At 43.9% G+C, this 288,358-nt stretch overlaps 11 protein-coding genes, 1 long non-coding RNA gene and 2 pseudogenes across 18 annotated transcripts in view; 6 read left to right on the top strand and 8 right to left on the bottom strand.

The window, feature by feature from the left end:
• The window catches only part of LOC311104330 (testis-expressed protein 2-like), a 13,895-nt pseudogene extending 3,266 nt beyond the window's left edge, over positions 1-10,629 (top strand). The window contains exons 3-12 of the transcript in view: positions 1,536-1,736; positions 1,863-2,163; positions 2,479-2,657; positions 3,308-3,469; positions 4,238-4,337; positions 5,650-5,791; positions 6,144-6,293; positions 6,624-6,833; positions 7,062-7,182; positions 10,486-10,629. The product of the transcript in view is annotated as a testis-expressed protein 2-like (transcript). The remainder of the gene's footprint in view (positions 1-1,535; positions 1,737-1,862; positions 2,164-2,478; positions 2,658-3,307; positions 3,470-4,237; positions 4,338-5,649; positions 5,792-6,143; positions 6,294-6,623; positions 6,834-7,061; positions 7,183-10,485) is intronic.
• A 1,240-nt stretch (positions 10,630-11,869) lies between these two features.
• LOC311104456 (large ribosomal subunit protein uL3-like) lies at positions 11,870-25,883 on the bottom strand. The gene is made up of 11 exons (XM_084146296.1): positions 25,788-25,883; positions 24,211-24,435; positions 20,734-20,926; positions 20,167-20,335; positions 19,823-19,958; positions 16,601-16,787; positions 15,075-15,235; positions 14,669-14,770; positions 14,023-14,118; positions 13,659-13,778; positions 11,870-12,435 (listed from the first exon to the last, which is right to left on the bottom strand). Exons 2-11 carry the CDS (start codon positions 24,211-24,213, stop codon positions 12,373-12,375), a joined length of 1,230 nt encoding a protein of 409 aa, XP_084002422.1. The 5' UTR covers positions 24,214-24,435; positions 25,788-25,883; the 3' UTR covers positions 11,870-12,372.
• Positions 25,884-25,972: 89 nt separating this feature from the next.
• Positions 25,973-29,591, top strand: LOC311103517 (NADH dehydrogenase [ubiquinone] 1 beta subcomplex subunit 10-like). The gene is made up of 4 exons (XM_084145090.1): positions 25,973-26,479; positions 27,103-27,241; positions 27,770-27,909; positions 28,396-29,591. The coding sequence occupies exons 1-4, from the start codon at positions 26,332-26,334 to the stop codon at positions 28,479-28,481; spliced, it is 513 nt and encodes a 170-aa protein (XP_084001216.1). The 5' UTR covers positions 25,973-26,331; the 3' UTR covers positions 28,482-29,591.
• A 9,644-nt stretch (positions 29,592-39,235) lies between these two features.
• LOC311104400 (small ribosomal subunit protein uS5) lies at positions 39,236-41,840 on the bottom strand. The gene is made up of 5 exons (XM_084146218.1): positions 41,205-41,840; positions 40,644-40,733; positions 40,049-40,490; positions 39,746-39,837; positions 39,236-39,356 (listed from the first exon to the last, which is right to left on the bottom strand). The coding sequence occupies exons 1-5, from the start codon at positions 41,346-41,348 to the stop codon at positions 39,276-39,278; spliced, it is 849 nt and encodes a 282-aa protein (XP_084002344.1). The 5' UTR covers positions 41,349-41,840; the 3' UTR covers positions 39,236-39,275.
• Positions 41,841-42,721: 881 nt separating this feature from the next.
• LOC311103225 (RING finger protein 151-like) lies at positions 42,722-46,451 on the bottom strand (the record flags this gene model as incomplete). Its single annotated transcript, XM_084144767.1, has 4 exons — positions 46,411-46,451; positions 45,476-45,645; positions 45,066-45,168; positions 42,722-43,186 (listed from the first exon to the last, which is right to left on the bottom strand). Exons 1-4 carry the CDS (start codon positions 46,411-46,413, stop codon positions 42,722-42,724), a joined length of 741 nt encoding a protein of 246 aa, XP_084000893.1. The 5' UTR covers positions 46,414-46,451.
• Positions 46,452-46,948: 497 nt separating this feature from the next.
• Positions 46,949-90,256, top strand: LOC311104250 (transducin beta-like protein 3). The gene is made up of 23 exons (XM_084146007.1): positions 46,949-47,147; positions 47,282-47,333; positions 47,483-47,578; positions 47,683-47,730; positions 48,325-48,466; positions 62,542-62,626; positions 63,054-63,224; positions 64,443-64,518; positions 64,634-64,730; positions 65,381-65,604; positions 65,843-65,984; positions 67,266-67,324; positions 68,292-68,398; positions 68,776-68,911; positions 71,797-72,039; positions 73,076-73,146; positions 73,745-73,901; positions 79,921-79,979; positions 83,542-83,645; positions 84,944-85,015; positions 85,568-85,726; positions 86,170-86,263; positions 89,060-90,256. The coding sequence occupies exons 1-23, from the start codon at positions 47,116-47,118 to the stop codon at positions 89,478-89,480; spliced, it is 2,847 nt and encodes a 948-aa protein (XP_084002133.1). The 5' UTR covers positions 46,949-47,115; the 3' UTR covers positions 89,481-90,256.
• Positions 90,257-91,748: 1,492 nt separating this feature from the next.
• Positions 91,749-96,711, bottom strand: LOC311103224 (NADPH oxidase organizer 1-like; the record flags this gene model as incomplete). The annotated part of the gene is made up of 5 exons (XM_084144766.1): positions 91,749-92,750; positions 95,516-95,633; positions 95,898-96,011; positions 96,204-96,391; positions 96,536-96,711. 5 exons carry the CDS (start codon positions 96,709-96,711, stop codon positions 92,156-92,158), a joined length of 1,191 nt encoding a protein of 396 aa, XP_084000892.1. The 3' UTR covers positions 91,749-92,155.
• Positions 96,712-96,840: 129 nt separating this feature from the next.
• Positions 96,841-97,309, bottom strand: LOC311104329. The gene is made up of 3 exons (XR_014610154.1): positions 97,249-97,309; positions 97,031-97,111; positions 96,841-96,913 (listed from the first exon to the last, which is right to left on the bottom strand). It is a non-coding gene; the product is annotated as an uncharacterized lncRNA (long non-coding RNA).
• Positions 97,310-114,669: 17,360 nt separating this feature from the next.
• LOC311103481 (zinc finger MYM-type protein 1-like) lies at positions 114,670-117,935 on the bottom strand. Its single transcript, XM_084145047.1, has 2 exons — positions 116,552-117,935; positions 114,670-115,987 (listed from the first exon to the last, which is right to left on the bottom strand). Exons 1-2 carry the CDS (start codon positions 117,763-117,765, stop codon positions 115,366-115,368), a joined length of 1,836 nt encoding a protein of 611 aa, XP_084001173.1. The 5' UTR covers positions 117,766-117,935; the 3' UTR covers positions 114,670-115,365.
• Positions 117,936-136,389: 18,454 nt separating this feature from the next.
• Positions 136,390-150,209, top strand: LOC311103222 (NLR family CARD domain-containing protein 3-like; the record flags this gene model as incomplete). Its single annotated transcript, XM_084144764.1, has 5 exons — positions 136,390-136,414; positions 140,031-141,807; positions 141,898-142,068; positions 143,895-144,068; positions 150,155-150,209. The coding sequence occupies 5 exons, from the start codon at positions 136,390-136,392 to the stop codon at positions 150,207-150,209; spliced, it is 2,202 nt and encodes a 733-aa protein (XP_084000890.1).
• LOC311103699 (glucose-induced degradation protein 4 homolog) lies at positions 150,000-157,834 on the bottom strand. Its single transcript, XM_084145314.1, has 6 exons — positions 157,459-157,834; positions 156,786-156,845; positions 152,999-153,106; positions 152,713-152,814; positions 151,406-151,536; positions 150,000-151,121 (listed from the first exon to the last, which is right to left on the bottom strand). Exons 1-6 carry the CDS (start codon positions 157,687-157,689, stop codon positions 151,058-151,060), a joined length of 696 nt encoding a protein of 231 aa, XP_084001440.1. The 5' UTR covers positions 157,690-157,834; the 3' UTR covers positions 150,000-151,057.
• Positions 157,835-158,564: 730 nt separating this feature from the next.
• On the bottom strand, positions 158,565-186,158 carry LOC311103398 (dynein regulatory complex subunit 3-like; annotated as a pseudogene). Its single transcript has 13 exons — positions 186,101-186,158; positions 185,611-185,816; positions 185,351-185,452; positions 184,856-185,022; positions 172,029-172,175; positions 170,747-170,866; positions 170,440-170,580; positions 168,460-168,636; positions 167,010-167,123; positions 165,002-165,078; positions 164,612-164,741; positions 158,849-158,980; positions 158,565-158,672 (listed from the first exon to the last, which is right to left on the bottom strand). The product of its transcript is annotated as a dynein regulatory complex subunit 3-like (transcript).
• An 805-nt stretch (positions 186,159-186,963) lies between these two features.
• On the top strand, positions 186,964-244,175 carry LOC311103656 (TOM1-like protein 2). Its single transcript, XM_084145267.1, has 14 exons — positions 186,964-187,035; positions 208,386-208,470; positions 212,799-212,877; positions 214,513-214,662; positions 215,125-215,259; positions 215,998-216,201; positions 216,881-216,997; positions 219,853-219,986; positions 220,353-220,395; positions 227,076-227,298; positions 230,396-230,513; positions 230,911-230,989; positions 240,289-240,331; positions 240,883-244,175. The coding sequence occupies exons 1-14, from the start codon at positions 186,984-186,986 to the stop codon at positions 241,026-241,028; spliced, it is 1,608 nt and encodes a 535-aa protein (XP_084001393.1). The 5' UTR covers positions 186,964-186,983; the 3' UTR covers positions 241,029-244,175.
• On the top strand, positions 233,571-275,264 carry LOC311103655 (sterol regulatory element-binding protein 1-like). 5 transcript variants are annotated; one of them, XM_084145264.1, is made up of 19 exons: positions 247,401-247,718; positions 250,229-250,858; positions 255,309-255,472; positions 255,726-255,869; positions 257,019-257,237; positions 257,792-257,909; positions 258,413-258,573; positions 259,025-259,241; positions 260,933-261,117; positions 261,349-261,607; positions 264,110-264,276; positions 265,160-265,328; positions 265,611-265,719; positions 266,077-266,186; positions 270,407-270,539; positions 270,678-270,843; positions 271,324-271,506; positions 272,481-272,592; positions 272,806-275,264. In XM_084145264.1, exons 1-19 carry the CDS (start codon positions 247,616-247,618, stop codon positions 273,024-273,026), a joined length of 3,570 nt encoding a protein of 1,189 aa, XP_084001390.1. In that variant the 5' UTR covers positions 247,401-247,615; the 3' UTR covers positions 273,027-275,264. The 5 variants fall into 5 exon arrangements, with proteins under 5 accessions (XP_084001391.1, XP_084001390.1, XP_084001389.1 ...); XM_084145263.1 differs by having other exon boundaries at positions 255,309-255,481; positions 257,795-257,909; XM_084145262.1 differs by having other exon boundaries at positions 255,309-255,481.
• The last annotated feature ends 13,094 nt before the right edge of the window (positions 275,265-288,358 follow it).

Here is a 288,358-nt window from a genome sequence, read left to right as displayed (position 1 = left end):
ACAGATTTGAGACAATTTGCTGACTGTGAGTTATCTACATATTACCTTTGAGAGATAATTCATGGTAAACACTCTGTGAACAACAACAGCAACAGTAAACATCAGTGAAAAGCTGTGACTGCCCAAGTGAACACAATGTAAGAAAGTGAAAGAAATGTGAGTTTATTAGAGTGAGAGAAAAACACTAACAAACAAACAAAGCTCACCAGGCAATACCCCAGAGTGCTAGAGCCAGTCTCCTGTGAGAGATGAGACATGTATAGAGCCAGTTTCCTGTGATAGATGAGACATGTATAGAGCCAGTTTCCTGTGATAGATGAGACATGTATAGAGCCAGTTTCCTGTGATAGATAAGACATGTATAGAGCCAGTCTCCTGTGATAGATAAGACATGTATAGAGCCAGTCTCCTGTGATAGATAAGACATGTATAGAGCCAGTCTCCTGTGATAGATGAGACATGTATAGAGCCAGTCTCCTGTGATAGATAAGACATGTATAGAGCCAGTCTCCTGTGATAGATGAGACATGTATAGAGCCAGTCTCCTGTGACAGATGAGACATGTATAGAGCCAGTCTCCTGTGATAGATGAGACATGTATAGAGCCAGTCTCCTGTGATAGATGAGACATGTATAGAGCCAGTTTCCTGTGATAGATAAGACATGTATAGAGCCAGTCTCCTGTGATAGATGAGACATGTATAGAGCCAGTCTCCTGTGAGAGATGAGACATGTATAGAGCCAGTCTCCTGTGATAGATGAGACATGTATAGAGCCAGTCTCCTGTGATAGATGAGACATGTATAGAGCCAGTTTCCTGTGATAGATAAGACATGTATAGAGCCAGTCTCCTGTGATAGATGAGACATGTATAGAGCCAGTCTCCTGTGATAGATGAGACATGTATAGAGCCAGTCTCCTGTGATAGATAAGACATGTATAGAGCCAGTCTCCTGTGATAGATGAGACATGTATAGAGCCAGTCTCCTGTGATAGATGAGACATGTATAGAGCCAGTTTCCTGTGAGAGATGAGACATGTATAGAGCCAGTCTCCTGTGATAGATGAGACATGTATAGAGCCAGTCTCCTGTGAGAGATACAGTGCATTCGGAAAGTATTCAGACCCCTTGACTTTTTCCACATTTTGTTACGTTACCGCCTTATTCTAAAATGGATTAAATTAATTGTTTTCCTCATCAATCTACACACAATACCCCATAATGACAAAGAGAAACCAGGTTTTTATAAATGTTTGCAAATGTATAAAAAAACTAACAACAGAAATACCTTATTTACATAAGTATTCAATAAAATAAAGAGTGTCGCGCCTCTACCTCTTATGGTTTCCACCTCTTCTCCTGCTGTTGGAGCACGGAACCCCCATTTTTCCTCTTAGGGAACGTGTTGGGTGAAATGCTGTTGTTCACCGTAAGCCCCTATGGGCCCTGTTCAAAAGGAGTGCACTATATAGGGAATAGGGTGCCATTCTAGACACAACCCAAACCTGTACTATACATCCTCCATGCATTCTAGGGCTGGATGAACGAGATGCCTGTGTACGACCCGGAGACCTACCACCCGTCCCTCACCCACTCTGTGTATGCCACCCTGGAGGGCAGCCGCCTGCGCCTGGCCTACCCCCGCACCAACATCCCCCGACGGGCAGCCTTCGACGAACTGCCCCATGAAGCCGTGTTCCTGCGCTCACGCTGCTACCAGCTGGCCAACTGCAAGGTCAGTGTGTCCAAATAGCATGACATTTGCTTAAGGATTTCTGAAGCATCTAGTCTTTATAAAGGGTTTATGAAGGCTTTGTTACGGTAAGTTGTTCATTATTTATTGTTTCTTATTTCAAACCAGGTCTCCCTGTTGCCTGCTGCCTTGGCACGGAAGAGAGTTTGGAACAAGAAGTACCCCATCTGTATCATACTGGCCGAGGGAGAGGTGGGGAGAGAGGAGGAGGAGAGAGTGGAAGACGGGCAAGAGGAGGAGGAGAGGACAGACAAGCAGACACTCCCAGACACACAGACACAGGGCCTCCCCGACACTCTCTACCTCTTTGGTCGTACAGGAAGAGAGAAGGAGGATTGGTTCCAGCACTTCCTGTTAGCCTCGAGGTCAGAGGTCAAGAGCAGCCCAATCAGAGACGTGCCCAAGTCTGGTAAGAAACCGTGCTGCCCCCTACTGACATGGTAGGTTATATCCCAAATGGCACCCTATTCCCTGTGGGCCCTGGTCAAAAGTAGTTCACTACATAGGGAATAGGGTGCCATTTGGGAAACACCCTGGACAGGAATCAGTGGTTTGTCATTTTTCATATATAATAAGGATTGAATTGAGTGTAATATTATTTTAACCACCTCCCTCCCGTGTTCCTTACCCCCTCTTGCCCTGTCCACCTGTCTTCCTGACTCTCTCCCTCTCTCTATCCTCCTCCATATCTCCCCACTTCCTTCCTTCTCTCTCTCTTCCCCAGAGGTGTTATGCAGTGGGGGCTCCAGTATGGGCAGTACAGAGCACCTGCCCCCTCTGGTTGGCCTGCGTGACCTGGTGGAATACGGCTCTTACATGAGCCGCCTCACTGGCTTAGAGGGTAGCAGTCCCAGCCCCAGCTGCTGCCACAGCGACCAGGGAAGCCCCACAGCTAGGAAGAGGGTACGCTACAAGACGGGACTATTAACCTGGTGGTTCAATGGTGTTTCATACAAATACGTTTATTCTTCCCCATATGGCTCTGGTCAAAAGTACTACACTACATACAGTATCTGCCAATCAGATCACCATTTTGGGTACTTAACCTCTGAACCTTTACTATCGTTTGAATCCTTAACATAACTCACATGGATTAGAATACATAAATACAGCCACAGTTACAATCCAGTCAGTCTTTGGCCTTGGAGAGAGGAGGATAGATACTGACTGACTCAGCTAGATGCTGTATACATGCTGAGTGTACTAAATGGATCAGATATCACCTGGATGGGATATTAATAGGAGCAGTGTACCTGGCTGTGTTGTATTCATTGGGCACCAAACGGAAGCAAACAACCAAAACGGGGAGGGACCTACCTGAATTTGACCGATAGGAAATGTTTGTTTCTGTTTCACGTTGTGGCTTGTTTGCTACGGTGTGCACTAAGGAATATGACCCAGGTTTGGCTGTGTGTTCTGTTCTGATGTCCTGTGTGGTGAGCATCTGTTGTGGAGTAAGGTAGTAGTGAGATGGGGCCTGATCCTAGATCAGCACGCCTACTGTGAAACGTTTTTTTGTAATCCGTCTCTGTTCTGTTCTCTCCTCTATCCAGTTCCCCAGTGAGGAGGCATCAGCAGAGGGGGGCTGCCCAGCAGAGGGCCAGCCGGCCTGGGTCAATGCCCTGGTGGGGAGGATCTTCTGGGACTTCCTCCGGGAGAAGTACTGGGTGGACCTGGTGGCCCACAAGATCCAGAAGAAGCTGAGTAAGATCAGGGTGAGTCTGGGGGTGGGTTGGGGAAGGGGGTGGGTGGGTGGGTGGGTGGATGAATGGATGAGTAGGTGGGTGGGAGTGTTGGTAGATGGATGGATGGGTTTGTGGGTCAGTGGGTGGGTGGAGGAAATGTCTGTATGTAAAGAAAATAATATCGATATCCTCCATATCTCTGTCACTACATGGTAAGTCCTATAGAATCCAACTACAGGACATGATCGTCTCACTGGGGTACTGGGTACTGGGGTACGGGGGTACTGGGGTATTAAGGTACTGGGGCACTGGGGTACTAAGGTACTGGGGTACTGGGTACTGGGCCACTGGGGTACTAAGGTACTGGGGTACTGGGGTACTAAGGTACTGGGGTACTGGGGTATTAAGGTACTGGGGCACTGGGGTACTAAGGTACTGGGGTACTGGGGTATTAAGGTACTGGGGTATTAAGGTACTGGGGTATTAAGGTACTGGGGTACTGGGGCACTGGGGTACTGCTCTGTGCTTGTTACTTATACATCAGTCATACTGTTGAGCACGAGGTCAGACAAGGGCAGCAGGCCATCAACATTGGAGAGTGGAAAGGAGGAGGAGGGTTAATGCCTTGTCAGCTCCCTCTATTATGGGCTGTCATGTGCTGCAGCTCCCCATCACTCTCCATCACACTCACACACACTCACACACACTCCCCATCACACACACACTCACACTTCCCACCACGCACGCACACATGAGACATACATTTTCTGAACACCATTATTGTTTGTTCTCCTGTAGTTGCCGTACTTTGTGAATGAACTGAAGCTGGCAGATCTGGACATGGGTACCTGCATACCTCAGGCACTCAGCATCTCCAAACCCTCACTGGACCACAGAGGTGAGAGGATGTGTGTGTGTGTGTGTGTGTGCGAGTGTGTGTGGTGCATCTGTATCTTTCCCCTGCTCAGATTGATATCCTGCGCACACACACACACACACACACACATTACTTTCTCAGACCAGGTCCAGTGCTGACTTGATACCATTTGTGTCCTAATGGAGCATACACAACTCTAGGGCTGCGTCCCAAATGGCACCCTATTCCCTTTATAGTTCACTACCTTTGACCAGGTCTGTCACTATAAAGGGAATATGGTGCCATTTGGAACGCAGCCTAAAGCTCCTTCCTATTGTCTTCCTCCGCAGGGATTAGCAATCTGCTTAACATTGATCTTCCTACACACACAATAACATGCTAACGCTACATCCCATTAGGCTACTATCGTCACTAGTCTCAACTTGCCATATGGCACAGAATGACAATACTACATCTGCCCCCTTCCTTTCCTTTTATGATAACATGACAACAATAATGGTTGTCTCGAATAGGAAATCAATTAAAATCATGATTCGATCCAAAATGTGTGTGTGCCTGACTGTGCGAATCTCTCGCTGGCTTCTGTATCACCTTAATAAAGACCTCTCTCTCTAACCCCCCCATCCCTCTCTCTCTAACCCCCCCATCCCTCTCTCTCTAACCCCCCCATCCCTCTCTCTCTAACACCCCATCCCTCTCTCTCTAACCCCCTCCCCATCCCTCTCTCTCTAACCCCCCCATCCCTCTCTCTCTAACCCCCCCATCCCTCTCTCTCTAACCCCCCCATCCCTCTCTCTCTAACCCCCTCCCCATCCCTCTCTCTCTAACCCCCTCCCCATCCCTCTCTCTAACCCCCTCCCCATCCCTCTCTCTCTCTCTAAACCCCCTCCCCCATCCCTCTCTCTCTAAACCCCCTCCCCCATCCCTCTCTCTCTAAACCCCATCCCTCTCTCTCTAACCCCCCCATCCCTCTCTCTCTAACCCCCCCATCCCTCTCTCTCTAACACCCCATCCCTCTCTCTCTAACCCCCTCCCCATCCCTCTCTCTCTAACCCCCCCATCCCTCTCTCTCTAACCCCCCCATCCCTCTCTCTCTAACCCCCCCATCCCTCTCTCTCTAACCCCCTCCCCATCCCTCTCTCTCTAACCCCCTCCCCATCCCTCTCTCTAACCCCCTCCCCATCCCTCTCTCTCTCTCTAAACCCCCTCCCCCATCCCTCTCTCTCTAAACCCCCTCCCCCATCCCTCTCTCTCTAAACCCCCTCCCCCATCCCTCTCTCTCTAAACCCCATCCCTCTCTCTCTAACCCCCCTCCCCCATCCCTCTCTCTCAGGCCTGTGGTTGGAGATGGAGGTGGTGTATACAGGCTGCCTACAGATGACCCTGGAGACTAAGTTGAACCTGTGTAAACTGGGGAAGGAAAAGTCAATTGGGGTGGAGGCTGACGGAGACATCCCAGAGACCAGCCAAGTAGGGTAAGACCATAGAGTTGGATAGAGGATCAATTGGACCAAAGCCTGTTTCAGCATGGGCAATGCCATTGAAGGCTTTCACCATTTAAAAGTTGTCCATTGCAGAGACAGAAGATGAGCTCTCTAGTACATCTCTATGGGTAAGACCTGATCCCAATGTCCTCGTACATCACCGAACAGCCTGCGTCTCAGATACACTGTTTTGCCTCATGCTGTGTGTGTGTGTGTTGCCTGTATAAAGGAAACAGTTTTGTAATCCTGATTACAACGACGATAGAAGTTGTGCCATGACTCATGATGACACAATAATTTGGATCCAAATGCAGTATTTATAGTATGTGTGTGTGTGTCTCAGCTCCAGGCCCAGGCTGTGTGCATTAGCTGACAGTGATGAGGAGTCCTCCAGTGCCGGCTCGTCTGATGAGGAGGAGGTGCCGCCCACCGAACCCCAGGGAACTCTGGGAGATAAGAGCACAGGCACGCCACCACCACCAGCGACTGATGGGTAAATTGATATTGTGTCCCAAACGGCACCCTATTCCCTATGGGCCTGGTCAAAACTAGTGCACTATATAAGGAATAACTTGCCATTTGGGACGCAGGTCATAATTAAATGTATTATTTTACATTCTTTAATGACAAGTTGTTAGCCCTTGTACTGTTTTGTTCACTGGATGAAAGACTGTTGGTCTCACTTTAAAGTGAGCTCCACGGTTGAACCAGGTGATTATTTTTAAGTGGGGAAAAAAACTGTTGTTAAATTAGCGTTTTTTAAAGTTTGTAAGTGTTTTTAAATTAGTGTTTTTATTGAGCTGCGTTTCATGTCTCCTCTCAGTGGGAGTGGTGGCAGCACCGGCAGACGGTTCCTGAGGTTCGTGGACAAGATCGCCTCGTCCAAGTACTTCCAGAAGGCCACAGAGAACGAGTACATCAAGAAGAAGATTGCTGAGGTCTCCAACATGCCACTGATGCTCACCGTGGAAGTTCTAGAACTCTCGGGGACTCTAGCTGTCAACATTCCACCTCCCCCTACTGACAGGATATGGTACTGCAAACCTGCTAGTTTTAACCATAGGAATAGAATCATTCTAGTTCTGTGGTTTTATCATATCATTGTGTAGATACACTGAACTGAAAGGTACATTGGCTCTTGTTTTTGTTTAAGTCTCAAATAGGTATTTCTCTCTCTCCCTCTCTCTTTCTGTCTCCCTGACTCTCCCTCTCTATTTCTCTCTCCCCGAATCTCCCTCTCTCTTTCTGTCTCCCCCCACAGGTACAGTTTCCGCGTGCCTCCCAGGCTGGACCTGCGTGTGCGTCCCATGCTAGGGGAGAGGGAGGTCACCTTCACACACGTCACAGAGTGGATCGAGAAGAAGCTGAGTCGAGAGTTTCAGGTCAGTCTGTCCTCCACCTGTGAGGTGGCGCCTCAACATGACATCATACACGAGACTGACGTCATGATATAGTGCTGTGGTCAGGGTTAGCATAGGCCCAAGCATGATGATACTGTAGCAACAGAATGGTTGTTTGATTCCTGTCTGGACTCACTGTACTCATAGGTAAGGGGCCGAAGTGTTTGCATCAGCTATTTTCATATCTCAAATCAAATCAAAGTACATTTTATTGGCCACATGCGCCGAATACAACAGGTGCAGACATTACAGTGAAATGCTTACTTACAGCCTTTAACCAACAGTGCATTTATTTTTTATAAAAAAGTAAAATAAAACAACAACAAAAAAGTGTTGAGAAAAAAAGAGCAGAAGTAAAATAAAATAACAGTAGGGAGGCTATATATACAGGGGGTACCGGTGCAGAGTCAATGTGCGGGGGCACCGGCTAGTTGAGGTAGTTGAAGTAATATGTACATGTGGGTAGAGTTAAAGTGACTATAAATAATTAACAGAGTAGCAGCAGCGTAAAAAGATGGGGTGGGGGGTGGGGGTGGGGGTTTGTGCAAATAGTCCGGGTAGCCATGATTAGCTGTTCAGGAGTCTTATGGCTTGGGGGTAGAAGCTGTTGAGAAGTCTTTTGGACCTAGACTTGGCACTCCGGTACCGCTTGCCGTGCGGTAGCAGAGAGAACAGTCTATGACTAGGGTGGCTGGAGTCTTTGACAATTTTGAGGGCCTTCCTCTGGCCTGGTATAGAGGTCCTGGATGGCAGGAAGCTTGGCCCCAGTGATGTACTGGGCCGTACGCACTACCCACTGTTGTGTCGTCGGCAAACTTAATGATGGTGTTGGAGTCGTGCCTGGCCATGCAGTCATGGGTGAACAGGGAGTACAGGAGGGGACTGAGCATGCACCCCTGAGGGGCCCCTGTGTTGAGGATCAGTGTGGCAGATGTGTTGTTACCTACCCTTACCACCTGGGGCAGCCCGTCAGGAAGTCCAGGATCCAGTTGCAGAGGGAGGTGTTTAGTCCCAGGATCCTTAGCTTAGTGATGAGCTTTGAGGGCACTATGGTGTTGAATACTGAGCTGTAGTCAATGAATAGCATTCTCACGTAGGTGTTCCTCTTGTCCAGGTGGGAAAGGGCAGTGTGGAGTGCAATAGAGATTGCATCATCTGTGGATCTGTTGGGGCGGTATGCAAATTGGAGTGGGTCTAGGGTTTCTGGGATAATGGTGTTGATGTGAGCCATGACCAGCCTTTCAAAGCACTTCATGGCTACAGACGTCAGTGCTACGGGTCGGTAGTCATTTAGGCAGGTTATCTTAGTGTCCTTGGGCACGGGACTATGGTGGTCTGCTTGAAACATGTTGGTATTACAGACTCAGTCAGGGACATGTTGAAAATGTCAGTGAAGACACTTGCCAGTTGGTCAGCACATGCTCGGAGTACACGTCCTGGTAATCCCTGCGGCCTTGTGAATGTTGACCTGCTTAAAAGTCTTACTCACATCGGCTACGGAGAGCGTGATCACATAGTCATCCGGAACAGCTGGTGCTCTCATGCATGCTTCAGTGTTGCTTGCCTCGAAGCGAGCATAGAAGTGGTTTAGCTCGTCTGGAAGTCTTGTGTCACTGGGAATCTCGCGGCTGTGCTTCCCTTTGTAGTCTGTAATAGTTTTCAAGCCCTGCCACATCCGACGAGCGTCAGAGCCGGTGTAGTACGATTCAATCTTAGTCTTGTATTGACACTTTGCCTGTTTGATGGTTTGTCGGAGGGCATAGCGGGATTTCTTATAAGCGTCCGGGTTAGAGTCCCGCTCCTTGAAAGCGGCAGCTCTACCCTTTAGCTCAGTGCGAATGTTTCCTGTAATCCATGGCTTCTGGTTGGGGTATGTACGTACGGTCACTGTGGGGACGACATCATCGATGCAGTTATTGATGAAGCCAGTGACTGATGTGGTGTACTCCTCAATGCTATCTGAAGAATCCTGGAACATGTTCCAGTCTGTGCTAGCAAAACAGTCCTGTAGCTTAGCATCTGCGTCATCTGACCACTTTTTTATTAACCGAGTCACTGGTGCTTCCTGCTTTAGTTTTTGCTTATAAGCAGGAATCAGGAGAATAGAGTTATGGTCAGATTTGCCAAATGGAGGGCGAGGGAGAGCTTTGTATGCGTCTCTGTGTGTGGAGTAAAGGTGGTCTAGAGTTGTTTTCCCTCTGGTTGCACATTTAACATGCTGGTAGAAATTAGGTAGAACGGATTTAAGTTTCCCTGCATTAAAGTCCCCGGCCACTAGGAGCGCTGTCTCTGGATGAGCGTTTTCCTGTTCACTTATGGCCTTATACAGCTCATTCAGTGCAATCTTAATGCTAGCATTGGTTTGTGGTGGTAAATAGGCAGCTATGAAAACTATAGATGAAAACTCTCTTGGTAAATAGTGTGGTCTACAGCTTATCATAAGATACTTTACCTCAGGCGAGCAAAACCTCGAGACTTCCTTAGTATTTGATTTTGTGCACCAGCTGTTGTTTACAAATATACACAGACCGCCACCCCTTGTCTTACCGGAGTCAGCCGTTCTATCCTGCCGATGTAGCGTATAGCCCGCTAGCTGTATGTTGTCCATGCCGTCGTTCAGCCACGACTCGGTGAAACATAAGATATTACAGTTTTTAATGTCCCGTTGGTAGGATAACCGTAATCTTAGGTCATCCAATTTATTCTCAAATGATTGAAGATTGGCTAATAGGATTGATGGGAGAGGCAGTTTTCTCGCTCGCCGTCGGATCCTTACAAGGCACCCCGACCTACGTCCACGATATCTCCGTCTCTTTCTCATGCGAATGACGGGGATTTGGGCCTTGTCGGGTGTCTGTAGGATATCCTTCGCGGCCACCTCGTTGAAGAAAAAATCTTCGTCCAATACGAGGTGAGTAATCGCTGTCCTGATATCCAGAAGCTCTTTTTGGTTATAAGAGACGATGACAGAAACATTATGTACAAAATAAATTACAAATAACGCGGAAAAACACACATAATAGTACAATTAGAGGGCTGTAAAACGGCAGCCATCTTCTCCGCGCCATCATGTGTTCTGTACAGACTAATAAAGTTGTCACAAATTATTTATAACACTATAAGTCCGATCCCAGCCATCTGATACCATACCAGTGTTAAGGTGCACCATACAGAGTGTTATGTTATTATTATGTTGATCCTGCAAGTTGCTAGGACTTCATCTTCTGTATTGTTATCCATGTATAGTTGTCTCAGCCATGCTTGTTGTTCTTTCGTCCACTGCAGAAGGAGTTTGTGATGCCCAACATGGACGACCTCTATCTTCCTCTCATGTCCTCCGTGCTGGACTACCCTCCAGCATCCCAGCATTCTCCAGCCCACTCCTCACGCCGCTCCTCCAACGACTCCCAATACTATGTGTCTGAATAGCGCCTCACTGTGGCGTTGGATGGAGAGAAAAATACATGGAAAACCATATTGCTAATGGAAAACCAGTGGGCATGGGTCCACAGTGGATTCTGAGCAGATGGAGCTTGGTTCAGTCCTAGCTTGTGAGGGATGGTCATAGCAAAGCCTGTGGCGGGCACGTACAACGTGGCATGACGACTGGAGAGTGGCATGCCTATGCTCTGAGCAGCAAGAGGGACCTGGTATAGCGCCCGGCTCTACTGATCTAGAAGACTTCACTTAGATAGCACTCTGCAATAGGGAAGTGACCTGCAATAGCCCTGTAATGAACCAGGTTGACGTTTATTAGGATGAGTCTTGTCCGTGAGGCAGAACTGAGCGATTTCCACTAGATGGTACAGCAAATTCAAAATTGTCTGTATTGTAAAAATTAATAAACAAAAATGTGCTTTTTGGTCTTAATTTAAATTCAGATTTTATGACTTTGTAGCAGTGCCAGCTAGTGGCCAATCTGCATAGCTGCCTCCAGAACAAGATTCATGACGGAAAAAGCTAACCTGCGTAATAAAGATATTGATTGCGTCCCAATTTGCACCCTAATCCATATATATATATATATATATCACAGGAGGCTGTTGAGGGGAGAACGGCTCATAATAATGTCCGGAACGGCACCTGGAAACCATGCATTTGATACCATTCCACCTATTCCGCTCCAGTCATTAACAGGGAATAGGGTGCCATTTTGAATGAAACAGCAATAGGTACATATTTGTCCACTTGAAGGAAAGTGAATATGGGCATTACTCTGGTATGAATTGTTACTGTATAATGACGATGCTGATACACTGAATTGGAACCGAATAAGTTTGTCCTCAACTCCTGAAGGTGAGCGTTGTACTCATGTTGTCCGGTGGGCTGGCCAGAACATTGGTGTATTATTAGCCTGACAAAATGGACTCCTTGGACAACTACTTGAACAATTCCTATTTGAAAGTGATTGTAGCCCAGAGAAGATTCCTTGGAGATTATTGGTTCTCTAAAACGTTCTCGTCATTTTTGCTTGTTGTGTTAGATTAAGGCAGCAAATGGCTTTCTGCATGGATTTTTGGACAGCGTACCCTCTCTTCATTGATCAACTAAACAATAGCTTGTACATTTATACATTATTATCAAGATATTGTGATGGACTGGTGGGAAAATATAGAAACTATTCATAAAAGTACAATACAGTAGAACAGTACAAATGTACTAGATAATACATGATTAAGATATCTTTATTGGTCAATTGCATACAAGGTCCAACCGAAATTTGACTTCCGCTTTTAACCATGTCCCACACAAATGATTGTGTGCCACCACTGGTGTAGTGGAGGGTAGCCACAAGTAAACTCAGTTTACCCATATTTTTTGGGGGGAAATGCATTGAAAGTATAGGGAGAGTTACTTTTTCCCTACGACCAGTTTACCCACCAATTTTTTTTAACCACATCACTGTGCCACCATTAGCCACTTATCCAAATTGGTGTCCCAAATGGCACCCCATTCTATATAGGAAATAGGATGCCATTTGGGCCCTGGCCAAAAGTAGTTGACTATATGAGTGACATTTGGGACATAGGCCAAGTCTAAACTAAAGCTGAAGCTTATTTGAACAGAACAGCCAAACACCACCTGGATAAATAAGACTGTTTATTAGAAGACTGTTACTATAAGAATTTGTTTTTCTGTTGAGCTGGTTTGAACGGTGGACCACCATCACTTCTAAGCCTCCTCTGGCAATGGTTCGGCGGCCAGTTTCTTCTGCACGTCCTTCTTCAGTGGGCCCTGTAGGTCAGAGGTCACAGCAGGGTCAACAGAAGTCCAGTATTAAAGCAACAGGTTCACCCAGCTGAGATAGAGGGTTGTGTCCCAAATGGCACCCCATTCCCTATATAGTGCACTACTTTTGACCAGAGCCCAATGGGTGCCACTTGGGACACAGAAGGGAGATCACCACTCCACGCCGCCTCATTCCCCATCATGCTCCAGTGAATTCCACATCTCAATTCCCTTTACTTTTTTCTTCTGAGAGCACTATCCAGAATCCAGCTAATACACATCCAATTTGTCACAGCATTAGATCAAACCATCGGTTCAAGAAAAAGCATGTTTTGCTAGATGAGTGAAAACGAGTCTAATATGAGCACAACGTTTTACACATTAAAAGTATTGATTGTTGTAGACGTGGAAGATGTTTGAAAGATACAGGGTTTGACAGGAACAGATATTCCAACAAACACGGGAAAATCTTTCATCACTATTCCTGTACTATCAATGACTAGGACAATAGTCATGCCATAGTCACTTTCGATACAGGGTGTCCCCCTTTACACACAAACGCTTCAGTGCCTCCACCCCAACCTACTATGTCCCTACATAAACCTTTCCCTTTACTTACCTACACTCCTCCATCACTAACATCCTCTATCAGTCCCACTCCTCCATCACTAACATCCTCCATCAGTCCCACTCCTCCGTCACTAACATCCTCCATCACTAACATCCTCTATCAGTCCCACTCCTCCGTCACTAACATCCTCTATCAGTCCCACTCCTCCGTCACTAACATCCTCCATCAGTCCCACTCCTCCGTCACTAACATCCTCCATCAGTCCCACTCCTCCGTCACTACCATTTATCAGTCCCACTCCTCCGTCACTACCATTTATCAGTCCCACTCCTCCGTCACTACCATTTATCAGTCCCACTCCTCCGTCACTACCATTTATCAGTCCCACTCCTCCGTCACTACCATTTATCAGTCCCACTCCTCCGTCACTACCATTTATCAGTCCCACTCCTCCGTCACTACCATTTATCAGTCCCACTCCTCCGTCACTACCATTTATCAGTCCCACTCCTCCATCACTACCATTTTCTATCAGTCCCACTCCTCTGTCACTAACATACTCTATCAGTCCCACTATATCATTAACAATGTCTCAGTCCCACTCCCCCCTACAATGATTCAGCTCACTCCCACCATCCACAGCCAGGCCGGTACCCACCATGAAGGCCCTCTTCTCCTGGGCGGTCTGGAAGTGGCCGTAGCCAAACTTGGAAGTGGTGTCAATGAACTTGAGGTCGATGGTCTCCTTGGACTTGCGTGATGTGTGCACCAGCATGGACTGTGAGAGAGAAGCACGCGCACACACAAGTGGTTAGAGTTCAACACACGGTCAAATATGTCCCATGCTTTAGCATCCCCAACTCATATGGTCATGTTTTTCTCTCTCTCTGACATCAGCGGTTTGATTCCTTCACTATTATTCAGAAATTAAAATATCATACATCATCTGCACAGAGGTAGTTGTCACGTTTGGCATCAAAATTATGCGTTTCACTCCTCTCTCTAACACATAGGCACTGTACCTTTCTCAGGGTGAGGACACGTTTCTTGCAGCCGATCACACAGCCCTTCAGCATCAAGAAGTCATTTTTCACGTCACCATAGTGGGGGAACCCTCCCTACAGACAGACAACAGGAGACAGAGGGAGAGGATGGGTGAATAATATAGATGAAACGGGAGTAGCACACCGCATTAATGGCCACAACCTGCAATACATAGCCAGTAATTGCACTCTAATATCAGCCATATACCCATCTTGCATGTCAGGGCTCTAGGCTTTCCTTTACAGGGTGGCATCACCAGACAAAGCTGGTGATCGAAAGCAGAGGATGCATCACGTCATTAACCAAAAGTAAGAATTAGATTGGTTACCATGTTATATCACATCGTTTCCAGGCTCATGTCAATAACATTATTAGGACGTTATTGTGTTATTATATTACCATGGGGGTGGTGTTATTATATTACCATGGGGGTGGTGTTATTATATTACCATGGGGGTGGTGTTATTATATTACCATGGGGGTGGTGTTATTATATTACCATGGGGGTGGTGTTATTATATTACCATGGGGGTGGTGTTATTATATTACCATGGGGGTGGTGTTATTATATTACCATGGGGGTGGTGTTATTATATTACCATGGGGGTGGTGTTATTATATTACCATGGGGGTGATAGTCTTCTGGGTGGTGTCGTAGTTAGTGGAGGCGTTGTTCTTGATCACTTTGCCATCCTGGACATGGACCCCTTTGCCAATACGGTAGATCTGTCGACAGAGTAAAACACTGAAACAGCATGATGGTGGTGAATCACCCTTAGTCTAACCAGTACAGTATCAACCTCTACGTAATTACAACTACAACAGAACCCTAACTAGTTCCAGTTATGTACAGGAAACTCAAACATTCACACAGATCGTTCATTAACAAAGTATGAAGAAAACTATTTTACAACGTAGTCCCTTTGAGGTCAAAACACATATTTTCAAGGAACACCTGGTCAAATCACAATATCTGGTCAAATGATGAATTTCATACGCCTATCTCAACTAGAACCCTGGTGCTGCGGACCTTCTTGTTGAGCTCTGTGCGGTGGTGGTAGCCCTTCTGGCCGGCCCGGGCGATGGTGTAGCCCACACGGGAAGGGTGCCAGGCTCCGATGCAGGCCACCTTACGCAGGCCCTTGTGAGTCTTCCTGGGCAGCTTCTTCACTCCCCAACGACTGGTCACACCTGACAACCAATAGGAAAGTAGGAAAATCAGTAGAAAACCAATAGGAAATTAGTTATGCCACAGGACCAGCCAATATAACATAATAGCTGAATGGTACTATACCGTCGGCCTGCAGACATTGACATGCATCTTTTACTAATTATTATTAGCAAGAAGAAAAATTCAGGGTCTTTCTGAGCCATTCTGTTTGACCTAGAGACATGTCTATGGAGATATTATAACCAATGGTATTGCCATGTTATTAATGTCCATAAAGATTTCTCCCACTCATCCCCGGGGTAAGTGCCAACTCCTATGGTCATTGTCAACAACAACAAAAATTCTGGCATCAGTGGTTTGATTCCTTCACTATTATTCAGAAATTAAAACATCATACATCATCTGCACAGAGATCATTGTCAAACGGATGAGTGGGAGAAGCTGATCCTAGATCTGTACCTAGGAACATCTTCTACCGTGACCCTTTTACCCCGACGTCCCTATACCTCAAAACCTCCTACCTTTCATCCCGTGACCCTTTTACCCTGATGTCCCTATACCTCAAAACCTCCTACCTTTCATCCCGTGACCCTTTTACCCTGATGTCCCTATACCTCAAAACCTCCTACCTTTCATCCCGTGACCCTTTTACCCTGATGTCCCTATACCTCAAAACCTCCTACCTTTCATCCCGTGACCCTTTTACCCTGATGTCCCTATACCTCAAAACCTCCTACCTTTCATCCCGTGACCCTTTTACCCTGATGTCCCTATACCTCAAAACCTCCTACCTTTCATCCCGTGACCCTTTTACCCTGATGTCCCTATACCTCAAAACCTCCTACCTTTCATCCCGTGACCCTTTTACCCTGATGTCCCTATACCTCAAAACCTCCTACCTTTCATCCCGTGACCCTTTTACCCTGATGTCCCTATACCTCAAAACCTCCTACCTTTCATCCCGTGACCCTTTTACCCTGATGTCCCTATACCTCAAAACCTCCTACCTTTCATCCCGTGACCCTTTTACCCTGATGTCCCTATACCTCAAAACCTCCTACCTTTCATCCCGTGACCCTTTTACCCTGATGTCCCTATACCTCAAAACCTCCTACCTTTCATCCCGTGACCCTTTTACCCTGATGTCCCTATACCTCAAAACCTCCTACCTTTCATCCCGTGACCCTTTTACCCTGATGTCCCTATACCTCAAAACCTCCTACCTTTCATCCCGTGACCCTTTTACCCTGATGTCCCTATACCTCAAAACCTCCTACCTTTCATCCCGTGACCCTTTTACCCTGATGTCCCTATACCTCAAAACCTCCTACCTTTCATCCCGTGACCCTTTTACCCCGACGTCACTATACCTCAAAACCTCCTACCTTTCATCCCGTGACCTTTGGTGACCCCGATGACGTCTATCATCTCGTCCTGATAGAAGACTGAGGACACAGGGACGGGCTGCTCCAGCTTCTCCTTGACCCAGTCCACCTTCTCGGAGATGGTGCCGCCGTTTAGCTGCACCTCCATGATGTGGGCCTTCTTAGCTTTGAGGGGCAGCAGGCGAATCTAGAGACAATTATGAAGGTACAGAAGCCAGGACAATTCACACACAACTTTAATGCCTCCGCTCCCTTCCCTTTCACACGGAATAATTAGTATTATTTATTCTAGGATTCAATCTCTGATCTAGGATCAGCTTCCCTTTCCCCAATCCTAACCATGTGTGGGGGAAATCTGAAGATCAGCGTCTAGGGCAGGTTTGTCTTACTCATTTTGCCCTGGGAGCCGCATTCGGTCTACAACGAGGTCCGGAAGGCCGCACTGAATTTTATAAAATATTTCCTTGCTGTCAATTTTCAAGAAACGTATCCTCTATCCATCATTTTTTACATTTTTGATGCTCCCTCTGTCTAGCTTTAATTTTGGTGATTATAAACAAGCTGGACAATTTGAAAAAACTGTATGAATGGAGGTCCATTATTTCTACAGTTTCGATTTGGTTTCACTCATTTTAAAGTATATCAAGTTTGTTTTCCTACACACAAAAATCTAAAATTATATATACACTACCGTTCAAAAGTTTGGGGTCACTTAGAAATGTCCTTGTTTTCAAAAGAAATGCCATTTTTTTGTCCATTAAAATATCAAATTGATCAGAAATACAGTGTAGACATTGTTAATGTTGTAAATGGCTATTGTAGCTGGAAACTGCTGATTTTTTATGGAATATCTACATAGGCATACAGAGGCCCATTATCAGCAACCATCAGTCCTGTGTTCCAATGGCACGTTGTATTTGCTAATCCAAGTTTATCATTTTAAAAGGCTAATTGATCATTAGAAAACCCTTTTGCAATTATGTTAGCACAGCTGAAAACTGTTGTGCTGATTAAAGAAGCAATAAAACTGGCCTTCTTGAGACTAGTTGAGTATCTGGAGCATCAGCAATTGTGGGTTCGATTACAGGCTCAAAATGGGCAGAAACAAAGAACTTTCTTCTGAAACTCGTCAGTCTATTCTTGTTCTGAGAAATTAAGGCTATTCCATGCGAGAAATTGCCAAGAAACTGAAGATCTCGTCAACGCTGTGTACTACTCCCTTCACAGAACAGCGCAAACTGGCTCTAACCAGAATAGAAAGAGGAGTGGGAGGCCCCGGTGCACAACTGAGCAAGAGGACAAATACATTAGTGTCTGGTTTGAGAAACAGACGACTTACAGGTCCTCAACTGGCAGCTTAATTAAATAGTACCCGCAAAACACCAGTCTCAATGTCAACAGTGAAGAGGTGACTCCGGGATGCTGACCTACTAGGCAGAGTTGCAAAGAAAATGCCATATCTCAGACTGGCCAATAAAAACAAAAGATTAAGATGGGCAAAAGAACACAGACACTGGACAGAGGAAGATTGGAAAAAAGTGTTATGGACAGACGAATCGAAGTTTGAGGTGTTCGGATCACAAAGAAGAACATTTGTGAGACGGGATCACAAAGAAGAACATTTGTGAGACGCAGACCAAATGAAAAGATGCTGGAGGAGTGCTTGATGCCATTTGTCAAGCATGGTCTGGGGGTGCTTTGGTGGTGGTAAAGTGGGAGATTTGTACAGGGTAAAAGGGATCTTGAAGAAGGAAGGCTATCACTCCATTTTGCAACGCTATGCCATACCCTGTGGACGGCGCATGATTGGAGCCAATTTCCTCCTACAACAGGACAATGACCCAAAGCACAGCTTCAAACTATGCAATAACTATTTAGGGACGAAGCAGTCAGCTGGTATTCTGTCTATAATGGAGTGGCCAGCACAGTCACTGGATCTCAACCCTATTGAGCTGTTGTGGGAGCAGCTTGACCGTATGGTATGTAAGAGGTGCCCATCAAGCCAATACAACTTGTGGGAGGTGCTTCAGGAAGCATGGGGTGAAATCTTTTCAGATTACCTCAACAAATTGACAACTAGAATGCCAAAGGTCTGCAAGGCTGTAATTGCTGCAAATGGAGGATTCTTTGACAAAAACAAAGTTTGAAGGACACAATCATTATTTCTAACCTTGTCAATGACTACATTTCCTATGCATTTTGCTATATTTCCTATTCAAACTCATTTCATATATATTTTCATGGAAAACAAGGACATTTCTAAGTGACCCCAAACTTTTGAACAGTAGTGTAGATATATATATTTTTTAACCACACGGTCTAGGGGCAACTTCACCCTACAGCCCTGTGACTCATCATAACCCTGTGACTCAGTCAGGTCTCTGTTCTCTAATAGCCAAGTCCCACATCTGTTTGTGCGGTCTTGACACCTACGATCATGTTTTTTTTCCTCTGGCATCAGTGGTTTGATTCCAACACTATTATTCAGAAATTAAAACATCATATATCATCTGCAGAAAGAGAAAAAACATCTGCCAAACGTGACACTGACCATAGGAATAGTCAAGACAGCTAGAACAGATCTGGTACCAGGCTAATTCTCTCACTGGAGACATGATTAACATACACATTGCTCTATCCCCATCTTACAGTAATCATATAGTCCCACTGTATGAAAGGAAAAAAAATGAATATGTATGCACTCACTAACTGTAAGTCGCTCTGGATAAGAGCGTCTGCTAAATGACTAAAATGTAAATGCTTCGACAAACAGACACCATAATACCCTGAATTCTATCAGTAACACTGAGTAGTGTTTGGTACCAACACAACGCTTCCCTCGAGGGAAGTTTGTAAGTGCAGTCGAGGTTCTGCTCCTCACAGGAGTATTTTTAAACTGTAATTTGAAACTCCATACTCTAGTACTCCTCTGCATGCATGCGTTTGTACGTGCGAGAGAGAGAAGACATTTGTTCACAACGGGGGCCATGCGATTAGGGAGTTTTTCTTTCTTTCAGTTGCCATATGATCGGGTAGGATCTGGGTAGGCAATAACTCAGACAGCCGTGCCCGTTCTGAAGGGAGGTCCTTGGGGTGGAGACGGGTGAACCCCAGGGATACCACCAGCTGTTACTCATTCACCACAAGCCAATAGAAACTCACTGAGGATAGGAGTGGAGGATTTCCGTTGGATCACATGATTGATAAGAGCGTTCTATGTACCTGAGAGTGGATGAGGACTCGGATGGATGTGCAGTATTTCTTCATGTTATTAAAGTCCTTCTCCAGCTGCTTCTTGCCACTCTCGTCTGTCCACTTCTTGGCATACTTGGTGAATGCCTTCTTCTTGCTCTTGTACCTGGAAGAGTTTACATACAGGGTGGAGATTGAAAACCAATCTCTTGATCATGAGTGTTATTTTACACCCCCCTTCTCTGGCATCAGTGGTTTGATTTCAACACTATTATTCTGAAATTAAAACATCAAACATCATCTGCACAGAGGTCATAGTCACATCTCTATACTTCAATAAGACACACACACACCAGACGCTCATTGCCACACACCAGCTTTTGTAGAATCTGCGCTTGCACTCGTCACTGAGGTGCTCGGCGAAGATGGTCTTGAAGGACCTCAAGCCACGGACTGTGTTGATGTATCCAACAACCCCCACCACCATCACAGGCGGAGTCTCGATGATAGTGACTGCCTCCACCGACTCACGTTTGGCTTGCTCTGTTGGGAGGGAGGGAGAGGAACAGAGATGGGGTCAGTTGCCACAGAACTATAAAGGCAAATGGCCTGTGTGTAGCCTACAGGAGGAACAACAAAGGGTAGAGTATAAAATCAATGTCAGAACAGAGGAAGATGACTAGGATAGAAAACAGAGCTGGGCTCTATGGTCATCGTCACATTTTCTCTCTCTGGCATCAGCGGTTTGATTCCATCACTATTATTCAGAAATTAAAACATCATACATCATCTGCACAGAGATCATTGTCAAGACAGCACAAACAGATCTGGGACCAGGTCTAATACTCTCATGGTTCTTACTCCTGATTCACATATACATATTGTTCTATCACTTATACTATCATCCAACCATGACACGCTGTAAGGCAGGTTGTACATACTCAGGCCAGTGCGGTGCACCTCGCGCAGGATGTGTGTCATGCCGGCCTTGTAGCCCATGAAGGCGGTGAGGTGGACGGGCAGGCTGGGATCGTCCTGGGGCCAGCTGCGGGGCTTCCCCCGGTGCTTCTTGCTGCGCTTGCAGGGCAGAAAGCCCAAGTGCCCATGGCGGGGCGCGTGGAATTTACGGTGAGACTGGGAGGGAGAGAAACAGATGCACACGTCAATAAACTTCTGATAATGCTTCAAGGGCTCTAAAACCCCATGTTATTACTGTGCTTTATTCTTGTTAAAGTTCATTTTGCTGTCTATTTTTTTTACATTTCAGTTCAATTCATATCATCCTTCTCTGAAGTATCAAACATGGGTTACTAGATGTTGGAAACAAATAACTTTTTTCTGAAACTCGTCAGTCTATTCTTGTTCTGAGAAATTAAGGCTATTCCATGTGAGAAATCAGTGAAAACAAGTACAATATGAACTAATTACTATTGTTATCAACACCATGGAAAACAAAGCCCAGCCTCAGACTAGATGTAACATAGTAAATGTAAATCCGGGACACCCATATTAATATGATATGTTACATAAGACAGATAGTTACTTAAGGCAAAAACGAAAGGAGGGTGATTGGTCGGGTTGGGCGTATAACGCGAACGTCTAGCAAACCAAAGGTTGTGAGTTCGAACAACTTTTCAATTTTAGCAACTTTTCAACTACTCTGCAACTACTTGGCATGTTAGCTAACCCTTTAACGAACTCCTGAACGTAACCCTAACCCCTAGCTAATGTTAGCCAGCTAGCCACCTAGCTAAAATTCGTAACATATCATACATTTTGCAAATTTGTAACATATAATACACATTTTTATTTGTAACTTGACGACTCATTGCGAGCTCACAGAACAGGGCTCCGGGCAGCCGAGCGGAAATGGAGGATAACTAGACTCCCTGCGGACCTGCATCTTTTCACTCCCTCCTCTACATTTTCTTCCTCTGTTTCTGCTGCTAAAGCCACTTTCTACCACTCTAAATTCAAAGCATCTGCCTCTAACCCTAGGAAGCTCTTTGCCACCTTCTCCTCCCTGCTGAATCCCCCCCCCCCTCCTCCCTCTCTGTGGATGACTTCATCAACCATTTTGAAAAGAAGGTTGACATCCGATCCTCATTTGTTAAGTCAAATGACACTGCTGGTTCTGCCCTACCCTATGCTTTGACTTCTTTCTCCCCTCTCTCTCCAGATGAAATCTTGCGACTTGTGACGGCCGGCCGCCCAACAACCTGCCCACTTGACGCTATCCCCTCCTCTCTTCTCCAGACCATTTCCGGAGACCTTCTCCCTTACCTCACCTCGCTCATCAACTCATCCTTGACCGCTGTCTGCGTCTTCAAGAGAGCGAGAGTTGCACCCCTTCTCAAAAAACCTACACTCGATCCCTCTGATGTCAACAACTACAGACCAGTATCCCTTCTTTCTTTTCTCTCCAAAACTATTGAGCGTGCCGTCTTTAGCCAACTCTCTTGCTATCTCTCTCAGAATGACCTTCTTGATCCAAACCAGTCAGGTTTCAAGACTGGTCATTCAACTGAGACTGCTATTCTCTGTGTCATGGAGGCTCTCCGCACTGCTAAAGCTAACTCTCTCTCCTCTTGTCCTTCTAGACCTGTCTGCTGCCTTTGATACTGTGAACCATCAGATCCTCCTCTCCACCCTCTCCGAGTTGGGCATCTCTGGCGCGGCTCACTCCTGGATTGCGTCCTACCTGACAGGTCGCTCCTATCAAGTGGCGTGGCGAGAATCTGTCTCTGCACCACATGCTCTCACCACTGGTGTCCCCCAGGGCTCAGTTCTAGGCCCTCTCCTATTCTCGCTATACACCAAGTCACTTGGCTCTGTCATATCCTCACATGGCCTCTCCTATCATTGCTACGCAGACGACACACAACTAATCTTCTCCTTTCCCCCCCTTCTGATAACCAGGTGGCGAATCACATCTCTGCATGTCTGGCAGACATATCAGTGTGGATGACGGATCACCACCTCAAGCTGAACCTCGGCAAGACGGAGCTGCTCTTCCTCCCGGGGAAGGACTGCCCGTTCCATGATCTCGCCATCACGGTTGACAACTCCGTTGTGTCCTCCTCCCAGAGTGCAAAAAGCCTTGGCGTGACCCTGGACAACACCCTGTCGTTCTCCGCTAACATCAAGGCGGTGACCCGATCCTGTAGGTGCATGCTCCACAACATTCGGAAAGTACAACCCTGCCTTACACAGGAAGCGGCACAGGTCCTAATCCAGGCACTTGTCATCTCCCGTCTGGATTACTGCAACTCGCTGTTGGCTGGGCTCCCTGCCTGTGCCATTAAACCCCTATGCCTGTGCCGTAATACCCCTGAAGAATCCCCAAACCCCCTCCTCCCCATTCATACAGTCAGTAACACACACATCCTACGTGTTTATGACAGACGTCTTGTCCAGTCTAGCTCGGTGTCAGGGAGAGGCCCAGCGGCTGTCAGGGAGAGGCCCAGCGGCTGTCAGGGAGAGGCCCAGCGGCTGTCAGGGAGAGGCCCAGCGGCTGTCAGGGAGAGGCCCAGCGGCTGTATTCTGATAATGAATGGCCATGTTGTGTGCCCTGTCAGCCTCGGAGCTTAAGTAACGGGTTTCTAAAGACGAGTGTCCGTGTGCTGAACAGCCTATACACTAACGACTAATACAGGCATGTAATACAGGCAAAGAGACGGTCTTGAGAAATTGAATGACGATCGAGATTCATAAGCCATCAGAACACATGTAGAGTAACAGTGGAAAATTCAGTTTACATGGATCAGTATATCCACAGTATAAGTCTCCCTTTATAAGCTGACTGAACTGACTACTGCATTTCTGTATCAGCAAAAAAATAAAGAATATTCTTACAAATTAACCAATAATGCAAGCACTGTAGATTTCTGTGCACTTCAGAGATATGAAAGACATAACAGAAGAAAACCTGGGGAAAGGTGTTGCATTGAGGTCAATAGTCAGATTAATTTCTGTCCATATGCAAAATATCCATTATTCAAACCAAGTTAGTAGCACAACTAATGGGAAATATTTCCTATACAGTATTAATTACAAATTAATATTTGAGAAACTCAAATAAAGAAGACGTCAATAAAAAGTAATTGTGACAGCAGATGATTGAGGTAGCCGAGAAACAACAGCCCAAGTCCAAAGAAATTATGATATTACCGATGTTGAGACCACATGCAAAAAGCACGCCGCCATTGCCCTCTTGCACATGGCATACTGAGAAAGAACAGTGATCAGGCAACGTGTTCAACAAGTTGTCTTAATACCTAACAAAGCACACCAGATAAACTTAAAATCAAACCATATACACATAAACAAACACACAAACAGAGCCCCTGACCAAAGTTAGTAGACCCCAAGGTGCCCTTCAGGTTAGAAATATAGGAAAAGACAGCAGGAGCACTGACCATGTCTGTGTGTGCCTTCCAGGCAAGGGACAAAAAGAGACAGGAACGAGTGCTGATGTCAGGGTCATACTCAAGATGATACTCTATGCAAGGGCTCTAATTTGGTGGCTGGCCCAGTTAAGGAGCCGTATTCATTTTCAAACAAGACCAGGGCTGCCAGCACTGGCCCATGGTGGGCCTCTGGTGGTGGGGTGCCCAGACAACTGGCTGCAGACATCTGTGGGGCTGCGGGAAGAGAGAGACATCTACTGTTTATCTACTGTTACTGTACCTATTCATAACATGTTTGGGTGGACTACTTATTATATGTAGGCTTATCAAAGGCTCTTTTATTTTTTAGTCATTTAGCAGACGCTCTAATCCAGAGCGATTTACAGGAGCAATTAGGGTTAAGGGCCTTGCTCAAGGGCACATCGACAGATTTTTCACCTAGTCGGCTGTTTTTTAGAACCAGCGACCTTTCGGTTACTGGCACAACGCTCTTACCCACTAAGCTACCTGCCGCCCTCTTCTTATGAAGATTGAAAGCATGACAAGGTTCAAGGGTATGTATTAGTCACTTTCACGAGCTAATAAACATGACATGTTTCACCACTACAAAACGTATGTGTGTGTGTGTATATATATATACACGGCGGCAGGTAGCTTAGTGGGTAAGAGCGTTGTGCCAGTAACCGAAAGGTCGCTGGTTCTAATCCCCGAGCCGACTAGGTGAAAAATCTGTCGATGTGCCCTTAAGCAAGGCACTTAACCCTAATTGCTCATGTAAGTCGCTCTGGATAAGAGCGTCTGCTAAATGACTAAAATGTAATGTAAATGTAATACACACATCCACACACCCAAGGATAATAACAATAGCTATTCAAACCGCTAAATTACTTCATAATGTAATTGTTTTACTGACAACTATTGACCAATTGAGATTGAACTTTGTCACGGACAGTACAATACAACATAGCTAACGAAAGGGTTAGCTACATGCAGTAAAAATATCAATGGAACGCAAACCGTGGGGGATAGAACAAAGGACGCATTCATTGGCGCCAATTCAAAATCTGATCCAACAAAGTGGATATTGGTCAAATCCGTCATAATTTGTGTGTTCCAACAGGACCACAAGGTGGTTACTAAAATCCGGGTTGGATATACTTTACTGTTTTCGCTGCATAATATTTAGAAGTTGTCCTTCTCTGGCTTAGAAAATAATTCGGCTAAATGCTAACTCCAGTTCTTATAAGCTAGTAGCATAGCTAGCCATATAGAAATAGTGTGATTGGTGACCATGACATGAACATGCATTGAGGTTGACATCCATACAAGTATTACTCCGGTTTTTACCCCAACAAATACACATATAAACAGCCTAAATGTAGGCTAATTTTGATTGGCGACAATGAGGAGATTATGGATCTAGCTAACATTATCACTCCACATGGGGGGGGCACATGCGTGGCGTTTTCATGGCATTTCCATTGTTTTAGATAGATAGCTAACTAACAACCTGATCTAGTTGAAGAAAATACCTCAATTTGATCATCATAACTCTTATCATGAATAGTTTCATTAATACAACTTACTGTAACAACTCATGACCTTCCGTTCACCACCCTCAACTTGATTTGCGCAACACTGACGACTTTCTGTTTGAACGTTTTTTGGTAATTTTATGTTTTATGCCACCTTGTGGACTGGAAGTTCATTAAATTACAACACCCCAGAGATCAGTATATAATGACGAGATCCCAAAGGCGGGAAGGCAGGCGCCAAGTTTAGGTCCAAAATAAACCCACAGAAGCGCATTGGTCTTATTTTGGACAGATTTGGGGTCAAGGTCGCCTTTTCCTCTCTGACCACACATTTTCTCGATGCTGAACTTTTACCTTCGACCTCTGCTTGAAAAATGAAAGAAATGTAAACGCAATATTCGAGATAAATGGTGCATACAGAATATATACATCTTTTTTTTTTTTTTTTTTTTTTACATTTTATTTAAGTTCACCATATTAAATTTTATATTTATTTCTAACTGACCTCCAACGCCATGTTGTTCCTCCCACGCATGCGCGTAGACGAGGTCGAATTGAAGAGATTTCTTATTTTTCTCTAACAGAAGACAGCAAAATGCCGTCAGACTATGATAAAGATGCGTACCCGGAGCCTCCCCGCCAGACTCCCGTCGTGGACAAGCAGACGACCCTTCCCAACCCAGCCCTGATTTTGACTAAACTCTTCTATTATTCCGTGGACCTCCCTGTCACCACATTCAGAGGTGAGCTAGCTAGCTAGGCTAACGTGTTGCCAATAATTTTTTATAACTAATCCATCTGTGGTGTTGCTAACACTAGCTAATGTTGGCTATCTAGCGTGATACGTGGAGGAGACTAGTCTTGCGTGGCCAGACTATTTGTAGACCGAACATGGACAAAACATATTTATAATCATAATTCAGGATTTCAAATGTCAGATGAATGTGCACTGCAGAGAAATTGATTCAGTTAGCTAATGCTACCTAACAAGATAGCTAAACTAGCAAGTGTTGCTGTTACGCTATTTACCTAGTTAGGTAGCTATGTGTGTTGCAGTTTTAGTTACGGTTTATTCAGGTGTAATGCATAATGTTGTATGCAGCGCAATGCACTTGACACTCGCTAGATACTACTCACTAAATTTCCTATTACTGTAATTCATGATCTAGAAATGCATCCTTCACCTCTTTCCAGTGATATCACTGATCTAACATAATTGGATAACTAGGTGAAAGCCAATGATGTTCCACATAGCTTTCACCAATCCTGTCTTGTGAGATCAGTGAGCAATAGGACTCCTTAAGTACTTTGTACCACATGATCAACAAGAGGTAAATGTTGACATGCTCCCCTCATCTCTCAACAGAACTTGTGGAGGGTATCCACTCAGGCAACAAGTACAACTACTACCATCAGAAGTTCCGCCGTGTCCCCGAGCTGACCGAGTGCACAGAGGGAGACTACACCTGTTACTATGAGGCTGAGATGCAGTGGAGGAGAGATCAGTAAGTATTCCTCTTTCAAGCTCAAGGGCCGCAGTGCCTCTGGCTTTACTGTCCTCCCAATTAAGGTAAGTGATTACCTTGGAAGTCCAAAGTCGCGGTTTTCCAGTCTGAAACATTAAAGGAAAGAGTGAAAACCAGCAAACACTGTGGTTCTTCAGAAGTATGACACCCCTCTACACCAACTCTCATTATGAGGAAAAACCCATTGACTGGATTAAAGGACAAGACATACTGTAACGAAAGGTCGGCCATCTTACATAGAGCGACTTAGTTAGTGCATTAATCTTAATCGCTAGGTGGGGCAACCACATATCATAAGTCATTTGTTTTATGAAAAATCTGAGTCAGCATCAATCGGTTACTGTGGAGTTGACCTTACCTAGTCCGACCCCCAAGAGATTAATGTTCTGTGGTCAGATATGATAGGACGGTTACCCGCTGCTTTTAACCATTCATTGGCACGTCCTGTTTGGCGTATTCACAACCACCCTTGTTCCTAACAGCTGTATGTTGCGTTTCCCCCCTCAGTAAGGTGGACCAGGAGATAGTGAAGGTGGTCCAGGAGCGTCTGAGGGCCTGCCAGCAGAGGGAGGGTACCAGCTACCACCAGAACTGTTCCAAGGAGCTGCAGCAGTTTGCCGACGTGGCCAAGGCCTACCAGTCACGCTGTAAGTACCACTCACTCAGTCATGCCTCAACTACCATTCAGTGTTGCCAATATGGCAGTAACACTGTTGATAGCACGTCCCTAGCATCTACAGGGTAAGAATGACAGCTAGGCCAATGCTTCGCTCGAACCTCCAACTTTTCACATGCAACCAGTGACGGCACCTGTTGTTGAATCTGTGCAGATGATGTATGATGTTTTAATTTCTGAATAATACTGATGAAAAAACACACTGATGCCAGAGAGAGAAAAAGATCAACAGACCCAAACCTGAAAAACTCCAGGTGTCAATAATTGGGTTGTGTTCAGTAGGCACCAATAGGAGAAAACATTTAGAAACTGAGATGCTGCTTCCTGAATTTCTCCAATATGAATCATTTAATATGACCCCTCCCGGGCAGAATTTTCTGCAGTCTTGTGGAATGCAGAAACGGTAAGGCTGTGGCAACTGTTCCATTGTCAAACTGTTGTCCTTCCTCTGTTGTAGATGGGGATCTGGGAGCCTACGCCAGCTCAAGGAAATGTCTGATGAAGCAGAAAGACAGGATGATAGCGGCCGAGGCGGAAGCTTAGACACTGCAACCCCTAATCACTCTGTACCAAGTCTCAGTTTGGGGCGGCAGGTAGCTTAGTGGTTAAGAGCGTTGTGCCAGTAACCGAAAGGTCGCTGGTTCTAATCCCCGAGCCGACTAGGTGAAAAATCTGTCGATGTGCCCTTGAGCAAGGCACTTAACCCTAATTGCTCCTGTAAGTCGCTCTGGATAAGAGCGTCTGCTAAATGAATAAAATGTAAATGTCTCGCCTATGTATGAAATGTACAGTAAATATGTTTATTGGAGAGAAAAAAAATGGTCCTCATTGCATTGTTTAGCTGTAGTAACAGACAACTATTTGAATGTGCTGCATTTACCCTCGACTCCAGCAGTTTTTTTTTAGCTTTCTCCAGAACTCAAACCATTCTCAAACGGGAACTGTTGTGGTCTGGTCCCACGAAATTGGGCTGCATGGTGCAAGTAGACTGCCACAAGTAGTGCTGAATCTTCATGTATTTAACTTGATTGCTCGTCCCTGCACCTCACTTGATCAAAACGCATTGATGTCTGAGCAGAGAAGCCTTGAATATTCTCATTTCAAGGTGACACAGAACACAAGGAATGGGAAGCAAATGGGATTCACCTTGGTCACATTCAAGAGGCGCAACGTTGTGAAATGTAGATCTCTCATTGAGCAGTCATGATTAAATCTACATGATGATCTATCGGAACCAGAGGTTTTACCCCACAGAACACGCAAGTAATTTTTAAAGCATTCAGATGTTCATTATCTGGTTCTAAAAGAAAGCTGGTTTGTCCATGAATTCAAAACGGTTTCAAGAGCTTTTTTTTCATCTATCAAGACCACTGGCCAACCACTCCTAATAGCACCTGGGCCAGCACAGGTGAAACACCTCATTAATAAGATGGCAACCAGCACAGGTGTAACACATGCTGACACCAATCGGCGTGCCAACGAGCTATACGCGCTCAAGTCCAACCTCAAAAAAGTAAATGGAAAAATGGCGCTGTGGCTGCATCATACAATGGCTTCAGAAAGTATTCATACCCCTAAACTTATTCCACATTGTGTTATAGCCTGAATTTAATATGGATTAAATGTTTCTCACCCGTCTACACACAATACCCCATAATGACTAAGTGAAAACATGTCTTGACATTTTTGCACAAGTATTTAAAATGAAATACAGAGATCTCATTTACCTAAGTATTCACACCCCTGAGTCAATACATGTTAGAATCACCTTTGGCAGTGATTACAGCTGAGTCTTTCTGAGCTTTGTACAATATTTGCCAAAAAAATTTAAATATTCAAGCTCTGTCAAGTTGGTTGTTGATCATTGCTAGACAGTCATTGTCAAGTCTTGCCATAGATTGAACTCAAAACTAACTAGGCCACTTAAGAACATTCAATGTCATCTTGGTAAGTAACTTGTGTATATTTGGCCTTGTTTTAAGTTATTGTCCTGCTGAAATGTGAATTTGTCTCTGTGTCTGTTGGAAAGCAGACTGAACCAGGTTTTCCTCCAGGATTTTGCCTGTGCTTAGCTCTATTCAGTTTATCATAAAAAAAACATCCTTGGCGATGACAAGCATACCCAAAACATGATGCAGCCACCACCAAAATATGAGTGGTACTCAGTGATGTTGGATTTTCCCCAAACATAACGCTCTGTATTCAGGACATTTTTTTTGGGCAGTTTTACTTTAGTGCCTTACTGCAAACAGGGTGCATGTTTTGGAATATTTGTATTCCGTACACGCATCCTTTTCACTGTCAATTAGGTTAGTATTGTGGAGTTAATGTTGATCCATCCACAGTTCGCAGCCATTCAACTGTTTTAAAGGCACCATTTGCCTCATGGTGAAATCCCTTAGTTGTTGGAGGGGAAGGAAACGATTAGTTACCGGAGTGTAACTCCAGTTCTATGAGTGGAGCGGAGCCCCATAGGGGAGCTCTGCTCCTATTGGTTTACCCTCTGCCCTAAGGCAGCATCAGCCTGAGACAAAATTATGCACACACCTGCAGCCAATAGGAGTACAGGTGTCCCTATAAGAGGGGATGCCTCCCCTCAATCTGCCTCCCGAGATATTTATCTTCAGCGAGACTAGAGAGGGTCGGCAGGGCCTTAAGTCCTATGGGGCTCCGCTCCACTCATAGAACTGGAGTTACACTCCGGTAACTAATCGTTCTATATCGTGGAGCTCTGCCCCATAGGGGAGCTCTGCTCCTATTGGTTTAAGGCGGAGCGTAGCGCTCCAAAATGTACTCCCTGCCGAGCCCAACACTTCCCATCGAAACGGAAAGGTCAGGCCTAGCAATGGCTGCACCCAAGTCCCGCAGTACTGCAACTAAAAACCCCTACGGGCGTCACAATATACCGCGTCATCGGTAAAAGACCCGCCCCACCTAGTCCAATGGCAATGACTAGTGGGCAGATCACCAGAATAGAAGCCATACTAATCTGTACTAGCAGATAGATGTGCCTCAATATCCTGTGAAAACACTACCGACCACTAATGGAATGACACCAAGTGTCACTCTACATTGTGAACGCGGTAGACCACCTCACTCACTCAATGGACTCCCAGAGATTAGTGGGCGGGAACAAAACATGGGTCATACTAAAACTGAACAAGCAGATAGATGACCTCACATTCTGTCAATCAACACATGCCTCTACTGTACTGAACCTGTCAGTCAGGAGTCATGCCACAAAATATGTTTTCTTATCCAAAGCGGACCTGATGGAAACCTTGTCCATAGTCCTGCTTTCTCCTCTCTTCCTAGCTCAAGATCTCCCTTCAGCTATGCTGAGTACAGACCGAGCCAAAGAGTTAGAAAACATATCTGTCAAAAACACGTCTTCCTAACCAAAGCGGACCTGATGGAAACCTGTGTCCACAGTCCTGCTTCTCCTCTCTTTCTTGCTCAAGATCTCCCTTCAGCCACGCTGAGTACAGATCGAGCCAGAGAGTTAGAAGACATATCTAAGAGATAGAAACGGATAAATGGAGACGGCGTCGACCAGGATGCTGCTCTACAGATATCCTCTACCCCTGTTCCTCTGAAAAGGGCAGTAGAAGCCGCTACTCCACGAGTGGAGTGAGCTCTGATACCCTGAGGCAATTGCCGCCCGCTGCCTCATAAGCTGTCTCAATGCCTTCACAAAGCCAGTGAGACAACCGCTGTTTTGAAAATGGTCTACCTAGTGCAGCCGCACCGTGACACACAAACAACTGAGGCGATGACCTAATCGCTGCTGTGCGCTCGACGTAACACGCCAAAACGCGTACCGGGCACAGGCGATGGAGCTTTTCCTCACTCCTCTCTCTATGAGGAGGAGGAGAAAAAGCCCACAGCTCCACGGTCTGTGACCTATATGAACTCTTAATAACCTTCGGCACAAATGCCGGGTTAGGACGTAACACTGCTCTGCTCAGGTCACCATTGATGGCCAGGCAGTCAGGTCTCGTCGAAAGAGCACACAAATCACTGACCCGCTTAGCTGTAGTCAAAGCGAGCAACAGTGCTGTCTTCATAGACAGCATCTTGAGGGGTATTTGATTCAATGGCTCGAACGGCGACTTACATAACGCTTCGAGTACCAAAGCCAAATCCCACTGAGGAAGCGTGACTCTAGGTGTTAGCCTAAGTCGCCGCGTTCCTAATAGGAAGCGTTTCACTAGAGGGTGGCTAAAGACATTGTCTCTGCCAAACCCCTCATGACAAGCTGAAATCGCTGCTGCAAACACCCTAATAGTGGCAGGCGATTTTTGCTTATCAAACATGAGCTGTAGAAAAGAGAGAATACTCTCCACCTGACAGCTCATGGGGTCTACACCTTGTGTGACACACCATCGTGAAAACACGTTCCATCTACTGGCATACATCTTAGAAGTGGAACTGGCACGTGAACCCTGTATGGTCCTGATCACTGCATCAGATAACCCACGGCGCTCTAGCCTGTCCCTCTCAGCAGCCAGGCCTTCAGTGGTTGGCCGATTATGGGCAATTTCCCTATCGTGCCTCCCGCCTGAGACAACGCGTCCCGTCGATGTGGAATTGGCCAAGGTGGCGCAATCAACATCTGACTCATCTCCGCAAACCAAGGAGCCCCCGGGCGATCGGGCGCTATCAGTATCACTGACAGCCCCCCTGACCTCACCCTGGCTAGCAGTGGGAGAATGCAGGACAGCGGAGGGAATGCATACAGGAGAACTCTCGGCCACGGTTGGTGCGCAAAGGCGTCCCTTCCCAGTGGCGGTTCGTCCTGTTCCCTCAGAGAGAACCACAGAGGACATTGCGCGTTCACGCGTGACGCGAATAGGTCCACCTCGGCTCTCCCGAATTGTTCCCAAATCTGGAGAACAATGTCCGGATGCAGACACCACTCGTCGTCTCGAGGACCCCCTCTTGACATGAGGTCTGCTCCTACGTTCAAGTAGCCCGGAATGTGTGCTGCTCTCAATGAGCGAAGGTGCTCGTGAGCCCACAGCCACAATTCCTCTGCCGCCCGATGGAGAGCAGGAGACCTGACTCCTCCCTGCCGATTTATGTGAGCTACTGTGGTCCGGTTGTCTGACCAGACCAGCACATCGCGACCCCGAAGGGTAGACGCGAAGTGGGTCAGAACCAGTCGAACCGTTTCCAACTCCAAGAGGTTGATATGACGACCTGATTGAGGCCACACACCTCCTATCGCTTGGGTCTGACATGTCCCTCCCCATCCCGTCAGGGACGCATCCGTGAATACTGGGATGTGAGAGGACACCTTTCCTATCGGGACTCCGTGCGTGAGAACGCGCGGGTTCCTCCAATAGTTCAGATCTGCACTGAGCGAGAGGGGAACCACCACCAACCGATGACGTTGACGCAATGGGTCTAGTCTTAGTTGGGCGAACCATCGCTGCATCCTGCGCATATGCAGGAGTCCCAGCGGAACCACAGAGTGGGCTGACGACATGAGACCCAAAAGTGACATGATCGACAGCGCCGTCACCGTGTGATTCAGACGACACTTCCTCAGGGCTAGCAACAAGGCTACCCTTCGGGGGTCCGAAATTCGAGCCCTCATCCTCACAGTGTCTAGCTGTATCCCCAGGTAGACAATCTGATGAGTGGGCCAGGGCGCGCTCTTTTTCCAATTCACAGCAAACCCCAGACTTGTGAGATGCATCACTGTCTGTGTTGTGTGAGTGATCGCCAGCTCTGCTGACGGGGCGAGAACCAGTAGATCGTCCAGGTAGGCTAGTAGCCGTATTCCCTGACGACGCAACGGTTTCAATGCCGCCTCCACACACTTGGAAAATGTGCGAGGTGCCAGGGCGTACCCAAATGGCATCCTCGTGTATTCGTACGCCACCCCTTGAAAGGCGAACCGCAGAAACTTCCTGTGACGCGGCTGAACCGGCACATGAAAGTACGCGTCCTTTAGGTCTATGCTCGTACAAAAGTCCCCTCTCTGGACACATTCCAGCAGACGTTTTGTCGTTAGCATTCGGAAGGGCCGTTTGGTTATGCTCTCGTTGAGAATGCGTAAGTCCAAAATCGGCCTCACTCCCCCCGTCTTTTTGGGCACTAGGAAATAAGGCGAATATAGCCCTTTGTTCCTTTGCTCCCGGGGAACTACTGTCACCGCCTCCTTCGCCAAAAGTTCCGTAATCTCTGTCATCAGAGCGGCCACTTTGTCTGGCGTTTTCATCACCGTCTCCACCACTCCCCTGAACGGGGGTGGGGTCCGGTGGAATTGGAGAGCATAACCCTTCTGCAACGTCTGTTCTAGCCAGCGTGAGAGGGTGCAGCTTCTTCGCCACTGCCAGCAATGCAGAGAAAGCGGCTGAGCACGAAGCTGTGGTGCATCCAGTAGGAAGGACCTGTATTCCTCTATGGCCCTTGCCGCCGCTGTTCTCCAACACTGAGGTGGTGGAACAGCCAAGGCGGGCCTCCCAAGAAAGGGAGAGGAAACATTAGTGCGTTCTGAACCAAAAGGGGGGGCAGAAACGTCAGTTAAACCTGTAACCGTCGTATTCCTGTCCTCCGTGAACGCAACGTGGGTCTGAATTGCACTGACCGAGGCCACAGCCTGCGACAGGGCACCATCCCCAGCAAGCGATTGCGTCATCGTAGGTGACTGCAAACCGTTATTAGAGCCACTCACTACAATACTCCTCGAAGTCTGTAATATGAGGTCTCTATGAGGTAACACAAGGCGGCGCCTTGATACCGTCTTACCCTTCACCTTCTGTGTGTGTTCAACTCTGCACCTCTGGTGGGTTGAGTCACGCTCAGTGTGGTGAGTATTAGCGCGTTCAAGGAAAGTGGGGGCGCCGATACACTGGGCACCTTCGTGACCGTGGTAATCGGGCCCTCCGTGAACGCAGCATGGGTCTGAATCGCACTAACCGAGACCTTAGTCTGCGATAGTGCGCCATCCCCAAATAGCGGCTGCGTCACCATGTCTCCTGACTGAGACTGCAGCCTGCTATGAGAGACACTCACTACAGTACTCCTTGGGGTCTGTAATGTGAGGTCTCTTTGAGATAAGCCAAGACGGTGTCTTGGTATCTTTCCTCCCTTCACCTCCTGTGTGCGTTCAGCTCTGCACCTCTGGTGGGCTGAACTACGCTCAGTGTGGTGAGTATTAGCGCGTTCAGAAATAAGTGGGGGCGCCGATACACTGGGCACCTTCGTGACCGTGGTAATCGGGCCCTCCGTGAACGCAGCATGGGTCTGAATTGCACTAACCGAGACCTTAGTCTGCGATAGTGCGCCATCCCCAACTAGCGGCTGCGTCATCATGTCTCCTGACTGAGACTGCAGCCTGCTATGAGAGGCACTCACTACAGTACTCCTTGGAGTCTGTAATGTGAGGTCTATTTGAGATAAACCAAGACGGCGTCTAGGTATTATTCCTCCTTTCACCTCCTGTGTGCGTTCAGCTCTGCACCTCTGGTGGGCTGAACTACACTCAGTGTGGTTATTATCAGCGCGTTCTGAGAGAAACGGGGGCGCCGATACGTTGGTTACGCCCGTAACCGTAGTAATCAGGCCCTCCGTGAACGCAGCACGGGTCTGAACTGCACTGACTGAGGCGTTAGCCTGAGACAGAGCGCCGTCCCGAATAGCGGTCGCGTCATCATGCCATTATCTGTCTGAGACTGCAGCCTGCTATGTGAGACACTCACTACAGCACTCCTAGGAGTCTGTAAAGTGAGGTCTTTATAAGGTACACTTAATACCTTTTATATACCTGCCTTATGTGTGCGTTCAGCAACGCACCATGGTGGGCTGAGCTGCACTCATAGTGGTAAGAGAGAGAGCGAGAGTGAGGAAGGTCGAACGCTCTTGGATATATTATGGAAAAGGGGCTCTTTTTTGACAGTGTCAAGTAGAGCCAACTCTTTATTACACACATCAACAAAAAACATTATCCTCCATACACTCAACGGTAGGATGGGGGGGGACAGTGGGCTCGGTCACAGCAGGCGCTGCGCCGTCTTCCGTTCTCTCCCCCTCGCCTGTCATAAACGGCGTCTCTTCTGGCCGCCCTTCGGGTGATGCCAGGATGACGCTTTAATGACCTCTCTCGCCGGCACCTCTGGCGCTGCAGGGGGTGGGGCGAGGCCCGCTCCCTTGCTGCTGGAGGCCGCCGCCTGACGCCAAGCTGTAGCGAGAGTAACGGCCGCCCTTCATCATATCCACTTCCGGGTTGGAGGGAATGGGGGGCAGCTTAATCTCCCGCTGTTTAGCAGCCCACTCAATGAGACCTGAGAATTCAGAGCACAGAGAGGCTGTGGCGTCATCATCCAGGGATGTAATGACCTCACAATTTCCTGAAGGAAAAGGGGTGTTAAACATCTGGGTCAGTGTAATGAATTGTTCCAATAGAATATTCATTTCTTCCCCAATAGCCCTGTCATCTCCTGAGTCAGCGCCTTCAGATGATGCCTCAGAAGCTGAGACTAACACTGATAGCACATCCTCAAGAGGAATATCCTCCCTAAAAATGCCCAACGCTGCTTCCACTCCTTCAAAAAAGGAGGGCGCAGCTGGCGCATAGTGGGGGATTAATGAGGCCGTCCCTGGCGTGCTGTGTCCCTCGACCCACGAAACATATGTCGGGGGGGGGGGTGACAGCCGCCAAGGGGAACAGCGACATTGAGCTCTGAAAAGAGCTTTTGTTAAATACTTACCCTATGGATAAGCTTGGTGTGCTCATTGTAGGACGACGTCGATGATCTGGAAAATCGACGGCGTTTTCTTCGTCCTGAGTCTTCTCTTCGTCTCTTCAGTCTAGTCCAGTCGCTGAAGATAAAGGGAGGCAGATTGAGGGGAGGCATCCCCTCTTATAGGGACACCTGTACTCCTATTGGCTGCAGGTGTGTGCATAGTTTTGTCTCAGGCTGATGCTGCCTTAGGGCAGAGGGTAAACCAATAGGAGCAGAGCTCCCCTATGGGGCGGAGCTCCACGATATAGAACCATTAAGTTAGGAGGGACGCCTGTATCTTTGTGACTGGGCGTATTGATACAACAGCCAAAGTGTAACTAGTAACTTAATCATGCTCACAGGGATATTCAATGTCTGCTTTTTATTTCAACCTACTGACCAGGTGCCCTTTGCGAGGCATTGGCGAACCTCCCTGGTCTTTGTGGTTGAATTTGTTTGAAATTCACTGCTCGACTTTACACATCTGTATGTGTGGGGTACAGCGATAAGGTAGTGGTTTAAAAAGAAATCATGGTACACTTATTTCACACAAGTCCATGCAACTTAGGTACATTTTTAATTCTGAACTTATGGCTTGCCATGGGGTTGAGTACTTGGAAGAAATTTCAGCTTTTTAATTTGTAAAAATGTATAACAATTCCATTTTTTTGTAAAAATGTATAACAATTCCATTTTGACATGGAGTATTGTGTAGGCCAGTGAAAATCAATTTAATCCATTTTAAATTCAGGTCGTAACATTGTCATCAAGGGGTGGGAACACTATTAAATTCTTGGGCCGACACTTTTCTCCGTGTATATCAATGATGTCGCTCTTGCTGCTGGTGACTCTCAGATCCACCTCTACGCAGACGACACCATTTTGTATACATCTGGCCCTTCATTGGACACTGTGTTAACAAACCTCCAAACGAGCTTCAATGCCATACAACAATCCTTCAGTAGCCTCCAACTGCTCTTAAACACTAGTAAAACTAAATGCATGCTTTTCAATCGAACGCTGCTGGCACCCGCCCACCCGACTAGAATCACCACTCTCGACGGGTCTGACCTAGAGTATGTGGACAACTACAAATACCTAGGTGTCTGGTTAGACTGTAAACTCAACTTCCAGACTCACATAAAGAATCTCCAATCCAAAGAAAAATCTAGAATCGGCTTCCTATTTCGCAATAAAGCCTCCTTCACTCATGCTGCCAAACATGCCCTCGTAAAACTGACTATCCTACCGATCCTTGACTTCGGCGATGTAATTTACAAAATAGCCTCCAACACTCTACTCAGCAAATTGGATCTAGTCTATCACAGTGCCATCCGTTTTGTCTCCAAAGCCCCATACACTACCCACCACTGTGACCTGTACGCTCTTGTTGGCTGGTCCTCACTACATGTTCGTCGTCAAACCCATTGGCTCCAGGCCATCTATAAATCACTGCTAGGCAAATCCCCGCCTTATCTTAGCTCATTGTCACCATAGCAGCACCCACCCGTAGTCTGCGCTCCAGCAGGTATATCTCACTGGTCATTCCCAAAGCCAACACCTCCTTTGGCCGCCATTCCTTCCAGTTCTCTGCTGCCAATGACTGGAACGAATTGCAAAAATCTCTGAAGCTGGAGACACTTATCTCCCTCACTAACTTTAAGCATCAGTTGTCAGAGCACCTTACCGATCACTGCACCTGTACACAGCCCATCTGAAATTAGCCCACCCAACTACCTCATCCCTATGTTATTTATTTTGCTCTTTTGCACCCCAGTATCTCTATTTGCACATAATCTCTTGCACATCTAGCGTTCCAGTGTTAATACTATTGTAATTATTCTGCACTATAGCCTATTTATTGCCTTACCTCCATAACTTGCTACATTTGCACACACTGTATATATATTTTCTGTTGTATTTCTGACTTTGTTTTTTACCCCATATGTAACTGTTGTTTTTATTGCACTACTTTGCTTTATCTTGGCCAGGTCGCAGTTGTAAATGAGAACCTGTTCTCAACTGGCTTACCTGGTTAAATAAAGGTGAAATAAAAATAAAATCTGAAGGCACTGTTGTGTAAATGCCAGGTACCAATTATTTTCAACATTAGCACTCACTGGCCAATATAAATACGCTACAGTAGACTCGTTCAGACTAAGGACAGCAGGTGTAAGAGTAAACCTACAATTTATTATTGCACCCAGTATGTACGAAGAATTTGGGAACCAGCCAGCAACTAAGCCAGAGCTATTCAAATCATAACCTATGGAGGTCAATTCATTGGACCTACCTGGTCTCCAAGGTCTAAAATCAGTCCAATTTATAGGGACGAATAGTGGCGTTGATGTCCAGATTTGGAGGGGGGAACTAAGCCCTTGAAGTAATCATTACTTTGAAGTAATAATTCACCATGGGGTCAAAATGCCCAAAATAGAGTTTAAATCTTGCCATTATCACTTTTCACACCTGAACTAGCTAGCCCTCAGCTTCAAAACCTTGCGTCTTGATTCATCATTCAATATTACAACCACATCAGTTTGAGAAGAGAGAAGATTGTAATGGTGTTAAACCCTTTATTTAATCCACTGTACAAAAGTTCTTAGGAGGATGCCGGGACAGCTGCGGCCGTCCTCTGCACAGACACCCTGGTGTGGGTCTTGGCCAGGTGATCGGTGAACTCCTGCAGGACACAAAATAGACAGTGTCACACATCCAAGTTCCTTACTGTCAAACTTCACCCAGTTTTGATTTGTGAAGAACCATATCCGTTAGTGTTCAACAATCACATTCCACTTCACAGCAACACAGCTCTAGAACCCCCCCACACACGTACATTAAATATATCATTTCTAGCTTCAGTTGTGTGTTCTTGCAGCTGATCGTATTGAAAGGATTCAGCGGGCACCCCTCAAAGACAACCACAAGCATTACTGTATGCCTCCTTCAGTAACCCATTCACTTTTGAGACAATGAACGGGCAATACAAAGGCAACATTTACTTCGTAAAAGGCCTTTATAAACCCAATCCATGATCATGAATATTGAGGGCATCAAGGCTTTTGAACTGACCTGGTAGGGAGACTTGGTGAAGACTGTCTCCTTCCACAGATCAGGGGTCAGGTAGCTGTAGGTCTTGGAGATGGCGTCAAAGGTAGCCTTGGCTGTAAAGACAAACAGTTAGCATCAATTAACTTAAAAATTTACCTGACTACGCTGCTGCAGTGACTGGGGCTGGTTTTTGAGCACAGAAAAGGGGAACAGAAAGAAGAGACTATTGGGGGGGGGGGGGGGGGGGGGTGCGGCTGCGGCTGCACTGATAATACCCATTAAAACACCATTGAAAATAAGTCAAACTCAGTGTAGGTTTCTTACCGAAGTTGCCTAGAGTGGCAGTGCAGCCCCTGGCGGAGGTGTAGCAATCGTCGATGCCAGCCATCGTGAGCAGTTTCTTGGGCACGGGGGCAGACACGATGCCAGTACCACGGGGCGCAGGGATCAGACGCACCAGGACGGAGCCGCAACGACCGGTCACCTTGCAGGGCACTGTGTGGGGCTTGCCGATCTTGTTCCCCCAGTATCCTCTCCTCACAGGCACGATTGACAGCTTAGCCAGGATGATGGCTCCTCGAATGGCGGTGGCCACCTCCTTGGAGCACTTCACCCCCAGGCCCACATGGCCGTTGTAGTCGCCGATGGCAACAAAGGCCTTGAACCTGGTGCGCTGGCCAGCCCTGGTCTGCTTCTGGACAGGCATAATCTTCAGCACCTCATCCTTCAGCGAGGACCCCAGGAAGAAGTCAATGATCTCAGACTCCTGTACCAAGGGGGTAAAAACACTTTCAGCAAATGCAGGATGCAGTGACGGAAACACTACTTGTATAAACATGTCGTGGGAGCGCGCTACCCATAGTGCTTTCGGTTTCAAAAGAGCATGAACAACTATGGAAACCGCTAATTTGTCATTTACCTTGATGGGCAGGGAGTAGAGATATATCTCCTCCAGAGACTTGATCTTCATGTCCTTGACAAGGCGGCCCAGCTTGGTCACTGGCACCCACTGGAAGAACAAGCGTTTAAATTTAGCAGACACTTATACAAAGCGACTTACAGTAGTGCATGAGTACAATGTTTCCATACAAGTGGGAATCGAACCCACGACCCCAATGTTGCAAGCACCATGGCCTACCAACTGAGCCACCAACTATTAGTTGTCAGAGAATTACCTATAACCCTGCCATGGAGGAGACATGGCAGGGCCTCAAACCATCTCAATTCTCTCTAGCAGACACTACAGGAAAGAACAGAGCCACTCCAGGCCAAGCCTCGCTGACAATGGTCTGCAGAATCAACACCTTGTGTAGGTTCAAAATTGCTGACTAAGCATCACTTGAATTATGAATTAAAAACATCAACCCCACATATTGCACATGTAATGTCACTCGTGCCAGTGTAGTCTCCATTCGTGATCAGAGGCTCTGCCTTTATTATTAACAGCAAGAAAAACAAGGGCTTAAGGTTGTCAACTCACTTCCTTGTCCTCGGACTTGCCGCCCCTGGCACCGCGTCCACGACCGCGACCACGGCCTCTGCCGCGTCCACGACCACGACCTCGGTCGCCACTGCCAAAACCTCCACGGAAACCTCCACGTTCTCCACCGGCGTTGTCCGCCATTTGCTGTTGATAAAGAAACGATCAAACGTCAGGTGTCAGAATAAGTAACGATGAGCTACCTAAATTCGCGGTAACAAGGCCCAATCAATATCATGGCACGTGGAATTGCTTAGCGCACTGGCTAACAAATGAAACACTGAAGGACAAGAAACACGGATGTAATAAATGTTGCCGTCACATAGTTAGGTTTTCTGACAGATACATTTACATATTGTACAGTAAACACCATAAAGAAACACGAGTAACACATTGATAGTGTGTATTGTTGCTATGTGCGCTAACTAGGAACCGGTATTGCCTTGTCACAAATATCATTAATTGCCTAAGCACATATTTTTACATTTAGTTCTAAATGAACTGTTAACAGTACAAGTATGGATTTCTGCCATCAAACAGTGCAGTCTGTCCAGAGATCAAAGAGATATTTGTGGATTTTGTTGCATGAGGAACTATTCGCCATTTCACTTACGTGTTCTGTATAACAGGAAGAAGGCCCCAGTCTGGTTCGGTTTGTATTTATATGAGGGCAAACCTCGCGATATTTCCTACGCCCTGTAATCTGTATGATAACATTTCTGGATTCTAGGAAATATTTTTGATTATAATCTGGGTGGTTCGAGTCTTGAATGCTGATTGGCTGACAACCGTGGCATATCAGGGGTATGACAAAACATTTATTTTTACTGCTCTAATTACGTTGGTAACCAGTTTATAATAGCAATAAAGCACCTTGGGGGTTCGTGGTGTATGGCCAATATACCACAGCTAAGGGCTGTATCCAGGCACTCCACGTTGCATCGTGATTAAATATACTGACTTCCATGCATACAAATATGGGAGTTGTATTATAATAATAACACAATAAAGACAGTATCTTATTGTGGAATTGCATGTTCCTGTGGTTGGTGAGCGCTGTTCCATATGGAACATATAAATAGTTGCAGTGGTTTATTATAGCCAGTAAGGGCCAACATGGGACCTCCTGGAAGTAACGTTTCATGCAAACAGATACAAAAATGTGTTTTTATTGTCACATGTAGAATGTGCATATACATATGCATAATGATATAACACAAAAAAATCACACTGGTTAAAGGTTGCTGACTTTATTTATAAAATATATAATCCTTTACGAATCAAAATGTAAAAGGCCACAGTACAAAATTGTTGTAAATTTCATTATCAACACACCCTCAAAGCAATTATGACTAAATGTGCTATTTGAGGCAGTCCATCTCTGAACATTCCATTTCCACAGGTCTTTCATACTTGTGGTGCTAAGAATAAAATCTGCATAGCCCTAAACAGTTCCAGTGCAGAGATAATTGTGTGTGTGAGTCATTTTTATAAATATAAATACATTGCATCAGGATTCAGGAGCTGCTGTTACTGCTACTGAAACTCCCACTGCCGCTGGTTTCACCCAGGTCCTCCTCCTCTACCTCCTCCAGTTCGTCCATGACCTCCAGGCTCTCACAGATCAGGCCGATCTGCCTCTTCATGTGGGCCATGGTGCTCTGCATCCTCCCCATCTTCCTCTGAAGGGCCGCTGCGATGGCCCGGTGGTTCCTCTGCCTGGCCTCGTACTCCTGCCTCAGCTGCCTGTAGCAGTTGTGCTGGGCCTGGGTGCGGTGGGACAGCACGGTGCCACAGCCCATGTGGCAGGGTTGGCTCCAGTGCTCACAGTGCCTGGTGTGGGCATCCAGGTCCCTGCGGAGGAGCTGGGCACGGCAGCCCTGGTAGGGGCAGGGAATGAGCTCGAACAGGCAGCTCATGCTGTGGCAGTACTGCTCCGACAGGGCTAAGGTATCCGGGCAGCCACGGATCTCGTTTTTACACTGGGGGAATAGATGGGGGAGATGAGAAGGGCAGAGGTCAAATGGTAAGGAGTACAGTGCATTCGGAAAGTATTCAGACCCCTTTTGACATTTTCCACATTTTGTTACATTACAGCCTTATTCTAAAATTGATAAAATTGTTTTTTTTCCCCCTCATCAAGCTACACACAATACCCCATAATGACAAAGACCCTTCACTCAGTACTTTGATGAAGAACCTTTGGCAGTGATCACAGCCTCAAGTCTTCTTCGGTAGGACGCTACAAGCTTGGCACACCTGTATATGGGGAGTTTCTCCCATTCTTCTCTGCAGATCCTCTCAAGCTCTGTCAGGTTGGATGGGGAGCGTCGCAACACAGCTATTCTCAGGTCTCGCTAGAGATGTTCGATCGGGTTCAAGTCCGGGCTCTGGATGGGCCACTCGTCCCAAAGCCACTCCTGCTTTGAACCTTCGCCCCAGTCTGAGGTCCTGAGTGCTCTGGAGCAGGTTTTCCTCAAGTATCTCTGTACTTTGCTCTGTTAATCTTTCCTGACTAGTCTCCCAGTCCCTGCCGCTGAAAAATATCCCCACAGCATGATGGTGCCACCACCATGCTTCACCATAGGGATGGTGCCAGGTTTCCTCCAGACGTGAAGCTTGGCTTTCAGGCCAAAGAGTTCAATCTTGGTTTCATCAGACCAGAGAATCTTGTTTCTCATGGTCTGAGAGTCCTTTAGGTGCCTTTTGGCAAACTCCAAGTGGGCTGTTATGTGCCTTTTACTGAAGAGTGGCTTCCATCTGGCCACTACCATAAAGACCTGATTGGTGGAGTGCTGCAGAAATGGTTGTCCTTCTGGAAGGTTCCCCCATCTCCACAGAGGAACTCTGGAGCTCTGTCAGAGTGACCATCGGGTTCTTAGTCACCTCCCTGAACAAGGCCCTTCTCCCCCGATTGCTCAGTTTGGCCAGGCAGCCAGCTCTAGGAAGAGTCTATGTAGTTCCAAACTTCTTCCATTTAAGAATGATGGAAGCCACTGTGTTCTTGGGGCCCTTCAATGCTGCAGAATGTTTTTGGTGCCCTTCCCCAGATCTGTGCCTCGACAATCCTGTCTCGGAGCTCTACAGACAATTCCTTCGACCTCATGGCTTGGTTTTTGCTCTGACATGCACTGTCAACTGTGGGACCTTATATAGACAGGTGTGTGCCTTTCCAAATCATGTCCAATCAATTGAATTTACCACAGGTGGACTCCCATGAAGTTGTGGAAATATCTCAAGGATGATCAATGGAAACAGGATGCACCTGAGCTCAATTTCGAGTCTCAAAACAAAGTGTCTGAATACTTAGGTAAATAAGGTATTTCTGTTTTGTATGTTTTATAAATTTGCACACATTTCTAAAAACCTGTTTTCGCTTTGTCATTATGAGGTATTGTGTGTAGATTGATGAAGAAAAAAATGTATTTAATCCATTTTAGAATAAGGCTGTAATGTAACAAACTGTGGAAAAAGTCAAGGGGTCTGAATACTTTCAGAATGCACTGTAAGTACAGTATATGTTTATTATAAGACCCAGAGTTCAAAGTGTAATTATAAGACCCACATCTGGTGACTTTTCAGTACCTTTTTTTATAACAAAGCGTTTGTTACATATTTAATGCCAGCTTTTAACAAGAGTATCTGATTCTCCATTAATACTTATTGTAAGCAAAGTTAGCATGTGCTAATCTCGCGTACCAGACTGTCGGAGTATATGCAATATTCAGAGGCACACATGTCTGGCTCTATGAGATTAAGCATGAACACACCCAAGGGGCAAGTAAGCAGATGTTTGCTACAAGAGATTAGGTTGCTCCAAGTGTGTGTTTTTTCTCAAACAAAACATTTACATTTCTTTACCTTGATCTTTAGGCGACCAATTGCCTTGCTTAGCTTGAACATTGTAAATATCAAGCTCTGGTTGACAGGCTTTCTGCAGCAGGGGCAGGTCTGCTGTCTGCACCTGAAGAAAAATAATGAATCATCATCACTCACAAACTGTCCCAAAATGTCTCATATTTACATTGTAGTAGTATAGGCCTATAGTAATAGTTATTAGTATATTCGTTACTATTGTAATGAATAGGTTATTATTCTGCTGTAGCCTAAATTAAACCAATGATGATGACAGTTTCCCAGACACAGATTAAACCTATAGTATTGGACTATGAAGCTATTTCAATGGAGAAACTGTCTGGGAAACTGTCTCTTCATCCAACCATGATCTATGGACGCAATAATGTTTGCTTGTGATGAGGCACAGGCAGTACCTCTTCAGCCATTGTAAAATGCATTTCTTGCAGAAGATGTGGTGGCATGCAGCTCTTACTGGGCACCTGAGGACCCCCTGGCAAATGGTGCAGATCAGGTCATAGTCTGGGGTCTCTATGAACAGCTCCACATCATAACCCCCACTCTGCGAAGACATGTCCGGGTCGGCCTGAACACAACAATACAACAGTTACAGTGTCTTTACTTTATTTATACTTTATATTGATAAGCTCTTCTTCTTCTTCTTCCTTTTTTTCTTTTTTTTTTTTTTTTTTACACAAAATGCATTTCACAGATTATTTTATCCAGAGCACCAAAGTGCACTGAGACAAGAGCAGAATAAAGACCAAGTATGTTACAATCTGAGAAAGTCTATAATTCTGGTTTGTAATTATGAATATTTAGCCTAAGGAAAGGGCCACCGCCAGCCCATAATAATGTCAACAATTCAGTGTGTCACCCATGAGCAGTCACAATAGACTTGTTCTGGAACGTCATAATATGAGATAGACCATGTGACTAAACAAAATGGTTCCGTTTATCCTCCTAACTAGGAATAACATGAAATAACTAAGAACGTTTTAAATGTTCAGCTTGTCATAATTGATTTAAAAAAGTGTGTTTTTAACCACCACCCCTTGCAATCTTTTCTGTAGTGGCTTTCAGAGCTCAAGTATATTTTGGTAGTGCCTCTGTTTTTAAATATAAGGAAAAGTGAATGTCTGCCCGCAAACAACACAATATGACAAATGCCGTTCAATCTTTGTAAATAGTATTAAAATCAAAACGAATAGTAAAACAATATAGCCATGAAAATACAAAAATATTTCTTATAACAGAAAATATTAGATAAATAATTTACACCTATTGTCAATAGCATACTCAACCTTTGATTACTCAAGTTACAAATATAGTTATTAAGTTATTTACTCACCATAGTAATCACCTCTGTTCAGCTAGTTTCCATTCCTGTTGTCTAATAAGGTATCATACACACTGATGTAGGCAACTCAGAGAACATACACGCAGATGAACATTCCTGTCGTAACATAAAGGAGTGACCATGCGCACTGACATTCATATTTATTCATATATAAAGCACGGAACTGATGTAAATTGTAGTAGGCCGTGTCGTTTCCCTTATGTTCTAGCACCAGTCGTCAATCCCCTAGCTGTGAATGAGAACTTGTTGTCGTTTTGAATAGGTTTTTAGTCTAGTATCATCTCTTCTCGATTGTATTGTCACCGGTAACAGGTGTGGGAAATGTAGCTATTTTTTCATCATTTTATTTGTATTAAATTATTTAAATGCACCATATGTATACATTTATATTCAGTATCCTTTTATCTTTCTGCATTTAAAATGTTTGAACATTTATCGAGTTTTTTCCTCCTGGCTTTTCTTATTGCAAAGAAACCCAAAACGTTTGCGTTCTAGCCAATCACCTTGTCGTTCGCTTTTATCCACGCTCGCTGTCGTATGACGTACAATGTGAGCGACCGAAAGCCACCTCTTGAACGACACATGTGGGATTTTCTTGATCGGAGCTAATGAATTCTAACAATAAGTGATCGAAATCAGTTCATCTGTCTTTAAACTGTAAAATCGTGGGGTTTTACCCACGTCTTCCAAAGCAAGATGGCAAACAGCAGTCTCCAGTTCAAGACCAAGTAAGTCGAACGCACTTCACGTGGATAGCTAGCTAGCTAACTGAGCTAGCTAAGGCCGGGAAAATCCTAGCTATCTTTACATTTACATCATTTAGCAGACGCTCTTATCTTACCGTTGTTTCTTCTTCATGTAGCTATGCTGTTTCCAACACTATCGAACCATTCTACAAGGGAGGAAAAGTACAAGTAAGTTGTTTGTTTATCACTGATAGTTACCTCCCTCTGTAAAACAGTTAGCTAGCTAACTATCCAACGTTACTGTAGATATAATTAACTAGCTAAGTTATACCGTTGACATATATTTTATGGTATTTCAATGTTTTCCTACGTTGCAGATCAGTAAAGATGAGAAATACATATTTTGTACGTGTGGCACACGTGTCAACGTCTTGCAAATCGTCACAGGGAAGATTGTTCACAGTATTGAACAGGTGAGACTGTCCTCTCTCTCTCTCTAAACACTCGTGTGTAGCTAAATCAGACATTAATTTCATATCTGCACAGATTCTAATTTCCATAACTGTTGTGATTGCAGGATGATCAGGAGGACATTACATCATTCGCCCTCAGCCTTGATGATGAGGTAAAACATTTGACATAATATGATGTGCTGTTCCATAACTAAGGCTGCATTTACACAGGCAGCGCAGTTCTGATCTTTTGCCCAATTGGTCGCAAAAGATCTGATCAGATTGGTCGAGAAACCAATTTAGTCACAAAAATATCAGAATTGTACTGCCTGTGTAAAAGCAGCCTTAGTTTGACTAACTAAAGGCATCAGCATGCTTCAGTTAGGCTGGCGCCTTTTGCATGTAAACAAGTCGTCACTCCTTGAATGACAATACTTTCTTGAAGAATCCCTACTGTCACCGACGAAGGGTTGTAGATTTTGGCTCCGAACTTCAGGTTGCCTCCAGAATTTTTGTGTGTGTGCCCGAACAGCCCCCAAAAAACTCACCAAAGTGCAAAACGAACTAAAACGTTTAAAAAAATGTTGTCATAATATATGCACAAACTCTACCGAACTGTTGCAGCTGAGAAGCATGTGGACACCTTTAATCCCCTCTCTTCCCTTCATCCCTTACTTCCCCTTTTCTCCTCCCTCTTCTTCCCTTACCCCCCTCTCACTCTCCATCCCTCACCCTTTCTCTCCATCCATTCCTCCTTCCCTCCCCAGGTCCTGGTAACAGCCAGCAAGGCTCTGCTGCTGAAGCAATGGGACTGGAAGCAGGCCCAGTGCACACGCTCCTGGAGGGCCATCCACAACGTGCCCATCGCCAGCATGACCTTTGACCCCACCTCCACGCTCCTGGCCACAGGTGAGCGGATCGACCTCCTCATAGGATAACTTCCCACACTCATCATACCCTAACCTGGTCCCAGATCTGTTCCACACCCATCATACCCTAGCCTGGTCCCAGATCTGTTCCACACCCATCATACCCTAGCCTGGTCCCAGATCTGTCCCACACCCATCACACCCTAGCCTGGTCCCAGATCTGTCCCACACCCATCATACCCTAGCCTGGTCCCACACCCATCATACCATAGCCTGGTCCCATATCTGTCCCATACCCAAGCCTGGTCCCATATCTGTCCCACACCCATCATACCCTAGCCTGGTCCCATATCTGTCCCACTCCCATCATACCCTAGCCTGGTCCCATATCTGTCCCACACCCATCATACCCTAGCCTGGTCCCATATCTGTCCCACACCCATCATACCCTAGCCTGGTCCCATATCTGTCCCACACCCATCATACCCTAGCCTGGTCCCATATCTGTCCCACACCCATCATACCCTAGCCTGGTCCCATATCTGTCCCACACCCATCATACCCTAGCCTGGTCCCAGATCTGTCCCACACCCATCATACCCTAGCCTGGTCCCAGATCTGTCCTACACCTATCATACCCTAGCCTGGTCCCAGAACTGTTTGTGCCATGACAATGGCCTCTGTGCAGATGATGTATATTGTTTTAATTTCTGAATAATTGTGCTGAAAGAAACCACTGATGCCAGCTGGCAAGAAAGCACTTACAGATCTGGTACCAGGCTATACCTAGTAACAGTGTTAATTTTGGCAATCTTTTAGAGTATTTTAGTCTTAGTAATTTTAACAAAAATATAATTAAGTCAAATTTTTGTCATTTTGAATAATGATTTAGTCTAATTATTGACCAAAGGAGTAAAACAGTGGGCCTCCTGTAGCTCAGTTGGTAGAGCATGGCGCTTGCAACGCCAGGGTTGTGGGTTTGATTCCCACGGGGGGCCAGTATGAAAAATGTATGCACTCACTAACTGTAAGTCGGTCTGGATAAGAGCGTCTGCTAAATGATTAAAATGTAAATTTTAGTCCACTAAATGCCCTTTCATTTTAGTCACATTTTGTCACATCACATTTGTATTGCCTCGTAAACCGATAGTAAACATAAATCACTGACTTCCATGTGCACAAACATACATATCCTTCTCCTACCAACATATCTTTCTGCATAACGTCATATTCTCTACCCAACAGCAGAAAAATGACAAACGTATAAGAATGTACAGCGCCTTCGGAAAGTATTCAGACCCCTTCACTTTTTCCACATTTTGTTACGTTACAGCCTTATTCTAAAATTGATTACATTGTTTTTATTGCTAATCAATTTACACACAATACCACATAATGACAAAGCAAAAACAGGTTTTTAGAAATGTTTGCAAATGTATTAAAAATAATAAACTTATCACACTTACATTAGTATTCAGACCCTTTACTCTGCATTTTGTTGAAGCACCTTTGGCAGCGATTACAGCTTTGAGTCTTCTTGGTTATGAAGCTACAAGCTTGGCACACCTGTATTTGGGGAGTTTCTCCCATTCTTCTCTGAAGATCCTCTCAAGCTGTGTCAGGTTGAATGGGGAGTGTTGCTGCACAGCTATTTTCAGGTCTCTCCAGAAATGTTTGATCGGGTTCAAGTCCGGGCTCTGGCAGGGCCACTCAAGGACATTCAGGGACTTGTCCCAAAGCCACTCCTGCATTGTCTTGGCTGTGTGCTTAGGGTCATTGTCCTGTTGGAAGGTGAACCTTCGCCCCAGTCTGGAGCAGGTTTTCATCAAGGATCTCTCTGTACTTTGCTTCGTTCATCTTTCCCTCGATCCTGACTAGGCTCCCAGTCCCTGCCACTGAAATAAATCCATACAGCATGATGCTGCCACCACCATGCTAGGGATGGTGCCAGGTTTCCTCCAGATGTGACGCTTGGCATTCAGGCCAAAGACTTCAATCATGTGTTCATCAGACCAGAGAATGTTGTTTCATCAAGGTCGGAGTGACCTTTAGGTGCCTTTTGGCAAACTCCATACGGGCTGTTGTGCCTTTTACTGAGGAGTGGCTTCCGTCTGGCCACTCTACCATAAAGGCCTGATTGGTGGAGTGCTGCAGAGATGGTTGTCCTTCTGGAAGGTTCTCCGATATCCCCATAGGAACTCTGGAGCTCTGTCAGGGTGACCATCGGGTTCTTAGTCACCTCCCTGAACATGGCCCTTCTCCCCAGATTGCTCAGTTTGGCCGAGCAGCCAGCTCTAGGAAGAGTCTTGGTGGTTCCAAACTTCTTCCATTTAAGAATGATGGAGGCCACTGTGTTCTTGGGGACCTTCAATGCTGCAGAAATGTTTTAGTACCCTTCCCCATATCTGTGCCTCGACACAATCCTGTCTTGGAGCGCTATGGACCATTACTTCGACCTCATGGCTTGGTTTTTGCTCTGACATGCACTGTCAACTGTGGGACCTTATATAGACAGTTGTGTGCCTTTCCAAATCATGTCAAATCAATTGAATTTACCACAGGTGGACTCCAATCAAGGTGTAGAAAACATCTCAAGGATGATCAATGGAAACAGGAAGGTCCTGAGCGCAATTTCCAGGGTCTAAAGGGTCTAAATACTTACACTACCGGTCAAAGTTTTAGAACACCCACTGATTCAAGGGTTTTTCTTTATTTTTACTGTTTTCTACATTGTAGAATAATAGGGAAGACATCAAAACTATGAAATAACACATGGAATCATGTAGTAACCCAAAAAGTGGTAAACAAATCAAAATATATTTATATTTGAGATTCTTCAAATAGCCACCGTTTGCCTTGATGACAGCTTTGCACACTCTTGGCATTCTCTCAACCAGCTTCACCTGGAATGCTTTTCCAACAGTCTCAAAGGAGTTCCCACATATGCTGAGCACTTGTTGGCTGCTTTTCCTTCACTCTGTGGTTCGACTCATCCCAAACCATCTCAATTGGGTTGAGGTCGGGGGATTGTGGAGGCCAGGTCATCTGATGTAGCACTCCATCACTCTCCTTCTTGGTAAAATATCCCTTACACAGCCTGGAGGTGTGTTGGGTCATTGTCCTGTTGAAAAACAAATGATAGTCCCACTAAGCCCAAACCAGATGGGATGGCGTATCGCTGCAGAATGTTGTGGTAGCCATGCTGGTTAAGTGTGCCTTGAATTCTAAATAAATCATAGACAGTGTCACCAGCAAAACACCCCCACACCATAACACCACCTCCTCCATGCTTTACGGTGGGAAATACACATGCAGAGATTATCCGTTCATCCACAACACGCGGCGGTTCAAACCAAAAATCTCAAAATATGGACTCCCGACCAAAGGACACATTTCCACCGGTCTAATGTCCATTGCTCGTGTTTCTTGGCCCAAGCAAGTCTCTTATTATTATTATTATTATTATTGGTGTCCTTTAGTAGTGGTTTCTTTGCAGCAATTCGACCATGAAGGCCTGATTTCACACAGTCTCCTCTGAACAGTTGATGTTGAGATGTGTCTGTTATTTGAACTCTGTGAAGCATTTATTTGGCTGCACTTTCTGAGGCTGGTAACTCTAATGAACTTATCCTCTGCAGCAGCAGGTAACTCTGGGTCTTCCATTCCTGTGGCGGTCCTCATGAGAGCCAGTTTCATCATAGTGCTTGATGGTTTTTGCAACTGCACTTGAAGAAACTTTCAAAGTTCTTGAAATGTTCCGTATTGACTGACCTTCATGTCTTAAAGTAATGATGGACTGTCGTTTCTCTTTGCTTATTTGAGCTGTTCTTGCCATAATATGGACTTGTTTTTTTTTACCAAATAGGGCTATCTTCTGTATACCCCCCTACCTTGTCACAACACAAATGATTGGCTCAAACGCATTAAGATAATTTAGATTTGTTTAACACTTTTTTTTGTGTGGTTACTACATGATTCCAAATGTGTTATTTCATAGTTCTGATGTTTTCACTATTATTCTACAATGTAGAAAATAGTAAAAATAAAGAAAAACCCTTGAATGAGTAGGTATTCTAAAACTTTTGACCGGTAGTGTACAGTGGGGGGGAAAAAAGTATTTAGTCAGCCACCAATTGTGCAAGTTCTCCCACTTAAAAAGATGAGAGAGGCCTGTAATTTTCATCATAGGTACACGTCAACTATGACAGACAAAATGAGATTTTTTTCCAGAAAATCACATTGTAGGATTTTTTATGAATTTATTTGCAAATTATGGTGGAAAATAAGTATTTGGTCAATAACAAAAGTTTCTCAATACTTTGTTATATACCCTTTGTTGGCAATGACACAGGTCAAACGTTTTCTGTAAGTCTTCACAAGGTTTTCACACACTGTTGCTGGTATTTTGGCCCATTCCTCCATGCAGATCTCCTCTAGAGCAGTGATGTTTTGGGGCTGTCGCTGGGCAACACGGACTTTCAACTCCCTCCAAAGATTTTCTATGGGGTTGAGATCTGGAGACTGGCTAGGCCACTCCAGGACCTTGAAATGCTTCTTACGAAGCCACTCCTTCGTTGCCCGGGCGGTGTGTTTGGGATCATTGTCATGCTGAAAGACCCAGCCACGTTTCATCTTCAATGCCCTTGCTGATGGAAGGAGGTTTTCACTCAAAATCTCACGATACATGGCCCCATTCATTCTTTCCTTTACACGGATCAGTCGTCCTGGTCCCTTTGCAGAAAAACAGCCCCAAAGCATGATGTTTCCACCCCCATGCTTCACAGTAGGTATGGTGTTCTTTGGATGCAACTCAGCATTCTTTGTCCTCCAAACACGACAAGTTGAGTTTTTACCAAAAAGTTCTATTTTGGTTTCATCTGACCATATGACATTCTCCCAATCCTCTTCTGGATCATCCAAATGCACTCTAGCAAACTTCAGACGGGCCTGGACATGTACTGGCTTAAGCAGGGGGACACGTCTGGCACTGCAGGATTTGAGTCCCTGGCGGCGTAGTGTGTTACTGATGGTAGGCTTTGTTACTTTGGTCCCAGCTCTCTGCAGGTCATTCACTAGGTCCCCCCGTGTGGTTCTGGGATTTTTGCTCACCGTTCTTGTGATCATTTTGACCCCACGGGGTGAGATCTTGCGTGGAGCCCCAGATCGAGGGAGATTATCAGTGGTCTTGTATGTCTTCCATTTCATAATAATTGCTCCCACAGTTGATTTCTTCAAACCAAGCTGCTTATCTATTGCAGATTCAGTCTTCCCAGCCTGGTGCAGGTCTACAATTTTGTTTCTGGTGTCCTTTGACAGCTCTTTGGTCTTGGCCATAGTGGAGTTTGGAGTGTGACTGTTTGAGGTTGTGGACAGGTGTCTTTTATACTGATTACAAGTTAAAACAAGTGCCATTAATACAGGTAACGAGTGGAGGACAGAGGAGCCTCTTAAAGAAGAAGTTACAGGTCTGTGAGAGCCAGAAATCTTGCTTGTTTGTACGTGACCAAATACTTATTTTCCACCATAATTTGCAAATACATTCATAAAAAATCCTACAATGTGATTTTCTAGATTTTTTTCCCCTAAATTTGTCTGTCATAGTTGACATGTACCTATGATGAAAATTACAGGCCTCTCTCATCTTTTTAAGTGGGAGAACCTGCACAATTGGTGGCTGACTAAATACTTTTTTTCCCCACTGTATTTTCCCAGTCAGATATAGTGTAATGGCAAAAGGATTTAGTCAATCAATTGTTTGCTGTCCCTTTTCCTTTCTTTCTGTGGCACCAAATGTTTGCATATAGACTCTGGTAATGTTACCAGAGCCACGTTCAGTTGCAAAACGTTCTCGAATCGAGACGACGTTATTCCTTATTCATGTTAATTATTCATAGCATATTTCTATCTGACCGTTCCAAAAAGTTGCGTTCTGCTGAACGCGCCCCAGGTTGTTAACTATAGCTAGCTAATGAGGTAACATGACTGAACAAGGTGTAGTCTAAACAAATGGTTAACGGTCCGGTCCTCAAGTAGCCTAGTTTTAGAACGGCCCGCGATATGCTTTATGAATGTAAAATGCGTCCCGACAATGCACGATACGTTTATTGAATTTAATTTTGAACGGTAAGGGCTAGAACCAAGCCATTTTCTCGGCTACGTTGGCTACAGAACCTGGCTATGAAATGCAGTGGGGAAAGTGGGAGGGGTGAGCGAGACTACAAATTAAAAGACTGCCTACTTTTCTATACTCAACGGATGGAAAAACGACTAGTTACCGGAGTGTAACTCCAGTTCTATGAGTGGAGCGGAGCCCCATAGGGGAGCTATGCTCCTAGTGGTTTACCCTCTGCCCTACGGCAGAAACAGCCTGAAGCAAAAATTATGCACACACCTGCAGCCAATGGGAGCACAGGTGCCCCTATATACAGGGACCCGTTCCCTCAATCTGCCTCCCGAGATATTATCTTCAGCGAGACTAGAGAGGGTCGGCAGGGCCTTAAGTCCTATGGGGCTCCGCTCCACTCATAGAACTGGAGTTACACTCCGGTAACTAGTCGTTCTATATCGTGGAGCTCCGCCCCATAGGGGAGCTAAGCTCCTAGTGGTTTAAGGCGGAGCGAAACGCTCCAAAATGTACTCCCTGCCGAGCCTAACACTTCCCATTAAAAAATGAAAAAAGGTCAAGCCCAGCAATGGCTGCAACCAATTCCCGCAGTACTGCGACTAAAAAACCCATCCGGGCGTCACAATATACCGCGTCATCGGTTATAGACCCGCCCCATCTAGCTCAATGGCAATGCCAATGGCTAGTGGGCAGACCATCAGAATAGAAGCCATGCTAATCTGTACTAGCAGATAGCCGTGCCTCAATATTCTGTAACAACACTATCGTCCACTAATGGAATGACATAAAATGTCACTCTACATTATGTGTCCAACAGACCGCCTTACTTACTCAATGGAACCCAGAGATTAGTAGGCAGGAACAAAATATACCAGTCATACTAAACTGAACCATCAGATAGATGACCTCACATTCTGTCCACTCAATACATGTCTCTACCATACTGACACTGTCAGTCAGGAGACATGCCACAAGATATGCTTTTCATCCAAAGCGGACCTGATAGAGACCTGTCTATCATCCTGCTTCTCTCTCCTCCAACTCAAGATTCTCCTTCAGCTGTGCTGAGTACAATCGAGCTTGAGAGTAAAAAGCTTGTCCTAGACATAACAAGTTTTCCTAACCAAAGCGGACCTGATTGGAACCTGTCCAAGGTCCTGCTTTGTCCATTCTTTCCTAGCTCAAAATCACCTTTCAGCTCTGCTGAATGCCGACCGAGCTAAAGAGTTAGAAAACATGTCCATCCATAATATGTTTCTTCTAATAAAAAGCGGACTTATGAGCATGGTCACAATCCTGCTTTCTTTCTCTGTTTTTCTCAAGATCTCCCTTCAGCCACGCTGAGTACAGACCGAGCCAAAGAGTTAGAAGACATATCCAACAGATAGAAACGGATAAAAGGAGACAGTGTCGACCATGACGCTGCTCTACAAATATCCTCTACCTCTGTTCCTCTGAAGAGGGCAGTAGAAGCTGCTACTCCACGAGTGGAGTGCGCTCTAATACCCTGAGGCGGTTGTTGCCCCGCCGCCTCGTACGCCGTCTCAATCCCTTCACAAAGCCAATGAGACAATCGCTGTTTTGAAAGTGGTCTACCTAATGCAGCCGCACCGTGACACACAAACAGCTGAGGCGATGACCTAACCGCTGCTGTGCGCTCAATGTAGCACGCCAAAGCGCGTACTGGGCACAGACAATGAAGCTTTTCCTCACTCCTCTCCCCATGGGGAGGGGGATGAAAAGCCCACAATTCCACGATCTGTGATCTATATGCACTGTTAATAACCTTCGGCACAAATGCCGGGTTAGGACGTAACACCGCTCTGCTCAGATCGCCATTGATGGCAAGGCAGTCGGGTCTCGTCGACAGTGCACACAAATCACTGACCCGCTTAGCAGTAGTCAAGGCGAGCAACAGCGCCGTCTTGATAGACAGCATCTTGAGGGGTATTTGATTCAATGGCTCGAACGGCGACTTACATAGCGCTTCGAGAACCAAGGCCAAATCCCACTTGGGCAGCGTAGCTCTAGGCATCGGCCTAAGCCGTCGCGTTCCCAATAAGAAACGTTTCACTAATGGGTGACTGAACACGATTTTCCCGTTAAACCCTTCATGACCAGCTGAAATTGCCGCTGCAAACACTCGAATGGTGGAGGGCGATTTCTGCTTATCAAACATAGACTGCAGGAATGAGAGCACACTCTCTACCTGACAGCTCATGGGGTCCACGTCCTGTGTGTCACACCATTGTGAGAAAACATTCCATCTGCTGGTATACACCTTAGAAGTGGAACTGGCTCTTGCGCCCTGTATGGTTCTGATCACTGCATCAGATAACCCACGGCGCCTCAACCTGTCCCATTCAGGAACCAAGCCTTCAGTGGTTGGCCGATTATGAGCCACTGCCCTATCGAGCCTCCCGCCTGGGTCAACGCGTCTCGTCGATGTGGAATTGGCCAAGGTGGCGCAATCAGCATCTGACTCATCTCCGCAAACCACGGAGCCCCCGGGCGATCGGGCGCTATCAGTATCACTGACAGCTCCTCTGACCTCACCCTGGCTAGCAGTGGGAGAATGCAAGACAGCGGAGGGAATGCATACAGGAGAACTTTCGGCCACGGGTAGTGCGCGAATGCGTCTCTTCCCAGTGGTGGTTCGTCCTGTTCCCTCAGGGAAAACCATAGGAGACACTGCGCGTTCACACGTGACGCGAACAGGTCCACCTCGGCTCTCCCGAATTGTTCCCAAATTCGTAGAACAATGTCCGGGTGCAGACACCACTCGTCGTCTCGAGGACCCCCTCTTGACATGAGGTCTGCCCCTACGTTCAAGTAGCCCGGAATGTGCGCTGCTCTCAACGAGCGAAGGTGCTTGTGAGCCCACAGCCACAATTCCACTGCCGCCCGATGGAGAGCAGGAGACCTGACTCCTCCCTGGCGGTTTATGTGAGCCACTGTGGTCCGGTTGTCTGACCAGACCAGCACATCGCGACCCCGAAGGGTAGACGCGAAGTGGGTCAAAACCAGTCGAACTGTTTCCAACTCTAGGAGGTTGATGTGACGACCTGATTGAGGCCATGCACCTCCTATCGCTTGAGACTGACATGTCCCTCTCCATCCAGTCAGAGAGGCATCTGTAAACACTGGAATGTGGGATGACACCTTGCCCATCGGGACTCCGTGCGTGAGAACGCTCGGGTTCCTCCAATAGTCCAGGTCTGCTCTTAGCGAGAGAGGAACCACCACCAACCGATGACGTTGACGCACTGGGTCTAGTCTTAGTTGGGCGAACCACCGCTGTGTTCTGCGCATGTGCAGAAGCCCCAGCGGGACCACAGAGTGGGCTGCCGACATGAGACCCAAAAGTGACATGATCGATAGCGCCGTTACTGTGTGATTCGGACGACACCTCCTCAGGGCTAGTAACAATGCTGCCCTTCGAGGGTCCGAAATTCGAGCCCTCATCATTACAGTGTCTAGCTGTAGTCCCAGGTAGACAATCTGATGACTGGGCCAGGGTGCGCTCTTTTTCCAATTCACAGCGAACCCCAGACGCGTGAGATGAATCACTGTCTGTGTCGTGTGAGTGAACGCCAGCTCTGCTGACGGGGCGAGAACCAACAGGTCGTCTAGGTAGGCTAGTATCCTTATCCCCTGACGACGCAGCGGCTCCAATGCCGCCTCCACACATTTGGAAAATGTTCGAGGTGCCAGGGCGTACCCAAACGGCATCCTCGTGAACTCGTACGCCACCCCTTGAAAGGCGAACCGCAGAAACTTTCTGTGGCGTGATTGTATCGGCACATGAAAGTACGCGTCCTTTAGGTCTATGCTTGTACAAAAGTCTCCCTTCTGGACACATTCCAGTAGACGTTTTGTCGTCAGCATTCGGAAGGGCCGTTTGGTTATGCTCTTGTTGAGAATGCGTAAGTCCAAAATCGGCCTCACTCCCCCCGTCTTTTTGGGCACTAGGAAATAGGGCGAATACAGCCCTTTGTTCCTTTGCTCTCGGGGAACTACTGTGACCGCCTCCTTCGCCAAAAGTTCCGTAATCTCTGACATCAGAGCGGCTACTTTGTCTGGCGTTTTCATCACCGTTTCCACCACTCCCCTGAACGGGGGTGGGGTCCGATGGAATTGGAGGGCATAACCCTTCTGCAACGTCTGATCTAGCCAGCGTGAGAGGGTACAGCTTCGTTGCCACTGCCAGCGATGCAGAGAAAGCGGGCGCGCACGAAGCTGTGGTGCATCCAGTAGGAAGGACCTGTATTCCTCTATGGCCCTCGCCGCCGCTATTCCCCAGCACTGAGTTGGTGGAATAGCCCAAGGCGGGCCCCCTTCGAAAGGGAGAGGAAACATCAGCTCGTTCTGGGTGAATCGGGGGCCTTGATACGTTAGTTACGACCGTAACTCCAGTAATCCGGCCCTCCGTGAACGCAGCACGGTTCTGAACTGCACTGGCTGAGGCATTGGCCTGAGCCAGAACGCTCTCCCCGGATAGCAATTGCGTCATCATGTCATTGTCTGACTGAGACTGCTGCTTGCCATGAGACCCATCCATTACAGTACTCAACAGAGTCTGAAAGATGTGATCACTGACTGGTACCACACGGTGGTGCCACAATACCTCCTCACTGGTCTCATGCGGCTGCTCAACAGCACACTCAATGTGTGGTGAGCTGCGCTCAGAGCCATGGGCATTGTTACGTTCTGAATAGACCGGAGGCGTCCATACCTTGGTTATACTTGTAACTCTGGTATTCCCGCTCTCCGTGAACGTCGCACGGGTCTGATCTGCGCTGGCTGAGGCATTAGCCTGCAGCAAGGCGTCATTCCCGGCTAGCGGCTGCGTCTTCATGTCACATTGGGACAGAGACGGCTGCCTGCTGTGTGAGACCTTTACTACAGAGCTCCTAGGAGTCTGTAGTAAAAGATCTTTATTAAGTGAGCTAAGGCTGCGCCTTGCTACCTTTTCCCTTTTCCTCTCCTGAATGCGCTCAACTACGCACTCTTGGTGGGTTGAGCTACACTCAGGATGGTGAGGGAAAACCATAGAACGTGAAGTGTTCTGTAGTACGTTATGGAATAAATGTCCTTCTTTGACAATGTCAGTGAGAACCAGCTCTTTATTCACATAATCAGAAAACACACCCTCCACGCCCTGAACAGTGGGGTGGGGGGGAACAGTAGGCTCAATTGCGTCTTGCGCCGAGCCGTCTTCCGTCCTCTCCCCCTCGCCTCGTCATTGGTGCCGCCTTTTTTGGGAGACCTTCTGGTGCTGCCAGGCCGGCTTGACGACAACCTCCCTCGCCGGCGGGACCGTCGCTGCCACTGTCGCTGCTGGAGGGGCCGAACCCGCTCTCTTGCTGCCTGTGGTGGACGCCTGTCCCGTCGCCTCCCTGTAGCTCTACTGGGGGCGTTGGAGGTGGACGGAGTAGCTGGGGCTCTGCTGGCCTTCATTGCCAATGGCAGATGTTTGGCCAGGTGCTTCCTCTCCTCATCCAGTTTAGCGATACGCTCTGTTGCGTCTTTCACAGCGACCCCAAATAGGCCCTCGCTGGAGACGGGAGCGTTGAGCAGTGAGGCTCTGTCGGTCTCCTTCATGGCCGTCATGGACAGCCACAGGTGACGCTCTGTGACCACCGAGGTGGCCATGGTCCTGCCTGCGCAAATTGCCACAGCCTGCGTCAGATGGAGGATGGCCCCGGAAATCCTGGACGCCTCCTCGATTTCCTCGCTGGTCAACTCAGACCTACCCGTTGTGAGACGGGATAGGGAGGCCGCGAGGAGGGCGATGTTATTCGCCGCTGACACGCCCTGGGCTCCCAGCGTGAAGGACTTCTCAGCCAGCTGTGCTGTGAGCCTGTCCTTTTGTGCTGGCAGGGTGGCCTTCTTGGAGGCTGCCCAGGGACTCGAACCTGGCACTAAGTATGCCGCCATGGCGCCTTCGAGCCTAGGGATTCCCTTAGCCGCCCACTCATTACCGGCCACTCTGGTGAATGGGATATACGCTCTGGCCGGCGAACGCGCCGCCAGAGGTGAACCCCACGAGCCCTCGACATATTTGCCAAGGGAAGGCATGGCTGGAGCCATTGGCTCAGCCGCCCTCCTTGGCTTGGAGTAGGGGCCGCCTTCCATCAGGTCCACTTCCACAGGAAGGGGAGCTGGGGGCAGCGCTATCTCCAGTCGATTAGCCGCCTTCTCAATGAGTTCGGGAAAGTCCGAACGCAGAGAGGCTGCCGCGAAGGACAGGGCTTCTGATCTCACAGAGCCCATGTCGTCATCGTACAAGGAGCCTTCAGACCTCGCGCTCTCCAACGGAAAGGGGGTCTTGAAAGCTGGCGCCAGAGCTCCGGATTGTCCCACTGGGATATCCATCTCTGCGCCTTCCTTGTCGTCCTCTGAGCCAGCACTGTCCGTCGACGCCTCTGAAGCAGAGGCGAGAGTGGACAACACATCCTCTAGAGGGACGTCCTCTCTAAAGAACGCCCAACGCTGCTTCCTCTCCTTCATAGGAAGGAGGGCGCAGGAGGCGCAGTTAGGAGGGTTGTCGAGACCGTCCTTAGCATGCTGCGGTCCCAAGCACACGAAACAAAGGTCGTGGGGGTCCGTAGCTGCCATGTCAGTGCATCGACATAGAGCCCTAAAAAGGGCTTTTGGGGGTGGGAATTTCCCTGGTGCGCTCATGCTGGAAGACGTTGATGGCTGGAAATCAACGACGAGATCTTCCTGAGTCTTCTATGGCTTCTTCAATTCTAGTCCAGTCGCTGAAGATAATGGGAGGCAGATTGAGGGAACGGGTCCCTGTATATAGGGGCACCTGTGCTCCCATTGGCTGCAGGTGTGTGCATAATTTTTGCTTCAGGCTGTTTCTGCCGTAGGGCAGAGGGTAAACCACTAGGAGCATAGCTCCCCTATGGGGCGGAGCTCCACGATATAGAACATACCTAGAATGTCATTTTACTATTAAACTCAATGCTGCTATTGTTTACAATTTTGTAAAGCAGCTTGTGTTTCTTAACCAGGCAAAGGCTAGCTGACTAGAAGGCTAGTGGTGACTGGTTAGCTACTTGGAAGCAAGACAGTTGCCTGCGCAATGTGTGTAATTCCGAGCCGGAGTCTGCCCACACTCATCGCTTGCTCCCCCGCAGCTCACCAGCTGATGTAGGCTGTGTGTGGCGCGTCCTTCCCACTGCTGAACAGAACTGCGCATCTGTGCTGCTAAAATGTATTGTGCTCATCACTGAAAAGCTCTCAATCTCTCCAAAAACTCTTGTCCATTCTGCTTAGTAGTCCAATTTTAGTCACAGAGATAATTTTGTCTCGTTTTTTTGTCAACTTGTCAACTTTTTGTCAACATCTGAAATTAGCCCACCCAACTACCTCATCCCTATATTGTTATTTATTTTGCTCTTTTGCACCCCAGTATCTCTATTTGCACATAATCTCTTGCACATCTAGCATTCCAGTGTTAATACTATTGTAATTATTTTGCACTATAGCCTATTTATTGCCTTACCTCCATAACTTGCTACATTTGCACACACTGTATATATATTTTCTGTTGTATTTTTGACTTTATGTTTTTTACCCCATACGTAACTCTGTTGTTTTTATCGCACTGCTTTGCTTTATCTTGGCCAGGTCGCAGTTGTAAATGAGAACTTGTTCTCAACTGGCTTACCTGGTTAAATAAAGGTGAAAAAATAAATAAAAAATAAAATAAAAAATTTAAAAACAAAAAAACTCAAATAAAAAATCATTTTCTGGGTCTATTTAGTCTCGCCAATTGCCACTGTAAAATAGGTGTTTGACGAATATTGTATTCACTATTTTTGTTGACGAAATTAACACTGCCTAGTACCTACCTGTTATACCCAAAAAAAACAGTGAGTGGCTCAATCAAATGCTTCCACTATAAATGGGTACTCTGAGATTTCACCTTGTACTTCCTGTCTGTAATATGAGTCTGTCCTCCTGTTGGTGTGTAGGAGGCTGTGATGGCACCATAAAGCTGTGGGACGTGGTGAAGCAGTACTGTACACACAACCTGAAGGGCTCCTCTGGGGTCGTACAGTAAGTTACTGACCACCTCTTTTACTCTGATCTGAACTGCTGATCTAGGATCAGTTTAGCCTTTCAGATCATGATTAAGATCACATGGACAGGGGGGGACCTTAATCCTAGATCAGCACTCCTACTCTGAGACACTTTATGAATAAAACCCTTGTAGATGTAGCTGCCTTCGATAAGTTGATACATTGACAACAAGACATGACTTGAATCTAGTTGCCAGTTTGACGTGTGGAAATGAATATTTTATATTGTGATTCAGCATGTTTGAGGGGATTAGGTTAAGCAAGGCGAGCTGCAGAATTGTTAATCTTAATTACATAATGAGTAGTTATTATGGATGCAATGTGGTTTGTAGATCAGTGATTAAGCGCAGTCTGACTGCAATGATCTCAAACACTCCCATTGTCCTCCTCCTCCTGCCCTGCAGCCTGGTGGAGTTCCACCCAGACATAAGTCTACTGCAGCTCTTCTCCTCGGCGTCAGACTGTGGCATCAGGGTGTGGGACCTGCGCTCCAGCCAGTGTGTGTGTGTGCTGCAGAGCCACTACAGCCCTGTCACCTCCCTGGCCTTCACCCCCGATGGAGTCTCCATGGTCAGGTACTGTAACAATCAATCAACCGTTTCTTTTATGCAGCTCTTTTTGCATCAACAGTTGTCACAAAGAGCTTTACAGTAGAGTAGACCTAAATCTAAACCTCCTGTACTGTAGGACAGCTGAGCTGACTGGGCTCCACCTACCAGTCTCTGGCTAGGTTTCCATTCACTTGTCCAGTGATTATTTTGTTGTTGCTGACATTTAGAAAGTTTGCATAGAAAATAGATGCGACATTTGCCTGCTAGGGTGCGTTTCCAATTAACTATCTTGTGTCGATTAAAAACAACCGGACGTAATGACGTCAAACCAAAAAAGTACCTTCAGAATTATTCGGCAATCATTTATTTGAAAAACACCGTTTCCATCATCATTTGTTGCAATAAAGAAATATCCATCCCTGTCAAACGGATATATTTTCTTAAGAAAATGTCTCTTATCTGCTGTTTCCATTATACATGTCGCAATAAAAAATATATATTTGACATTGCTTTTGTTGAATAAACCTGGGTCGATGGAAACCTGCCTTCTGACACCTATCATACCCTTGCCTGGTCTCAGATCTGTTTGTGTTGTGTTGCCCCAACTCCTATGGACCTCTGTGCAGATGATGTATATTGTTTTAATTTCTGAAAAATGGTGCTGAAAGAAACCGCTGATGCCAGTTGGCAAAACGGCACTTACAGATCTGGTACCATGCTATACCTATCATAGCCAAAACAACACGGTGAGCGACCTCAAAGACTCAACAAATCATATTTTATGCTATTGGTGCAGTGTTTTCCAAGCTGTTCAATCTTGCCGGTCAAACCCATGGGGCGGCGCACAATTGGCCCAGCGTCGTCCATTGTAGGGGAGGGAATGGCTGGCAGGGATGTAGCTCAGTTGGTAGAGCATGGCGTTTGCAATGCCAGGGTTGTCGGTTCAATTCCCACGGGGGGCCAGTATGAAAAATAAATAAATAATGTATGCACTCACTAACTGTAAGTCGCTCTGGATAAGAGCGTCTGCTAAATGACACAAAAAAAAATGCATTGTGAAAAGTCATGTAAAATTGCTTATAATCCCATTAATTCTCCCAACTGTTATATTTATTTATTTATTTTGCGGCTCACCTGCAGTACCCCCGTGGACCACAGGTTGAAAACCATAGCTTTAGACCCCATCATACCAGATCAATTCATTGCGAGCTAGCTGAATGTTGGATGATTATTTGATTGCAGCTCTGGCAGGGACAAGATCTGCACAGTGTGGGATCTGAAGAGCAGGACCGCCAAGAGGACAGTGCCCGTCTATGAGGTAAACTCTCATACTCTACTTTCTTTCAGAGTTGTTTTAGACTGGCTTTGGCAACAAAAAGTTGATTGGTGTATCATCAGCCTAATTTCATGAAATGTGTTGCTTCCCTCGCCAGGCTGTGGAGAGTGTTGTGCTGCTCCCTGAGGAGGAAGATTTCTCTGAGATCGGGGTGAAAACTAAAGAGATACACTTCATCACAGCAGGCAGCAAAGGTATGTGCTTACAGTCCCGCTCCTGGGTGAAGTTCCCACTAGGTACAGATCTAGGATCTACTTCCCCAATCCTAACCTTAACCATTAGTGGGGGGAAATGCAAAGCCGACTCAAGATCAGTGTCTAAGGGCCACTTCTCCTTACTCCAACAATCCCCAGGCTACATGGTGGATGAATGTGGAGGAGTCTGCCCACTGCCCACCAATATAGCTAGATAATACTGGATGAGACTAGTGTATAGTTTTAGCCGCCAATCAGAGATGATCATCATTTTATAGTTCAGTATCAAATTGTATTGGTCACATACACATGTTGTAGTAGGCCAACAGTTTAATCCTACTGGACTATCTTGAATATCATCTTCTACTTCTACTCAATACTATTGAACCTTAGCCTGGTCTCAGATCTGTTTGTGCTGTCTTAGCAAGTCCTATGTGCAGTTGATGTATATTATTATATATTGTTTTAATTTCTGAATAATAATGATGAAAGAAACCACTGATGCCAGATGGCAAGACTGCACAAACAAATCTGGTACCAGGCTATACCTAGTACTTACCTACTATACACAAAACAACACAGGGAGCAAGCCCAATCAAAGACCTCCACTTAAGGGAGTAACTTGAAACACTCTGATTCTCTCTCTCCAGGTGTGCTGAGGGTGTGGGATGCCAGCTCGGCCCGCTGTGTGTTCGCCCAGACGCTCCCCTCCGCCTCCTCCGCGGAGGGCTCAGAGGAAGTGGGAGAGGAGTACGGAGACCCCCGGAGCCTCACCTACTGCCTCCCGCTGCCCTCCTCCCTCAGGCTGGCCACGGTCACAGCAGAACATAACATCCTGCTCTACCAGCTGCCCTCCTTCACCACACAGCAACAGGTGGGTAACTGATAACAAGGTCTCTACCAGCTGCCCTCCACCACCACACAACAACAGGAGGGGGGGGGGGGGTTGAAAGGGACACTAGGATTGTTCTTATTATTCAGAATCCTTTAGTTCAGATGGTAGGTCTTCTGTTTGTCTGAATGTTTTCACCCATGCTAATGGTTTGTTTTGATCAAGAGGCTTGCTTTTATGTTGCTGGTGTTCGTTCTCTGTTCTCTCTCTCCACCCCCAGTTTGTTGGCTACAATGATGAGGTTCTGGATGTGAAGTTTCTGGGCAAGGGGGACACTCACATTGTCGTGGCGACCAACAGTTCCCAGCTCAAGGTGTTTGAGCTGGCCACCAGCAGCTGTCAGATCCTCTACGGACACACAGGTGAGTCCTCTGACCAACAGGGAGCAGCACCTCTCTGCTTGTCTATACGGGGTGGTCACTAGGTAGGAAGATGGAAACTCAGAATAAGAGAGTTCTCAGAATAAGTATCTGGCTCTTTTCTTTTGAATCTGGCAGCTCCCTTCAGCCCAGCTCTAACATTAGTGCCAACAACAACATATAGTTAATATTTCACCCAAATTATCTCCTACATCACTGAATAGGAGTGATAAGATCTGTGCAGTTTCTGGTCAGTTATGAAGATTGACCAGCAGGAGGCAGAGTTGCTGTGTGAAACACTGATCCCCAAACTGCACCCTCCAATGCATCTGTAGAATATCTCCACCCTGAAAGAATGTATCATATACAGTATGGAAGCCTTTTTAAACCATGGCGATTGGAGGGATTATAGTTCAATAATAGCTGTGAAGGCACTTACTAGGCAAATCACTGCTAGGAAAATCCCCGCCTTATCTTAGCTCATTGGTCACCATAGCAGCACCCACCCGTAGTCTGCGCTCCAGCAGGTATATCTCACTGGTCATTCCCAAAGCCAACACCTCCTTTGGCCGCCATTCCTTCCAGTTCTCTGCTGCCAATGACGGGAACGAATTGCAAAAATCTCTGAAGCTGGAGACTCTTATCTCCCTCACTAACTTTAAGCATCAGTTGTCAGAGCACCTTACCGATCACTGCACCTGTACACAGCCCATCTGAAATTAGCCCACCCAACTACCTCATCCCTATATTGTTATTTATTTTGCTCTTTTGCACCCCAGTATCTCTATTTGCACATAATCTCTTGCACATCTAGCATTCCAGTGTTAATACTATTGTAATTATTTTGCACTATAGCCTATTTATTGCCTTACCTCCATAACTTGCTACATTTGCACACACTGTATATATATTTTCTGTTGTATTTTTGACTTTATGTTTTTTACCCCATATGTAACTCTGTGTTGTTTTTATCGCACTGCTTTGCTTTATCTTGGCCAGGTCGCAGTTGTAAATGAGAACTTGTTCTCAACTGGCTTACCTGGTTAAATAAAGGTGAAATAAAAAAATAAATAAAAAACAAGAAGCCTGATGAACTGTAAACTGAGCAATCAGTCAGACAGAGTTACTGTCATTCAGGATTAGAGACAATGATAGCTTGGTAACTGGTTGGTCAGGTTTGACGGTTTGACTGACATTGAGTGTGCTGCTCTTTTCTCACCTGGCTCGAACTTTCAAAAGGGTTGACCTTTTGAATTCTACTGATCTTTCCTTTCTCCTCCACAGATACCGTCCTGTCACTCGACGTGTTCAAGAAAGGTTCCCTGTTTGTGAGCTGTGCGAAGGTGAGGCTACAGACTGACTGTTTCCTTGTTTCATCAGGAGTGTTCACCATTTACGAATGGAAACCTCTCCTCAACCTTTCCTCAACATTAGTTAACCACAGAGTAGGATGGATGTAAACCTCTCCTCAACCTTTCCTCAACATTAGTTAACCACAGAGTAGGATGGATGGAAACCTCTCCTCAACCTTTTGTCAACATTAGTTAACCACAGAGTAGGATGAAATCCACACGTACACAAACACATGCACGCACATGCATACACACACACACACACACACACACACACACACACACACACACACACACACACACACACACTCCCTACTAACCAGTATCATCTAATCATTACTATTGAACACTAGCCTGGTCCCAGATCTGTTTGTGCTGTTTTGCCAACTCCTATGGTCATCATTATGCCAAACGTGACAATGACCTCTGTGCAGATGATGTATGATGTTTTAATTTCTGTATAATAGTGATGGAAGCAAGTTGGCAAGACAGCACACACACACATCTAATACACACACTCCCTCCCTCTAACCAGGGTCCCCTCTCTCTCTCTGTACAGGATAAGTCAGTGTCCTCTCTCTCTGTACAGGATAAGTCAGTGTCCTCTCTCTCTCTGTACAGGATACGTCAGTGTCCTCTCTCTCTGTACAGGATACGTCAGTGTCCTCTCTCTGTACAGGATAAGTCAGTGTCCTCTCTCTCTCTGTACAGGATACGTCAGTGTCCTCTCTCTGTACAGGATACGTCAGTGTCCTCTCTCTCTGTACAGGATAAGTCAGTGTCCTCTCTCTCTCTGTACAGGATAAGTCAGTGTCCTCTCTCTCTCTGTACAGGATAAGTCAGTGTCCTCTCTCTCTCTGTACAGGATAAGTCAGTGTCCTCTCTCTTTCTGTACAGGATAAGTCAGTGTCCGCTCGCTCGCTCTCTTTCTTTATTTCGTTCTTTCTTTCCCCCCCAGGATAAGTCAGTGCGTGTGTGGAGACAGGATCCAGACAGTGGTCAGGTGTGTTGTGTGGCCCAGGGCTCCAGCCATGCTAACGCTGTGGGCTCCATCTCCTGCTCCAGGTAAACCACTACACACCAGGGTCTCCTCAGTTCTGGCCCTGGAGGCCCACTGTGGATGCACATTTCTCCAGTATTGGGAATGCCAATATCCAATGTAGTTTGTGTTATAATAATAATAATAATAATAATATGCCATTTAGCAGACGCTTTTATCCAAAGCGACTTACAGTCATGTGCGCATAAATTTTTACGTATTTGTGGTCCCGGGGATCGAACCCACTACCCTGGCGTTACAAGCGCCATGCTCTACCAATTGAGCTACAGACCATCATCCATACACTCTTGCTTGTGCACTTTCTAATCCTTCCTTCTTATCCTACGTCTGTCTCTCTCTCTTTCTCTCTCTCTATGTCTCTGTCTCTCTCTCTCTCTTTCAGGATGAAGGAGTCGTTTGTGGTGTCTGGTAGTCAGGACTGCACCATCAAGGTGTGGGATCTCCCAGATACCATCCTGGAAACAGACGGTGACATGTTCCTGCTGACCGCACGGGTCACAGAGAAGGCACACGACAAAGTATGACACGTGCTCGCACGCACACACATACATACTGTTCGTTTTTTTTTTTACTCTGTTTATTTAGAACCTAACGGACAACTAGTCAAAGCTCAAACTACGTTTATTAGCCCACTGGGTCAAACAGCTGCAAAGACAAAGACATGTTTCCACAAGTACATATATTTATACCATCTACAGTGCGGAGTCAACTCCTTACACATCTAGACAGCCAATACATCTCTGTTGCTAGGCAGGAATTTAAGTGATGTGTGTAATAAAACTGTTCCTTCTCCCTTCATGTGACCTGACCTGACCTCGGCCCACATTCCTCACTAATCCACAGCTATCCACCCTTATCAGTGACCGCAACCAAGTGATTGACTTTTCCCTTACTTAGTAACTCTCCAAGCCCCTGGCTCTTATCCAACCTCCATTGACCCCACTATATACATTCCTCATACATGTACCCATTAACTTCTAGTATAGCAAGTATTTCAGACTAGAACCCAACAATACATTAAAGCATCATACATACAGTTGAAGTCGGAAGTTTACATACACTTAGGTTGGAGTCATTAAAACTTGTTTTTCAACCACTCCACTAATGTCTTGTTAACAAACTATAGTTTTGGCAAGTCGGTTAGGACATCTACTTTGTGCATGACCCAAGTAATTGTTCCAACAATTGTTTACAGACATATTATTTCACTTGTAATTCACTGTATCACAATTCCAGTGGGTCAGAAGTTTACATACACTAAGTTGACTGTGCCTTTAAACAGCTTGGAAAATTCCATAAAATTATGTCATGGCTTTAGAAGCTTCTGATAGGCTAATTGACATAATTTGAGTCAATTGGAGGTGTACCTGTGGATGTATTTCAAGGCCTACCTTCAAACTCAGTGCCTCTTTGCTTGACATCATGGGAAAATCAAAAGAAATCAGCCAAGACCTCAGAAAAATAATTGTAGACCTCCACAAGTCTGGTTCATCCTTGGGAGCAATTTCCAAACGTCTGAAGGTACCACGTTCATCTGTACAAACAATAGTATGCAAGTATAAACACCATGGGACCACGCAGCCGTCATACCCCTCAGGAAGGAGACGCGTTCTGTCTCCTAGAGATGAATGTACTTTGGTGCGAAAAGTGGAAATCAATCCCAGAACAACAGCAAAGGACCTTGTGAAGATGCTGGAGGAAACAGGTACAAAAGTGTCTATATCCACAGTAAAACAAGTCCTATATCGATATAACCTGAAAGGCCGCTCAGCAAGGAAGAATCCACTGCTCCAAAACCGCCATAAAAAAAGCCAGACTATGGTTTGCAACTGCACATGGGGACAAAGATCGTACTTTTTGGAGAAATGTCCTCTGGTCTGATGAAACAAAAATAGAACTGTTCGGCCATAATGACCATCGTTATGTTTGGAGGAAAAAGGGGGCGCTTGCAAGCCGAAGAACACAATCCAAACCGTGTGCAACGGGGGTGGCAGCATCATGCTGTGGGGGTTCTTTGCTGCAGGATGGACTGGTGCACTTCACAAAATATATTGCATCATGAGGAAGGAAAATTATGTGGATATATTGAAGCAACATCTCAAGGTATCAGTTAGGAAGTTAAAGCTTGGTCGTAAATGGGTCTTCCAAATGGACAGTGACCCCAAGCATACTTCCAAAGTTGTGGCAAAATGGCTTAAGGACAACAAAGTCAAGGTATTGGAGTGGCCATCACAAAGCCCTGACCTCAATCCTATAGAACATTTGTGGGCGGAACTGAAAAAGCGTGTGCGAGCAAGGAGGCCTACAAACCTGACTCAGTTACACCAGCTCTGTCAGGAGGAATGGGCCAAAATTCACCCAACTTATTGTGGGAAGCTTGTGGAAGGCTACCCGAAACGTTTGACCCAAGTTAAACAATTTAAAGGCAATGCTACCAAATACTAATTGAGTGTATGTAAACTTCTGACCCACTGGGAATGTGATGAAATAAATAAAAGCTGAAATAAATCATTCTCTCTACTATTATTCTGACATGTCACATTCTTAAAATAAAGTGATGATCCTAACTGACCTAAGACAGGGAATTTTTACTAGGATTAAATGTCAGCAATTGTGAAAAACTGAGTTGATATGTATTTGGTTAAGATGTAAACTTCCAACTTCAACTGTATATACATACATTCAAGCATGTACACAAGGACGTATAACTGCACAGACACACACCCACTCACACAAAAGCACAAACACAAGGACACACTTACACACAAGCATGTACACTGCAGACACACACTAACACATGCCTAGAAGCACGTTCACAGGTGCACCACACTGGTAGTCAGACAGACAGACCGATACGCTGTAGTGATTGTCTGGTGACTCAGGTGCTTGATTTGCTCACTGTGATCGGAAAAGATATGTCTTTCCTCATAAGGAAGTCAAAGTCCTAGCTGATAATTTCCTATTGTGAGCTCCTTTGTCTGCATTAACTATTGTTATCATACAAATGCACACAGTACACAGATGGTATGAGGTTTCTATGCACAACGTAGGTGCCTGTTCTGTGAAATGTATACTTGAGAGGGAAGGAAGGACTATGTGTTTGTGTTTGGTAGGTATTTTGGCCAAATTTCTGAATTAAATCTCCCTTGTTCATCCCTGTCTCTCACCCTCATATTCCCCATCCACTCCTCCTGTCCACCCTCTTCCTCTCCAACCCCTCTCTACTTCTCTTTTACCCTCGCACCCCCTATTTTCTCTTTGTCGACTTCTCATCTCTCACTTTCTAATTTCCCCTTTGTGTTCACCCCTGCGCTTTGTCACACTGACCCCATACCCTGACCTTTCATCTCTCTCTCATTCTGTCCCTCTCCCTGTCTCTCCCCGTCTCTCCCCCTCTCCCCAGGATGTGAACAGCGTGGCAGTGTCCCCCAACGACAAGCTCTTGGCGTCTGGTTCCCAGGACCGCCTAGCCAAGCTGTGGTCCCTGGGGGCCCCCGGGGCCGACCTGGCCCTGCTGGGGGTGTTCCGGGGCCACCGCCGGGGGGTCTGGTGCGTCCAGTTCTCCCCCATGGACCAGGTGCTGGCATCCTCCTCAGCCGACGGCTCCGTCAAGCTCTGGAGCCTCCAGGACTTCAGCTGCCTTAAGGTGGGTGAGGGGGGGTTGAGGGGGGTGGGGGTAGGTGTGTGCGTGTATGATTGCTAATTTGCGTGTGTGTTTATGTGATTATATGTGTTTGTAATTCTTATGTTTGTAAGAATTTACATTTGCAAGAATTTACATGTTTTACGTTGCTCATCAATTGCTCATTTCCCACGTACAGTAGGTATGAGATAATCAACCCCATTTTAGTTCCTCTATTACCTTGGCTCTCCCAAACACTCGTCAAACCAATTAAAACCAAATGTACCATGTATTGAATGGTAGTTGTGAGTCATCTTGACCATTGTTAGGCGATTATGTTATCACCACATAATAGCTTTATGCACTAATATAATAGCTTATAGAGTGAGGTTGTGTTGAACTTGTGGCTCCCTCTCACGATATCCTTTCTGTGAGTGACGCATTCTTTGAATAGTCATGCTCTCCTGTATGGAACTGTTCTGGAATACAGGAACAACAGAACCTGATGAAATGGCTTGCCTTGGTTAGTTATGTACACCATCTTCAAATGTTATCTAAAACATCCATTAGTCTTTTTATTAACCTCTCACATGAAATCCAAGATGGCCTTTTGCTCGCAGGTTGACATGTATTGTCATGAGTCTTGCCCTGGAGGCAGAACAGAGCGATTTCCGCTAGATGGGCCAGCTGCAAAGGTCAAAATTGGCTATATTGTAAAAAGGTTAGCGTTAAAGTTAGGTTTAAAATCAGATTTGATGACTTTGTGGCTGTGCCAGCTAGTGACTACCCTGCAGAGCTGCTTCCAGTACATGAGTCATCCCAATAAATGCCAACCTGCTCAAAGCGTACGTGTGGCGTGGGCCCGTATCCATGGTGCTGAACTAGGATCAGGTTTGCCTTTTAGATTGTAATGAATAAGATATGGACAGTGAGGACCTGATCTTAGATCAGCACTCCTACTCACTGACGCTTTTTGAATATGTGCCCTGGTGTAAGCAGATTAAGTTGTATCTGTGCGTTCTCTGGCAGTGAAACTGGTGTGCCATGTTGTGTCTTGTAGACGTTTGAAGGGCACGATGCCTCTGTGCTGAAGCTCATCTTTGTGAGCAGAGGGACTCAGCTACTCACAAGGTACGACACACTTTTGTGTACAGTACCAGTCAAAAGTTTGGACACACCTACTCATTCAAGGGTTTTTCTTTATTTGTAAAAAAAAACTTGCATTGTAGAATAATGGTGAAAACATAAAAACTATGAAATAACACATATGGAATCATGTAGTAACCAAAAAAGTATTAAAGAAATCCAAATATATATTTTATATTTGAGATTCTTCAAATAGCCAACCTTTGCCTTGATGACACCTTTGCACAATAGTAAAAAAAAATAGAAAATCCTTGAATGAGTAGGTGTCCAAACTTTTGACTGGTACTGTAAAAGTAGCCTTTTTCTATCCTTCCGTATTTCTTAAGGTAGCATGCCAATATCACATCCCGTGCGTTGGTTATACTCTGTTTCTTTTCCTTAAACCACATATTTTTCTCTCCCTCCCTCTCAATCTTTGAGTCCCTCTTTCTCTCGCTCTCTCTCCGCTTGCCCCTCTCTCGCTCTCGTTCCCTCTTTTTCTCTATTTCGCTCCGCCCGTCTCTCTGTCTTCCCTCCTCTGTCTCTCTGTCTTCCCTCCTCTGTCTCTCTGTCTTCCCTACTCTGTCTCTCTGTCTCTCTCCAGTGGGTCAGATGGGCTGGTCAAGCTGTGGACCATCAAGACCAACGAGTGTGTGAAGACGCTGGATGCCCACCAGGACAAGGTGTGGGGTCTCCATGCCACCAGGAAGGATGACCGCGTGGTCACTGCCTCGGCCGACTCCAACATCACTGTGTGGACGGTCAGTACTGGCCCTAACCAACCAACGCTCACTGATTGGTTGTTTGGCTAATTGACTGATTTCGGATAATTAGAAATGCATATAAAGCTGGTCCAGTTGGAAACCACGTTATGACCTGGTTAATATAGTACAAATACTGTAAGTTAATTAATCCACCAACCAATCAATCAAATCTATTTCAAAAGCCCTTTTTCATCAGCAGTTGTCACAAAGTGCTTCAAAGTCTTGACATCTCTTACCAACATAGGGGAAGATACATGAGGGACAAGGCCTTAGAAAGAGACGTATCTACCTGGGGTAGATCCATGAGGGACAACCTTGGGCAGGAGAGTAATGTACTATTCAGAAGGCTTGGTCTCAGTGACATTAACCAGAATTAACCCAGTACATAGCCCTGGGTAACTCCACCTGTACTGACACCATAGAAATATAATTACTAGAAATACTATTAGTCAGACTCCTACCTGTAAATTAGTAGATAACCAGCTGTAATCGCCCCTACAAAAACTTGAGATAGGAACATTGCCAGCTCCCTTACCGGTGTCCAACAGGGTTCGCACAAGGTGCTTGATGTGCTTAAAGTACTTGAATTTGGCACTCTGAAATTCAAGTACTGGAATACTTTGAAAATCAGACATTTTCTGAAGTTGGTACCTCAAAAGTACTTGAATTAAAATGATCAAATATGTTAATATGAAAAATATTAGAAAAATGTATTGGTCTTGCTAATGAATTTCCAGGCAGACTACCGAGTTTTATTTCCTCACGTGTTTCGTGCTCTGGTTGCCAGACGAGCTCGCTCATTCCACCCACACTGCCACTTAGCCAGGCAGGTAAAGAACTGACTGATTAGGCGCCGCCAAATGTCACATCAATAGTTAAAATGCCGGGCAAATGTAGGTTAAATCCCGCCTGAATCCCGCCTGGCAGGATATTGATGTTTATGAATGGGTTTTGCCAGACCCAACCAGGGATGTAGTGGAGGGTAAACGCCCTTTACGCACCTTTTTATTTGTGAAATAGCATTTACTCACCTTTTTTATTTAGTTAATTATCATGCGAACGAGTGGAATCATGAATGATTCATGTATGCTCGTTATGTTCACCTGCTCCGCCGGATTTGCCTTTTTAGCAGTGTATTCATTCACCACTCTGTCCAACGGGAATCTCCGCCCACGACATAGGCAGAGAGGTGAAACGAACAATCTCAGCCCAGACCTACAGTGGCAAGTAGCAGAGAGACTCCGCTGACAGTGGGAATTATTTTAACATCCCTCGACTCCTGCTGTGTCTCTCGGAGAATGAGTGTACAACTGGTAAATAGTCGCTGATATTTCAGTCAGATGTCTAGCTAGCTAGGTAGCTCAAGGGCTCTGGCTATTAGCCAGGTAGGTAGCTAACTAGCTGGCTAGAAGGATGAAGTAAGAAGTTAACGTTGAACGGAGCCTGACCTCAGCATGAGCAGTTGACTGAAATTAAGCTAGCTATAATCAAAAGATGGGCTACTATAAGTTCTCATAACAAAATACATGTTCTTTATAGAGAGTAGTAAGACAGACAGTGGTGAGTCAGGCTGCAATGAAGGAGGCAAAGGAGATACACAGAGTGAGGAAGCATTGAAGCAAGCAGGGAATACAGTGGTTCACAAATTTGGGGCCGAGACCCATGTGGGGTCCTCTAAAATTTAAATAGGGTCCCCTGATAGTCTTTAATCTTATCAAACACATTTAACTTTCTCTTCAAATGGGAATAGAATACAGCATTTATCAGTCAACTAAGGGCCTTTTACACTGTCAGATTTCACCTTCATGTCATTATGTGTTGGGACAGCCTGTGGGACCTAAGATTTAGTGAAATTTAAAGACAATTTAAATATAAAGACAATTTAATATTATGTACACTGAACAAAAAGATAAACGCAACATGCAAAAATTACGAAGATTTGAATGAGTTAGTTCATATATTGAAATCAGTAAATATCATTAGTCCTGACTTACCACTCATGTATGTAGTAAATAAGTAGTGAAACACGTATTATTGAGTTGAACTACAAAGGGAAGCACAGCTGCGAGCTGCCCAGTGACACAAGCCTTCCAGACGAGCTAAATTACTTCTATGCTTGCTTCGAGGCAAGTAACACTGAAACATGCATGAGAGCATCAGCTGTTCCAGACGACTGTGTGATCACGCTCTCTGTAGCTGATGTGAGTAAGACCTTTTAAACAGGTCAACATTCACAAGGCCACAGGGCCAGACAGATTACCAGGACGTTTACTCCGAGCATGCGCTGACCAACTGGCAAGTGTCTTCACTGACATTTTCAAACTCTCCCTGTCTGAGTCTGTAATACCAACATGTTTCAAGCAGGCCACCATAGTCCCTGTGCCCAAGAACACTAAGGTAACCTGCCTAAATGTCTACCGACCCGTAGCACACACGTCTGTAGCCATGAAGTGCTTTGAAAGGCTGGTCATGGCTCACATCAACACCATTATCCCAGAAACCCTAGACCCACTCCAATTTGCATACCGCCCCAACAGATCCACAGATGATGGAATCTCTATTGCGCTCCACACTGCCCTTTCACACCTGGACAAAAGCAACACCTACAGTGGAGGAAAAAAGTATTTAGTCAGCCACCAATTGTGCAAGTTCTCCCACTTAAAAAGATGAGAGAGGCCTGTAATTTCATCATAGGGACACGTCAACTATGACAGACAAATTGAGGGGAAAAAATCCAGAATATCACATTGTAGGATTTTTTAATGAATTATTTGCAAATTATGGTGGAAAATAAGTATTTGGTCACCTACAAACAAGCAAGATTTCTGGCTCTCACAGACCTGTAACTTCTTCTTTAAGAGGCTCCTCTGTCCTCCACTCATTACCTGTATTAATGGCACCTGTTTGAACTTATCAGTATAAAAGACACCTGTCCACAACCTCAAACAGTCACACTCCAAACTCCACTATGGCCAAGACCAAAGAGCTGTCAAAGGACACCAGAAACAAAATTATAGACCTGCACCAGGCTGGGAAGACTGAATCTGCAATAGGTAAGCAGCTTGGTTTGAAGAAATCAACTGTGGGAGCATTTATTAGGAAATGGAAGACATACAAGACCACTGATAATCTCCCTCGATCTGGGGCTCCACGCAAGATCTCACCCCGTGGGGTCAGAATGATCACACGAACGGGGGGACCTAGTGAATGACCTGCAGAGAGCTGGGACCAAAGTAACAAAGCCTACCATCAGTAACACACTACGCCGCCAGGGACTCAAATCCTGCAGTGCGAGACGTGTCCCCCTGCTTAAGCCAATACATGTCCAGGCCCGTCTGAAGTTTGCTAGAGTGCATTTGGATGATCCAGAAGAGGATTGGGAGAATGTCATATGGTCAGATGAAACCAAAATATAACTTTTTGGTAAAAACTCAACTCGTCGTGTTTGGAGGACAAAGAATGCTGAGTTGCATCCAAAGAACACCATACCTACTGTGAAGCATGGGGGTGGAAACATCATGCTTTGGGGCTGTTTTTCTGCAAAGGGACCAGGACGACTGATCCGTGTAAAGGAAAGAATGAATGGGGCCATGTATCATGAGATTTTGAGTGAAAATCTCCTTCCATCAGCAAGGGCATTGAAGATGAAACGTGGCTGGGTCTTTCAGCATGACAATGATCCCAAACACACCGCCCGGGCAACGAAGGAGTGGCTTCGTAAGAAGCATTTCAAGGTCCTGGAGTGGCCTAGCCAGTCTCCAGATCTCAACCCCATAGAAAATCTTTGGAGGGAGTTGAAAGTCTGTGTTGCCCAGCGACAGTCCCAAAACATCACTGCTCTAGAGGAGATCTGCATGGAGGAATGGGCCAAAATACCAGCAACAGTGTGTGAAAACCTTGTGAAGACTTACAGAAAAAGTTTGACCTGTGTCATTGCCAACAAAGGGTATATAACAAAGTATTGAGAAACTTTTGTTATTGACCAAATACTTATTTTCCACCATAATTTGCAAATAAATTCATAAAAAAATCCTACAATGTGATTTTCTGGAATTTCTTTTCTCCATTTTGTCTGTCATAGTTGACGTGTACCTATGATGAAAATTACAGGCCTCATCTTTTTAAGTGGGAGAACTTGCACAATTGGTGGCTGACTAAATACTTTTTTCCCCCACTGTATGTGAGAATGCTATTCATTTACTACAGCTCAGCATTCAACACCGTAGTGCCCTCAAAGCTCATCACTAAGCTAAGGACCCTAGGACTAAACACATCCCTCTTAAACTAGATCCTGGACTTCCTGACGGGCCGCCCCCAGGTGGTAAGGGTAGGTAACAACACATCCGCCACGCTGATCCTCAACACAGGGGCCCCTCAGGGGTGCGTGCTCAGTCCCCTTCTGTACTCCCTGTTCACTCATGACTGCATGGCCAGGCATCGAGAGCATCCTGACTGGTTGCACCACTGCCTGGTATGGCAACTGCTCGGCCTCCGACCGCAAGGCACTACAGAGGGTAGTGCGTACGGCCCAGGACATCACTGGGGCCAAGCTACCTGCCATCCAGGACCTCTATACCAGGCGGTGTCAGAGGAAGGCCCTCAAAATTGTCAAAGACTCCAGCCACCCTAGTCATAGACTGTTCTCTCTGCTACCGCACGGCAAGTGGTACCGGAGCGCCAAGTCTAGGTCCAAGAGGCTTTTAAACAGCTTCTACCCCCAAACCATAAGACTCCTGAACATCTAATCAAATGGCTACCCAGACTATTACAAATTGGTGGTAATTGAAAATAAATATTAGTGCTTGAAAAAGTACTAAAGTCTTTGAATTTGACTTGCCACTGACTGTATGAACCCTGGTCCAAAAACAAAAAACTTTGACACGGCAGCTTGCATAATATTGTCTGTGTCCCAAATGTCCCCCTATTCCCTATATTAGTGCATTACTTTTGGCTACTCAGTAACCACACTGAGTTTACAAAACATTAGGAACACCTTCTTAATATTGAGTTACACCCCATTTTGGCCTCAGAACAGCCTCAATTCGTCGGGGCATGGACTCTACAAGGTGTCAAAAGTGTTCCACAGAGATGCTGGCTTATGTTGACTCCAATGTTTCCCACAGTTGTGTCAAGTTGGCTGGATGTCCTTTGGGTGGTGGACCATTCTTGATACACATGGGAAACTGTTGAGCGTGAAAAACCCAGCAGCGTTGCAGTTCTTAACACACACACAAACCGGTTCGCCTGGCACCTACTACCATACCCGGTTCAAAGGCACTTAAATCTTTTGTCTTGCCCAGTCATCCTCTGAATTGAACACATACACAATCCATGTCTCAAGGCTTTAAAATCCTTCTTTAACATGTCTCCTCCCCTTCATCTACACTGATTTGAAGTGGATTTAACAAGTGACATCAATAAGGGATCATAGCGTTCACCTGGATTCACCTGTTCAGTCTATGTCAATAAAAGAGCTCATACCATTGCATTATTACTGCGCTAATTCCTGTTAACCTCACAGTGAGTACCGTGTAATTTCCAGGTATAACTCCCCTAGTCATTGGTGACTGGTTTCATGATGATGATTTGGAAGCGTTGCCACCCAGCTGACCTCATGGCTACGGTTATTCTACAGAAATTGTACGTTAAGGAAACATCAAATAAAAAGCTGGTGTGGCAATGATTTGTGTACTGTGTCGTGTGCTGTATGGTCGTGATGTCCATTGTGTTTCAGATCTTTATGAAAAGGATTAATGCAAGGTGTGAATACTGAGTTACTTAATGTGAATTAGCTTAGGGAGTGTCTTGGTACTCTAATCTGATTCCAACTATTGTCACACCCATCCTAGATAGTCTAGCGATTCAGGTTGTGAAGTTTAAACCAGATGCTATACGTCTTAAAACTGGGGGTATATTTGTATGCAAATCTAGAACTGTTAACCAGACAGTTATAATGTTATTGTATAAATAGAATTAATTAAATGATAAATGTATTCTGTGTGCCTTCCTCCTGTAGGACGTGACAGAGGTGGAGCAGGCAGAGGAGCAGGCTAAGCAGGAAGACCAGATACTCAAGTGAGTTCATCTTAGTGCAGTCCACACCAATACAGATATCAACTGGGCATTAAAACATCCTTCGCCTTCAGATGGTTCAGTTGGTTGGAGCATTGTGCTGACAAACACAAAGGTTGTGGGTTTGATTTTTGCTTGGGACATACAGCCTGCATATATCGTTTTTAAATGTAGGTGGTTCAGGAAATACATTGAAATTCCAATTCTTCAATGTTTTTCAATGAGGACAGTTTGGAATTAGAACTGGAATTTGGTTTACTTTCAGTGGTTAACATCGGTTGGTAATTTTAGGGTCAGTGGGTCAGTATAGGGTCAGCGGTTCACTTTAGGGTCTGTGGTTAAGCTAGTTTAGGGTCGTGGTGAGGGGTTAGAATCTTCTGAGTTGAGCCACCATGACCCACTTTGTAGACTCGGCACTTGCAACAGCTGATAAATACAGTTGAAGTCGGAAGTTTACATACACTTAGGTTGGAGTCATTAAAACTTGTTTTTCAACCACTCCACAAATTTCTTGTTAACAAACTATAGTTTTGGCAAGTCGGTTAGGACATCTACTTTGCGCATGACACAAGTAATTTTTCCATCAATCGTTTACAGACAGATTATTTCACTTATAATTCACTGTATCACAATTCCAGTGGGTTTGAAGTTTACATACACTAAATTGACTGTGCCTTTAAACAGCTTGGAAAATTCCAGAAAATGATGTCATGGCTTTAGAAGCTTCTGATAGGCTAATTGACATCATTTGAGTCAATTGGAAGTGTACCTGTGGATGTATTTCAAGGCCTACCTTCAAACTCAGTGCCTCTTTGCTTGACATCATGGGAAAATCAAAAGAAATCAGCCAAGACCTCAGAAAAGAAATTGTAGACCTCCACAAGTATGGTTAATCCTTGGGAGCAATTTCCAAATGCCTGAAGGTACCAAGTTCATCTGTACAAACAATAGTACGCAAGTATAAACACCATGGGACCACGCAGCCGTCATACCGCTCAGGAAGGAGACGCGTTCTGTCTCCTAGAGATGAACGTACTTTGGTGCAAAAAGTGCAAATCAATCCCAGAACAACAGCAAAGGACCTTGTGTGAAGATGCTGGAGGAAACAGGTGCAAAAGTATCTATATCCACAGTAAAATAAGTCCTATATCGACATAACCTGAAAGGCCGCTCAGCAAGGAAGAAGCCACTGCTCCAAAACCGCCATAAAAAAGACAGACTATGGTTTGCAACTGCACATGGGGACAAAGATCGTACTTTTTGGAGAAATGTCCTCTGGTCTGATGAAACAAAAATAGAACTGTTTGGCCATAATGACCATCGTTATGTTTGGAGGAAAAAGGGGGACCCTTGCAAGCCAAAGAACACCATCCCAACCGTAAAGCACGGGGGTGGCAGCATCATGCTGTGGGGGTGCTTTGCTGCAGGAGGGACTGGTGCACTTCACAAAATGGATGGCATCATGAGGAAGGAAAATTATGTGGATATATTGAAGCAACATCTCAAGACATCAGTCAGAAAGTTAAAGCTTGGTCGCAAATGGGTCTTCCAAATGGACAATGACCCCAAGCATACTTCCAAAGTTGTGGCAAAATGGCTTAAGGACAACAAAGTCAAGGTATTGGAGTGGCCATCATAAAGCCCTGACCTCAATCCTATAGAACATTTGTGGGCGGAACTGAAAAAGCGTGTGCGAGCAAGGAGGCCTACAAACCTGACTCAGTTACACCAGCTTTGTCAGGAGGAATGGGCCAAAATTCACCCAACTTATTGTGGGAAGCTTGTGGAAGGCTACCCGAAACCTTTGACCCAAATTAAATAATTTAAAGGCAATGCTACCAAATACTAATTGAGTGTATGTAAACTTCTGACCCACTGGGAATGTGATGAAATAAATAAAAGCTGAAATAAATCATTCTCTCTACTATTATTCTGACATGTCACATTCTTAAAATAAAGTGGTGATCCTAACTGACCTAAAACAGGGAATTTTTACTAGGGAATTGTGAAAAACTGAGTTTAAATGTATTTGGCTAAGGTGTATGTAAACTTCTGACTTCAACTGTATCTACAGATCAAGGGTTTGTTAGACCAAAGTTTGCCCACTGCCTAACCAGACAAGAGGTCATGTTGGAAAGAAGTCACGATGGATAAAATGTTCTATTTACTTGCTTCTGTTTACACACAAACACACACACACACACACACACACACACACAGGCTGTGGCCCATCAGATAGTGTTCCTTTTAAAAGTCACAACCTGTTCTCTGGAACCATATGTAAGGATAACCACAGGGATTGGTGAGAATGTCCACCCACCACGTTTCCTCTGTGCTGAGCTAATGGCTGCTGTAATTCTGCAGAAATTGTACCTCCGTCTTAAGAAAACAGCGGCTAAATTAAAAGCTGGTGTGTGGCAATGACCGTGTAGTCTATCATGTGCATCAAGGTCTGACCTCTGTGCAGATGATGTTTGATGCTTTAATTTCTGAATAATAGTGATGGAATCAAACCACTGATGCCAGAGAGAGAAAAAAAACATGACCATATGAGTTGTGCATTGTCGTGGAAGTTCTACCCAATAAGGAGAGACTTTGTTATTTCTTCAAACAATTATACTTGATTTATCAATTAATTATTGCAATAATGGAGCTGGTCAGACATGCACTTCTAAGGTGTACGCCAGAGAGCTCAAATGACACGAGGAGTACAGAAACCTTATATAGGCAAGTCATCTTATGCAAGCATGTACAAAACTCGTGATCTTGGTGTGTGTATGTGCTGGACAATGAGACAAAACTGGGGTAAAGGGTGCAGACTAACTGTGAAAAAGATTGTCTCATTCTGAGGACAATAGATGTTAAAACAACAAGAAATCTCCTCAGACATAGTTCCTCAAAAGTAGATGAATGGCCCCTTGACCCGAGCAAGCAAGCGTCTTTCGCTGTCTGCCTAGATGATGTGGGACTTAACACCCATACACATACACACACCAAGTTTGAACCTTTTGCCCAGCAACAGGCCTTAGCCAGGACAACAGCTTTGTCATTAGTGCGCAGGATTTAACACTTTGCTCTGGTAGAAGTAGATAGAGATGGAACCAGTTCTTTCCCTTCTGACTAGCAGGAAACCATAGATCTCACCTGTCAGCTCTTGGCTGTGCACCCAGACATCATGTCCATACTTCCCTAACACTAGGTTCCTATGCTACACATCCACAGAACAGTTAGAAACAGGCTCATACCCATGCATGCACAATCCCATCTCATATGATCTAGTTAATCAATCATCTCAGAATTAAGGCAGAAGCAATTAAGCTTAAAGAAAAGCTTCTAGTACACAAGCATGATAAAGGTTTAACAAAAATTGATATCACAGCATGCACGCGTTTGTGCGTCTTTCCTGGGTAGTGTTCATTAGGCACGTTTTAAAACATTTTGCAACGGGAAACAAAAATGTGCGTTTCTTATTGGACAAATCCAGGTGGCCCCTCCCTGTCTCAGTCCTGTTTTGTTCGTAATGAACACAGCCCCGGTTTCTACTTTCTGATGTTGTGTTGTGCAGGAAACAGGAGCTGTCTAACCTGCTCCATGAGAAGAAGTACCTGAAGGCTCTGGGCCTGGCCATCTCCCTGGACCAGCCACACACTGTGCTCAAAGTCATCAAAGGTAAATGTCTCTACCCTCTCTGTCTCTAGTCTCTCACATATTTTCTCCACACTGTACATACGGCATGTTGATCATCCAGATTCTTCCTCACATCTCCAGAAATAGCTGCTGGATTCCACATCACTCATTTTGTCACTCACCTTCCACCCTGTCACTACCTATTATCCTTCCTGTGTGTGTCTCTTTAGCACCCCCTCATGACATGCATACCAACAGGTCCACTGACAGTCTGTCAAAGCCTTAGAGAGGCAAACAGACTAAATGGACCATATCACTCTTCCCAAATTCCAGGACGTTCTTCTGAGCCAAAACATAAATAGCTGTGCACAGGTGCACTTTAGTGTTTGTTTATCAAAACAAAGAAGAGTGGAACATCTTGTTTTAGACATTGCATGTATTGATCATGGATGAGGTAGACTGGGTGGTGTTCATTAGGGCAAAACGTTGCACAACGAGAATTATATGATTTCTTATTTTACAAGTTCCGATAGTACCTCCCTGTTTGGGACCGCTTTCTTCCGTCTCGTGCCTATTGAACATAGCCTGAGAGAGATCAGGTTCTGAGCTAAATAAACGTACAGTTTATAAACACAGGAGTGTACATATACTCAGTGTTAAGGCATGTTGGCGTTGGGAACATCATGTATGTAGGCAACACACTAGTGCAGCTCCAAAACAACATGTCCTCTTAAAACTGCTTATAACACATTCTGTTTTCGATATTGAAATTCTAACAACATATAACATACGTATGTTAAATAGACTTATTTAGGAAAAGTAAAGGACTGAGGGGTAATGGCTTTAAAAATGACAGAGATGTACATTTTCAATTCATATGTAGTTAAAATGACAGCCTTGGCACTTCTAGTGTTAAAAGCCATTAAAATAACTGGATGTGAGAGACTAGGGTTACATGTTTGACCGTCAAGGATTGGTCAGAGTTCATTGTATTGGCATAACAATGGACCGTCATACTGACACTAGAGGATCTTAAATGTGGTTGTTGACTGGATGGGTCACTTAGGTCATGATGATGCCTACTTAGGCTGCATCCCAAATGGCACCCTATTCCCTATCTAATGCACTACTTTTGATCCCCATAGAGCTCTGGTCAAAAGTAATGCACTTTGTAGGGAAAGTTAGTTATGAAAAAAGTTACGTAAGTCTTAATAGACTGGCTTATGTATTGTGTGCCATGACACTGGCTATGTATGCCAGGATCATAGGCTTCTATATCTGATGTGGGTCACTCTGTGTGTGCTGTCTGTGACCTCATGACTGTCCTGTGTTGCCCCTAGCGATCCGCCAGGGGGAGGATGGTGCTAAGCAGCTGGAGAAGACTGTGCTGAAGCTGCGCCAGGACCAGAAAGGTGAGGTCATAAAGGATGAGGTATACTCAGCTGGCCAAAAAATCACTGTTTTTACTACGTTGCAGAACATTCAATATGGTGATGGAGCCACCTGATAATGGTCAGTGAAAATGGTCTGTGTATGTTAATAGTCCAAGGGAATGGTCCATGATAAAGGTCCTTGTATGGTAATGGTCCGTGATAATGGTCATTGTATGGTAGTGGTCCGTGATAATGGTCCGTGTATGGTAGTGGTCCGTGATAATGGTCCGTGTATGGTAGTGGTCAGTGATAATGGTCCGTGTATGGTAGTGGTCCGTGATAATGGTCCGTGTATGGTAGTGGTCCGTGATAATGGTCCGTGTATGGTAGTGGTCCGTGATAATGGTCCGTGTATGGTAGTGGTCCGTGATAATGGTCCCTGTATGGTAGTGGTCCGTGATAATGGTCCGTGTATGGTAGTGGTCCGTGATGATGGTCATTGTATGGTAGTGGTCCGTGGAAATGGTCCGTGTATGGTAGTGGTCTGTGTATGGTAATGTTCTGTATAATCCTCTACCCCCTCCCCTCCAGAGTCTATGCTGCGCTTCTGTGCTGTGTGGAACACCAACGCCCGGAGCTGTCTGGACGCCCAGGCTGTGATCCAGGTGATGCTCACACACCTCTCCCCTGAAGAGCTGCTCCTGTACCAAGGAGCACGCGCACATCTGGAGGGACTCATACCTTACACTGGTGAGGTGGGGAAGAGTGTGTTTGGGGGTGGGGTGGGGAGTGTTTGGGTGAGAGGCGGGGTGGGGAGTGTTTGGGTGAGAGGCGGGGTGGGGAGTGTTTGGGTCAGAGTGTGTGTGGGGTGGGGAGTGTTTGGGTGAGAGTGTGTGTGTGGGGGTGGGGTGGGGTGTGTTTGGGTGAGAGCGTGTGTGGGGGTGGGGTGGGGAGTGTTTGGGTGAGAGTGTGTGTGTTAGGCACATTGATGTATAGACTCACGCCAAACTGTGCAGATGATGTATGATATTTTAATTTCTGAATAATAGTGAAGGAATCAAACCGCTGATGCCAGAGAATGTCCACTGATTGTGTGTGTGTGATGGTGTCCGCTTATTGTGTGTGTGCATGCGTCTTTACGTGTTTGTTGATTCAGTTCCCTTGTTTGATTTGACCCTGCTTGTGCCCCCTAGAGAGACACATGCAGAGGATAGGCCGTCTCCTGCAGGCCTCCATGTTCCTGGACTACATGTGGCAGAAGATGAGAGTGACAGGAGCTCCAGCCAGGTGAGGGGGACCAGGGGAGGGCCTTAAACACAACACCCACCAATCACAATCCAGGGCTTATACTAACGCTATACAGCCTTGCCCAATGACTTTCAAATGTGTTTTCAAATGCATTGCTTTCAGAAAAAGATTCAGAATAAAAAGCACATCAATTGCATTGTTTTGAGTTTCTTTTAATAGGGATTGATAGTGATGACAGATAATATCTGTCTTAGGGGTGAATCCTAACATACACTTAGTCTCCCATCAATATCAATGCATTGACTGAGTGAAAAATCAATTTATGCAGAATTTAGGATTCGACTCCATAACTTCTCTGAAGTAAAAGACGTGTTCAATTGTTTGATTTCATGTTTCCTTGTAGCCTTCTAATTAACTTCGTAGCAGGAAACAGTCATCCGACCCATCAGTGTTGACAGTATGCCTCGTGAAGGTTGCGATAGATCTAATCTGAGTCTAGAACAATGGCTGTTGTTGTTCATAGGAATCAATCTAGGCAAGAGATTTCACTTTCACATATCTGTGGTTTGAGACCAATACCTGTGTAACCAAACTGATGTGTTTACTGTATGTACTGAAGTAGACCTCATTCTGAAACCAGACACACAGCCACATTCCCTCTCTATGGTTGGATCCCAAATTGCACCCTATTGTCTACAGTGAGGGAAAAAAGTATTTGATCCCCTGCTGATTTTTTACATTTGCCCACTGACAAAGACATGATCAGTCTATAATTTTAATGGTAGGTTTATTTGAACAGTGAGAGACAGAATAACAACAAAAAAATCCAGAAAAACGCATGTCAAAAATGTTATAAATTGATTTGCATTTTAATGAGGGAAATAAGTATTTGACCCCTCTGCAAACATGACTTAGTACTTGGTGGCAAAACACTTGTTGGCAATCACAGAGGTCAGACGTTTCTTGTAGTTGGCCACCAGGTTTGCACACATCTCAGGAGGGATTTTGTTCCACTCCTCTTTGCAGATCTTCTCCAAGTCATTAAGGTTTCGAGGCTGACATTTGGCAACTCGAACCTTCAGCTCCCTCCACAGATTTTCTATGGGATTAAGGTTTGGAGACTGGCAAGGCCACTCCAGGACCTTAATGTGCTTCTTCTTGAGCCAGTCCTTTGTTGCCTTGGCCGTGTGTTTTGGGTCATTGTCATGCTGGAATACCCATCCACGACCCATTTTCAATGCCCTGGCTGAGGGAAGGAGGTTCTCACCCAAGATTTGACGGTACATGGCCCCGTCCATCGTCCCTTTGATGCGGTGAAGTTGTCCTGTCCCCTTAGCAGAAAAACACCCCCAAAACATAATGTTTCCACCTCCATTTTTGACGGTAGGGATGGTGGTCTCTGGGGTTCATAGGCAGCATTCCTCCTCCTCCAAATACGGCGAGTTGAGTTGATGCCAAAGAGCTCGATTTTGGTCTCATCTGACCACAACACTTTCACCCAGTTCTCCTCTGAATCATTCAGACGTTCATTGGCAAACTTCAGAAGGCCCTGTATATGTGGTTTCTTGAGCAGGGGGACCTTGCGGGCGCTGCAGGATTTCAGTCCTTCACGGCATAGTGTGTTACCAATTGTTTTCTTGGTGACTATGGTCCCAGCTGCCTTGAGATCATTGACAAGATCCTCCCGTGTAGTTCTGGGCTGATTCCTCACCGTTCTCATGATCATTGCAACTCCACGAAGGCGATTGACAGTTATTTTGTGTTTCTTCCATTTGCGAATAATCACACCAACTGTTGTCACCTTCTCACCAAGCTGCTTGGTGATGGTCATGTAGCCCATTCCAGCCTTGTGTAGGTCTACAATCTTGTCCCTGACATCCTTGGAGAGCTCTTTGGTCTTGGCCATGGTGGAGAGTTTGGAATCTGATTGATTGATTGCTTCTGTGGACAGGTGTCTTTTATACAGGTAACAAGCTGAGATTAGGAGCACTCCCTTTAAGAGTGTGCTCCTAATCTCAGCTCGTTACCTGTATAAAAAACACCTGGGAGCCAGAAATCTTTCTGATTGAGAGGGGGTCAAATACTTATTTCCCTCATTAAAATGCAAATCAATTTATAACATTTATGACATGCGTTTTTCTGGATTTTTTTGTTGTTATTCTGTCTCTCACTGTTCAAATAAACCTACCATTAAAATTATAGACTGATCATTTCTTTGTCAGTAGGGAAACATACAAAATCAGCAGGGGATCAAATACTTTTTTCCCTCACTGTATAGACAAGTGCACTGCTTTTCACTAGGGCTCTGGTCTAAAGTAGAGCACTACATAGAGAATAGGGGAGGCAGTTTATAAGCTTTGCCTGCAAATGAAAGAACTGTAATGATGAATAAGAAACTGAATGTGGAACGGTAACAACGATAACCAGGTCCTGGGATCAGCTGGAGATTAATCAGATACTATAAAATCACATACTGTACCATGGAGCCTAAACTACAATCTGGTAAATCTACACTGAAACTTCTGGAAGAATGGTGCTGTAGGACAGGTTTGAAGAATGATTATTTTAAAGTAATTATCTAGAAAGTCATTGTCATGGGTCAAGCATAAAGATAATGTATTCTGCAGTACCCTAATATAAATTATGATGTGATAGGAAGCATGCAGCGGAGCCTAATTCTTCAACATGGTCCTAAGAGCCAATAAGAATCCAGCTAGAGTCCAGCTTCAGGAAATACGACAGAGCAAACATGGGTCTGTGCAGCACGTGATTTATATGGATATTTTACCTCCTTTGTTGTTGGTTGCTAATGTGTGTTGTCATATCCTTTTACAGTATGGACTCGCAGGATGAGGAGATGGACACCGCCTCTCTTCAGGTGCCGCACCCCCTGTTCATGATCGACAAGCGATCAGGTGAGGGTGGGGATGGGAGTAGGGAACAGGGGGATGGTGAGGAGAGATGGAATGAGGGAGTGGTGGAGGAGGATGGTGGTCTCGAGGAAGATACAAATTTCCCAGCCAACATGGAGGATGATGATGAAGTCAGTATCACCAGGAAAGCCTCAGTCAGCGGACAAAGGGTGGAAAATGGACAGAACAGAAAAGAAAATGGCAGCCATCCCTCTGGCAGTGAGGAGAGCTCAGGAGATGAGGAAGAGGAGGACCAGGGAGACCAAACAGAGGGTAAGATGGCCAAGTGTCAGATCATCCTGTCTGCAGCATCCCCTCCACCCCTCCAAGCAATCACCAGCTGATGGGAGACTGTCTGACACCAAGCCCACCAAGGATGCCTGGGTGTGAACCCACAGGAGTCCCCTTTAGCATGGACCACTGCCTGGAGCAACTGATAGTGTGGCTTTATAGACACTGACAGACAGAGAAGCAGGTCCTGAACGACCTTTAAAATGAACTGGTTTTGAGGTTGATATGCCTGGCTGTCAGCATAGGCCCCTTTCTCGGCAGCCATTTTGGAAAACCGTGTCATTTCTCATAAATAGTGCCATGAGTTTTTCTGACCAGGAAAAACTCTGGGCGCTACATTTACATTTTTGTCATTTAGCAGACGCTCTTATCCAGAGCGACTTACAGTTAGTGAGTGCATACTTTTTTTTTTTTTCATACTGGCCCCCCGTGGGCTAGTTGAAGCCTGCTTCTCGTACCTAGTTGAAGCCTACTACTGGTACCTAGTTGAAGCCTGCTACTGGTACCTAGTTGAAGCGTACTACTGGTACCTAGTTGAAGCCTGCTAGTGGTACCTAGTTGAAGCGTGCTACTGGTACCTAGTGGAAGCCTGCTACTGGTACCTAGTGGAAGCCTGCTACTAGTGGTCAGAAATTGTCGAGGCTCTACCCGTGACTTCCTCCCCACTCTTCTCTACAGAAACCAGCACTCGTTAATTTTTATATTTGTACATTGTTGTGCAGTCCTGCTCTTCCACATAAACAACAACAAAAGCCTCCTTTAAGTAACAATATATTTTGTTTGTCATGATGATTACAAATGCATCTGGATTAAAATGTGTGCCTTGTGGAAATAATTATTGTGCTGTTTTTTTTAATAAGTTCATATTCATTTGAAACATTAACCAATATGTTCATGTAAAAGAGTATGTTTGAAGGCTTAACTTATGAAATGATTTGACATAAAAGTCCCATAGGGCATTTGGGGCATAAACCATGAGACACAGGAACGGGTGAATAAGGTCAAGCCTGTATTCCTTTACCACATTAGACTGGTCCAGCCTGTTAAGCATGTTGTCACCCTGTGTGTCTGTCTGTCACATTTTATTTAAGTCAGTGGTCTGTCCCTATCACAGGGTGGCGCAGGTGTGGTCTGGGATCTCTGGTATAAGTCAGTGGACTCAGGGTGAGCTCTAACAGTATGTCAGTGGGCTCAGGGTGAGCTCTAACAGTATGTCAGTGGGCTCAGGGTGAGCTCTAACAGTATGTCAGTGTGCTCAGGGTGAGCTCTAACAGTATGTCAGTGGGCTCAGGGTGAGCTCTAACAGTATGTCAGTGGACTCAGGGTGAGCTCTAACAGTATGTCAGTGGACTCAGGGTGAGCTCTAACAGTATGTCAGTGGGCTCAGGGTGAGCTCTAACAGTATGTCAGTGTGCTCAGGGTGAGCTCTAACAGTATGTCAGTGGGCTCAGGGTGAGCTCTAACAGTATGTCAGTGGACTCAGGGTGAGCTCTAACAGTATGTCAGTGGACTCAGGGTGAGCTCTAACAGTATGTCAGTGGACTCAGGGTGAGCTCTAACAGTATGTCAGTGGACTCAGGGTGAGCTCTAACAGTATGTCAGTGGACTCAGGGTGAGCTCTAACAGTATGTCAGTGGACTCAGGGTGAGCTCTAACAGTATGTCAGTGGACTCCGGGAGATGCCTAACAGTTTGTGACCCAGAATATGATTAATAGTAAGGTAGCGGTGGATAGGAATGGTGACACCGAGACTGAGAAATTGGGTGCTTTGCTATGGATGAAAAGAGATGGAACCAGTGTCATCTGTAGAGCACTCGGCGTAGGCCACACACAACACAACACACTGTTAAGTTGAAATCAGCATATTTTCTCCATTCAAAGAGAGGCGGACAAGTTATTTTAGTATGATAATGTATTAGAATTTATTGCAGTATGCAGTACAATATGAGGGAATCATGATGTGGAATCAACCATAGTTGCTAATAACATGCATATAAGGCACAATAGTACTTTTCCAGTATGGAAAATAGAGATCTCTAGATTCAAGGCCATACAGTAGAAACGATGAAATCTAAATTGCTACTGAATGTTCATTCACTAAAGTGTATATTTTCATTATACCAGTATATGACTTCAGACTTCTCACATTTTTAAGTGAAGAAAAATTATTAATTAAAACTGAGGATTGTAAACAAATTACAGTAAACCCCCAACCTTAATATTTGTTCATCCACAAAATAAATTGTGAATGAACAGACCGCATTAAAATGTCTACAATGCAGTTACTATCAGTGAATGAGTTTCAGTGTCAGTATCCATTTGTGCAGGTGCATGGAAGTAGGCCTGACTAACAGTGCAAGAAGTAAACTTCCACATAAAAAAAATAAAGACTCAATATGTGACTCTGAGTATTACAGTAACGTATGATTCTTCCTCCCATATCACAACTCATGGTTACATGACCAGCCCCAAGGCACAGTTAAACACTTGTAAATCATGTCACAGTGTAATCATGTTCAGGTAACATCATAAAAGTCCCACAGTCCATCTTCTGGGCTTCTAGTACGGTGACTTTCTGTGCTAAAGCCTTTGGATTCTTCCTGTAACCCATAAAGAGATCACACCACATTTCCTGGCCACAACTCTGTCTTCAACCTCGGTTTTAAAAGGCTAAGGAGGGACTGGCTACCAACGAATCACCACCATTTTGGGTCAACACTGCTCCAATTTATCGGCTCAGTGTCTCAGCAGGCGCTGGCGACAGACTGGCTTTGGAGGCGTTCTTGCGCGTGACGGTGGTGCAGCGCGTCAGGATCTCCTGCGCCCTGGGCCTGGGGGGCACCTTGGGGGTGGTGGGGGCCATCTTGAACAGGTTTGGGTCTGATCTTCCGTGGACCATCCTCCCCTCCGACACGCCGTCGTCGCTGAAGCTGAAGTCGCTGCCCTCGCTTTCCATGCTGCCCTCATTCCCCATGCTACCCTTGCTGCCAGTCAGGCTGTACTCACGTCTATCCACCTCCCGGTCCACCTCCACCATGACAGTAGGTGTTGGAGTGCCCTTGCTAGGGTATGCCGGGGCGGGGGTGGTGAACATCACAGGTGGAGGGCTAGGCCGAGGCTCAGATAGAACATTAAAAGAGCCGGGCAGCTGCAGGAGGTTGCCTTGGGAACGGCTGAGCTTGTGGGAGTGTCCGGCCAGCTTGTGGTCAGAGCTGGAGCCGGGGAGCTGCAGCTGGGCCAGGTTGAGAGCCGCCAGGCGGACACGGGGGTTGTTGTAGGGCTGCAGGTACATGGCAGGTACGTAGCCGGTCTTGCCGTTGTATCTGTCAAGAGGAGAAAGAAGAAGTGAGAAATTGGAAACTGACATGAGTTCGGATTTCATATCAGAAATCCCAATGTTGTCAAAGCCTTGGTACAATATGTTCTCCTAGGTAATGATAGTTGACAAGTCTGTGGCCTTTGTACACATTTGTCTGTCTAGCTTTCACTTAAATGGACAAGTCAATGGTCGTGTCCGAAATCTGGCTTGGCTACTTCTTACTTAAACTGCATACTGTGTACTAATCTTACTACATACTATTTTGAACGTACTGTTTAGTAAAAAGGTATGCAGTAAGAAACAAATCGAGAACTTGAGATTATAACCCACTGGGCAAAAACTGATTGAATCAATGTTATTTCCACATAATTTCAACCAAAATATTCCATGTGATGACGTTGAATCAACATGGAAAACTGGTTGGATTTGAAAAAAGTCAACGTAAGGGAATTTTGTCTTTTTTTCACCCACATTAGTTGACAACTCAACCAAATGTAAATCAAAACTAGACGTTGAACTGACGTCTGGAAAGTTCTATCTGCATTTTTGTCAAAATTGAGTTATTGACATATCCTTGTTCTGTTCAATGTTCTCTACCTACAGTGGGGGAAAAAAGTATTTAGTCAGCCACCAATTGTGCAAGTTCTCCCACTTAAAAAGATGAGAGAGGCCTGTAATTTTCATCATAGGTACACGTCAACTATGACAGACAAATTGAGGAAAAAAAATCCAGAAAATCACATTGTAGGATTTTTAATGAATTTATTTGCAAATTATGGTGGAAAATAAGTATTTGGTCACCTACAAACAAGCAAGATTTCTGGCTCTCACAGACCTGTAACTTCTTCTTTAAGAGGCTCCACTGTCCTCCACTCGTTACCTGTATTAATGGCACCTGTTTGAACTTGTTATCAGTATAAAAGACACCTGTCCACAACCTCAAACAGTCACACTCCAAACTCCACTATGGCCAAGACCAAAGAGCTGTCAAAGGACACCAGAAACAAAATTGTAGACCTGCACCAGGCTGGGAAGACAATCTGCAATAGGTAAGCAGCTTGGTTTGAAGAAATCAACTGTGGGAGCAATTATTAGGAAATGGAAGACATACAAGACCACTGATAATCTCCCTCGATCTGGGGCTCCACGCAAGATCTCACCCCGTGGGGTCAAAATGATCACAAGAACGGTGAGCAAAAATCCCAGAACCACACGGGGGGACCTAGTGAATGACCTGCAGAGAGCTGGGACCAAAGTAACAAAGCCTACCATCAGTAACACACTACGCCGCCAGGGACTCAAATCCTGCAGTGCCAGACGTGTCCCCCTGCTTAAGCCAGTACATGTCCAGGCCCGTCTGAAGTTTGCTAGAGTGCATTTGGATGATCCAGAAGAGGATTGGGAGAATGTCATATGGTCAGATGAAACCAAAATAGAACTTTTTGGTCAAATCTCAACTCGTCGTGTTTGGAGGACAAAGAATGCTGAGTTGCATCCAAAGAACACCATACCTACTGTGAAGCATGGGGGTGGAAACACCATGCTTTGGGGCTGTTTTTCTGCAAAGGGACCAGGACGACTGATCCGTGTAAAGGAAAGAATGAATGGGGCCATGTATCGTGAGATTTTGAGTGAAAACCTCCTTCCATCAGCAAGGGCATTGAAGATGAAACGTGGCTGGGTCTTTCAGCATGACAATGATCCCAAACACACCGCCCGGGCAACGAAGGAGTGGCTTCGTAACAAGCATTTCAAGGTCCTGGAGTGGCCTAGCCAGTCTCCAGATCTCAACCCCATAGAAAATCTTTGGAGGGAGTTGAAAGTCTGTGTTGCCCAGCGACAGCCCCAAAACATCACTGCTCTAGAGGAGATCTGCATGGAGGAATGGGCCAAAATACCAGCAACAGTGTGTGAAAACCTTGTGAAGACTTACAGAAAACGTTTGACCTGTGTCATTGCCAACAAAGGGTATATGACAAAGTATTGAGAAACTTTTGTTATTGACCAAATACTTATTTTCCACCATAATTTGCAAATAAATTCATTAAAAATCCTACAATGTGATTTTCTGGAAAAAAAAATCTCATTTTGTCTGTCATAGTTGACGTGTACCTATGATGAAAATTACAGGCCTCTCTCATCTTTTTAAGTGGGAGAACTTGCACAATTGGTGGCTGACTAAATACTTTTTTTCCCCACTGTATATAGTACTCTAAATACCCCAATGAATGTTGTTAAGTTCAAAAGAATACAAGATAAAAATCGCTGTTACTATTCAAACCAATGAGGGTTCGGAACATTAAAGCCAATTATCAAAGAATAATATTTTTGCAGATAGAACCTTATAGTCCCAAGCTCTCGAAATATCAGCATACCAACTATTTTCTAATGATAGGAGTGGAACACGCTGAGAGGTTGTCTCAAAAGAGCATTGAGCAGACAATGGCTCAGCTATCTCTGGTAATTGGTTCATCAGAATCAACTAAAGATGACTTGTGATGTAGTGAGATAATTACAGCGTTGTTGTTTCCGCATGGTATATGATGGACGGGCGATGATACTCTGCATGCCTGTCTGCACCATAACTTTCAATTCCCATTCACTTCCCATTCTCTCAATGCATTTGCTGTCATCTGACCATATAATTAGTATGAGTTCTAATCATTATGATTCCATGGTTCCGACAGTCTGGAAGTCATGATTCTCTTTTACAGTTATAGCTACTGTATTCTCCCTGTTTAGTCAGACAGGTGTTGTTCAGTAACATACCTGATCAGCCACCAGCCGTTGTCAGACTTCTGCAGGACTTCCACCACTGAGCCAATGTCCACAGACACCTCGTCTCCATTCGTGGCTTTGTAGCTTCTGACAGCACTATACAGCACACCTATGGGTGGGTGATGCAGAATGTTAGGATAGGTGCAACATCAATGTATGGCAATATACTGTCAGTGGTAGTCCACACCTTGCAGTACATGCACAGTACAGTATTTGCAGTGCATATGTCTTGACGCTGGTGCATCAGCTATATGTGAACGTTTTATATATTTGTTGATGTGAACATTTTTGCAGACAGTACCCCTGATTATCCCCTCCCAGGCCATAGAAAACATAAATGCATATGTGTAAGGAATAAGAGATGGTCTCTTACTTTCCCCATAGGACCCGTCCCTATCATCATCCTCCTCCTCCCCCTCCACCTTCTCCAGGTATGGAGCAGGGAACCAGGCCATACGCTTGTCCTCATTCTCCACCAGCCACCAGCCTGGGAGCAGAGGGAGAGGGGTTAGACAGGTGATGGACATTTATGATCAGCTCTTTGAAGCCCATTACATGTCACAGAATCGATCAATTGGTGCAGAGTTTAAAAGTGATGCAATTTTACATGTTTATTACAGAGTAAAATACTTGCACATAATACTTTGCGCAAGGTAAAGCACAGCAGAAATTCTCTCACCTGCTTTGTCTTTGATGAGCACGTCCACGTTTTCGTCCACGGCCACTTTGAAAGGCCGGTTTTTGGTGTCTTTGGTCTCGTAGGGTGCCATGCACCGGTATGCCTCCGTTACGAACGGCTGCGTCACGTTGCCAACGTTGACACTCTTTTCATGTCCAGCGGAGTCCTCTGAAGGCATGATCAAGATACTGAGGACGGAAGTCACATTGTAAATGTATTACTATTTCTTGTACTAAATTAAATCACTAAAACATAACGGGACACTGGATTTGAAGTCGTTCCAATTGTGCGTAATGCTCAGGATACAGTGCGTAATTCTCACTATAATCTACCTATTCTTGGCAAACTCTGGCTGTAGTTCTTGGTCCTTAGGGTGGAAGAACCGGATGAGTTCAGGACACTGTGAGACGCGCGGGTCGCAGCTGAGGAGCTCGCTGCAGTATTTCTCCAAAAACTTCAGCTGGACCACCGACTTGCTGGGACCTTTATTATTTGCGTTTATCTTCATCTTCCAGTCTAATGAAGGAATAGATGATGATGACTAATTATGAATTATTAATAACTTATTCGTTCATAAAGTATACCACTGATAGACATCAATCGGCAACATGATATTAAAAGTACAATGTTGGCCTACCTCGAAATCTAGGAATAATCCTGTCCGATTTTTTAAGTGGATTCGCAGGTGGAAATATCTTCTTCATTTGTTCCTGTTTTGGATAAATAGTTGGCATAAGTAAGAAAAGTATGGCTACATATTATATTTTGCATTTTTGTAGCCGACATAAGATCTGACAATTTGAATTGCAGTTGAAGATGTAACTTACATTAAGTGTCTTGAAGTCCTTGAAGGTTCTGTAAACAATGATGTCATTCTGATCTGACCAAAGCACCGAGGTCATGTACATCTGAAAATTAGAAATAAGTTATAAATATAAATTAAATATTTGGTATAAATCATTGCTGCCAAATTCATCTCATGCAGAAATCTGGAGAAATATCCCATAATAGCAGCAGTAGTATTACATGCATCAAGTATCCATACTTTGCTTTTCTTCTTGTGCATCACTCCAATCAGTCGGACATTAACAGGATACCGTTGCTCCTCCATGAAAGTCATTAAAAAGCCTAGATGCGTAAAGTCCTATGGAGATTTGTGTTCCTAACTAACTGACTGGAGCTCAAATGGTCAACAGGTTAATATATCTCTCCGAGTAAGAAGGTGTGGCAGTAGAGGCACGTAAGCAAACAAATAGGAGGACAATATTTGCGTCACATGAGAGTGGAGCAAGTGGACGAAGTACACTGCAACCAATGTATCATCATTGTTTGCAACTAATTTTCCCTCTAAACTGCGTCCGTGCGCTGGCGCACAGTAGCGTCGAGACTGCCACGCAGCTCCACCGGGATTGCCGCACAGCGCGCAGAAGAAATATCAGCCCACGGAGAGAAGCAGGAGGTTGCACTTCACTCAATTTTCTAGAGTTTTCCCTGTTAGTTATCTATCAACGTTTCCCTTTACTGTGGCAATTGTGATCGAATCAATGCAATTAGCCACTTTCAATGCCACATACTGACATACTGCAACATACTGCAACAAAACGAACTATGCAAGAGATTTTGCTGTAAGCAGAATGCTTTGGAGTAGGATTATATTGCCCACGACTGAGTACTCTACACAGAGCTGCAGTAGGCCTATATGCAAATAGACCATTGCCATATACAGTGGTGTAAAGTACTTAAGTAAAAATACTTGTACTATTAACGTTTTTTTTTTGTATCTGTACTTTACTATTTATATTTTTGACTACTTTTACTTCACTACATTCCTAAAGACAATTATGTACTTTTCTCTCCATACAGTTTCCCTGACACCCAAAAGTACTTCTAACATTTTGAATGCAGGACAGGAAAATTGTCAAATCCACCTACTTATCAAGACAACATTCCTGGTCATCCCTACTGCCTCTGATCTGGCCGACTCACTAAACACATGCTTCATTTGTAAATTATGTCTGAGTGTTGGAGCCTTCCCCTGGCTATCTGTAAATTTAAAAAACAAGAAAATGGTGCTGTCTGATTTGCTTAATTTAAGGAATTTGAAATTATTTACACTTTTACTTTTGATATTTAAGTATATTTTAGCAATTTAATTTACTTTTGATACTTTTATTGGGTGACTTTCACTTTTACTTGAGTCATGTTCTATTAAGGTATCTTTACTTTTACTCAAGTATGACATTTGGGGTACTTTTTCCACCACTGGCCATATATGTACCTGTGCCATTTACTTTGAACAGGACTGTGTTTACAGCTGTGGTCTTGAGTAGATGCACTTGATTTGAGATCAAAGCAAGAGCTGCATGTAGCCACATCTGCACATGTTGTTCATATCCTTTGCTAGTTAGTGAGTTATTAGCCCAGTTATATATAATTTGTAGTCAGCAATAGGGGAGTGATTGCTTCCTACAAGAGCACAAAAGGTGTACATTTCTAGACATCTTTGAAAAGCCAGTCAGGTAAAGAGCTTTTTTTGTCTTAAGGAGCAATGTTATATTTTGAGACAGGTTTGAATAAGCTATGTAGCCAATATGCAGAGGGTAGCATAATTTGTCTGATTTTCTGTAATAATGGTGTGGGAATAATAATGCATTTTCTTTTGTAAAGTGGTTTCTTGCATTAAACAACACAATAACATTTTCAGTCACCTTGTCTGAAGGACAAATGGATAAACAGGTTAATGTCAAGACCTGCATGTTTTTTTCAAAAGTCTCATGTAGGCCTACATTGAACACCACACATTGGCTGCTGTTGTAGGCTGAATGATAGAACAGCTATTTCCATGTTAAAATGTTATGGGATGCATTTAACTCTGGTAAAATAGGCCTACATTATGATCAAATAGCCACAGTAGCCTACTTGGCCACTGTTAAAACTCGAACTTAAAGTGGGTTCAGCCTCAGTGTTCACAGTGAACGCGCGGTGGAAGTTGCACAGAATTTTCACAATGTTCAGGTTTGTGCTTAGCAGACCTGAAATTTGCTGAGTGCTGAAAAAAATTAGAGGGAACATTGGTTGCAACACGTATAGGCCTACCTGCAGTCTGCAGGCACACTCAGCATTTCTCTGGAGATATTGCATTTATTGCTTTTACTGAGCTTTGATGAAGTGTCATTTTATTACCAGTGATAAAGTAGTAGTCGTTTTATTACAGTAGATAGGCCCACCTCTTCTCTATTCAGCTACAACAGCCATATGAAATAAGTACACAGAAGAAAAACTGTTCTGCCTTTAACTGCCTGTTTTTGGAACCTAATTTCTTTCCTGCCTATACTGGGTTAACCTTTGGACTAATGTCTCAGTGGTTACGCTGATTCATGTTTTTCCCATTCCTTATTAACCTGTACAAGTATGAGGTGTGAAATGGAAATGTATTTGGTGTCACAGCCAGGGATCAGCCATTATTGACGGCAACACTGGAGCAATTAGGGTTAAGTGCTTTGCTCAAGGACAGATTGATAGATTTTTCACCTAGTCGGCTCCAGTGGAGGCTGCTGAGGTGAGAACGGCTCATAATAATGTCCGGAACGCATCCAACTTTTAGGTGCATACACCGCCACCTACTGTACTGGTGTGTGAGGCCATCGACGTGTACAACAGCGTGTTCCAGTTCCTGCCAATATCCAGGAACTTCGCACAGCCATTGAAGAGGAGTGGGACAACATTCAACAGGCCACATTCAACAGCCTGATCAACTCTATGCAAAGGAGATGTGTCGCACTGCATGAGGCAAATGGTGTTCACATCAGATACTGACTGGTTTTCTGATCCACGCCCCAACCTTTTTTTAGGGTGTCTGTGACCAACATATACATATCTTTATTCCAAGTCATGTGAAATCCATAGATTAGGGCCTAATTAATTTATTTCAATTGACTGATTTCCTTAAATATATGTAAGTCAGTAAAATCTTTGAAATTGTTGCATGTCCTGTTTATATTTTTGTTCAGTATACATTGAAACCTGTCTGTCTTTTATATTTTTTCAAAGTCCACTGCTTAATGTTGTGTGTGTATAATGGAATTAATATTTAAAGACATTGTAACCATTCTTTGCATAACGCTCAGTCCTGCTATAGTAGTTCACAAAACTACAGAGTATGTTGTCCGTTGAAGTTGTTGTCTCTGGCTTTTTTTTATATCCATGGTCGTTTGAAAGGGTCTGATCCACCTTAAGCCAGGAGTGTTTCCAATTCACATGACCCAACAAGAAAAACCTCAGGCCTGTAGTCATAGCACAGATGAAAAGGGAAGCTATCTATTATAATAGTATTTTGTTATAGCCTACAAATAGGACCCATAGTTTTACCTGACCAGGTCATGAGGTCAAGAAAAACTAAAGCCCTCAGAAAAGAAAATACACATTTTGCCACACCACTTTTGAACCTGTGGTGCCACCTCTGCATAGTACAAGTGGGGGGTGGGCATTTCCTCTTTTGTTCTCTATTGTTCCTCAAGCAAGGGGGGAGGCCGATGACATCCGGATTCCCATCAGACCAACTCCTTGGATGCATCCTACTTGAAGTTTGCAGTTGTGTCTAAAAACCACTATTTTGCTCAAACCATACTTTACTGTATTTATACTTGGGATATCGCTTTTCAACAGGAAAAGTTAAACAATTTCTGGAGGACGGTAGGCATTCAAGGAAGTAGCTTCACACTGGAAACCTATTTTCAGACCATTCAATTCAAGGAAACGAGACTGATTCATCCTCTTCCACCACGCCCCATGCCTTCTTCCCGATAGAGAACTGGTAGGCATTCAAGGAAGTAGCTTCACACTGGAAACCTATTTTCAGACCATTCAATTCGAGTTAATGAGACTGATTAATCCTCTTCCTCCACACCCCACCCCTCCTTCCCCCATGCCATCCCATCCCTCCTTCGTTGTGATAGTCTTTTTATCATCCAGACCAATGAGGAAGAGCTCTCTTCTTTTGGCTAAGGCTCTAAGGATCACAACAACCTCATGTCCACACAATGTGTGACTAAGGTTTCTGGCAGAGCAGTCAGAGGTATTGTTAATTTGTATTTTTGATGATGACATCATGGAATTTCATGATGAACAGAGAGGAAAGGTGTGCATTTCTTGTGTTCTCAACTGGTTTACCTGGTTAAATAAAGGTGAAATAAAAAAAAAAAATAAAAAAAAAATAGGGATATTCTGAGGTGAGATCAGGCTGTTAGGACAGCTCTTTCTTTTTTTCAAAACAATGTAGCATATTATTTTTTATGTCATGGAATTACAGGTGCCTCAGTCAGTCACATTGTATGGCCTCCTGGAGTCATAAAGTAAATGTAATTCTGACAGTAATAAAGTTGTTTATTTGGCTTGATTTTTCCTCCAGTAATTTTGGAACTTTTCCTGTTGAAAAGCGATATCATAAGTATAAATACAATAAAGTACACACACTAAAAAGTAAAAAAATGTGCTTTGAGCAAAATAGTGTTTTATAGACACATCTGCAAACTTCAAGTAGGAGGGCATTAAAGAAATTGGTTTGTTGGGAAGTTGTGATGTCATCAGCCTCCCCCCTTGCTTGAGGAACAATAGAGGAGCAATAGAGAACAAAACAGCAAACACGAAAGAAGGACATTTCTGCAGACTGAATAATAAAACAACACGAAAGAAATACATTTCTGCAGACTTTAGCCTTTTTTGGGCTAGGAAACAAAAAGGTCATGAACCCCGGTCTGTCAGTAAGGAGCTCTCCCATTGGCCTGATTTCACTTTTGACCCCCCACACTGGTGTGCATCCCAAATGGTACACTCTGCCCTACATAGTGCACTACTTTGACCAGAGCCGTATGGGCCCTGGTCAAAAGTAGTCCCCTATATAGGGAATAGGGTGCCATTTTGGATAGAGCCATAGTCTCTTGGTACACTATATAAAGTCAATGTGTCACTCACTCTGAAAGGGAAACAGACAAGTATCCACTTTGTGACACAGACTGAATAAGCTTAAACCTTGCTTACATTTCCAGGCTATATATTTGAGTCTTGTGGGGGGAAAAAAGAGGCCATATCCTATGTTGATTTATGACAAGTTCATGGACTAGGGCCCTATAAAATAGGCGTTGCGGACGGAATCACGGAATCCAGACATTAAACCTAAATTCAACAATATTCAAAAATGTATTGAACTTAGTAGGAAATCAACTAAATCTATTCAACTTGTTAGAAAACGCATTCATTTGCCCAAGTGAATCATAAGACATGAACAAAATGCATCAGTGATTCGTATTTCCATGAACTTTCTGAAACCGCACAGGAATGCCCCTGTCTGTGTGCGGTGCGCGCGTATGTCTACACATTGTGTAGCCGTTAGCGATGATGCTAATGATAACCTTCTTCAAGTAGAGAAGGAATGGCTCTCCCCAAAAACCTTTGCAAGTAAATGTTAACTACAAAGTAGCCTATGCCTGCCTGTCGGAAGTATACCGTGATTATTTGCATCAATCCAGTGGCCATTTGTTTGGCAAACTCTGCAATCACATGAGCGCTACAGCAACACCGCTTAACCAAACAAAGGTCTCTTCCTGGTGCACGCTTGAATTTAAAGGTAACTACACCCCAAAATCTAAATGTCTTCAATTTTTCCCAGACCTCAAAAATGGTCTCCTGATAGAGTTTAAACATTGTTGTGGACATAGAACATCCAATTGTGCTGTTTTTCTATTAAAAATGTGTACTTTTGAGAGCGAAAACCTGCAAAAACAGGGACAAACGGTCAACAGGGAAATCTAAAAGGAGAAAAGGGAACTTGGGAAAAAACGGAATGAGGCAAAACATCGAAGGGATTTTATAGTGCCCTAATGGACTACAGACATTGACAGTCTCCTAGACTCAAAACAAAGGCTGAATGTACTGCCTACATTTTGAGGGAAACGCACTGTCCATTATTTAATTTGATCAGGGCAGGGCAGGCAGGGCAGCACATACAAACTGCATTTAGTCCAATAGAAATACATGATATTATTAGGGTGATAAATAAAAGGCAGTTGCTCCATGACACAAGAGTACACCCTACTGGAACAAAATGCTTACAGCACCTGGTATTCCCAGGCGGTCTCCAATCCAAGTACTAACCAGGCCCGACCCTACTTAGCTTCCGAGATCGGACGTATTCAGGCTGGTATGGCCGTAAGTAAAGAACAACTCTTGGTACACTATATAAAGTCAATGTGTCCCTCACTCTGAAAGGGACACAGACAAGTATCCACTTTGTGACACACTCTGAAGAAGCTCAACCCTTGCTTACATTTCCATGCTATCATTTTGAGTCTTGTGGGGGGGGGGGGGGGGAAAGAGGCCATATCCTATGTTGATTTATGACAAGTTCATGGACTAGGGCCCTATAAAATAGGCGTTGCGGACGGAATCATGGAATCCAGACATTAAACCGAAATTCAACAACATTCAAAAATGTATTGAACTTAGTAGGAAATCAACTAAATCTATTCGACTTGTTTGAAAACGCATTCATTTGCCCAAGTGAATCATAAGACATGAACAAAATGCATCAGTGATTCGTATTTCCATGACCTTTCTGAAACAGCACAGGAATGCCCCTGTCTGTGTGCAGTGCCGTTAGCTGATGCTAATGTTAACCTTCTTCAGGTAGGGAAGGAATGGCTTTCCCCCAAAACCTTTGCAAGTAAATGTTAACTACAAAGTAGCCTATGCCTGCCTGGCGGAATTATACCATGATAATTTGCATCAATCCAGTGGCCATTTGTTTGGCAAACTCTGCAATCACATGAGGGCTACAGCAACACCGCTTAACCAAACAAAGGTCTCTTCCTGGTGCACGCTTGCATTTAAGGGTAACTACACTCCAGACCTAAAAAATGATCTCCCGATAGGGTTTAAACATTGTTGTGGACATTGAACATCCAATTGTGCTGTTTTTCTATTAAAAGGAAACAAACAACAGCCAACACAGTGTGAAATATGTTTTTCTCACAGTAAACAGTAATCATGTTTTCATATATTTTATTGGAGTTTTTTCTTTTTCAGTGCAAGACAGAACAAAACATGCCACATGTTGGCAGACAATCCACACAACATCCACAAACAACACATTCATACACTTAAGAGAATTAACAACACTTACAAAACAAACAAAACAAAGACCAATAATAGTGCTACAGTTAGTCAGGGTCTTTTACCACACCAGCTAGGTTGTGATCGGGAGCTTGGAAAACTAAATAAAAGGGGTGCATCGTTCCGGACCTATACAGGTCGTCAGAGATACACCCAGAAAAACAAAATATAACAATAATAATTCACCCGCTCACACCTAAGTGGCCTTGTTTGAATATCTGCTTTTGAGATGGCATATGCCGAATATGATCAATTTCCATAGAATACATGTCCTTTTCAACAAAACCGTCTTTACAGTATTTCCAGTTGTTGTTCATTCCTATCCAACACGGATGGATCACGCTGTACTTTGAGTAAAAAATAATCCTGCGTCTTTGAGAATTCTTTAATTGAACATAGTGCTTCATTCAATACCATGTGTACCATGTGGAATCACCATAGAAATAGAATGAATAAAATGATGGCATAATTGGTCTCCTAGCTAAAGCTTACAGAGCCTCGTCAACCATCCCTCTCAACAACCAGCACCTCATTGTTTAACGTCGATTAAGGTAGCTTCCCGCACCTCTCTGATTCAGAGTGGTTGGGTTAATTGAGGAAGACCCATTTCGGTTGAATGCATTAGTTATACATATCTTTGATTCAGTTGTGCAACTGATTAGCTATCCTCTTTCCCTTTGACTCTGAACTCTGCACTTGGTTTATTTCTTCGCTCAGGCTCCTCCCTGGTCGTCACTAGTTACCACAGCCACAACGTCATAATTATGGCTAAACCTATTTCTACAATTGCTCTTCTTAAAATATGACCCTAACCACACTGCTAACCTAATCCCTAACCTTAAATTAAGACAAAAAAAAGCATATTTTTGTTATTATGGATTTTTACGATAGCCAGTTTGTACTTTGTGACTGTGGTAACTAGTTACAACCCTCCTCTCCTGATTGCCTGCCTCATGAGAGAGCAAACACATTTTCATGGAAAACAAGGTATGTGTTCATGAAATCAGTTTAGTTGTCCTCTAAAACTAGCTAGAATGATCCAATCTATAGCTAGCTAACATAATAATTTAGACTCACTGAATAAATATGTTTGGCACAGGATAAAGATTAAACGATCTGTTGAGGCTATGGGAGGCCAAGTAATGTTGGCATATTATTTTATTTCCACTGCTGGTGATTATTCACAAATGTTTGTGGAGCAAATATCATGGTCTCAAAGGCCCAGTGCAGTCAAACTTGATTTATGTGTTTTATATAGACAGTATATACACTACCAGTCAAAAGTTTGGACACACCTACTCATCCAAAGGTTTTTATTTATTTTAAAATTTTAGAGATTCTTCAAATAGCCACCCTTTGCCTCACCTGGAATGCATTTCCGCCGTGTCTTTGCAGCGATACGCCATCCCATCTGGTTTGGGCTTAGTGGGACTATCATTTGTTTTTCAACAGGACAATGACCCAACACACATCCAAGCTGTGTAAGAGCTATTTTACCAAGAAGGAGAGTGATGGAGTGCTGCATCAGATGACCTGGCCTCCACAATCCCCCGACCTCAACCCAATTGAGATGGTTTGGGATGAGTCGGACGGCAGAGTTTAGGAAAAGCAGCCAACAAGTGCTCAGCATATGTGGGAACTCCTTCAAGACTGTTGGAAAAGCATTCCAGGTGAAGCTGGTTGAGAGAATGCCAAGAGTGTGCAAAGCTGTCATCAAGGCAAAGGGTGGCTATTTGAAGAATCTCAAATATAAAATATATTTAGATTTGTTTAACACTTTTTTGGTTACTACATGATTCCATATGTGTTATTTCATAGTTTTGATGTCTTCACTATTATTCTACAATGTAAAAATAAAGAATAACCCTTGAATGAGTAGGTGTGTCCAAACTTGTGACTGGTAGTGTATATTTCCACACTATGAGTTTGGAATAATATTGTGAAAATTATGATAATGCCCTTTTAGTGTAAGAGCTGTTTGAAAAGGCCTCTTCCCACATCTCAAGTCTAAACTCTAACATAATCTCTACCCACATCAGTTACCTGCTTCTTGTTTACCTAATTGATCAGCTCAAACAGCACCATTAGCCATGTGCTCACCTTCCTTTCACCAATCGTGTGAGGCCATTCATGGCATACCTACATTACATACTTTGATAGTCTAAATTCCAACATTACCTCTACCCACATCTCAACATTCTAAACTCTAATGCAGGGCTGCCCACCCTCTTCCTGGAGATCTACCGTCCTGTGGGTTTTCAGTCCAACCCTAATTTAACACACCTGATTCTACATATTAGCTGCTCAACAAGACCTTAACTAGCTGAATCAGATATGCTAAATTAGGGTTGGACTGAAAACCTACAGGACAGTATATCTCCAGGAAGAGGGTTGGGCATCCCTGCTCTAATGTAACCTCGACCCACATCTCAATGTACTAAAACCAACCTCAGCCTCCCAGTGACTTGGATTACAGGCACGCGCCACCGCGCCCGTCTATTTCAGCCTTTTTTGGTGGGATGGAGTTTTAGCCTGCCTGGTGACATCACCCAGTGGTAAATTAATTCATAGACCAATAAGAAAGAGTTCCAAAACTCTCTGCCAATAACAGCTACACTGAACAAAACTATAAACTCAAAATGTTAAGTGTTGGTCCCACGTTTCATGAGCTGAAATAAAAGATCCCAGAAATGTTCGATATGCACAAAAAGCTTATTTCTCTCAAATTGTGCACAAATTAGTTAACATTCCTGTTAGTGACCATTGATCCTTTGCAAAGATAATCTATCCACCTGACAGGTGTGGCATATCAAGTAGCTGATTAAACAGCATGATCATTACACAGGTGCACCTTGTGCTGGGGACAATAAAAGGCCACTCTAAAAATTTGCAGTTTTGTCACACAACACAATGTCACAGATGTCTCAAGTTTTGAGGGAGCTTGCAATTGGCATGTTGACTGAAGGAATTTCCACCAGAGCTATTGCCAAATTGAATGTTCTGAAACAAAGCTGAAAATGTCCCAGTTCTTTCATGGCCTGCATACTCACCAGACATGTCACCACCAATTGAGCATGTTTGGGATGCTCTGGATCGACGTGTACAACAGCGTGTTCCAGTTCCTGCCAATATCCAGGAACTTTGCACAGCCATTGAAGAGGAGTGGGACAACATTCCGCAGGCCACATTCAACAGCCTGATCAACTTTATGCGAAGGAGATGTGTCGCGCTGCATGAGGCAAATGGTGGCCACACCAGATACTGACTGGTTTTCTGATCCACGCCCGTACTTAAAAAAAAAAAAAGTGTCTGTGACCAACAAATGCATATCTATATTCCCAGTCATGTGAAATCCATAGATTAGGGCCTAATGAATTTATTTAAATTGACTGATTTCCTTAAATATATGTAAGTCAGTAAAATCTTTGAAATTGTTGCATGTCCTGTTTATATTTTTGTTTAGTATACATTGAAACCTGTCTGTCTTTTATATTTTTTCAAAGTCCACTGCTTAACGTTGTGTGTGTATAATGGAATTAATATTTAAAGACATTGTAACCATTCTTTGCATAACGCTCAGTCCTGCTATAGTAGTTCACAAAACTACAGAGTATGTTGTCCGTTGAAGTTGTTGTCTCTGGCTTTTTTTATATCCGTGGTCGTTTGAAAGGGTCTGATCCACCTTAAGCCAGGAGTGTTTCCAATTCACATGACCCAACAAGAAAAACCTCAGGCCTGTAGTCATAGCACAGATGAAAAGGGAAGCTATCTATTATAATAATATTTTGTTATAGCCTACAAATAGGGAGGCCGACATATGCTGTAGTTTAGTGAATTACTATCGCAGGGCTGAGCGTTATGCAAAGAATGGTTACAATGACTTTAAATATTAATTCCACTCTACACACACAACGTTAAGCAGTGGACTTGAAATAAATTCTAATTGACTGATTTCCTTATATTAACTCTAACTCAGTAAAGTCTTTGAAATTGTTCCGTTTTTATTTTTGTTTTGTGTACATTGAAACCTGTCTGTCTTTTTTTTTTTTTTCAAGTCCACTGCTTAACGTTGTGTGTGTAGAGTGGAATTAATATTTAAAGTCATTGTAACCATTCTTTGCATAACGCTCAGCCCTGCGATAGTAATTCACTAAACTACAGCATATGTCGGCCTCCCGAGTGGCGCAGTGGTCTAAGGCCACTGTGCCACTAGAGATCCTGGTTCGAATCCAGGCTCTGTCGTAGCCGGCCGCGACCGGGAGACCCATGGGGCGGCGCACAATTGGCCCAGTGTCATCCAGGGTAGGGGAGGGAATGGCTGGCAGGGATGTAGCTCAGTTGGTAGAGCATGGCGTTTGCAACGCCAGGGTTGTGGGTTCGATTCCCACGGGGGGTGAAAAAAATTATGTATGCACTCACTAACTGTAAGTCGCTCTGGATAAGAGCGTCTGTTAAAATGTAAATGTATGTTGTCCATTAAAGATGTAGTTTCTGGCTTTTTTTTTAGATAAGATTCAGAATGAATAATAACAACGTTTGTGGTTGTTTAAAAGGGTCTGATCCACCTTAAGCCAGGAGTGTTTCCAATTCACATGACCCAACAAGAAAAACCTCAGGCCTGTAGACATAGCACAGATGAAAAGGGAAGCTATCTATTATAATAATATTTTGTTATAGCCTACAAATAGGACCCAGAGTTTTACCTGACCAGGTCATGAGGCCAAGAAAAACTAAAGCCCTCAGAAAAGAAAATACACATTTTGCCACACCACTTTAGAACCTGTGGTGCCACCTCTGCATAGTACAAGTGGGGGGTGGGCATTTCCTCTTTTGTTCTCTATTGTTCCTCAAGCAAGGGGGGAGGCCGATGACATCCGGATTCCCATCAGACCAACTCCTTGGATGCATCCTACTTGAAGTTTGCAGTTGTGTCTAAAAACCACTATTTTGCTCAAACCATACTTTACTGTATTTATACTTGGGATATCGCTTTTCAACAGGAAAAGTTAAACAATTTCTGGAGGACGGTAGGCATTCAAGGAAGTAGCATCAAACTGGAAATTCCTTATTTTTAGACCATAAGATTCGAGTTAACGAGACTGATTCATCCTCTTCCTCCACACCCCATGCCTCCTTCGTTATGATAGTATTTTTATCATCCAGACCAACGAGGAAGAGCTCTCTTCTTTTGGCTCTGGCTCTAAGGATCACACCAACCTCATGTCCACACAATGTGTTACTAAGGTTTCTGGCAGAGAAGTCAGAGGTATTGTTATTTTTTATTTTTGATGATGACATCATGGAATTTCATGATGACCAGGGAGGAAAGGTGTGCATTTCTTGTGTATTGCAGTGTGTCAAGTACAATAGGGATATTCTGAGGTGAGATCAGGCTGTTAGGACAGCTCTGTCTTTTTTTCAAAACAATGTAGCATATTTTTGATGTCATGGAATTACAGGTGCCTCAGTCAGTCACATTGTATGGCCTCCTGGATTCATAAAGTAAACGTCATTCTGACAGTAATAAAGTTGTTTATTTGGCTTGATTTTTCCTCCAGTGATTTTGGAACTTTTCCTGTTGAAAAGCGATATCCTAAGTATAAATACAAAAAGTACACACACTAAAAAGTAAAAAAATGTGCTTTGAGCAAAATAGTGTTTTATAGACACATCTGCAAACTTCAAGTAGGAGGGCATTCAAGAAGTTGGTTTGTTGGGAAGTTGTGATGTCATCGGCCTGCATACATTTCTGCAGACTTTAGCCTTTTTTGGGCTAGGAAACACAAAGGTCATGAACCCCAGTCTGTCAGTAAGGAGCTCTCCCATTGGCCAGTTTTCACTTTTGACCCCCCACACGGTGGTTACGTCCCAAATGGCACACTATTCCCTACATAGTGCACTACTTTGACCAGAACCATATGGGCCCTGGTCAAAAGTAGTCCCCAATATAGGGAATAGGGTGCCATTTTGGACAGACACATAGTCACATGGCTCCACTTGACAACGTTGGAGATGGTTAGGTCAGGTGCACTACTAGGAAGACAAAACAAGGACTTGGGAAATTCACAAATACAACAGTATCTGTCCCTTCCTATAGGAGAGACAATGCTATCTCACCATGGATCAGCGTGGGGGAATTTGTCCCCACATTTATAAGTCTGGCTCCCTACTGGCTCCTTTCTCTTTTGTCTTTTTTCAGGGACGGACTAGGACCATAAATCGTCCCGGGCATTGCTAACAGATTTTTGTCCTTGAGGCCACCACATCAGCCCATTTTCCTGCTTGAGGTACCCATTATTAGCCAAATAATGATCATTCTGCACACAAAAAACTAATTTAGACTAGCCCAGCTGGCATTTGCCTGAACTGCCCCATGGCCAATCCGTTTCTGCTGTACACCAAATACATAGGCAGCCGGTGGCTGCTGAGGGGAGAAGGGATGAACGGCTCATTGTAATGGCTGGAAAGGAGTAAATGGAGTGGTATCAAACACATTGTTTCCATGTGATTGATACCGTTCCATTCAGTCCATTCCAGCCATTATTATGAGCCATCCTCCCCTCAGCAGCCTCCTGTGACCAAATAACTTCCTCACTCATACAGCTGTAAAGCTCTCCACTGCAGCTATTTGGTATTTTGGGTAATTAGAATCATTGGGGTATTGAGACTTTCTTGTCATCAAGAGTGCAGAGCCTGGTGTCTGTGGAAGGAGCGAGAAAGGAAACACAAGCAGTAGAATTGATCAGGGGAAAAGTCCAACTTCTCAATAAATTCACAATCGTCTTGTATTTCACGAGATAAAGCACGAGAGATGTTGATCCAAAGAGTCTGATCTTCGATCAGCTCTCCTTACCCTTAATCTGTCAAACAAACAACAGCCAACAAAGTGTGAAATATATGTTTTTCTCACAGTAAAGACACCTCAAAGAATATATCAGCTAACCGTAATCATGTTTTCATATATTTTATTGGAGTTTTTTCTTTTTCAGTGCAAGACAGAACAAAACATGACACCTGGTGGCAAACAAGCCACACAAGATCCATAAACAACAAATTCATACACTTAAGAGAATGAACAACACTTACAAAACAAAGACCAATAATAGTGCTACAGTTAGTCAGGGTCTTTTACCACACCAGCTAGGTTGTGATCGGGAGCTTGGAAAACTAAATAAAAGGGGTGCATCGTTCCGGACCTATACAGGTTGTCAGAGATACACCCAGAAAAACAAAATATAAAAATAATAATTCACCCACTCACACCTAAGTGGCCCTGTTTGAATATCTGATTTTGTGATGGAATATGCCGAATATGACCATTGCCATAGAATACATTTCTTTGCCAACAAAAGCCGTTTTTACAGTGTTTCCAGTTGTTGTTCATTCCTATCCAACACGGATGGATCACGCTGTACTTTGAGTAAAAAATAATCCTGCCTCTTTGAGAATTCTTTAATTGAACATAGTGCTTCATTCAATACCATGTGTACCATGTGGAGTCACAACGGTCAACACAGATTTTGTTCACTTGACCCCTAGTGGCCATTTCCTGGTCGTCTTGCTGCACATTGGCTCTTGGTCAAATGGGATAGTTATGACCACTCTAAGAATACAGACCTTTGCACAGTATATTGTGAAGATAGCAATGTGTTTTAAAATATATATACAGTATATATAAGGGATTTCAGATTTTATTGAACAGATAATGAGAGAATATGACAGCAGTGAAATATAGAAAAATGTTGTGTCAAAGGGGAATTGGCCAGGTTCGAACCTATGCCACTGTTGATGTGAGTGCCGAAGGCTGCACCATTACCGTTAGACCAACCAGGCCACATGTTCATACTGTCTGTGACTGATCCCTTATAATGAAAGCTAACAACTAATACAATTCTAAATCAGCACTTCTACTCTGAGATGCTTTATGTTTACGGGCCCTGGTCTGACCTTTATAAATTGTGTTCTGGACATGTCCTTTGATTATGAGTCAAGATTATTTGTCAATGGAAATGGAAAACAGCACACATGGTGGGCAAAAACTGATTGAATCAACGTTGTTTCCATGTAATTTCAATCAAAAAAATCAACGCCCCAAGAACACAGTGGTCTCAAACCAATATTGAGCTCTTTGGCCTGAATGCCAAGCGTCACGTCTGGAGGAAACCTGGCACCTTTCCTACAGTGAAGCATGGTGGTGGCAGCATCATGCTGTGGGGATGTTTTTCAGCGGCAAGGACTGGGAGACTAGTCAGGATCGAGGGAAAGATGAACGGAGCAAAGTACAGAGAGATCCTTGATGATCTACAGAGCTTGAGTGGATCTGCAGAGAAGAATGGGAGAAATTCCCCAAATACAGATGTGCCAAGCTTGTAGCGTCATACCCAAGAAGACTCAAGGCTGTAATCGCTGCCAAAGGTGCTTCAACAAAGTACTGGGTAAAGGGTCGGAATACTTATGTAAATGTAATACAGTGGGGAAAAAAAGTATTTAGTCAGCCAACAATTGTGCAAGTTCTCCCACTTAAAAAGATGAGAGAGGCCTGTAATTTTCATCATAGGTACACGTCAACTATGACAGACAAATTGAGGAAAAAAAATCCAGAAAATCACATTGTAGGATTTTTAATGAATTTATTTGCAAATTATGGTGGAAAATAAGTATTTGGTCACCTACAAACAAGCAAGATTTCTGGCTCTCACAGACCTGTAACTTCTTCTTTAAGAGGCTCCTCTGTTCTCCTCTCATTACCTGTATTAATGGCACCTGTTTGAACTTGTTATCAGTATAAAAGACACCTGTCCACAACCTCAAACAGTCACACTCCAAACTCCACTATGGCCAAGACCAAAGAGCTGTCAAAGGACACCAGAAACAAAATTGTAGACCTGCACCAGGCTGGGAAGACTGAATCTGCAATAGGTAAGCAGCTTGGTTTGAAGAAATCAACTGTGGGACCAATTATTAGGAAATGGAAGACATACAAGACCACTGATAATCTCCCTCGATATGGGGCTCCACGCAAGATCTTACCCCGTGGGGTCAAAATGATCACAAGAACGGTGAGCAAAAATCCCAGAACCACACGGGGGGACCTAGTGAATGACCTGCAGAGAGCTGGGACCAAAGTAACAAAGCCTACCATCAGTAACACACTACGTCGCCAGGGACTCAAATCCTGCAGTGCCAGACGTGTCCCCCTGCTTAAGCCAGTACATGTCCAGGCCCGTCTGAAGTTTGCTAGAGTGCTCCGTGTAAAGGAAATAATGAATGAGGCCATGTATCGTGAGAATTTGAGTGAAAACCTCCTTCCATCAGCAATGGCACTGAAGATGAAACGTGGCTAGGTCTTTCAGCATGACAATGATCCCAAACACACCGCCCAGGCAACGAAGGAGTGGCTTCGTAAGAAGCATTTCAAGGTCCTGGAGTGGCCTAGCCAGTCTCCAGATCTCAACCCCATAGAAAATCTTTGGAGGGAGTTGAAAGTCCGTGTTGCCCAGCGACAGCCCCAAAACATCACTGCTCTAGAAGAGATCTGCATGGAGGAAAGGCCAAAATACCAGCAACAGTGTGTGAAAACCTTGTGAAGACTTACAGAAAACGTTTGACCTGTGTCATTGCCAACAAAGGGTATATAACAAAGTATTGAGAAACTTTTGTTATTGACCAAATACTTATTTTCCACCATAATTTGCAAATAAATTCATTAAAAATCCTACAATGTGATTTTCTGGATTTTTTTTTCTAATTTCGTCTGTCATAGTTGACGTGTACCTATGATGAAAATTACAGGCCTCTCTCATCTTTTTAAGTGGGAGAACTTGCACAATTGGTGGCTGACTAAATACTTTTTTTCCCCACTGTATGTCCTTTTTATTTTATTTTTTTCAAAAAAAACTTTTTGTTTTGTCATTATGGGGTAGTTTTTGTTTTGTCATTATGGGGTATTATGTGTAAAAAACGTAATCAATTTTAGAATAAGGTAGTAACGTAACAAAATGTGGAAAAAGTCATTTCCGAATGTACACGTTTTCAGACCCCTTGACTCTTTCCACATTTTGTTACATTTACATCATTTAGCAGACGCTCTTATCCAGAGTCACAGAAACATCCCCACTTCTTCTCCTTTCTTGTTCCTGTGTGTCCAACGGCAGTATGCCTGTGTTCTGAGCTTCCTCAAACGCAGTGGCGGCTCCTGAAAAAATTCTCAGGGGGGGCAATTTTTCTGATGATTTAGGTGACCTACACACATTTTTAAAAAGATATGTCCAGCAACAACATGAAGACAGGGGCAGCATATAAGTCAATACCAGAAGCATTTATTGACTGATCTCAAAAGTGTTGGCTTACAAAATCAAAATAAGTTATCACAGTAAAAATAATCAAGGGTGTTCTTTCACATTCCTCAACACTGCATAAACAATATGCATTTCCATAAACAAATGAAATATCAGCTGAAAATACAGCATCTTGGTATTTGTTCAGATTGCAGGATCAACAAGAGCTTTTACCACATTTTTTGCCTCATGGTTGAATTGGAAATATGTGCACCTGAGCATAATTCACAACAAGCAAGCAGGAGCTTTTGATAGAGGCTACTGAAAACATTGATGCAAGTTATTGGTAATAAGACATTTTTATAGACTTACATATTCTGCCCTCTTGTATAGATTTGTGAAAATGAACAGTGATAGACATTTTGCTTGAAAACAGAATTTGAAAGTAATTTCTAGAAAAGGTAAACACAGCTATCTGTATGGCTTTGTAAAAATGAACAACCATATTCTGGCCAATTGTATAGATTTGTAAATATGAACAACCATATTCTGGCCAATTGTATAGATTTGTAAAAATGAACATGAACAGATATTTTTTTTTGTTTTACTTTTTTTTAAATGAAAAATAACTATTTTAAACAACATCAACTGTGAACTGATTTGGGCGTGTGTGTGTTAAAGAGACAGGGAGGGAGGGACAAAGAGAGAGAGAGGCTACATTACTTGTACTGAAACTGTTCTCTTCTCTGTTTCAATACAGCAAAGCGTTCAATGACTTTCTCATTGAAATCAGGCATGCTGAGGACTAGTTCCCTCTCCATGGAAAGCATGGCCAGTGCATTCAGACGTTCCTGGCCCATTGAATTTCGCAGGAATGTCTTAACTCGTGTCAAAGTTGAGAAACATCTCTCAGCTTCAGCTGTTGTCATGGGAGTAGTTATGAGGATGTTCAACAGAGTCACAGTCTCAGAGAACGTCTCCTGGAGGTTGTAGCTCATGAGAACCTGGTACAGTGCCAGTGCACCACAGCCTCCCTTGAATTCAGGATTCTCATAGATCAGAGATAGTTCTGTCTTGAGCTTTGCCTTGCTCAGCATGGGGTATGCATTCACAGTGGCATTCAGAGCCTCATCAGGAAATGAATGGCAGTACCTTTCAAACATGTCTGCTTGCAGTAAGGTAGCACTCACAAGGTGGCCAGAGAAAGAGAACCTTTCTTTGATGTGATCCAGGATGGTGTTGCAGACCTCTTCAGACAGCCTCTGCTTCTCCTCTTCTCTCAAAGCTGTTCTGGGTCTTTTGGCTCCTGTTGCTTCTTGCAGCTGCTGTTGAGAGGAGTCCCTGAAGGCAAACAGACCAATGTGTTTGTTGGCTTTGTACAGTATTGTTGTCTATGTGATGCACAGGTATATGCAATGTATCCATGATGTATAGTACAAATACTTCAGTTCCACTTAAAATGGGCAGGGATGCATAAAGTCTTTAGTGTTTAAGTTAGCCTTTGTGTCTCACATAGCCTGGATGTTCAGCACAGTATACAGTGGTGCTCATAAGCTTATGATCCCATGCTAAAGTTGACTAAAAAGAGGAATAAAAAAGAAAAGAAAATTGGTGTCCATAAAGGTTGGATTTTCCAACTTTTTTAATTAAGTCATTAAGATAAATTTCCAAAAGATTATTTTTTTATTTTTTTATTCCTCTTTTTAGTCAACTTTAGAATGTGTTCATACACTTATGAGCACCACTGCACAGTACACATAGTATATAAAATAAAATAGATTACACCACTGGCCATATATAATGAGAATAATGTAATTTCAAACACAAATGCAGTCTCCTTTCATGCATACATTTTCAAATAAAGCTCTGCTTTGAGAAAGATCGAATGATATTGTTTAATCTTACCTTATGGCCTGCACACTGCTTGTGAAGCTGTCGAGGGCACTTTTGATAAAGACAGCATCGATGTCCTTCTTCTGTAGCTTCTGGTACAGAATGTCGACGTGGGGCATGATTTTGTGAAAAAGCCGCAGGAAAAAAATAAAATCTTCATCATGCAGCATCCTCACGTAGCCAGATGCCTCTCTCACTGTGCCCTGGTCAAATGAACCCAATGAACCCGTCCGGATGGCTTCAAAACATTCTATTAGGTCGTCTCGATTCTCGTAGACAGTGTTCACGACTCTGCTGTTGAAGTTCCACCGTGTGGATGAAGGTCTGGGCAGTCTTCGTGCAACAGTCTGGTCAAGAATGCTGGTGCGTTTGGGTGACCGGGAAAAAAAAGTTGTAATCCCGCTCAGATCGGAAAAGAAAATGTTCACTTTTTTGATGCGAGAAGTAGCTTGCTGCATGATCAAATTCAGCTGATGCGCATAGCAATGCACGTAATGGGCATTCTTGAAATGCTCACGCACATTTTTCTGCACACCAGCCTTCTCTCCCCTCATCACACTGGCTCCATCGTAAGCTTGCGCAATGAGTTTGACTTTCTCGTCATCGGCAAAAAGACCGTTCAGTCTCTCCAAAAGTACACTGGCGATTGAGACTGAGGTTGATTCCGAGATGGGAAGGAACTCAAAAAATCGCTCCTGCACTTTGTGCTTGCTATCTATGTACCTCAGCACAAGCACCAACTGTGTCTGTGTAGAAACGTCCGTGGTCTCGTTAGCTTGGATAGCTACGAAGTTCGCAGACTTCACCTCCTCCACAATATGTTCCCTCGTGACCGCTAGCATACACTCCAGTAGCTCGTTTTGAATGGTCTTTGATGTGCCCTTGAAAACTTTAGCATTTTTAAGATGGTCATCAAACACCTCATCTAATTGTGCCACAAAGTTGACAAGTCCAAGAAAAATACCAGGGTTGGTGGAGCCCTCAGTTTCATTTTTGCCTCGCAAAGCTAACTCAAACACGCCGCAAAACTTCACACACTGGATTAGCCGGCTGAGGATATGGCGGTTCTTGCTAACCTCATCGTTGTGGCGGCGGACAGCTAGCCTGTATCCCTCATCCAGTTGAGTGGCAATATTCACTCTCCCCAAAGCAGAAATTCTCAAACAGCTATCCATGTGGGTCTTTGACAGCTCATGTTTCTTAATCTTTTCTGAAAGATGGTGCATGTCGGTTACACCAGTCGCTGTCCAAGCGGTGCTGTCTGCCGTGCCGCCTTCAGGGTGAATGAGTAAGCAGGGGTAGCAGAAAACTGCATTAGCTACATCGCAGCCTGCTAGCCAGGTTTTTCGTTCATACCAATTTTTGGAAAATCCTCGGGTGTAGGACTTCCCCCCTTTAGTAGAAACCTGTTGAATTATTAAATTTGGTCTGGGAGGTCCTAATTGTTTCGTTGCCAATTTATCTTCATTTGTTCGCCGACAAAAAGGAAATTCTTTCAAAGACACAACCGAGTTGCACTGAAGCCTAGCCATGTTGATAGTAGTAGTGAATTGATTGACGCTGCTACCCTCTCTTTTCTTAGTTACGTTCATGTGACGAAAGCGCGTAAGTGCAAGCCCACAGACACCCATTGAGATTGTATTGAAGGCTCTGAAATTTGAAAAAAATAGATTTTACATGGGAGTCTATGACAGAAGTTCTGGGCGATTTTCAATCTGACTGAAATCGCCCCAAAAGGGGGTGGAGCCATTTGAAGCACGACTTTAGCCTGATTCGACATTTAGTGGCAGTGTGGCACTGTGGCAGATCAGACGTATAGATTACAACACTGATAACTACTGTTGCCGTGATATAATTGATTAGAAAAAAAATCCCTTCCTTTTCCCGTTTGGCAGTGCGTCGCCCATATCGCCCTATTGAACAGGCCGTCCCTGCTCAAACGTCTCCTGTGTTCTCAAAAGGCTTTGTCTATTGCGCCGATACACAGCCCCATCTTCTGTCCTGACTGTATATGACCGAGGCGCAACCTCCTCCAATACAGGAGCCTTTCTATTCCATGAATCCGGACCCCGAATTTGAACCACATCCTGAGATGCCAACGGTGAGAACACTCTAGCAGTTTTGTCATAGTATAGTTTTTGTCTTGCCTTCAACTGCAGGGCCCTGTCCTACACAGCTAATGGGCAGTCATTCAGGCAGAAAATAGGCAACCTGGAACGCAACCTGCATCCCATTAAGATTTCTGCAGGTGATCGGCCACATTTCAAGGGCGCTGCTCTGTATGGATCAGTCCCACTGTGTGCTGCCTTTTTAAAGAGTCTCTTCGCGATTTGCACACCTTTTTCAGCCTTTCCGTTACTTTTAGGATATAACGGACTAGAGGTTATATGTCTGAAGTCATAATGCTCTGCAAACAAACTCAATGCAAGCAAACTGAGGTGCACTATCAGAAACCACCACTAGGGGAATCCCATGCCTAGCAAAAATGTATTTCAAATGCAAAATGACAGTCTTTACTGTTGTGCTAGACAAGAGTGCAATTTCAGGGTAATTTGACAAGTAGTCGATAGTCTACAAATAGTCCTTACCATTGCAGTGAAACAAGTTGACTCCAACCTTCTCCCAGGCTGTGGTGGCGACCTCTCCCATGAGCATAACGCTTCTCAGCATCAGTCAAAGAACGGGCCGCATAAGCCACAGGCTTCCACATACTTTGGTGCTCCTGAAGCAGCACTGCTCCAACGCCATCTTTGGAGGCGTCCATGAACACCTTAGTAGGCCTGTCAGGTTCGAAAAAAGTTAGCACTGGCTCTTCAGCCAAAATGTTCTTTACATCGTTCCACTCTCTTTCATGTTCTCTGTTCCATGAGAACTCGGTCTTGTCCTGAAGGAGTGTCCTTAAATTCACTGTTTTAGCTGACAGGTTTGGTACAAACTTCCCCAAATAATTGACCATACCCAAAACACGCTGAATGCCTTTCCTATCTGTGGGATTTGCCATCTCCCTCACCGCTTTGACCTTGGCATGATCAGGCTGCACACCCTCCGAGGACAGCTTATCCCCAAGAAATGTGATTTCCTTCACACAGAACTGACATTTAGCCCGATTTAGCGTCAAACCATACTTCTGAACCCTCTGCAGAGTATTTTCCAGCCGCTCATTGTGTTCCTGAATAGGGGACCCCCAGACCACAAAAGCATCCACATACACTCATACTCCCTCTAACCCCTCAATGACACTTTCCATGGCCTTGTGAAAGAGCTCAGGGTCAGAACTTATGCCAAAAGGTAACCTCTTAAAGCAATATCTTCCAAAAGGAGTATTGACTGTACACAGTTTGGTGCTGGCTGCATCCAACCTCACCTGCCAGAATACATTTGAAGCATCCAATTTGGAGAAATAGTTTGCACCAGCCATTTCACACACTATCTCCTCCCTCTTAGGAATCTGAAAATGCTCCCTTTTGATTCATTTATGAAGGTCCTTGGAGTCCATACAGACTCTCAGATCTCCATTCCTTTTCCAAACACACACCATGGAATTGCCCCAGTCTGTTGGCTCCTCACATTGAGTTTCACCATTCTTCCCAACTCCTTTAGATCCTAACGTAGTGGCACTGGAACTCTGCGTGGTTCATGAATCACTGGCTTGGCATTCTCTGTGAGAGTAATAGAGTGAATGAGAGGAAATGCTCCAAATCCTGTGAACACATCAGAATATCTTTGAGCAATCTCCTCACCATTTTGATTACATGTCACCCGTTGAACACTGTGCAGCCAGTCAGTCATTAATGGTGTACACTCGCTTAACCAGTCCCAACGACTCACATGCTGTATCCCCCAAAAGAGAATCATGCCCCTCTGGTACAATCACAAACATAAGTGTGTGGCTTCTTGTTATCCCCTTTACAGTTAGCCAACACAAACCTTTAGTCTCAATTGTTTGGCCATTGTACGCTTTGAGAGCCACAGCCTTTTGCATGCTGGCTGGTTTGTGCTTTCGCTCATGAAAATCCCTCATATTGATCAGGTTGGCTTTAGCCCCTGTATCCAGCTTTAAGGTCAAATTTGTACCATTGACCACAAGTGGTACAAACCAGTGGTCACTAGCTACAGTATGGACCTGTAATGGTTCTTGCCCGTCCTCCATGCAATCAACAGTGCCCACAAACAAATAACTTTGTTCATTCTCCTCCATTTCAATGGTGTGAACATTTTGTCTCCCATACTTGTCCTTTGCAAAACACATTTTTCCCAAAATGATTTTTCCCCTTGCACTTGTAGCAACATTTTCCAAAGGCAGGGCACTTCCTGGCCTGGTGCCACACCTAAAATAATATTGTTTGGTCATAGCGCCCCCTTGTGTCCTTGTCTACAAAATCCACTGCTGTGTTTTCCACCTCCATAGCAGTGGTGTGGAGCTAAAGGTTTTAATATGCAATTGTGCCAGCTCATTCGACTGACATTTTTACAGCAGTGTCCAAATGTAACTCACTTTCCCGCAGCAATCTTTCTCTAACTCTGGAGTCATTTATACAAAACACAATCTGATCTCGAAGCATAGATGAAGTTAGGTCTACAAAATTACACGTCTGTACTTTTAATTTCAAATCTGTAAGAAAGACGTCAAACTTTTCACCTTGCTGTTGTATAAGACAGCGAAACACACAACGTTCACATGTCTCGTTCTTCTTAGGTGAACAATATGCATCAAACTGATCCAGTACATCCGCTTACTCGTCTTTATCTTCCTCATTTGGAAACGTGGTGAAGGTATTGACTATATCGATTGCCTGTGGTCCCGATATAGTAAGAAAGAGAGCGACTTTAAGTTCACCCGGCTCCTTTGTAACTCCAATAGCAGACATACAGAAAAAACCGCTGCCGAAATGTTTTCCAATTGGTGTCATTTATGCTAAATGACGTAAATATAAATGTGTCCATATTCCCATCCAGGCTCAAAGCCTCTGGTGTCTTGACAACATCCATTGCACTTCCATAAACTTCAACAGTCACAGAAAAAACTAGATTTCCACTCCTGGTACCATGTATTACTTTGTTGGTTACAGCGAGCAAAGACGACCATCAATCATAGTTAACGACTTTTTAATGTTATTCAGTCATTGCCTAATATTTACTACAGGTGTCGTAAAAGAGTGTCGTAAACAATCACTCAGAACCACCTCAACACATCAACTTCATGCACACTGGTTGGTAGATTTACAACAGCAAGTCAATTCTGGGCATGTGCAGACTGGTAACACCACAGGTGCGTTCAGTTCGCTTGAACGTTTGTTACGTTGCTGAACGGTTTGTACTGAATGACACATTTCCCTAAAACGTTCTTGAACGGACTTCGTTTGCTCCCGTTTGGTGGGTGTGGGGAGGTGTGGCTTGAAGCACTGAGTGACGTGTTTAACAGGGCAGTGGCCATGCTGACAGCATTCCCCAACCCACAAACCAACCCCACCCCATTTTTCAACTGGTCGTTCAGTACAGCACTGTTTCTGTTCAATTGCACGTTACAGAATGTAAAACCCTACTGAACGCAGCCCACATTACAGAAATGAAAATGAGTGCTGGCAACATGTTGGGCGCGTTCAATCACTACACCCGCAATAGCATCTGCTAAACATACCAATACAAATTTGTTTTGATTTTTGTCAAGTCTGTGACCATCGTTGGTCAGTGCCTTTCAAAGTGTGTTGCATTATGGTTATAAAAATTGTCCGACTTACGACTACATGTCGACTGCATGAACTTTACAAAAATCATGTGATCAAAGGTCGTGCTGTTTTTGATCAAGTCACCTTCAAGTCGCTGCACTGTTGGAGGCAATATTTGTCAACCAACCATTAGGGTGTTTTTTTTAATCAGCGGTGCCAACTTTTGAAGAAAGCTTGGAGTGAGATTTTCTATGTGAATGTCATTGCCCCTTGGCACAACCCCTAGACAGGGGGCTTGGTGTCCTCCCCCAGGAACATTTGACTGTTTTAAATCTCATGTTCTGCAATTCGACGTATTTTGACATGGCTTTGACCTATGAGCACGCTAGACATTTTTTTTTTTTTTTTACCACAGGTTAGGTGTATTCAGGATGCTTTGAACTTTAAATTAACACTCAAAATTCAACGACTTTGTTGCTTTGAGATTTTTGGGGGATGACATTTAAAGTATGCTAATATATTAATTTTTTAGGTGGTTTGACATTTATTCAGACAGTAATGAAGTGGGGAGACAGGCAAATGGGAGAAACAGTGGGAAGGTTGGTAGGTTGAATCCTGGTCTCAGGTGGAAAGTTGTATGTGACACGTGCTGGGAAGTGTTACCACTACACCAAGGCTCTGCACAGTGTCCCAACTCTGTGGTCACCAAATATCCCATGGCACTTATTGCAAGAGTATGTAATGATGAGTAACATTTTATTTGTAATATGTACAGTATATGAAACTAAATTCCTATCAAATAATACATTGTATAAAAGTAGCATGTATGTAAACTGTATGAATAAGTTTTATGTAACACAATGTTTGTAGAAAACAAAAATGTAAAACAGTTACTTTTGTCCTACAAAGAGGGTGTGGATGGGCCAATACATTTTCTTTTGAAAAGAGTATGTAAGTGGTGTTAGGGTGGTAAGATTCCCCTTACACTGTATGCTTTGGGTGTCTAGAAAAGTGCCATGCAAATCCAATCAATTATTATTATGAAATGTTTTGCCATCTTCCATAGCTTGAAGACCATGCCTTTGTACAGAGATGGAAACTGCTACAAAATACCAAAAAGGTGGACTGCAAGGCTATGTTAAGTTATATAAATTATTATAGGAAGTGCCTAAGTGGCAAATAAAGTAACAGGGTTAAAGTTTTCATCTTAAATCAGCCAAAAATCTGACAATTTCAACAAACAAACAAAATCTGTGAAATTGTGTACGTTTTACTTGTGGATAAAAAAATAATAATTCTAAAATCAAGATGTCAATTTGTTTGTCTACATTCCATTTTAAAAACAATGCAGCTATTTTGAGTTTAGACAAGTAACTATGAGTAAGGGCAAACATCATGATAAGCTTGCAAGCTGGGTTTGAATAAGACATCCGATTAGAATGGTTGGTTTTATTATAGCTAATAAATAACCATATCATTGATGGATCACTAGATAAAAGAAATGCATGTCTCTCGTCTGCTGGCATACGCGTAATCACACTCGCCCATCTGATTGGTCATTTCCCACGAACCGCAAGCCGGCATATGCGTCATCACATCCCCTCATCTGATTAGTTGATGCCTGCGAATCGTTAGCCAGCATGCTCCCTCATCTGATTGGTCGAGTAGGCTCCCCGTCTGACCTTTTGGGTGTGGCAAATATTGACGACCCTCCTGCTCCTGTCTGCATACCTGTGACTGGCCATGATAATGTGACATCTAAACTGTGATACTTCATGGAGGATCATAGTCATTTGCTCAAGTAAGTGTGTCAGTTTTCATTTTCTTTTCAGGGAGTAGCGGGTAACCTACAGATTATTTGGCATATTTTCAGGACTGTAGGCCTACTTAATCCAGTTTTACTGTCTACTACGTCGACAAATTACAAAATCCATCTGGACCTTTGCCATATAGGACCTTCTTGAGTACCCCTGCTGTATGGTATCATAGACCGGCCTTTTTCAAACTGTGTTATGAGTACTACCATGGTAAGCGAGCCAGCTCTGCTGCACCTCCAGGGGGTACTTCAACCTGGACTCAGGTGTAGATGTAACATAGTAAATGTAAATTCGGCACACTCATTTTACATTTACATTTTAGTCATTTAGCAGACGCTCTTATCCAGAGTGACTTACAGTTAATGAGTGCATACATTTTCCATACTCCAATTAGTAAGTTTAGTAATGAGTAATTAGTAATTTTCTACAGTCCAATTAGTAAGCTATGTTATGTATTAATTTGTGGATGTTCATCATCCGTTTTCTATGATATGTTACGAATTGCAATTTGTACGATATGTTACGAATTGAAATTGGTACAATATGTTATGAATTCGCAAATGTATGATATGTTATGCATTCCAATTTGTTGTGGCTAATGTTAGCTATGTGGCTAATGTTAGCTATGTGGCTAATGTTAGCTATGTGGCTAATGTTAGCTATGTGGCTAATGTTAGCTATGTGGCTAATGTTAGCTATGTGGCTAATGTTAGCTATGTGGCTAACGTTAGCTATGTGGCTAACGTTAGCTATGTGGCTAACGTTAGCTATGTGGCTAACGCTAACGTTAAGGTTAGGGTTAGCTAGTTAACATGCTAAGTAGTTGCAAAGTAGCTAGTAAGTTGTTGAAAAGTTGCTAAAATGCTAAATTTGGCCGTGATGAGATTCGAAGACGCAACCTTTGAGTTGCTAGACGTTCACCTTATACGACTACCCATCCACCCAGATGAACCACTCCATTTTAATTTTTACCTTAAGTAACCTTCTGTCATAGGTAACCATACCAAATGTAACATACAGTATTCAGACCCCTTGACTTTTTCCACATTTTGTTACTTTACAGCCTTATTCTAAAATTGATGAAATTGTTTTTTTCTTCTCATCAATCTACACACAATACCCCATAATGACAAAGCAAAAACAGGTTTTTCGATTTTTTTGAAAATGTATAACAAAAATTTTACATTACATTTACATAAGTATTCAGACCCTTTACTCAGTACTTTGTTGAAGCACCTTTGGCAGCGATTACAGCCTCAAGTCTTCTTGGGTATGACGCCACAAGTTTGGCACACATGTATTTGGGGAGTTTATCCCATTCTTCTCTGCAGATCCTCTCGAGCTCAGTCAGGTTGGATGGGGTTGGATGGGGAGCGTCGCTGCACAGCTACTTTCAGGTCTCTCCAGAGATGTTCGATCGGGTTCAAGTCCGGGCTCTGGCTGGGCCACTCAAGGACATTCAAAGACTTGTCCCGAAGCCACTCCTGCGTTGTCTTGGCTGTTGGAAGGTGAACCTTCGCCCCAGTCTGAGGTCCTGAGTGCTCTGGAGCAGGTTTTCATCAAGGATCTCTCTGTACATTGATCCGTTCAACTTTTCCTCGATCCTGACTAGTCTCCCAATCCCTGCCGCTGAAAAACATCCCCACAGTATGATGCTGCCACCACCATGCTTCACCGTAGGGATGGTGCCAGGTTTCCTCCAGACATGGCGCTTGGCATTCAGGCCAAAGAGTTCAATCTTGGTTTCATCAGACCAGAGAATCTTGTTTCTCATGTTATGAGAGTACATTAGGTGCCTTTAAAAAAAAAAACAACAAAAAAACAACAACAACTAAACTAAAAAGCGGGCTGTCATGTGCCTTTTACTGAAGAGTGGCTTCAGTCTGGCCACTCTACCATAAATACCTGATTGGTGGAGTGCTGCAGAGATGGTTGTCCTTCTGTAAGGTTCTCCCAGCTCCACAGAGAAACTCTGGAGCTCTGTCAGAGTGACCATCGGGTTCTTGGTCACCTCCCTGACCAAGGCCCTTCTCCGATTGCTCAGTTTGGTCGGGCGGCCAGCTCTAGGAAGAGTCTTGGTGGTTCCAAACTTCTTCCATTTAAGAATTATTGAGGCCCTTCCCCAGATTTGTGCCTCGACACAATCCTGTCTCTGAGCTTTACGGACAATTCCTTCGACCTCATGGCTTGGCTTTTGCTCTGACATGCATTGTGAACTGTGGGACCTTATATAGACAGGTGTGTGCCTTTCCAAATCATGTCCAATCAATTGAATTTGCCACAGGTGAACTCCAATCAAGTTGTAGAAACATCTCAAGGATGATCAATGGAAACAGAATGCACCTGAGCTCAATTTCGAGTCTCATAGCAAAGGGTCTGAATACTTATGTAAATAAGGTATTTCTGTTATTTATTTTGAATACATTTGCAAAAATGTCTAAAAACCTGTTTTTGCTTCATCATTATGGGGTATTGTTTGTAGAGTGATGAGGAAAATGTTTTATTTATTCAATTTTAGAATAAAGGCTGTAACGTAACAAAATGTGGAAAAAGTCAAGGGGTCTGAATACTTTTCAAATGCACTGTATCATACTAATTTAGTGTCCCGGATTTACTTTTAATATGTTACGTCTAGTCTATGAGACACACTGTCAACGTTTGAATTGTGTATGTAGCTGTCATTTTTAGACATAGGCTATTCTATAAATGTATTTGGCTCAATGTGTTGACAATTTAAACAATGCATTCTCACCTCTGTGTCTGGAGTACACACAGACACACACAGTAGAGAGTCTAGAACGCTGATCCAGTCTAACCACTTTAGTCTCTATGGTCACCGTGGCGCACCTCAGTATAGCATGCTGCCCTGCGGTCTTTCTGTCACAGAAATAAAACTATGGGTGCGTCCCTACAGTACATAATGCACTACTTTTGACCAGGCCCTGGTCAAAAGTAGTTTAGTATGTAGGGAATAGGATGCCATTTAGGACAGAGACATTATTTCTCACTTTCTGCCTAGTCTATTACTGCCTCTCACCTATTTATAGGCCCCAACTTGATCGAACTCAGGTCACACCTATGCTAGTTGGTTTATTAAGTTAGAAAAACTTGCCTAGCCAGAGAAGACGACGAGAGGGTTAAACAAAAACATCCTGTGTATTAGGTACACCACCCCATTCACGGTACTAGATGAGTGTACCTAATAGACTGTAGATTGTATTATCAACCAGTAACTATGGTGAAATAATGCAGATCACATTTTCTACACTTTGGCAGTGTTAGTTTAATCAGCTATTGTACAAAATTATATAAAACGCAGGGGAAACTGAATTTGGACTGCAATGGGCCTCTAATCTAACAGTCAACATTCTGAAATACACTATATATACAAAAGTATGTGGACACCCTTCAAATGAGTGGATTCGGCTATTTCCGCCATACCCATGCTGACAGGTGTAAAAAAATCGAGCATACAGCCATGCAATCACCATAGACAAACATTGGCAGCAGAATGGCCTTACTGAAGAGCTCAGTGACTTTCAACATGGCACCGTCATAGGATGCCACCTTTCGAACAAGTCAGTTCGCCAAATTTCTGCCCTGCTAGAGCTTCCCCGGTCAACTAAGTGCTGTTATTGTGAAGTGGAAACGTCAAGGAGCAACAACGGCTCAGCCCCAAAGTGGTAGGCCACACAAGCTCACAGAACAGGACTGCCGAGTGCTGAAGCGTGTAGCGCTCGTTTTTCAACACTCACTACCGAGTTCCAAACTGCCTCTGGAAGCAACGCCAGCACAAGAACTGTTCGTTGGGAGTTTCATGAAATGGGTTTCCATGGTCGTGCACCGCAATTGGACTCAGGAGCAGTGGAATCACGCTTCACCATCTGGCAGTCCGACTGATGAATCTGGGTTTGGCGGATGCCAAGAGAACGCTACCTGCCTGAATGCATAGTGCCAACTGTAAAGTTAGGTGGAGGAGGAATAATGGTCTGGGGCTGTTTTTCATGGTTCGGGCTAGGCCCCTTAGTTCCAGTGAAGGGAAATCTTAACACTACAGCATACAATTCCGTTCTAGACGATTCTGTGCTTCCAACTTTGTGACACCAGTTTGGGGAAGGCCCTTTCCTGTTTCAACCTGACAATGCCCCGTGCACAAAGCGAGGTCCATACAGAAATGGTTTGTCGAGATCGGTGTGGAAGAACTTGACTGGCCTGCATAGAGCCCAGACCTCAACCCCATCGAACACCTTTGGGATTAATTGGAATGCCGACTGCAAGCCAGGCCTAATCGCCCAACATCAGTGCCCGACCTCATTAATGCTCTTGTGGCTGAATGGAAGCAAGTCCCCGCAGCAATGTTTCAACATCTAGTGGAAAGCCTTCCCAGAAGAGTGGAGGAGGCTGTTATAGCAACAAAGAGGGGACCAACTCCATATTAAAGCCCATGAATTTGGAATGCGATATGTCCACATACTTTTGGGAATGTAGTGTATCTCATCAACCAGCATGGTCTCAAAGCTGGCTAGTCAGAGCATCCCACCTCCGATTGGTTAATACACAGTTCGAGCTGTGTTTTATTTGTATTTTATTCAGTTCTTCATTTGACCTATGTGAGATGCATTGGATGCATTGCAACGAAGAGGCCGAATTTTACGCGCAGGTAACCTACAGGTTACCGCTGGATTTCTCAACACGATACCAGCGGGAGATTACAATGAGCTAAAATAACCAGAGCTGTTATGGTGTCAAGCCGGCTTGATACTAAACAGCGGAAATGGCATGGGAAATGGTAATTGTCTGCGTTCAGTACTCCTGCCCAATTAACATCCTAACAGAAACAACGATATCGAAAAAGATAACTGGAAGAATGACATATTACAACTGAATTAAAATGATGACAGGAAATGTAGCTTATGTCAATTACGATGATTTATTTAACACGTTTATTTGCAGACAATTACTTAGCCAAATTATGCCTACATCGAGGCTACTCTTCTGCGAAAATATAGTTAGTGAAGACCAACTTGTTATTAATTACCTAATTGTAAATTAAAGTGATATGGATTGCAGCAACATGTGTTGATATACAATTTAAATATAATTATAAATCTGTTTATTTGCATCTGTTTATTTGGTTAAGATAACGACTTCCAAGTAATACGAAACTACTCAACCTACCACATTTCTTTCCAATTCAAACATGGTTTATTTAATAACGTACAATACGCCACAGTAGGCCAACTGGCTTAATTGCTGTAGCCCTGTAAGAAAATATAAAGGATAATTTGAGCGTTTTCAAATTGTTCTACAAATAAATAATCCCCTCTATCCACACATTGGACATGTTACTCTTCACTACCAGCCTAACCACAAATAAAAAACATTAAACAATTATAATATAACTTGTGTAACTTTCAATAAATGTATTAGAATATAATAATTTGATAACAAAATAACACAATCACGATTTAGTTTCAAATGTGTAGCCGTGATCAATGAAATACTTTGTTTCAGTTGTACAGAATGATTGTCAAATAGATAAATCGCCTTTAGTCTCATCAAATAGCAGGATTAAATTGTTCCGACGATAATACCACCAGAGGGAAAAAATATTCTTAAATGTTGGCAGCAATCAGGACTAAGAGTAAACCACAACATGCTCTTTAGGGAGAGGTAAATTTGTGGCCTATAATGGTTGCAATTGAGAAACTGTGTGGGTGATTTTACCGCGTATTGATGGTTTAACGAGATCAGATGGCGATAATCTAGTTGCCATCGATGGTTGCAATTGGCCGACTATGCTTTCTCTGTTGGAATAAATGAAACTGTCTATATTCACACAGGCTGCCCAATTTGGATATTTCTTTCCACTAATTGGTATTTTGATCAATCACATCAGATATTTTCACACCAGATCTTTTCCAGAGCTAATCTGATTGGTCAAAATAAAAAAATATCAGAGTTGGGCTGCCTGTCTAAACGCAGCCACTGAGACGCAAACCTATCTCACATTGTACAGTCGTGGTCAAATGTTTTGAGAATGACACAAGTATTGGTCTCCACAAAGTTTGCTGCCTCAGTGTTGATGATGGCAATTTGCATATACTCCAGAATGTCATGAAGAGTGATCCATGAAAATGAACTTAATTCCCCAAAAACATTTCCACTGCATTTCAGCCCTGCCACAAAAGGACCAGCTGCCATCATGTCAGTGATTGTCTCATTAACACAGGTGAGAGTGTTGACGAGGACAAGGCAGGAGATCACTCTGTCATGCTGATTGAGTTAGAATAACAGACTGGAAGCTTTAAAAGGAGGGTGGTGCTTGAAATCATTGTTCTTCCTCTGTCAACCATAGTTACCTGCAAGGAAACACGTGCCGTCATCATTGCTTTGCACAAAAAGGGCTTCACAGGCAAGGATATTGCTGCTAGTAAGATTGCACCTAAATCAACCATTTATCGGATCTTCAAGAACTTCAAGGAGAGAGGTTCAATTGTTGTGAAGAAGGCGTCAGGGCGCCCAAGAAAGTCCAGCAAGCGCCAGGACCGTCTCCTAAAGTTGATTCAGCTGCGGGATCAGGGCACCACCAGTGCAGAACTTGCTCAGGAATGGCAGCAGGCAGGTGTGAGTGCATCTGCACGCACAGTGAGGCGAATACTTTTGGAGGATGGCCTGGTGTCAAGAAGGGCAGCAAAGAAGCCACTTCTCTCCAGGAAAAACATTAGGGACAGACTGATATTCTGCAAAAGGTACAGGGATTGGACTGCTGAGGACTGGGGTAGAGTCATTTTCTCTGATGAATCCCCTTTCCGATTGTTTTGGCCATCCGGAAAACACCTTGTCCGGAGAAGACAAGGTGAGCGCTACCATCAGTCCTGTGTCATGCCAACCGTAAAGCATCCTGAGACCATTCATGTGTGGGGTTGCTTCTCAGCCAAGGGAGTGGGCTCACTCACAATTTTGAGTAAGAACACAGCCATGAATAAAGAATGGTACCAACACATCCTCAGAGAGCAACTTCTCCCAACCATCCAAGAACAGTTTGGTGATGACCAATACCGTTTCCAGCATGATGGAGCACCTTGCCATAAGGCAAAAGTGATAACTAAGTGGCTCGGGGAACAAAACATCAACATTTTGGGTCCATGGCCAGGAAACTCCCCAGACCTTAATCCCATTGAGAACTTGTGGTCGATCCTCAAGAGGCGGGTGGACAAACAAAAACCCACAACTTCTGACAAACTCCAAGCATTGATTATGCAAGAATGTGCTGCCATCAGTCAGGATGTGGCCCAGAAGTTAATTGACAGCATGCCAGGGCGGATTGCAGAGGTCTTGAAAAAGAAGGGTCAACACTGCAAATATTGACTCTTTGCATAAACTGAATGTCATTGTCAATAAAAGCCTTTGACACTGATGGAATGCTTGTAATTATACTTCAGTGTACCATAGTAACTACTGACATAAAGATCTAAGAACACTGAAGCAGCAAACTTTGTGGAGACCAATACTTGTGTCATTCTCAACTTTTGACCACGACTGTAGTGTGTTTGACATTTAAAGGTAATTTCCAATTGAGCCAGCAAATGCAGCTTATACCGTTAATGCAATCTCCGCAAGCCAGGAACATTGCCTTTTTAAAAGGCACATTGTTGACAGCGCTATTGGATTGAATCCCGGCCTCAGTGATATGAGCAGCATTGTGAAACAAAAATGTTGAAGAGTAAACCCTACACGAGGCCTACTTGGGAACACCCACAGAGAGCATCTGCGCATGCACAGGAGTTCTCATCACTCTGCTTAACATGATAGCTGCGTGACATCAATAGCCTCTTGTTTCGTGCTCTTTGTTGTTGTGGAAGTCTGTCAAATGCTACTTCTAAAATTCTAACTTTTGAAATGCTCTTTTCATATGTCCAACAAGAGAGACCAGACTCGCCCGTGCCCAGCTGTATGTCACTAAAGAGTGATACTTCAATGTATAAAATAATCAACTTCAAACATGGCGCTGTCAATACAGATGAGAAGTGAGGACTTTGCTTGTTATATTTTTTTAAACTTTTCATCACTGTATAGGAAGAGCCCATTATAAGCTGACCAGTCCATGTTTGGTTATTTACAGGGTCCAAGACTCACCTATGACTAGCTGTATGGCCATGGAGAGTGCTAGTTCAATGGATCATACAACATATTCAATGAAGGGGGCAAACTTAACTGATCAAAAGTAAGTTTCTTATTTTAGAATCTTAATATGCGATGAAGGGACTGGCCATTGGTTTGCAATGTTCATGGCAACAATACATGCTGGAGTATTGTGGCAAACGGAGGGAATGTTACCAGTAAGTTTCGAAATTTTTTAAACTTTCAGAGATTTTAGGTAATTTTCATAACATGTATAAAATAAGATGTTTTAAATATGAAATATCAAATAACAAAGCTGTAAAACATTATCCAAAATATAACCCATCAACTTAGTGAATACCGTTGGTGTTTTAATATGAGGGTTTCGGCATGGAATATCCTTTATTTTTACATGCTTTTATTTATTTTACTACATCAATATGTCTTTGCTGTAATTGTTTTGTTGATTAGATGCTATTTCCATAAATTAGCATATTCTATATTGAACCACATGGTCTCTCCACTAGAAACTGATGGACAATATGGACACATACAGTACCAGTCAAAAGTTTGGACACACCTACTCATTCAAGGGTTTTCCTTTATTTTTTACATTGTAGAATAATATTGAAGACATCAAAACTATGAAATAACACATATGGAATCATGCAGTAACCAAAAAAGTGTTAAACAACACTTGTTGGTCTCCGCATGTGTAGTTCCCACCGTAAAGCATGGAGGAGGAGGTGTTACGGTGTGGGTTGCTTTGCTGGTGACACTGTCTGTGATTTATTTAGAATTCAAGGCACACTTAACCAGCATGGCTACCACAGCATTCTGCAGCGATACGCCATCCCATCTGGTTTGGGCTTAGTGGGACTATCATTTGTTTTTCAACAGGACAATGACCCAACACACCTCCAGGCTGTATAAGGGCTATTTTACCAAGAAGGAGAGTGATGGAGTGCTGCATCAGATGACATGGCCTCCACAATCCCCCGACCTCAACCCAATTGAGATGGTTTGGGATGAGTCGGACAGCAGAGTGAAGGAAAAGCAGCCAACAAGTGTTCAGCATATGTGGGAACTCCTTCAAGACTGTTGGAAAAGCATTCCTTATGAAGCTGGTTGAGAGAATGCCAAGAGTGTGCAAAGCTGTCATCAAGTCAACGGGTGGCTACTTTGAAGAATCTCAAATAATATACTTTTTTGGTTACTACATGATTCCATATGTGTTATTTCATAGTTTTAATGTCTTCACTATTGTTCTACAATGTATAAAATAGTAAAAATAAAGAAAAATGAATAGGTGTGTCAACTTTTGACTGGTACTGTATTTATAATTTTTTATTACCTACGTTTTCTATCACGATTTAGTTTCAAATGTCAAATGTGATTTGCCTTGATAAACAAGGAAATGAAAAACGTTATTTCAGTTGTAAATGGTTAAATCGCCCTTAGCCGCCTCAAATAGCAGGATTAAATTGTTCAGATTATAATACCCACCAGAGGGTGAAATATTCATGTTTTTTTTTGGAAGCAAACAAGACTAGGTAAATCGGTGGCCTATAATGGTTGCAATTGAGATGAGCTGTGCGGGTGATTTTAGCGTTCATTGATGATTTAACGAGAGATCAGCTGGCGGTAATCTAGTGGCCACCGATGGTTGCAATTGGCCCATTATGTTTTCTCTGTTGGAATTAGTTGAATCGAGACTTCTGTATTACAAAAATATTGAAGAGTAAACCCGACACGAGGCCTGCTTGTGAACACCCACAGAGAGCATCTGCGCATGCATAAGAGTTCTCTTCAATTTGCTCAAAGTGATAGCTGCGTGACATCAATAGCAGAGGAGATTGGCCTCTCGTTTCATGCTCTTTATTTTTGTGGAAGTCTGCCGATAATGCTACTTCTAAAATGTGCATTGCTTAGTCTACCTTTTAAATGCTGTTTTCCTATGCTTTTCTTGTAGGGTCCAACAAGAGAGACCAGACTCGCCCGTGCCCAGCTGTATGTCACTAAAGAGTGATACTTCAATGTATAAAATAATCAACTTCAAACATGGCGCTGTCAATACAGATGAGAAGTGAGGACTTTGCTTGTTATATTTTTTTAAACTTTTCATCACTGTATAGGAAGAGCCCATTATAAGCTGACCAGTCCATGTTTGGTTATTTACAGGGTCCAAGACTCACCTATGACTAGCTGTATGGCCATGGAGAGTGCTAGTTCAATGGATCATACAACATATTCAATGAAGGGGGCAAACTTAACTGATCAAAAGTAAGTTTCTTATTTTAGAATCTTAATATGCGATGAAGGGACTGGCCATTGGTTTGCAATGTTCATGGCAACAATACATGCTGGAGTATTGTGGCAAACGGAGGGAATGTTACCAGTAACTTTCAAAATTTTGTAAACTTTCAGAGATTTTAGGTAATTTTCATAACATGTATAAAATAAGATGTTTTTAAATATGAAATATCAAATGACAAAGCTGTAAAACATTATCCAAAATATAACCCATCAACTTAGTGAATACCGTTGGTGTTTTAATATGAGGGTTTCGGCATGGAATATCCTTTATTTTTACATGCTTTTATTTATTTTACTACATCAATATGTCTTTGCTGTAATTGTTTTGTTGATTAGATGCTATTTCCATAAATTAGCATATTCTATATTGAACCACATGGTCTCTCCACTAGAAACTGATGGACAATATGGACACATACAGTACCAGTCAAAAGTTTGGACACACCTACTCATTCAAGGGTTTTCCTTTATTTTTTACATTGTAGAATAATATTGAAGACATCAAAACTATGAAATAACACATATGGAATCATGCAGTAACCAAAAAAGTGTTAAACAACACTTGTTGGTCTCCGCATGTGTAGTTCCCACCGTAAAGCATGGAGGAGGAGGTGTTACGGTGTGGGTTGCTTTGCTGGTGACACTGTCTGTGATTTATTTAGAATTCAAGGCACACTTAACCAGCATGGCTACCACAGCATTCTGCAGCGATACGCCATCCCATCTGGTTTGGGCTTAGTGGGACTATCATTTGTTTTTCAACAGGACAATGACCCAACACACCTCCAGGCTGTATAAGGGCTATTTTACCAAGAAGGAGAGTGATGGAGTGCTGCATCAGATGACATGGCCTCCACAATCCCCTGACCTCAACCCAATTGAGATGGTTTGGGATGAGTCGGACAGCAGAGTGAAGGAAAAGCAGCCAACAAGTGTTCAGCATATGTGGGAACTCCTTCAAGACTGTTGGAAAAGCATTCCTTATGAAGCTGGTTGAGAGAATGCCAAGAGTGTGCAAAGCTGTCATCAAGGCAACGGGTGGCTACTTTGAAGAATCTCAAATAATATACTTTTTTGGTTACTACATGATTCCATATGTGTTATTTCATAGTTTTAATGTCTTCACTATTGTTCTACAATGTATAAAATAGTAAAAATAAAGAAAAATGAATAGGTGTGTCAACTTTTGACTGGTACTGTATTTATAATTTTTTATTACCTACGTTTTCTATCACGATTTAGTTTCAAATGTCAAATGTGATTTGCCTTGATAAACAAGGAAATGAAAAACGTTATTTCAGTTGTAAATGGTTAAATCGCCCTTAGCCGCCTCAAATAGCAGGATTAAATTGTTCAGATTATAATACCCACCAGAGGGTGAAATATTCATGTTTTTTTTTTGGAAGCAAACAAGACTAGGTAAATCGGTGGCCTATAATGGTTGCAATTGAGATGAGCTGTGCGGGTGATTTTAGCGTTCATTGATGATTTAACGAGAGATCAGCTGGCGGTAATCTAGTGGCCACCGATGGTTGCAATTGGCCCATTATGTTTTCTCTGTTGGAATTAGTTGAATCGAGACTTCTGTATTACAAAAATATTGAAGAGTAAACCCGACACGAGGCCTGCTTGTGAACACCCACAGAGAGCATCTGCGCATGCATAAGAGTTCTCTTCAATTTGCTCAAAGTGATAGCTGCGTGACATCAATAGCAGAGGAGATTGGCCTCTCGTTTCATGCTCTTTATTTTTGTGGAAGTCTGCCGATAATGCTACTTCTAAAATGTGCATTGCTTAGTCTACCTTTTAAATGCTGTTTTCCTATGCTTTTCTTGTAGGGTCCAACAAGAGAGACCAGACTCGCCCGTGCCCAGCTGTATGTCACTAAAGAGTGATACTTCAATGTATAAAATAATCAACTTCAAACATGGCGCTGTCAATACAGATGAGAAGTGAGGACTTTGCTTGTTATATTTTTTTAAACTTTTCATCACTGTATAGGAAGAGCCCATTATAAGCTGACCAGTCCATGTTTGGTTATTTACAGGGTCCAAGACTCACCTATGACTAGCTGTATGGCCATGGAGAGTGCTAGTTCAATGGATCATACAACATATTCAATGAAGGGGGCAAACTTAACTGATCAAAAGTAAGTTTCTTATTTTAGAATCTTAATATGCGATGAAGGGACTGGCCATTGGTTTGCAATGTTCATGGCAACAATACATGCTGGAGTATTGTGGCAAACGGAGGGAATGTTACCAGTAAGTTTCGAAAATTTTTAAACTTTCAGAGATTTTAGGTAATTTTCATAACATGTATAAAATAAGATGTTTTAAATATGAAATATCAAATAACAAAGCTGTAAAACATTATCCAAAATATAACCCATCAACTTAGTGAATACCGTTGGTGTTTTAATATGAGGGTTTCGGCATGGAATATCCTTTACAGTGTATTCGGAAAGTATTCACATTTTGTTACGTTACAGCCTTATTCTAAAATTGATTAAATTAAACATTTTCTTCATCAATCTACACACAATACCCTATAATGTATTGTGCAAATGTATTGAAAATAAAAAACTGTAATAGCTTATTTACATAAGTATTCAGACCCTTTGCTATGAGACTCGAAATTGAGCTCAGGTGAATCCTGTTTCCATTGATCATTCTTGAGATGTTTCTACAACTCGATTGGAGTCCACCTGTGGTAAATTACATTGATTGGACATTATTTGGAAAGGCACACACCTGTCTATATAAGGCCCCACAGTTGACAGTGCATGTCAGAGCAAAAACCAAGCCATGAGGTCGAAGGAAGCCATAAGGTCTGTAGAGCTCAGAGACAGGATTGTGTCAAGGCACAGATCTGGGGAAGGGTACCAAAACATTTCTGCAACATTGAAGGTCCCCAAGAACACAGTGGCCTCCATCATTCTTAAATTGAAGAAGTTTCAAACCACCAAGACTCTTCCTAGAGCTGGCCGCCCGGCCAATCTGAACTATCAGTGGAGAAGGGCCTTGGTCAGGGAGGTGACCAAGAACCCGATGGTCACTCTGACAGAGCTTCCGAGTTCCTCTGTGGAGATGAGAGAACCTTCCAGAAGGACAACCATCTCTGCAGCACTCCACCAATCAGACCTTTATGGTAGAGTAGCCAGACGGAAGCCACTCCTCAGTAAAAGGCACATGACAGCCCGCTTAGAGTTTGCCAAAAGGCACCTAAAGGACTCTCAGACCATGAGAAACAAGATTATCTGGTCTGATGAAACCAAGATTGAACTCTTTGGCCTGAATGCCAAGCATCACGTCTAGAGGAAACCTGGCACCATCACTACAGTGAAGCATGGTGGTGGCAGCATCATGCTGTGGGGATGTTTTTCAGTGGCAGGGACTGGGAGACTACTCAGGATCGAGGGAAAGATGAACGGAGCAATGTACAGAGAGATCCTTGATGAAAACCTGCTCCAGAGCGCTCAGGACCTCAGACTGGGGCGAAGGTTCACCTTCCAACAGGACAATGACCCTAATCACACTGTCAAGACAAAGCAGAAGTGGCTTCGGGACAAGTCTCTGAATGTCCTTGAGTGGCCCAGCCAGAGCCCGGACTTGAACCCGATCGAACATCTCTAGAGAGACCTGAAAATAGCTGTGCAGCGACGCTCCCCATCCAACCTGACAGAGCTTGAGAGGATCTGCAGAGAAGAATGGGAGAAACTCACAAATACAGGTGTACCGAGCTTGTAGCGTCATACCCAAGAAGACTCGAGGCTGTAATTGCTGCCAAAGTGCTTCGACAAAGTACTGAGTAAAGGGTCTGAATACTTATGTAAATGTTATATTTCATTTTTTAATTTTTAATACATTTGCTAAAATAAAAACAGTTTTTGATTTGTCATTATGGGGTATTGTGTGTAGGTTGATGACGAAAAAAACAATTGAATCCATTTTAGAATAAGGCTGTAACGTAACAATGTAGAAAAAGTGAAGGGGTCTGAAGACTTTCCGAATGCACTGTATATTTTGATAAGCTTTTATTTACTACATTAATATGTCTTTGCTGTAAATATTTTGTGGCCGAACTGGTGGCAGTCGTGAGGAAAGTCAATATTTGGAAGAGTTGCAGAGGTAATTGCAAATTATGTCATCGTTGATTAGATGCTGTTTCCATTAATTAGGCTATTTTCTCTTGACCCATATGGTCTATCCACTAGAAACTAATGGACAATATGGACACACAGTGAGTATACGAAACATTAAGGATGCCTGCTCTTTCCATGACAGACTGACCAGGTGAATCCAGGTGAAAGCTATGATCCCTTATTGATGTCACTTGTTAAATCCACTTCAATCAGTGTAGATGAAGGGGAGGAGACAGGTTAAAGGAGGATTTTTAAGCCTTGAGACAGTTGAGACATGGATTGTTTATGTGTGCTATTCAGAGGGTGAATGGGCAAGACAAAATATTTAAGTGCCTTTGAACAGGTTATGGTAGTAGGTGCCAGGCACACCGGTTTGTGTCAAGAACTGCAACGTTGCTGGGTATTTCACGCTCAACAGTTTCCTGTGTGCATCAAGAATTGTCCGCACTCTTAGAAATAAGGGTTCCAAAATGGTTCTTCGGCTGTCCCGATAGGAGAACCCTTTTTGGTTCCTGGTAGAACCATTTTGGGCTCCATGTAGAATCCTCTCTGGAAAGGGTTCTACATGGAACCCAAAATGGTTCTACATGGAACCCAAAATGGTTCTACATGGAACCCAAAAGGGTTCTTCAAAGGGTTATCCTATGGGGACAGCCAAATAACCCTTTTAGATTCTAGATGGCACCTTTTTTTCTAAGAGTGCACCACCCAAAGGACATCCAGCCAACTTGACACAACTGTGGGAAGCATTTGCGTCAATATGGGCTAGCATCCCTGTGGAATGCTTTCGACACCTTGTAGAGTCCATTCCCTGACGAATTGAGGCTGTTCTGAGGGCGAAAGGGGAGATGCAACTCAATATTAGGAAGGTGTTCCTAATGTTTGGTATACTTAGTGTATATGAAGATTAAGAAAATATATTTTATATGAGTACATTTTTAAAAGGTTATTCAAGTATAAATTACTTATAAATGTATTATTAAAACTTGTAAATTAAATTAATAGATTCATAGATTGCCAAGAATGACAGTAAATTACGGTAACTTTGGTAAATTACTGGTAATTTTGCAACCCTACAGGAGGCTTAAATGTACTTAATTTTTTCCCCAATTGTTATTCACGGTGTCCTGTGATCACATTCACTTTTATAGCTTGTTAGCAATTTAAAAGTACGTTACTTTTGAATAAAAACACTGAATGGAATTAATCAAATGTGCTTTACTCACAGGGACAAAATTGACCTGTCTCCCATTCTCCAGGTATGTACCGGAGTGTTTTTTTTTAGAACTCTATAATTTTTGGGGGTATTGGGTTTGCCCACCAGACATTCACTTTTAACTCTAGCCTACTTATCTTATCTACTGTACCCTTTCTCATCTACCTGTCTACATGAGCATTCTGTGTATGTTTTGTTTTCTCCTCAGGTGAAGTATTAAGGACGTGTCAAGAAAAACTCAAATCGAGTCTCAGGATTAAGTCTGAATATGTGTTTGAGGGTCTCCCAAAGCAAGGATGTCCAACACTTCTAAATGATATCTACACAGATATGTACATCACTGAGGGTGGTAGAGGAGAGGTTGAAGATGAACATGAGGTAGGACAGATTGTGTCCAAGAGAGCAGCAACACAAGAGACTGTGATCAAAAGTAATGACATCTTTAACCTATTACCTGGACAAGAGGGAGCTGTCCGGACAGTGCTGACAAAGGGAATTGCTGGAATTGGAAAAACTATCTCTGTGCAAAAGGTCATATTGGACTGGGCTGAAGGAAAGGCAAATCAGGACATTTGTTTCATACTTGCCCTTCCATTTCGTGAGCTGAATCTGATCAAACACAAAGATTACAGCTTGATTCAGATTATTCACAATTTCTTCCCAGAGATGCAAGAGTTCAAATGTATTGACAGTGATCAGAACAAAGTTTTGTTAATCTTCGATGGTCTGGATGAGTGTCGACTTCCTCTAGACTTCCAGAACAATGAAACATGTTGTGATGCCCATGAGTCAGTTTCAGTGGATGTGGTGCTGACAAACCTCATCAAGGGAAATCTGCTTCCCTCTGCTCTCCTCTGGATAACCACACGACCTGCAGCTGCCAATCGCATCCCACCTGAATGCTTTGACAGGGTGACAGAGGTGAGAGGGTTCAATGACCAACAGAAGGAAGAGTACTTAATCAAGAAAATCCTTGATAAGAGTCTGGCTAGCAGAATTACTACACACATGAAGTCATCAAGGAGCCTCTACATCTTGTGCCACATACCAGTGATCTGTTGGATTGTAGCCACTGTTCTACAGGGACTTTTGGTTGAAGCATGTAGCGAAGAAATTCCCTGCACTTTGACACAGATGTACTCTAATTTAGTGGCCCTTCAACTACGAATGAAGAGCAAGAGGTCCCAAAGCACTAACCAGTCCAAGTCAGAGGATGACATCATTCAGAAACTGGGGAAGTTAGCTTTCCAACAGCTGGAGACTGGAAATCTTGTATTCTACGAAGAGGACCTGAAAGAGATCGGCATCGATGTCAGTGAAGCGTCAGAGTACTGTAGTTGGTTTACGGAGATCTTTAAGGAAAAATCTGTTCTGCACCAAAAGAGGATATTCTACTTTGTGCATCTGAGTGTTCAAGAGTTCCTGGCTGCTTTGTTTGTGTTTCTGACGTTTCAAAGAAGTGGCAAAAACCTACTGGACAAATCGCTACTTGCTAGGTTGTCATTGAAAGGACGATCTTCGATGAACTTGTACAAGAGTGCAGTGGACCGAGCCTTACAGAGTCAGAATGGACACCTGGACCTTTTCCTTCGCTTCCTTCTGGGCCTCTCACTGGAGTCAAATCAGGCTGTCTTAAAGGGCTTTATGACACAAACACAGGCAGGAACCAGCTCAGAGGACATTCAGAGAACAGTGCAGTACATTAAGGAGAAGATCAGAGAGTATCCCTCTCCACAGAGGTGCATCAATCTTTTCCACTGCCTGAATGAACTTAATGACAAAACCCTAGTGCAGGAGATCCAAAGTTACCTGAGCTTAGGTTCCCTACAAGTAAGGAACCTTACACCTACACAGTGGTCGGCTCTGGCCTTTGTGTTGCTGACTTCACAGGAGGACCTGGATGTGTTTGACCTGAAGAAGTACGTCCAATCTGATGGAGGGCTTTTGAGGCTGCTTCCAGTGGTGAGGTTATCAAAAATAGCAAGGTTAGTACCAGTCTGAGTACTTTGATAATGCATTTTTTTGCTAAATAAACTATAGTCATAACTGAGATACAAGGCCCCTCACATCTACAGGTTGGATGGTTGCAACCTTACTGACAAATGCTGTGAGGCCTTGGCCTCTGTCATGGGCTCAAGCTCTAGTCTAGTAGAGCTGGACCTAAGTGACAACAACCTGCAGGATTCAGGAGTGAAGCTCCTTTCCAAAGGACTGGGGAATCCACACTGTAAGCTGGAGATACTTCGGTGAGTTCTGTGCATGTATAGTCAGGTCTATAATTATTGGCACCCTTGATAAAGATGAATAAAAAATCTGTGCCACTGACTTTAATTCTAGTTTGTCTACAAATTAATAATTGATATGCTGGATTTACAGTACCAGTCAAAAGTTTGGACACACCTACTCATTCAAGGGTTTTTCTTTATTTTTACATTGTAGAATAATAGTGAAGACATCAACACTATGAAATAACACATATGGAATCATGTAGTAACCAAAAAAGTGTTAAACAAATCAAAATATATTTTATATTTGAGATTCTTCAAATAGCCACCCTTTGCCTTTGACAGCTTTGCACACTCTTGGCATTCTCTCAATCAGCTTCACCTGGAATGCTTTTCCAACAGTCTTGAAGGAGTTCCCACATATGCTGAACACTTGTTGGCTGCTTTTCCTTCACTCTGCCGTCCGACTCATCCCAAACCATCTATAATAATAATAATAATAATATGCCATTTAGCAGACGCTTTTATCCAAAGCGACTTACAGTCATGCGTGCATACATTTTTGTGTATGGGTGGTCCCGGGGATCGAACCCACTACCTTGGCGTTACAAGCGCCGTGCTCTACCAGCTGAGCTACAGAGGACCATGAGTCCTCTAAATTGAGTTGAGGTCGGGGGATTGTGGAGGCCAGGTCATCTGATGCAGCACTCATCACAATTCAATATTACTTTTTGGAATACAGTAAATAGCTTAAAGTTATCTTATAAACTAATAGAATTTTCAACCTTAAAATCAGTAACACATCCATAGCCACATTGAGGTTACTGTAACTTTAAATGTCTTCTTAGGTAATCATATAAAGCGTGTATGTCCAAAATTGCATGCATAGGTCGTCTCAGGTCTGTGGAGATCTCAGGTCTCAGGTCTGTGGAGATCTTAACAATTGTAATAATCTGCACAGAATCTCAAATGGCATTGATCACTTGCACCATGTAGCCTACTTGTAATGTAATCTCAAATCAAATCAAATGTTATTTGCCACATGCGCCAAATACAACAGGTGTAGACCTTACAGTGAAATGCTTACTTACAAACCCATAACCAACAATGCAGTTTTAAGAAAAAAAATGTTAAGTAAAAAATAAATATAATGAAAGCGCAGCAGTAAAATAAAATAACAGTAGGGAGGCTATATACAGGGGGTACCGGTACAGAGTCAAATGTGCGGGTTCACCGGTTAGTGAAATCTCAACTGCAATCCAGGTCATTTGGTTCTGCTATTAGATGAAGCACAGTGATAACACATTAATCTGTTGCATAAATTAACAAAATATCTGACATTGTATTCCCATTTGAAATTTTCTGTGCTTTTTAAATGGTTGAAAGTGCAGTGATAGACAATTGGGTGACCTCTAAACCAAATACATTGTTTTTCCATTGGAATTTGGTTGTGCTTTTAGATGGTTTAAAGCATAGTGATAACGCATTGGAAATTCAACTCACTTTTGGCAGACCTTTTGAGTGGGTGAATAAAGGTTGAAATCTCATTGATCAACGTCGCTACCAAATATTACCCAAATTTCCACGTTGAAATTACGTGGTGTGTCCAATGGGAAAGGTCCATTTCGGCAGCGCAAGTGGCGAGATTGCAGGCAGAGGTTTCACAAATCCCCACTGCTACACATTCACTATTTTTCATTTACATTTTTGCCAAGGTTGAGGACCAAATTAGTAAGCGATCTGTGCTTTAGCATGTGAAACAAAGGTTGCTTATTTTTGCTCTTCAGTGAAAATGTCTGGCCCTCAACCTCCTTAATACCTTTCATCCTCCCAACATTTTTATGCAGGCTCTCACTATGTGGAATTACAGACGAGGGCTGTGTTTCCCTAGCCATGGCTTTGAGTTCAAACCCAACACACCTTAAAGAGCTGGATCTGAGCTTCAACTATCCAGAGGAATCAGGGGTAGAGCAGCTATCTGCTGTACTGGAGGATCCACACTGTAAACTAGAGGCACTGAGGTGAGTTATGCCTCGTCTGCATTAATCTTTTAGGGAATAAACAGTTTGCGCTAAAATAATATTGGAGTAATCACTTAAACATGTTGAGCACAAGTAAGTGACATAGTGTCAAACAAAACCATACAATAAGTTAGTACTCTCTCGATACGGAAGGTATTTAAAAACACGTTAATGTATATAGAGCAGTGATCATAATTTAGTTGTTTGACTGTTGCATTCTAAACGCATTTCAAAATGTGATGAAGTGAATTGTTAAAATAAAAGTGCTCTGGTTAAAAAATTGCAGTAATACCAATTTTATCAACACATTTGCCACAAAAACTGCATGTAGAATATATGCTCACAGTTCTGGTTTCCACTCTTCAGCATTGACCGTCTTGGATCAAGCAGGGAGAAATGGAGGCTCTTGAAATGTAAGCTATGTTGTAACAAATGTATTGTTTTATCTGTGGTGGTTTTAATTCTGTGAATCAAGGCTCTACCAGCCAGCGAACTCTCTCTGCCTCCAAATCTGTAAACAGATTGGAACTCCAGTCCTTCCTAACCCCTCTCTTTCATGTACAGATGCATGCCAGCTTACACTAGATTCAAACACCGCAAACAAAATGCTGCGAATAAGTGAAGATGGAAGAAACGTTGAGAATACAAGGGAGGTGCAGCTATACGCCGATCACCCTGACAGATTCAGCCTGGCAAATGTACAAGTGCTGTGTGGAGAGGGTCTTTCTGATCGCTGCTACTGGGAAGTTGAATTTGGTAGTAAAAAAACGAAGATTGCAGCAACATATAGAGGGATTCCCAAGATGGAGGAAGGGTACAAAAGTTGGTTAGGCTGGAATGAAATGTCATGGAGTTGGTACTGCACAGATGGAGGTTTCTCAGCAAGACACAATAGAAAAAGGACTCCAGTTTGTGCCCCTCCCACAGATTCTAACCGGGTGGGAGTGTATATGGACTGGCCTGCTGGCACTCTGACTCTGTATAGTGTCACCTCTGACATGGTGACTCTCCTGCACACATTTTACACCTCTTTCACTGAGCCCATCTACCCTGCATTTTCTGTAGTTGACACACTTTGCCTCTGTCCCATAGAAACTCCCTATGAGAGACATGAATATGCCCAATAACGAGCCAGTTAGGGTCTCCTCACATATACTTTGGTACCCTGATCTTTGTGTGTTTGTGAGAACTACAAAAAATTGTTTTCATAAGAGCTGGAAGTAACTTTTCAGGATGCACGTCACAGGAAGCACTTTATATATAACATTATCATGCTTGTTTGTATAGGTGACGTTACATTTCATGTACAGAATATGGGGAAAAATGGGTATTGTTTTGTATTTTATACTTTGTCAATGTAGATTTGATATGAACATTTATATTTATAGATTTTATACTCTTGTCAATGTTAATTTCAATATATATTCATATGGAAATGTATTAATTAGAAGTGGATGTATTTTATCCAAAAGTTTAAATCAATGTGACAACCTACAGTATATTGTCCAACTGTTGATGCAGTGTTGAACAGTATAATATTGAGATGTTGCATACTGCTGTTTAATCTCAGAAACAAATTGTGTGGGTGTGTGTGGTAGCAGTCTGTCACAAAATAATGAATTTAGATCAATATCCTTGACACCTTAATTAGCAAAACAGGCTGATAATTTTGCCACAGATTGGATGCTAGATATTCCATGTAGACTTGATTTGATAGGTGTATTCGTATAATTGCAAGGTAGGTAACGAGTGGAGGACAGAGGAGCCTCTTAAAGAAGAAGTTACAGGTCTGTGAGAGCCAGAAATCTTGCTTGTTTGTAGGTGACCAAATACTTATTTTCCACCATAATTTGCAAATAAATTCATTAAAAATCCTACAATGTGATTTTCTGGATTTTTTTCCCTCAATTTGTCTGTCATAGTTGACGTGTACCTATGATGAAAATTACAGGCCTCTCATCTTTTTAAGTGGGAGAACTTGCACAATTGGTGGCTGACAATACTTTTTTCCCCCACTGTATATCTAGGAGATATAAGAACGATCAGGAAATACAGTGCCTTCGGAAAGTATTCAGACCCCTTGACTTTGTCCACATTTTGTTACGTTAAAGCCTTATTCTAACATTGAATAAATTGTCCCCCCCCCCAATCTACACACAATACCCCACAATGACAAAGCAAAAACAGGTTTTTTGAAAGTTCTGCTAATTTATTAAAAATAAATAACTGAAATATCACATGTACATAAGTACTCAGACCCTTTACTCAGTACTTTGTTGAAGCACCTTTGGCAGTGATTACAGTATTGAGTCTTTCTTGGGTATGACACTACAAGCTTGGCACACCTGTATTTGGGGAGTTTCTCCCATTCTTCTCTGCAGATCCTCTCAAGCTCTGTCAGGTTGGATGGGGAGCATTGCTGCACAGCTATTTTCAGGTCTCCCCAGAGATGTTCGATCGGGTTCAAGTCCGGGCTCTGGCTGGGCCACGCAAGGACATTCAAAGACTTGTCCCGAAGTCCTTAAGGTCATTGTCCTGTTGGAAGGTGAACCTTCGCCCCAGTCTGAGGTCCTGAGCGCTCTGGAGCAGGTTTTCATCAAGGATCTCTCTGTACTTTGCGCCATTCATCTTTGCCTCGATCCTGACTAGTCTCCCAGTCCCTGCCGCTGAAAAACATCCCCACAGCATGATGCCACCACCATGCTTCACCGTAGGGATGGTGCCAGGTTTCCTCCAGACGTGACGCTTGGTATTCAGGCCAAAGAGTTCAATCTTGGTTTCATCAGACCAGAGAATCTTGTTTCTCATGGTCTGAGAGTCTTTAGGTGCCTTTTGGCAAACTCTAAGCGGGCTGTCATGTGCCTTTTACTGAGGAGTGGCTTCCGTCTGGCCACTCTACCGTAAAGGCCTGATTGGTGGAGTGCTGCAGAGATGGTTGTCCTTCTGGAAGGTTCTTCCGTCTCCACAGAGGAACTCTGGAGCTCTGTCAGTGACCATCGGGTTCTTAGTCAGCTCCCTGACCAAGGCCCTTTTCCCCTGATTGCTCAGTTTGTCCAGGCGGCCAGCTCTAGCAAGAGTCTTGGTGGTTCCAAACTTCTTCCATTTTAAGAATGATGGAGGCCACCTTGTTCTTGGGGACCTTCAATGCTGCAGAAATGTTGTGGTACCCTTCTCCAGATCTGTGCCTCGAAACAATCCTGTCTCGGAGCTCTACGGACAATTCCTTCGACCTCATGGCTTGGTTTTTGCTCTGCCACGCACTGTCAACCGTGGGACCTTTATATAGACAGGTGTGTGTGCCTTTCCAAATCATGACCAATCAATTTAATTTACCACAGGTGGACTCCAATCAAGTTGTAGAAACATCTTAAGAAGGATAAATGGAAACAGGATGCACCTGAGCTCAATTTTGAGTCTCATAGCAAAGGGTCTGAATACTTATGTAAATAAAGTATGTCTTTTATTTTTAATACATTTGTAAAAAATTCTAAAAACCTGTTTTCACTTTGTCATTATGGGGTATTGTGTGTAGATTGCTGAGAATTAATTTTTTTAGAGAATCCATTTTAGAACAAGGCTGTAACGTAACAATGTGGAAAAAATCAAGGGGTCTGAATACTTTCCGAAGGCACTGTATATTTTCATGCGAATATTCGCATGAAAATCTGTCACCAATTGGATGGAAACATACCTATTGTAAGTAATTGTCATATTTCATAGAAATCTGGAAACACTGGACAGTTAAGTCTATGGTCCTGAACTATCACTCAGAAGTATTAGAAACGAACACCCAATCCATCACAAAATAATGGAAAACTATAATAAACATAATGACAGAAACACCCACAGAAGAAAATATGGTTTCTTGGGATTAGTTTTATTGCAATGTTGATGGAACCTCATTCTTTCAATTAGCTCCATCCATAAACGTTCTCATAAAATATCTATGTAGAGGTGACATGCTTTCAAAGACCGTTTCAATCACCAGTAAAAACAGCCACCATAGTGAACAACACACCAACTCTTCCTCCTGTATCATACAATCCAATGCATTTATTGACTCAGGTCTTACAATTTAAATTCAAACTCAACAGACACTTGTAACTTATCAATCAAAGCTTAATTTGCACTTTCAACTAGCTTCTTGTGTCCATTCTTGTAGCTCAATCATTTACAAAGGAAATAATGTTTATTATTTTACAGTCTGTCACACTCTTTGATACCTGGAGAATGGAGCTGGAGCATGGACACAGAAACACAACTCAGTTTATAGTGCAGTCCAGACAGCAACTCCTAACACATTTTGAAATCAGATGTAATTTGTGAGAAGAAACATCCGTAGAGCAATGTCTTGAAAGCAGCCTTTTTAATGTCTTGAAAGTAGACTTCTCAATGTCTTTGAGGACATTCCTATATAGCATATTCCTATCAAATCTTATCCACTTGCCATTCTTATTATCCAAACCAGCTTTTTAGTGTAGTAATGTTATTTATGCTGGCTCGAGCAACATTAAACTGACCAATGAGGTAGGCTAAGTAATTTCACTTCCTGGTTGACACCTGTCATGTGATGTCACCCAATTCAGGGTCATATTCATTAGCTCACAACATAGTGAAATGTTATAAAACATTTAACAGAAATTGAAAACAAGTGGCTCTTATTGGACAAGTCCAGGTAGTCCCTTAGCGTTTCAGTCTGTTTTCTCCCATTTGGTGTCTAATGACCATGACCCAGGAGACTCACTGGAGTTCAAAGGTCTTTTGAAATTGCACAAATGACAACATGCTTTAACAATTCACACTCTTACGATTCAACTCCAATGTTGATATAAAACGGTGCTCTGTACAAACATCTTACATTTAAGGCAGAAGGTTTTTTCCAAAGCTTTGACGAGGGTTGTTCTTGTCCCAAAAAACATCTCTTCACACGTCATCAAGGTTTTTTAACAACCACCACTATCTCATTCCGAAGGTCTTCTTTTCGTGAATGGAAAAGACATCAAAATGTTACGGGCGAGATGAGTCACACTGGTTGTGCGTTGGTATAATTAGGGGCTAAGTAAAGAATGCAGAGGAGACAGCTCCCTGCTCCATTCAATACATCAGAAACGTAGAAATAAAAATAACAGAATGGGCGACCTTGTTAAAAGGAATCGTTGACTGTCTGCAATACTGTACATGCGTTGATGTGATGTGTCAGGTCGTAACGCAGCATACTGCTACAGTACCAACGCAAAACCCATATCTAGTTGGGTCATCAACGTCTTACGAAATACTTACATGTGTCCATTCTAATCATTGTATTTCTACGCCTTACATCCTTTTTTCCTCCAGCCAAAACTCTATACTAGCTCCATCTCTCGGTCTGTACCGTGGCATTTAGTACACTGCACAAACTTTGATTTGTAGCGCTCTAGCGTTAGCATTCTTCCAGCTTCACAGAGCCACCACACAGACAACTCATTGGCTGCGTTTAGACAGACAGCCCAATTCTGATATTTTTTTTTCACTAAATTTGTCTTTTGACCAATCAGATCAGCTCTGAAAAAGATCTGATGTGGAAAGATCTGATGTGATTGATCAAAAGAGCAATTAGTGAAAAAAATATCTGAATTGGGCTGCCTGTCTAAACGCAGCCCAGGTGCAATCTGTGCTACACCCTCTCCACCACCACTACTTCAGAGCCACCACACAGAACTCTAGACACCAGAGCATTACACTCAAATAGCTGTGTCAAATCAGAGTTTAAAAGCCTGGTGAATAAAAACAACTCTTTATTATATATCTATACACATTTAAATTAACAATATTAAATGTTCAATAAATACTCTGGTGGCTGTGTGATCACACGTACGTCATCATAATACTTTTTAAAAGTCCTTTCTGAAAATGAAATTGAAAGTAGGTAAGTGCCAGATAAGATTTTTTTTTGTAACTTGCATAGAAAAATGAGTGAAGCGTAAAGCGTTTTATCAGTTCACTTGATTGAGGCAGGGAGCGGTAGGAGAGGCTTTTCAAAAAGCAGCAGTAGCAGCCTGGAAATATGTCCGCCAATATGAACTGGGACATGGTGACTTCCTCTATAGGTCGGACGATGCCGGCTCCACCATCTCAGAGAAAGAGAGGACAGATTTGAAGTAGCCATCGGTGTGGTAATTTGTAAGTCGCTCTAGATAAGAGCGTCTGCTAAATGATGTAAATGGTATTGTATGTGTTTCAATAGCCCACAACACACATCTGATTATACCCTGCCTTCAAATATCAACCTTCACCAAGACGTCATCCGACTAAGCTGTCAGATCTTGCATCATGGCAGATCATTGACCATCAATCTTCTGTTGAGCACACGCTTAATGTCGTCACACCTCAAGACCTTCTTATGGAGATCTATCTTTTCAGGATCGCTTGCTCACTCTGTAGCTCGGTCAATCTCAAATCAGGCCTCAACTCATCGAGACAAATTTAAAATGCAATATCAAACTGTGCTTAAATCTTCCAGACAGCTGAGAACCCAACCCAGAAGCACAAGGCAAAAAAAAAAAAAACACTTCCGTGATTGGTGGAGTCTCCATTTTCGGAGGGGGGATAAAGAAACAAACAAGGATTCTAGATCCCCAACTGAAAAGGGGAGAGTGTTTTCAACATGGAGGAAAAGGAGGAAAAGTAGCTTCAAAAACAAGATGCTGAAAGGAGAAAGAGCGGGGAAGAGAAACCAAAAACAGTGCTGCTGATCCAAACTGATGCAAAGTCTAGAAAGGCAGGCTGGGAAGAACTGTACGTCTGTCGGTCGGTCGGTCGGTCGGTGGCCTTGTTCTTTGTCTATCCCTCCCTCCATCCATCTAGTCTTTCCATCGTTCTCTCCCTTTCGGCAGAGACGACTGGTAGGTACATCCTTGGCTTGATTGGTCAGTTCATCTCCCCCTCCATGAGTGTCTAGGGCAGTGCCAATCAAAGTCCCCTGCTCTGCCAGCGATGCCAGGGGGAGGGTATCACCGGAACTCGTAGATGGGCATACTGTGTTCCTGGACGTGGGTGAGGTTTAACGACTGGTACCTGGAAGAGAACAAGGGGACCAAGAATGAGAAGCTAGCCAGTAGCCGAGCAGCTAGCCAGTAGCCAAGCAGCTAACCAGTAGCCAAGCAGCTAACCAAGCTAGCCAGTAGCAAAGCAGCTAACCAGTAGCAACATCCCTGTATGTTCAGATCAGCATGCAAAACAACAACTGGTAAATATTTACACTCCAGTGTGCTTGCCTCCCAAATGGCACCCTATTCCCTATATAGTGCACTACTTTGACCAGGGTCCATAGGGTGTCATTTGGGACGCAGACTACGTACCATTCTGAGCTTCTGTGGTAGTAGTAGCCCTCGATGGTGGCTGTGGACTTCTGGAAGCAGATATAGTAGAAACCAGCGAAGGACGCCCCGCTGATGTCTTTAATGGTATGGTCCGGGACCAGGAACTGCTCCTGTAAGGGAGAGGACAAGAAACAAACGCTAGTCACTATATGGCCATGTTCTTCCTCCCGGGGAAGGACTGCCCGCTCCATGATCTCGCCATCACAGTTGACAACTCCGTTGTGTCCTCCTCCCAGAGTTCAAAGAACCTTGGCGTGACCCTGGACAACACCCTGTCATTCTCCGCTAACATCAAAGCGGTGACCCGATCCTGTAGGTTCATGCTCTACAACATTCGCAGAGTACGACCCTACCTTACACAGGAAGCAGCACAGGTCCTAATTCAGGCACTTGTCATCTCCCGTCTGGATTACTGCAACTCGCTGTTGGCTGGGCTCCCTTCCTGTGCCATTAAACCCCTACAACTCATCCAGAACGCTGCAGCCCGTCTGGTGTTCAACCTTCCCAAGTTCTCTCACGTCACCCCGCTCCTCCGCACACTCCACTGGCTTCCAGTTGAAGCCCACATCTGCTACAAGACCATGGTGCTTGCCTATGGAGCTGTGAGGGGAACTGCACCTCCGTACCTTCAGGCTCTGATCAGTCCCTACACCCAAACGAGGGCATTGCGTTCATCCACCTCTGGCCTGCTGGCCCCCCTACCTCTGCGGAAGCACAGTTCCCGCTCAGCCCAGTCAAAACTGTTCACCATTGGGGTGCCAGAGCAGCGGAACAAGCTTCCTCACGACGCCAGGACAGCGGACTCACTCACCACCTTCCGGAGACACTTGAAACCCCACCTCTTTAAGGAATACCTGGGATAGGATAAAAGTAATCCTTCTACCCCCCCCCAACCACCCCACCCCCCCCAAGTGGTTGTCCCACTGGCTATCATAAGGTGAATGCACCAATTTGTAAGTCGCTCTGGATAAGAGTGTCTGCTAAATTACGAAAATGTAAAATGTTAGAAAGGACAAACGTGGCACGCTACGGCCAGACAGATTTTTTTCCCAAAAAATATAGATCGAGCCTCCCCCCAAAATTGGATGAACAAAACTAGACAATGATAAATGCATACATATAAATGCATTTTCATACATCTGTGTGGCCAGAGGCAATATCAGAAAACGTCCATCCATACTAAGGTAAGAACAAGTGTAGAGACACAGAGGAAGGGTTAAAGGTTAAAGTTCACACAGGGAGAGAGAACGAGCGATCAATGGAACATCAGGTGATATTGGCCTCACCTTCCACCTCATAAAGACAAAATCACTGTTCTTCAGCTCTTCATAATCGAAGTCGTCCAAGTTGAAGCTCTTTGCGTACTGATAAAAAGCCTGAAACTTCCCCTGGAAAGAAACAAAACAAAAATGTGTTGTTTTAGTTGTACTTTTTCTCAAAGACAATTAAAAACTGAAGTATTACCCTGCATCCAAGAAGTGTTTGTTAAAAAGAAGAAAACACCACACAGACAAATTACTATGCTTCAATGGGAATATGAAATTAAAGACATCGAGAGCTTCAAATGAATACCCAGTGCTTGCGGTCCACATCTTCGTCGGCGTCCCACTTCCTGGTTAAAAAGGGCCTCTTTCTACTGATGATCTCTCCTGCGAAGAACGTGGTGAGAGTGGGATACTCCTGCGAGGATCAGAAACAGAACGTGGTGAGAGTGGGATACTCCTGCGAGGATCAGAAACACAACGTGGTGAGAGTGGGATACTCCTGTAAGGAACAGAAACAGAACATGGTGAGTGGGATACTCCTGTGAACACCAGAAACGCAGATTAAGAGCGAGTGAGAGCTGGGTTCATTAGTGAACACCATTTTTTATTTTATTTTTATTTCACCTTTATTTAACCAGGTAAGCCAGTTGAGAACAAGTTCTCATTTACAACTGCGACCTGGCCAAGATAAAGCAAAGCAGTGCGATAAAAACAACAACAGAGAGTTACATATGGGGTAAAAAAACATAAAGTCAAAAAATACAACTGAAAATATATATACAGTGTGTGCAAATGTAGCAAGTTATGGAGGTAAGGCAATAAATAGGCTATAGTGCAAAATAATTACAATTAGTATTAACACTGGAATGCTAGATGTGCAAGAGATTATGTGCAAATAGAGATACTGGGGTGCAAAAGAGCAAAATAAATAACAATATAGGGATGAGGTAGTTGGGCGGGCTAATTTCAGATGGGCTGTGTACAGGTTCAGTGATCGGTAAGGTGCTCTGACAACTGATGCTTAAAGTTAGTGAGGGAGATAAGAGTCTCCAGCTTCAGAGATTTTTGCAATTCGTTCCAGTCATTGGCAGCAGAGAACTGGGTGGTCCTCTGTAGCTCAGCTGGTAGAGCACGGCGCTTGTAACGCCAAGGTAGTGGGTTCGATCCCCGGGACCACCCATACACAAAAATGTATGCACGCGTGACTGTAAGTCGCTTTGGATAAAAGCGTCTGCTAAATGGCATATTATTATTATTATAACTGGAAGGAATGGCGGCCAAAGGAGGTGTTGGCTTTGGGAATGATCAGTGAGATATACCTGCTGGAGCGCAGACTACGGGTGGGTGCTGCTATGGTGACCAATGAGCTAAGATAAGGCGGGGATTTGCCTAGCAGTGATTTATAGATGGCCTGGAGCCAGTGGGTTTGACGACGAACATGTAGTAAAGACCAGCCAACAAGAGCGTACAGGTCACAGTGGTGGGTAGTGTATGGAGCTTTGGAGACAAAACGGATGGCACTGTGATAGACTACATCCAATTTGCTGAGTAGAGTGTTGGAGGCTATTTTGTAAATGACATCGCCGAAGTCAAGGATCGGTAGGATAGTCAGTTTTACGAGGGCATGTTTGGCAGCATGAGTGAAGGAGGCTTTGTTGCGAAATAGGAAGCCGATTCTAGATTTAACTTTGGATTGGAGATTCTTAATGTGAGTCTGGAAGGAGAGTTTACAGTCTAACCAGACACCTAGGTATTTGTAGTTGTCCACATACTCTAGGTCAGACCCGTCGAGAGTGGTGATTCTAGTCGGGTGGGCGGGTGCCAGCAGCGTTCGATTGAAGAGCATGCATTTAGTTTTACTAGTGTTTAAGAGCAGTTGGAGGCTACTGAAGGAGTGTTGTATGGCATTGAAGCTCGTTTGGAGGTTTGTTAACACAGTGTCCAATGAAGGGCCAGATGTATACAAAATGGTGTCGTCTGCGTAGAGGTGAATCTGAGAGTCACCAGCAGCAAGAGCGACATCATTGATATACACGGAGAAAAGAGTCGGCCCAAGAATTGAACCCTGTGGCACCCCCATAGAGACTGCCATAGGTCCAGACAACAGGCCCTCCGATTTGACACATTGAACTCTATCTGAGAAGTAATTGGTGAACCAGGCGAGGCAGTCATTTGAGAAACCAAGGCTATTTAGTCTGCCAATAAGAATGCGGTGCAGCCAGGTCGATGAAGACGGCTGCACAGTACTGTCTATTATCGATCGCGGTTATAATATCGTTTAGGACCTTGAGCGTGGCTGAAGTGCACCCATGACCAGCTCGGAAACCGGATTGCATAGCGGAGAAGGTACGGTGGGATTCGAAATGGTCGGTGATCTGTTTGTTAACTTGGCTTTCAAATACTTTCGAAAGGCAGGGCAGGATGGATATAGGTCTGTAACAGTTTGGATCTAGAGTGTCACCCCCTTTGAAGAGGGGGATGACCGCGGCAGCTTTCCAATCTCTGGGGATCTCAGACGTTACGAAAGAGAGGTTGAACAGGCTAGTAATAGGGGTTTCGACAATTTTGGCGGCTAGTTTTAGAAAGAAAGGGTCCAGATTGTCTAGCCCAGCTGATTTGTAGGGGTCCAGATTTTGCAGCTCTTTCAGAACATCAGCTGTCTGAATTTGTGTGAAGGAGAAGCGGAGGGGGCATGGGCAAGTTGCAGCGGAGGGTGCAGAGTTGGTGGCCGGGGTAGTGGTAGCCAGGTGGAAAGCATGGCCAGCCGTAGCAAAATGCTTGTTGAAATTCTCGATTATTGTAGAGAATCTTTTTGCAATGGAAAATGTATTGCAATGAAAACAAGAGTTTATTGGACAAGTTCAGGTAGTCCCTCCCCGTTTGCTTTGGTTTTGTTCCTAGAGAATACAACCCTGTTTCCTTCTCCGTAAGGACTTTCACTGACAAAAGAGATGGTTTTAGTTATACACGGCACACTCAATCTTTCTTACAGTCACACACATCATAACGGTTGTCTCCAACAAAGTAGGTAAATATTCCCAATGCTTTTCTGTTTATAGACCTGAATACATGGATCTAGCTGTGCTCCCACTTTTACTATTCCCATAATCTGACTCTACAGTCATGGTTACCAAGGTTCCTTTAGGAATGGTTCCTGGCTGGAACACATGTCCTTTGCAGTGATGAATGACGTGTCACACACAGGACTGCCATCAATAACGAACAGCAATGCCTGTTTAATGCAGGGTCATATTCATATTCAACAAACAGGAGAACTGAAAAACTAAAACGGGGAGGGTCGACCTCAACGTGTTTTCTTTTTCCGTTGCAAAACAATTTGCTGCGGTGTGTCCGAATGAATACGACCCAGCTCACTTTAACATTATGCAAAGGTGCCAGGTGCCAGAACAGTGGTAGGTAGCACCTTGTTAAGTAAACAAAGTGCACCCTTTCCCTGAGCACTCCCTTTGAGTCACTCACAACTCATTCTCTAAGAGAAGAGGTGAACAGCAGGGTGAGAGAAGAAGGGATCTGTGTAATTTATGAGGAGAGGAGAGTAGGAAGGGCCCTGATATTTAGTGTTGCCAGTGAGAGAAAGTGCACAGCAATCACATTCTGTACCACACACCCTCTGAATTGTAGACCTCGCTGTAAACAGACAATGCAGGCAGAAAGCTGCAGCACACAGGCCTGTTCTATGACTGTCTGTACCATCTTAGAGGCAGTCAGGCAGGCAGTCAGTCAGTCAATCAATTTAAGACTAAACGTCCAAATACGGTATACAGTGCTCTGACAAGACCTACATCTGTAGCCTACACTTTTGCAACGTAACAGATAGCCCTTCATACTGGTGTTGCAAATTGGTCAATAGATGGCTCTGGCTTGTTGTTTAGCATGTTGTCATCATAATGTATGATGTATGTATGTACATTTAAATTGGGGCTGGTGAGCTGCATTGCACTTAGCTTACACTGACCCCTGCCATGATAAGTTCCCAAAAGGGGCTTAAAGACCCATGACACCACCATCTCTCATTCCATGTGAGCGGTAAGGTAGAAGTACACTGTATCTGACCCAGTTCTGCTCCACTTTACCTCGGTTAGGCCTTTGATCTTCAGGTAACCACACAGATAAGAGTCCTCCATGGTCACATGCTACAGGAGACAAACAATCGTACAATGAGTGGTATTCAAGTACAGTGGTCACAATGTCCGTGTGTGTGTGTGTACACAACAACAACAACCCATCATGTGCCTTCACAGAATGACAACCAGGCTATTCACAAATGTTATTCTCAGGTATTTTCAGAGGTTTTCTCAAATGAATGAACAGGCCTATTCAATAGTCAGCTGTCAGTTTATCTGAGCGAGCACCAACGAAAATGCTGAAGGCTAGCTACCTTTTGTCATTTAACAATTAGGCCATTTGTTTACATAAATCATGCATGTGAATGCCAGTATTCATCTATCCAAATATTTGCATAACTGGCTGTTATCTCTCGAGAACCCTAGGGGGGCCAAGGGAGCTTACTAACATTTACCGTCTATTTGAATGGGCTAGCTAGCTACAAGCTACAGATTACTTGCTGTCAAGCTTCCTAAACTAGTTTGTTTGCTAACTAACTAGTTCAGCTGGCTAGCTTGCTAAATCGGTTGCGTGACAGTGGTGGTTGACAGTCACTAGCAGCAGTGACAAGACAACCTTACATGGTCAGCTTGCAAGCATGCTAACCATCATATCAAGCTTCTTAAAAGCAAGATAATTTACCTGCAAAACGACCTCAACGTCATACGAGTTTCCTTTGCTCTTCTGATGCCCTCGAAACTGTGAACCGCTGTACAGCAGCGAAGTAGCTACCCCGGGCTGGTGCGTGTTGATCGGCGGGGGAGGGATAAGAGAGTCTGAGGATGTACGGGCCGCAGCGGTGCTGCTGCAGCGCTCAGCTCGAACCGGCATGATGAGCGCTAATGCGTGCGTGTCCCCGACTGCAACAGTCATGAACCACAGACGGAGGAAGCTCGTAATAGGGAGAGGGGCTACTGACGAGCAGTATCTCTAAACTTGCAAGTTGACTATCGTCCTCCCCGGCCCTAGGATAGCTCACTCTGGACGTGTACTGGGTTTAAGGGAACTTCAACGTTGCATTAGACAATTCAGAATCACCTTATTTGATTGGCTGGACAAGTGCACTCCTCATTTGAACGGAAACGTAATTGGATAGTCTTCGGAAATGCATTGTGGGACATGTAGTTGCACTTTTGTACATTAGTTTCCACTGGAAAAATCCATATGAATGATCAGCGTTCTTGCAGTTTTGTACTAAGGTTGAAAACTTATATATTTGGCCTTACTTTCTATTAGTTCTGAAATGTATTGTAGAATACAATGATTATAATCAAAACCTAAAAAATGTTTAGTTGAATGGTTTTGGTTGGGTGTTGATAGTTATGCATGCATAGAGTATCTCTCTCTCTCTCTCTCTCTCACACACACTCACACACACACACACACACACACACACACACACACACACACACACACACACACACACACACACACACACACACACACACACACACACACACACACACACACACACACACACACACACACACAACAGTAGATGGCAGAGTTGTCCCAGAGAGTTGAAATATGAACCAGTTAGGAATACACAACAAACATTTCAGCCTGTTTCTGGAAATGAACAATAAATAATGGACTTTATTTTGACACAATTCAATTTCCTTATTACACAGGTTCATGAAAAATAAGTAAGTATGAAAAGAAAGGCATTTGCTGTATGCCTGAGGCTTGTGAATCTGTGTTGGGACTGTTTCTTCTGCTATATTTCCTTTCCCTTCCTCTCTTCTTAATCAATGGTGCTCATGTTGCATCTCATCCAGCTGATCCCTCACGTAGTCAATGTAGTTGTGAATCTCTGAGATGCGCTTGCGATTCCGCTTCACCTCTTCATCTTGTACCTGCATTGACAGGCGAATAAGTTACAAAACAACAACAAATTAAAACACCCCAAGGTTAGAACATTCTTCATGGTGGAAAACTGGAAACTGTCATACTGAGTGTTTGTGGCAATGCCTTGCCTTCCCCATAGAAATACAATCTATGTCATCCTATTTCCATGCATTACCCTGCCTACCAATTTCATCAGAGCGCTCATCCAGCTGTTGCTGCGCGTCACCAGTTCGTCCTCACGGTTGTCGATCTTCAGCAGGTGGGTGTCGTGGGAGGCTCTGACTGCATTGATCACTGTGTCCTTGTCTACAAACAGCTGCATGGGGGGACAAACAGACACTGTGTAACACAGAGGGCTGATGCAGGGTGAAGTTGCCCCTAGACACTGATCTTGGGTCAGTTTTGCATTCTCAACATAATGTTTAAGGTTAGGATTGGGGGTAGGAAAACTGATCTGAAATCTGTACCTAGGGGAAACTTCACCTAGGCGCCAGTTGGATCAAGATACTGCTGAGTGCCACTGGGGAAAGTGCTGCTGAGGTGCTACGGATCTTAATTTCTCACAGCAGGAAAATAATCCTGTAGCAACAGGAAATGTGAATTTTTATGTGGATTATAATTAATGGACATTTATTGTAGTGGTTGACATATTTTTTGTTAGGGAAAATCAAGTATGACATGTTAATGTGGAAATTACAAACTTTAGAAGCCTTTTTAAACCTTGAATACAATACAATTTGCATTTCCTGCTGGGCAGGAATATTCTCTGTGACAACAGACTGATCAAATTAAGATAGCAGATCTGTAGTTTCAATAACAGTGACAGTGGCAATGTTGTCAGAGATGTGAGGCAGTAAGAACAGAATACAGTTGGACAGTGTGCAGTGTGTCTGAGTGCAATATGGACGAGCATGTACACATACAATATCAAATCAAATCAAATTGTAATTGTCACATGCTTCGTAAACAACAGCGAATTGCTTCCCAACAATGCAGAATACAATAAATATAATTTGTATAATAATAATGGAAAAATAATTGTAACACAAGGAATAAATACACAATGAGCAATGATAGCTTGGTTATATACAGTGAGGGAAAAAAGTATTTGATCCCCTGCTGATTTTGTACGTTTGCCCACTGACAAATAAATGATCAGTCTATAATTTTAATGGTAGGTTTATTTGAACAGTGAGAGACAGAATAACAACAAAAAAATCCAGAAAAACGCATGTCAAAAATTTATAAATTGATTTGCATTTTAATGAGGGAAATAAGTATTTGACCCCCTCTCAATCAGAAAGATTTCTATAATAATAATAATATGCCATTTAGCAGACGCTTTTATCCAAAGCGATTTACAGTCATGCGTGCATAATTTTTGTTTGTGTATGGGTGGTCCCGGGGATCGAATCCACTACCTTGGCGTTACAAGCGCCGTGCTCTACCAGATGAGCTACAGAGGACCCCATTTCTGGCTCCCAGGTGTCTTTTATACAGGTAACGAGCTGAGATTAGGAGCACACTCTTAAAGGGAGTGCTCCTAATCTCAGTTTGTTACCTGTATAAAAGACACTTGTCCACAGAAGCAATCAATCAATCAGATTCCAAACTCTCCACCATGGCCAAGACCAAAGAGCTCTCCAAGGATGTCAGGGACAAGATTGTAGACCTACACAAGGCTGGAATGGGCTACAAGACCATCGCCAAGCAGCTTGGTGAGAAGGTGACAACAGTTGGTGCGATTATTCGCAAATGGAAGAAACACAAAAGACCTGTCAATCTCCCTTGGTCTGGGGCTCCATGCAAAATCTCACCTCGTGGAGTTGCAATGATCATGAGAACGGTGAGGAATCAGCCCAGAACTACACGGGAGGATCTTGTCAATGATCTCAAGGCAGCTGGGACCATAGTCACCAAGAAAACAATTGGTAACACACTACGACGTGAAGGACTGAAATCCTGCAGCGCCCGCAAGGTCCCCCTGCTCAAGAAAGCACATATACAGGCCCGTCTGAAGTTTGCCAATGAACATCTGAATGATTCAGAGGAGAACAGGGTGAAAGTGTTGTAGTCAGATGAGACCAAAATCGAGCTCTTTGGCATCAACTCAACTCGCCGTGTTTGGAGGAGGAAAAATGCTGCCTATGACCCCAAGAACACCATCCCCACCGTCAAACATGGAGGTGGAAACATTATGCTTTGGGGGTGTTTTTCTGCTAAGGGGACAGGACAACTTCACCGCATCAAAGGGACGATGGACGGGGCCATGTACCGTCAAATCTTGGGTGAGAACCTCCTTCCCTCAGCCAGGGCATTGAAAATGGGTCGTGGATGGGTATTCCAGCATGACAATGACCCAAAACACACGGCCAAGGAAACAAAGGAGTGGCTCAAGAAGTAGCACATTAAGGTCCTGGAGTGGCCTAGCCAGTCTCCAGACCTTAATCCCAAAATCTGTGGAGGGAGCTGAAGGTTCGAGTTGCCAAACGTCAGCCTCAAAACCTTAATGACTTGGAGAAGATCTGCAAAGAGGAGTGGGACAAAATCCCTCCTGAGATGTGTGAAAACCTGGTGGCCAACTACAAGAAACGTCTGACCTCTGTGATTGCCAACAAGGGTTTTGCCACCAAGTACTAAGTCATGTTTTGCAGAGGGGTCAAATACTTATTTCCCTCATTAAAATGCAAATCAATTTATAACATTTTTGATTTTTTGGTTGTTATTCTGTCTCTCACTGTTCAAATAAACCTACCATTAAAATTATAGACTGATCATGTCTTTGTCAGTGGGCAAACGTACAAAATCAGCAGGGGATCAAATACTTTTTTCCCTCACTGTACATAGGTACAAGTACCGTGTGGATGTGTAGAGGTACGAGGTCATTGAGGTAGATACACTACCAGTCAAAAGTTTGGACACACCTACTCATTCAAGGGTTAACATTGTAGAATAATAGTGAAATAACACATATGGAATCATGTAGTAACAAAAAAGTGTTAAACAAATCAAAATATATTTTATATTTGAGATTCTTCAAATAGCCACCCTTTGCCTTGATGGCAGCTTTGCACACTCTTGACATTCTCTCAACCAGCTTCATGAGGTAGTCACCTGGAATGCATTTCAATTAACAAGTGTGCCTTGTTAATGCGTTTGAGCCAATCAGTTGTGTTGTGACAAGGTAGGGGGGGTAGAAGATAGCCCTATTTGGTAAAAGACTAAGTCCATATTATGGCAAGAACAGCTCAAATAAGCAAAGAGAAACAACAGTCCATCATTACTTTAAGACATGAAGGTCAGTCAATACGGAACATTTCAAGAACATTGAAAGTTTCTTCAAGTGCAGTCGCAAAAACCATCAAGCGCTATGATGAAATTGGCTCTCATGAGGACCGCCACAGGAATGGAAGACCCAGAGTTACCTCTGCTGCAGAGGATAAGTTCATTAGAGTTACCAGCCTCAGAAATTGCAGCCCAAATAAATGCTTCACAGAGTTCAAGTAACAGACACATCTCAACATCAACTGTTCAGAGGAGACAGTGTGAATCAGGCCTTCATGGTTGAATTGCTGCAAAGAAACCACTACTAAAGGACACCAATAAGAAGAAGAGACTTGCTTGGGCCAAGAAACACGAGCAATGGACATTAGACCGGTGGAAATGTATCCTTTGGTCTGGAGTCCAAATTTGAGATTTTTGGTTCCAACCGCCGTGTCTTTGTGAGACGCGGTGTGGGTGAACGGATGATCTCCGCATGTGTATTTCCCACCGTAAAGCATGGAGGAGAAGGTGTTATGGTGTGGGGATGGTTTGCTGGTGACACTGTCTGTGATTTATTTAGAATTCAAGGCACACTTAACCAGCATGGCATTCAGGCCAAAGAGTTCAATCTTGGTTTCATCAAACCAGGGAATCTTGTTTCTCATGGTTTGAGAGTCCTTTAGGTGCCTTTTGGCAAACTACAAGCGAATGTCATGTGCCTTTTACTGAGGAGTGGCTTCCGTCTGACCACTCTACCATAAAGGCCTGATTGTTTTAGTGCTGCAGAAATGGTTGTCCTTCAGAGTGACCATCGGGTTCTTAGTCACCTCCCTGACCAAGGCCTTTCTCCCCCGATTGCTCAGTTTGGCCGGGCGGCCAGCTCTAGGAAGAGTCTTGGTGGTTCCAAACTTCTTCCATTTAAGAATGATGGAGGCCACTGTGTTCTTGGGGACCTTCAATCTGTTTCCCCCAGATCTGTGCCTCGTCACAATCCTGTCTTGGACCTCTACAGACAATTCCTTCGACCTCATGGCTTGGTCTTTGCTCTGACATGCACTGTCAACTGTGGGACCTTAAATAGACAGCTGTGTGCCTTTCCAAATCATATCCAATCAATTGAATTTACCACAGGTGGACTCCAATCAAGTTGAAGAAACATCTCAAGGATGATCAATGGAAACAGGATGCACCTGAGCTCAATTTCAAGGCTCATAGCAAAGGGTCTGAATACTTATTTAAATAAGGTATTTCTGTTTTTTATTTTGTATGAATCTGCAAATAATTCTAAAAACCTGTTTTCGCTTTGTCATTATGGGGTATTGTGTGTAGATTGATGAGGCAAAAAATATATTTAATCAATTTTAGAATAAGGCTGTAACGTAACAAAATGTGTAAAAAGTCAAGGTGTCTGAATACTTTCAGAATGCGGTGTACATAAACACTACATGACCAAGATATGTGGACACCTGCTCGTCAAACATCTCATTCCAAAATCCTGGGCATTAATATGGAGTTGGTCCCCCCTGTGCTGCTATAACAGCCTCCACTCTTCTGGGAAGGCTTTCCACTAGATGTTGGAACACTGCTGTGGGGACTTGCTTCCATTCTGCCACAATAGCATTAGTGAGGTCGGGCACCGATTTTGGGCGATTAGGCCTGGCTCGCAGTCAGTGTTCCAATTCATCCCAAAGGTGTTCGATGGGGTTGAGGTCAGGGCTCTGTGCAGGCCAGTCAAGTTTTTCCACACCGATCTCAACAAACCATTTCTGTATGGACCTCGCTTTGTGCACGGGGCATTGTCATGCTGAAACAGGAAAGGGCCTTCCCCAAACTGTTGCCACAAAGTTGGAAGCACAGAATCCTCTAGAATGTCATTGTATTCTGTAGCGTTAAGATTTCCCTTCACTGGAACTAAGTGGCCTAGCCCGAACCATGAAAAACTCTAGCAGGGCAAAAATTTGACAAACTGACTTGTTGGAAAGGTGGCTTCCTATGACGGTGCCACGTTGAAAGTCACTGAGCTCTTCAGTAAGGCCATTCTACTGCCAGTGTTTGTCTATGGAGATTGCATGGCTGTGTGCTCGATTTTATACACCTGTCTGCTATGGGTGTGGCTGAAATAGACGAATCCACTAATTTGAAGGGGTGTCCACATCCTTTTGTATATATAGTGTAGGTAGGGGTAAAGTGACTAGGCAACAGGATAGATAATAGACAGTAGCAGCAGCGTATATGTGAGTGAGTGTGTGTGTGTATGTGTTGGAGTGTCAGTGTCAGTGTAATGTAAGTATGTGTGAGTGTGTGGGTAGAGTCCAGTGTGTGTGCATAGAGTCAAAAATAGTTAGTGCAAAAAGGGTCAATGCAGATAGTCCGGGTAGCTATTTAGTTAACTCTTTAGCAGTCTTATGGCTTGGGGATAGAAGCTGTTCAGGAGCCTTTTGATCCCAGATCCGGTACTGTTTGCCGTGAGGTAGCAGAGAGAAGAGTCTATGACTTGGGTTGCTGGAGTCTGACAATTTTTGTCAATTTTTGTGGAGAAAAGAGACAGGGTTGAGAGAGGGGTAGGGAAACACTATTTAGGCTGCGTCTCAAATAGCACCCTATTCCCTATTTAGTATACTACTTTTTACCAGGGCCTATAGGATTTGCTGTAGGCACAGGGACTTTCTGACTCTGACACTGCCATTCGGACATCATCAGGCATATCCTCCTCCAGCTCATTCTTGGCCACTCGCTCCAGGGTTGTCACGGCGATTTCCAGTAGCTTCTCGTGGTGGTGGTTCTCTAAGTCTCGGCACTGGGCGAATGTGGGTCTGTGTCAAGGACACTTTGTCTGGGGCTGTATACTGTATATCAAGCGTCTCAGAGTAGGAGTGCTGATCTAGGATCAGGTCCTCCCTGTCCATGTAATCTTATTAATTGCGATCTAAAAGGCTAAACTGATCCTAAATCAGCAAATCAGCACTCTTACTCTGAGATGCTTGATACATACAGACCCCTGATTTTTATAACTGCATCAGTGCACTGTAACACCATTATAATACACATGCAACTTGCAGTTATATTGAAATACATGAGGTAGTAAAGGATATATTCCTTGAGTCCGGCAACCATGTCTGAAATGTTCCTCTCAAAATATTTGATTATATCCTATGGAAAAAAAAGGAGAATAGTTATTATGAATAACATATCTCAAATCGAAATGTGTGTTTTGATATCAAACGGAAAAGAAAAAATATGTTAATCTAATGCCTGTATTTACTCTACTGTTCTTTGCAGCTGGACCTAGTGTCTGACAGCACACAGACTATACAAGCTATCATATAGGTTTGTTGTGCCTAAACATTCTATACACTTGAATTAATTAACCACTTCAAACATTCCTCTATGAATGAGATAGTTTCCATAGGAACTCTTGCACGTGTACTATAATATACATCAGCCGCACACACACACACACACACACACACACACACACACACACACACACACACACACACACACACACACACACACACACACACACACACACACACACACACACACACACACACACACACACACACACACAGTCGGGAAAAATGTATTTGCTCAAGGTGTGGAAAATGCTGTACCCAAAGATAAGGAGAACGACTTCTACATTTATATTTAAAGGTTTAATAGACAAACAATAAACAGACATATGCATATGGGGAGACAGACACATTCCTCTAAGACGTTTGTAGCAATCTGCTAACCCCCTCAAGGGCAGGCAGGCAGGCACGCATAAATACTCTTGCTTATCTGTTCGTTCTTCAAGTGTTCTGGGCCCCTGGTCACAACATTAATCAAGGTTATCGAGACCACTTGGGTCAGAGTGAGCTCTATATTAGATGTCTCTATCATTTGAAACTCCAGATGGCTGAATTTACAGCCATTGGCACTTGGCCTCAGGGAGGTCACCTAGAGGTCACCTAGGTTACCAGGTACTGCTTTATGATGACTCCTAACTACAGGTCTTCACGGACCGAAAAAGGTTGGACCTGTTCCGAAATTAACCTGGGGCTTTCCCACCCAGACCCGATATGCATACATTTATTTTTAAAATACAGAGACCCATTCCGAACGGACCTGAGGAGAACTAGACCCATTCCGTATAGACCTGGTTCAGATCCACACCCGGTCCAATCGACACAGAGTGAGGGAAGCAGCAGAAAAGTCATTTTTTAAGCTACTTTATTAACCGGAGCAGATAAAGCGTGAGAGGAGGGAGAGAAAGGTGCCGCTCTAGCAGGCGGTGGAGGGTCCGTACTGTGAGGGAGTGACACAGGGATGAGAGACAGCAAACAACCAACTAGCCGACATGCACTATAGTAGACTAATAGCTGCTAATAGCTAGGTTATTTATCATCCAATATGATTACGTAGTACCTGTCTTGACTGCATCGAACCGGGAGAAGCTAGCTAATTAAGCTAGCTTAAGTTAATTGAGGAAGCAGTGCATGCGCTTTCTCATCGTAACAACAACTCCATTCAGAATATTAAGTAGCAGCCTACCTGTTGGCTCTTGGTCATTGTAGCCTATCCTTCTCCTTTAACTTTTAATTCCGTCATTTTAATTCCATTGATTAGATATCTCCTAACTTTTGCCACACACAGAGGCTATATGACTGTAACCTATTGCCGCTTTGATGACTTATGACTGATCAACAACAACAACAAGCTACACGCACCACCCTTGAAAAGCAGCAGCATAAATTATACAATTTTTCTCTCTCTCTACTGCAGCAGTCGCGTTCGGCTCTGTACGGGTCATTCTGGACAAGTCAGTTAAAATGACACAGACCTGAGACTCGTGACAATCATATGAGATCCGACCCAGACCCGTGACATTAATTAGAATTCTGGATCTGGACCCGCTCTGATCCCAGATCAGGTATCTGGTATGGGTACAGGTGGATCCGTGAAAACCTCTACTCCTAACCTCTTGGAAGTCACAGTTCAGATTTAAAGGCAGGAATTTAGATCATAACAATACACACACAGACAGACAGACAGACAGACAGACAGACAGACAGACAGACACAGACACACACACACACCTCCAGCTGGTCGACCAGCTGTAGCTCCTGGGTCATGAGGCTGTCACAGAGCTGGTTGATCTCCTCCCTGCAGTGGTTCAGCTGGGCCTCCAGGAGACGTGTGTCTGTGGCCTGCTGCATCTCAAACATCACATGTGTGTGTGTGGCAACGTGGAGATACACAACATTTATGTATGATTTGCATGATGTTTTTGTTATTTGTATGATTTTTGTAAGATTTATGTACAGTGGATTTGATACGATAAAAATAGCACCGTTTTTGTTAAACTGTTGCTATCGTGTTTTTATTATAGCAGTTTGTTATACCATTATCCAGAGCCATATACTTAGAAAGTTGGGCCAATTTTTTGAATTTTGAATATTGTTCTTATTATAGACATTCAGTTACATAGCATTATTTAAATATTCCCCATGTAATATTAATGGGGCGCTAACATGGCTGCCATAGAATTTTAACGTTTTATGTAAATGCATCCCAATGCTCATTCTAGATATTATATTCCCCATGTAATGTTAATGGAGCACTAACATGGCTGCCATAGAATGCAAATGCATCATAATGCAGAAACCTCAATGGCCTAACTTTCTAAATAAAATGGCTGTGACATTTTTACATTTACATTTTAGTAATTTAGCAGACGCTCTTATCCAGAGCGACTTACAGTTAGTGAGTGCATACATTTTTCATACATTATCTATGTGTGGCCAAGAAGATATTCAGTGCAAATACATTAAATATGTAATATTTGTTCCAAAATAATTCATATTAAATGTATTTTGACACTTACAGTATATCCCTCCATAGAGATGGGGCAGATAGGAGTCAGTTGAATTCCATGGGCCATATTCATATTTAGCCTCTGTTGAAGACCATTGTCCAGCCCAAGAACTACATGTACTTTTGTTTTTGTTTTGTTTTTTAGCATCTTTAAGATAATCTGTATAATGAAAAGCGCTAAATAAATTAAATATATTATTATTATTAATAAAGCATCTCAGAGTAGGAGTGCTAATTTGGGATTTTTTAATTATCTTTTAGATAATGAAAAAGGTTACATGGGCAGGGAAGAGCTGTAATTAATTGGGGGAAAATCAAACAGTTTCCAATTAGACTTGCCAATTGGTCTACTCATTAAGATTTGTAGATCTGTCAGTCTGCGCTGAATTGAAGCTCTCAAACGTGACCATTTCACTGTCAGTGCAAGTGAAAGCCGGTTTTGACTAGATGGGATGCCGCTAATATCAGAAGTAACTTTTCGTAGCAGGTTAGGAGAATTTACGCAGCAGGTTAGGATAATTAACGTAGCAGGTTAGGAGAATTAGGTTAAGGTTAGGAAAAGCGTTAGGGTTAGCTAAAATGCTCAAATTCTTCCCCTGACGCGAATCGGATATGTACGTTTTGACATCTGACATTAGCGGCATCCCTTCTTTGCATGACCGTAAAAGCTACAGTCCCATGACTCACCTGTCTCCTGGCTTTCTCGAAGTCTGCAGTGATCTGTGCTGCTCTCTGCTGGTTGTCGTCCACGGCTTCTCTGGAACAGTCAAAGAACGACTTGACCTCGTCTTCCCTCCGGCCGCGCTGTGCCAAGCCAATCTTAAACACCTGCACACACAGCGCCACCAGCTGGCTCTTGTATGTAGGAACAGAGTCAAGGAAGGAGCCTTCGATGCAATAGTAGAATATTTTCCCCCCAGTTTTTCTCTCCGTTAAATCACTATCTTACAACAAGATATATAATTACAGAGGGGGAAAAAAGTATTTAGTCAGCCACCAATTGTGCAACTTCTCCCACTTAAAAAGATGAGAGAGGCCTTTAATTTTCATCATAGGTACACGTCAACTATGACAGACAAAATGAGGAAAAAAATCCAGATAATCACATTGTAGGATTTTTAATGAATTTATTTGCAAATTATGGTGGAAAATAAGTATTTGGTCAATAACAAAAGTTTCTCAATACTTTGTTATATACCCTTTGTTGGCAATGACACAGGTCAAACATTTTCTGTAAGTCTTCACAAGGTTTTCACACACTGTTGCTGGTATTTTGGCCCATTCCTCCATGCAGATCTCCTCTAGAGCATTGATGTTTTGGGGCTGTCGCTGGGCAACACAGACTTTCAACTACCTCCAAAGATTTTCTATGGGGTTGAGATCTGGAGACTGGCTAGGCCACTCCAGGACCTTGAAATGCTTCTTACGAAGCCACTCCTTCGTTGCCTGGGCGGTGTGTTTGGGATCATTGTCATGCTGAAAGACCCAGCCACGTTTCATCTTCAATGCCCTTGCTGATGGAAGGAGGTTTTCACTCAAAATCTCACGATACATGGCCCCATTCATTATTTCCTTTACACGGATCAGTCGTCCTGGTCCCTTTGCAGAAAAACAGCCCCAAAGCATGATGTTTCCACCCCCATGCTTCACAGTAGGTATGGTGTTCTTTGGATGCAACTCAGCATTCTTTGTCCTCCAAACACGACGAGTTGAGTTTTTACCAAAAAGTTCTATTTTGGTTTCATCTGACCATATGACATTCTCCCAATCCTCTTCTGGATCATCCAAATGCACTCTAGTAAACTTCAGACGGGCCTGGACATGTACTGGCTTAAGCAGGGGGACACGTCTGGCACTGCAGGATTTGAATCCCTGGCGCGTAGTGTGTTACTGATGGTAGGCTTTGTTACTTTGGTCCCAGCTCTCTGCAGGTCATTCACTAGGTCCCCCCGTGTGGTTCTGGGATTTTTGCTCACCATTCTTGTGATCATTTTGACCCCACGGGGTGAGATCTTGCGTGGAGCCCCAGATTGAGGGAGATTATCAGTGGTCTTGTATGTCTTCCATTTCCTAATAATTGCTCCCACAGTTGATTTCTTCAAACCAAGCTGCTTACCTATTGCAGATTCAGTCTTCCCAGCCTGGTGCAGGTCTACAATTTTGTTTCTGTTGTCCTTTGACAGCTCTTTGGTCTTGGCCATAGTGGAGTTTGGAGTGTGACTGTTTGAGGTTGTGGACAGGTGTCTTTTATACTGATAACAAGTTCAAACAGGTGCCATTAATACAGGTAACGAGTGGAGGACAGAGGAGCCTCTTAAAGAAGAAGTTACAGGTCTGTGAGAGCCAGAAATCTTGCTTGTTTGTAGGTGGCCAAATACTTATTTTCCACCATAATTTGCAAATAAATTTATTAAAAATCCTACAATGTGATTTTCTGGATTTTTTTTTCTCATTTTGTCTGTCATAGTTGACGTGTACCTATGATGAAAATTACAGGCCTCTCTCATCTTTTTAAGTGGGAAAACATGCACAATTGGTGGCTGACTAAATACTTTTTTCCCCCACTGTATATTATTATTATTACTTTTAGCCATCCAATAAATCAAGAGCCAATTGTGGAAGGGAGAAGGCATGCTCCAAATAGACTGACACTGAGGGAACAGAGTATGGAGAAGGATATGTATCTAGTAGTACAGACACTCTGGGGAGGTAGGCCAGCTTGGCTGCCTCTGCATCATCTGCGTACCTGCTGTCAAACAGATATGGGCCATTCAAGAGCTCCACAAAGGCATCCTGTAGGTAGGGAAGCACACTTACACAAACACACACACACACACACACACACACACACACACACACACAACAGTAGGTGGCAGAATTGTCCAATGATTTCAAGCTCAACGCACACATGGATGTAGAATGTATACTTTGCTCTGAATGTATGTTTTTCGTAGGTTACCCTGTGCAACTGGAGCTCGTCCTCTTGCTCTTGCCTAATGTCCATCGTCCTTCTCTCTTGGGCCTCATTGTGGCGCATCTCCTCAATGGCATACTGGTATTTTCCAAACGCCTGCTCTCGCTACATAAGGAGATACTTAATGTTCAATGCCCGCCCGAATGGTTGGTAGAGTAAGAAAAAAGCAAGGTATTAATGTATTCACACAAGCTAATGGTATATCCAGTGCAGCGCTTGAAGAATCATTTATAAAATAGACCTTTGGAACAGTTTTCTTTAAATCTGTGGTTACAATATGGATGGGATGTGTAAAGGTATGGCAGTTCAGCAGTTTTGCGACCGCTTTTAGTGTGGCGCTTATTCAGTTGGCTGATTCCCAGGGGAAACGTTTGTAATCCATGACTAACCATTTTGTAATGCTCTCGTTTACATAAATGCTTTAATTCATCAGGACAGGAATGTCCCTGAGCCTAGGCATAAATCTCTTATTTTGTAAGACTTGTGTTTTGTAAGACTTATGGTATGTTGGTGTGGATACAACCTTGCCATCCCATTGGTTCTCCTGTACTTGTCGCTCTAGCGCCAGGGATGTGTTTCTAATGCTTTAATTCCCAAAGCCAACACCTCCTTTGGCCGCCATTCCTTCCAGTTCTCTGCTGCAAATGACTGGAACGAACTGCAAAAATCTCTGAAGCTGGAGACTCTTATCTCCCTCACTAACTTTAAGCATCAGTTGTCAGAGCAGCTTACCTATCACTGCACCTGTACACAGCCCATCTGTAATTAGCCCACCCAACAACCTCATCCCCATATTGTTATTTACATTGTTATTTATTTTGCTCATTTGCACCCCAGTATCTCTATTTGCACATAATCTTCTGCAAATCTATCACTCCAGTGTTAATACTAAATTGTAATTATTTTGCACTATGGCCTATTTATTGCCTTACCTCCATAACTTACTACATTTGCACACACTGTATATAGATTTTATATTGAGTTATTGACTGTACGTTCTGTTTATTCCATATGTAACTCTGTGTTGTTGTTTTTATCGCACTGCTTTGCTTTATCTTGGCCAGGTCGCAGTTGTAAATGAGAACTTGTTCTCAACTGGCTTACCTGGTTAAATAAAGGTTAAATAAAAAATAAAATAAATAAATAATAGCTACAGATCTAGGATCAGCTTCCCCTCCCCCAATCCTAACCTTAACCATTAGTGGGGGGATTGCAAGACTGACCCAAGATCAGTGTCTAGGGGCAATTTTCCTATTCCGTCACTCACTGTTTGTTCATCCAATAGTCTGAAGTCCAAGTAAACCAACTCTGGAAGATAGGCAGCAACAAAGATCTTGTAGTGGTCCTCTTTGCAGATGGGGTTTCCAGCTAGGTTGAGAGTGCGCAGGTTCTTGAACTTTCGGAGGTAGATCACCTGGGAATCAGAGGATCTGGTTGATTGCAATTCCTACAGTGTCCAGCAAACATACAATACCAGCCCATGCCATGAAAATAACATACACTACCAGTCAAAAGTTTGGACACACCCACTCATTCAAGGGTTTTTATTTTTTTAAACTATATTTTACATTGTAGAATAATAGGGAAGACATCAAAACTATGAAATAACACATGGAATCATGTAGTAACCAATAAAGTGTTAAACAAATCAAAATATATTTTATATTTGAGATTCTTCAAATAGCCACCCTTTGCCTTGATGACAGCTTCGCACACTCTTGGCATTCTCTCAACCAGCTTCACCTGGAATGCATTTCAATTAACAGGTGTGCCTTCTTAAAAGAACTTTTTTTGAATTTCTTTCCTTCTTAATACGTTTGAGCCAATCAGTTGTGTTGTGACAAGGTGGGGGGGGGGGGGGGGGGGGGGGGGGGTGTATACAGAAGATAGCCTTATTTGGTAAAAGACTGTCACGAGAATTTATATCTCTAATTAATCAAACTTAATGCTTTGAATAATTCCCAGAGGGTGTAAGGCTCTGGTTTAATCATGAATTAAACGAAGGTCCGCAACCAACAAGAATGATCTGTATGTTTTAATCATGGAGAGCTCTGGCGCCAAAAAACATACATACAGCTTTTATATCCCTTGACACACAAAGGCACTTTGCTCCGCTCACCTTTAAACAGCTTCTCAGTCCCCTTCACCCTGGAATGCTTTCTCAGCAGTTTCTAACTCCTCCCCCTCTGTTAGTGGGTTGACACTACATTATAACTCTAACACCGTTCACACATTTATACTGTATTTGGGGTGAAATCCTTTAGTCATTATTCTTAAAATACAAATTAATCTATCAATCCACCCCTTTGACTAAATGTTTTCACATTCAGGATAAATGTATTTACAAGCATGATTAATCTCAGAGATTACGTCAGAACTAATAAACATTTCATCCAATTGCGGTCTTTCAGGGTCAAAATCCTCGTCATCCACCAATCCTGAAGGATCGTTTTTCACATTCCCCTGGTCAGAGTCCGGAGTCGGTCCATCTCTCATCATTGTTGAGATACTGCATTTCACCAACGCCTTACTCACCAATCCTCGGACACAGGGAACAAGACAACAACCACATAATACAAGAATACCCATACAAACACTGACCGCCCTAAGATGGTGGCTGCTATGGTTTTCCATTTACCAAACATTTCATCAAACCACCCTATCCACGATGTACTAACTTCTGAGTTCTCAGCTCATTCTTCACTTAGTGCAGTTAATTCTGCAAGAGCTCTGGTGACTGTCCCATCCGGTGTGGTGTTGTTAGGGATAAAATGTGCAACAATGGCTTATCATTCTATAGACACCGCCCCTTTCTGCCTGATCTAGAGCCAACCTCTTTTACTAAGTCATGAGTGAGATGGCGGAAAATTGTTCAGAGATCCCTTTTACTGCATCCCTAGTCTGGCTAATAAATCGTTGTTGGTCGTAATAGATATAATTAATCCAATCCACAATTTTGTTTATTGTCACCCACCAAAAGAACGTGGTTGTAAACCCTTCCCCTAATTCTTTCATAGCTTGTTATCCATCCGATACCCCCCCTTGGTATCCCAATCGCATCCATCTAAATAGGACTATTCTCCTTTTTGTTAAAACTCCTCCTACGTCTGTTTAACCCTTTCCTTGGTTCCTGGTGACTAATTCTAACTAGCTGAACCAGTAGAACCAGGGCGCACGTATCTAGCCACCCTTTTGGTATTCTCTGCCTTATACTGTCTTTACTGGCACACGCCCACCACACATCGGTTACAGGGGCTGTAAGGTTCAGAATTCTCTCCTGTGCTTCTGAACTTAAGTCAATCACATCACTACTATCTCCAATTGATAATTGGTTATGTCTTTGTTTCTCTTTACCCCCCATCTGGATGTTCAGTCTCGCCCGGTCTCATATCCCCGTCCCCAAGTGTATTTAAACACTTGAGTCTAGGAACAATCCGCCGTGGGGGCCGAACACGAATATAATGGGATTTTATAATCCCAAATTGCTTATTGACATGTACCCCACCCGTTGGCTACGTCCCTAACCCTTATTTTGAATCCTACAGTCTGCCCTTCTCTGACTCCCATTTTGTAGGCCACTCGTCCTTGACGGTCAGTATGTCGGGTCACTTCTCTTCTCTTTTGCTTCTTAACAATGGTAAGGGCAAAGCGTAATTGGTGGTGGATCTTGACATTTCAAGACCATTGCCGAGACTATGATGCAGCTCAAGTTACCCCTATTCCCAAAACCTGCCAACCCTCTCCTGTCCTCAGTCTTTCTGCTTGATATTACCCCATACTCACACCCTGAGAACACACTACAGTGATGATAGGTCGGGGTAGGAGATCTTCGTTAACAGAGGTGATCCCCAGACCCTATTTGTGCAGTTCCTCTCTCTAACTCTGCGTGTGTTCAGTGGTGCTTGTATGTGTTCTTACCTTTTTGCAGTGGGTAACGTGGACCCAGGTTGCTCTTTCTGCTATTCTAATGGCAAAGGCAGTGACCAATATCACCTGATAGGGCCCTTCCCAACATGCCTGCTTCCAGTCTTTCTTCTTTAGGGACTGGATGCCGCTCACATCAGTATTTTCTTTCTAGACTGTATCTAAAAAAAGTTTTTTTTTTAAAGTATTTTGTCCTCTCCTTCATATATTATTTAATCCTACCACTAGCCTCTTCCCCCCTCTTGATACATGGTTCTGCTCATGTGTCAATATTGCCACCTACCTAAACAATCTGTGACACTCTGGCTCCACGGACCTTTATTCTTGAGCCAGGGGTGTTCATGTTCATTTGTTTTGGGTGTATTTCTATGTTGGGGTGTCTAGGTTGTGGTATTTCTATGTTGGGTGATTGTGCTTGTTTGTGTTCATTGACTCCCAATCGGAGGTAACGAGTGTCAGCTGTTCGGCTCGTTATCTCTGATTGGGAGCCATATTTAAGATGTAGGTTTTCTGTTGTTAGTTGTGGGTTATTGTTCCCTGTTCCAGTGTCTCAGTTTCTGTTGTTGTCTATATTGGACTTCACGCATTGTCTTGTTTGTTGTTTTTGTATTTACGTGCTTTACATATTAAAGTCATGTTCACTCGCAACGCTGCGCATTGGTCTCCTCCTTCAGACGATCGTGACAGAATAACCCACCACAACGAGACCAAGCAGCGTGGCCAGGAGCCAACGCCCTTTCCAAATCTAGCGGATATCCACTTCGACTGGGTCAAGCCGCGTGAGGAGGAGAGAAGTTGGACTTGGGAGGAGAGGATGGAGAGTCTGGAGAGTCTGGCGAGGAAGATAGATGCCTGGTCCACGGGGAGGAGAAACCCCCAGAAAATTTTTTGGGGGGGGCTCACGACGTCGGGGCAGAAGGTGTACGGCCCGGAGGAGTGCAAGAGGTTGGCAGATATGGCCGCCAGTACAAGGGGGCTACTGGGTGAAGCAGGGAAGGAAAGTGTTGAGGCACGGCATGAGGTACTGGGGTGTGTAACCAGTTCGGTCCGGCCCGTTCCTAGTCCCGAGGTGCAGCCAGTAGTGTGTGTTCCCCGTACGGTACGGCCTGTTCCGGCCCCTCGCACTAAGTGTACGGTGCGCGTCGCCAGCCCGGTTCAGCCTGTCCCTGCACCACGTAGGATGCCTACGGTGTGCGTCGTCAGCCCAGCCCGGCCTGTCCCTGCGCCACGTAGGATGCCTACGGTGTGCGTCGCCAGCCCAGCCCGGCCTGTTCCTGTGCCACGTAGGAAGCCTACGGTGCGCGTCAGACAGCCAGAGTCTGCCGTCTGCCCAACGGGGCCTGAACTGTCCGTCTGCCCAACGCCGTCTGAACGGCCCGTCTGCCCAACGGCGCCTGAACTGCCCGTCTGCCCAACGCCGTCTGAACTGTCCGTCTGCCAAGCGCCGCAGGAGCAGCCAGAGCCTTCCGCCAGACAGGATCAGCCAGAGCCTTCCGCCAGACAGGATCAGCCAGAGCCTTCCGCCAGACAGGATCAGCCAGAGCCTTCCGCCAGACAGGATCCGCCAGAGCCAGCCAGCCAGGATCCGCCATTTAGTCCGGTACTGTCCCTTAGCCCGGTGCTGCCCCTTAGTCCGGTGCTGCCCCTTAGTCCGGTGCCGCCCCTTAATCCAGTGGGGTTTAGTTGGGGGGTGGTCATGAGGAAGGGTAGACGAAAGCGGAGGTTGACTAAGGTGGAGTGGGGACCACGACCTGGGCCTGAGCCGCCACCAGGGACAGACGCCCACCCAGACCCTCCCCTAGACTGTTTGCTGGTGCGCCCGGAGGTCGCACCTTTAGGGGGGGGTAATGTGACACTCTGGCTCCACGGACCTTTATTCTTGAGCCAGGGGTGTTCATGTTCATTTGTTTTGGGTGTATTTCTATGTTGGGGTGTCTAGGTTGTGGTATTTCTATGTTGGGTGATTGTGCTTGTTTGTGTTCATTGACTCCCAATCGGAGGTAACGAGTGTCAGCTGTTCGGCTCGTTATCTCTGATTGGGAGCCATATTTAAGATGTAGGTTTTCTGTTGTTAGTTGTGGGTTATTGTTCCATGTTCCAGTGTCTCAGTTTCTGTTGTTGTCTATATTGGACTTCACGCATCGTCTTGTTTGTTGTTTTTGTATTTACGTGCTTTACATATTAAAGTCATGTTCACTCGCAACGCTGCGCATTGGTCTCCTCCTTCAGACGATCGTGACACAATCACTTACAGTGGGGGAAAAAAGTATTTAGTCAGCCACCAATTGTGCAAGTTCTCCCACTTAAAAAGATGAGAGAGGCCTGTAATTTTCATCATAGGTACATGTCAACTATGACAGACAAAATGAGAAGAAAAAAAATCCAGAAAATCACATTGTAGGATTTTTAATGAATTTATTTGCAAATGATGGTGGAAAATAAGTATTTGGTCAATAACAAAAGTTTCTCAATACTTTGTTATATACCCTTTGTTGGCAATGACACAGGTCAAACGTTTTCTGTAAGTCTTCACAAGGTTTTCACACACTGTTGCTGGTATTTTGGCCCATTCCTCCATGCAGATCTCCTCTAGAGCATTGATGTTTTGGGGCTGTCGCTGGGCAACACGGACTTTCAACTCCCTCCAAAGATTTTCTATGGGGTTGAGATCTGGAGACTGGCTAGGCCACTCCAGGACCTTGAAATGCTTCTTACGAAGCCACTCCTTCGTTGCCCGGGCGGTGTGTTTGGGATCATTGTCATGCTGAAAGACCCAGCCACGTTTCATCTTCAATGCCCTTGCTGATGGAAGGAGGTTTTCACTCAAAATCTCACGATACATGGCCCCATTCATTCTTTCCTTTACACGGATCAGTCGTCCTGGTCCCTTTGCAGAAAAACAGCCCCAAAGCATGATGTTTCCACCCCCATGCTTCACAAGTAGGTATGGTGTTCTTTGGGTGTCATTGTCTGTCATAGTTGACGTGTACCTATGATGAAAATTACAGGCCTCTCTCATCTTTTTAAGTGGGAGAACTTGCACAATTGGTGGCTGACTAAATACTTTTTTTCCCCACTGTAGGTAATATTGGTAATTTATCATCCAATTGCCATCCCTTATTTATTTTTGAGACGGTCCCTTGCTTCTTTATTGCTCCTCCCACTTCCTTTGTCTTTTATGGCGGCTAAATTCGACTTTCATTCAGTTCAGAATCAATAGTAATCCAATCAATCAATCTTGTAAAAACACTCATGTTTAGTTCAAACTCTGTTCTACCCCGGCTCTCCCGGGCTTGACCTGAAGACTGATGGTTGGACATGACAGGTCCATACTTCTTTCAAACCTAACACAAATCTTTCAAACCTAACACAAACCCCCCTTCATGCTGTAATCAATCAAGAAAATAGCAAAGGAGAGACAGGTTTTAGCCTGAACTCTGCTCAACCCTGGTGCCGCTCCCTTCACAATGTTTGAAGAGAGACAAAAGACAGCCATGGATTGAAGTAAGAGCAAGCACTTCGACCCTAGGTCACCTAAGTCTTCTGCCTAGCAACAAAGAATAAAAAAAACTCTATGTTCGTGATTAACCCAGTTATATCTAATAGCCCACTAAAAAGAAACTCCCTCATCACCATCTTTAAATCACGACCAATGTCATATATCCCTCTTTACTCTCTACCATTTGGGTAAAATCCCTGTTATATGTAGGAAAAGCTAAGACTGTTTGGGAAGTGAGTAACTTTTTTCTCTTCATAAATTGTTCTTCCTCCTCACAGTTCCAAATGATTTGACCATGGGCTTTCATTGCCTTCCCATAGATAAGATCACTTAATTTACCAGTATGCAGTACATAATGGAGTACCCAAGCTTTACAGCAGTCTATCATTCCCCAAAAGCTCATCATTCTTCATCTATTTCTGGACAGCTAGTCCCTATCTTAAATTATCCTATCCAGCTTCCTATTATTACTATCTTCCTGATCTTATTACTAAATCAATGAACTAGGCAATAGCTGTTTCGCATTACATTGTGCCTTCCTCTGATTACTGCAGCTCATTGCATTAATTTAGTTTCAAATACCAACTTGTTGTTTATTAAAACATAATAAAAATGAAATGTAAATGACAACATTTGATAACATCTCAACTAACTTCTATCCTGTAAAAGTAATCCAAGAGTAGTACAATTGACTAGCAACAGGTATCTTTCATTCAAGGAAAGCTCTCTCCCTCTTCTGTTATTTTAATGTTTCAAATCCTATTATTACCAAATTATAATCTTCTTCACACTGTCGTGTCGCGTCTGTTGTTGGTGGTTATTGCTGTCAACAAAGAGTCCGCTTAGGCTGCACCGTGATTAGAGGCTTTTATTAATATCACACTAAGATAAACAGTTTTTCTTTGTCCCTCAAGACTAGTCATAATCTTCATACACGACAACACTTTTCACAGCACTATAAATTACCCTCAATTTGATAAAATAAACCATCCCAAAGTCCTCCTCTCATGCCCCCAGAACCACCAGTGTGGATGACCAATCAACACCAGAAAGTCAAAACAGAGCCCAGAGGCCATTGAAATCACCCAACAAACCATTCCATCCCACAGCATAGTAAACACCAAGTCCTCATGACATTCACTCCCACAAGAAATCATGCACACTCCAAACTCAGTCAAAAACCGAAAAACTCCATAAAATTCACTGTGTGTGCTCCTTTAAGACCCATCACCTATGAACTGTTGAAAACCCCCTAAATTCAACATAACAACCCCCTTTATAAACATCATACTAGGTGTGTTGTTTTTTATTTGAAAAACCCAATTGAAAAACAACAATCAAAGATAGCCAGGCCCCACTTAATTTGGTAGCTCCCTTTTACGACCTAAATACTGCCTAACTTCACTACTGCTCCCCCTAGCCCTGGGCAACATTCCAATGAGATAAGCTAATCTCTTTCTCCTGGTTATACATTTTGTCAACCTTCAATTACCATCAGTAATCTAAAGATGGTAAGTACACACAAAACATGATACAGATATCCCCAGTCCTAACTCATCAATAATCGTTTGTATCAATCTAATTCCTCATAACTCATCTCACAATGATTATTGAACCCCTAAATCTGCTCCATGTGATCTCATCTCAAATGATCCATTATCAATTATTTTACCAACACCATAGGAAAATCTGTCTCCCCTTCTATTGTTCCTTTCGCCCCTGTAAATGTCATATTTCATTCATTAGCCAATACAATCACATACTCCGTGTAAGTAAGACATTATATTTTATCCCAGGCAACCCCTTAACATAATGCTATAGGAGACTTCCATCAATCCTGGAAGACACTATATAATACCACGTTTCATTAAGTTCACTACACCTTCTAATATAACCCTATAACCCCTTTCTATTAATTTAATCATTGCAACCTGTTGCATTGATGTTTTTAAAATATAAACCTATTGTTTAATAACTTCATACTTATAACCAATGTTTATTAAATCCATCATCCTAACAGTAAAAACGATATCCCATTGTTCACGTAACGAAACCAAATTATTGTTTTAGAATTCACCACTTATTTTCATACACCACTGGTGTTACCCAACCTATACAATAAAGTAATAACCATTAGACTTAGTCAAAGAAATGCTTTTCATTCAACTATTAAAACTTCTGCTCGATCTAGTCAAGCAAGTACAACTATTTTACCCGGGAACTAGAACCATAAATTATTTTCCTTTGTCCTCAACTGAAATAATTTCTACAGCTCTATCGCAATTTCAGTTCACTATTCAATTTCTTTAACTGTTCTCTCTGATTAGGCCCTAATTAATAAAACAAATACTTGCTATCGTTGATAAGCATACATTTAATTATTTTCCTATCATTTAAACTATGTACTGTCTCTCTCCCCTTCCTACCCTGCTCCTTCCTACAAAACGGGGGAGGCGCGGGGACCTGCCCTAATCATCTTCCTTCTTAGGAAATAATGTAATTCGTACTTGTAACATATTTTCATAGACCTTTCTAGAATACTTCTAAAGCTATCTAGTTCCTATCTAGCTTCCTGCCATCCAGGACCTCTATACCAGGCGGTGTCAGAGGAAGGCCCTCAAAATTGTCAAAGACTCCAGCCACCCTAGTCATAGACTGTTCTCTCTGCTACCGCACGGCAAGCGGTACCGGAGTGCCAAGTCTAGGTTCAAAAGACTTCTCAACAGCTTCTATCCCCAAGCCATAAGACTCCTAAACAGCTAATCATGGCTACCCGGACTATTTGCACCGCCCCCCCCCCCCCCACCCCATCTTTTTACGCTGCTGCTACTCTGTTAATTATTTATGCATAGTCACTTTAACTCTACCCACATGTACATATTACTTCAACTACCTCAACTAGCCGGTGCCCCCGCACATTGACTCTGCACCGGTACCCCCTGTATATATAGCCTCCCTACTGTTATTTTATTTTACTTCTGCTCTTTTTTTCTCAACACTTTTTTGTTTTATTCTACTTTTTTATAAAAAATAAATGCACTGTTGGTTAAGGGCTGTAAGTAAGCATTTCACTGTAATGTCTGCACCTGTTGTATTCGGCGCATGTGGCCAATACAATTTGATTTGATTTGATTTAGTTCAACTTTTCACATTTCTCAATCCACGTAGTAATCTAGGTCCATAGCCCCAATGCGAAAGCTTTACCCACTGTCCCTACCTGGGTTCGAACCAGGGACCCTCTACATACATCGCCAGTCACTCTACAACGATTCTTTCAAAGCAACTACTTTCAGTTCATAGAGCAAGTGACGTCACCAAATGAAAACCACACTAGCTCTCACCTCATTCAGCAACACAAAAACTCTCTCTCCCTACACCCATTCCCTATTGAATAAGTGAGTCTTTTTATTTAACCCCAACCACGCTACAAATCTTCCATTCAACATCACCAAACCAAATACTCAGTTGTATCCGGTTACCACCCATACCAGCCGTTGAATTCACTCATACATACAGATTTCACCTTATGCCATTGAAATGCCCAATAAACCATAATAGTTAAATGGAACCCTCTATTGGCTCTCCACTATATTATACATTACTTCTATAACCACATTAGTTATGGTCCGATTACCCATTAAACCTTATCACATAATCAAACAACGGCACAACCTTAAACTCATATGGGGCGGCAGGTAGCCCAGTAACCAAGAGCACCGTGCCAGCAACCGAGAGGTCGCCGGTTCCAATCACTGAGCCGACCAGGTGAAAAATCTGCCGATGTGCCCCCGAGCAAGGCACCCAACCCCAATTGCTCCTGCAAGTTGCTCTGGACAAGAGCGTCTGCTAAATGACCGCAAATGTAAATATTCTCACCCATGACGTACGTCTACGTTTGGGTGAGAAAGTTCATACGTATATGTTGTTAGAAATGTATAGGTACCTCTCAAATAATCGCTTCGTGGTGTTTTTAGCCAATTCTTAATCGACACAAATCACTTCTTCAAACATTTTACCCGTGGAACCAAAAAATAGACTGTCATTTCCCAGACACTGCCCTTTCCTTTATTTCTGCAGTCGCGATGGTTATGACCTGTTTTGTTACAGTATTTACACGGGGCCTTACACTCTCTGGCCAAATGACCCTCCTTGTTACAGTTAAAGCACTTCCTCTTACCTCCTCCCCTATTCTGCCTCCCTGATTTATTATAGCTATCTAATTTAGTCTTTCCTGACTCTCCAAAAGCCATACTATCGCTGTGTCTAGCCCCTCCCCTCGCTGTTTCTTCAAATCCGTTCCGCAATTTACATGCATCTACCTAATCATATTTATTTCCCATGGTAGAAAAATAAGAAATCCCCCCGTTTAGTAATAATTCAATCCAGAATTATTTTCCTTGGGACTTATTATCTGGTGCGACTCTTGAGCCAATGTTTATGATCTGCTTTTGTAATTAACCATTTAAATTATCCAACCCGTAACCCAGAGTTTTTTTAAACCCCAGTTTCATGAAAGGGATGGGACAACCATTTTTTTTCTCACGCGACCTATTTTAGTCCCTTCCTTGAAACAATTATCACGTATTTCGATGGATCATTAGGTCTCACACGTATACAACCTTATACGATTTTTTGCTAACACTATCCGTAACCTAGAGGTCGTAACTGCTCCAGTTTCATGAAATACACAGAGTTAGAGCAAATCCCCAGTTGTTTATGACTCTTGACTTGTTTAATGTATCTATCTCACACGCTGATAATTATCTCCCTTCCTGTTTATATTGTAAAGACTGTATCTCGTACAATCTCAATATTAACTAGTTTATTTTGGTAATGGCCATTTACCTAGAGTCATTTTCGGACCCTCCTTCCTTCCTTTTAATTATCCTATGAGATTTTGGTAACTATTATCTGCCCTTCACAAGAATTACTATTCTCATACAAGTTCAAATAATTACACCAAAATCCATGAATAAAAATGACTGACCTCCTCCTTGAAGTTGGGATTTAAATGCTTTTCCAGATCTCGTCAACGTCTTTATCGTTCATAAGATTCATCACCGGCCTGTTTATAACCTTAACGTCGAAGGCCAGGTCTATTCTATACGGATGCTATCATCCGCCCGTGCACGGTTTTCGGTGTCCTCAGAACGATAAAGACGTATTTTGAGCTCCGCTCGAAGGACCATTTGTCACGAGAATTTCTATCTCTAATTAATCAAACTTAATCCTTTGAATAATTCCCAGAGAGTGTAAGGCTCTGGTTTAATCATGAATTAAACTGAGGTCCGCAACCAACAAGAATGATCTGTATGTTTTAATCATGGAGAGCTCTGGCGCCAAAAAACATACATACAGCTTTTATATCCCTTGACACACAAAGGCACTTTGCTCCGCCCACCTTTAAACAGCTTCTCAGTCCCCTTCACCCTGGAATGCTTTCTCAGCAGTTTCTAACTCCACCCCCTCTGTTAGTGGGTTGACACTACATTATAACTCTAACACCGTTCACACATTTATACTGTATTTGGGGTGAAATCCTTTAGTCATTATTCTTAAAATACAAATTAATCTATCAAAGACCAAGTCCATATTATGGCAAGAACAGCTCAAATAAGCAAAGAGAAATGACAGTCCATCATTACTTTAAGACATGAAGGTCAGTCAATACGGAACATTTCAAGAACTTTGAAAGTTTCTTCAAGTGCAGTCGCAAAAAACATCAAGTGCTATGATGAAACTGCCACAGGAATGGTAGACCCAGAGTAACCTCTGCTGCAGAGGATAAGTTCATCATTAGAGTTACCAGCCTCAGAAATTGCAGCCCAAATAAATGCTTCACAGAGTTCAAGTCACAGACACATCTCAACATCAACTGTTCAGAGGGGACTGTGTGAATCAGGCCTTCATGGTCAAATTGCTGCAAAGAAACCACTACTAAAGGACACCAATAAGAAGAAGCGACCTGCTTGGGCCAAGAAACACGAGCAATGGACATTAGACTGGTGGAAATGTGTCCGCCGTGTCTTTGTGAGACGCGGTGTGTGTGAACGGATGATCTCCGCATGTGTAGTTCCCACCGTAAAGCATGGAGGAGGAGGGGTTATGGTGTGGGGGTGCTTTGCTGGTGACACTGTCTGTGATTTATTTAGAATTCAAGGCACACTTAACCAGCATGGCTACCACAGCATTCTGCAGCGATACGCCATCCTATCTGGTTTGGACTTAGTGGGACTATCATTTGTTTTTCAACAGGACAATGACCCAACACACCTCCAGGCTGTGTAAGGGCTATTTGACCAAAAAGGAGAGTGATGGAGTGCTGCATCAGATGACCTGGCCAGGTGAAGCTGGTTGAGAGAATGCAAAGCTGTCATCAAGGCAAAGGTTGGCTATTTGAAGAATCTCAAATATAAAATATATTTAGATTTGTTTAACACTTTTTTGGTTACTACATGATTCCATATGTGTTATTTAATAGTTTTGATATATTCACTATTATTCTACAATGTAGAAAATAGTAAAAATAAAGAAAAACCCTTGAATGAGTAGGTGTCTCCAAACTTTTGACTGGTACTGTATATTTTGGCACTAATATACTACAGTATACAATTTGAGAGTTTACATTCAGAATTTGAAACATAAACAATAAATGTTTGAGAGTTACTCAATTTTTCCAACTGAGCCAGGAAGTTGTTCCCAATAGAGAGAACGTGTAGGTTTAGGAGTGTGTCCATGTTCTCAATGACAGAGATTCTGTTGTTGTACAGACTCAAGTCTTCCAGCTTCACCAGAGAATCCAACCCCTCGATCCCCTCAATGTTATTGAAGGACAAATCTAGAGGAGAAGAGGAGAGAGAGAGAGAGAGAGAGAGAGAGAGAGAGAGAGAGAGAGAGAGAGAGAGAGAGAGAGAGAGAGAGAGAGAGAGAGAGAGAGAGAGAGAGAGAGAGAGAGAGAGAGAGAGAGAGAGAGAGAGAGAGAGAGAGAGAGAGAAAAGAGAATATTGATCATTAGGCCATAGTTGCCTTGTATCAGTGAAGGGCTTGTCTTTTAGTGAAAAACAATATAGTCATCTTGATCTAGCTATATACAGTTTAACACATACATTCATTATATTTACTGTATGTGGAACATATTCAGGGACTGTGAGAGACGCCTTTCATACCTAGTCACTTCAGATTAGTGAGGCGCACCAGTCCTTCAATCTTCTCAATGATGTTATTGTCCAGTTGTAGCTTGGTCAGAGACGTGAACTGCCACAGGATGTCTATGGACAGAAATGTCAAATAATATGGACAAAGTAAGGAATAAAATCTATTTCTACTGCAACTATTGCCCTTCTCTCTGTGGACAACGGACATGACATGCCTGCACCAAAAAGTATGCAGATGATTGAAGAACATCAACATCTGTCAAATGTCTTACTCCTGTAGTCTAGGCGCAATTGGCAGACTTCATCATACTGGATGCCCTCCTCCTTGGCAATCCGCCCAGCCTGGTCTTGAGGGCCTTGCTCCTCCACTGCCTTCTGCAGCAGCTCCTCATCCACCAAACTGGGCTCCGCGGTATCATATAGCCTCCTCATCCTGCTAATGTCTCTGGATCCCCTGACTCTCTACCCTGGACTGTTACTGTGGAGAGAAGGGCAGGTCAATATCAAATGCTGCATTCAATGCCACTGTCTGACGGTGGTTGTAGGTTTAAACAAAGGTTATTCTGATTGATAAACAGGGAGTCTCAGTGTCATCACAATCCTGCCAGGTAGCTTTGTAGAGTTGAGTGGCTGTTTTGCAATAACAAATAAACACAAACTGTATCTAATGCATTTATGCATTTATGTTAGGTTAACTCGCTAACGTTAGCTACAGTAGCTAGCTATGGCTCTTGTAAACAAAAGTTTATGTAGCTACAGTACCTAGCCAGCTAGCACTTCTTCAGCAGCAGCACAACAACTAAGCCAGAGCTGAGTGACCTAATTTCTGCTAAATGAAAAAGGTATCAGATTGCTTTCTCTCACAAGCTGCTGTTTTGAGAGACCACAAGAAAACCAAACAACAAAGTAATTTGAAAATAAATGTATGTTATCAGCCTTGTACTTTTCAAACCCACGTCTGCTGCTCGAATATGTATACTGTTGCTTAGCAACTAGGCAGCAGAACTAGGCTACATTCAACACCGAAATGTTTATAGCTGAACAGTTTTAAACAGTTTCACAGAGGATACAGTTGCGATATGCACTATGCACTATGCAAACCAATGTAAGCATAAAGCATTACTGTGAGGTTTCTTTGTGAATATTATGTACTTAATTACAATTATTAGAATCTCTTTTAGTCAGGATCAGAGCCGTATTGGTCAGGATTTCCTGAATGATGCCATGTAATCCACAGTTTATCTAGCTAGTTTATCCCATCAAGTGCAGTACGTTAGAAATGATCTGGATATTCAGAATCAATTCACTCAAACAACAACAATAGTTTGATAGTACAGATTGTAGGGAAAGGTTTAAAGTAATTTTCCCAAACAATAATACTTTATTTTTTTATATTAAATAACATGAACAATAACGTTAAAATCGATCACATCCAGCTTGGATCTTGTGCATAGATAGCTATCTCTAGTGTTGGTGGTGAACATACCCTGAATAGCTGCTAATTTTGATCGACAATAAACACAGCCATACAGATTGATATCTCAGTTGTATCTTCCAATGTGGTTGCTCAGTGGGAGGGACTTGCAGATAATGCGCCTCTCTTCCAGCCGCTGTCATTCGGTGCTTATTGTTTGTTGTCATAAAGATGGAGTTCTTACTGGGCAATCCGTACAGCACTCCTGTGGGCCAGTGCATTGGTAAGTTACCAGCTATGGATGCTGTTTAATCAGGTTTTATAAAGTCATAATGTAAGGTTTGAATGTTGACTTACATTTGTTATTGTACGGCATTCAGAAGCACCAGTGGCGAGCTAAGCTAGCTAGCCACCTAGCTGTAGCATCATCGGCCAGCTACACATAGAACGTTTATAAATATATCGGTTCGCGGCTAACCCATGTATAAAAATAAAGTATTATTGTTTGGGAAAATAACTTTAAACCTTTCCCTACAATCTGTACTATCAAACTGTTGTTGTTGTTGTTTGAGTGAATTGATTCTGAATATCCAGATCATTGATGGTATAAACTAGCTAGATAAACTGTGGATTACAGTTCGCTAAGCTAACTGGAATCAGGGTAGCACATTTCCTGAAAGTACACATTTGTTCCAAATATAGCGAAATGATTTCACGAGGGTGTTTTCTACTGGATTCTCCTTTGTTTTGAAACGCAATGATACAACAGCTGGGTAACAGTTTTTCAATTGAAATTGTTCATCAATGTGCTGTCTCATTTGCCAATTAGTGTTTTCCTTACATGACACTGACAAGTGTTTTTAAACGAATTAATTAATTCACATTCGAACAGTTGGTCTGTATTGTGTAAACTCGTACACACACTCAGTGGTACAGTCATGAAATTGATTATGGAAGGGGATAAACGGGAAGATACGTCATTTTGACCTTTAACTATGCTGGAAAGTGCAGACAAATCACAATGGGCTTTCTCACAAATACTGATGACACATTAGCAAAACACCCTTCAAAGATGATTCATTGTCAGTAACACTGCAGCTTCACAGTTCACGTAGGGCCTTACTTCTATTACGAGAAGATAGACTTGCATTGTCAAAACCACAGGCCAGGTGGCTATGTTTGCCAGCTTTTCTGCGATTACACAAACACAGCTGACCTTGATTATGCCAATAAACATAAATAGTGCCCTATTTTTTTTTCCAGGGGCCCGTTGTTAGGGTAGTAGTTTGGTCAGTTGTGATTGTAATGAGGAAGCTAGTCGACATCCCCATGTGGCTTCCCTCAAAGTTCCCCCTTCCCCTCAGTGCCCTCCCTCCTGCAGCTCCTAAAGAAGCAGCTTTTTCCGGGCAGTTTCCTGCTCTGTCATTGGGACGAGGAGCTTCAACAGTGCTTATTTGGACTGAAATACTGGCAAGTGTTTATGGGCATTAAAGGCCTAAGAAAATAAACATGTTAGAAGCTATTCTGTGTTCCTGATTAGCCCAAGACCTAATGGAAGTGGCATTTTGAGTAGCCTAACCTGTTACTACCTTCTGGCTTTTATTTTACACCCTGTATGGTTCATAGTAGCTCTGGTCCAGGGCTTTACGTGCGGGTGAGCGTCAGTAAGCCACACATAACACCCTGGACCAGAGCTAGGTTCATACTTAGGCCTTATAGGGCATGCAAAACATATGGGTAGTGAATGCCTGATTTGATAGGCTTGGTCCACTGTGTAGTGTGCATAGATCTTCTACCTACTGTACTAATAACCAGCTTCACGAACAACTCTAAGACTTTTATAATCATAGTCATAATATCTTAAGGCTTAGTTAGCCTAGTTTGTTTAACCCTGCAACAGGTGTAACTGGCTCAGTCTGTGGACAATTCCCCAGGCCCTGCTCCCGGCCTGTAATTTGGGAGATAACAGAATGATAATAACTGAGTGATCCCTGCGGTTGGGATTGGTCTAGATGTGGTAAAGCAGGAATCGTTTTTCACTTCTAGGTCAGGAGGGTCTAGGCTATTTGAAAACTTCTATAGCACCTCCATATTATAAACCCTCTGCTAGCGTCATTATAGGCTAGCTGCTTTTGAGGACTGTTTAACAAGTGTGGACTTCTAAGTTCTGTGGCTATATACTCAGCCTTGCGTTTTATCACTGGTGATAATTTCCATAAGCATCATTGTCTCTTACATAGTTGGCTGGGAGTCTCTGATTACCAGAAGGGGCCAACATTGGCTATTATTCAGATATAAAGCACTTTTCCAGAAACTCCCCTACTACCTCACCTCACTTCTAAATTGGAAATCTAGTAACTATAAGACTCTCTAGACTAGTTTGTACTAGAGGTTCCATGGGTCTCCTCTGAGTTAGGGAAGACTGCTTTCAGTTACTATGCACTTCTTGTCTGGTATGACCTACAGATCACTCTAAAATGTGATTATTAAAAATCTGTCGATGTGCCCTTAAGCAAGGCACTTAACCCTAATTGCTCCTGTAAGTCGCTCTGGATAAGAGCGTCTGCTAAATTACTCAAATGTAAATGTATTTGGTCCCAAAAGGTGAATTTGTTGTTCTCAGGGCACCATTGCAAATGAGACCCTGGTCTCAATGGGTTCCCCTGGTTAAATAAAGGTTAATAATAAAATGTAATACAATGGACTGTTACCAACCCCAGGTGGTGCAGACTGTGTGATAAAGTGTAGTCTGGCCAGAAAGAGAGTGAAGCTGAGGCTGAGATAAGATGTGGTTGTGTGATTGGATGGGACTGGGCTGAGGCTAGGTAGGGCTCTACTGGGCCTATGTACCCTCAGGCAGGGACAGTGTGCGTCATTGATAGTCACTGATTATCTAACAGCACATCGTCTACATCCACAGCAAAACTATTGAATTGGCGATTGCACGAACAATGGAACATGTCAGAATGCTAACCAGGGCTCAGTGGATAGAATAGTTAGGCTGTAAATGTTTTATAAAGGCCTTAGCTACAACTATATAAATATCCTATGTTATTTACATTTTACATTTAAGTCATTTAGCAGACGCTCTTATCCAGAGCGACTTACAGTTAGCACATACATTATTTTATCGAACCCACAACCCTGGCGTTGCAAACGCCATGCTCTACCAACTGAGCTACATCCCCTATAAAGGTCTTTGTACTTTATCCTTACAGCTCAAGGCCTTAGCTACAACCATAATTATCCTATGTTATGTTATAGGACTGTACAGGGCATAACATTCACTTTTTGGTCCACCAGCCACTGTGGCAGGTAGATTAAAACATCTATCATCCACTCAGAAAAAAAAATCCCCTGCTAAAAGTACACCAACAAAACACAAAAAAACAGATGAGCATGCTTTGTAATGTTTCTAAAACAATACTTAAAAAAATTATTTCACTCAGCTCTTCACGTGTGCACAGCCCCCAGCCAGGCAGTGTTGCAGCACGAGGTGGAATAGGCTATATAGGATTCATAGTTCATTGACTTTGTGCAATTAATTTACCAGCTATGAAACAAAACGGCAGAAATACTTTTACAACTTTGAAAAAAACAAAAGCATTTATTTTATTATAAATGTGATCATACTTGACTCTTTTTTTAATTCACAAAAGCTCGCACTGTGGAGCCCTGACCACCCGCCAATGTGGCTGGTGAAATAGACATCTTACCCACCAATGCCAAAATCTACCCACATTTGACAGGTGGCAGGTGTTAATTTTAGGCCCTGATACTGTATCCTTACAGTTCAAGGCCTTAGCTACAACCATAACTGTCCTATGTTATAAACATCTTAGTACTGTATCCTTACAGCTCAGTTGAGATCTTGTATAGCCTAGCCTAACAAACTAGATATAAGACAAGGTGGGGGGTAAGCTGTCCTCTCTCTGCATTGTGGGGGTGAGCTGTCGTCTCTGCATTGTCTCTGAGAGAACCGCCTAGGAATTCACCCAGGCAGATTGCACAAACAGTTTCTCATGCATTCAGTCCAGTTTCTCATGGTTAGGCCTAGCCTATTTCCGAAGATGAGATATTGATGTCTGAAGCTGATAATATCCACAGTTTATTAGCCCCTAGTCATGCATCTGTGTGAAATCGAATGGGAACAGGTCATGGGTCTACTCTTGAGGAAGGAAGTTAGCCTGGTTCCAGATATGTTTGTGCTGTCTTGCCAACTCCATTGGTCATGGTCACAATCTGGGACCAGGCTAGAAGGAAGTTGCTCTGAAGAGGTGCAGAAGAAGGGTCTTTCATTGCTGTGAGTGTAGCCTACAGGCCTGCTACTTCCCTGGCCAGCTTGGTGCCAAGTCATCCAAGATGGCCGCCGCTGAACACCAGCTAGGCTAAGTCACTACTACCATCATTGTTGTCAGCTCCGAGAGAGGGCTGCTCAGGTCACTGCCCACTGTGCCCAGCAAGCAGCAGACTGGATCTTTAATTTCTTTAGGAGCTACTAGCTTTAAATAATCATCCCCAGTGTGTTATCTCTCTGGTTGAGTGCTCACTGTGCTGTTCATATAGCCGTCTGTCTGTCCATATAGCCTGTCTGTCTGTGTGGATGCAGTGCTGGTAGTGAGAGTGGTACCCAACACCACAGTACAGCAGCAGCAGGACAGGGGAAAGGGATCAGGTTCACTTCTCACAGAGGAAATGGGAGAGCACTCAGAGACGGGGGGCAACAGAACAGGCAGCAGCCCTACTGATGAGGTTTGCATTGTGAATCACTTAATTCTCCTTTCTCATTACCTTAAGTGGCCTGATAGGCAGGGGGTGGATGGGATGAGCGAGAGAGAGGGTGGGTGGATGGTGTGTGTATATGTTTGCGGTGTGTGTGTGTGGGTGGTTGGATGGTGTGTGTGTTTAATGTTAGCGTGTGTGTGGCTTGAGGTTTGATACTAATGAAACTATTCTGTCTCAGAGTACAGTTCGAGTCACAACATCTAGGCTATCTCTTTCCCTTTAGCTGCTGAGGAGACAGAGACCATCATAGAGGAAATCAGCTAGACACATCCTGGAGGAAACAGAGCAATCTGCCTGCCATCCCCATCTCTATTAGTGGAAGGGTTAGTGTAGCTAGCAGGCCCATGGATTTGTCCCTAATGGGTTGGAGCACTGTCTGGTAATAAGCCCTCTATGACGAGATGTTGAAAAGAAGACAATAAGACACAGGGATGGTTCAGTAACCATGGATACACGTTTGGGTTATATAATGAGCCAATTTCAAAAATCTATCTCAGAGCTATGCATTAGTGGATTAAGGAATAACAAATAGCCGAACATAACCTATTTTCTATCTGGGAGTAGGCTACAGCAGGGTTTCCCAAACTCGGCCTGGGGCCCCCCCTGGGTGCACGTTTTGGTTTTTGCCCTAGCACTACACAGCTGATTCAAGTAACCAACTCATCATCAAGCTTTGATGATTTGAATCAGGGCCTAAAATTAACACCCGCCACCTGCTAAATGTGGGTAGATTTTGGCATTGGCGGTAAGATGTCTATTTCACCAGCCACGTTGGCGGGTGGTCAGGGCTCCACAGTGCGAGCATTTCACTGGCATTTGTGAATAAAACAATTGTCAAGTATGATCACATTTATAGTAAAATAAATGCTCCAGTAGCTGTTTTCAAAGTATTTCCGCCGTTTTGTTTCATAGCTGGTAAATTAATCACTCAAATTTGAAGAACTACAAATCCTATATAGCCTATTCCACATCGCAACACTGCCTGGCTGGGGGCAGGTGAAGAGTGAAAGATAAAAAAAATTAAAGCGCTGCTCACAGGCATGAAAGCTGGTCTAATTTACTTGAAACTAAAGTCTACTGAAGTGAGACTTTGTCCTTGTTTATTGGCTATTTACATTGTTTTGTTCATAAGCTAGGTTGTTTTTCTATGTTTTAGTTTCAACTGCTTGGGAAGAGAAGTCAATGCTTCTACTAGACTCAATCTCACAGGCACACATTACTCTAGTCGCATTTGTTCATCTGTGATATTTTGGTTAAAAGACTCAGGTCACAAAAAATGTACCACATTAGTTACTTCTTACTAGTAATACATGTATTATTTTAGAAACATTACAAAGCATGTTCATCAGTTTTTTTGTGTTTTGTTGGTGTAATTTTCTTGGCCCAAAAATATATTTGTCTGGTAAAAATGTAGGGAGGGAGGGAGAGTGAGAGGGATGAAGACAGACAAAAGGGGAAAAGATGGAGAGAAAATATGGAGACAATAGGAGATAGTGGGACAGAGAAAGGAAGAGGAAGAGAGGGTAGAGAGGGAGAGAGAACAGACAGTGAGCAAAGAGGGATCTGAAACAGAGATCTGTGGCATTGGCAGTGGATGGCACAGCCTGCCGCCTGTGTGGTCACGTGACTGGTTGTACTGGTTTCACTCCATGGCACTGGGGGTGGGGCCTTGGTTGAACTCGAACCCAATCAGTCTCTCTTCTATTTCGAAAAGCTCTGGTTGCAATGTCTATCCTGTTCCATGAATAGACCAGGGAGGCCTCAAAAAGGATGACTGTGTATAGGGCTGTTACGGTGACCATATTACCGCCACACCGGCGGTCACGAGTCATGAGGGCAGTCAAATTCCACGTGACCATTTTAGTCACGGTAATTAGCCTTCTCCAAGCTCTGATGCTGCTGATGGTCATTAGTATCCTACCAAACTTGCTAACTGCCTAGTACTCAGCACTGTGATCAAAAATCTTATCAAACACTTAATGAGAGCCCATGTTGCACAACAGTTCTATAGGCTATGCAATTACGTGAGAAAACAGAGTTTTGATGGCCTCTATTAAAAAGAGTAGGGTCCCATCAGCTTTCTATAGGCTAGGCCTACTATATTTATTTCTCAACTTTCCTAATATTAAGCACATTGATTCTCTTTACAACAGGAGCATAGGCTACCTGGCTGGCATGAAAATGAACCACGGGAAAAGCGTCCTACATTTGCTATTTAAGTGCATAGATGACATTTATTTTTTCCCGTGCCCTGTTTCGAGATAGGTGCATGATAATGGTCCATTCTAAATCAAAACAAATTTCACTCATATATTATTTAGTATATGTAAAGACAAGATTAAATCAAGAATAGTCTGATGGGTGACAATATTAGTCTATCACTTGTGAATTATATATTATCACTTCTCAAATCAAATCACATTTTATTGGTCACATACACATATTTATTTAGCAGATGTTATTGCGGGTGTAGTGAAATCACTTGTAAATTATACAAGAAACAGCGCATGCCTTTTTTTTGTGTGACTTTTTCAAATCATAGTCTCACACCTCATGTAGCCTAGCCCATAGGCATGAATGTTTTGATAAGGTTTGTATCACAACTAAAGTGGCCAAATAACTTCTTAAAATGAAGCACATTAATCCGCGTTACAACGGATGTAGAGCCTAATTGGCATACACACGCAGCGCGTGAGTTTCAAGTTTGAGGAAGATTTTTTTCACCATAAAAATGCACCTTTATAATAAAAGCATTACATGCATAATCAAATTGCGGTCACTTTTGAGAATGGTGTTTTATTGCATTTTGGAACATGCGCGCTTATAGCCAACTGCCGTGTGCGCATTGCTGCGCTTATAATGTGAAGAAATAAACTATTAGGCTATCAACATTTTAAGCTAAACGTTCTGATCTGTTCTGATCATCCTCATTGCTTAAAACAGTTTTTTTGATGCTAGTGGTTGTATTAATTTGGGATCTATCGCATCCCATAACTGTCCCATACTATGTTTGGAATATTTATTTCTCGCACAGAATAGAATAGGTCAACTTTTGTAATATAGGGGATAGACATAGGCTAGTGCTTTTGCTGTTCGTTAGGCCTACTCATCTTGTTGGCTGATGAAAAGTAAATGTGGACTGTCATGTGAATTTTTATCTCTAATTCAACCTAAGCTTGAATCATTACCAGAGGTTGTAAGGCTCTGGTTTTAATCATCAATGATTCAAGGTCCACAACTCACAAGTCTTATCTGTATTTTTATTCATGGCGAGAGCTCTGGGGCCAAAAACACAAACATACTGTTTTTATACCCCTTGACAAACAAAGGCACTATGCTCCTCCCACCTTTAGGTGGCTTTCTTAAACAGTTCCCGCCTTCCCCCTTGAATGGTTAGTAACGCCCCCTCTGTTAGTGGGTTGACACTACATGATAATTCTAACATTTATACTGTGTTTGGGGTGAAATTCTTTAGTCATTATTCTTAAAATCCAAATTAATCTAACAATCCACCCCTTTGACTAAATATTCCCACATTCAGGATAAATGTATTTTACAAGCATGATTAATCTCAGAGATCACATCAGAACTAATAAACATTTCATCCAATTGCGGTCTTTCAGGGTCCAAATCCTCGTCATCCACCAAGCCTGGAGGATTGTTTTTCACATTCCCCTGGTCAGAGTCCGGAGTCAGTCCATCTCTCATCATGGTTTAGATACTGCATTTCACCAACGCCTGACTCACCAATCCTCGGACACAGGGAACAAGACAACAACCACATAATACAAGAATACCCATACAAACACTGATCGCTCCTAAGATGGTGGCTGCTAGGGTTTTCCATTTACCAAATATTTAATCAAACCACCCTATCCACAATGTACTAACTTCTGAGTTCAGTTCATCCTTCACTTAGTGCAGTTAATTCTGTAAGAGCTCTGGTGACTGTCCCATCCGGTGTGGTGTTGTTAGGGATAAATATGCAACAATGGCTTATCTTTCTATAGACACCGGCCCTTTCTGCCTGATCTAGAACCAACCTCTACTAAGTTATGAGCGGGATGGCGGATAATCGCTCAGAGATCCCCTTACTGCATCTCTAGTCTTGTCAATAAATCGCTGTTGGTTGTAATAGATATAATTTATCCAATCCATATTTTTGTTTGTCCCCCACCAGAAAAATGTTGTAGTAAAACTCTCCCATATTTGATTTATAGCTTTGTATTCGTCTGGAACACCCCTGGGGATGCCTATACCATCTATCCAAATTAGGCTATTTCCTTCCTGACTTATTTATTTTTCTCCTAATTATTCTTCCTGTCACTGGTCTTTGATGACCAATTCTTACAGGTTGGACCAACAATACTGGTGCACAAGTACCCACCCATCCCTCTGGTAATGTCTGCCGAATGCTCCCTTTTTTAGTGCATGCCCACCACACATCAGTCAAAGGGATGGTTAGGTTCCTAATTTTTTTTCCCTTCCTTCCTTATCTAAATCAGTCACATTAATTATCTCCTTACAGCCATCAAAATCACCCAAGTTACGGGTGCCATTTCTATGTCTGTAACACTGGTATTCGCCAGGAGTTAAAGTGAATCTAGGTGGGCTGGCCGAGTATGTCAATTTTGCCAGCCCAATCCCTGTGCAATTTGGCTCTTTTTGATTGGACCCCAGGTCTAATACACAGGGAAACATTGCCTTTGGCATTGGGGCGGTCAACATTGTTGGTCGCCCAATGGAGCATGCATAACAATTGGTCTCCCCCAAGGCCCTAGTGGTGTATTTCATCCACTTTAACCAGAGATTCTCATCAGGGACCCCCTCCACTTCCCCATTGTTCCATTCCTGGAGGAGAAAATCTTTCATAGTGGACGGGTTAGTCAAATTGACTCCGTCATCCCTTGACTGATTTACTCGGTCTATTGTCATCAATGGATTAATGCCAGTACCTGCTCCCTCTATCTCTTTTGACTCCATTAAATATAATCTTAGACAAGTATCCCGTCCGTATACGTCCGCGCAAGCCCAGTAAGTTCTTTTCATGTCCTCTTTAGTGACCTTTACTATTGTTACTACCATCTCCGTGGGGATGTCGTTATACCTTCTTATCCTCCATCTGGACGTCCAGCCCCCCCCCGTCTCATATCTCCTTCCCCCAGTATGTCTAAATACCTGAGCCCAGGAACAATCCGCTGAGGGGGCTGAACATAAATACAACGGGATCTTATAATCCCATGTTGCTTGCTTATCCGCTCTGATAAGATCCCTAATCATAATTTTGAATCTTACTCCCCACCCTTCTCTGACTCCTATTTTGTAGATCACTCGCCCTTGATGGTCAGTATGTCGGGTCGCTTTCCCTTTATTTCTTAATAATGGTAAGGCCATAGCGTAATTGGTGCGAGGTGGTGGTGGATTTTGACCTACCACGACTATAGCCGAGACTATGATGCAGCTCAGGGTCACCCATATTCCCCCAAAAAACCCAACCCTCTCCTGTCTTGAGTCCTTCTGCTCGGTACCACCCCATACTCACACCCTAGGAACACACTACAGTGATGATAGGTCTGGGTAGGAGATCTTCGTTGACAGAGGTGACCCCCGCACCCTGTGGCGCAGTTCCGCTCGTCAACTCTGCGTGTGCTAAGCGGTGCTTGTATGTGGTCTTACCTTCTTGCAGTGGGTAACATGGACCCAGGTTCCTCTCTCTGCTATTCTAATGGCCAAGGTGGTTACCAACATAACCTGATAGGGCCCTTCCCAACAGGCCTGCTTCCAGTTTTCCTTACTGGATGCTCACCAGTCACCTGGTTAGATAGTGGGTCACCTTCTCCTTTAGTTCACCTGTGGGGCACAAAACCTCTGACATACGGGTGTGGTTAATAAACTATCTTCACACATGTTCAGATTAATGTAACAATTTCTGACTGCATTCTCCTTTTAGACTATCTAAAAAATGTTTTTTAAAAGTATTTTGTCCTCTCCTTCGTATATTATCTAATACAATTAGCCTCTTCCCCCCTCTTGACACATAGTTCTGCTTATGTGTCAATTTTTTCCACCTTCCTAAACATTCCCTTAGGTTATTTATCAACCAATTGCCATGCCTTTCATTTTTGAGATTCTTTTTTGCTTCTTTATTGCTCCTCCCACTTCCTTTGTCTTTAATGGCGGCTAAATTCGACTTTCATTCAGTTCAGAATCAATTAGTAATCCAATCAAACAATCTCTTATCTTGTAAAAACACTTATGTTTAGTTCAACCTCTGTTCTACCCTGGCTCTCCCGGGCTTGACCTGAAGACTGATTGTTGGACATGACAAGTCCATTTTTTAGGTCACTTAAGTATTCTGCCTAGCAAGTAGATAACCCAGTTATCTCTAATAGCCCACCAAAAAAACCCATCATCTTTAAACCACGACCAATGTCATCCCTCTTTACTCTATACCATTTGGGTAACATCCCTGATATATTTATGAAAAGCTAAGACTGTTTTTGAAGAGAGCAACAACATAACCTGTTCTTCCTCCTCAGAGTTCCAAATGATTTTACCATGGGCTGCCATTGCCTTCCCATAGATAAGATCACTTGATTTACCCGTATGCAGTACATAATGACGATCTTAGCTTTACAGAAGTCTATCCTTACCAAAAAGCTCATCATTCTTCATCTAATTGTTTTCTTCTTTTCCTTATCTACCTGACCCTATTGCTAAATCAATGATCTAGGCAATAGTTGTCTCGCCTTAGATTGTACATTCTTCTGATTACTGCAGCTTATTCCATGAATTTAGTTTCAAATATCACCCAATAAACCGTTCCATCCCACAGCATAGTAAACACCACCTATGAACTGTTGAAAATTCCCTAAATTCAACATAACAACCCTTTATAAACATCATGCTGGGTGTGTTTTTATTTTATTTGAAAAACCCAATTGAAAAATAACAATCAAAGATAGTTAGGCTCAACTTAATTTGGTAGCTCCCTCTTATGACCTAAATACTGCCTAACTTCATAAAATCCCTCAAAATTCCTCGAGTATACAATGATTATTTAATTGATTACTCTAAATCTGCTACATGTGATCTCATTCAAATGATCCATTATCAATTATTTGATCCACCCCCTAGTAAAATCTCTCTCCTCTTCTATCCTGGAGTTCTACCGATCCCAGCTATTTCCCCTAGTGGCCATTAAATACTCTGCTCTCGTCTGTTCCTTTTCTTACTCTGTTAGTCTCTGCTTTTCAAGCTCCAGAAACTGTTATCTCTGTCTCTCAGCCTGCTTGTTTTTCAAACCTAAACAGTTTCCTTCTCTCTTTTTCTTTTATTCTCTCCCTCTCTAACTTTCTCTGTCTCTCTAAGTCTGTCTCTGCCTCTCCTTTTTCCCGCCAACCAGAGCCACAAATCATTCTCCTTGTCCTCAACTCTCAACCCTCTCAGCTCTATCGCTACTTCCCTCCTATCATTACTGAATCAATGATAATACATTTACATTCTAGTCACCCAGCAGACGCTCCTATCCAGAGCAACCTAGTGAATACATTTTTATTATTTTAATCTTTATTTTTTTTTACTGGCCTCCCCCCGTGGGAATCGAACCCATAACCCTGGCGTTGCAAACACCATGCTCTATCAACCGAGCTCCATCCCTGCCGGCCATTTTCCCCCCTACCCTGGACGACACTGGGCCAATTGTGCGCCGCCCATGAGTCTCCCGGTCGCTGTCGGCTGCGACAGAGCCTGGATCCGAACCAGGATCTCTAGTGGCACAGTTAGCCCTGCGATGCAGTGCCTTAGACCACTGCGCCACTCAGGATAATAATAATTGCAATAACTATCAATAATAATTATAATAACTATTACGGATTATATTGTCCTTTTTCTGATGTTCCAATTGTAGTCTATTCATTTTAGTTTAAAATATAAAGTTATTTATAACAAATCCAGAACCCACCACAGGCTGGCGCTATTTCCCCAGCACAACAGCCAATGCCACTTGCTTCCTTGTAACGAAAATAAATTATCGTTTTAAAATTTTCCAATTATTTGTATTCCATGCCTTTCATTTTCAGTTCGCTATTCAATATATTTAACAGTTTTCTCTGATTCGGCCCCAATCAATAAAACAAATGCTTGATATTATTTATCAGCATACACTTAATGACATTCCTACCATTTGAACGATGTCCTGTCTCTCACTCCCCCCCTCTCCTGCTCCTTCCTACATTATGGGGGAGGCGCGGGAAACTTCCCTACAATTTTCCTTCTTAGGAAATAATGTCATTAGTACGTATAACATATTTTCATAGACATATCTAGAATATTACTAAAGCTATCTAATGCAACTTTTAATACACGTAAAAAAACTCTCTCTCCACCCATTCCTTTTTTAATAAGTGCGTCTTCCTAGTTACCCCATAACCACGCCTCAAATATTTTATTTAGCATTTAACCAACCCAATACTAAGTAGTATCCGGTTATCATTCATACCCGCCGTTGAATTTCCTCATACACACATATTTCATCTTCTGCCATTCAAATGCCCAACACGACAGAATAGTTCCATGCAAACCTCTATTGGCTCTTCAAGTCGCTCCGGATTAGAGCGTCTGCCAACTGACCAAAAACGCAAATATTCTCCACCTTCCAACCCATTACGTACGTCTACGTTCCAGACACACGCATAATAATATGCCATCTAGCAGACGCTCCCATCCAAAGCGACCTACAGTCATGCGTGCATAATTTTTTAAATTATGGGTGGTCCCGGGGATCGAACCCACTACCTTGGCGTTACAAGCGCCGTGCTCTACCAGCTGAGCTACAGAGGACCACATCGTTGGACTTTATAGGTACCTCTCAAATAATCGCTTTGTGGTGTTTTTAGCCAATTCTTAATTGACACTAATCATTTTGTCAAACATTTGTTCAAACCAAAAATATTGACTGTCATTCTCCTTTTCCCCCTGCAGTCACGATAGTTAAATATTCCTTTGTCCCCGTTAAAGCATTTTCGCGCTTAAAAAAAACACACTCCCTGTCTTCAGCCCCTCCTTTCGCTTTTTTTTCATCTAATTTTATATGCATCTGCCCACTAACTTTTTTACTTCGAGATGCCCAATAAATTCATACCTCTTCTCCCAAATGGACCCATAAAACATATTTATCCGATCCCTCCCTAACATATATATTTCATCTCCCGTTAATTCTCGGACTTGTTTAGAAGATGTCTTTCCCATCGTGGAACAATAAGAAATCCCTCCCCCCCTTTTTGTTTTTTAAATAATTCACTCCCGAATTATTTCCGTAGGAGCCAATCTCTTAGTGCGCCTCTTGCTTTTGTAATTAACCCTTTAAAATTATTTAACCCCTAACCCAGAGTTTCTATTTAACTCCGGTTTCATGAAAAGAGTAAGTTACCCAATTTCTCACGCGACTTATTTTTTCCCCCACCCCTGAAATAATAATCACGTCTCCCGAGGGATTCAGTCTCACACACATATGACCTTATCATCTGTTAAACTTGTTTGCACAGTTCTAGCAAATGCCCAGTCGCATATATGAACTCCCGACATATCCCTCTCATACGATGATAATTATTTCCCTGTTTATACTGAACATTGCAATTCGTACAATGACAATATTAACTTAGTTTACATTTGTGATTGCAATTCACTACCATGTCATTTTGGACTAGTTTTTTTTTTTGTAATAGCTATTTACCTCTAGGATCAATTGCGGACCCTCCCTGTCGTAATAATTATTACCTTCTTTGACTTTGATAACTAAGTTCAACTCATTTTACCAAAATCCATGAATAAAAATTACTGACCTTTTCCTTGCAGTCTGGATTAAAATGCTTTTTCAAACTTGTTAACGTCTTTATCGTTCATAAAGAGTAATCACCGGCCTGTTTATTAACCTTAACGTGGAAGGCCAGGACTCTCTAACGGATGCTATCACCCGCCCGTGCACGGATTTCGGTGTCTCTAGAACGATAAAGATGTATTAAGATCCGGCTCGAAGGACCAATCTGTCATGTGAATTTTTATCTCTAATTCAACCTAAGCTTGAATCATTACCAGAGGTTGTAAGGCTCTGGTTTTAATCATCAATGATTCAAGGTCCACAACTCACAAGTCTTATCTGTATTTTTATTCATGGCGAGAGCTCTGGGGCCAAAAACACAAACATACTGTTTTTATACCCCTTGACAAACAAAGGCACTATGCTCCTCCCACCTTTAGGTGGCTTTCTTAAACAGTTCCCGCCTTCCCCCTTGAATGGTTAGTAACGCCCCCTCTGTTAGTGGGTTGACACTACATGATAATTCTAACATTTATACTGTGTTTGGGGTGAAATTCTTTAGTCATTATTCTTAAAATCCAAATTAATCTAACAGGACAGTTCTTCCAACATCTTTAATATGCGCCACGGAATTGGATAAGGACGCGCGCAGTTGCATCCCCGATGTCTGTCTTCACTTGTAGCCTGTGAGAAGGACCTGATCACGTGACGGGCATTGGCTAATAAGAATTGAGCTATCTGAGAGAGCCATGTGAGTGAGAGGTGCTTCGGAACACGCAGCCGGGAGAAGGGAATTATAATTATTATATTCAGCCCAAGGGCACAACTGCCACTGGCCACAAAAGGCATGGATTATTTTAGGGGGCAATACGGCCACACAAAGGGGATGCCGTTGGGAAGTTTGAGGCATTATGGGCTCCCGAGTGGCGCAGTGGTCTAAGACACTGCATCTCAGTGCTTGAGGCATCACTACAGACCCCCTGGTTCGATTCCAGGCTGTATCACAACCGGCCGTGATTGGGAGTCCCATAGGGCAGCGCACAATTGGCCCAGCGTCGTCCGGGTTTGGCCGGTGTAGGCCGTCATTGTAAATAAGAATTTGTTCTTAACTGACTTGCCTAGTTAAATAAAGGTAAAATAAAATAAAATAAAAAAATTATCAAGTGCTTGTCAAATTGTGAATGAGAGACTGATGAAGTGTGTACAGCCTGAGCAAAAAAACTAAGCAGAGCTCATGCCTTTCATGTGACTTTTTTCAAATCATCATTAGAGTCATCATCATTAAAAAATCTAAACATACTGTATACAGTGAGGGAAAAAAGTATTTGATCCCCTGCTGATTTTGTATGTTTGCCCACTGACAAAGACATGATCAGTCTATAATTCTAATGGTAGGTTTATTTGAACAGTGAGAGACAGAATAACAACCAAAAAATCTAAATCAAAAATTTTATAAATTGATTTGCATTTTAATGAGGGAAATAAGTATTTGACCCCTCTGCAAAACATGACTTAGTACTTGGTGGCAAAACCCTTGTTGGCAATCACAGAGGTCAGTCGTTTCTTGTAGTTGGCCACCAGGTTTGCACACATCTCAGGAGGGATTTTGTTCCACTCCTCTTTGCAGATCTTCTCCAAGTCAGTAAGGTTTCGAGGCTGACGTTTGGCAACTCGAACCTTCAGCTCCCTCCACAGATTTTCTACGGGATTGAGGTCTGGAGACTGGCTAGGCCACTCCAGGACCTTAATGTGCTTCTTCATGAGCTACTCCTTTGTTGCCTTGGCCGTGTGTTTTGGGTCATTGTCATGCTGGAATACCCATCCACGACCCATTTTGAATGCCCTGGCTGAGGGAAGGAGGTTCTCACCCAAGATTTGACAGTACATGGCCCCGTCCATCGTCCCTTTTGAAGTTGTCCTGTCCCCTTAGCAGAAAAACACCCCCAAAGCATAATGTTTCCACCTCCATGTTTGACGGTGGGGATGGTGTTCTTGGGGTCATAGGCAGCATTCCTCCTCCTCCAAACACGGCGAGTTGAGTTGATGCCAAAGAGCTCGATTTTGGTCTCATCTGACTACAACACTTTCACCCAGTTCTCCTCTGAATCATTCAGATGTTCATTGGCAAACTTCAGACGGCCCTGTATATGTGTTTTCTTGAGCAGGGGAACCTTGCGGGCGCTGCAGGATTTCAGTCCTTCACGTCGTAGTGTGTTACCAATTGTTTTCTTGGTGACTATGGTCCCTGCTGCCTTGAGATCATTGACAAGATCCTCCCGTGTAGTTCTGGGCTGATTCCTCATGATCATTGCAACTCCACGAGGTGAGAGCTTGCATGGAGCCCCAGGCCGAGGGAGATTGACAGTTCTTTTGTGTTTCTTCCATTTGTGAATAATCGCACCAACTGTTGTCACCTTCTCACCAAGCTGCTTGGCGATGGTCTTGTAGCCCATTCCAGCCTTGTGTAGGTCTACAATCTTGTCCCTGACATCCTTGGAGAGCTCTTTGGTCTTGGCCATGGTGGAGAGTTAGGAATCTGATTGATTGATTGCTTCTGTGGACAGGTGTCTTTTATACAGGTAACAAGCTGAGATTAGGAGCACTCCCTTTAAGAGTGTGCTCCTAATCTCAGCTCGTTGCCTGTATAAAAGACACCTGGGAGCCAGAAATCTTTCTGATTGAGAGGGGGTCAAATACTTATTTCCCTCATTAAAATGCAAATCAATTTATACATTTTTGACATGCGTTTTTCTGGATTTTGTTGTTGTTATTCTGTCTCTCACTGTTCAAATAAACCTACCATTAAAATGATAGACTGATCATTTATTTGTCAGTGGGCAAACGTACAAAATCAGCAGGGGATCAAATACTTTTTTCCCTCACTGTAGCCCAACGTTTGTATCACAACTAAAGTTGCATAAATAACTCTAAATTAAGCATATAGGAGTACCTATTTCATTGTTAACCGCTCAACACAGAATAGCCGCATGTGCGTCTCCCTCAAGTCATTTGGAGAAAATATCCTTTCTGTTTTATTCAGTGATGTTCAATTGTGTTCTTCATACTATAAAATAATATAAAATAATGCCACGGAATTCGAAGCAAATGTTGTCTGCTAAATGAACTAGTGTAGCCCACAGCCATATGGCATTGTCAGATCAGGACCTAACATAAGGACAACTCAGTATGGTATTATGTTCTTCAGAAATAGATTACATTTTCTTCATATCATGTTTCTTTAGACCTGTCTGAAATAAATAATGGATTTATTGTGAAGGTGTAGGCTATATTACACAGATTTATTGGACTGAAATGTAGACGTTCCAATGGTCGGCATCAGTGGCTTGTAGGCTATGCGTGGAAGCCAGGAGATGCTAAATGTGTTTATGTTAATTAACGGTCAATTACCGTGAGACCTGCAGTTATTTGCTTGCCAATCAACTGAGACCTGCAGTTATTTGCTTGCCAATCAACTGAGACCTGCAGTTATTTGCTTGCCAATCAACTGAGACCTGCAGTTATTTGCTTGCCAATCAACTGAGACCTGCAGTTATTTGCTTGCCAATCAACTGAGACCTGCAGTTATTTGCTTGCCAATCAACTGAGACCTGCAGTTATTTGCTTGCCAATCAACTGAGACCTGCAGTTATTTGCTTGCCAATCAACTGAGACCTGCAGTTATTTGCTTGCCAATCAACTGAGACCTGCAGTTATTTGCTTGCCAATCAACTGAGACCTGCAGTTATTTGCTTGCCAATCACCGACCGCAACAGCCCAAACTCTGTGTTACTTTTTGTCAGGGAAAAATAAGGGATGAAGGTCATGGTCTGGTCCTTTCCTTCTCCCTTCCATATAGGTCTGGTCCTTTCCTTCTCCCTTCCATATAGGTCTGGTCCTTTCCTTCTCCCTTCCATATAGGTCTGGTCCTTTCCTTCTCCCTTCCATATAGGTCTGGTCCTTTCCTTCTCCCTTCCATATAGGTCTGGTCCTTTCCTTCTCCCTTCCATATAGGTCTGGTCCTTTCCTTCTCCCTTCCATATAGGTCTGGTCCTTTCCTTCTCCCTTCCATATAGGTCTGGTCCTTTCCTTCTCCCTTCCATATAGGTCTGGTCCTTTCCTTCTCCCTTCCATATAGGTCTGGTCCTTTCCTTCTCCCTTCCATATAGGCCTGGTCCTTTCCTTCTCCCTTCCATATAGGCCTGGTCCTTTCCTTCTCCCTTCCATATAGGCCTGGTCCTTTCCTTCTCCCTTCCATATAGGTCTGGTCCTTTCCTTCTCCCTTCCATATAGGTCTGGTCCTTTCCTTCTCCCTTCCATATAGGTCTGGTCCTTTCCTTCTCCCTTCCATATAGGTCTGGTCCTTTCCTTCTCCCTTCCATATAGGTCTGGTCCTTTCCTTCTCCCTTCCATATAGGTCTGGTCCTTTCCTTCTCCCTTCCATATAGGTCTGGTCCTTTCCTTCTCCCTTCCATATAGGTCTGGTCCTTTCCTTCTCCCTTCCATATAGGTCTGGTCCTTTCCTTCTCCCTTCCATATAGGTCTGGTCCTTTCCTTCTCCCTTCCATATAGGTCTGGTCCTTTCCTTCTCCCTTCCATATAGGTCTGGTCCTTTCCTTCTCCCTTCCATATAGGTCTGGTCCTTTCCTTCTCCCTTCCATATAGGTCTGGTCCTTTCCTTCTCCCTTCCATATAGGTCTGGTCCTTTCCTTCTCCCTTCCATATAGGTCTGGTCCTTTCCTTCTCCCTTCCATATAGGTCTGGTCCTTTCCTTCTCCCTTCCATATAGGTCTGGTCCTTTCCTTCTCCCTTCCATATAGGTCTGGTCCTTTCCTTCTCCCTTCCATATAGGTCTGGTCCTTTCCTTCTCCCTTCCATATAGGTCTGGTCCTTTCCTTCTCCCTTCCATATAGGTCTGGTCCTTTCCTTCTCCCTTCCATATAGGTCTGGTCCTTTCCTTCTCCCTTCCATATAGGTCTGGTCCTTTCCTTCTCCCTTCCATATAGGTCTGGTCCTTTCCTTCTCCCTTCCATATAGGTCTGGTCCTTTCCTTCTCCCTTCCATATAGGTCTGGTCCTTTCCTTCTCCCTTCCATATAGGTCTGGTCCTTTCCTTCTCCCTTCCATATAGGTCTGGTCCTTTCCTTCTCCCTTCCATATAGGTCTGGTCCTTTCCTTCTCCCTTCCATTTTCCTCCTCTTTCTCACTCTCCGTCTTTTCCTCTCTCTCCCTGTCTGTCCGCTTTCCAATCCACTTGAGGAGATTACGTGGGGCGTCCCAGTGGAGATAGCAGTGGTTAAGACTTAACAACACTTAATGCTCTGCTGTTCACACACTGGGCCCGAGCAGCTAAACACAGTGTCTTGCTGTTTCCCTTGGCTTCTCATGTTCTGACATGTTGTCAACAGGTTAGCAGAATACTGTCTTTGTGTGCACAGGAAATACTTTATTTGAGTAATATTTAGATTAGAGGCGGTGTGTGTGTGTTCGCATACTGTGTGTGGGTGTGATTGAAATGAGAGAAACAGACACCAAAAGCATCAAAGTCCTTCACATACAGTGGCCTCTCAGTGGTAGACCGTGTGATCTGACGGGTTGGAAAGAGAGGGACGGTAGAGATCATGAACCACTAGTGCTCCACCAGGCCAGAACAGGACACAGCCCCAGAGAGAGGCCCCTGGCCTGGGCATGCCACTCTGCTCTGCGCCCCTGGGCTGGAGGTAGAAAAGCTCTGACTGACTGAGCCATGAGCTAACCTAGAGCTAGCCTAGTCATCATGACTAACTTTTAAACATTTTAACTCTTAGCTTTGCGTTTTGACTCTAAAAACCTCTAGCTGGCTCAGTTTCCTTGTTTTCTGCCAGCCAATACCAGGAGGGAGACTAGGCCTGCATCCCAAATTTCACCCCATTCTATATGTAGTGCACTACTTTTGACCAGGGCTCATAGGGCTCTGATCAAAAGTAGTGGACTATATAGGGAATAGGGTTCCATGTGGGACACACACAGTTCTTTAATCCTGTTTCATAGAGGGATGAATTCAGCACGGTAATTGGTCGACACCAGTGGTAGTAGACTTCTAGACGTCAGCTCAATTATGTCATTATAAAACTTCACTGTTACTGACTGTGTTGAAAAGCCAATAGCGCAAATCCTGTCTGTCACGTTTCCCTTTATTACATTTCCTCTCTCTAAGACAATGCAGAGAACACCCATGGTCCTGTTTGAATAGGCTTAAAATGCATCCTTCCATGACATTAAAATGCATCACACATGACGTGATTGGTGAAATCAACACCAGTAGAAGCCTTGCTCACACCCATCTAAGCAGGTTAGATCATCAGACTACTTCTAGGAAGGAAGGAGGAATGTGTTTTTAACATCCGAAAAGGCCTAGGCCTATGCTACAGTTATCAAACGAGACACATCAATAGCGAGAGATTGGCATGCTACAGGAAACGTGTTACTGTTATCACATGTTTACGTGCTTGGCTACACAACTTTTCTCATGCCCACAGTAATGTTACATAAGCCATGGAGTTTAGGCTAATTAGTGTGGCTTGTTGAGGTAAGGGGACAGGTCACAGCGCAGTCGGACTGAAATATAACCCAAGGCTTAGTGGACAGTGGGTTGGCAGAGTACTGACTCTAGGTCAGTTATAAAACCTGTTTTACATCTCCCATCTAGTTAATCAATCAATTAGGCCTAATTTATTTTATTAAGCTATTTTTATATCAGCAATTGTCACAAGGTGCCCAGCCTAGACCCAAAAGAGCAAGAAAAGCAGAAGTGAAAGCACCAGGAAAGACTCTCTAGAAGGAATAAACCTAGGAAGAAACCTAGATAGGAACCAGGCCCAAAGGGGTGGTTCATCCTTTTCGGGCTGTACTGGTTATTCCCATGGGGTTAGGTGTTGCTCACTGCTCTAGGGGCAACTTCCTACTACTTAGGGTCTTCCTTGGTCCAATGAGCAGGCTTGTTTACTTCCTGCTGTTGTTGACTTCCTATTGTTGACTTCCTGTTGTCTTTTCCAGAGAAGGCCACGGATGGCGGCCTGCAGGCTGAGGACTGGACCCTCAACATGGAGATCTGTGACATCATCAACGAGACGGAGGAAGGGTGAGCTACTGACTACATCACATACACCAACACTTTCCCCTGACTGATTGACTAACTGGCTGAAAGACGGACTAACTGATTGACTAACTGGCTGAAAGATGGACTAACTGATTGACTAACTGGCTGAAAGACGGACTAACTGATTGACTAACTGGCTGAACGACGGACTAACTGACTGAAAGACGGACTAACTGACTGAAAGACGGACTAACTGACTGAAAGACGGACTAACTGACTGAAAGACGGACTAACTGGCTGAAAAACTGACTTACTGGCTGAAAGACGGACTAACTGGCTGAAAAACTGACTTACTGGCTGAAAGACGGACTTACTGGCTGAAAGACGGACTTACTGACTGAAAGACGGACTTACTGGCTGAAAGACGGACTGACTCACTGCTTGCCTTACTGACTGACTGAACAAGTCACTTGCACAAACACAAACCACTTATTACACTCAAAAATAACAAATAGTGTGCACAAATACAATACAACTTTATTGTCCATTAGTTACAGCGAACAACAGACATTTGTCTTCTGCTCTGCTCTCAAACTCCCTACACGGCACACATAACACATACAGTCGAGACAAGCACAGGGTCAAGCTGCAGTGCAGACAGAAGGGAACGAGAAAATGTCATTTTTTACTAATTAGCGTTAACTTCTCTTTTAGCTTAATGAGATGAAAGTTGTTGTTGACTCTCCTGAAATCGGTTGAGTCTGTTGCTGTGGCCATTAGGAACAACTGGAGGGATTCAAACCCTCTACAATTCTTTCCTCTTCCCCGAATCATTCTTCTGCTTCCCCTTTCTCTCTTTTTTCTCTCCCTTTCTGTCTCTCACATTCCTCATGCCCACATGCACTCAAGCTTTGGTACACACACACACACACACACACACACACTCACTCGCAGCCCCAGTCAGTCTATTCTGCTTGACTGAACACTGGACTGTCTTGTGTTCCAGTCACAGTGGTTAACAGGTCAGGTCTGACTGTCTGCTGGCTAGCTGTCTGAAGTCCTGGAAGAACACAAGACTTCAGTACAATTCAGGGAAAAAAATGACCCATGTCTTAATATATATATAAATCAGGTTGAGAGAATGCCAAGAGTGTGCAAAGCTGTCATCAAGGTAAAGGGTGGCTATTTGAAGAATCTCAAATATAAAATATATTTTGATTTGTTTAACACTTTGTGGTTACTAAATGAGTCAATGTGTGTTATTTCATAGTTTTGATGTCTTCACTATTATTCTACAATGTAAAATGTTTTACAAATAAAGAAAAGCTCTTGAATGAGTAGGTGTGTCCAAACGTTTGACTGGTAGTGTACATTTGGAAGGAATGCCAGCTAGCAGCAAGACTAACTTTTGAGGTCAATTATTAGTCCCCCCGCTCACTCTCTTTCCACTAATGCCGCTTATCAGACAGATAAACAGACTGCCTACCTGAAACTTCTGGAAGTGGAACTTTTGACATGAGGTAGCACACACCAGTATTCCCTAAGTTCCTCTCTTTCTATAGTCTGTTCGTGTCTGAAGTCTGAAGGCCTCAACTCCCTCCCATAGGAGCCACTAGTGTCAGTGAGAGAGCATATCAGTGAGAGCCTGACTGTCAGTGAGACTACTGCCTGAGCACCACTCCGTTAATGTTTTATGTACTGCATACACTCAGCCGTGGCTGTCACAGACAGTGATATACACACTCTCATCTCTCCTCTGAAACATCACAGAGCTCCAGAGTTCATTAAGAGGTTCATGGAAGCTCATTACCTCAACTGTAGCACAGAGAGAAAGAGGGAGAGCTTTCTCTATTAAGATTACCTTTGATATTTCTATAAGGCAGGCAGGCAGGCAGGAAGACCGATATACAGGCTCAGATCTATGTGATGCTTTTTTAAAGGCCAATGCAGCTGATTTTATTTCAATGTCAAATCATTTCTGGGTAAAAATTAAGTACAGTGGCTTGCGAAAGTATTCACCCCCCTTGACATTTATTCTATTTTGTTGCCTTACAACCTGGAATTAAAATGGATTTTTGGGGGGTTTGTATCATTTAACATGCCTAACACTTTGAAGATGCAAAATATTTTTGATTGTGAAACAAATAAAACAGAACTTGAGCGTGCATAACTATTCACACCCCCAAAGGCAATACTTTGTAGAGCCACCTTTTGCAGCAATTACAGCTGCAAGTCTCTTGGGGTATGTCTCTATAAGCTTGGCACATCTAGCCACTGGGATTTTTGCCCATTCTTCAAGGCAAAACTGCTCCAGCTCCTTCAAGTTGGATGGGTTCCGCTGGTGTACAGCAATCTTTAAGTCATACCACAGATTCTCAATTGGATTGAAGTCTGGGCTTTGACTAGGCCATTCCAAGACATTTAAATGTTTCCCCTTAAACCACTCGAGTGTTGCTTTAGCAGTATGCTTAGGGTCATTGTCCTGCTGGAAGGTGAACCTCCGTCCCAGTCTCAAATCTCTGGAAGACTGAAACAGGTTTCCCTCAAGAATTTCCCTGTATTTAGCGCCATCCATCATTCCTTCAATTCTGACCAGTTTCCCAGTCCCTGCCGATGAAAAACATCCCCACAGCATGATGCTGCCACCACCATGCTTCACTGTGGGGATGGTGTTCTCGGGGTGATGAGAGGTGTTGGGTCTGCGCCAGACATAGCGTTTTCCTTGATGGCCAAAAAGCTCAATTTTAGTCTCATCTGACCAGAGTACCTTGTTCCATATGTTTGGGGAGTCTCCCACATGCCTTTTGGTGAACACCAAACATGTTTGCTTATTTTTTTCTTTAAGCAATGGCTTTTTTCTGGCAACTCTTCTATAAAGCCCAGCTCTGTGGAGTGTACGGCTTAAAGTGGTCCTATGGACAGATACTCCAATCTCCGCTGTGGAGCTTGGCAGCTCTTTCAGGGTTATCTTTGGTGTCTTTGTTGCCTCTCTGATTAATGCCCTCCTTGCCTGGTCTGTGAGTTTTGGTGGGCGGCCCTCTCTTAGCAGGTTTGTTGTGGTGTCATATTCTTTCAATTTTTTAATTATGGATTTAATGGTGCTCCGTGGGATGTTCAAAGTTTCAGATATTTTTTTATAATCCAACCCTGATCTGTACTTCTCCACAACTTTGTCCCTGACCTGTTTGGAGAGCTCCTTGGTCTTCATGGTGCCGCTTGCTTGGTGGTGCCCCTTGCTTAGTGGTGTTGCAGACTCTGGGGCCTTTCAGAACAGGTGTATATATACTGAGATCATGTGACACTTAGATTGCACACAGCTGGACTTTATTTAACTAATTATGTGACTTCTGAAGGTAATTGGTTGCACCAGATCTTATTTAGAGGCTTCATAGCAAAGGGGGTGAATACATATGCACGCACCACTTTTCCGTTATAATTTTTTTTTATTTGAAAGAAGTTATTTTTTTCATTTCACTTCACCAATTTGGACTATTTTGTGTATGTCCATTACATGAAATCCAAATAAAAATAAAATACAATTACAGGTTGTAATGCAACAAAATAGGACACACGCCAAGGGGGATGAATACTTTTGCAAGGCCCTGTACATTACTGTAGTAATAGTTGTTAATTAAAATGGTAAGAAATAACCAAAAATAGCTTTTTAGCAAAAAACTATTTCTCAAGCAAGACTTTTGCTAGGACTGTATGAGAGCTGGTCTGAGAAAGGGCCTAATGGGGGGGATATGTAACCTGAAAACCAGCTGTTATTGGTTTGGAACTCTTTGTTATTGGTCTATTAACTTATACTGCTTAGTGATTTCACCAGTCAAGCCAAAACTCCACCCATGCAAAACCTACTGATTTAGAAGGTCCTGTGTAAATTTATGTTTTTAACCAGCAACTATAAGGACATAACACTGATCACATTATTTCAAACTTTTACAGTGTTAGTTTTATCAGCTGTTGTACAATATGATATAAAAAACTGAGTTTTGACTGTACTGGGCCTTTGAAGTGTGTGTGTGTGTGTGTGTGTGTGTGTGTGTGTGTTTAGACTGTTAGGTAGTAAACAATGTGTGGTTGTTGCCCCACGGAGGCAAGATATTTACTGCTAGTTGCCTTGTGACATCCCACCTGCACACGACTTCATACAAAATCAACAACACCACAGCTAAGATGGTTTAGGTCAATAAAAACAACGGTGTGAGTTGAGTTGATAGCATGACCAAAGTCCTATGCTAATCCAAGAATGCCATGCATACTTTTACTTGACATTAAGATTAGCTGCTTAACCATATAATTACTTACAGGATGCTATTTAACAGGATCTCTGTGCTTAGCTACGTTTCTGTGTTGTGTTCCTGCAGGCCTAAAGACGCCATCCGAGCACTGAAGAAGAGACTAAGTGGGAACAGGAACTACCGGGAGGTGATGCTAGGATTGACGGTGAGACAGGCTCTACTGAGGTTCCCAACGTGACCCACCTAAATCTTTTCAGATGATAAAGAGGGTGTGTGGTGTTGAAAAGCCTAAAACATGCAGGTTAAATCACTGATCATGTGTGCAAGTGCATCTGGAGACCCACCGGTAGAACCTGACCCCAGACCAATCAAATCAAGCAATCAATCAAATGTATATTATAAAGCCCTTCTTACAGCGGCAGTTGTCACAAAGCACTCAAGACCCACCATTTGGAAAACACTGGATGAGCACACCAGCAGGGACAGAGAGAGAATACGTCCAGATCTAGGCCTAGATCCAAACAATGCTTACTGCCTGAACTTACCCTCAACAACAACCGAGTCTAGGGGAAGCGAAACAAACAAATAGACCTTTCACATTTAGAGCACACTTACCACATTTGCAAACACGCCTGCATGCTTAACTAGGACAGTGCTATTATCTGTTACACTTGTTCTTCAATCCTGAGCTTCAAAAAGCCACCTATACAGACACACACACGTTCATGAATTAGCTGGGATGTATGGGGTAGCACTCGTAATACTTGATCTGTCCAGTATTGTCTGCTGTGTCTTCTCCCTCAGGCGATTTCTCAACTGTTATGTTTTTTTCTCTCTTCCTATTTTATTTTGTTTATGTGGTTCTTGCTTATTTAGCTGCATCCATCCAGCCCTTTGATCTGTGTGCTAGTTAAAAGCTCCTGTATTCCGTGTCAGATGAAAGAAGTCAGATCTTTGTGAATATCTGAGCACACATCTCTTCTTACAGGGAGATTCTCTCTATCATTCTTTCTCTTTCTCTCATCCTGATGTTTTACCTCTCTCTCTCTGCATGTACTGCAGTTTTATGTCTGTGTGTTTCTTGGTTTCTCTGTGTCGTGGTCAGCTAATGGAGGCAAGTATGACAGCACTCCATTCTATCCCAGCTCTGTCTTGAGATTAATAGAGTCAATGAGTAGAATGTTGAAACATGTCTTACTACAGTAACATATGGACCTTCTTTTTGGACCATATGACATGTTCACATGGAACCTTTATAAAGTGATGTTATTCCAGAGAAATAGAATATGAAGACATACCTCCTTTCTTTCTTTCTTTTCTTTCTTTCTTTCTTTCTTTCTTTCTTTCTTTCTTTCTTTCTTCTTTCTTTCTTTCTTTCTTTCTTTCTTTCTTTCTTTCTTTCTTTTCTTTCTTTCTTTCTTTCTTTCTTTCTTTCTTTTTTCTTTTCTTTCTTTCTTTCTTTCTTTCTTTCTTTCTTTCTTTCTTTCTTTCTTTCTTTCTTTCTTTCTTTCTTTCTTTCTTTCTTTCTTTCTTTCTTTCTTTCTTTCTTTCTTTCTTTCTTTCTTTCTTTCTTTCTTTCTTTCTTTCTTTCTTTCTTTCTTTCTTTCTTTCTTTCTTTCTTTCTTTCTTTCTTTCTTTCTTTCTTTCTTTCTTTCTTTCTTTTTCTTTCTTTCTTTCTTTCTTTCTTTCTTTCTTTCTTTCTTTCTTTCTTTCTTTCTTTCTTTCTTTCTTTCTTTCTTTCTTTCTTTCTTTCTTTCTTTCTTTCTTTCTTTCTTTCTTTCTTTCTTTCTTTCTTTCTTTTCTTTCTTTCTTTCTTTCTTTCTTTTCTTTCTTTCTTTAGGTGTTGGAGACGTGTGTAAAGAACTGCGGCCACCGGTTTCACGTCTTCGTGGCTAACCGGGATTTCATTGATGGTGTCCTCGTCAAAATCATCTCCCCCAAAACCAACCCCCCCACCATCGTACAGGAAAAAGTCCTGGCTCTGATCCAGGTACAGCACATAATATCTATCTAAGAAACCCCTAGGTACTTTTCCATCTGAGAGGAGTGGATAGGTATAAGTAACATGGTGAACATTTCACCAAGCCCATCAGAGAGCAAGGTGGAGCTACAACCTCCCATCTCTCACGCATTAGACAGCGCTATAAGAGGCCAGGCTACAGCAGTTATGAAAACCCTACATCCAAAATTAGTCCAGACACCTCAAACAAACCCCTCTAAATACAGTGAGAGGAGGAGAGAGGACACCTTCTACCTGAGCAGCTCCAGGCAGGTAACCAGCGACCGAACACACAAACACACAGGACTGATGTCAGCAACACAACACCTGGGCCCCTCACCATTTGGCCTTCATCTAGCCACTCCTCTCAGATGTCCACCAGTGCCTAGGATGTAGCGGCTAGGGGTTGTTTCCGGACACGGCCTTATTCTGTGTTTGTCTGTGTGTTGCCAGGCCTGGGCGGATGCCTTCAGGAGTAGCCCTGACCTGACGGGGGTGGTCCATATTTATGAGGAGCTGAAGAGGAAAGGCATTGAGTTCCCCATGGCTGACCTGGACGCTCTGTCACCCATCCACACACCACATAGGGTGAGACCCAACACGCACACACACACACACACACACCACAGAGGGTGAGACCCAACACGCACACACACACATCACACCACAGAGGGTGAGACCCAACATGCACACACACACACACACACACACACCACAGAGGGTGAGACCCAACACGCACACACACACACACACACCACAGAGGGTGAGACCCAACACGCACACACACACACACACCACAGAGGGTGAGACCCAACACGCACACACACACATCACACCACAGAGGGTGAGACCCAACACGCACACACACACACACCACAGAGGGTGAGACCCAACACGCACACACACACACACACCACAGAGGGTGAGACCCAACACGCACACACACACACACACCACAGAGGGTGAGACCCAACACGCACACACACATCACACCACAGAGGGTGAGACCCAACACACACACACACATCACACCACAGAGGGTGAGACCCAACACACACATACACATCACACCACAGAGGGTGAGACCCAACACACACACACATCACACCACAGAGGGTGAGACCCAACACACACACACACATCACACCACAGAGGGTGAGACCCAACACGCACACGCATATATGAACGCATGCTACAGAGGGTGCCACAAACACACACAAGCATGCACGCACCCACGCTACAGAGATAAAATAATCTGAAGCAGTGACCATACTGCCGTAGTAGCAGCACTGTACTAACTAACTTCATGTTGTGTTCTCTCTACAGGGTCTACCAGAGGTGGACCCGGCTGTACTAAAGTACAAAGCACCCGTCCAGCCCCACGCTGCAGCAACAGCCACAGCTACAGCCACCCTCCCCAAGCCTGCAGCCGCCCCGGCTCCAGCCCCAGCCCCCGCCGCTCTCACCCCCGTCCTACAGATACCACACATCCCCAACGTACAGGGCCCCATCACCGCCAACCCTGAACAGGTGAGGATAAAGATGGCCTCTGAAGGCTAATGTTAAACTACTACCAGGGTCATGTTCATTAGGCCCAAAACGGAAGAAAACAGACTGGAACAGAGGGAGGGGGTGGCTACCTAGACGTTGCCCAATAAGAAACCAAGTATCGCCTGTCCTGAGGGTTGCGTCGAAGAACTTGATATGCATAATATGGGGGTGCATCTCACTAGTGTTAAGGTGCTTCCTCTTCTCTCCTCCTCTTCCCCTCCTCTCCTCTCCTCTTCTTCCCTTACTCTCCTTCAATTGCCCACTGCACTGGAATGACATATGTGAGAACCATATGGCACTTGTTTTCACCTATCAAGTTCTAATAGATTAGTGAGGATGAAGGAAAGGATATTAGAAGATGAGGAGGAAGCCACTTTGACAATTGAGACGCATCCTGTAGGCCTTTATGCACAATCTTGGGCCCTCTTTGAAAACTGTCAACATACTGCCTTCCTTCCTCCCCTCCTTGGAGTTATCATTTACATTTACATTTTAGTCATTTAGCAGACGCTCTTATCCAGAGCGACATACAGTTAGTGAGTTTATCACTGATGTAACATACTGAGATAGGCGAAAGCAAGGGTGCCTCCACTTAGCTTTGATCAGATCAGGGAAGACTTTCTCTCTCTGACCCTTGACCCCTGTGTGTCCTCCTCAGATCGCCCGGCTGCGCAGTGAACTGGACATTGTGAGGGGAAACACCAAAGTGATGTCAGAGATGCTGACGGAGATGGTGCCTGGACAGGAGGACTCCTCGGACCTGGAACTCCTTCAGGTCAGAATATAAACTACACCCAGCATAGAAATACAATTACAGAACATTGACTTGAATGGGGATGCCGTTCTAGTAATTATATTTCTAAAACTCCAGGTCAGATACTACATCCCCCATAGAAATAGAATTACAACACAACATTGACTTGAATGGGGATGTCCATTCTAGTAATTATATTTATCTGACGCCCTTATACTACAAAAAATATATCACTGTATTGGTCCAAACTGTGGAAGCTTTTCATCATGGAGAATTTGAGACAGCTGTGTACTGCACGCAAAAAATTAATAAAAGGAATTCACCAGTAGCGCTCCATCTGTTTTTAGTTTTTATTTTACCCCTAAATACAAGTATAAACCTTCCCTGCTGTAGTCACCCTGCTGCTCAACTGAAATGTGTTGGAACTCATTTATCCCACTAGGGGGAGTCGTACCATCATAGTACCACCACTCTACATTTTACATTTACATTTTAGTCATTTAGCAGACACTCTTATCCAGAGCGACTTACAGTTAGTGAGTGCATACATTTTCATACTGGACCCCCATGGGAAACGAACCCACAACCCTGGCGTTGCAAGCACCATACTCTACCAACTGAGCTACAGGGGACTCTAGAGGGAGTAGTATCACCATAGTACCACCACTCTAGAGGGAGTAGTATCACCATAGTACCACCACTCTAGAGGGAGTAGTATCACCATAGTACCACCATAGTACCACCACTCTAGAGGGAGTAGTATCACCATAGTACCACCATAGTACCACCACTCTAGAGGGAGTAGTACCACCATAGTACCACCACTATAGGGGGAGTAGTATCACCATAGTACCACCATAGTACCACCACTCTAGAGGGAGTAGTACCACCATAGTACCACCACTATAGGGGGAGTAGTACCACCATAGTACCACCACTCTAGAGGGAGTAGTACCACCACTCTAGAGGGAGTAGTACCACCATACTACCACCACTCTAGAGGGAGTAGTACCACCATAGTACCACCACTCTAGAGGGAGTAGTACCACCACTCTAGAGGGAGTAGTACCACCATAGTACCACCACTCTAGAGGGAATAGTACCACCACTCTAGAGGGAGAAGTATCACCATAGTACCACCACTCTAGAGGGAGTAGTACCACCATAGTACCACCACTATAGGGGGAGTAGTATCACCATAGGACCACCACTCTAGAGGGAGTAGTATCACCATAGGACCACCACTCTAGAGGGAGTAGTATCACCATAGGACCACCACTCTAGAGGGAGTAGTACCACCACTCTAGAGGGAGTAGTATCACCATAGTACCACCACTCTAGAGGGAATAGTACCACCACTCTAGAGGGAGTAGTATCACCATAGTACCACCACTCTAGAGGGAGTAGTATCACCATAGGACCACCACTCTAGAGGGAGTAGTACCACCACTATAGGGGGAGAAGTATCACCATAGGACCACCACTCTAGAGGGAGTACTACCACCATACTACCACCACTCTAGAGGGAGTAGTATCACCATAGTACCACCACTCTAGAGGGAGTAGTACCACCACTCTAGAGGGAGTAGTATCACCATAGTACCACCACTCTAGGGGTGAGGAGGAGTGAATGCTAAATATTACTGTACTGTACTTTCTTAAGTGACAGTTGGTGTAGGGTGAAGTTGCCCCTAGATGCTGATCTTGGGTCAGTTTAGCATTTAATTGGTTGAGGTGAAGCTGATCCTAGATCTGTACCTAGGGCTCGATTCAAACTGCAACACCGAAGTTTTTTGTATTTTACCTTTATTTAACTAGGCAAGTCAGTTAAGAACAAATTCTTATTTACAATGACGGCCTACACCGGCCAAACCCGGACGACGCTGGGCCAATTGTGCGCCGCCCTATGGGACTCCCAATCACGGCCGGTTGTGATACAGCCTGGAATCGAACCAGGGGGTCTGTAGTGACGCCTCAAGCACTGAGATGCAGTGCCTTAGACCACTGCGCCACTTGGGAGCCCAAGCATGCTTGAAATTTTAAAGGTAGTTTCCGATTGAGCCGACATGCAGCGTTTACCGTGAATGCAGTCTCCGTGAACGCGGGAAGATTGCCTTGAAATTTCAATCGCGCTGTAGCTCTGAACTTTCGGCGATACGGATTGAATCGAGCCCCTATAGGGGAAACTTCACTCCGCAGCGTGACAGACCACTGCCTGTGGTCAAATTCCAAGAACTGACCACTAAGCACGCTCTCAGAACCTCAAAGAGAATGTAAGCTTCAGTGTTTTAATTAAATCCCCTACAGAATCCGGGTCTTGTGACACATACCACATAACCACTAGGCTTGATAAAGCAGAGCTGGCTGAGCTGTAGCGTTTCAGTATTGCTCCAAGCACTGAACCAATAGACTAGAATCAATGTGGTTCTCAATTAAGCAAAGGTGGGTCGTATTCATTAGGCACCAATGGAAGAAAACATATTGAAACAGGGAGGGACTACCTGAAACACACATTTTTGCTACGTTGTGCCCCAATGAATACGACACTGGATACCCTTTGTATTTCAGACTGAGGGTGTGATAGATAGGTATTTGAATCAGGTGACCTTTCCACTGTTTTGTGAGGTGACTTTAGGTAATACAGTTAAACTGTGATTCAAAAAATGTAATGTAAGTGTTGTGATTTCTCTTACTCAGTAACACAACTGAGTCTAATTATGGACATTTATGGCTATTGGCTAGCTAGAGACCTGTTTTAGGGAATTCTAGTCATCGACCTTCTGAGTGACAGACAGACTCTCACCTTTCCATCAGTGATGCCCTGTCCTCACCCTGTGTGTGTGTGTGTGTGTGTGTGTGTGTGTGTGTGTGTGTAGGAGCTGAACAGGACGTGCAGGGCCATGCAGCAGCGGGTGGTGGAGCTGATCTCCCGGGTCTCCAACGAGGAGGTGACAGAGGAGCTGCTGCACGTCAACGACGACCTCAACAACATCTTCCTACGATACGAGAGGTAACACACACACATGGGCATGACAATACACACAAACACACACAATTTAGCTTACCTGACTTCTTACGCTTACAGCTACACAAAGCCCACTGGTGAACGAGGATATCTACTCTGTGACATAATGTTGGCATGTAGAGCACATAGTTCCAGCAGGCCCTACCTACAAGAACAAAGTTAAACATCTTAGGCCTTGGGGACCTATCTGGAGCACACACTTCTATTAAACATTTGATGGCCTCAAAAAGTCAAAGCGTTCCTTTCATGTTTGTTTTTTAGAGATGAAAGAAATGTAAATGTATGATTCATGCCGATGCCTACGTGTTCGTTACGTTGAACTCAGAGGACTTGTCTTGTTGTGTGTTGCAGGTATGAGAGGTACCGGTCGGGTAGAGCGGCTCAGAATAACGGGGTGAGTTATCTTACTGCATCTATGAACAACTCAACAGGAGTGGATATACAGGGCCTTGCAAAAGTATTCATCCGCCTTGGCGTTTGTGCTATTTTGTTGCATTACAACCTGTAATTCAAATTGATTTTTATTTGGATTACATGTAATGGACATACACAAAATAGTCCAAATTGGTGAAGTGAAATAAAAAAAATTACTTGTTTCAAAAAATCCTAAAAAATAAATTACGGAAAAGTGGTGCGTGCATATGTATTCACCCCCTTTGCTATGAAGCCCCTAAATAAGATCTGGTGCAACCAATTACCTTCAGAAGTCACATAATTAGTTAAATAAAGTCCACCTGTGTGCAATCTAAGTGTCACATGATCTGCCACATGATCTCAGTATATATACACCTGTTCTGAAAGGCCCCAGAGTCTGCAACACCATTAAGCAAGGGGCACCACCAAGCAAGCGGCACCATGAAGACCAAGGAGCTCTCCAAACAGGTCAGGGACAAAGTTGTGGAGAAGTACAGATCAGGGTTGGGTTATAAAACAATATCTGAAACTTTGAACATCCCACGGAGCACCATTTAAATCCAATATTAAAAAATGGAACGAATATGGCACCACAACAAACCTTCCAAGAGAGGGCCGCCCACCAAAACTCACAGACCAGGCAAGGAGGGTATTAATCAGAGAGGCAACAAAGACACCAAAGATAACCCTACAGGAGCTGCACATTTCCACAGCGGAGATTGGAGTATCTGTCCATAGGACCACTTTAAGCCGTACACTCCACAGAGCTTTTATGGAAGAGTGGCCAGAAAAAAGCCATTGCTTAAAGAAAAAAATAAGCAAACACGTTTGGTGTTTGCCAAAAGGCATGTGGGAGACTCCCCAAACATATGGAAGAAGGTACTCTGGTCAGATGAGACTAAAATTGAGCTTTTTGGCCATCAAGGAAAACGCTATGTCTGGCGCAGACCCAACACCTCTCATCACCCCGAGAACACCATCCCCACAGTGAATCATGGTGGTGGCAGCATCATGCTGTGGGGATGTTGTTCATCGGCAGGGACTGCGAAAACTGGTCAGAATTGAAGGAATGATGGATGGAGCTAAATACAGGGAAATTCTTGAGGGAAACCTGTTTCAGTCTTCCAGAGATTTCAAACTGGGACGGAGGTTCACCTTCCAGCAGGACAATGACGCTAAGCATACTGCTAAAGCAACACTCGAGTAGTTTAAGGGGAAACATTTAAATGTTTTGGAATGGCCTAGTCAAAGCCCAGACCTCAATCCAATTGAGAATCTGTGGTATGACTTATAGATTTCTCTACACCAGCGGAACCCATCCAACTTGAAGGAGCTGGAGCAGTTTTGCCTTGAAGAATGGGGAAAAATCCCAGTGGCTAGATGTGCCAAGCGTATAGAGACATACCCCAAGAGACTTGCAGCTGTAATTGCTGCAAAAGGTGGCTCTACAAAGTATTGATTTTGGGGGGGTGAATATTTATGCATGCTCAAGTTTTCTATTTTTTTGTTTTATTTCTTGTTTGTTTCACCAAAAAAAACATTTTGCATCTTCAAAGTGGTAGGCATGTTGTGTAAATCAAATGATACAAACCCCCCAAAAATCCATTTTAATTCCAGGTTGTAAGGCAACAAAATAGGAAAAATGCCAAGGGGGGTGAATACTTTCGCAAGCCACTGTACATGTTACTATCTGTCAGTTTGTTGTGATTACCACAATGCTCTACCCACACAATCACACATGCTTACTTTACACACTCACTCACAACACACACACTTCAACACACACACACTTCCACATTTCCACACTCATCACATACGCTGCTGTTACTGTCTATTATCTATCCTGTTGCCTAGTCACTTTATCCCTACATATACAGTGGGGAAAAAAAGTATTTAGTCAGCCACCAATTGTGCAAGTTCTCCCACTTAAAAAGATGAGAGAGGCCTGTAATTTTCATCATAGGTACACGTCAACTATGACAGACAAAATGAGAATTTTTTTTCCAGAAAATCACATTGTAGGATTTTTTATGAATTTATTTGCAAATTATGGTGGAAAATAAGTATTTGGTCAATAACAAAAGTTTCTCAATACTTTGTTATATACCCTTTGTTGGCAATGACACAGGTCAAACGTTTTCTGTAAGTCTTCACAAGGTTTTCACACACTGTTGCTGGTATTTTGGCCCATTCCTCCATGCAGATCTCCTCTAGAGCAGTGATGTTTTGGGGCTGTCGCTGGGCAACACGGACTTTCAACTCCCTCCAAAGATTTTCTATGGGGTTGAGATCTGGAGACTGGCTAGGCCACTCCAGGACCTTGAAATGCTTCTTACGAAGCCACTCCTTCGTTGCCCGGGCGGTGTGTTTGGGATCATTGTCATGCTGAAAGACCCAGCCACGTTTCATCTTCAATGCCCTTGCTGATGGAACGAGGTTTTCACTCAAAATCTCACGATACATGGCCCCATTCATTCTTTCCTTTACACGGATCAGTCGTCCTGGTCCCTTTGCAGAAAAACAGCCCCAAAGCATGATGTTTCCACCCCCATGCTTCACAGTAGGTATGGTGTTCTTTGGATGCAACTCAGCATTCTTTGTCCTCCAAACACGACGAGTTGAGTTTTTACCAAAAAGTTATATTTTGGTTTCATCTGACCATATGACATTCTCCCAATCCTCTTCTGGATCATCCAAATGCACTCTAGCAATCTTCAGACGGGCCTGGACATGTACTGGCTTAAGCAGGGGGACACGTCTGAAACTGCAGGATTTGAGTCCCTGGCGGCGTAGTGTGTTACTGATGGTAGGCTTTGTTACTTTGGTCCCAGCTCTCTGCAGGTCATTCACTAGGTCCCCCCGTGTGGTTCTGGGATTTTTGCTCACCGTTCTTGTGATCATTTTGACCCCACGGGGTGAGATCTTGCGTGGAGCCCCAGATCGAGGGAGATTATCAGTGGTCTTGTATGTCTTCCATTTCCTAATAATTGCTCCCACAGTTGATTTCTTCAAACCAAGCTGCTTACCTATTGCAGATTCAGTCTTCCCAGCCTGGTGCAGGTCTACAATTTTGTTTCTGGTGTCCTTTGACAGCTCTTAGGTCTTGGCCATAGTGGAGTTTGGAGTGTGACTGTTTGAGGTTGTGGACAGGTGTCTTTTATACTGATAACAAGTTCAAACAGGTGCCATTAATACAGGTAACGAGTGGAGGACAGAGGAGCCTCTTAAAGAAGAAGTTACAGGTCTGTGAGAGCCAGAAATCTTGCTTGTTTGTAGGTGACCAAATACTTATTTTCCACCATAATTTGCAAATAAATTCATAAAAAATCCTACAATGTGATTTTCTGGATTTTCTTTTCTCAATTTGTCTGTCATAGTTGACGTGTACCTATGATGAAAATTACAGGCCTCTCTCATCTTTTTAAGTGGGAGAACTTGCACAATTGGTGGCTGACTAAATACTTTTTTCCCCCACTGTATGTACATATCTACCTCAATTACCTCGTACCCCTGCACATTGACTGGGTACTGCTACCCCATGTAAATAGCCAAGCTGTCATTACTCATTGTGGATTTATTCCTCGTGCCATCATTTTTAAATATTATTATAATATATTTTTTTATTGTATTCTGCATTGTTGGGAAGGGGCCGTAAGTAAGCATTTCACTGTTAGTCTACACATGTTGTTTACGAAGCATGTGACAAATAACATTTGATTTGATTATGTCTGATTTGTTTCAGTGCATTTTCAATGTGATATGATTTAGATTGTCAATGTTTGTGACTGATTTGCTGCATGTATAGCAGTTTTATGTCTCTGTGTGTTTCTCTGTTTCTTTGTGTCGTGGTCAGCTAATGGAGGCAAGTATGACAGCACTCCATTCTATCCCAGCTCTGTCTTGAGATGAATAGAGTCAATAAGGAAAATGTTGAAACATGTCTTACTACAGTAAGACCAAATGACATGTTCACATGGAACCTTTTATATAGTGGTGTTGTTCCAGAGAACTAGAATATGAAGTCATTCTGTGTTCCAATGGCACGTTGTGTTTGCTAATCCAAGTTTATCATTTTAAAAGGCTAATTGATCATTAGAAAACCCTTTTGCAATTATGTTAGCACAGCTGAAAACTGTTGTGCTGATTTAAATAAGCAATAAAACTGGCCTTTCCATGCGAGAAATTGCCAAGAAACTGAAGATCTCGTACAACGCTGTGTACTACTCCCTTCACAGAACAGTGCAAACTGGCTCTAACCAGAATAGAAAGAGGAATAGTTAAATTAAATAGTACCCGCAATACACCAGTCTCAACGTCAACAGTGAAGAGGCGACTCCGGGATGCTGACCTTCTAGGCAGAGTTGCAAAGAAAAAGCCATATCTCAGACTGGCCAATAAAAATAAAAGATTAAGATGGGCAGACTGAGATATGGCTTTTTCTTTGCAACTCTGCCTAGAAGGTCAGTTTGCACTGTTCTGTGAAGGGAGTAGTACACAGCGTTGTACGAGATCTTCAGTTTCTTGGCAATTTCTCGCATGGAATAGCCTTAATTTCTCAGAACAAGAATAGACTGACGAGTTTCAGAAGAAAGTTATTTGTTTCTGGCCATTTTGAGCCTGTAATCGAACCCACAATTGCTGATGCTCCAGATACTCAACTAGTCTCAAGAAGGCCAGTTTTATTGCTTCTTTAAATCAGCACAACAGTTTTCAGCTGTGCTAACATAATTGCAAAAGGGTTTTCTAATGATCAATTAGCCTTTTCAAATTATAAACTTGGATTAGCAAACACAACGTGCCACTGGAACACAGGACTGATGGTTGCTGATAATGGGCCTCTGTACGCCTATGTAGACCATAAAAAATCAGCAGTTTCCAGCTACAATAGCCTTTTACAACATTAACAATGTCTACACTGTATTTCTGATCAATTTGATGTTATTTTAATGGACAAAAAAATTGCTTTTCTTTTGAAAACAAGGACATTTCTAAGTGACCCCAAACTTTTGAACGGTAGTATATGTATATACATTGGGGAGAACAAGTATTTGATACACTGCCGATTTTTGCAGGTTTTCCTACTTACAAAGCATGTAGAGGTCTGTAATTGTTATCATAGGTACACTTCAACTGTGAGAGACGGAATCTAAAACAAAAATCCAGAAAATCACATTGTATGATTTTTAAGTAATTAATTTGCATTTTATTGCATGACATAAGTATTTGATACATCAGAAAAGCAGAACTTAATATTTGGTAGAGAAACCTTTGTTTGCAATTACAGAGATCATACGTTTCCTGTAGGTCTTGACCAGGTTTGCACATCCTGCAGCAGGGATTTTGGCCCACTCCTCCATACAGACCTTCTCCAGATCCTTCAGGTTTCGGGGCTGTCGCTGGGCAATACGGACTTTCAGCTCCCTCCAAAGATTTTCTATTGGGTTCAGATCTGGAGACTGGCTAGGCCACTCCAAGACCTTGAGATGCTTCTTACGGAGCCACTCCTTAGTTGCCCTGGCTGTGTGTTTCGGGTCGTTGTCATGCTGGAAGACCCAGCCACGACCCATCTTCAATGCTCTTACTGAGGGAAGGAGGTTGTTGGCCAAGATCTCGTGATACATGGCGAGTGGAGTTTAGACCAAAAAGCTCTATTTTTGTCTCATCAGACCACATGACCTTCTCCCATTCCTCCTCTGGATCATCCAGATGGTCATTGGCAAACTTCAGACCGGCCTGGACATGCGCTGGCTTGAGCAGGGGGACCTTGCGTGCGCTGCAGGATTTTAATCCATGACGGCGTAGTGTGTTACTAATGGTTTTCTTTGAGACTGTGGTCCCAGCTCTCTTCAGGTCATTGACCAGGTCCTGCCGTGTAGTTCTGGGCTGATCCCTCACCTTCCTCATGATCATTGATGCCCCACGAGGTGAGATCTTGCATGGAGCCCCAGACCAAGGGTGATTGACCGTCATCTTGAACTTCTTCCATTTTCTAATAATTGCGCTAACAGTTGTTGCCTTCTCACCAAGCTGCTTGCCTATTATGCTGTAGCCCATCCCAGGCTTGTGCAGGTCTACAATTTTATCCCTGATGTCCTTACACAGCTCTCTGGTCTTGGCCATTGTGGAGACGTTGGAGTCTGTTTGATTGAGTGTGTGGACAGGTGTCTTTTATACAGGTAACGAGTTCAAACAGGTGCAGTTAATACAGGTAATGAGTGGAGAACAGGAGGGCTTCTTAAAGACAAACTAACAGGTCTGTGAGAGCCGGAATTCTTACTGGTTGGTAGGTGATCAAATACTTATGTCATGCAATAAAATGCAAAATATTACTTAAAAATCATACAATGTGATTTTCTGGATTTTTGTTTTTGATTCCGTCTCTCACAGTTGAAGTGTACCTATGATAAAAATTACAGACCTCTACATGCTTTGTAAGTAGGAAAACCTGCAAAATCGGCAGTGTATCAAATACTTGTTCTCCCCACTGTATATATATATATATATATATAAGCAAACCCCTCTGATGTCCATAGTCTAAAATAGAGGACAGTGATGTGTTGGACCAGTAGACATCTCCAGTACCTCCTACCTCTGTTAATCTTCTCTACAGGAGCCACCGCTGTATGTGTGTTGACTGTGTTCTGTTGTGTCTCCCTCCAGATGCTGAGCGAAGCCACAGAGGACAACCTGATAGACCTAACGCCAGGCTCGCCCGCTGTGGTCAGCCTCCGAGCCACCCCCACACCACCATCCAGCGTCCCCCCCGTAGCCGCCCCCAGGGCTGGGGCTACAGGGGCTGCAGCCTCCCCTGCCCGGACCCCGGCCCTGATCCAAGACCCTACCTCCGGCCCCTCAACTCTGTCCACTCAGCTCGCTGGCCTAGGTAAGGATGGGGAAGGGTTCAATAGGAACATAAATGGTACACTGTGTACTGTATACAAATGCATTATACTGCAATGATGCGTAGCCTATAGCATGCAACACACCGCCCATACATACATGCAGCCCCAGCCCTGCCTTACACACACACACACACACACACACACACACACACACACACACACACACACACACACACAGTGGAGTGTAAGAAGGTTTATAATCAGGGAAATAAGCCCTGCTCCATAACTCTCATAATGCACTGTAAATGACTCCCCTGTTAGCCTAAATGATGTTGCTGCACTCTGTGGCACTATGCTCTGGCTGAGGCCTTAGATAGAGAAAAATGCCTTAGCAGGCAGGGGGAGAACCTGGTAGAATATGCTCCTTTGATCTATAGTGCTTGCGTTTCAAATGGCACTCTATTGCCTATGTAGTGCACTACTTTTGACCAGGGCCCATCGGGAATAGGGTGCCATTTGGGACGCACACAGTGAGTGGAGTAAGAGAGGTGCTTCTGAATTATGAGGGATTTTAGAGGACTGGTGAAGGATGATGACTGTTATTGATTCTAGAGGACTGGCGCAGGATGATGACTGTCATTGATTCTAGAGGATTGGTTCAGCATGATGACTGTCATTGATTCTAGAGGACTGGTGAAGGATGATGACTGTCATTGATTCCAGAGGACTGGTGCAGGATGTTGACTCATTGATTCTAGAGGACTGGTGCAGGATGATGACTGTCATTGATTTTAGAGGACTGGCGCAGGATGATGACTGTCATTGATTTTAGAGGACTGGCGCAGGATGATGACTGTTATTGATTCTAGAGGACTGGCGCAGGATGATGACTGTCATTGATTTTAGAGGACTGGCGCAGGATGATGACTGTCATTGGTTCTAGAGCACTGGTGCAGGATGATGACTGTAATTAATTCTAGAGGACTGGTGCAGGATGATGACTGTCATTGATTCCAGAGGACTGGTGCAGGATGATGACTGTCATTGATTCCAGAGGACTGGCGCAGGATGTTGACTCATTGATTCTAGAGGACTGGCGCAGGATGATGACTGTTATTGATTCTAGAGGACTGGCGCAGGATGATGACTGTTATTGATTCTAGAGGACTGGCACAGGATGATGACTGTCATTGATTCTAGAGGACTGGTGCAGGATGATGACTGTAATTGATTCTAGAGGACTGGTGCGGGATGATGACTGTCATTGATTCCAGAGGACTGGTGCAGGATGATGACTCATTGATTCCAGAGGACTGGCGCAGGATGATGACTGTCATTGATTGTAGAGGACTGGTGCAGGATGATGACTGTTATTGATTCTAGAGGACTGGTGCAGGATGATGACTGTCATTGATTCCAGAGGACTGGCGCAGGATGATGACTGCCATTGATTCCAGAGGACTGGCGCAGGATGATGACTGTCATTGATTTTAGAGGACTGGTGCAGGATGATGACTGTAATTGATTCTAGAGGACTGGTGCAGGATGATGACTCATTGATTCCAGAGGACTGGCGCAGGATGATGACTGTCATTGATTGTAGAGGACTGGTGCAGGATGATGACTGTAATTGATTCTAGAGGACTGGTGCAGGATGATGACTGTTATTGATTCTAGAGGACTGGCGCAGGATGATGACTGTTATTGATTCTAGAGGACTGGCACAGGATGATGACTGTCATTGATTCTAGAGGACTGGTGCAGGATGATGACTGTAATTGATTGTAGAGGACTGGTGCAGGATGATGACTGTTATTGATTCTAGAGGACTGGCACAGGATGATGACTGTTATTGATTCTAGAGGACTGGCACAGGATGATGACTGTCATTGATTTTAGAGGACTGGTGCAGGATGATGACTGTAATTGATTGTAGAGGACTGGTGCAGGATGATGACTGTTATTGATTCTAGAGGACTGGTGCAGGATGATGACTGTCATTGATTCCAGAGGACTGGCGCAGGATGATGACTGCCATTGATTCCAGAGGACTGGCGCAGGATGATGACTGTCATTGATTTTAGAGGACTGGTGCAGGATGATGACTGTAATTGATTCTAGAGGACTGGTGCAGGATGATGACTCATTGATTCCAGAGGACTGGCGCAGGATGATGACTGTCATTGATTGTAGAGGACTGGTGCAGGATGATGACTGTAATTGATTCTAGAGGACTGGTGCAGGATGATGACTGTCATTGATTCCAGAGGACTGGTGCAGGATGATGACTCATTGATTCCAGAGGACTGGCGCAGGATGATGACTGTCATTGATTGTAGAGGACTGGTGCAGGATGATGACTGTTATTGATTCTAGAGGACTGGTGCAGGATGATGACTGTCATTGATTCCAGAGGACTGGCGCAGGATGATGACTGCCATTGATTCCAGAGGACTGGCGCAGGATGATGACTGTCATTGATTTTAGAGGACTGGTGCAGGATGATGACTGTAATTGATTCTAGAGGACTGGTGCAGGATGATGACTCATTGATTCCAGAGGACTGGCGCAGGATGATGACTGTCATTGATTGTAGAGGACTGGTGCAGGATGATGACTGTTATTGATTCTAGAGGACTGGTGCAGGATGATGACTGTCATTGATTCCAGAGGACTGGCGCAGGATGATGACTGCCATTGATTCCAGAGGACTGGCGCAGGATGATGACTGTCATTGATTCTAGAGGACTGGTGCAGGATGATGACTGTCATTGATTCTAGAGGACTGGTGCAGGATGATGACTGTCATTGATTCCAGAGGACTGGTGCAGGATGATGACTGTTATTGTGGACATTTAGATCTCATCTCTCTTTTACTCTCTTCCCTACACCCCCTTTTACACCCTCTCTTTCTCTCTTCCTTTCTTTCTCTTCCCTCCTCTCCTCTCTCTCTCTCTCTCTCTCTCTCTCTGCCTCTCTCTCTCTCTCTCTCTGCCTCTCTCTCTCTCTCTCTGAATCTATCTCTCTCTCTGCCTCTCTCTCTCTCCCTATCTCCCTCTGCCCCTCTCTCTCTCTCTCTCTCTCTCTCTCTCTCTCTCTCTCTCTCTCTCTCTCTCTCTCTCTCTCTCTCCCCCTCAGATGTGGGTGGGGACAGTGTCAGTGGTACCCTGTCCTCTCTGTCGGGCCACAACCTTGGAGACGACTTTGACATGTTCGCTCAGACCAGGACCAGCTCTCTGGCCGACCAACGCAGAAAGTATGGCTTCTTCAAGCTTAGCTCTCCCTTTTGCTTCTAGAACCCATTCCAAACTTCTAGAACCCTGTTACAATGGATTTGCAGCTTTGATCCTGTCGGACTCGGACTGCAGTGTGTGCAGGCTTTTGGTCACAGTCCAGCAATAGCACACCTGATTAATATAATCAATTTATCATAGTCTTCTAGTTAGGCTAACATAAATGTAATCTGGTGTGTTAGAGCTGGGCTGGAACAAAATCCTGCAATTTGCTGTCCCCCAGGACCAGAGTTGTGAATGTGTTTTTGTCCACTCCTGTTCTAGAGCCACTCTCAGCCTTCCAGAACAATCTCCATGCCACACAGTGGGACTGGCTCTAACTTGTTCTCTGTTTGTGTTTTTGTGTGTGTTTGTTGTCAGTGTGAAGTACGAGGACCCTCGGGCCCTGGGCGGGCTTGCCTCGGCTCTGGATGTCAGACAACAGAACACCACTGGAGGGGTGAGTGCACCAAAGCATGCTGGGGGATGTAGTTTAGATTCACATCCCCCCCCCACATTGAAGTGTAGAGTGTGGTTGACGTGCTGTTAAAATGGTTGACAAGGTTAATCTCTCAGCCCCTGGTCTCCTCTCTCTGCATGTGATTGACCTCGGCTCTCTGTAGCACAAATGGCACCCTATTCCCTATATAGTGCACTGGTCAAAAGTACTAAACTATATAGGGAATAGGGTGCCATTGGACGCAGCCTCTGACAGACTTTACCAGAGTAATACCAGATGAATACAGTAGTAGACCATGGCTAGCCAGCTCTGAATGGTGAACTACACTCTTGTAGTGTTGTAGTAACAAACACAGACAATAAGCATGGCTTGTAGTCTAGTATAACTAGGTACTCTAAAGAGGTACATGTAATACTCTCTCTAAACATTTTAAACTATAAACTCCCATTACTTGGTCATTCTGTCATTCCTCAGTATAGTTTTTTTTTGGGTGTTCTTTTCTTCCTCTTGTCTTGTTCATTGCACTCTGTAAGACAGTATTTGGTCACGTTATGTGTGTCAAAGATCATAGGAAACCATGCTATTGAATTCCACTTTTTGCATGTCACCTTTTCTCCTTCAAATTGTCAAAACTATTTTTTGGATGAGTTTTTTTTCTAGTACCACAGTCAGTCAGTACTAACAAGGCACTTTGTAATTATCAGGTTTTACACTACTAAACTAGATGTAGATTCTGCACATGTAAGGCCAGACACAAAGTATTATGAAATCTACACTCTCTCTCTCACACACACACCGATTACACAAACCGATTACACACACCCTTCACCCTCCAGTGCCAGTTGAGATTGCCTCAGATGGAATGTAACTGCCAGTCTGGGGCTTAGTGATCAGCTGAGGGCTCAAAGTTCAAACTCCTTATTTCCTTCCTCCTTTCCCCATGCGTTCACCTTTTTTATTGGAATGATTCTGTATTTTTCCTCTCGTCTGTTCCCCCCCATCTTTCCTTCTCCCCATCTTTTCTTCAGTCTGGTTTGTTGCGTTGCATTTGATTTCTCTGTTTCTCTCTGTGCTCTGTTGCTCTGGTCTGGGGCTTCCTCTATCTTCAATCTTGTGTAAGGTCTTGTTCTGTTGTTGATTCAGCTGAGGGTGATAGGGGATGATAACCCAGAGTTGGAGCTGCCCATAGACAGCTGGCTTATTACCCAAGGAATGGTGAGGACTCCATCCTCAGTGTCCTCCCCCCTATGTCCAGTCACCCCATCACCCATATCCCCCCTTCACCCCTGGCCCCCTCGTCACCATCCATCCATCCCCCTGACCATCCATATCCCAGCACTGATAAACCAGCTAGCACCAACAGTAGAATGGAGACACATTAGAAAAAGCCAGACGACTCCTCCAATTGTACAATACCCACACAATGATGAATAAATAAGCTGTTAGAATCTTAATTTGTCCTTGTGTGCTCTGAAAGGAGTCAAGACTCCTAGGACCTCTGAGATGGTGAATCTGAGTCATTATGCATATTCTGGATACACACACACACACACACACACACACACACACACACACACACACACACACACATATATATATATATATATATATATATATATATATATATATATATATATATATATATATATATATATATATATATATATATATATATATATACAGTGGGGAGAACAAGCATTTGAAACACTGCCGATTTTGCAGGTTTTCCTACTTACAAAGCATGTAGAGGTCTGTAATTTTTATCATAGGTACACTTCAACTGTGAGAGACGGAATCTAAAACAAAAATCCAGAAAATCACATTGTATGATTTTTAAGTAATTAATTTGCATTTTATTGCATGACATAAGTATTTGATACATCAGAAAAGCAGAACTTAATATTTGGTAGAGAAACCTTTGTTTGCAATTACAGAGATCATATGTTTCCTGTAGGTCTTGACCAGGTTTGCACACACTGCAGCAAGGATTTTGGCCCACTCCTCCATACAGACCTTCTCCAGATCCTTCAGGTTTCGGGGCTGTTGCTGGGCAATACGGACTTTCAGCTCCCTCCAAAGATTTTCTATTGGGTTCATGTCTGGAGACTGGCTAGGCCACTCCAGGACCTTGAGATGCTTCTTACGGAGCCACTCCTTAGTTGCCCTGGCTGTGTGTTTCAGGTCGTTGTCATGCTGGAAGACCCAGCCACGACCCATCTTCAATGCTCTTACTGAGGGAAGGAGGTTGTTGGCCAAGATCTCGCGATACATGGCCCCATCCATCCTCCCCTCAATACGGTGCAGTCGTCCTGTCCCCTTTGCAGAAAAGCATCCCCAAAGAATGATGTTTCCACCTCCATGCTTCACGGTTGGGATGGTGTTCTTGGGGTTGTACTCATCCTTCTTCTTCCTCCAAACACAGCGAGTGGAGTTTAGACCAAAAAGCTCTATTTTTGTCTCATCAGACCACATGACCTTCTCCCATTCCTCCTCTGGATCATCCAGATGGTCATTGGCAAACTTCAGACGGGCCTGGACATGCGCTGGCTTGAGCAGGGGGACATTGCGTGCGCTGCAGGATTTTAATCCATGACGGCGTAGTGTGTTACTAATGGTTTTCTTTGAGACTGTGTTCCCAGCTCTCTTCAGGTCATTGACCAGGTCCTGCCGTGTAGTTCTGGGCTGATCCCTCACCTTCCTCATGATCATTGATGCCCCACGAGGTGAGATCTTGCATGGAGCCCCAGACCGAGGGTGATTGACCGTCATCTTGAACTTCTTCCATTTTCTAATAATTGCGCCAACAGTTGTTGCCTTCTCACCAAGCTGCTTGCCTATTGTCTTGTAGCCCATCCCAGCCTTGTGCAGGTCTACAATTTTATCCCTGATGTCCTTACACATCTCTCTGGTCTTGGCCATTGTGGAGAGGTTGGAGTCTGTTTGATTGAGTGTGTGGATAGGTGTCTTTTATACAGGTAACGAGTTCAAACAGGTGCAGTTAATACAGGTAATGAGTGGAGAACAGGAGGGCTTCTTAAAGAAAAACTAACAGGTCTGTGAGAGCCGGAATTCTTACTGGTTGGTAGGTGATCAAATACTTATGTCATGCAATAAAATGCAAATAAATTCATTAAAAATCATACAATGTGATTTTCTGGATTTTTGTTTTAGATTCCGTCTCTCACAGTTGAAGTGTACCTAATGATAAAAATTACAGACCTCTACATGCTTTGTAAGTAGGAAAACCTGCAAAATCGGCAGTGTATTAAATACTTGTTCTCCCCACTGTATATATATTTAGTCAGCCAAAAGTATTTAGTCAGCCATCAATTGTGCAAGTTCTCCCACTTAAAAAGATGAGAGAGGCCTGTAATTTTCATCATAGGTACACGTCAACTATGACAGACAAATTGAGATTTTTTTTTCCAGATAATCACATTGTAGGATTTTTAATGAATTTATTTGCAAATTATGGTGGAAAATAAGTATTTGGTCACCTACAAACAAGCAAGATTTCTGGCTCTCACAGACCTGTAACTTCTTCTTTAAGAGGCTCCTCTGTCCTCCACTCGTTACCTGTATTAATGGCACCTGTTTGAACTTGTTATCAGTATAAAAGACACCTGTCCACAACCTCAAACAGTCACACTCCAAACTCCACTATGGCCAAGACCAAAGAGCTGTCAAAGGACACCCGAAACAAAATTGTAGACCTGCACCAGGCTGGGAAGACTGAATCTGCAATAGGTAAGCAGCTTGGTTTGAAGAAATCAACTGTGGGAGCAATTATTAGGAAATGGAAGACATACAAGACCACTGATAATCTCCCTCGATCTGGGGCTCCACGCAAGATCTCACCCCATGGGGTCAAAATGATGAGCAAAAACGGTGAGCAAAAATCCTAGAACCACACGGGGGGACCAAGTGAATGACCTGCAGAGAGCTGGGACCAAAGTAACAAAGCCTACCATCAGTAACACACTACGCCGCCAGGGACTCAAATCCTGCAGTGCCAGACGTGTCCCCCTGCTTAAGCCAGTACATGTCCAGGCCCGTCTGAAGTTTGCTAGAGTGCATTTGGATGATCCAGAAGAGGATTGGGAGAATGTCATATGGTCAGATGAAACCAAAATAGAACTTTTTGGTAAAAACTCAACTCGTCGTGTTTGGAGGACAAAGAATGCTGAGTTGCATCCAAAGAACACCATACCTACTGTGAAGCATGGGGGTGGAAACATCATGCTTTGGGGCTGTTTTTCTGCAAAGGGACCAGGACGACTGATCCGTGTAAAGGACAGAATGAATGGGGCAATGTATCGTGAGATTTTGAGTGAAAACCTCCTTCCATCAGCAAGGGTATTGAAGATGAAACATGGCTGGGTCTTTCAGCATGACAATGATCCCAAACACACCGCCCGGGCAACGAAGGAGTGGCTTCGTAAGAAGCATTTCAAGGTCCTGGAGTGGCCTAGCCAGTCTCCAGATCTCAACCCCATAGAAAATATTTGGAGGGAGTTGAAAGTCCGTGTTGCCCAGCGACAGCCCCAAAACATCACTGCTCTAGAGGAGATCTGCATGGAGGAATGGGCCAAAATACCAGCAACAGTGTGTGAAAACCTTGTGAAGACTTACAGAAAACGTTTGAACTGTGTCATTGCCAACAAAGGGTATATAACAAAGTATTGAGAAACTTCTGTTATTGACCAAATACTTATTTTCCACCATAATTTGCAAATAAATTCATAAAAAATCCTACAATGTGATTATCTGGATTTTTTTTTCTCAATTTGTCTGTCATAGTTGACGTGTACCTATGATGAAAATTACAGGCCTCTCTCGTCTTTTTAAGTGGGAGAACTTGCACAATTGGTGGCTGACTAAATACTTTTTTCCCCCACTGTACACATACACATACACATACACACATACACACACACACACACACACACACACACACACACACACACACACACACACACACACACCTACTGTTACACATGTGGACTCCCTTCACTCTGTCCCTCCTACTGTTGGTCCTGGTCCTCTCATCCCTCCATCCTCTCCTCCTCCCCTCATGGATGAAGTGAAAGGTCTGCTTGGACCAGGTGTGGGTTTTCATCAGTCACAAACAGTACATGTCTAACAGTAACACACTAAACCCAGGAGAGGTACAGATACTTTACTGCTTGCTGCACAACAGGTGTTAAGTTGACAAGGCTGTTGACATCATAGAAATAGAATCACTAGAATGGGAATCCCCATTCAAGTCAGTGGGTCTATAATGGGTAGACCGGCGGCCATTTTGAAAGTGATTCTATTTCTATGGTTGACATCAGATTTGTTGTCAATAGTATCATTATTGCTGATTGGACCTGGTTCAAACGTCTGTGTAGTAGAAAGTATCATCTCTGTCACATTCATTGTCAAGCTAACAGTCTATAGAGACATTTTTTGAAGTATACTGAACAAAAATATAAACGCAACATGCAACAATTTCTAAGATTTTACTGAGTTACAGTTCATATGAGGAAATTAGTCAATTAAAATAAATTCATTAGGCCCTAATCTATGGATTTCACATGACTGGGAATACAGAATGCGTCTGTTGGCCACCGATACCTTTTTAAAAGATGGGCCTCAAAATGGCCTATTTCTGTGCATTCAAATTGCCATCGATAAAATGCAATTGTGTTCGTTGTCCATTGCTTATGCCTGCCCATACCATAACCCCACCGCCACCATGGGGCACTCTGTTCACAACGTTGACATCAGCAAACCACTCGCAACACGACGCCATACACGTTGTCTGCGATTGTGAGGCCGGTTGGACGTACTGTCAAATTCTCTAAAACGGCGTTAAGGAGGCTTATGGTAAAGAAATTAACATTAAATTATCTGGCAACAGCTCTGGTGGACATTCCTACAGTCAGCATGCCAATTGCACGCTCCCTCAAAACTTGAGACATCTGTGGCATTGTGTTGTGTGACAAAACTGCGCATTTTAGAGTGGCCTTTTATTGTCCCCAGCACAAGGTGCACCTGGGTAATGATAATGCTATTTAACAACACTTTACATGTTGCGTTTATATTTTTGTTCAGTGTAGATAATATACTATACATATTAAAGACAACTAGTATAGTAGTTCCATTTTAACACTGAAAGACTAGTGCATTAACTGATTTAACATATTAAACCTATTAGCTACAATACTGTTGATGTGATGCATTGATTGCTGTTATGATTGGTATAAAACTGTTCCATATTGTATCATACTTATTATTTCTTTCAATTATGGTCCTTCTTCTATGTCAACCCTGTTGACCATGGTATGTTGACCATGTTATGTCAACCCGGTTGACCATGGTATGTTGACCATGTTATGTCAACCCTGTTGACCATGGTATGTTGACCTTGGTATGTCAACCCTATTGACCATGGTATGTTGACCTTGGTATGTCAACCCTATTGACCATGGTATATTGACCATGGTAAGTCAACCCTGTTGACGATGGTAAGTCAACCCTGTTGACCATGTAATGTCAACCCTGTTGACCATGGTATATGTCGACCATGGTATGTCAACCCTGTTGACCATGGTATGTTGACCATGATATGTCAACCCTGTCGACCCTGGTATGTCAACCCTGTTGACCATGGTATGTTGACCATGATATGTCAACCCTGTCGACCCTGTTGGCTTTGAAAAGTTGGCATTGCATAATGTTCAACACCCGGAATCTGTGAATAAGGCTTAACAACAATATATTGTGAAGTTGCTCGAAAGGAGTGTAGCTAGCTAGACAGCCAAAGTCCAAATGATCTGACTTGCGTATCATTATGCAAATCACGTGACTCCCACGTGTGGGGAATTCCCTTACAGTAACTCACCCTCTGTTTTACCTTTGAGTGAGTTTTCTATCTACCACTAGTGACCTAGTGTATGGAGCATCCTACACAACAGTACCTTTGATGTTTTCCTTTTTTGATTCCTCAATAGACTGGTGGAGACTGAAAAAACCCACCACTACTTCACAAAGAGTGATTGTTTCAACATCTCTCATCAAAGTCCCAAAAGATCTATCAGAATCTTTAAGAGCATTATACATTTATGTCCTTCTCATATCGGTACACAACAGTGGAATTTGATCTGTTAGAGAATCTAGATTCTAAAGACTAGATTGTAGATATGACGTCAGTGAATGCAGATGCCTGGCAGCTTGAGCATGATCTCTTCTCTATCTTATTCTTCTGCTCAAAGCATGACTAGTCTGTGTACTTCTGAGTAACTTCTCAGTATCTCCTTCTCTTCGATCTTTGTGATCAGCAACTAAAAGGAGCTTGGATGAGATCGGCTATGATTCAGTTGCATCATGACACTGATGTTTAATAAATGGTTCAGGTTAGGATCTGGGGAAGGTAAGATGATTCTAGACCTGTGCATATAGGCATACTTCTACCCAGAACCATTAAACCAGGAGGGTAAGCTGATCCTAGATCTGTGCATACAGGCAACTGTTAGGGCAGCCTTCATGACCATTGACCCCTCTCCTATCAGACCTGATTGCTGGTACTGTACCCTGAGTTACTCCGACCTCTACACACACACACCATGGCATCCACCCTCTCACATTCTCCTTTCCATTCTCACTGTCACTGCATGTCATGCAGCCAGCGTTGCTTATGCTCTGTGTGTGCGTGTGTCATTATGACATTAGTCCTCATTCCCAGTCTTCGGTGGTCCCTGTGTTTTGCAGGTTGTCCTTCCAACAAATGATTGAATCATGTTAATTGGCTGATCTGTTAATTGACTAATGATGTGGACTAATTAACACAGTGTTACATAACTGCGGCTGGTAGTTCCATACCTACTCATTAGAACCAATGAGGACAAAAGAATTACCTGGGAAGTGGTCTGGGACTGGAGTTTTCCCTGAATCCTGACCATGTGATTTGACCCAGGTACAACTCTGGACCCTGGTTATTGCCTATGACCTGGTTATTGCCTATGCCCAGTCAGGAAAAAATCCTGTCCATATGCATAATAAATCAATGTGTTGAACATGATAAAGGAAACCTGCACACATAGGGACTCCTCTGTGTCTGAGGACCACTGTGATGTGTCTGGTGTTCTCTTCCTCTGCTCTTGGTTTTGGTTTGATGGCTTTGTTTTTGTTATTTGTCATTTTCCTCTCAGAGCCTCCGGTGAATCTATTCTTGTTGTTTTTCTTTTGTTTTTGTTGTTTCTTTGTTTTGTTTCTGTTGTCGGGTGGGTGTGGCGGTGGGGTTTATTATTTTGTGTGGCTTTGTGCCGTCCCCTGGGTTTGTCCATGGCTTTGCTCCATAGATCCCCGTATCGCAGTCCTCTGTCATGGATGACATAGAGGAGTGGCTCTGTGCTGATGTGGTGAGACTTCTTTACCTTGATTTCTCTCTCTCTCTTCTCTCACGTTTCTTTTCTTTTTCTTTTATCACATGACATTTCTATCCATCTCACGTAACCAGGTAGATCACATGTAGTGTTCTTAACTTTAGTTGACCATCTTCTATTGATACATTATCTGACTAATGGTTTTCCACCAATGATGTGAGTGATATAACAATATAAAAGTGATCTATGAGATGTACTATCTCTCACATGCTACCGTAATGCTAATCTAGAGAATAAAACCTGCCAGTCTAAAGATGACATTGGTACTGTATCACATCACACCAGGTGACGCTACAGTGGTTATTCCTGATGAATGTGAAAGGTAGACACAGGTCCTGTTGTTAAAGGGATATAGCAGAGTAAATATGTTCCTGAAAGGTTGGATGGACGAGTGGATGGATCTATTGGAAGCATGGGTCCAACACAGTGGTGGAAAGTACATGTTCTTGAAGTACCTCAATGTCAGTACAAAAGCACTGGGTGGGAGTGACCTCCCTGAGTTGTGAATGGTGTCCTGTAGGAGTTAGGAAGGTAAGTAGCCTAGTCAACTTGTACGTAGGGTTGCAAAATTCCTGTAACTTTCCCAAAATACCCTGGTTTTCAAGAAATCCCAGTTGGAAGATTCCTGGAATAAGCAGGGAATCCGTTAATTCTGTACTGGGATTTCTGGGAAACTGGGATTTTGGGAAATAATTTTGCAACCCATACTTATACAATACCTAAGGGAAGACCAATTTTTTGACTTTGTCTCCTAACAATGTCAATTTACTGTAAGGCATCTTGGTGAGTCAATAGTTGTGTGATCCTCCTGGCAGAATTGACCACAAATGTTATGGATTCACTGATTTCTGTTTCTTCTCCTCTGAATAGAAAGGTGATGGTTTAGATGGTGAGGAAGGGGTGACGAGTGAAGGTATGGATGGATTCAGGGCACTAACACTTGATACTGCGCATTTTTTTTAAAAAATTTTTAAAAAAAAAAATGTTTTATACATTTTTTGCATGTGTAGAAGCTCTCATTAAATGTGGCATAGATTCTGCTTCTTACTTTGTGTGTCAAAATTCTCTGATCAGCTCTTTAGCACTTGATATATTAGGCTGCGTTTACACAGGCAGCCTAATTCTGATCTTTTGCCACTTAATTGGTCTTTTGACCAATCCGATCAGATCAGAATTGGGCTGCCCGTGTAAACGTAGCCTTTGTGCTCTTATTCTCAAGCCTGCTCCTGGAGAGCCACAGTACTGCAGGCTTTTGTCTCAGCTAATACCATCACACCTGATTCAACCACTGATCTTCAACACATTGATTGCATGAATGAGGTGTTTCACTGCTGATGTGGGGCAAATAACATGCAGTACTGTGCCTCTCCAGAAGGTGCAGCAATGACGATCACTATGCAAAAAGTCAACAACTGACAAACCATGTCCTGCTGTTAACAGGGGTTTTCTCTCCTCTTCCTGTAGAGTTTGATAAGTTTCTGGAGGATCGAGCGAAGGTGGTCGATTCCTTACCATCGCTCCCTAGTGATGAGCCTGGTCCCCCTATCAGCGCCCCCAGCGGCACCCGCAAGAAGGCCGAACGGACGGAGGATGCCCTCTTTGCCTTGTAGAGTCTACCCCAGGAAACCCCTCTCTCTGAGGCATCTACAGCACCTAGGTACCCCCGGCCCACTTGCTCCATCCGGCACTCCTGCCAAGCAGCAGTGTAGCTACTGAACTGAACACCAATCCTGCTCCTGCAGAGGACCATGCTTGCTGTCTGCCCGCGCAGCCGTGTTGCATCATGTATTACTATTGAGGTTTTGATCCGTCTGTCAGTGTGGGATATGTCTGTAGTCTTGTATCTCATCTGCAGCTAGCTACCCGAAGGAGGATATAACCTAACATTGTGAGGATAGCAAACATTACTGACCTGTCTCTGTCTGTTTTCACATTTCAAAAGGGAAAACCAAAAAATATATAGCTGCATGCAGCCGTGGCAGGGTTCAAGCCCTATGGCACCACAGCAAATATCTGTTACACAGCTTTTATATTTGCTTTCCTCTTTTGAAAAGCTTTTGTCAGCTTCCCTCCATGTTATCTTGTGTGGTGTGTACATAGGGGAAGGAAAGGGTCCAACATAATATTTTCAATCAGAACCTAAGAAACACCAAATATTTGCGATAGGTATTGTTAATACTACCTCTACAATTGTAAAACAACCGGATCAGTTGCAACAGTGACGCTTAGCTCTGGTAGTACCTGTACACTATGTAAGTGTAACAAGTAAATAAGACTAAGAGGCTTTAATGACAAAAACAATTTACTAAATGTGTCTATCACAGGAGGTTGGTGGCACCTTAATTGGGAAGTTCGGGCATGTGGTAATGAATGGAGTGGAATGAGTGGAAAGGTATCAACAACATCAAACACATGGTGCCATGTGTTTAATGCCATTCCATTTGCTTCGTTCCAGCCATTATTATGAGCCATCCTCCCCTCAGCAGCCTCCACAGGTGTCTTCTAATATTGGGCTATTCGTCAACATTTTCCTTCCCCTTCTACTATGATGAGACCAATTTAATGAGCTTTATGCACTTTTGGACCCTTGAACAGTTCAGTATGTATATCCTTGTGTTAATAAGATGGTAACTCTTTTTTTTTATATAGGAAACAAAACATTTTTTTCTTAGACTAATTGCATATGATTTTATGGATTTTATGAAATTTACAGCCCTTTTCTCGCCCTTCAAAGCACACTTTTTCCTGACATGGAAATTAAAGGAAAAGAACAGGCGAAATATGGCACTGAAAATCTAATCAAATTTCAATTTCATGATAGCGTATTGGTAGCATACTTGACAGAAAATAATTATTGCAAACGCTTATACATGTAGTTATTGTAAAGAAAAGTGTCCATATGTTTACATAAATATATGTATATACATCAGAAATATGTGAGTATTACCTGCAGTACATGTTTAAAAGTCAAACCGAATTAATAGCTTTTATGTACGTCGCTAAGCCGAAAGGCTAACTCATTCATGTATTGTTTGGTCTCCTGGTTGTATATGTACAGTAATGTCATGCAGGAAAATAAATTCATCACAAATCCTTTCTACTTTGGGGAAAGCGCCCCTGCTCTCCTCTCCTTACTCATACATGTGTGGGACAGAAAGAGGTTTGGATGTGCTTCAGAAGGATGACCAAAAACGTTATTTTACCGTGTTTTATGTATTTTTACTGTGGTCTGAATTGTTTGGTAAAGCTTCCTGTCTTTATTTTTGAGGATTACATTTGGTGGTAGCTGTGGGCTGTGACTCTGCTAGTGGGACTGCCCCTTTAACCTATTTTAACATTCTATTTGAGTTTGCTTACCTACAATAGGTAATGCAGTTAGATGAGGGCATAACATTAATTTCCTGTTGTCAGGAAGACATGGGCTATAGACCACACTTTGAGGCAAAAGAGGTTCTTTCTTCATTCCAACTCTTTTGCCAGTACCTTTCAAAGTTAATGCTTATAAAGCTTCTACAAGTAACACCAAATTAATAACGACAAAACGCCATGACGTTTCACGTCAATAGGAACTATTTGTGTTTATTCGCAAATATCCTTATATACTTAACAAAGTTACGTGTATTATACTGTAAATGAGACTCATTTAAATAAAATGTCATATTTGTCAGAAAATACCTTACTGTATCTGTTATTTAAAAAGATCCGCTTCCAGATAAAACATTATTTGTAACAATCATTTATAAATGTTAGAGGGTGACATTACAAACAAGTAAATGATTTGTCTTAGGCATTAATGTTTGAATGTGTTTTAGAATACTGTAACAGAATGAACTGTTATTAATGAGCTTTTACTCCGTTTCATTTTTGTCCTATTTGGTCTTATATTGCTTTAATTATACCTCTTAGGAGGCCGTATGAAATAGCAGCATATATTTTACAATCAAGAATTGCTGTTCCTCTTATGTCTTAAGACTGGACAAAAGCAAAGAGATGTTTGAACTAAGATTCTTTGTTACTGAAATGTAACCTCTCACTTGATCAATTACAGAGTTGATTTCTATGTGTGTGTGTCACTTTTTCTTTTTTTCTTCTTTTTAACCAGAAAGAGTTCTGTGTATATGCTTTATGTCAGAGATTAATGTGATGATGCAAAGCTCTGACGGCAACCTTACTCTTTTACGGCTGTCCTCCGATCAGATGGTTGTGTGAAACTGTTGAGTTGCTATGGAACGTGAATCTGTTGCCGTTGCTATGGAACGTGAACCTGTTGGGTTGCTATGGAACGTGAACCTGTTGGGTTGCTATGGGACATGTGAACCTGTTGGGTTGCTATGGATCATGTGAATCTGTTGGGTTGCTATGGAACGTGAACCTGTTGGGTTGCAACAGGAATAAGCTACTGGACATTGTAACCATTGTAACGCACTGTATCTCTTCACTACCCGTAAAACTGGTTGAAAATATGTAATTTCAACAGCAAAAGTAGTTGGGTATGGACATGGGGGAGTTGGAAATTGTATCCTCCAGTGTTCTGTTTAGGAACAGTTGTTTTTCCTGACCAAGAAATGTTCCGGTCTAGACTAAATGGTCAGGTCACATGGTCAGGAGAACTCCTGTCCCTCCTTCTGTATGTTGGTGTGGGTGTTCTATGGCTGTGCTGTTCTGCCATTCATTACTTTGGATTCAGCTTTCTATTGTGTGACCTGATGATGCACGTATTAACCAATAAAACACTAGCAACGTGTGACCTCTACCAACACTTCGTTTGTGGTTATTTTCTCGTGTTTGTGTGTATTACATTTGTCCTTGCGATGGAGTTAGGATATGAAATATGATAGTGAACACACATGGTAAATTCAGGCAGAGACAAGCTCATGGTTCAACCTGGGATAGTGGCCCACTGAGTGATGCAACGGACTCACTTCTTGCACCATGTTATTCATAGCAATGCATGTTTCCCCTGCCCTGACCCTTTCCCCTTATAGTTATACCTACCCTCCCATGCCAAAGTAATTGTTTCCTGTTGATGTCCATGCAGACACTCCAGATGTATTAACGCAACAATTTCAAAGATTTTACTGAGTTACAGTTCATATAAGGAAATCAGTCAATTAAAATAAATTGATTAGGCCCTAATCTATAGATTTCACATGACTGGGAATAAAGATATGTATCTGTTAGTCACAGATACCTTTTTTTTTTTTTTTTAAGTAGGGGCGTGGATCAGAAAACCAGTCCGTATCATTTGCCTCATGCAGCGCGACACATCTCCTTCGCATAGAGTTGATCAGGCTGTTGATTGTGGCCTGTGGAATGTTGTCCCACTCCTCTTCAATGGCTGTGCGAAGTTGCTGGATATTGGCGGGAACTGGAACACGCTGTTGTACATATCGATCCAGAGCATCCCAAACATGCTCAATGGGTGACGTGTCTGGTGAGTATGCAGGCCATGGAAGAACTGGGAAATGTTCAGCTTCCAGGAATTGTGTACAGATCCTTGCGACATGGGGCTGTGCATTATCATGCTGAAACATGAGGTGATGGCGGCAGATGAATTGCATGACAATGGGCCTCAGGATCTCATCACGGTATCGCTGTGTATTTAAAACTGCCATCGATTAAAATGCAATTGTGTTCGTTGTCCATAGCTTATGCCTGCCCATATCATAACCCCACCGCCACCATGGGGCACTCTGTTCACAACGTTGACATCAGCAAACCGCTCGCCCACACGGCGCCATACACGCTGTCTGCCATCTGCCTGGTACAGTTGAAACCGGGATTCATCCGTGAAGAGCGCACTTCTCCAGCGGGCCAGTGGCCATCGAAGGTGAGCATTTGCCCACTGAAGTCGGTTACAATGCCGAGCTGGAGTCAGGTCAAAACCCTGGTGAGGACGACGAGCACGCAGATGAGCTTCCCTGAGACGTTTCTGACAGTTTGTGCAGAAATTCTTTGGTTGTGCAAACCCAGTTTCATCAGCTGTCCAGGTGGTTAGTCTCAGACCATCCCGCAGGTGAAGAAGCCGGATGTGGAGGTCCTGGGCTGGCGTGGTTACACTTGGTCTGTGGTTTTGAGGCTGGTTGGACGTACTGCCAAATTCTCTAAAACGACGTTAAGGTGGCTTATGGTAGAGAAATATCTGGCAACAGCTCTGGTGGACATTTCTGCAGTCAACATGCCAATGCACGCTCCCTCACAACTTGAGACATCTGTGGCATTGTGTTGTGTGACAAAACTGCACATTTTGGAGTGGCCTTTTATTGCCCCCAGCATAAGGTGCACCTGTGTAATGATCATACTGTTTAATCTTGATATGCCACACCTGTCAGGTGGATGGATTATCTTGGCAAAGGAGAAATGCTCACAAACAGGGATGTAAACAATTTGTGCACAATTTGAGAGAAATAAGCTTTTTGTGCGTATGGACATTTTCTGGGATATTTTCTTTCAGCTCATGAAACACGGGACCAACACTTTACATGTTGCTTTTATATTTTTGTTCAGTATAGATCCATCTGGATCTCCCTGACTGAATACATTGTACACCCATAGAACTCTCTATTGGATCTATGCGGATAACTGACTGATCCTTTGGCTGCCTGTTGAGCATCACACTGATCTCCTGGCGTGTTGCAAGATTCAAATGAGCAGCATGTTAGTCAGGACAACTATCAACAAAGGCAGTCCTGCTGACAGCAGGCCGGGCCCCTATATACTATATCTTTCCTGCTCCACTGCTTGCTATTCAACAACTAGTTTGCTGCTGTGCTACTGTCGGTCGTTGACCCATTTCTTTCCCCTACCACGCCTTTGTTGTGCCCCCTTTGTGTGTGCTTGTGTTTCGGTGAGCTCACACATGGCTCACATGTCCTACTACAATCCACATATCTGTGTTCTCTAGGATGAAGATGTTGTTGATAATTAACTCAAGGTTATTATTGCTGATTATTCAATGGTCATTCTAGAGAGCCATTACTTGTGTTAATTGCTTAATTGCCATGGTTTGAATAATACATTTTGTGTTATTTATTGTTTGAAGATAACATTGTTTGCTTTGACTTTATGCTACATCTCGTTGTCCAACCAAAGGGGACTTCCATGAGCTTTGGTAAGTCAACCCTGTTAATCTTGTCTTGCCCTAAAAGTTTTGAAGCAGCACATAAGTCCATCTATATAATTAGCCAGCTCCCCCTTCCCCTCCACTACTCCAGGAGAAATACATGATGTAACCACGTGAGCCAAAGTCGTGATGTCAGATCACCCCACTCGGTTTCCGAGTTCCCCATTGGTCGATTTCTCTGGTTCTACAGGCTGAGTCATCACTACGGGCCACACAAGCATGGACAGTGGTTAGCCCACCCCTGCTTGGCGTTGATTGGCTGCTAAGGACAAGCCCATAATAAACATACCCATGCTGTTGCTTTTCGAGAGGAAAATACAATTTTCTCTATTATAAAACGCTACTAATGCATGATATAAGTGCAGACCATGAAACAAAACAAATATTAAAAACATGACAAGATATTTCCACATTAAATCAATGTATTTGCCCCTTGAAGAGGCTCAGTTGGTAGAGCATGGCGCTTGTAACGCCAGGGTTGTGGGTTCGTTTCCCACGGGGGGCCAGTATGAAAAATGTATGCACTAACTGTAAGTCGCTCTGGATAAGAGCGTCTGCTAAAAATGTAAATGTAAAGTTATAAACTTCTGTTATGTATTTCCCCACAGTGTTCATCCTACATAATAGTAGTTTTCAAGGAACACGAAAGCCCAAGTAAAGAACACTGCTTATTTACTCTTCACAATAGCCATGCACAAATGTAAATGCCATATGGACATATTGTATTTTGTCTGGGAGTTGCCAGTCAAAACAGGCTTGAGACAGTGAAGGGGGAGGCGGAATTCACAGGTTGTCGGGGATTGGCTAGAACAAGTGTCACTCATTAAGCGCTCTGTAACCAGCTAGCTAAGCGTGTGGATCCTCAATGAGCACTGTTTAGCGTGACAAGTGTGCCTCTTGGGCATCAATATGAAGACAGAAGAAGGCACTATTTGACAGATCAATAACAAAGTTGGAGTTTCTCACTGGCATTATTGCAAATGTAGCTAGATACCCAGACATCGATTTAAGTGGAAATCGCAAGTTTTAAGCCACAGTGAGTTAGCTAACGCTAGTCATAACGAGACAGCAAAAATGAACTTGTCTTTTGACGATCATTCACTGGATAATCTGGATCCAACCCTATCCCTAAATGACCCCAGCGATATTGACACGGCTCTGCTCAATGACATTGATGGTAAGAACGTTAAACTTACTAGCAAAACTGGCAACTTCAACTTGGTAACGTTAGCTAGTTTTAGCTAACTATCCATATTGTTACGAATGTTAGCTAGCTAGCCAAAGAAGTGACAGCTACAGCAGTAACACACACATGAAACAGCTTGTACACAAATAACGTTAAACTGAGTGAGGTACTATTAACTACTTACTATAGGCACCCAGTGAGTCATTTTGATTTACAGCTTACCCGTCAGTTACCTGTCACGTTAGCTAACTAACATTAGTTATGACCTCAAATCAAATGTACGAGTTGTTTATATTTGACTCAAACAGTATGTGATAGTAGGAGAAGTCTTCCTTCTCAGGGTCGAGGAGAATCCTAGCTGACCTTAAGGAACTAACGTTAGCTAGCTACTGTCTGAGTTCGGTGTTTGTCTTTCTGTTGTTGCTGCTTTCGTTGTTGCGTTTTGGTTCTCATCTAACTCTAGACACATTTGTATCTGCTATTTTGTATGTTAATGATAAGATAAAATAATGTGTATACTATACACGAGCTGATATTTCGCTGCTAATTTGTGTGTGATGAACGGAACAGAAGCTAGTTACAATGTGCCCCGCCCCCTCCAACTTGTCCTACTGACATCACGATGAGGTTAATATCGAGCATTCCCTGTCCGGTTCATTTCAAGAGGCGTGAAGTAAGGCTATAACATGATCTGATGGCTGCTTTTTCCCCGCCCAAATACACACTATATATGTTTCAGTCTTATTAAAATGTTAATAGTTTATATTTTAATTAGTTAAATTGTATCGAACCTAGTTATATTAATGCATTCAATTGAATAGTGGTTATTCGATTCGTTGGTGGTATTACCTAATGTTATTTGTCAGTATAATCAATGGCTTGTATGCACTCACTAACTGTAAATCGCTCTGGATAAGAGCGTCTGCTAAATGACTAAAATGTAAAATGCTTGATTGTTTGCCAACAAGTGCTCTGCTGCAACATCTCACCCTTCCACCCTAAAAGTTGACCTAGAGTAACCCAGCACTGAATTGTCCCATAGTAACCCCTTTTCGTTGAAACCACGTGCTTCCTCTCTTTCTGTCTTGGGGCTGGCCTGCATTGCAAGTGTCTGAGGCGCTTTCTGATTGGTCGGCAGCGATCACCTCATACAAAACCTTGGTTTACAAATCCAGACTAGTCAGGCTGCTGTGGCTGTGCAGACAGAGAGCAGAAGCAAAGGCAGAAGCATGAAGTGTGTTCCCTTATTACTGGACCCAGTCCTTATAATATATGACTATTAGCTTTATGATTTGGTCTAAGATTAAACAAAATGGTCCTTCTCCTTGCCAGGGAACATCCTCCTCACTGTGCTGCCTGAAACTCATTTGAGATAGCCTAGCCTATTTCTGTTGGAAATCCAGAAGAATAGGCTATACTGTACTAATGAAGGTTTCTCATAGACAGTAATTGTGAGCATCTCTAGCCGATGAAACAAGTATGCTATACGGTGTATTACCCTAAAACAAGACCTGTTTTATTATTATTGTTAGAGAATAATGTTTTCAGTGTGAGTAACTAACTTGTTACTATTACTCAATTTCATGTTATAATGTAAAGTACTATCATGCCATGCTCACGTGGAGGGTGCAGCATAGCATAGTAAACATCACCAGTGATTTTCATCAACACTAAATTCTTGCATCTTTCCATCCTCACCTACTCAGGTTTGTTGTCCCTTGTTGTCTCCCTTCTGGAGCCCATTAGAGTGGCATAGACCCAGTCTGCTCTGCTGCAGTGGCCACATAATAACTGCATTACTGACCACTGACCAGGACTAGGACTGCACTGAGCTGGCCCCATTTACTGTCCTGCTCTACTTCTCAGATCAGGGCCCATATCCACAAAGTATCTCAGAGTATGAGTGCTGATCTAGGATCAGATCTTTTGTGTACATGATAATCTGATTCATTCTGATCAAAACTGATCTTAGATCAGCGCCTACTCTGAGACACTTTATGAGCCCAGTTCTTGGTGTTTTCCAATTGAGTTAGGGCAGAAATTCAGTGATCCATTACCATGTGGTGTGGAGAGAGAAATGGGAGAAATGCTCTGTCAGTCTCCCAGTGGTTCAAGCCTTAATTTAACAAGCCTTTTATTGACAATAGTGAAACGCTCCGATTGAATTACAGGGTTTTATCTCTGCTCCATTCAGAGGCCCAGAGACCTAGTTTGGTCATTGGAAGGCATGCTGTTAAGATGTTCTAAATGAGTGCTGTATGGATTGGACAAAAGGGTCTGCTGTGTGGTGTGTACAGATGTTTGTTCCAGCCCAGCTTTAACACACAAGATTCAACTAATCACAGTCTTCAATTTAGACTACTTTGCCTTATTTGACCCTCTTCTCCTGATTTCTTCAACTGTGGCAATTTCATGGTTAACAAGCTATCCCCTGTCTCTCTCTGTCTCCGTGGTTCTCTCACCCTATGGAATACTCTGACTATATCTCCATCTCTCCTCAGACATGCTGCAGCTCATCAACAACCAGGACATGGTGGAGTTCAACCAGGACATGGCTGGTATCTTTGACCCCCCTCAGTTCACAGGGGTCACCCCTACCCAGGACCTCCCTGTCCCCGGCCTGCCCCACTCCATCCCCTCCCCTCCATCCTCCACATCCTCCTCCATCCTGAGCAGCAGCCCCCACCTTGATGCTCTCCTGGGGCCTCCCATCATCCGTAGTTCCTCCCCCCCAGACAAGGCCTTCCACCCCCCCACCTTCCAGCAGTCGCCCCTGGCCCAGGTCACAACCTCCACCCCTGTACCACTACCCAGGCCGCAGCAGCAGCCAGCACCCCAGCAAAGCTCTCCATCAGCCCAGGCTGCTCAGGGTCTCAGGCAGCCCAAGGTGGACCAGCCCCAGCCCCTGCCGGTCCTCTCCCCCCCAGCCCCTGTTCCAATCCAGCTTCCTCCCCCAGCCTCTACCTCCCACACTGTACCCGGCCAGAGCCCCGTGTTCAGTGCCGCCCCCCAGGCCCTGTTCACCTCTCCTGCACCCCAGCAGCAGCAGCCCCAGGCTCAGCTGCTGCCCCAGTCCCAGGTCCATGCCCAGCAGATCCGGATTAATTACAGCACCCAGAATGGCTACAAAGGTGAGGAACAGATTAAATCTATATTCCTCAGTATTAACAGTTGAAATGCTGGTAGTAGATGGATGAGAGTCTACAATAGCAGTAAATAAGGTCTTCTAGGCCAAGGGAGCAAACAGATGCAAGGAAACTTAAAACTGAGTCACTCACCCTAACCCTTCCACGTGGAGATGAAACATAGCTATCTTCCTCCTTAATGGTTGTAGGGGTTTCCCCATGCCCCTCCCTACTCACCCCCCCAGTCCTGCCAGGTATTGTGAGGGAGGGAGCCCCACCATGTGCTGCTAGTAGTAGGAGCAGTAGCAGTAGTAGTAGCAGCAGCACAACCACCACCATCACCACATGGTCGTTAAGACTGTCTTATTTATGGTGCAGAGCCACACTGTTGTGGCTGGATGAGAGCAGAGCATGACTGGAGGAACAACTCACACACCTACTCTCACACACATACTCTCAGGGCAAAAAGTAGGGACTGATAATGGACACTGGTATACAAAGCACAGACACTCACTCCATGAAGAAAACACACTTGGTGTTATGTTATCAGGAGAGTTGTGTACTATGATGCAGTAACAGTAGTAGTACAGCATGTTTCCAAAGGAGAGTCAGTGGGTTACTCAACCTCCGCTGACTGTCAGTCAAAATCCCAATCTAAGACCCTTTGGTCAGAGTGAAGGACCGTCCCTGAGGCTGAAAGAGGGTGTTTTGTCTACACTATCTATGAGGCACACTCAGATACACACACACACTTGCGCGCATACAGTGGGGAGAACAAGTATTTGATACACTGCTGATTTTGCAGGTTTTCCTATTTACAAAGCATGTAGAGGTCTGTAATTTTCAACTGTGAGAGACGGAATCTATAACAAAAATCCAGAAAATCACTGTATGATTTTTAAATAATTAATTAGTATTTTATTGCATGACATACAGTGGGGGAAAAAAGTATTTAGTCAGCCACCAATTGTGCAAGTTCTCCCACTTAAAAAGATGAGGGAGGCCTGTAATTTTCATCATAGGTACACGTCAACTATGACAGACAAAATGAGAAAAAAAAATCCAGAACATCACATTGTAGGATTTTTAATGAATTTATTTGCAAATTATGGTGGAAAATAAGTATTTGGTCAATAACAAAAGTTTCTCAATACTTTGTTATATACCCTTTGTTGGCAGTGACACAGGTCAAACGTTTTCTGTAAGTCTTCACAAGGTTTTCACACACTGTTGCTGGTATTTTGGCCCATTCCTCCATGCAGATCTCCTCTAGAGCAGTGATGTTTTGGGGCTGTCGCTGGGCAACACGGACTTTCAACTCCCTCCAAAGATTTTCTATGGGGTTGAGATCTGGAGACTGGCTTGGCCACTCCAGGACCTTGAAATGCTTCTTACGAAGCCACTCCTTCGTTGCCCGGGCGGTGTGTTTGGGATCATTGTCATGCTGAAAGACCCAGCCACGTTTCATCTTCAATGCCCTTGCTGATGGAAGGAGGTTTTCACTCAAAATCTCACGATACATGGCCCCATTCATTCTTTCCTTTACACGGATCAGTCGTCCCTTTGCAGAAAAACAGCCCCAAAGCATGATGTTTCCACCCCCATGCTTCACAGTAGGTATGGTGTTCTTTGGATGCAACTCAGCATTCTTTGTCCTCCAAACACGACGAGTTGAGTTTTTACCAAAAAGTTATATTTTGGTTTCATCTGACCATATGACATTCTCCCAATCCTCTTCTGGATCATCCAAATGCACTCTAGCAAACTTCAGACGGGCCTGGACATGTACTGGCTTAAGCAGGGGGACACGTCTGGCACTGCAGGATTTGAATCCCTGGCGGCGTAGTGTGTTACTGATGGTAGGCTTTGTTACTTTGGTCCCAGCTCTCTGCAGGTCATTCACTAGGTCCCCCCGTGTGGTTCTGGGATTTTTGCTCACCGTTCTTCTGATCATTTTGACCCCACGGGGTGAGATCTTGCGTGGAGCCCCAGATCGAGGGAGATTATCAGTGGTCTTGTATGTCTTCCATTTCCTAATAATTGCTCCCACAGTTGATTTCTTCAAACCAAGCTGCTTACCTATTGCAGATTCAGTCTTCCCAGCCTGGTGCCGGTCTACAATTTTGTTTCTGGTGTCCTTTGACAGCTCTTTGGTCTTGGCCATAGTGGAGTTTGGAGTGTGACTGTTTGAGGTTGTGGACAGGTGTCTTTTATACTGATAACAAGTTCAAACAGGTGCCATTAATACAGGTAACGAGTGGAGGACAGAGGAGCCTCTTAAAGAAGAAGTTACAGGTCTGTGAGAGCCAGAAATCTTGCTTGTTTGTAGGTGACCAAATACTTATTTTCCACCATAATTTGCAAATAAATTCATAAAATATCCTACAATGTGATTTTCTGGAAAAAAAATTCTCAATTTGTCGGTCATAGTTGACGTGTACCTATGATGAAAATTACAGGCCTCTCTCATCTTTTTAAGTGGAAGAACTTGCACAATTGGTGGCTGACTAAATACATTTTCCCCCCACTGTAAGTATTTGATACATCAAAAAAGCAAAACTTAATATTTGGTACAGAAACCTTTGTTTGCAATTACAGAGATCATACGTTTCCTGTAGGTCTTGACCAGGTTTGCACACACTGCAGCAGGGATTTTGGCCCACTCCTTCATACAGACCTTCTCCAGATCCTTCAGGTTTCGGGGCTGTCGCTGGGCAATACGGACTTTCAGCTCCCTCCAAAGATTTTCTATTGGGTTCAGGTCTGGAGACTGGCTAGGCCACTCCAGGACCTTGAGATGCTTCTTACGGAGCCACTCCTTAGTTGCCCTGGCTTTGTGTTTCGGGTCGTTGTCATGCTGGAAGACCCAGCAATGACCCATCTTCAATGCTCTTACTGAGGGAAGGAGGTTGTTGGCCAAGATCTCGCGATACATGGCCCCATCCATCCTCCCCTCAATACGGTGCGGTCGTCCTGTCCCCTTTGCAGAAAAGCATCCCCAAAGAATGATGTTTCCACCTCCATGCTTCACGGTTGGGATGGTGTTCTTGGGGTTGTACTCATCCTTCTTCTTCCTCCAAACACGGCGAGTGGAGTTTAGACCAAAAAGCTCTATTTTTGTCTCATCAGACCACATGACCTTCTCCCATTCCTCCTCTGGATCATCCAGATGGTCATTGGTAAACTTCAGACGGGCCTCGACATGCGCTGGCTTGAGCAGGGGGACCTTGCTTGCGCTGCAGGATTTTAATCCATGACGGCGTAGTGTGTTACTAATGGTTTTCTTTGAGACTGTGTTCCCAGCTCTCTTCAGGTCATTGACCAGGTCCTGTCGTGTAGTTCTGGGCTGATCCCTCACCTTCCTCATGATCATTGATGCCCCACGAGGTGAGATCAGTTGTTGCCTTCTCACCAAGCTGCTTGCCTATTGTCCTGTAGCCCATCCCAGCCTTGTGCAGGTCTACAATTTTATCCCTGATGTCCTTACACAGCTCTCTGGTCTTGGCCATTGTGGAGAGGTTGGAGTCTGTTTGATTGAGTGTGTGGACAGGTGTCTTTTATACAGGTAACGAGTTCAAACAGGTGCAGTTAATACAGGTAATGAGTGGAGAACAGGAGGGCTTCTTAAAGAAAAACTAACAGGTCTGTGAGAGCTGGAATTCTTACTGGTTGGTAGGTGATCAAATACTTATGTCATGCAATAAAATGCAAATTATTTAAAAATCATACAATGTGATTTTCTGGATTTTGGTTTTAGATTCCGTCTCTCACAGTTGAAGTGTACCTAAGATAAAAAATTACAGACCTCTACATGCTTTGTAAGTAGGAAAACCTGCAAAATCGGCAGTGTATCAAATACTTGTTCTCCCCACTGTACCTGTTTAACATTGTCCCTTTGACAGTGTTATGAAACTACTGTAAGAGCTCTGCCCCATGCTGCCATGCCCTAGCATTACAAACCTACTGACTCTGTGTGGACCGATGCCCTTACAGCCACCTAACATGCTATTATGTTACACACACTGCCTGCTACAGTCATCATATCGTATGTTTTCTAGGTCAAAGTTAATTCCTACAATAATAATCTATACTGTTATGGGTCGGTGACTCAAGTGTCCTTATTGCTGCTTCTGCCATTATATCACATCATGATATCACTCTCCAGCGGTGAAAGGTCATACGCTACTAAGCCACGCAATTTATGTGAACTTTGGCCTTGCCAGAGACTTATGGTGACGACAGTTTATATGGTGTTTTGTTTTTACAGCTCCACTGCTAGTTGGTCAATTGTGTTTGAACTATTTTTGGTTTGATTCATAAGTCCACACTAGCAGGACGTTTTGAATGGGAAAATGAAAATTAGCGTTTATTGGACAAGTTTAGGTAATCCTTCCCTGTTTCAGGCAGTTTTCTTCCGTTTGGTGCCTAATGAACATGACCCTGATTATTTTTCTAGCTGTCAATCATCAAGGAGGCCCTGCCCAGCCCATGGTAAGCCTGTCATCGACCCCTTCCGGCGTTCAGCCAATGACCATCCAGGCTCTGACCACCACGGCCCCCCTCCTGACCACCTCAGCAAGCCCCCCAGCTCAGACCATCGCATCACACCACGTTCAACAAGTCCAACAAGTGAGTTTGTTCACCTGTGTGTGTTGTTCGATGAGACCCATTAACCCCAAGAAAATCACCACACCAGAAAAAAATGATTTGTTCTTTCTATTCAAACCTATTATTTTACCAGTATTTGTTTCATGACTAATTTGTTTAATTGCAAAATGTTTTCATTGCTAATTTATTTAAATGGAAATGCTCCCTCAGGTCTATAGTTTAACCCTCCATCTCTCTCTCTCACTCGCTCCCCCTCTCCTCTCAGGTGTTGCTCCAGCCCCAGTTTATCAAGGCTGAGTCTCTGCTGCTGACCACCCTGAACCGTGACCCCTGCATGGTCACTACTGTGGCCTCTCCCTGTATCACCTCCCTGGCCACCACCACATCCCAGAGCACCCACTCACTACAGGTAGGAACCACCACCACATCCCAGAGCACCCACTCACTACAGGTAGGAACCATCACCACATCCCAGAGCACCCACTCACTACAGGTAGGAACCACCACCACATCCCAGAGCACCCACTCACTACAGGTAGGAACCACCACCACATCCCAGAGCACCCACTCACTACAGGTAGGAACCACCACCACATCCCAGAGCACCCACTCACTACAGGTAGGAACCACCACCACATCCCAGAGCACCCACTCACTACAGGTAGGAACCACCACCACATCACAGAGCACCCACTCACTACAGGTCGGAACCACCACCACATCCCAGAGCACACACTCACTACAGGTAGGAACCACCACCACATCCCAGAGCACCCACTCACTACAGGTAGGAACCACCACCACATCCCAGAACACCCACTCACTACAGGTAGGAACCACCACCACATCCCAGAACACCCACTCACTACAGGTAGGAACCACCACCACATCCCAGAACACCCACTCACTACAGGTAGGAACCACCACCACATCCCAGAACACCCACTCACTACAGGTAGGAACCACCACCACATCCCAGAACACCCACTCACTACAGGTAGGAACCATAGGAACTAGATGATAGTATAATAACTAGAATTATAATGTCATAAAGTAATAACAACAACTAGAAACTGTCATTTTCCTGAAGAAAAATTGTCCAAAAGTATTTTTATGGTAGTGGAAGAAGACAAAGTATTGTGCTATGTAGGGCATAGTGTCAATCTAGACCAGGGGTGTCAAACAATACTGCCTGTTGTTTGAGGGGGAAACAAACTCAATATACTTTAAAATGACTAAAACCACATCGGAAGTGTGTAGAAATGATAATTGACCTATATTCATACAGTTTCTTGACTGTCAAGCTCACTAATGCAAAAAAACGATGGATAGAGGAGTATTTTTAGCAAATTTTGAAGGCAATGAAATATAAGACATTTTCAGTGCGGCCCTCTGGACCTCGTTGAAGACAGAATGCGGCCCCGGGGCAAATTGAGTTTGACACCCCATCTAGATGCAACTTTAGTGATCGTCTTCTTAGAAAAAACTTCTCTCCTCCTACCCTCTCATTCTGTCCTCCCTCTTTCTTCCTCCTTACCTCCCCCCTCCCTCTCTCTAGGCTCTGATGAGTGGTGGCACCTTCCTGACCACGGTGCCAGTGATGATGGACTCTGACAAGCTGCCCATCAACCGTATCACAATCAGCAGTAAGCCTATGGGCCTGCCCCCCAAGGGCGAGAAGCGGACCGCCCACAACGCCATTGAGAAGCGCTACCGCTCGTCCATCAACGACAAGATCATTGAGCTTAAAGACCTGGTGGCCGGGACTGAGGCCAAGGTATTAATATTGAAAATATATACGTAGATTTTTTAAATTACATTTATAAAATATAATTTACAACATACATTTTAAGCAAGAGATTCCCATTAAGATGCTGTAGAGCTTTCAAGAACTGAATCATCTGACAGAGAAAAGTAACTGGCTGTGTCTGAATACCCATACTAGCGGACTACATACTGCATACTCATTTAGGCTTTTGATCAGATAAATTGACGCGCTGTACCAAAACGAACAAATGGCAGGAGTAAACACAATCGCACATTAGATGACGCATTCGGAGTACTATTTTCAAAATTGTACATACTATAAAAGTATTTTTTACATTTATTTTTTGCGTACCGTTTAGTACGCTAGTATGGGTATTGGGACACGACCACTGTTTTGTTTGTGGATTCCAATATTAAGATGCTGTGTTAGTATTATATCTAAGTAAGCTCAAAGGCATACTGTTTATCAGAGGCTCTTAAAATCTTGCTTTAAGTTTGTATTCACCTTTTTCATCGGCTAAGCAGCTCAACAAGTTGTTGTATTGACCTTTTTCATCCGCTAAGCAGCTCAACAAGTCAGCAATTCTGAAGAAGGCAATAGACTACATCCGCTACCTACAGCAGTCCAACCAGAAACTAAAAGCAGAGAACATGGCCCTGAAGATGTCTGCCCAGAAGAACAGTGAGTGGTCCTTCTCCTCCCTGCCCTGGCTCTTCTTCTCCTTTTCTGCCTGCCCTTTCCTCTCCTCCATCCTCCCTTTATCACCATCCTATTGTTATTCATTATGAAGAAGAAGGATTCATCATGGCTAAAGCTTCTGTCATTTAATTTCTTAAAGAAGTGCTTTGTGAAATGCAGTCATTTTCTGATGGCTAGTGCTGGTTGTGCTTGAATCAAGAGCTGGGCCCGTATTCATAAAGCGTCTCAGAGTAGGAGGGCTGATCTAGGATCAGGTTCCCCCTGTCCATATAATTGTATTCATTAAACTGATTCTAGATCAGCACTCTGAGACACTTTATAGATACGGGCCCTGGGACAGATGTCATAACAGTATGATGATGATGGCCTGAACTATTCTGAGGTTGACCCTTTCTTTCTCTACCTCCCTCCTCTTTTTTCTCTCCTCCTCTCTCTTACTCCTTCCATCTCCTTCCCCTCTCTCCCTCCTCCTCTCTGTTCTCCAGAGTCTCTGAAGGACCTGGTTGCCATGGAGGTGGACGGCCCACAGACGGACGTGAAGAGCGAGCTGCCCACCCCTCCGCCCTCCGACGTGGGCTCTCCCACCTCCTACTCCCACTGTGGCAGCGACTCAGAACCTGACAGCCCCATGGGGGAGGACAGCAAGGTGGGTTTCACAACCTGAGACGTGAAACCTCACTGAAAAAGTTTAGAGTGGAGCCAGTCAGGATACTGGATGTTACCTGTAACTAATGCTTCTCATGACTTGGAGAAAGGAGCTTGGAAGATGTTGGACTTCTCTGCTATAGTTCCCTAGAATAGAACACTGAGAAAGGAACTGGTAATTCTCTAGCAACATACATCCTGTAGCAACAAGGATGGAGACAAATAAAAACAGAGACGCTAAACCGTTGTTTTGTTCAATGGCTAACAATAGGGATATCAAGTGTCTCCAATAATCATGTAAAGTAAACATATGATGATAAGTTATAGTTCTTAGTTCTAACTCCCTGATTACAATTGTAGTTCCAGTTCCATCTCTACTTCTTGATCTAGTTCTAATTCTAACCCTGACTCCTTATGTTGTCTCCTCTTCTCTCCTGTCCTCTCCCCTGCAGCCGGCGGTCAATCTGATGGACACGTCATCGTCCACCCCGGGCGGTGCAGGCATGCTGGACCGCTCCCGCATGGCGCTGTGCACATTCACCTTCCTCTTCCTCTCCCTCAACCCCCTGGCCTCCATGCTGTGTGGAGGGATGGGCTCCAGCACCACCGCTAACAACGACGCAGTGCATCCTGGGACAGGCAGGAACATGCTGGGCCTAGACAACGCAGGTATGGAGGGAAAGAGGGAAGGTGGCGGAGGTGTGTATCTGTGTGTCTTACTCCTAGTGAGTTCATCTAATACTCCCATGTGTATTTTCTAGTAGGTCCATCTCTTCTGTGTCTGTGTTTGCGTGCATGTCTCCTAAACTCATTCTGTGTGGGTGTCTCCTAAACTCATTCTGTGTGTAGGTGTCTCCTAAACTCATTCTGTGTGTGGGTGTCTCCTAAACTCATTCTGTGTGTGGGTGTCTCCTAAACTCATTCTGTGTGGGTGTCTCCTAAACTCATTATGTGTGTAGGTGTCTCCTAAACTCATTCTGTGTGTGGGTGTCTCCTAAACTCATTCTGTGTGTGGGTGTCTCCTAAACTCATTCTGTGTGTAGGTGTCTCCTAAACTCATTCTGTGTGTGGGTGTCTCCTAAACTCATTCTGTGTGTAGGTGTCTCCTAAACTCATTCTGTGTGTAGGTGTCTCCTAAACTCATTCTGTGTGGGTGTCTCCTAAACTCATTCTGTGTGGGTGTCTCCTAAACTCATTCTGTGTGGGTGTCTCCTAAACTCATTCTGTGTGGGTGTCTCCTAAACTCATTCTGTGTGGGTGTCTCCTAAACTCATTCTGTGTGTAGGTGTCTCCTAAACTCATTCTGTGTGTAGGTGTCTCCTAAACTCATTCTGTGTGTAGGTGTCTCCTAAACTCATTCTGTGTGTAGGTGTCTCCTAAACTCATTCTGTGTGTAGGTGTCAACTAAACTCATTCTGTGTGTAGGTGTCTCCTAAACTCATTCTGTGTGTAGGTGTCTCCTAAGCTCATTCTGTGTGTAGGTGTCTCCTAAACTCATTCTGTGTGTAGGTGTCTCCTAAACTCATTCTGTGTGTAGGTGTCTCCTAAACTCATTCTGTGTGTAGGTGTCTCCTAAACTCATTCTGTGTGTAGGTGTCTCCTAAACTCATTCTGTGTAGGTGTCTCCTAAACTAATTCTGTGTGTAGGTGTCTCCTAAACTCATTCTGTGTGTGGGTGTCTCCTAAACTCATTCTGTGTGTAGGTGTCTCCTAAACTCATTCTGTGTGTAGGTGTCTCCTAAACTCATTCTGTGTGTAGGTGTCTCCTAAACTCATTCTGTGTGTAGGTGTCTCCTAAACTCATTCTGTGTGTAGGTGTCTCCTAAACTCAATCTGTGTGTGGGTGTCTCCTAAACTCATTCTGTGTGTAGGTGTCTCCTAAGCTCATTCTGTGTGTAGGTGTCTCCTAAACTCATTCTGTGTGTAGATGTCTCCTAAACTCATTCTGTGTGTAGGTGTCTCCTAAACTCATTCTGTGTGTAGGTGTCTCCTAAACTCATTCTGTGTGTAGGTGTCTCCTAAACTCATTCTGTGTGTAGGTGTCTCCTAAACTCATTCTGTGTGTGGGTGTCTCCTAAACTCATTCTGTGTGTAGGTGTCTCCTAAACTCATTCTGTGTGTAGGTGTCTCCTAAACTCATTCTGTGTGTAGATGTCTCCTAAACACCCTCTCTCAGTGTAGGTGTCTCCTAAACTCATTCTGTGTGTAGGTGTCTCCTAAACTCATTCTGTGTGTGGGTGTCTCCTAAACTCATTCTGTGTGTAGGTGTCTCCTAAACTCATTCTGTGTGTAGGTGTCTCCTAAACTCATTCTGTGTATAGGTGTCTCCTAAACATCCTCTCTCTGTGTTCTCCTCCCAGCTGACTCGTGGGGCTGGATGGACTGGATGCTGCCCACTCTGTTGGTGTGGCTGCTGAATGGTGTGCTGGTGGCTGGGGTTCTGGTCAGACTGTTGGTCTATGGAGAGCCAGTCACCAGGCCCCACTCTGGATCCTCCGTGCTGTTCTGGAGGCACCGCAAGCAAGCAGACCTCGACCTGGCACGGGTGAGAATATGGAGAATGTGATTTCATCCCAAATGGCATCCTATTCCCTATATAGTGCACTACCTTCAAAATTAGTGCAGTATGTAGGGAATGGGTTGCCGTTTGGGATGAAAACCATATGCATACAGTCGTAAGCACATACTGACCTTAAGACGCACACACACACCCCTTCCCCCCACCCTCCATACTCACCCCCCCATCACTCTTACCCCCCTCTCCCTCCCCAAATAGGGAGACTTTGCCCAGGCCAGTCAGAACCTATGGACCTGCCTCAAGGCCCTGGGTCGTCCCTTACCCACCTCTCAGTTGGACCTGGCCTGTGCCGCCCTGTGGGCCCTGCTCCGCCTCTGCCTCCAGCGCCTGGGGGTCGGTCGCTGGTTGGCTGCCAGGGCCGGGGGGCTCCGCGCCAGGGGGCTCCGGGAGGACGCGCGTAAGAGCAGCCGCGACGCTGCCCTGGTCTACCACCGCCTGCACCAGCTGCACATGACTGGTAGGTGGAAATTGAAAACTGGACTTGGACTGAGGCTTTTAATGCTAAGGCAAACCTTGCCTACTCACTCTGAGACAAGGTTACTAGATAGTTGATTTATTTGATATTATTTATTTAAGTTCATACACCTACTGTTGCCCTGCCCACATGGGCTTACAAGACACTACAGAACAAAATAACATTTTACAAATGATATACATACAATGATCATGGCCAGTACAGCTACCATCTAGCCTCACTACACAACCAGCTACCATCTAGCCTCACTACACAACCAGCTACCATCTAGCCACACTACACAACCAGCTACCATCTAGCCTCACTACACAACCAGCTACCATCTAGCCTCACTACACAACCAGCTACCATCTAGCCACACTACACAACCAGCTACCATCTAGCCTCCCTACCCAACCAGCTACCATCTAGCCACACTACACAACCAGCTACCATCTAGCCTCACTACACAACCAGCTACCATCTAGCCTCACTACACAACCAGCTACCATCTAGCCTCACTACACAACCAGCTACCATCTAGCCACACTACACAACCAGCTACCATCTAGCCTCACTACATAACCAGCTACCATCTAGCCACACTACACAACCAGCTACCATCTAGCCTCACTACACCACCATCTACCATCTAGCCACACTACACCACTAGCTACCATCTAGCCTCACTACACCACCAGCTACCATCTAGCCACACTACACAACCAGCTACCATCTAGCCTCACTACACAACCAGCAACCATCTAGCCTCACTACACAACCAGCTACCATCTAGCCTCACTACATAACCAGCTACCATCTAGCCTCACTACACAACCAGCTACCATCTAGCCTCACTACACAACCAGCTACCATCTAGCCACACTACACAACCAGCTACCATCTAGCCTCACTACATAACCAGCTACCATCTAGCCACACTACACAACCAGCTACCATCTAGCCACACTACACAACCAGCTACCATCTAGCCACACTACACCACCATCTACCATCTAGCCACACTACACAACCAGCTACCATCTAGCCTCACTACACAACCAGCTACCATCTAGCCACACTACACAACCAGCTACCATCTAGCCTCACTACACAACCAGCTACCATCTAGCCACACTACACAACCAGCTACCATCTAGCCTCACTACACAACCAGCAACCATCTAGCCTCACTACACAACCAGCTACCATCTAGCCTCACTACATAACCAGCTACCATCTAGCCACACTACACAACCAGCTACCATCTAGCCTCACTACACAACCAGCTACCATCTAGCCACACTACACAACCAGCTACCATCTAGCCTCACTACACAACCAGCTACCATCTAGCCACACTACACAACCAGCTACCATCTAGCCTCACTACACAACCAGCTACCATCTAGCCACACTACACCACCAGCTACCATCTAGCCTCACTACACAACCAGCTACCATCTAGCCTCACTACACAACCAGCTACCATCTAGCCTCACTACACCACCATCTAGCCACACTACACAACCAGCTACCATCTAGCCACACTACACAACCAGCTACCATCTAGCCTCACTACACAACCAGCTACCATCTAGCCACACTACACAACCAGCTACCATCTAGCCTCACTACACAACCAGCTACCATCTAGCCACACTACACAACCAGCTACCATCTAGCCTCACTACACCACCATCTAGCCACACTACACAACCAGCTACCATCTAGCCTCACTACACAACCAGCTACCATCTAGCCACACTACACAACCAGCTACCATCTAGCCTCACTACACAACCAGCTACCATCTAGCCACACTACACCACCAGCTACCATCTAGCCTCACTACACAACCAGCTACCATCTAGCCTCACTACACAACCAGCTACCATCTAGCCACACTACACAACCAGCTACCATCTAGCCTCACTACACAACCAGCTACCATCTAGCCTCACTACACAACCAGCTACCATCTAGCCACACTACACAACCAGCTACCATCTAGCCACACTACACAACCAGCTACCATCTAGCCACACTACACAACCATCTACCATCTAGCCTCACTACACCACCATCTAGCCACACTACACCACCATCTACCATCTAGCCTCACTACACCACCAGCTACCATCTAGCCACACTACACAACCAGCTACCATCTAGCCACACTACACAACCAGCTACCATCTAGCCACACTACACAACCAGCTACCATCTAGCCACACTACACAACCAGTACATTTCTCCTTCTCCTCCAGGCATTGTGAACAAACTGAGCAATCTCAAACATTCCCAGTCTGAAACAATTTCAAAATCACACAGTAGGCAAATTAGTAGGCAATCTCTCTCTCCTCTTCAGTACTACTGTCCAATACAGAATTATCCACTAGCTCCCTACTCCTATGCACTTTGTGTAGACCTTAGAGGAGTGGATAGGTGTTTTCTGTGTTTGTTCAGCCAAGCTGTCTATAATCAACGTGTGTGTGTTTGCAGGTAAGCTGGGCGGTAGCCACCTGTCTGCCGTTCACATGGCTCTGAGTGCTGTAAACCTAGCAGAGTGTTCAGGCTCCTGTCTCCCCGTGGCCACGTTAGGAGAGGTCTACGTCTCTGCAGCCTTACGAGTCAAAGCCAGCCTACCCAGACTCCTTCACTTCTCCTCCGTGAGTCACCGAGTTACGTTATCAAGTGGTGTGTTTGATTGTGAGAGAGAGAGAGGGAGAGAGAGGGGGAGATGGAGAGATGGAGAGAGGGGGAGATGTAGAGATGGAGAGAGGGGGAGATGTAGAGAGGGAGAGAGGGGGAGATGGAGAGAGGGGGAGATGTAGAGATGGAGAGAGGGGGAGATGTAGAGAGGGGGAGATGGAGAGAGGGGGAGATGGAGAGAGGGGGAGATGTAGAGATGGAGAGAGGGGGAGATGTAGAGAGGGGGAGATGTAGAGAGGGGGAGATGGAGAGAGGGGGAGATGTAGAGAGGGTTAGATGGAGAGATGGAGAGAGGGGGAGATGTAGAGAGGGAGAGAGGGGGAGATGTAGAGAGGGGGACATGGAGAGAGGGGGACATGGAGAGAGGGGGACATGGAGAGAGGGGGACATGGAGAGAGGGGGACATGGAGAGAGATGGAGAGAGGGAGAGAGGGGGAGATGTAGAGAGGGAGAGAGGGGGAGATGTAGAGAGGGGGAGATGTAGAGAGGGGGACATGGAGAGAGGGGGACATGGAGAGAGGGGGACATGGAGAGAGGGGGACATGGAGAGAGGGGGACATGGAGAGAGATGGAGAGAGGGAGAGATGGAGAGAGGGGGAGATGTAGAGAGATGGGGAGATGTAGAGAGATGGGGAGATGTAGAGAGATGGGGAGATGTAGAGAGATGGAGAGATGGAGAGAGGGGGAGATGTAGAGAGCGGGGAAGAGGGAGCGGGAGAGACTGACTATGACTATATTGTGTGATTTGTTGCTCAGTGTATCGTGTGTGTGTCTGTCTGTCTGTCTGTCTGCCTGCCTCTGTACTCACTCCTGTATCTCCATGTCTCTCTCCATCCCTAGCGTGTGTTCCTGAGCAGCGCCCGCCAGGCGTGTCTCTCCTCCAGTGGCAGTGTCCCCCCGGCCATGCAATGGCTCTGTCACCCTCTGGGCCACCGCTTCTTTGTGGACGGGGACTGGGCCGTCCGCAGCACACCCAAAGATAGCATCTACAGCCAGGCAGGGAACACCGGTCAGTACTGTAGACACACCACACAGTGTCTGCTTCCCAATTGGCACCTTTTTCCTCTGGTTTATAGTGTACTGCTATTGACCAGAGCCTCTCAGAAAAATTAGCATTGAGAGGCTCTATAGGTCGACAGCTTGTGTTTTAATGAAAGGAGACATTAATATAATCTGTCATGGAAACTGGTTATGATGAAAGCAATATGGGCAACACATGTTTTCATTGTCTAAATTGGTTGACATGACTATGCTAACCTCAACCCTAATTCTTCTCTCTTTGTCTCCTTAGTGGACCCTCTGGCCCAGGTGACCCAGGCCTTTAGGGAGCACCTGTTGGAGAAGGCTCTATACTGTGTGGCCCAGCCCCGGGGGGAGAAGACCCCCAGTGATGGAGAGGGGTAGGTGCAACACATAGCCAAATAGTGTTATCAGGTTATCTGTAGAAGTCTTAAAAGTTGCCCTTATCAATCCCATTGAATTTTAGCTAGTGGTGCCTAAGTTAGCTGACGTTTGTAGTGGCTGTAAAATTAAAATAAAAAAGTCCCATAGACTACTTTCAGGGTGTGGAGAACCATCTAACATTGAGTTGTAAAATACAGAATGTTTAATTTATTTATTCATATTTTAGGCCTTCCTTTGTCTTAAATTGTCTAAAATCCCCTTTTGAACAAGCTAGATCCTGTTATGTGTGTGTTTTCAAGGCTAATAGTCTTTTAAATACTTTTAACTAACTAAGCTGTGTGTGTGTTCCTCAGGGAGTATGCAGATGCTCTGGAGTACCTTCAGCTGTTGACTAGTGCATCAGACGCCGCCGGAGCCACCACCCAGTCCTTCGCCATCGGATCCAACATGGCTACCGTCACTGGTACGACTCCTGGTCTTATATTTATATGTCAATATGCTGTGGTCCGAGTCTCACCTCAATCACCTCTACGGTTCAGGCACAATACTGGGTGTATCTCAGTTAGGGTGTACATGACGGTGTATCTGTAGTCTAAAGTGGCTTCCTCTCCTTATCTGCTTTCCTTCATTCACACTGATCTTCAGTAACGTGAGTGAACACTTGTCTGGCTACCTTCTGACATTGCTTCCTCTGATCCCTGTATTGTCAAATCAGTGCAATCAAAGACAAGGATACAAGGAGAGGAAGCCACTATAGACTGTTGAGATGCCCCCTTTCACCACCTCCCTCTCTCTCGCTCCTTTCACCACTTCTCTCTCGCTCTCTTGCTCCTTTCACCACTTCTCTCTCTCGCTCTCTCGCTCCTTTCACCACCTCCCTCTCTCTCTCTCTCGCTCCTTTCACCACCTCCCTCGCTCTCTCGCTCCTTTCACCACCTCCCTCGCTCTCTCGCTCCTTTCACCACCTCCCTCGCTCTCTCACTCCTTTCACCACTTCTCTCTCTCTCTCTCGCTCCTTTCACCACCTCCCTCTCTCTCTCTCTCGCTCCTTTCACCACCTCCCTCGCTCTCTCGCTCCTTTCACCACCTCCCTCTCTCTCGCTCCTTTCACCACTTCTCTCTCGCTCTCTTGCTCCTTTCACCACTTCTCTCTCTCGCTCTCTCGCTCCTTTCACCACCTCCCTCTCTCTCTCTCTCGCTCCTTTCACCACCTCCCTCGCTCTCTCGCTCCTTTCACCACCTCCCTCGCTCTCTCGCTCCTTTCACTACCTCCCTTGCTCTCTCACTCCTTTCACCACTTCTCTCTCGCTCTCTCGCTCCTTTCACCACCTCCCTCTCTCTCTCTCTCGCTCCTTTCACCACCTCCCTCTCTCTCTCTCTCGCTCCTTTCACCACCTCCCTCGCTCTCTCGCTCCTTTCACCACCTCCCTTGCTCTCTCACTCCTTTCACCACTTCTCTCTCGCTCTCTTGCTCCTTTCACCACTTCTCTCTCTCGCTCTCTCGCTCCTTTCACCACCTCCCTCGCTCTCTCGCTCCTTTCACCACCTCCCTCGCTCTCTCGCTCCTTTCACCACCTCCCTTGCTCTCTCGCTCCTTTCACCACTTCTCTCTCTCTCGCTCCTTTCACCACCTCCCTTGCTCTCTCACTCCTTTCACCACTTCTCTCTCGCTCTCTCACTCCTTTCACCACTTCTCTCTCTCGCTCCTTTCACCACTTCTCTCTCTCTCTTGCTCCTTTCACCACCACCTCCCTCGCTCTCTCACTCCTTTCACCACCTCTCTCTCTCGCTCCTTTCACCACCTCCCTCTCTCTCTCGCTCCTTTCACCACCTCTCTCTCTCTTGCTCCTTTCACCACCTCCCTCTCTCGCTCCTTTTAGCTGAGAGGAGATGGGAGGTTAAAAGAAAAGGCGTTGTCCCCTGCAGCGCTCAATTCTATCTTCCAGTCCTGTCAAGTCTCTAATCACCTTGAAGAAGTAGCTAGTCCTGTCAAGTCTCTAATCACCTTGAAGAAGTAGCTAGTCCTGTCAAGTCTCTAATCACCTTGAAGTAGCTAGAGAAGGAAGAGAGTTTATAAGGAGACCTTTCTTGGCGTGGTGTTAGATTTCCCAGTCAGCATAGCTGTGTGTGTGTGTGTGTGTGTGTGTGTGTGTGTGTGTGTGTGTGTGTGTGTGTGTGTGTGTGTGTGTGTGTGTGTGTGTGTGTGTGTGTGTGTGTGTGTGTGTGTGTGTGTGCGCATTTGATTTGATTTATTAGGATTGCCAATGGTGACAGCTAGTCTTACTGGGGTCCGACACATATCGAAAAAGACATTACAGACAAAATACTTTACAATTTACATACATTTAAAAACATTAACATGTAGTGTGTGTGTATGCATCTATCAGGTACACATACATCAGTACATACACACAAGTAGGTCACATGGGGGAAAGATGTTATGCTGCGAGGTGTTGCTTGAAACCAGGTTTGCTGTTCACTTGTGCTATATAAGATGGAAGGGAGTTCCATGCACTCATGGATGGCTCTGTATAATACTGTACGTTTCCTTGAATTTATTCTGGATTTTGGGACTGTGAAAAGACCCCTGGTGGCATGTCTGATGGAGTAAGTGTGTGTGTCAGTGCTGTGTGTAAGTTGACTATGCAAACAATTAGGAATTTCCAACACATTAATGTTTCTTATAAAAACAAAAAGTGACGCAGTCAGTCTTTCCTCAACTCTTAGCCAAGAGAGACTGGCGTGCATAGTATTAATATTAGCCCTCTGATTACAATGAAGAGCAAGACTGGGCCAGCTGCAGCTTAACTAGGTCTTTCTTTGCAGCACTTGACCATATAACTGGACTATAATCAAGATAAGATAAAACTAGAGCATGCAGGACTTGCTTTGTGGAATGTGGTGTCAGAAAAGCAGACATCTCTTTATTACGGACAGACCTCCCCATCTCTACAACCATTGAATCTGTATGTTTTCACCATGCCAGTTTACAATCCAAGGTAACACCAAGTAATTTAGTCTCCTCAACTTGTTCAACAGCCACACCATTCATTACCAGATTCAGCTGTGGTCTAGAACTTAGTTAATGATTTCTACCAAATACAATGCTCTTAGTTTGAGAGACTGGTCACCCATTCAAAAACCGACTGCAACTCTTTGTTAAGGGTTTCAGTGACTTTATTAGCAGTGGTTGCTGATGCGTATATGGTTGAATCATCAGCATACATGGACACACATGCTTTGTTTGATGCCAGTGGCTGGTCATTGGTAAAAATAGAAAAGAGAAGGCTGCCTAGAGAGCTGCCCTGCGGTACATCACACTTTACATGTTTGACATTAGAGAAACTTCCATTAAAGAAAACCCTCTGAGTTATATTAGATAACTCTGAATCCATGATATGGCAGAGAGTGAAAAGCCATAACACATATGTTTTCTCAACAGCTGGTTATGGGCTATAATATCAAAGGCTGCACTGAAATCTAACATTACAGCTCCCACAATCTTCTTATTATCAATTTCTTTCAACCAATAATCAGTCATTTGTGTCAGTGCAGTACATGTTGAGTGCCATTCTCTATAAGCATGCTGAAAGTCTTTTGTTAATTTGTTTACAGAGAACTAGCATTGTATTTGGTCAAACAATTTTTTCTAACAGTTTGCTAAGAGCTGTCAGCAAGCTGATAGGTCTGCTGTTAGAGCCAGTAAAGGCTGCTTTACCACTCTTGGGTAGTGGAATGACTTTGGCTTCCCTCCAGGCCTGTGGACAAATACTTTCCTCTAGACTCAGATTAAAGATATGACAGATAGGAGTGGCTATAAAGTCAGCTACCGTCCTCAGTAGCTTTCCATCAAAGTTGTCAATGCCAGGAGGTTTGTCATTACTGATCGATTACAATTAGTTTTCCACCTCTCCCACACGAACTTTACACATTTCCTTTCATATTTGTTTTTTATGCATGAGTACGATGGCTCACTGTTCGTTGTTGGCATTTCCTGCCTAAGTTTGCCCACTTTGCCAATGAAGTAATCATTAAAATAAATGGCAACATCAAAAGGTTTTGTGATGAATAAGCCATCTGATTTGATGAAGATGCGTGTGTGTTGGCCCAATGTTAAGCAGTGGAGGTCATCTCCCTTGGAGAGATGTGGCTATCAGTATAGCTGCAGTATTAGCAGGTTGTGACCACGCCAGAGGGGGAACAGATTGAAACTCAGGTCATCATCACCAGCACCTGGATTTGCTCATGTGTGAAATGGAGAGAGTGAGGGGGAGAGAGATAAGAGAGGGATAGTGTCTGTGTTTCAGCATGTCTGTCGCTAACACTTTATTTGGATAGTCCCAAATAGATTGTTTGTAGATGTTCAATAACTGTCAACATCATGTCAACTAACTATCCTCTAACCTTGAACCTAAATTTAACCCTAACCCAAAACTTAACCCTAACCATAACCCTAAACTTAACCCTAGCCCGAACCCTAAACCTAGCAGTAATTCTAAACTTAACCCTAAACTTAACCCCAGCTAGCTGTTGTGTATCAACAGAGTTACAGTTTATATTTTGTATCTCTAGATCAGCTATAGGAACTATCCAAATAATAACCTGTCTGTCTGTGTGTACTTTCTTTATTGACATCTATCTCTGTGTGTGTGTGTGTGTGTAAACCTTGTCTGTGACCTCCAGGCTGTGACCCTCATTCCAAATGGTGGTCGTCGGTTGCCGTGGTGATCATTAACTGGCTCCAAGGAGATGACGCAGCGGCCGAGAGACTGTATCCCGCCGCCGAGCACCTGCCCCGTAGTCTACAGACGGCAGAGTGAGTACACACACACACACCCACACACACACAGCTGAGGGACTGTACCCAGACAACTCCCCCCCCCCCCCCCCACACACACACTTCCCCAGTTCTTCTCCACCACCTTTCTCAACAGGGTTTTTCATGTGTCCTCAGGAGTCCGTTGCCCAAGGCGTCTTTGAACACGTTCCGAGCGGTGCGTGCCATGCTGACCAAACCAGAGAACTGCCAACTGAGTCTGAGCCACAGTGAGAAGGCCAGCGGCCTGCTGAGAGACAGCCTCAACCTGGGACCACACTGTCACAGCAGCAGCCTAGACAAGGTACACACATACACACACACACACACACACACACACACACACACACACACACACACACACACACACACACACACACACACACATACACATACACATACACATACACATACACATACACATACACATACACATACATACACACACACATACACACACACATACGCAGCAGCTATGGCCAGAGCTGTGGTGCATTGTAGTTGCATTGCATGTGTGTCTCAGCTGAGTGCAATGTTCCTGCAGTGCAACACAGAGCTGGGCCCCATACAGCACAATGGACAGGAGACATCAATACACCCTGTTACTGCCTTTCAAACTAATGTCATTTTTAATACGCACACACACGATAAGGTTTGCCTCCTCTCTCTCTCTCTCTCCATCCATCCATCCATCCATCCATCCATCCATCCATCCATCCATCCATCCATCCATCCATCCATCCATCCATCCATCCATCCATCCATCCATCCATCCATCCCCCAGGTGGTCCAGTTGCTGCTGTGTGACCTGCTGCTGGTGATGCGGACCAACGTGTGGCGTCTGCAGCAGAGCTCCAATCCCGGAGGTCTCTCCTTGCAGGCCTCCCCGGCCGAGCTGCATGGCTTCCAGCAGGACCTCTCCTCCCTCAGGAAGCTGGCCCAGAGCTTCAGGCCCGCCATGCGCAGGGTAGGACATGGAGGGAGACCTGCACATGTAGACACGGGCGCACACATGTGTATGGACGCATAGACACACAGGTTGAGAGAGAGAGAGAGAGATCACCTACAGAGAGATGAACCTGGAGAAGAGTCCCCTAAGCAAGCTGGTCCTGGGGCTCTGTTCACAAACACAAACAGACCCCACAGAGCCCCATGACAGCAACACAATTAGACCCAACCTAATCATGAGAAAACAAAAAGATAATTACTTGACACATTGGAAAGAATTAACAAAAAAACGGTGTAAAAAAAACCAACAAAAAAACGGTGTTTGACTATGTACAGACTCAGTGAGCATAGCCTTGCTATTGAGAAAGGCCGCCGTAGGCAGACCTGGCTCTCAAGAGAAGACAGGCTATGTGCACACTGGCCACAAAATGAGGTGGAAACTGAGCTGCACTTCCTAACCTCCTGCCAAATGTATGACCATATTAGAGACACATATTTCCCTCAGATTACACAGATCCACAAAGAATTCAAAAACAAACCCAATTTTGATAAACTCCCATATCTATTGTGTGAAATACCACAGTGTGCCATCACAACAGCAACATTTGTGACCTGTTGCCGCAAGAAAAGGGCAACCAGTGAAGAACAAACACCATTGTAAATACAACCCATATTTATGTTTATTTATTTTCCCTTTTGTAATTTAACTATTTGCACATAATATGACATTTGAAATGTCTTTATTATTTTGGAACTTTTGTTAGTGTAATGTTTACTGTACATTTTTATTGTTTATTTCACTTTTGTTTATTATCTACTTCACTTGCTTTGGCAATGTTAACATATGTTTCCCATGCCAATAAAGCCCTTCAATTGAAATTGAATTGCGAGAGAGAGACTCAATTGGGTAGAGCAGAGCTATTTCTGACCTATCACTCATCAAATGCTTTTCTCTCTGCTCTCCTCCCACTTTCCTCCCTCTCTCCCTCTCAGTTGTTTCTTCATGAGGCGACCGCCAGGCTGATGGCTGGGGCCAGTCCCACGCGAACACACCAGCTCCTGGACCGCTCGCTCAGACGCAGAGCCACCCCCGGAGCCAAGACAGGTAACTGCAGAGAGGGTTATTGGTAGTTTGTTTGTGTGTGAGAAAGGTTGGAAGTGTGTGTGTTTTGTGTGTCATTTTTAAGGCTTTCATAACAAGGATGAAAGGGACACGGATGCGACATGAGTGTAGTTATCTGTGTAATATCCCTCTCTGTATCCCCCACGACTCACCTCTCTCCTCTCTCTCTCTCTCTGTGTGTGTGTGATTCTACAGAGGAGTGTGAGATGCGTCCTGGCCAGAGGGAGCAGGCTGAGGCGGTGATGTTGGCGTGTCGCTACCTGCCCCCCTCCTTCCTGTCGGCACCGGGCCAGCGGGTGGGCATGCTTGCTGACGCAGCCCGTACCCTGGAGAAGCTGGGGGACAAGCGTACCCTCCACGACTGCCAGCAGATGATCATTAAGCTGGGCAGCGGCACCACTGTCACCTCTGCCTAGACTATACAGAGCGAGACAAAGAGACCAGCTCCCCACACACACACACACACACACACACACACACACACACACACACACAAACAAATGGATGAAGGAGGTTTTTGGCATTTGGCCTGCAGCTGACGAACAGACATACAGAGAGTCTGCCTAGACACTGAGAATCATATCATATCAGACAGACAGACAGACAAATAAACATACTTGACAGTTACCTGCCGTCGGTTTCATATCACCCCTTATCCCTGATTCACCTATCAGTACAGTAGACAGCTCGCAGACTGACAGTTTAGCAGGGGAGGACCTCACCTCTCCTTCACCCCAAAAAAGTGTTGCCATTGACACTGTTGACATGATCTGTCATGTAACCTAGTCATCCTCACCAGAATATATAGGTTCATATTTCTGTTTCTTTTCTATTACTCTGTGTGAAATGCACTGTAGTGGCGGAGTGTGTCCGCTGGGTGGGGTTGTGGCGCCCTCCGCAGGACTGTGAAGGTGTGACGCCTGGAATCGTGTGTGTGTGTGTGCATGTGTGAGAGGGAGAGAGACAAGGGGAAAGGTTTTTACATGCAGTTATACACTACTAGCCCCATGTTTTGATTGGGCGATGCACCTTACAAAGCGAAGCACTCTGTTGTTATTGGTGTGTTTAGAGAGTGGCTGTCCGTCTGATTGGCTGCGGTGCGATGTGATATCATCATGGGTGGGAGGAGCAAACCGTGTTGGGACAGACTGGGCTTTTTGAGGAGCACAACGTTTCAGAAAAAATAGAAATGTATCATGTAGAGTAGACAGGTTTCTCTATCATGTTGAAAAGAGGACCATGACAGATCTATACATTGTGTTTCTATCTGTGACGATCTTAAATGTTGCATCTCTCTCGCGTCTTTTTATCTGCACTGGCCCAGAGAGGCTGTATTTGATTAGTTAAATAATATTGTGGCTTTTTCTTTTCATATTTTTTTCTTTATTGTTGTTGCTGTGTATATATTTTAAAGTGTATTTATAATCTGTCTGAGATTTGTTCTGTTGATCAGTATTTTCCATTGGCCGGGTGATAATTATTACTTTCCACCCTCATTGTGTAGCATTGGCAGAGGCTTGGGGTCCAATGGGGAGTATGGGTGTGTCCCAAATGGCACCCTATTCCCTATATAGTGCCCTACTTTCTATGGACCCTAGTCAAAAGTAGTGCGCCATGAATGGGTGCCATTTGGTATGTGTTACTTAACCTATGTTTGTTGACAGTGTTTCCATAGTTGGTTAGTGTGTCAAAAAAGGGGACAGTGTCCATGTGCTATGGGGACAAAGGAGTGTCAAAGACCATTCAATATTCTCATCAGACTCATTTGAGCGTTTGCACTATTGCACAAGGTGTCTACTACCATTATGATGATATCAAAAAGAGTTGGCGGTGTCGAGTCCTCGAGCGATAGGCTCGAGTCTAGGGTTGAGCTTCCAGACACTTCCAGACAGAACAGTGTGGTGACCATAGAAATAGAACGAATGGCCGCCAATCCACCCATCACAGAACATTGACTTGAATGGGATTGTCCGTTCTAGTAATTATATTTCTATGGTGGTGACCCCCCCCAAAGTCACTCAGTTCAAGACCAATAGCTTACAGAAGAGCCCGAGTCACATCTAGTATTTCTAGATCTCATAATTTCATTGACTCTTGTTGTTATCATCTCTTCTTCCAAAGAAAACCAGAAGCAAGGCAGCCCCGGCCTCCTGTAGTCAGGCCCCTGGGTCCTGTTCACTAGGTACCAAATGGAAGAAAATGGACTGAAACAGGGAGCGAGTTTTTGCTCTTGTCCAATAAGAAACTGTAAACACGTTGTGTGCGCCTATGAACAGGACCCAGATGTTAAAAAGACAGAGAGAAGAGTTGTGTGTGTGTGTACAACCCTGTTCCAGAACCACAGTTTTTGTTTTCAGAAGACTGTAAAACCCCATTTTGATTCTTTAGCATGCTTTTGTTGTGTTTATCCCAGGACATGCTAGTTTGTAATAGTGTATCATTGTAAGTGACTGACTGAGGGACACTGGACTGATGATTCCTTCCCAGTGTGACTGTGTGTTAAATCATCGCAACCACATCTGAACATGTAGTAGTATTATTATTATTATTATATTGTTTCTTAACCAACATATTCTTTCCTTCCCTCTTTCTCCTTCTTTGCTCATTGGTTTATTCCTTGATATGTAAATAAAAAAGAACATTTTGTAATGAAATGCCTCAGGGTCTATTGTGGTGCTTTGATGGGAGGGGGTGTGTGTGTGAAGGTTATTCAGTAAACTGAAACTACCGAACGGTTGCTAGTTCTAATCCCCGAGCCGCCAAGGTGAAAAATCTATTGATGTGCCCTTGAGAAAGGCACTTAACCCTAAATGCTCCAGGGTGGCCGTTGATAAGGGCAGACCCTGGCTGTGACCCCACTCTCTGAGGGTCTCAGGGAGAGTGGGATATGCAAAAACACATTTCAAGTTCACACATGCGTATTATTACACACTTGTATATGTGTGAAATAGGACAAATATAAGCACCCGCCAAATTAATATTATTATTGAAATGTAACTAAAACGAAAAATAATCATGACAATTTAGCAAACAAATAAAATAATTAACAAACCTGTTTTTTGGGGCAAAAATCTAATCGGGTTTCCATGCTTTTTGGTGTTTGTCAAGCTGCTGAATCTGGCAGGTAAATGTGTCCAGGAGCTGGCGATGTTGTGCATTGGTATCGCCACACTAGAGTATGTGAGCGGAGCTGGAGTGGAGCGGAGCGAGGAGCTGAGCTGGAGTGGAGCGGAGCTGGAGTGGAGCGGAGCTGGAGTGGAGCTGGAGTGGAGCTGGAGTGGAGCGGAGCTGGAGTGGAGCGGAGCTGGAGTGGAGCGGAGCTGGAGTGGAGCGGAGCTGGAGTGGAGCGTGCCCAATTTGACTGGAGCGTGGGGCGAGATTCCCAAAGGCTGGAGCATCAGCCTTCTCGCCCGCTGCAATTTCGCTCCAGTAGTACTCACTTCACACGCTCAGGGCATGCTCGGCCCAGCATGCATTTGTAGTCTACTTGTGTGCTGCTATAGCCCCTTGCTTTAGCTACTGTCATCTACTATGCTAAATATTTTCATAAAGAAACTGATAAAACACTCAAGCAAGAGAGGGAGTGTGGTGATGTAGTGTCCACAACTAAAGAATCATTGTGGAATCTGAAAAGACACGTATCCCAAAAGCATGATGGTGTACTTATTACGTGCACAACGAGGTGGGTAGCAAAGTATTTATAAACTAAAAATAAGATCTCTTAAACTTTTTGTTCTATTATCTGTACAACAGGCCATAATTGATTTTGGCCCAATTGGCCTGGCATATTCCCACGTTCAAGGAGCTTTCAGTTTTGATTGGGTTATTTTGCCTAAAAACCTTTAGGCCTACCTACAGTGGGGAAAAAAAGTATTTAGTCAGCCACCAATTGTGCAAGTTCTCCCACTTAAAAAGATGAGAGAGGCCTGTAATTTTCATCATAGGTACACGTCAACTATGACAGACAAATTGAGAAACAAAAATCCAGAAAATCACATTGTAGGATTTTTTATGAATTTATTTGCAAATTATGGTGGAAAATAAGTATTTGGTCAATAACAAAAGTTTCTCAATACTTTGTTATATACCCTTTGTTGGCAATGACACAGGTCAAACGTTTTCTGTAAGTCTGGTATTTTGGCCCATTCCTCCATGCAGATCTCCTCTAGAGCAGTGATGTTTTGGGGCTGTCACTGGGCAACACGGACTTTCAACTCCCTCCAAATATTTTCTATGGGGTTGAGATCTGGAGACTGGCTAGGCCACTCCAGGACCTTGAAATGCTTCTTACGAAGCCACTCCTTCGTTGCCCGGGCGGTGTGTTTGGGATCATTGTCATGCTGAAAGACCCAGCCACGTTTCATCTTCAATGCCCTTGCTGATGGAAGGAGGTTTTCACTCAAAATCTCACGATACATGGCCCCATTCATTCTTTCCTTTACACGGATCAGTCGTCCTGGTCCCTTTGCAGAAAAACAGCCCCAAAGCATGATGTTTTCACCCCCATGCTTCACAGTAGTTTTTTTAAAATTTTTATTTCACCTTTATTTTACCAGGTAAGCCAGTTGAGAACAAGCCTCATTTACAACTGCGACCTGGCCAAGATAAAGCAAAGCAGTGCGATAAAACAAAGCAGTGCGATAAAACAACACAGAGTTACATATGGGGTAAAAAACATAAGTCAAAAATACAACAGAAAATATATATACAGTGTGTGCAAATGTAGCAAGTTATGGAGGTAAGGCAATAAATAGGCTATAGTGCAAAATAATTACAATAGTATTAACACTGGAATGCTAGATGTGCAAGAGATTATGTGCAAATAGAGATACTGGGGTGCAAAAGAGCAAAATAAATAACAATATAGGGATGAGGTAGTTGGGTGGGCTAATTTCAGATGGGCTGTGTACAGGTGCAGTGATCGGTAAGGTGCTCTGACAACTGATGCTTAAAGTTAGTGAGGGAGATAAGAGTCTCCAGCTTCAGAGATTTTTGCAATTCGTTCCAGTCATTGGCAGCAGAGAACTGGAAGGAATGGCGGCCAAAGGAGGTGTTGGCTTTGGGAATGACCAGTGAGATATACCTGCTGGAGCGCAGACTACGGGTGGGTGCTGCTATGGTGACCAATGAGCTAAGATAAGGCGGGGATTTGCCTAGCAGTGATTTATAGATGGCCTGGAGCCAGTGGGTTTGACGACGAACATGTAGTGAGGACCAGCCAACAAGAGCGTACAGGTCACAGTGGTGGGTAGCGTATGGGGCTTTGGAGACAAAACGGATGGCACTGTGATAGACTACATCCAATTTGCTGAGTAGAGTGTTGGAGGCTATTTTGTAAATGACATCGCTGAAGTCAAGGATCGGTAGGATAGTCAGTTTTACGAGGGCATGTTTGGCAGCATGAGTGAAGGAGGCTTTGTTGCGAAATAGGAAGCCGATTCTAGATTTAACTTTGGATTGGAGATTCTTTATGTGAGTCTGGAAGGAGAGTTTACAGTCTAACCAGACACCTAGGTATTTGTAGTTGTCCACATACTCTAGGTCAGACCCGTCAAGAGTGGTGATTCTAGTCGGGTGGGCGGGTGCCAGCAGCGTTCGATTGAAAAGCATGTATTTAGTTTTACTAGTGTTTAAGAGCAGTTGGAGGCTACTGAAGGAGTGTTGTATGGCATTGAAGCTCGTTTGGAGGTTTGTTAACACAGTGTCCAATGAAGGGCCAGATGTATACAAAATGGTGTCGTCTGCGTAGAGGTGGATCTGAGAGTCACCAGCAGCAAGAGCGACATCATTGATATACACGGAGAAAAGTGTCGGCCCAAGAATTGAACCCTGTGGCACCCCCATAGAGACTGCCATAGGTCCAGACAACAGGCCCTCCGATTTGACACACTGAGCTCTATCTGAGAAGTAGTTGGTGAACCAGGCGAGGCAGTCATTTGAGAAACCAAGGCTATTTAGTCTGCCAATAAGAATGCGGTGGTTGACAGAGTCGAAAGAAAGGTATGGTGTTCTTTGGATGCAACTCAGCATTCTTTGTCCTCCAAACACGACAAGTTGAGTTTTTACCAAAAAGTTATATTTTGGATTCATCTGACCATATGACATTCTCCCAATCCTCTTCTGGATCATCCAAATGCACTCTAGCAAACTTCAGATGGGCCTGGACATGTACTGGCTTAAGCAGGGGGACATGTCTGGCACTGCAGGATTTGAGTCCCTGGCGGCGTAGTGTGTTACTGATGGTAGGCTTTGTTACTTTGGTCCCAGCTCTCTGCAGGTCATTCACTAGGTCCCCCCGTGTGGTTCTGGGATTTTTGCTCACCGTTCTTGTGATCATTTTGACCCCACGGGGTGAGATCTTGCGTGGAGCCCCAGATCGAGGGAGATTATCAGTGGTCTTGTATGTCTTCCATTTCCTAATATTTGCTCCCACAGTTGATTTCTTCAAACCAAACTGCTTACCTATTGCAGATTCAGTCTTCCCAGCCTGGTGCAGGTCTACAATTTTGTTTCTGGTGTCCTTTGACAGCTCTTTGGTCTTGGCCATAGTGGAGTTTGGAGTGTGACTGTTTGAGGTTGTGGACAGGTGTCTTTTATACTGATAACAAGTTCAAACAGGTGCCATTAATACAGGTAATGAGTGGAGGACAGAGGAGCCTCTTAAAGAAGAAATAACAGGTCTGTGAGAGCCAGAAATCTTGCTTGTTTGTAGGTGACCAAATACTTATTTTCCACCATAATTTGCAAATAAATTCATTAAAAATCCTACAATGTGATTTTCTGGATTTTTTTTCTCTCAATTTGTCTGTCATAGTTGACGTGTACCTATGATGAAAATTACAGGCCTCTCTCATCTTTTTAAGTGGGAGAACTTGCACAATTGGTGGCTGACTAAATACTTTTTTCCCCCACTGTATATATATAAAAATAAAAATAAAAAACAGTGTCTCTGCCCAGCCTGGCAAGAGTGGCCAAAAGGGTGTTTAGCTTCCCCAGTGGCTCTGCAGGCGTGGAGAGGATATTCTCCGCTGCTGGCATGCTCTCCAGGCACCATTGCATTAGCCTGAAGCCACAGACTGGCCAAACTCATGTTTCTAAAATTGAATTCAAAGGCACTAACAAGTCATTTTAAATTTAATTTGTATTTCATTCTAAGTAAGTCACAGCCTTTATGTGCAATTTATAGACTATATAATGATTTAATACAATGACATGTTGTTTAAATGCTGAGCCCTTTACGTCCCTACCAAACTATTGTGTCTCACTCGCAAATGCTTCACAATGTATTTCTTTGTAGACTATAACCTATAAATAATATAGACTAAATCATTCATTTTCGTGCCTTGTTAGGCTCCCTGTCTGGCTCCTGACCTATTTAGAGTGTTTATATGTTGTTTAATATGACATGTAGCCTATTTGAAATGATGTGTGCTTCTTACATTCACCTTTTCATGTTTATTCAAATACTTTTCATTCAAAGCCATATGGTTTGGTTTCAATACTTCAAAACCAATTGGTAGGTCCAGGTATTCACAAAAATAGATGGGTGTTGGTTGAATGGAGCGAATTTGGAGCTGCAGTTTTTTTTCTTCTGTGAGAGCAGAGCGGTTTTTAGCAGAGGGTGGGAAAGGACATGGAGCGCAGAGCGGTGGGCAAGCACCGCTCCATGAGTGAGCAATGAATGGGATTTCCAACCACAACTCCGCTCACAGGCTCTGCACCACACTAACAGAAAACTATAATTTATACAGTCATTTGGGGTATTATCAATAGTAAAATACTGTGAAAGTTTTACTGCAGCATGCTGTCAATTATGGTGCATTGTGGGAACATTTTGTGGGCGGGGAAAATAATGGCTGTATTTCGAATGGTACTGTTATTCCACCCCACAGAATACAGTACTATACCGTATTTTTGGAGTGCTGAAAACGTTTTGACCACTAGTGGTATTGTTGTTTCTGTCTCATTAACATATTTTGAGGCGTGTCTTATAGGAGGCTATGCCCCATCAATGTAAAATGTATAGAGGACAGATTAGAGTGGCAGCAAGTCTTAAACCTTTAATACTTGAGCCTTTTGCCATGTATTTTTTAAAATCTGTTTTGCCCTGTAGTCGCTGTCAGTTTGGAAAGACATGCTCCAGAACTTTGGCGACTACTAAGTATTTTTTAAACCTTCCGCTTTGGGCCGGATGTGTCAATGTGTAGTTCATACATGCAGAATGAATCTTACCTCAATTAGCCACGAAATCCCTAGTTTGAAAGCAACTGTTTTTCCTGGAAGCTGTGCTGCGCCATTTCTCCTAAATTTTCCCCCACGTGGGCCAGCCCCCTAGCAATTTGAGTTATAGCCAGTGCTTGACTTGGACTGAAATAGGTGCTGGTACTCATTTTGGGTGCCTGTTTTGTTTATATTTATGTGCAGGAGCTCCACAATACTGTTGAGCTAATAAGAGGTGCAGGAGCTCAAGCAGTAGAACATTTGAGGTGCCGGTACTCCGCTCCGGTGAGCTCCTGCCCAAGTCAAGCACTGGTCCTAGCCAATGAGCTTCAGCCCTTCGCCATTTGAGTGACAGCTAGCAAGATGCGCACACACAGCAGAGCAAGAGAGAGAGAGAGAGCAATGACGTGGTGCATATATCTGCACATACTGTACGTGACGTAGTACGCAATATTCGGGTACCACTTTTGTCTCGTGAATGCTACTTTCAGAACTACTGGCTAAAAAGTATGCAAAAGTACCGGAGAATCTCTATAAGGTCTCTAGAAGTGCAAGTAATATAAACCACCAAATATTTATTGATATGCTGTAATGTGTAAACATTCAGCCAACCTGCTTGCACCAATCCCATGTAATTACAGTAAAATACTGTGAAATACAAACCACATCTCCCCTCAATGAATTTTATTCATTCATCCAGTCAATTATTCACGCATTCATTATTCTACGGTATTGTAATGTGTCATTACACAGTACTTGCTTTGATTCTGTATTTAGATTACAGTAGGTGTACTGCAATATGAAATACAGTAACTTACTTGCCACTTTGCTCCTTGTAAGTTACTGTCAAATTCACGTCAACCCCTTTACAGTGTAGCTATCACTAGCTAACAGGGAAAAATGTAATTCTTCTTACATGTACTACTAAAATGAAAAAGCCTTGGATTGGTGTAAACATGGGTGAAAGAGTTTCCACCATATTTTTTGCACCAGTCTCAGCGCTATGCCTTTTTAAATCCAAGTCACATTGAGATTGACTTTATCATTGAAACCTAACCTAACTTATGACCTGACCCATCACCTTATGTATTACTGCTCCCCAGTTGCAAGAAGTGACCCCGCCCACCCCCCCCCCCCCCCCCCCAAAAAATACAACACTGACACATGCTCCAACGCATGCTTTCTGTCCTTAACACTGAAACTGAAACTAAATAATGTAACAACAAAATTGAAATATTTCGATACAACTAAAAGTAAATAGAAACTAGCATGTCAGGTCTGAAAACAAACTGAAAGTAGCTGAATTTAAAATAAAAAGCTAAATAAATAAAAATGAATATAAAAACACAAAACTATAATAACCTTTGTGTGTGTACTGTGTGTGTGTGTATGCACCTTTGTGTGTCATGACGTCCCAATTCTTACATCTGTATTTCTGTCCTCATAGTATGTCATTAATGATCACTAATGTGTGTCTGTGTGTCAGTGCAGATCTGGAAGGAGATGACAAAAAAGAACAGTCCTTGGTCTGGGCAGCATTGAAAGGTGCTGGTATATTTGACATTGGCTTTACAAAAACATTTCACACAAATTGATGCTGTAGTGTCATCGATTCAAACAATGAAAACATGAAAAATAAAAATTAACTGCATGCTCAACGAGTGACATTCCCAAAAGTCTAATTTTTTTTTTATGGATTCTTTTAATAACATTTTTATAAGCAATAACATATTAATTTTATAGAAAATAAACATCTCTAGGAAATACTATACACAATTATATTAGTACATCACATCTTACATTTAAACAGCGTCAAATACTTATATACACCATTAAATAATGAGAGCATCATAATCAAGAATCATAAGAAGAAGAGGTATGTGGTGTGATGTTTTGCTCTTGTTTGTACTGTACGCCCTAATACTGTATGTGTCCACTGATATGAAGTACTGAAGTACTGTACACTACACCCTAAAGTAGTACTGAAGTACAGTACACTACACCCTTAAGAGGCTGTCTGTGTGTGTGTGAGAATGCTGCAGTAATGGGAAGAGGCTTTGTTACTGTGAGTGCCACATACAGAGAAAGGAATGAGAGAGACACACACTTGATGTGGAGTCAGAAAACGAAAACTGTCCGAATATGGACATCGTACAACAGTCACGATTCCCCATTTAATGGGGAGGACTGTGATTACCGTTCGGTGTCCATATTAGGACATCCTCAGTCTCTGTACGGTTGTTTCAGCTCTATGGTGCTGAGAACTCAAGCCGTATAGGACTAAGAATCCATTGGAGTCGTATCCTTGTCATTTTTATGGAGACAGCAGCCTTTGGTGGTGGAGATGATGGACAGCGATATTGATGAAGAACTGTGGTGAGATGACATGACCCATGAGATGATCCCGGCCGGGCCCTAAGCCCTTACCTTTAACCTTTATGGTGATGATGTGACGTCTACTGTACATCATGTTGTATATGCACACGGCTGAACTTCGACTGGGTGACCCCCAGAGTTTGGACTTCGCCCCAATATCCAAATTAGCACGCTACACACTTAGAATGAAGCAATGTATAAGGCATGCATTCTAAGTAGTATGCTAGTGTGAATATTGGAACCTTTATTTTTATAAAAATGTTTAATTGAACACAAAGCGGGACAGATACTAACGCTGACTCAATGGTGTCGTATAGCCGTAATATGCACATCAAAATACATATCGGAAGAAGAAGAAGAGTGTTATATTAAAATACCGTTATTTTTTCTTTCTGTCAATATCAGAATCATATTTAGAATCTGTTAAAGCACGCAATGTACAATTTTTATAACACTTAAGCGCACATTGAGATACATCCAGGGGAGGGGCGGCTTCTTTTGACGCATGACATCTTGAATCGGAACACGCTCGTTCGCTTCCTTGCACAAGCACACACACGGAGTCGATGTCACACACACACACCGCAACCTGGAACTTGGACAGCAAAGCCAGGGGGGGCCTAGTCTGGCCAATCGCAATCCACCAGGTGTCCAAAAATGATAGCGACCGTTCCAGAGGCAGAACAGTGCACTGTGAATTTAAAACAGCTCCCTGTCTCTCCCCCTCTCTCCCCCCACTCTCTCTGGAGGGGTGGTCTCTAAGTAACCATGTCTGCCAGGTGTCTAGACGCCAGACACAGACAGACAGGGCTGTGAAAGAGTCTCTCAAAACACTGCAGTCCGTCTGTCCGTGAAGGAGACTGTCTGTCAGACAGACACTGCAGTCTGTCTGTCTGTCTGTCTGTCTGTCTGTCTGTCTGTCTGTCTGTCTGTCTGTCTGTCTGTCTGTCTGTCTGTCTGTCTGTCTGTCTGTCTGTCTGTCTGTCTGTCTGTCTGTCTGTCTGTCTGTCTGTCTCTCTTTTTCTCTGTCTAGCTGTCTGTCTGGTTATCAGGGGTGGCTGAGATAAAGCAGTGCTGTTGCCGGGGGTTACGGGGGTTGCTCTGAGGGACCTGCTGTCTAGTGTCTGTATTGCTGCCATCAGTGGTGCCTCTGAGGATTCCCAGCTGTCCCCATTGGCCAATGAGTCTGTCCATCATGACGTTTCATCATGACTCATCATCATCAGGTTTGGGTGGAGGGATGTCCTATCTGTCTCTCTGTCGTACTGCATAGGTGATGCTCACTGGGGCTGGGTGGTGGTCTATTTTACAAAGCCTGGAAGACAAAGACAAATTATGTATGAGGGCGATTGCTGTTCACTTCAAAACAAGTGCACAAAGATGATTGTGCTTTCGAGAGTGTATGGGTGAATCTGTGTGTGTTGTGTTATACTGTCTGCAGGTTCAGTAGGTCTCTCTCTCTCTCTCTCTCTCTCTCTCTCTCTTTCTCTCTCTCTGGACAATATGTACTCATGCCTGCTGAAATAGAATGCACCGGCACTCACAGCACTGCAATGTGTGTGTGTGTTATTCTCCATGGCCAGCACAGAATGGGACCTTTAATTGCCATGGTCACTGCAAACATGAAAGCTGCAGTGTCTGTGTGCCTGTGTCTCTGCTCTGAGCTAACGTGAAAGCTGCAATGTGTGTGGTTCTGCACTACTGTGCAGACATGAAAGCTGCAGTGTGTGTGTGTGAGTGTGCGTGTGCACGCACCTATGTGCTGGTGTGTGTGTGTGGTGCAGACATGAAAGCTAGCTGCAGTGTGCAAAAGTGGAGGATGGAGGATGCAGCTGGCCAGTGAACCGGCTCCTGTGATAGAACACAGTGGGAACGCCTATTAATTGCACTGGTGTGGTGCTTTCTCCCCCCCCCAATCCTCTGCAGTCTCTCTCTTTCTATTTCTCTCCCTCCCTCCCTCTTTCTCTATCTGAATCGCTCTCCCTCCCTCTCTCTCCCTTTGTCTCTCAGTATTCTCTTTCTCTTCTGTTGCTCTCTATATTCTCTCTCTTTCTCTCTATCTGTAGTCTGTCTTTCTTTCTCATTCTCTCGCTCTGTTTCTCTCCTCTTTCTATCTCTGAGTCTCTCTGTTTTCTCTCCTCTTTCTATCTCTGAGTCTCTCTGTTTTCTCTCTTCTTTCTAACTCTGAGTCTCTCTGTTTTCTCTCCTCTTTCTGTATCTGAGTCTCTCTGTTTTCTCTCCTCTTTTTATCTCTGAGTCTCTGTTTTCCCTCCTCTTTCTATCTCTGAGTCTCTCTGTTTTCCCTCCTCTTTCTATCTCTGCATCTCTCTGTTTCTCTCCTCTTTCTATCTCTGTGTCTCTCTGTTTTCTCTCCTCTTCTATCTCTGAGTCTCTGTTTTCTCTCCTCTTTCTATCTCTAAGTCTCTCTGTTTTCTCTCCTCTTTCTATCTCTAAGTCTCTCTGTTTTCTCTCCTCTTTCTATCTCTGAGTCTCTCTGTTTTCTCTCCTCTTTCTATCTCTGAGTCTCTCTGTTTTCTCTCCTCTTCTATCTCTGAGTCTCTCTGTTTTCTCTACTTTTCTATCTCTGAGTCTCTCTGTTTTCTCTCCTCTTTCTATCTCTGAGTCTCTGTTTTCTCTCCTCTTCTATTTCTGAGTCTCTCTGTTTTCTCTCCTCTTCTATCTCTGAGTCTCTGTGATGTAATGGCCCACTGGTCTCCTTTTGTTCCTACACATCCGCAGAGAACACTAACACAACCTCTGTTTGTCTCCTACTGTGTGTGTATGTTATGTGTTGTGAGTGTGTGTGTGTTTGTGAACATTCACATGTTCATATGTTTTTGTGTGAGTTTGCGCAATATGTGCCTGCTGTGTGTGTGTGCCTGTGTATATGTCTGCCTGTTGTGTGTGTGCGCTTGCCTGTGCCTACTCTGTGTGTGCCTGTGTGTGTGTGTGTGTGTGTGTGTGTGCCTGTGTGTGCAGCGGTTCTGCACATGCTCTCTGCCCATGTGAGATTGCTCCCTCCCTCCCTCCCTCCCTCCCTCCCTCCCCCATCCCTCTTTTCCTCCCTCCCTCCCTCCTTTCCTCCCTCCCTCCCTCCTTTCCTCCCTCCATCCCTCCTTTCCTCCCTCCCTCCCTCCTGCTGGTGTCTGTGTCTGTTTTGTAGAACAGTGAGAGGAGGAGAGCAGAGGAACAGAGAACAGAGGCAGAGTTCCATGGAGACCTGGGTGGGGGTGGTTGTGCCTGGGACTGTGTCTGTGTATCTCTACTGCTCTCTGATTAGGCTGCTCAGCCCGCTAAATTAGCATCGCACAGACCCACCAGCCTCCCTCTCTCTCTCCCCCTCGCTCCCTCTTTCTCTCTCTCTATCCCTCTCTCTCTGTCTTTCTCTCTCTCTCTCTTCTCTCTCTTCTCTCTCTCTCTCTCTCTCTCTCTCTCTCTCTCTCTCTCTCTCTCTCTCTCTCTGTGCTTCTATATGTGGGAGGTGAAGAGATGAGGGAGGGGGAGGGGGATAGGATACAGGGACAGGAAAGGAGAGAAGAGAGAGAGGGAGAGAGAGGAGAGGAATGAAGGAGAATGCAGAGGGAAGGGGGCAGGGATGGAGAGTGTGAGAGAGGGAGGGAGCGAGGGCAAGGCAGGGGGTGAAGAGAGGAGAGGAGAGTGTGAGAGAGGGAGGGAGCGAGGGGAAGGCAGGGGGTGAAGAGAGGAGAGTGTGAGAGAGGGAGGGAGCGAGGGGAAGGCAGGGGGTGAAGAGAGGAGAGGAGAGTGTGAGAGAGGGAGGGAGTGAGGGGAAGGCAGGGGTTGGGCGGGATGCTTTTTTGATCAGCAGCCAGATTTTCATCCCTGTCTGTCAGTCTGCACAAAGGAGAGGAGAGAGGGATGGGGAGAAGAGAGGAGGGAGGGATGGAGGAGGGAGGGAGGGAGGGAGGGGAGAGGAGAGAGAAAGGGAGAGGAGAGAGGTAAGGAGAAAGGAGATGAGAGAGAGGCTGCTGCTTCAATGCACCGCTGCTCCCTGCTGAATGTCAGTACCCCTCTCTCTCCCCTCTCCCTCCAACCCCCCCTTCCCTCCCGCCATCATTGACTTTCCTCCAGTGTGCAGTGTGGTGATACGGACACCAGATGGCGCCTCCCATAAAGCAAACTGCGGCCTTGGAAATCCAAACAAAACAGGAAGAGTGGGCTGCTACTGTCATCACATAACCACTTTCAGTCATAACAATGTACAGCGTGGCTGGCTGACTAATGTTTTCAGAGAGGTGCAGTGTGAGAGGTAGCTAGTGGGATAAAGTGTAGGATGATTTGCCATTTTGTTAAGGTCATTCATAGGACTACCTGTGCAGTCATTTAAAATGAACAAATACAACGGATCGCATCGTAATGTGCATAGGGCTTGAGATATGGGCTTCATCCCAAAAGGCACCCTATTACCTATGTATGCACTACTTTGACCAGAGCCCTATATGGATGTTAATGGGCAACATACATTCCACTACAATAACATTCTTCTTCCTATGCATAGAATGTGTTTGTCATAGATTAGAACATTCGGTGCCGACATGGATAATAGTTTGCCGAACTCTGTCAATCCAGTTTGAGTTGGATTTATATCCTATGTCTGCTTCCCTTTTAGCTTGGTGCTGACCGGTCTTTTAGAGTCTGTGTTTAGTGATGGGAGGGAATCGACAGACTGACCTCCAGCCCTGCAGAACGCTGTGTGAGACCAATCAGTGTTCAGTGTTCAGGTGACGTTAATAGTGGTGTTAGTGTTAGCGGACTGGCCAGTCAATAGTGCTCAGCGCTAGGCAGAGATGCCTGATAGGCTGTTACCACGGGAGACGCAGAGATACACGACCTTGGTTACACAAATCCTCTGTCTCTGTCTGTGTCTGACACTCTCTCTGTCCATTTATGTGTGTGTGTGTGTGTGTCTGTCTATTTGTGTGTGTGTGTGTGTCTCTCTGTCTGTTTGTGTGTGTGTGAATGTCTCTCTCTCACTCTCTCTTTCTCTCTCTCCCTCCTCTCTGTCACTGTCACTATATATCGTTCTCTGTCTGTCTGTCTGTCTGTCTGTATGTCTGTCTTTCTGTCAAAAACTGAAATTGAATGTATGAATTGTAAAATCACAATATTTTAAATTCCTCACCAGAGGGGATAG

The sequence above is a fragment of the Coregonus lavaretus genome, assembly GCF_964263955.1.
Source record: "Coregonus lavaretus genome assembly, chromosome: 28".
In the NCBI taxonomy this organism is placed as follows: domain Eukaryota; kingdom Metazoa; phylum Chordata; class Actinopteri; order Salmoniformes; family Salmonidae; genus Coregonus; species Coregonus lavaretus.
The sequence above is the reverse complement of the archived record's forward strand: the minus strand, read 5'-3'. Positions and strand labels throughout refer to the sequence as shown.

Coding starts and splice junctions, on each gene's coding strand:
- LOC311104456 (XM_084146296.1), bottom strand. Junction 15,236..16,600: donor CAAAGGTCACGGGATGAAAG/GTAGGAGGTTTT, acceptor ATTGGTTGTCAG/GTGTGACCAGTCGTTGGGGA. Junction 12,436..13,658: donor AGGAGAAGAGGGCCTTCATG/GTGGGTACCGGC, acceptor TCTGACCTACAG/GGCCCACTGAAGAAGGACGT.
- LOC311103517 (XM_084145090.1), top strand. CDS start 26,332: ATGCCGTCAGACTATGATAAAGATGCGTACCCGGAGCCTCCCCGCCAG. Junction 26,480..27,102: donor CCCTGTCACCACATTCAGAG/GTGAGCTAGCTA, acceptor ATCTCTCAACAG/AACTTGTGGAGGGTATCCAC. Junction 27,242..27,769: donor ATGCAGTGGAGGAGAGATCA/GTAAGTATTCCT, acceptor TTCCCCCCTCAG/TAAGGTGGACCAGGAGATAG.
- LOC311104400 (XM_084146218.1), bottom strand. CDS start 41,348: ATGGCGGACAACGCCGGTGGAGAACGTGGAGGTTTCCGTGGAGGTTTT. Junction 40,734..41,204: donor GCAAGTCCGAGGACAAGGAA/GTGAGTTGACAA, acceptor TTGTTCTTCCAG/TGGGTGCCAGTGACCAAGCT. Junction 40,491..40,643: donor TCTACTCCCTGCCCATCAAG/GTAAATGACAAA, acceptor CCCTTGGTACAG/GAGTCTGAGATCATTGACTT.
- LOC311104250 (XM_084146007.1), top strand. CDS start 47,116: ATGGCAAACAGCAGTCTCCAGTTCAAGACCAA. Junction 47,334..47,482: donor ACAAGGGAGGAAAAGTACAA/GTAAGTTGTTTG, acceptor CCTACGTTGCAG/ATCAGTAAAGATGAGAAATA. Junction 85,016..85,567: donor GCTGCGCCAGGACCAGAAAG/GTGAGGTCATAA, acceptor CCTCCCCTCCAG/AGTCTATGCTGCGCTTCTGT.
- LOC311103481 (XM_084145047.1), bottom strand. CDS start 117,765: ATGCACCATCTTTCAGAAAAGATTAAGAAACATGAGCTGTCAAAGACC. Junction 115,988..116,551: donor AGCAGTGTGCAGGCCATAAG/GTAAGATTAAAC, acceptor GTTTGCCTTCAG/GGACTCCTCTCAACAGCAGC.
- LOC311103699 (XM_084145314.1), bottom strand. CDS start 157,689: ATGACTGTTGCAGTCGGGGACACGCACGCATTAGCGCTCATCATGCCG. Junction 153,107..156,785: donor AGATCAAAGGCCTAACCGAG/GTAAAGTGGAGC, acceptor TGATCCTCGCAG/GAGTATCCCACTCTCACCAC. Junction 151,537..152,712: donor TTGTCTTTATGAGGTGGAAG/GTGAGGCCAATA, acceptor TCTCCCTTACAG/GAGCAGTTCCTGGTCCCGGA.
- LOC311103656 (XM_084145267.1), top strand. CDS start 186,984: ATGGAGTTCTTACTGGGCAATCCGTACAGCACTCCTGTGGGCCAGTGC. Junction 212,878..214,512: donor AGGTGATGCTAGGATTGACG/GTGAGACAGGCT, acceptor TTCTTTCTTTAG/GTGTTGGAGACGTGTGTAAA. Junction 216,202..216,880: donor TCACCGCCAACCCTGAACAG/GTGAGGATAAAG, acceptor TGTCCTCCTCAG/ATCGCCCGGCTGCGCAGTGA.
- LOC311103655 (XM_084145262.1), top strand. CDS start 247,616: ATGAACTTGTCTTTTGACGATCATTCACTGGATAATCTGGATCCAACC. Junction 257,238..257,791: donor TGGCCGGGACTGAGGCCAAG/GTATTAATATTG, acceptor TCATCCGCTAAG/CAGCTCAACAAGTCAGCAAT. Junction 258,574..259,024: donor CCATGGGGGAGGACAGCAAG/GTGGGTTTCACA, acceptor TCTCCCCTGCAG/CCGGCGGTCAATCTGATGGA.